Consider the following 210,343-nt stretch of genomic DNA (forward strand, 5'->3'; position numbering starts at 1 on the left):
GCATTCAAAATTCCACTACACTCAACAGCACTCTCAGGTTGGAGTTACCTATCAGATCTCTGCCGTGACAACTTTGAGGACACCCCTGGCTCCAGTTCATTGTTTGACAACACCTTTATGCCTAACCCTAGCTGTTATCTGTAGGGAGTGGGAGCCCCGAGAGCCCGTCTGGCCAGCAGAGAAGCAGATGAGTGTGATACCACGTTGCTCCATCCTGTCAGTCAGATCCTCGATTCCACCCGGTTCGGGCACTGCTGCCACACCTGCACATCACTCACATGCTTCCTCAGCCCCTGAATGTGAACATGAGCTCTGGGCCAAGCCAACTCCCATTCCTCCTCGGCCCTGCTGAACGTGTCACTGGAGAGGACGGTGCTAACACAAGAGCGGACTGAGGGGGAGGGAGCTGTGACCGGAAAGCATGGCTCATCCTCCTCTCAGGCACACCCTGAGAAGCTAAGTGGGATGTTTTAAAAATCAACATCCTGCTTACCTGGGCAAGGGATCTATGAGGCGCAGGTCACGTTTCACTCCTCAGCAGAAAACATCTTCAGGGAAACAACATCCTCCGACCCTCCTGATCATTGTCTCACGCATGCTGAGGCAGTTACTATCCTCGGCACATCTGTCCCGTCCATTGCTTTCCCGGCTGGGAAAGGCTGGTTGTTGCTGGGAGCAGCCGGGGTGACCCGGGCAACCCGAGCCCACAGAGCCGGCCGGAGGTGCCTGGGCCGGCGGGTCCCGCAGTGCAGGCGGTGGCAGCTCCCGGCCTGCGGGTGGATACAAAGCCCGCCCTGCTGAACTGCAGGAAGGAATCCCGCGGTCTCCGCCGGAGCCGGGGCGGCCGGGAGGGAGGGAGGGAGCGGGACCCCCTGCCCTTGCTGCGGAGGGGTAGGAATGGGCCCCGGACCGGCTCCCCGGGCCCGTTCCCATGTCGGGGTTGGCGGAGCGGCCCCGGGGCTCTGAGGGCTCTGAGGGCTCCGCTCCCCTCGCCCCTCGCTGGTCCCGCCCGCGCCCTCAGGGACCCGCGGACCCCCCGCGCTGCCGCCGCCTGGCGGCGCTACCCGGCACTGCACGTGCGCGCTGCCGCGGGCTCTGGCGCCCCCCGGCGGTCGTAGCTGGGCACAGCCCCGGCCACGGAAACGTCCCGGCCGCTCCGTCACCGGGCCGTGAGCAGCCACTGCAGCAGCACATGGAATTCGCTGCGCTGGTCACGTTGTGCAGGACCCCTCTTCCCCATGATTCAGCATCACTACTGCAGAAATTCAGTGGTTAGTACTGCTTGAACCCACTCCTGTATCCGATATTGGCCCGGGTGAGGAAGAGCCTCTCCCCACTCAGGCTCAGCAGTCCCTCTCCCAGTCCCACACACAGCATTCAGGGCACAGCTCTGCAATGCCTCATTGCCCGTGCTCTGGAGGGAGGCATTCCAAGGGATAATTGTTCACGGCACACACTTGATGGCTCTCAAACCAGCTGTCACATAAGGCTGAATGCTCTGCTTCTGTTGACAAGCATGGCTGGGTCTGTGATTACTGTGAAAATTAGTTATTTGTCTGATCCGGAGCTCTTCTCTCCTCAAAGTGGGGCTGGAGTCTGCACAGATTTGGTGACAAGCTCCTCCCTGCTTCATCCACTGTATCTCTGTTGAGCATCCAGGCCTGATGTCCTGCTGCTGCCTCTCCCGGTGCAGTGTGTTTGCTGGCAGTCCTGTCTCTACAGGCTTGGTGTCTCCTCTGGCTCCCAGACATCCTGCTGTCCTGTTTGCTGGCTTGTCCCAGCAGCAAAGCGGAACCGTGCTGGCCAAGGCTCCCTAAGGACCAGCCTCAGCCCTGCTCTGGTGGGGTGGTGTCCCCAGCTGCAGAGTTCACACAAAAGAAGCCTTTTCTCAGATGCAGGGTAGCCTTTTAAGAGAAGAAGGGGGAAAATCATATGAGATTTGGAGGTTCTCTGAGGACAGAGAGCGTAGGAACAATGGCCACATTGATAAACTCCTGATTTCCTGACATGGGCCAGGGAAGGAGGAACCCCCACAGTGGCAACACTGCAGAGTGACGGGGGCTGGAGGTGGCAGCTGGGCCGGCTCAGCAGGGAGACAGCCCACAGGGGCACAGGCACAGCGCAGTGCAGTGCAGGAAGAGCTGGCAAGGACAAGCTGCCCCCCTGAGGCCAGATAAACCCACAGAGATTCAGCCTGAAGGTGCTCTCTCCTATTAGTAAAATGCCCATCATCCTTTTGCCACATCGCCTTCCCAAGAGCTGCCGAGAGCCGCACCTTTTGCCAGGTGTTACCAATGTGGTTAATTACTGGGGGCAAGGTGTGGCCCCAGTTGAAACTGGGGAGGCTGCGGTGTGCAGAGTGAGGGCTGTGGGGTCAGGGCTCTGAGCTGGGAAACGGCTTTTAACTGAGCTGCTAAAATCCTTCCCCCTCTCCCCATCAGCGAAAGGAAATCTGGGGCTCTGTTATCCCAGATACTTGTATTGTTTTGCTCCCACAACTGTGGGAGCTGCCCATGGAACCCCCCCCCCAGGAATTCAAAGACTCGAAAAGCAAGTGAGCCAGGGTGTCTCATTCGACCCCGAACAACTCGAGTCCTTCTGTGGGGAAAGCTCAGGCCTGCAGCCTGTTACCCGGATAGCAGAGACTTGAGCCCGAGGCTGGGACTGGGCTCTGGGGATGGTGGTGTGAGTCAGGGCGTGCTGCGGGAGCAGGAGGCTCATGCAAAGGGCGGCGGTGAGGCCGTTCCTGCCCCGGGCGTTCGCAGGGAGCCTGGAACCACCTACGGAGGGCGGCTGATACACGGGGGGGCTCGGCTTTTCCTCTCTGAGGGCTGATAAGCACCAAGGGGGGCAGCGAAGTCAGCCTTGCCTGGTCTTCACGCCTGATACTAAAACACGGGCAAGGCACGGTTTGTAGGTCAAGATAATCGCCCTTGCTAGGCTTTCCTAAACGCCTTTTACACGAAGGCCCCAGTGACAGGAGTGATAATGGCAGCGGAGTAATAGATTGCTACTGTCTGGGTTACAAAGGGCTTCCTGGATACCCAGTGCTGGATTTCTGAGCTGCCAGTGCTGCGCTCTCAGTTCCCACGGCCGAGGCAGCAGCAGGCAGCGAGTGCCCGCACCGGGGGGACCTGCCCGGGGGCTGCCCCGGGGTGCTCGGGCCACAATCCCGTGGACGTCGAGCTCAGCGCAGCAGTGCCGAAGGACCCCTCACACGCCAGCCAGCTTCCCGGGAGGCTGTGGGTGGGTGAAGCCCCTCCTGGCTGGCTTGGCTCATGTCCCGCGCTGATTTTATTGCGGCTGTGGCACCTGGCAGAGCTGGCACACACTCTGCTGCCTTCTATTTTTAAGATTTCCCTTGGAGCATGTATGTGGGGTAGCTGCTGTCCCTGCAGATCTCGTCAGGGTGATGGTGAGGCTCAGCTGGTGGTGGACTGCTGCCTCCCTCTGAGATGAAGATATTGAGAAGGGTCACAGGCCCATGGACAGCCAGGGCCAGCCAGGACTGTGATGGTCCTCTTGGCTGCACCACCCAGACCAGAGGCTGCACACTGGTGTTTTCACTTGCTGAGGCATCTCCCCACACTGAGACCAGGGACAGGGTGGGACAAGATCAGGCCAGGGTATCCCTGTGTAGCCAGGGAGCCAGCACCCTGCTGAGGCCCCAGCGATGCATTGGCCACCAGCAGCTATGGGACCCAATGCGAGAGTGGGGACACAGTGCTGGTGCCCCAAGTGCCTCCCTCCAGTGACACCAGACAGGGCCACATCCAGGCTCCAGGTGCAGGCTGAGGACTGGGAAAGTCCTGATGGCCAGCCAGGGGGCCCTGGGACTCATTGTTCACCCCGCTGGCAGCAGCATTTGAGCTCCCACTGGACAAGCCCCTGTTTGCTCCCGGAGGTGGGAGGTCTAGTGCTGGGGCCCAGCAACCTGTGGGTGTGGGCTTTGGGCAGGGAGCAGAGGCAGAGTAGAGCAGGAACTGGCTGGTTTTTCTAGCCACACTTCCCATTTCTGCCATCTGTGGCCATCCCTGCAGTCTGAGGCCAGATCGTGGTTTTTAAAGGTGCTGGGTTTGCTTCTCTGTTAGCCCACTCCAGCCCTGACTCACTTCCTTTCCCAGCACTATACCGTTGGGAATGCTGCAGGACATCCCTCTGTGCGCTCCCTTCCCGGAGGCTGTGGAGCAGGGACTGCTGTGCTGTGCTCCGTCTCCTCCAGCACGAGCAGTCTCTAACTCATCAGGTCACCTACACAGGCTGAGGTTCAGAATATGCCAGTGCTCCCCTAATCCCTGTTCCCCCCGTTCGCCTCCTGAGGAGGAACAAGCCAACATTAATCAGCGGTCGGGTTTGTTTTGTTTATTGTTTCAGCTCATGGGCTCTCACCCAGGTTTGATTTTTTTGTCTGGAGCATCTGGAACCCCTGAGAATTTTGGGCAGTGCAGGTAGTTGTCCCAATGTACAGAGTGTGACAACAATCCATCCATGCCCTTTCAGAGGAGGGTCTGGGGAGAGCTGAAGTTTTTCACCGAGGAAGTTTCTAATACATGCTTGGAGCTCCTGCTAAGAATGCAATAATTAATATTCAGGGACTCCTGCCAAGCAGCCTGGCAGGGTAGTCCTCCTCCAGCCAGGCACAGGGAAGTGAAATGACATCCATGAGGTCACTGATGGCACTGCCCATGGTCTCTTTGAGAGGTGGGAGAGCTGTTGGAGCTCCTGCCAGCCCCCAGTGCATCTCCTCAGTCCCATAAGGGGCAAACCACCATTTTTGTCATGGTCAGAAAAAAAAAAATCTCAAAGTCTGGTTGCTTTCCCACCTTGATTTACTATCAGCTTTGACAAGCTTTGTCTCTCAGCTCCCAGGATACTGCCAGCCGTATCTAATGCTGTTGATTTGATAATATATCTAATCTGACTTTCTTGAAAATGCCCGATATCTCAGAGCTTCTGTTCTCCTACTTGAACTAGCTTCCTTCCTTGCCTTCTTTCTCTTTCCCAGCTGGGGCCAATCTGTCTGGGAAATAGTCCAATTTACTTCCATCTGATGGGAGCGGATCCCAGCTCTGTTCCCTTCATCAGCTTAGGTCATTATTTTGAAATCCCTCATTTTCCTCCACTGAATTTTTGCTGCTGCTTTTGTCCCTCATTGGAGGCACCAGTGAAAACACCTCTACATACGTCTTCCAATGGGGTCTTCCCAGAGCAGCCACCATGCACTTGGCATGACATGGACGTTTGAGATCCAGACAAGGTGTTCCCCGCATTTTAGACCTTCCCGTGGTCTGAGGAGGAGCACCAGTATCCCATGTTGGATACAGCTTAAACTAGCAGGTCTGGGCCAGGCTTCAGTCTTTCCAAAGGCATTCCCCAAGCACTGGGGGCACCCTTGAACCTGGTGCATGGTCCTTTCTGTCCCATGGCTCCTGCGGCTGGCAGCTGCTGTGTGGGACAGCCAGGGCTCTGTTACACTGCAGTGTGTGTGCTTCTAGTCCCGATGGGATCCTCTGGATGGGCCCTGGACCTGTTGCATTGCTTGCCCTGCCTGGGGCTGTCGATGGGCCCTGTCACCAGCCCCTGTCACTGGCTGGTGAGGGCTCTGCCAGGGCGGGGGCCGCCTGTGCTGCTCCCCCGTGCTCAGTGTGGGGAGAGACTCTGCTGGCATCCTCCCACCTGCCATGATGCCAAAGAGGGCTACAATGGCATCTCTGAAAGGGGCACTGAGCTGCTTCTAACTTGATCATGGTGACAGGAGAATCACAGCTGAATTGTCCAATTTATGGATCCCCCAAGTTAATTAACTGTGATTGATAAGACACTACCAGAATGAACTATACTGTAGGCTTATCTGTGTAATCTCTGTTTGTGTGTTTAAAGACTGGTAGGAGAGCCAAAAAAAAAATCCAGACAAAAAGATAAGGCTGAAGATGCATGGTGATGTCTTGAAAATTTAATTTTGCAGAGAAAATATCCCTTTTAAAACTACATTATTAACTGCTGTCAAGTGAGAGCCATTTGGCCTTCACGTGCTGTGAATGAATTCAGCCGAGTTGTGTCAGACTGCTCTGAAAAGCAGTGTGTGCCACAACCCAGGTCCTTCCCTGGGCTCGGGGTGCATAAAATCTGCATGATTGCTCTGCAATGGGGCTTGTCAGCAGGGACTGCAGCTGGGTTATGAATCACTTTAATTTGTCGTGTGAGCTGGTTTCACACCAACATCTCTTGAGGGAAAATGCTGGAAAATTGGGGGAGGGAGAAGAGGGAATGTCAGATGCAACCCCCCCTGCCCTGGTTCTTGATGGAAATGATTCTCCCTCTCCGCCAGCTAATGACTAGTCCTAATTTAATAGAATGGAGCAAAGTGGCCAACATAAAATGTATGTGTTTTGTTTTCACATCTGAGTCTAACATGGCCACAAGTCATAGTCTGAAATGATTGGGGGTGTTATCAGTCACACAATCTGACATTTTGCCAAAAGGTCTCTTTTGTCTCTTCTCTGAAGTGTGAAAACAAGGGATGCTGTTTCTTGTGTTCTGAAAAGAAAAATGTGGGTTGCAGAGCCTTAAGGAGCCATTAGAAGAAGGAAACCAAAGAAGGAAAAAAAAAAATCAAGACTACTTCCTTCCGATAATCACACAACTACTGGACCTCTAGGGACACTTAATGGAAAACTTATGAAAACTTAGGAAGCACCTGAAAAACTGTGATGGAAATTTCCCAGCCTGTCCATCATATTGTTTCCTGCATCCTTTACTGGGATAATCTTGAGAAAAATCAAAGATTAAGATCATAATTTGTGCGGGGTTTTTTCATTTATTTTGTATTTATTTCTTCAGTTGCCATTAAGGACAATAAAAATGAAATTACCCACCCTTGACTGAGTCCCCTCAACACTTAGTTAAAATACACAATTATGCAAAACAGGCAGACTCCCACTGCATGTCATCCTAAGCAGCAAAAGCACCAACCAAACATAAGCCCCTTCATGGAGACAAATTACTCACCCATCGAAGAATTACTCATTGTGGGCAAGTAGACTTTTACAAGGTTGATTTTTAAGTATGCAGATGAATGTTACAGCTGGTAAGAATTTATTAGTCAATGAATCTACAGCAAAGGAAAAGAAAAGGAGACAGAGGTTTGTTTTTCCGAAGTGGAAAGGGTCCCATACTGTGCTGCTGGAAAATAATGCCCCGGTCTCTTCCTTTCTCAAACCATGAAGGTATTTGGTTGCTTTTGCTTTAAGCTCGCAATAAGAGCTCCTGAAATTAAAGAATTATTTTTTTCTTCAGCAGAGTTGCATCATTAGACATCTTGAGACATGGCTGCTCCCTATGAGAGGGGCAGTGAGTGCAGACTTACAATCCAAACACCTTTTTCCAGCACCTTCCCTCAGCAGACTGCCACTCCTCTTGTGGGTACACACAGAGCCAGGGACCTGTGTGGCCACTGTGCAGCCTGGCCATTTTGTGGCTCCATGAACACCTGTGACATTGGGGCTGAGCAACACTATTGAAACAGTCCCCTCCTGGTGCAAAGCAGCCAACCCAACCCTTCAGCTCTTCTCAACAAAATGCTAATCTGGCCTTGCAACAAGCAGCTCCTCACAGCAGCCTGCTGCAATCCTGGTAAACAACATATGTGAGGATGAGCTGGTGAAGCTGCTGTAAAGGCTTTTGATGCTTCCAAATTCTGGTTCCCACACTGTGCACAGACCTGCTGCTTGAGCAAGCAGAGCCTACCTGTTGGCAGCGTGATCAGGGAGGCTGAAATCCAGTGTCTGTGTGTGTGAAGCCTGCGAGCCCCACAGTCCCCCTGGCCAGGTTCTGCAGCAGCACAGCACACCTGGGGGTGCCTGGCTGGGTACCCAACTCTGGAGCCTGTTGTGTGGCTGGCAGGCAGCGCTCACCATACCATGTACCACAGAGATGTGCTGCTGCCCAAAGCTACGCTGGGACCAACTTCCTCAGTTACTTGGTATTTCCTAAATCCATTCATTCTTCAGTTGCCTCTTCTGATGCTTCCCTCCCCCCTCACTCTGAAGGCTGTGTCTGTGGAGGATGTCCACATGAAAAGAAGGAAGAGTTGGCCCCTTAGGGAGGAAGTAGACTTTGGCTTTTTTTTTTTTGCTTTTTTTTTCTCCAATTCTGGAACAAAAAACTCCAGCCAGGAGCTGGCCTGATTAGGTCTTCATGTGAAACAGATGCAAAGTTTCATGTGACAAATAAAGTGGCACAGGGAAACTGATATATTTTTACATGCTGTTGTTCCCCATCTTTTGCATGGGATCAGAACTATTAGGTCTGAAGCTGATTAAGTGTGGGACCCAGCACAATAACAAAAGTATTGGCTACCAGTTTCTTAACGATCATCTGGGAGCTGGAATGTAATGTTCCTTTGAAATACAGGCTACAAACAGGCTCTTCCCATTTTTAAAACAAATCCTCCCTTTCTAGCTTAGACAAAAATGAAAGGAAAACAGGTTTGCTAATAGTGTGAGATCTGGAGCAAAGAGGTACATTTACATTCCAAACCTTGCATGAACGTCCAGCTGCAAGAGTTTCCAAGCAGGGTGAAAGCCAGCGAGTCAAAGTTGGACAATTACACTCATTTGTCTGCCTTGTTTGCATTGAAATAATTCAGGCAAGGCCAATTGTGTCGCTTGGATTCTCCAAGGTATAATTTAGGCGTGAGATGTTTACAATCAACTCTTATTTGCATCAACTGTGAGAAAAACACAGGATTTATTGGTTATTTCAACTGGTGGGTTAATTACTAGTTTAACCACTAATATTTATTCAACCTTCTGCATCTGACCAGCCCCCAGGCCAGATGCTGCCACTCCTGATGCAGTGCTTACTCTGCAGGTTTCTTGCAAGTGTGAGAGGAGCCAGGCCCGGGCCTGCCAGTGCAGAGCAGGTTTTGTGAAGCCGACTCAGTGCCTGACCCGTCCGGGTGTCTGACTGAGAGCCCCAGAGCGGTCAGAGCTGCCGGGAACCACACGCACCTCCATTTTCAGTCCCAGGAACAAGCTTAAACAAAAGTACTCTTTGCCATGGGCCATACTCTGTGTCCCTGCCAGCGATGGTTACAGAACTGTTTAGCAAAGAGCTCGATGAAATCAGTGGGGCTGTTTGTGAGCCAGGAAGCCTCCCCGTGCGTGGCAGCCCCCGAGCTCCTTTGTGAGTGCTGCCCAGAGAAGTCGAAATGCCGCTGAGCAAGGCTACAATGAAAAAGGTGACTGGAGAGAGTTTTGATTGAAAACAGAAGTAAGTTTTGCTGTTGTTTTTATTTTCAAACCCAGGCTTAAATAGACATCACTTAGAAGAAGATGGAAAGATAAACCCAGTGCATGTGAGAACCCTGAAGGTGAAAAGTACCATTAAGTAGGTTAGAGGAGCCTGCCCTTGTATGACAAGCTGTTCTCTGTGTGAGAGGACAGAGAGCATGGAGAGGGAGATAAGAAGATTAGGAGGTCAGATTCCAGGCTACAGAAACCTCAGCAACTTGCTCCACCTTGGGCACCTCTGCTTGGGTTGCAGGCAAGAGCCTAATGAGTGCTGGCTGTGATGGCTTTGGTGCTGCTCCCACCTCTCCTCTGGGAACTGACCTAAGCCTGTCAGCTAATTCCTATGTGTCAGTGGCCCTCCACATGGGAACAAATTTTGGGTATTTAGCTGCCTGGCCTAAAAGGACTTGCTCTCAGGGAGGAGAAAGCCCCCATATTTCATGACATGTCCTAAAGGCACCTAGTGAAACGCATGTTTTCCCACTGTGACCTCTGGCAGACCCTTGGTCGCCTCCCCCGGCCGGCGGGGACAGCCAAGGCACTCGCCAGGAAGAGTTAAACAGCCCTGGGCTGGGGCTGGCCCCGCAGAGTGGGAGGGGACCGACACGAATCCTGCCCCAGCCGGGGGCTTTGCTGCTGATCGCAGCTTGGGTCTGGAAGGACACAAAAGCTGACAGAGCCCAAATCTGACCAGAAGGTGTGTGTGCACGGGGTTTGCCCCCGTCCAGCCCTGGGTGAACAAATTCTACCAACCCACACCTCCGCCGGAGAGGCAGAGGAGCATCAGCCCCGGGCTGTCACCTGGAGTGAGTGCCCCCGGCTCGTCCGTCCTCTTTTCTATTAGAGCTCATTATTGCTCTCTCTTCAGACAAACCCCATGAAGGGAAGGGTTGCTGCAGTTCCCCAGCCTTTGCAGGGCTAACAGGCCATTTAACTCACTGGAGCTATCGCTCTGTAAGCAACTATGTCACTCGCATGGAGCACGGTAAGGTTGCAGACTGATGTGTATGAGTCCTTCTACCCTTGTGGAGCAGAAGAGGCTAAGAAAAGGGATACCAGGGACACCTATGACCCCTGAAATACGCTGCACACCTGTGTACAATGTAATAGGTAGATGTGAAATAGTACAAAGACAACTGCTTGGATAGAAAGATGGAACAGCTGAGCTGACATTCAAGTGATAAAACTACCCCAGTCTCTAACTGCATGGTGTTTATATTTTAAAACAGAGCGTTGAAAGGTCATTTTAATTATTTATGTTGTTTAGTTACCTTTCCCACTTTCCTCAGCCATAACAGCTGACCTTGCTTCATCTGTCTTTCCTTTACTACTTCTGCTCAGTTTCAGCATCACATTCACTGGTGGGTGAAGCACTTTGGATGCCCATTGCACTGGGTTATCCAGATAGCTCAAAGAAAAAAATGGTTTCACTTGTATAAAGGTTCATGTGACTGTTTCCATTAATACACTGGTAACATCACATATTTTACACTCTTGAATTTGTGATGAGTTCAAACACAAATACGTATTTGTGCACAGAAACATGGGGATTGTGCATGGACAGTATCTTTGCAAGCTGAACTGGAGCTACCTGAGAACTCTCCTTCTGTGCTACAAAATTCAAAATGCTGAAACTAGTCCAGCCACAGGGCTTGCTGACATTTTAGCTGTGTATGTACATACATGCCTTTTTTCTACATGTATGTGTCTGTGTGTGACTTTCAACTTTTGACTTATCTGTAAGGTTAATGAATGTGTTGACTGCACATGAGAAATGTGGAACCCTTTCAGACTGTTGGGGTCACCAGGGAAATGTCAAGAATGAGATTGCTGTCTACAATACATCCAAAAATATACACGGGCTGACACCCACGAGTGACATTATATTGACAGACAGCTATTAGAGGCAATGTAAACCACGTGCTGCTGTGTGCCACGGCCAGAGCTGTAGCTCAGGACTGCAACCAGCAAACCGTTGCAAGACACAGGTATGAAAACATTTCAGGTTTCCTTGTAAAAGCAGCGGGCACATTTGTAACCAGTGCCTGCTAGTAAGTTCCTGGGAGAGGCTGACCCCACACCTCTGTTGAAGGGCCAGAACACAGTGCAAGTGCTGCACGACCTGATCAGCCCCCGTGGAGGGCAGGGAGGGCCAGCAGGGTCTGCCCATAATGGCAGAGAACTGCTTGCCCTTGGCATGGGCACGTCGTGGGCAGGGCTGGGGTGCAGGGCAAGGGCTTGGAGTGGGCTGCAGGTGGCTGCCTGGACAGACCTCTGGGCTGAAGTTCAAGCAGGGACAGCGCAGGGAGTGAAAGTTAGGGTGCTGGTGCAGTAGTTACTGCTTGCATAGGTTTTTGGAGATGATGCTGTCAAGGGCTATCTGAACAAGGCTTGTGGCTGAGGCTGCTGGTGTTATGAGACTTAGGTTAAAGCTAGCTGACAATCAGGCTGGCAGAGTCAGCACCACAGCTTGGACATAGAAGCTACGGGACGGCACGCAGGGCTGTGCTGGGCAAGCGCTGGATGGCTGGCCAAAGGTCACAGCAAGGACAAGTGACTTGAAGCTGGGGCTGACCTTGGCAGAAGCCCAGAACTTGCACGAGCTCTGGGTCCAGCAGTGTCTGTGGAACTGGTTCAGGGCAGGTGGCAGCTGCGGGTGCCCAGCTAGGACTAGGGAAGAGTCTGTCAGAAGGAGTTGGGCATGTAAGGTGTAAAGTGTCACCTGAGGTGTACAGAGTTTTGCTGGCAACGGGTCCTCCAACCTGAGGGTACATCTGGAGCTGGTCTGGAGTCTGCTCTGTTCAGCAAGGTGCTCAGAAATGGATAAACCGAATGATTCGGAGCTCAGTGCAACGTGGTATATCTTTTAAAGCAACATGAAGTGTTAACCAAAATGCTTAGGATTGTATTAAGACATACAAAACAAACAATAAATTTACAATTAACCACATTTAACCCTTCCACTTCAAAGCACAAAATGAGCATCAACACTGAAGACTCAATAAGCTCCGTGAACATGGGAGAGAATAACATTGAAGCCACTGAGGTAAGTCAAATTGGTTGCAGTTAACAAGGGGAGTGTGGGCTGTAATAATGTATTTACAGCCCGGTGATTATGCTGTGGGAAGGAAGGGAAGGGATTAAACTCCTGTTTAGTTTAGGCTGCATTTTAGCGCAGCCTGTTCTTCAGTAGTACACAGTTAAAAATGTAGTCTGTCGAATCCCGCCGACATATTTTGGCAATAGATATATCCTCTAATTGAAAGCAATTGTTGTGTTGTAAGCTTTCCCCCTTTCCCATTTGTTTTGGTTAACGAGTAGTGGTGGCCTGTCTACTTAAGCACGTATTTAGCAACTGCTCAGGGGAAGTTAGCATATTGCAGAGTGTGCAGCACGATCCTGCCTGACTTCATAAGGAAAAACCTCCTTCAGGCTTTGGTGGAGGATGTTTGAACAAAGCTAGTAGGATCAGCCTTGCTGGTTGTTGTTGCAGGGCTTTGCTGTGTGGCTCAGTTGGGCCTTCATGTGTGAACTCCAGGGCAAGAGCCGGGCTCCCTTCCAAGGCAGCCAAGCTTTGTTTTGAGCAATCAGCATGGCCCCTGCTGGGAATCCCATGAGGGGATGCTCTGCTTTATGTTGCATTTGCTTCCTTTGCTGGGAGCCAAGTCCCGCATCCTACACGGCTGGCAGGCGGTCAGGACGCACAGGGCCTGGCATGGGCAGGATGTGGCTGGTCCCCCTCGTGCCACAGTGCTGTGGGCAGTGCCCTGCAGTCCTGGGTGGCTTGATGAGCCCCTGCACGGCCAGCCCAGGCAAAATGGTGTGAAAACCACTGCTGCTCACAGAAACCCCCTAATGCCGGGGCTGGCTGGACCCAGCCAAAGAAGAGCCCTATTCTGCCGTGCACACGGGCACCTGCGCCTGCCCGTGATGCCCACGTTGACGAGAGACAGGTAGGGATGAGAGACCATCAGGGCAACTGGGGTGGAAGGGACTGTGCTTCACCTGGCCACCACCCCAGCACAGGCTGAGCTTCCCACAGATCAGAGCTGGAGCTGCATTCAAGCTCACCAGCCGCACCTCCAGCCCTGACCAGTGTGAAGCTGGGGCAATTGAGTGCTGAGCCCTTCTCAAGCCTCTAAGGAAAATAAAAGCAACAGGTCACCAAGGAGATCTGGGGAAAACTGGGCAACCTGCTGCTTTTGCATCCAGTGTGGGTCCAGGAGGTGAAAGAGCTCCTCACTACCTGCAGGGCCCAGGTTAATCCTAGCACAGGCTACCAAAGACACATCTCTTTAATGCTTTGTGATAAACCTCCCAGTCCAGAACATCCTGCCGTTACTGTGCATGTGAACTTTCACCAGCACTGTATCTGTCATTAACCTAGAAGGAAACCTTTTTGTGCTCACAGCCTCTGTCTGCACAGCTCCCCTCTGGAGGCAAATCCCTCATGGTGAACATGTCAGTTGGCTGCACGCTGCAGACAAGGTTATGACTGCATTACACACTCTGAGGAGAGCAAGGCTCTATATTACACTGGGAAAGGCTCATATTTGAAAACAAAGAGGCTTGAAGAATAAAAGGGTGATTTTACTTAGCAAAGTGCCTCAGGTCCCCATAAATCACTCTCACCCTTGCTCAAACAGGGCTGGAGGCTGGTAGCAGAGTGGCACAGGAGCGTTCTGTGCTCCTGTGGTTCCTGTTACAGCCATTTGCAGCAGAACCTGGGACTGCACTGGAGCATGTGTTTAGATTAAAGGACGTTGGGGAAGCGACCTTGTCTTAGTCTTTCTGCTAAGACCACCTAGCAGTGGTGCTAAATCACTAGTAATAACAGTAACAACAGTCTGGCCTCCTTCCCCATGAGCAGTGCCTGCAATACAGATTAATAACAATAAAATAAGGACTCGTCCACACTTATCCAAAAACACACTGATGTTTGCTAACCAGTCTATTTCCAAGCCCTCTGTTACTTCTGAGTGCCCTGAAGTCCCCAGGCGAGCACTTGCTGATGTGTCCAGTCTGATGACACTAAACACTATCAACCGGCTGGATCAGGGCAGGGTGACAGGCAGGGCTGGAGAGAATCTGATGAGTGTGGTGATCAGTGAACAGTTCTTGTTTAGGCAATGATTTCTCTATGTCTAAGTGCTTCTCAGCTCCTCCTCATCTCCCCTTCTGGCTCTTCTCTGTTCAGAAACGATGCTCCAGGGACAGCCCTGTCCTGACCATCTCTGGGCTGGGACAATGGAGATCAAGTGGGACCACTCCACTCTCTCCTGTTACCCTTCTTCTCTCGGATAACCACTTATGGCCTCCATCAGGACGGGGAGAAGGTAAGGGCTGGACTCCTGCTCTGATGCAGTACAGCTATTCAATTGCCATTTTCCATCAGTACGGGTTTCTGAGAGGGAAAGTGAGTGGCCAAAGAGATTCAAAACACATTGTTTGTAAGTTTGTGAAGGCACCTTGTGGTCTCCTGCCAACCCGCAATCATATAGAAATAACCCAAATTGCACACTGAGAGGCAAATGTGAAGGAGAGGGGAAAAAATGAGGACTGGCTGCCTGGGTAAGAACAGAGGCACCTTCTGACCAGCTGCACAGCCAGGGCTCTCTGGCAGCAGCTCTGGAGTGGTTGTTCCTCTGCCATGGTGCCCTGTGGCCCCTCTGCAGTGACTGGACCCCCCGGGCCTTTTCTCTGCAGGGCCCTGTGGGCAGAGGAGGGGCAGCTGCTCCATGCAGCAGCACGTGCCACCCGGTCAGGCCTTCCCAATGCACTCAGTGTCACACACAAAGACACGAAGGCTGTTGCTCTTCTCCCAGGTCCCCGGGGGTTCCTGCTGCCAGGCCTCGAGGCAGCGGTGGGTCCCATACGCCTGACTGGTGAGCAGCACCATGAGCTGCTGGTGCTGGCCAAGAGCTGCCGAGAAAAACCTGGCCATCTCCAGCTGCAAGGGTGGACTTCCTTTCCAAATCCACAGGCTCTACGGGTACCTTTCAGATAAACTCTGCTAAATAAATAGATGTTTATACTCCTTGTATTAAAGTGATGAAATCTTAGTTTTTTGACAGTGTCGAGTCAATATAACCTGAGTAATTGCATGAGAACTCATGTTTCCCCTAAAGGGAAACTGTTCTTGTGTAAATATATTTATTAATAATTAAAGCAGTTTTGAGTTCCTGTGTATGCAGCCCCTCTCCCCACCAGAGCTGTCTGAGAGCCTGGTATCCTCCAACCTGCACAGGAGTCAAACGGGAAGGGATTTTGGCAGGGGGTGATGCTCTATGACAAGAGGTTTGTGGTTTAATTTTGACCTTTTTTTCTTCCTGAACAAAAAATAATGGTGAGATCTGTGTATGAGAGATTTAAAAATCTCTACTACTCCATTAGGAGCATTACCCTGAAATACTCAGTGGAGCTTCTAACAGCTCAGATAATAGGGGTGGGAAATCATTTCTGGAAAATATTCCCCTCAAAGCATCTTACCAGAGAATTGTTTCCTAACAACAACAATAAAATCTTTGTCAAATAATCCTTCAATACCACAAATATTTTGTCTTTAATTGTATCAGTGTAGATAAATTCTCAGCATAGGCAATGGGAGTCAGAGCTCTGGGGGATTTTTTCTGACAGAGCCAGTACTGGATATCTTTGGGTAAGTCACACATTTTTTCAATGTTCTTTGGCCTATTTTTTTTTAATTCACTGTAATCTGGAACCTAATTTGATATGCCTTATAAGGCTGATTTCATATGGAAGATGCCCTGCTATCAGGGTAAGCAGCCATAAGAAATCCTAAAATAGGCAGATTAAGGGTTTGGGATCATGGGGGTTTATTTCTATGCAATTAAAGACATGATCACATTTAGAAACTGCTAACTTGTAGTTTAAGGAAAAAAAAGCTACTAACAACTGGAAGCCCCATACTCAAAAACAGCTAATACTCTATTAATTAAGGATACGATTAGCAGAGACAATGAGTTAGATAGCACGAAAGCATAGCATTTAATTCAATGCAGATTTTCAGTGGACATGGCATGGCCAAGGCAGCTGTGTATTAATTAGTGCTCTGAAGAGGGCGAGGAGAACAGGAGAGGGAGAGGGAAATTGGCAGGTGTAGAAATGAGATTAGACAACAACAGAGGATTTTTCTCTCCAGAACAGAAGTCGTGCAGAATCCCCACCAGCCTCACTAACATGTTTTGTATAACGAAAGATCCGTGCCACGAGAAGAGGCAGGGCAGTAAGGCACAGCTTGGGGAGAGGGAGGACAGGTCTCGGGGCTCGCCTGCACAGCATTTCCAGGCAGCGGTGACCAAACAGCAGCCTCCATTTCCCCCCCTTGTTTTAACTGCTGCTGGCTATTTGTTTGTGGTAAAGTGCCTCCACGCTCAACCCTCACCGTTACGCTGGTGTAACTGCTGCAGCTGCACTGGGAGGCCGAGCCTACGAGCTTCCCCCTGACTTTCCTCCAGTGCCTGGGTGCTCTGCTCTTAGTGGAAACTCAGTCTGGAGACAACGATGCTGTGCCCACATCCCACAGCCACTCCTCTTGGCTGTCGGCTCTACCATTGCTTCGGCTTGAAGGTCCACACAGTGCTGAGTGTGCCATGCACTGGGGCCCACCCGTGTCCCCTCCTGCATGGGGAATTCGGTGGGGTGCCCAAGGAGTCCGGTCCCTCCTGGGTGACCCCTGAGCCCGCGGCTCTGCCCTGTGTCGCGATCCCGTGGTAGGAGGCCAGCGCTGTGCTGGGCAATCGCCCAGGGCTCTTTCATGTAGCCTGCAGGGACATGAACTACGTGGGCAAACAAAGCGTCCGCTGCAGGACGCGAGGCCCGGTCAGCCCCCATCCCGGGCCGGACCCTGGCTCTCCGTACAGCCTCACCCAGGTCTCGGGTGCGTTCTCTCACGACGAGGGGGTCAGTTCACACACCTGCAGACGGGGAAGAAAACGGCAAGTGTGAAGCGGCACCTCCACGCGCATGTGGAGGGATGGGGCGGTGGTTCGGGGGCTGATCCCCACAGCATCGCAGTGGGTGTAATTTCAGAAAACATCGCTTCTTTCTCTGGGTCTTTCTTGTCTCCACAGTTAAAGCGGCGCCCGTTGGAGGGCAGAGGAGACGCGCAGGCCGTTCTGAGCTCCACTTTTGACAGGCCGTGCGGGCAGAGCCGCTCCGGGGGTGGGGCCGCGCCTCGCTCCCCGCCCGGTGCCCGGCGAGCGGTAAAGCGGGGGCTGTGGGTGGGGGGCAGTGGGCTGCGAGGGGGCTGTGGAAGGCTGCCTGTGCCGCCTCGCCGTGCTGTTCCGCAGCTAGGAAAAGTGCTTCTTCCCCCGCCCCTTCCCCCCCGGCCCGTCCTGCTCGAAAACGCGGCGGCGGCAGCGGAGAGGACAGGGACAGCTCGGAGGAACCCCTCCTGCGGCGGGGAGCCGCCCTGTCCGCAGCCTCTCGGTGCCACCCGGTCAGCGGTGCGGGGGACATCGGTAACTTCACCGCATGCACGTGACGGGCCCGCACCGGGACGCGGTGAGTACCGGCGGGAGGGCGGGAGCGGGGGCGGGCGGAGGGCGGGGGCAGGGAGGGGGCGCGGCCGCTCGCCCCACCGCCCCCCGCCGCCCCCCGCCGCGGCCGCCACTTCCCGCGGGCGTCGCTCGGCGGCGGGCGCTGCCTCCGCAGGAAGCGGCCCCGCGCCCGCCCCTCCCGCGCCCGGCGACGGGCTCATGCACTGTGCGGCGCGGCGGCGCGGGCGGCGGGATGGCTCCGGCTCCGGTCCCGGCGGCGGGCGCTGAGCTGCGGCCCCCCGCGCTGCTGCCGCTGCTGCTGTTGCCGCTGCTGCTGCCCGACCGTGCCGCCGGCCTGGAGGTGCAGCGCAAGTTCCTCTCTCCCACCCCCACCAACAACTTCGCGCTGGACGGCCCCGGCTCCCGCGTCTACCTGGCGGCCGTCAACCGGCTGTTCCAGCTGTCGGGGGGCGAGCTGGCGCTGGAGGCGGAGGCGGCTGTGGGGCCGGTGCTGGACAGCCCGCTGTGCCACGCGCCGCAGCTGCCACAGGCTTCCTGCGAGCACCCCAGGGTGCTCACCAACAACTACAACAAGATCCTGCAGCCGGACCCCGAGCAGGGCGTCCTCGTCGTCTGCGGCTCCATCTACCAGGGCCTCTGCCAGCTGCGCAGCATGGCCAACATCTCGGCGGTGGCCGTGCGCTTCCCGCCGGGCGGCAGCGACTCTGTCACCGTCTTCCCCAGTATGCTGAACGTGGCGGCCAACCATCCCAACGCCTCTACCGTGGGGCTCGTGCTGCGCCGCGGCGGCGGCGGCGGGGCGCGGCTGCTGGTGGCCGCCACTTACACCGGCTTCGGCAGCCCCTTCTTTCCCCGCAACCGCAGCCTGGAGGACCACCGCTTCGAGAACACGCCCGAGATCGCCATCCGCGCCCTCAACGCCCGCGGCGACCTGGCCAAGCTCTTCACTTTCGACATCAACCCCTCCGACGACAACATCCTCAAGATCAAGCAGGGCGACAAGGCGCGGCACAAGCTCAGCTTCGTCCGCGCCTTCCTGCAGCGCGGGGCCGCGCCGCGCGCCCGCCGCCCCTACGCCTACCTGGCGCTCAACAGCGAGGCGAACGCGGGCGACAAGGAGAGCCCGGCGCACAGCCTGCTGGCCCGCATCTGCCTGGGCGAGCCAGCCGAGGCCACCCTCAACGGCAGCGGAGAGACCAAGAAGCTGACCGAGTCCTACATCCAGCTCGGGCTGCGCTGCGGCGGCGCCGCCGACGCCTTCACCCGTCTCGTCTCGGTCTTCCCGGCGCGGGCGGCTTGGCGCAGCCCCGCCGCGCCCCCCGGCCCGGCCCCGGCCCCGGCCCCGCCGCCCCCCGAGGAGCTGCTCTTCGGCGTCTTCGAGCGGGCCGGGGCCGGCGGTGCCGGGGGGCGGCCGCAGTCCGCGCTCTGCGTCTTCCGCTTCGCCGAGATCGAGGAGACGATCCGGGCCGCCCGCAACTCCTGCTTCGTCAGCCCGGCCGCCGGCATGGTCACCGTGCTGGACAGCGTGGTGCAGGGCACCGGCCCGGCCTGCGAGAAGAGGAACATACAGGTACGGCGTGCGGCGGGTACCGCCGGGGCGGGGGAGCGCGGGGAGCCGGTGGCCGGCGGGCGGACAGTGGCCCCGTCCCGTCCCGCCCCGCCGCCGCTGCTGCCGCGTCCCTCGGGCGGGAGCGCGTCCCGTGGCCGGGGGCCGTCCCGGGCGGGCGGCCGAGCCCTACACCCCGCTCTCCCCGCTCCTCTCCCCTCTCGACTCTCCCCGCCCCGCGTTCCCCGGAGACCACCCCCCCACCTGCCCGGAGACAGCGTCGTTCCCACGCCCCGTCCCCGGGTGCCCTGCGCGACGGGGGTCTGTGGGCATCACCGACCCCACGTTCCGTCCCGCGGCGGGCAGCCCTGCCGGGGACCGTACGCTAGGTACCTTGGCTCCCTGCGTTCGGGACAGAAGTTGACCACTGTCACAGTTTGTTACCAAGTGGCTGTAAATGTTAGCACCAGACAGAGATGTCTGTTTTCCTTTTCACTAAGAACATGTGATACTTGAGAAAAAAGAGAGAAAAAAGGTCTGCTTTAATGCTGCATTTTTTCCTTCCTCTGGGAAGTGTGCACAACTCAGCTCCATCAAAGATCTTGAAAACATCTGTTTGATTTCAAAGGCGAGGTAGAGCATTTGGGCTTGGGCTTCCTTGTGCAATGCCAGTGGCAGAGAGAAAGGTTTCCCATGGTAACCGGAGTGTTTAGTGTGGCATCTCCACGCTGTGGTAAAATATGTAGCCTTAATGCACTGGTTCATAGACCTACTCTAGCAAAGTGTAACAGTTTTTCCCTGATGGCAAAGTCAAAGCTACCCAACAGCCAGGAAATCTGGTAGTTTGAGCTAATTCCACACTCTCAGTCCTGACACCTTGGCATGGTCATGGCTCTCAGAGGAGTCACTGGGAGTCAAGAATCCTATTTACAGGATGCGAAGGCACCCTCAGTTCTTGTTGGCTGTGGCTGATGCTCAGCATCCCTGCAGATCAGCCCCTCAGGATTGAATCCCCTGGCAGGATTGAACGGTCTCTACCAGGCGGGTTAAGCGGCAGCATTGGGGCTGAGGCTGCTGGGGGTGCCCGAGGAGTGAGCTTGGTCATAACTGAAAGTCAGTGGTAGAAGTACCACTCACCCTTGAGCTCCCCCGGGGCTCCAGGACTGCTGGGGAGATACTGTTTTTTCTAACTTTTCTTCAGTAAAGAAGATAATATTGACTAATATCAGTCTGTTGATGTTGAAAGTGTCAAGTGCTGTATGTGATAAGGTATTTAGACAGTTAATTCCCCAGTGACTCCAGGGAGATTGGCACAGATGAGGTTTTACTCCTTCTTTGTCTTGGCCTGTCATACTGTTCCACTGTAAGGCGTGCTCCTGGTAGCACTCTCCTCTCTGAGAGCTCCCTGGGTAGGCAGGGAAGGAGACCAGGATGTTGTCAGTGATACCACAAAGGCTGTCTAAGAAGGACACTGTGTTCCTGAAGGGGTGTGTGACAGGGGACATGAGGGTTGGGGATGTGAGCTAGAATCACTGAGCACTGCCAGCCCATTGGGAGTCAGTTGGAACCCTCCGTGTTTGCCACTGTGGCGAGATCAGGCTGCAAGAAAATTCATTCCTGTGGAGAGAGCAGTATGACTGGTGGTGATATATGGTGGATGAGGAGATTGGGTTCTGGTCCCAACTGACACTGCTGCTGGCCTTGGACCAGTTGTTTAACCTGAGGTACCTCAGTGTTGCACATACTCCTGTATTTCTTACTGTTATTCAGAAACCCAACTCATGTAGTGTCATATTGCATTTGTAAAGCTGCTTTGAGATCCTTTGATGTCAAGTACAGCAGGGTATAAATGAAGCATAACATTAATATTCGTTCATGCCTAATATTTCTACATTTCCCATTTATTTGAAGCATATTCCTCTAAAACCGCTGACTGAGCCTGCTGGGAAGCCGTCCTACCAGTCAGAAGGAGAACCTTTTACTTAATCATTAGAATTGCCAACAAGTTAACAAGCTGTTTTCGTTTTCAAGTCCCAGAGTGGCAGCGTCAAGAGAAGAGTTGTAATATTTGGTGTCTTTGTGCTGCAAAAACCTAACATCAATTTCCACCTTCAAGACAGCGAAGACTCTAACACATTTTGTGTCCCAGCCCTAGAAATGCAGCAGGAAAATGTATTAAAGCAGCAGCTGGTCCGGTGGAGCAAATCAGGGTCTATCTGCCTTCCCATTGTGAGCTCCACTTCTCCTGTTAGTGGGTTTCCAGTTTTCCTTTTGCCTGTGCATCACTGATAGGTGCTCTGGTGTTAGCAAGTGTGGCTCATTAGTTCTTCCTGAGGACCAGGCAGTTGGGTTTTAGGCTCCTTTTGGAAGAAAAAATCCCGTAATGTTGGCCTGATTCATTCCGAGCGCGTGCTCAGCTGAAGTTGTTGGTTGTTACAAATCCGGAGCACGGGCTGTTAGGCGTAATGCGGTGTGAGAGGAAAATCATTGCCCCCTTGTGTGCTCTCCAGTCTAATTGAATGCTTCTCTCCTGCAGCACTTGCTGTGACTCAGCTAGGGAGCTCCAGCGCTTGCCTGCCAGTGAGGGTTTTTGGGAGTGGGCAGTTAACATGCCAGCCTTCCCTGTCCATCCCCACAGCACTGCTGCTCAGTGCCAGTCCGTGCGGGACCTGGCTCCTTATCCTTCAGCACCGTGCTGAGAGGCCTGAGGGAGGCTGGCACCGAACGAGGGGCTTTGTCCCTGTGCACATTGATGTGGTGCCAGCCACTTGTTTGGTTCCCACTGTGACCATGTGGCACTGGCCACACAGAGGACTGTGGAGGGCGGATGGGGCAGGTGGACCTGGGGACAGCACATCTCTGCCAACTGGCTGATCAGCCTGTGTTCCCCAGGTTGGGCAAGGGGAGCCACCAGCTCAGCCTGGGAATAGTCCCCTTGCTTTGATAGAAGTGCTAACTTGCAATTAAGCTTAACGGCTTTGTGAGACGCAGAGAAAATGTGCAGAGGAGGATGGCCTGGGTCAGGAGTGGGGGGCGGTGGTTCTTCTCAATGAGCATTGCTAAAAAGTCACATAGGGAGGAGATGATTTCGCAGCGCAGCTCAGGGGAAGGAGGACTTGTGAGGGAAGGATTTAGGTTGGTTGGGTTCTTGCACTGAGAGTGAGTGGGTGATCTCTAGGATTGCTTCCCCTCAACAGAAATAGCTTTTTATAATGAATTTTGTGTCAAATGCTGGTCTTTGTAACACATGCAGCTAAAATGGAATACTTGCATGGAATCACTGCGGCGTGTTGCCCACTCAAAGCCCGTGTGGAATTTGGACTCAAGCCCCCATAAGGGAGGAGTATGAGTTCTCTGGAGCAGACTGCCTGGAACAGTGTTTGCAGCAACGTGCTGACAGAGCTTATCAAATTCCGAGGACACTGTGTGGGTTTACTTCATATTTGAGCTATTCTGCCCCAGCAGGATCAAGGCCCAGTGGGTTTGAAGGTCATGCTGGCTGCGTGGCTGGAGTGCGGCGCAGCTGTGGGATGCTGGAGCTGTTGTGAAAGCAAAGTAGGCAAGAGCCCATCCCCAGCTTCCCACTGGCCCGGGAGCAGTGGCCGTGTGGGGTGTCCCAGCACTGTCCCCCTTGGAGCCACCAAAACCAAAGGTCTGCCTGGCTGTTCCTTTGGCCACGCTGCGTCACTGCCATGTCCCAGCAGAGTGGAGCCCTGACAGTGTCCTCTCACCACTGCTCTGTCTTTCCATGGGTGTTTTGGCAGGGGTCATAGCTGAGCACCTTTGTGCCGCTCCAGCCAGCAGCTGCCTTTTTGGGCAGGGAGATGAGGACGCTGCTGACAGCCCCAGCCCCACTCTCCTGGCCGTAGCTGTAGCAGAAGGGCAATGACTGTGGATTTCCAGGCATCTCCACAGTGGAGATGCCAAGCAGTCCAAGCAGTGGCTGACGGGGGGGTCTGAGCTGAACACAAAATAAAATGCACTATTTGATGAGGAAGCGCGCTTGAGGAAAAGCTGAACTGGAAACCCCATCCCACGCTTGGGGCTGTGCCGGACTCAATGTCTTCTGTGGTTTCTGCATGAGCCCCATGCTCTCCCAAAAACTCCCAGAGAGGTACCTTGGGAAAGCAGACTTGTATTCATTAGGGTTAGGTTTGCTGGCCAGGGATCTGCATCTCTCCTGGGAAATGTTTTGGGGTCTCCAACTCAAAAAAGGCTGAAAATCCAGTTTATTTGCTCTGCTGAAAACCAAAGGCACAGCGGCATGGGATAATGATGCGTTTCAGCATTAATTCTCAAGTTTCTGGCTCTTGTGGCTTTGTGTCAGATCCTGCATGGTCACTGAACGCAGCGTTTGGGGGTGTAATGATGAGATACCCACCAACGAGCTGTACTGTAACGGGTTGTTAAATAAAACGAACTCCTTGGGTAGACTGTATAAACAGTCTCTGTATATATGTGTGCCTGGGCATGGAAATGTGGTTTGAAACCAGTCAGAAAATGTTCCCAAAGAAAAAAAACCTCATATACACGTGGGAATATGACAAAGCATCTACTTACTGTCCAAATATACTGTGGCATCTCCGTGGGACTGGTTTTTGTAGGAGCTGAGTTACTTTGAAGTACCGGTTTATACTAATTTAGAAATTCCAAACATGAAACTAACTGTGCTCTAACCTTACATCTACTCAAATAAATCCAGAGGATTAGCCACAGAAAGGAAACTGGGAATTTACACTTAATTTCTTCATTAAAAATGAGGCAGGAGTTCTTGTAGCAGGCCTAGTTTCTGTGCTTTGCAGCACAGGCTGTGTTTGGAGTTGCTGGCACCACCCCAAGGTGCCCCTGCCCCAGTACTGCAGAGCTGCGCCGTGCTCCTTGTCACTCCCATCAGTTTTGCTTTGGGATGTTGCTTTGCAGATAGTGGAAGATCTGTGTCCCTCCAGCCTCCGCTCAGGGGCTGGGGGCGAGGGACTGGGCTGCCAGCAGAGGGACCGGTGGGGCCCGGGATGCCCCAGATGAGAGGTTTAAGCCACAACCTGAGCTTTGCCTGGCTTTGGATCCAGCCCTGAGCACTGCTTACCTGCTCTGTCTCTCACCTGATACTAGTGAGTCGTGGTCAGCTGTTGGGTAGCTTTCCTTGACAATTTATGTGGAAACGTGACCTGCTGCTGCAGTCAAGGTGCACACAGGTAGTGGGGAGCAGAGAGCTGGAGCCGTGTGAACCTTGTCCTTCCCGGGAAGGCAGGCTCAGCTCCGCAGGGTGCCAGTGCCCGGGGGCTCTCCCACTGCCAGGGCTGGCACGGCCCTGGCACTTTGTGTTGAACAGGGAAATCTCACAGGGAGTGGGTCGGTGCTCCCAAGCTGAAGGTGGGTGGTGGGAATGCTTTTCGCGGGGCCCCAGGGCTTGTCACTGCTTTGCATCTCAAGCTCAAACAGGTCCCAAGTTGCAAAGGGAAATTCGGTTGAAATGGCAAAAGTTTCTGTGCCCGGAAACCAGAAGTTGTGCTGCTTTAGGGAACAGAAAGCAGCTCCTGGCTGTGGCACAGTGCCTGCCTGCTCCGGAAGCCCTGGGCCAGTGCTGCTGGCTGGTGCTGGCTGGGTGGGAGAGGCATGCTCTGGTTCCTTGTCAGAGGAGGGGTCGTAGTCACCCCACTGGTTTCTGGAGAGCTGTGCCAACAACTGGCTGTGCAGACCTTGTCATTCCCAGTAACTCGACGTGCAGACTAAATTTGGTCCATTGAGCTCATCAAATCCCCTGTAACCAAGTAATGCTTTAGGTGGAAAACAGGAGAAGGGTCATTTTGGCTAAAGCCGTTGTTGGAAGATGCATCATGGGGGGAGGACACTGGTTCACTCTGGAGAGCTTCTCATACAATTACAGAAAGACTTTGACTGTATCCCTTCATTCAGAGATTTTCAACCACTTCTGTTTGTGTAGCCTCAGGTGTTTTCCAGAGCAGATGTTTGACTCCCACATGAGAATGTGAATTCACTCCCTGGAAGGTCCAATGGGTGCAGGCTCAGCTACAGGATCTCAGTGGGTGGAAATGAAGGGATTTGCCATCTCTTTTCTGATTTTTCAGTCTGATTTACAGTGATTGAGTGAGAAGATTGATGGGGCTGAGGGCACCCGGAGGGGTGAATAAGGCACCATGAGATGTGTAGGGGCACCTGGGGATGTTGTAAAAACACCTCGCTACGCCTTGTAAACCCAACAGGCATCTGTTCAGCTGTGCCGTTGTGACACTCTGCTCTGATGACCTCTCCCGGTAAGTTGTTGGAAACATAATAGGTCTGAGCCCCTGGCTGTGGTAATTTAATGCAAACACTGGGCAAGCTGGAACCGGTGGTGGTTGGAAACAATCAATTATAACCACCTGAGCACCACTGCACGCTACCTACAGCAGTGCAGCTGTGCCTCCCAGCCAGGCTCGTGTGCCATGCGCCGGGGTGGCCCGTGGCAGCCGGTGGCTCCCGGCTGCAGGGGCTGCGTGCAGGCGTGAGACCACTCAGCTGCAGCAGGGGCAGGATGGATGGGGCGTGTGACTGCTCCTCTGTGCTGGGGACGGGATGGATGAGGCTTGGGATTCTTGATTCGAGGAAGAAGCGGCTCCATGGGCAGGGGCGGGTGGATGTTGCCAGAGGCGTTGCCATGCCCCAGGTGGAGGAGCCACAGGGCTGTGCCTGCGGTGTTGCTGCAGCGCCGTGCACTCGAAGTGCCTTTGGCATGGTGAGCCCTGGGCACATTGCAGCCCCTGTGCTGGGGCAGTGTTGCTGCCCTCTTTCATGGTGGGGAGGAAGATGCTCAGGTCCATCTGATCAATGCCTCTGATAAGAGGAGTGGCAGCATCAGGGTTTGAATTGAGGTCTTCAGTGCTGCTGTGTGACTGTCTCCAGCACACATCCCCAGGGGCACAGTGTGGCAGGGGACCAACCCCTAGGTCTGCAGGAGGGATCCTATTCGCTATTTCTTATTGTTTGTTTCTTTCTCTCTTTTGTTGTTGTTGTTTTTTTCTTTTGAATCCTGTTGGGTTGGTAAAGAAATGATTGTAAGTCTTTATTTTCAGGTTGGGCTTTAACACCTTGCATCAGGCAGAGGAGGTGACAGACTGTCTATATGGCATCTCCCACTTTGAGGGGCCAGCAGAATTTATTGACGTTTTTGAGCAGAGGGAGCGGTACTAATTTCTAACATCTGGAGAGCAGCTCTGCTGGCAGCCGCTGCTCCGGCGGAGCGAGGCCGCGGGGGCGTGGGACGGCTCGTGCCCGGGGAGGCGCGGGTCGAACAGGGCCGGGACGAGCCCCTGTCGGATGGGGTGTGCTGGTGAGCAGGGTGACAGCAAAGACCATGATGATCTTGCCTCAATACCTGCTGAGTGTCAGCGGGGCTTGTCCAACGTGGGGGGTGTGTGCTGGCTCCTTGCGCAGGTTCATGGGGTTTGGGATTGGGATGTCTCTGGGGAGGGGGGTGTGGGGTCTGTGGCACCCTGCAGCAATGGGGATGCCAGTGATGGCCCATGGTCTGAGCAGACCCAATCTGCTGTTACCAGCCCCTGTGCCTTCCTCTCCAGTTTATTGGACCTATGGACAACCACAGTCTTGCAGGGTGCGACAAGAGGCTCTTCAGCTTGGGCTTTTTATCCAGTGGACAACAGGATAGGTGTTAACTTGCGTTTTCAAGCTCCTTTCCATGGTACTGAGCTCATTCTGCTGTGCCCCTACTCTGAAGGCAGCACGGCCAGAATCACAGTCCCGTGTTTGCTGCCATGCTCCCGAGGGTGCTGCCATGGGAACTGGGGAGCTCTGGTGAGATGGTCGAGTCCAGAGTACAAACCCCAAGTGTAAGTCCCAGTCCCCAGTGAAACTGCAAGCGCGTGTTTGGATCTACAGGCGTGGGCTCAGGTTGGGCTTTTGGCAACTGGTATGGCAGGTCATTAAATGGGAAGGAAATTGGGGGTAAATATCTGCTCCAGGGACAGAAATCCACATCTGGAGAGCACCTGACACAGGTGATGTCTTTGCCGCACTTGTTCGTTTGGTTTGATTTCTGCATGTCCCTGGGGTGGGTGGGTGTCTCCCCTGGCATTCCCAACCAGGACACTGCTCTGGGCAGTGTGCAAACATCCTCGGTGCTGGGACTGTCTGACTGTAGAACGGTGACTTGGCCACTGTCTCATAAGCTGCTGGAGAAAGGTGTCAAGCTTTGGGAGGAGCTGGGGTTGCAATGTTACATCCTTGGGATCCCCTAACTGTAGTGTCATTTCATGGTATCACAGCAAAAAGCTTTCAAAAAGCTTTGAAAACAGCAGTTTCTACAAATCCTGAGCACAAAATACAAAACGATACAGAAAAGGAAAGCTTTCCATACTTTAACCAAATCAGAGCGATGCTCCGTTGCTGAATCCAGTAGGACCATTGATTTATAACAACTTTTGAAATAATTAAAATTATACAAATATTATAATCTTAATTTCCTAACTGGGAGGGGGATGGGTGGAGAGGGAGGACCTCCAGAGATGAAGCTGTAGAGATGTCAATAGGCACAGTGCTTTCAGAGCACTGAAGAACGCCTTTTGCTTTGTACAGGTGCCGCCTGCGAGAGGGGATGGTCTCTGAGTACGAGGGCTGGCCACAGGCCAGTGGAGCCTGACTCACACCTTCATCCTTTGCGCTTCCATAACCATCTGATTAACCTCTTTACTTGAATTTCCTCTGTCCCCAGAATGAGGGCAGGGGTTAGAGTGGAAGAAGGGTCTATATGGTTTGGTCACTTCTGCATTTGGAGTGCTCAGTAATGAGCAAAAACCTTTCCATGTCAAGCTTCCCCAGTGGGCTGGTGCTGGAGAACAAGTGGTGGTGTTTTGTTTTTTGGGCTCTGGTGCTGAGGCTGTGGAGCAAGCAATGCACAGGCGGTGCCCAGGGGGACAGCACTGCGGCACAGCACTGCTTCTCAGAGACAGGTTTTACTGAGGATGCGTAACAGAAGAGTTGCGTTCTGCTCATTATCTCAGGGCTTAATTGATTCAGCAAACTAATGAGGAAAATACAGGAAAACATTTACTATAAACCATTGCTAAATGAAACAGATTTGAACTGACACGTGCAAAAGACCAGTTGTGTTAGGTAAGTTGTTACTTTAATGGATGCTTTTTTCAGCCCAGACTCACACAGATACGCCTTCAGAGCACTTTGAGCATGTGAAGTGCTAAGTGTTAGTACTAGCAATAATAAAATAATAACGCCCAAAGATCGAGGAGCCAAACTTACAGTTCAGCAGGGACTCCTCCCTGTGGGAAGGAGTTTGAATAGTCTGAGGTTGGTTGCTGAAGCCAAAGCTCAATGTAAATGAGAAACACAGCTTGAGTGGTGGAGGGGGGGCTCTCCCTGGGAAAGAGCAGCTAAGAAAGTACAGCCTGAATAAACCAAGCGTCTTACTCTGAGCAGTTTCTAAGGGGGAGGCGTTTGTTGGGCTCCTGAGCAGGAATGGGTGTCCTTGAGATGAGGCATGCTCAGCTGATCAGCTCAGCCCCTTGTCCCTGGGGAGTGGGAAGAGGAGCAGAGTTTCCAATGAGGGTGCATTTAAAGAACATGCAAGCTCTTGCTGCTCAAACGCGTGCTGTTCTGACTGTGACAACCCCTTTGGAGCCTGTTGTTTGTTAATCCCTCTGCCTGCCTATTCCTGAGGGATTTGATTGTATAATCTGAAGTATTGTATTTAATGCAGGATGAAGGCTAACATAATAAGCTTGACCAGTCTTCCTGGCGGCATGAAGGATGTGCAATTTTAGTTAAAAGACTGCTATGTTTTTCATGTTTCTCCACTTTAAGCAGTTCCCCGTGCTGTTGCACGTGCTGCTTCAGTGCCCTGCTGGGGGAGGCATTGGCAGGTGCCAGACCCCCAACTTGTGTGGAGTGAGGAAAGGGGACCCATGCTGGGACTACTGGAGTTGGGGGAAGGTATTTTTAGGGGGGTTGTGCAGAGCGGGTCCTACCAGTCTCCTGTCCTCTTTGCGCTCAGCTTTCTTTTCCACTTGGGGTCAGCATCATGGGTTTGTGTGACGGTGGCCACAAGCTGGGCCAGCTGTGGCTGGAGGAGGGGGCAGAAGAGACTGAGAGGGGAATCACACTGTCAGCTTCAGGCATCGAGCTTCAGTGCCACTGCTGGAGCTGAGGCTGGAGCCTCTGGAGGCTCCTTGGAGCCCATACATACTCCCCAGCACCCCAAGGAAGGCTTCTGCCATAGATCCTCCTGTCCTTCCCTCCCACACCTGAGGTGACATGGCAGCAGGTGGCTGGATGGCTGCAGGGACCCCATGGTTGTTCAAGCCGTTGCCAGGCTTTGGCTTCACCATAGCAGACTGACTGGTTGTGCCTGCAGCCCATCGGTGCCCCGATCCTGTCCCAGTCTCTGTGGCCTCTCTCTGAGGTGAGTTCTGGCAGGCAGCAGGTGCACGTGCTGTCTGCTCGGGGCTGCTGTTCCAGGAGCAGCAGTCAGAGCTTGGGTTTCCTCCTCTGAGATAATCTGGGGTGCTGAGAGCCTCTTAAGGCATTGAAAGCCTCTCACCTCTGGTGGTTTGAGGTCTGTGGCCACAGCAGAGGTGAGTGTGGCTGCTGCCGCCGAGTTGCAGTGGTTTGGCCCAACTCAGCTGTGTCCTGCCTTCCTGTGCTTGCTGTACCCTGCCTTCCTCCAGCCTTTGGTCCCATGCGGGGCTGCGGAGAGTGAAATTTAGGAGCTGTCAGGAAAGAAAAGATTGGAGTTAAGAGAAGAGAGAGGGAAGAATGAGTTCTATAAAAGCAATGGTTCCCTGCAAGGACGTGGTCTAGGTGACTGCTGGGAGAACAGGGAGGGGTGTTGGGACAGCCCATTACTGGTGTCACACTGGTGGCTTGCAGAATACCCTGGGCCAGTGCTGGCACTGTGCAAATGAGCAAAACACAGCACAACTGCTGTTTACTTGCTTGAGGAACTTGTGGTCTAAGCAAACTGAAACCAGGGTGCAAGTCTCATATTAAGCCTTCTTTTTTTTTTTTTTAAGAGCATCCTATGTGCTGTGGGGGTCCTGATTGTCCTGATTGCTTAGTGTTGGTAATTCTGGAGAAAAATTTGTCCAGATTCACTTTGTTGGAGGTTCTCAGCCTGAGTGCCTCCGCTGGCTACAAGTACACACTCATTTGCTTCCTGTTGCCTAAAAAATATGATGGGAAATCTGAGGAGCTCTGTGCTGATACCTGCCCTTGCAGCAGCACTGCAATTGGAGACTGCTTACATGTCAACTGCCTCAACAGTGGAGTCCTCTTCTGAGGATGAAATTCTGCTCCAGGCATCCCAAGAAGCTTGTTTTTGACAGGTCTGGCTGCGACACTCCAGCAGATAAACGCGTGATTGTGTGTACAAACTGCTGGGGGACGGGAAGGTTCCGGGGGAATATGGGCTTTGCTGGGGGAGCACAGCTGGTCTGGGCTCTGTCCGACACAGAGCAGGGCTTGTACTCTCTGTTTGCGTAATGCAGCTGGGCTGGCTTGGCATCTCTGGCTTTGTCTGTTCTCCTGTGCAATATTTCCCCATTGGTTTTTAGCCTCTCCCTACTGTTCAGGGCGAGTCCATGTCCTGCTGTTCTCTTCAGACAGTATCTGAATTATTCTGAATATTCTCTCTTCAGTCAGAGATTTCCCTGAGTCATACCTAAATGTTAATAAAAGCCTAATGGTTTATGTTAAGGAAGGCAAGAGATAAAACTAGAGCCCTTTTATCACAGCCTTTAATGGCCTGAAAATGTCAGTTGTGTGGGAGCAGCAGCCAAATTTTGAGCCTATGAAGATGATGGGTAAGTCCCACAAATCAACAAGTTTGGAGCGGATTATCGGATGCCGACTATGTCATTTTCCCAGGACTCCAGGCATGCTGGAAGCCAACACTTTAATCCCCTCTGATATGACATCTGAAAGGGGCCGGGCTCCCCTTCCCCTTGCTGCAGAGCTCCGGAGCCGCTGCAGCACAGCCAGCACGGCCTCATGGAGGGCAGGGGCTCAGGGCTTTCCTTGCACTGCAGCTTCTGAGTCACAAATTAGCTCCAGCTTTGCTTGAGAACTATTTTTAAGGTCACAAACACAGGATGCAGAAATCAGCGCATTTCATGGTTTTCCTGAGTGCTGCCTCACCACTCCTCTTCCTCCTTCTGTTTCCAGCAGACTTCCTTCCCGAAGGGACATCCTGCATGCCCGGGGCTGGGGAGCTGTAATGGAAATTCTGGGAAATCACCTTTTCTGCTTCTTTTAGGCCTGGGATAAAGAAATGAACTCGCACCATGAAGACAACTAAACTCTTGAGCTCTGATGTGGCTGGAGATCTTTTATCTCTGTCCCACTTTGTTTCTGCAATTGCACTCATGGGTTAATCTGACTAACCATCCTCTTAGCTGTGGCCCCTTGATTTGAATTAATTTGCATCACTTGTGAGTTTTTGCAGCAATACCACCTATCTCAGTGTGCAGGGTGACAGCAGTGTGTATTCCTCCCTCCTCACAGAGTGTGGAGGCACAGCAGTGTGTACCCCTCCCTTGTCACAGCATGTAGGGGCACAACAGGGTGTACCCCTCCTCACAGTGTGCAGGGTAACAGTGGTGCTGCTCAGCCAGGGTTGGCTGTGGCTGTCCCTGACTTGTGCCTGAGGAGGCTCATCATCAGCATCAGAGTGGCAAAGTCAAACGTTTTGGGTGCAGAAGGTTTCAGATCTAGACTCAGACCATATTTCTGTGAGGTACTGAGGACCCAGAGCATGTCACAGAAAAATAGAGGCAGTAAGTAAATGCCCACAAGGTGTTTTAAAATGCAAATTATAGGAAGAGATTGGTTTTGGAAGAAAACTTAATATTTGTGCTTTCCCCACATCAGGGAAGGGCAGCTTGATTTAAGATGGAGCAGGATTTAACCCATTCTGCCTGGAGAAAGCCTTCTATCCCAAACATCCAGTGCAATTCCCCAGCTGTGGTGACTGCCTGGTGCCTGCAGAAGGATGTGACTTGGCCGTATCCTGTTTCCTGTAACATGTGGGAGTTAAGCTGTCCCCTTGGTGCTGTGGGGTACAGGCAGCAGCAGCACAGCATGTCATCCCTCCCTGGGACACGACAGAGGGAAATACCATATGTCTCCTCCTGCCCATCCATCCCTTGGAAGAACTGATGTCATTTGAAGAAAGGTGTTTCAGAGGAAGGATGTGTGCAGCCAAAATAAAGCTTGGCCTGGGTTAGAATAGTTACATCCTGTTTACTGTGGAAAACACTTTGCGCTGATACGAGCTCAGAAATGTGTGATTTGTAGGCAGGCAGGCGCTGCAGATAAGGGACTTCCCATGAGTTTGGCCACCTGCGAGAAGAAAGGGCTGTGTCCAGCAGACTGGCAGGCAGCAATGCTGCTCCTGCCTCCTGTCTCCTCTGTGGAGAGGAGGTGCTGAGTGTCCCTTGGGGTCCCAGCTGGCCGGAGGTGCCTCTGTGCCTTAGTTTCCCAGTAGGAAGGACCTTTGTGAGCTTCAGATGGTGAATATTGATAAAGACCAATGAAGAGGGGCTAGAGTTAATGATCCCCAAGACAAATAAATAAACCCAAGTGCATTTCTAAAGATCTGGTTGTGAAGGGAAGGAACCATTAAATCAGAAACATGAATGGCTTGCTGTGTTCTCTATATGGTATAAAAAAAGTGTCACGCAGTGACGGGGCAAATATACACACTTAAGAATTTGGGCTGTGATTTTATTTTTTAATAGAATGAGATGTGATAGAACTGCAAAATGCATTTAGCATTGCATCCATAAACTTGTTCCTTTTGTCTTGGTCCCCTATGAATGGAGTGCAGCTGTGAACGTGCTGCCTCCTGCTTGGCAGTTGTCTGAACAGAGGAAGTTTTTCACTTCAGTCTTTGTTACTCCATGTCTGATGCTGCCAGTGGTGGCCACAGGGTCTGGTGTCTGCTGGGGCGCAGGGGACCAAGGTCAGGGTGGTTTTTTGAAGAGGACCCAGCCTGTCACTGGCTGCAGCATGGCTGTGCCAGTGCAGCAGCAGGGATGTGAGCCCTGGATGTGTCTGCAGCAGCACGATCCCTGCAGTCAGAGGTGTGTGCTGTTGTGCAGAGGATGCTGTGGGGTGTTACGGCTCCGGGTGCCCAGGTAGCCTGTGCTGTTTGCTGGCTGGCTGCTACAACACCCCAAGGGCTACCTGGCACCCACCGCTCCCAGTGGGGTTTGCTGCTGTCCTCTCCCATGCAAAGAGGAGAAGTGGGCAGTGCCATGACCTGTGGTCCCCATGCCAGCTGATCCCTGGGGGGGCTGTGGCCATGGCAGAGAGGTCACCAGTCCTGCGGGGTTCTGCTGGAGGCTTCTTCCCTTCCTCCAGTATGGGGACACCGTCCCTCACTCCTGCAGGCGCAGCACCATTGCTTTGTGTACATTTTGGGATTTAGCGTGTTTCTTTCCCACTTCTGCCCTGGAATGTATTGCAACAACCCAAGATACATGGTGCTGGCTGGGGGGCAGATGGGCATGAGGCAGGAGGTGCACCCCAAAGCGGGGTGCAGGCAGAGAAGGGGAGATCCTGACCGGTCTCATGCTCTTGCTGCAAAGCCTAAAGATTTGCTTAATCTTCTGAACTGTCTGGAAAGGGGAGAGAGCTGAAGCTTTAGCCTGGTTCCATCAATGAAAGAGTAACAATAACAAGGGAATTAGCATCAAGGCCATGGTGCAGCTCAGTGGGGAGGGACTGTTCTGGATAGGCTGGTGGTCACCTTATGCCTGGTAGAGGCATACGGTCCAGTTCCCTGACAGATACAGCCTCAAATCTCTGCATTTGTTCTGCTTAAATTCACACTCCTGACAGTTTCTGTGGCCAGGCTATCCATGTTATGGTTGGGTTCAGAAAGGCATAAATGTGCTTCATCCTTGGGGTGTGGGTTGCACCCCACCAGGTGTCTCTTGCTGGAGTTCTGTACCGGTCCTTCCCATGGTTGGGGCCTGAGTTGGGCACAGGTGGCCTGTGGATACCTGCTGCTGCCAGAATGCCAGCCCTGCCACCTCTGCCTGCCACAGGGAGGGTTACAGCACGGGCACGGCCTTCCTTGGGCTAAACCTGGGATGACACCATAGGTGATGTGGTAATGGCCCTTGAAATGTGCCTGTCATTTGAACAGCTCCAACTGCACCTGCTGCAGGTGAATTGTTGGCAGTGAGACTGTTGTGATGTTCAGCTGTTGTTGAATCCATCCAAGTTGTCTGAGCAGAAATTACATGAGAATCTCAGAGGATTTGGGGTGAGAGGGGTCATAAATCTTGGGTGTGTCTCGGCAGGGTAGGAGGAATATAAGGCATTCAGTCCTGCTTGCAAATGCTACTGCCATGCAGCAATTTCACTAATTAATTTGGCATAGAAGGGTCAAATCTGTTGTCTTGCTTTGGGCCAAACAAGCCAAATGCCTGCTCACAGTCACGGCTCACTGGCAAGTCCTTAACCACTGTCCTCTGCCTTTGCCTCTTGGCACCTGACAGTGAATCGACATGGGAGTACCGACACTGATCTCGTGCTCCACATGCCAGCCCTTGCAGGCAGCTCATCTGCCAGGGCCACTTGCTTTTTACTTTTCTCTGACTCAGCAGTGAGGGGCTTTAGCAGGGCAGAGCAGGGCTCTCAGCAGTCTGATCCCGCTGTGCCCGAGGGGGGTGGTGGGGGAGCCCACTGACGTTTGTGCAGCCCAGTGATAGTTGTGTCTCTCCACAGCTGCAGCCGGAGCAGCTGGACTGTGGAGCAGCACACCTCCAGCACCCGCTGGCCATCGTGAACCCCGTCACAGCCACCCCCATCTTCACCTACAGTGGCCTGACCGCGGTGGCAGTGGCCAGCGTCAACAACTACACTGTTGTGTTCCTGGGCACCGCCAGTGGAGGACTCCTGAAGGCAAGTAGGGCCTGGCAGCACCAGCATGGGGCAGCAGGGCTGGGGGACAGGGCGGGTGTCGGGGCCTCCCCTTCCAGAACCTTTGGTCTGCCCAGGGGACAACATCTGTTGTTGACGTGGTCTGAGCACCTGCTTCCATCAGGCAGTGAAGAAGTCTTTGGGTACTGCTGCAACCTGGACGGCGATACACACACTGCCTGGTGGCTGTTGGCTGTTAATTACTGCTCAGGGCTGCCATGTGAGCAGGATGTTCTTGATGAACCCTGTGCTGGGAGTGCTATTGTGCAGCATTTAATTATTAACAGCTCTTCTAATAAATTCTCCCTCTGAGCTGCTGGCTTTTGAAGACTCCATGTAGACAGGGGAATCACCAAGAGATGCTTCCTCACAGCTGAGTCCAAAGCAGGTGTGAACCCCTGGTGGAGTCTGTTCTAAACAGTGTGCTGGGGGTGATGCAGGGCGATGCAATGCCCCAGCTCCAGAGCTGAAGTGCAAGGCCAACCTCTCAGTAACTTTAGCACTTGGAGTTTGCCAAAGAAAGTTCTGATTCCAGGCAGCCACAGCAGTTTGGTGTACTCCCAGCATCAAAAGTCCATAGAGGAGAAGGAGAAAAGCCCTGGAGCAGAGACAGCTGATACCTGTTTTGTCTCAGCCTGGAGTGAGTGGTGCATAATGTGGGATATTGGATCAAAATGCTTGGAGGGAAGAAAACTGATCCAGTCTCTCTCCTTGCATCCAAATACTCCTGGCAGAAGTGTGGGAACAATCACAAAGGAACTCCCTGCTTTGATTTTTGCCCAAAGGGGCAGGTAATTTGGGCGGGTGGGAGGGGGCTGGCACCAAGCTGGGCGCAGTGGGCTGGAGGGCACATACCACACGCAGTGCAGCCTGTTCACACGGCATTAACAGCTCTGCTCCATTATCATCTTGGAGAGAGCAGCCTTATCTGTGGAGCCTCCATTAGGGAGAGGCTCCTGGCTACCCTTTGCTGGGTTAATTTGCTCAGATAGCTGTAATCTAATTCTACAACACAGCTGCATAACCAGAAGCCCTTTTACCTTCGGGGCTCCTTGCTCTTTGGCACGGGACACAAGATACTTTGTGTGAGTTATCATTCAGATTTGCTGCCTGAGAAAAGACAGCAGAGGGGCAGAAATAGTGTTCACCCAGCTCCTGCCAGCAACAATTAGGGCTGCCAGGGGCATGTATGGGAAATTAATCTGATTCTGCGCTGCAGACAGGCATTTGGTGAGGGCCAGTGCACGTTCAGGAGTCATGAGAGGGACAGCAGCGCTTGGGCAGCGTAGCCAGAGCAAGCTGTGCCAAGGTGCAGTACCCTAGAGGGCAACGGTGGGCAAGAGGGTCTGTCCTGGTGAGTCCCCACATGTTCAGGTCTGGAAGGCTACAGACAGACACACTCCTGTGGTGGGGTTACCCAGGACTTCATGCACTCTGCTCCCACCAGCACCGGGGTAGCTCATGTCCTCCAGCCTGCCCCAGCCTGCTGCACCAGGAGGACTGGTGGTCACTGCCCCTCCGTGCTGCTGCGGGGGCTCTCCTGCAGGGTCTGCAGCCCCCAGGAGCCAGGGAAAGTGCCTGCATAGAGAGGGTGTAGGGTGAATGTGCCCAGGAGGCAGAGGGACAAGGGGCAGGCATCTGGAAACAGCCACGTGTGGAGCACATCTCAGCAGGAAGGGTGAGAGGATGGTTGCAGTGGAGGATGTCAGGGCTTGGTTCGTGGGCATCTTGGCTGATCCCAGGGAAATCATTTAGCCTCTGGCTAGCCAGCTTTTAAAATGGGCACAATGGCAGTTCCGTGCTTTTTCTGCATAGCTTGCAGTGCTTGCATATGGTTCTTAGCAGAGAGAAGCCCCTGCTTTGAGCCTGTGCTGTCTTACTGGGGCATGTCAGTGCTGCTCTAGTGTACGAATTAATTAACCTATATTAATTAATTAATCCAGACTTTAGAGAGGAGAGGCATACTTGATCCTTATGATTATTGCCTTCCCTTGCTAGTAGGGAGGCAGGAATTTTCCTCACTCCCTTTCTGTTTTAAGCTGAAAAGTGACTGTCACGAGAAATTGTGTAGCCCCATTGTTATTTCCTCTCAGCAATGCCACATTTAATTTACTGAGTTTTCAAGTCAAATGCCAAGACATTCAGAGATCTGAAAGGCAGGCTGATGCTGTGCAGCCTTCTTCATCACTGCCAGCACTTCAGCTGGCGATTCATGAGGCGAGGTAGGACTCAGTACTCTCGTGGCAGCTGCCGTGGTCTTCTGGAGTCAGCAGGGATAGAAGCTTCTTTTGGCTGGGTGTGACAACACTTATTTTTCAAATATGCAGGGAGCAGGGGATGCCATGCTGTACAGCCCTGTTGCTGATTTTTGCTGGTTTTCATTAGGCTTTCAAAACTCACTGTTCTCTCTACAGAAATGTGCATATGTATGTGATGAGGCCTGAAGGCTGGTGCCACTTGCATTAGGGTAACTCAAGGGACACTGCTGTGGCTGCTGGACACAGCTGAGGAATGCTGCTGTGGGTGCTGGATGCAGCCATGCAGGGGCAGAACCTCAGTCCAGGAGCTTTCCAGGCAGCCACTCAAACAGAGGGTCTACAGGCAGTGAAGTTCCTGCGTCACTGAGTAGGGCTGGGGCTTTCTGGGCCAGGGTGTACCTGCCCAGTGGCACAGAGCTGGCTTTCCAGGAAAGCTCTGTGTGTGCAGCCTGCAAAGTGTGCAGATATTTACAGTGCTTGACAATGTGGGGCACCGCTGGATACCACTTTGATTCTTGTTTATACCAAGGAGAAATAATCTTCTCCCCAGTGTTCGAAAAATGGTCTCAATGAGTGTCTTAGTGGCTTCTTCTCTCTACAGATTAACCTGGACACTACCATGAAGGTTATTAGCAGGAGATCCATTTCAGTGGCTTATGGAGAGCCTGTCCACCCCATCATGCAGTTTGACCCTTCTGATCCCACCTATCTCTACCTGATGACCTCCTACCAGGTGAGATTTTCAGTCCTCAACAAAACAGTGCTTTGAGCACATCACGTGTTTGATTTAGTCCCGAGCTGGGAGCAGGGCGGGACAGTAAGATTTGCTTTAATATAAATGGGCAGAGACAAGAAGTTCAGAGCTTTGGCTGGGATGTCAGAGGGGTTTCTGGGGAGGTACCTGTGCCTGTCCATTCTCCTGTATGGGGTGGTCAGACCATGCAGCCTGGCTTGTGAGGTGTTTGTGGTGGCCAGGTAGACGGGAGAGTGAAAGATACTGAAAGCGATTGCACTGACAGGAGTGCAGAAATAAGCAGATGTTGTTCCTGTACAGAAACCCCAAGATGAGAGCATGTGGTCTTTAGGGAGGTTTTCAGGAGATCCTGCAGACAAAAAGTCTGTCTGTCAGAAGTGTTCCCTGGAGTGGTTTCTGCTCAGCCCTCTGCAGGAGTGCTCCACAGAGACCTGGAGAAGCCGCAGCAGGTACAGACAAACGACCTCATGTCCATCAAGTGAACAGAGTAGGAAGATGAGAGCTGAGCGCTCTAGGCGCTGGTGGTTTGTCCTAAATTACATTTTAATCTGTCAAAACAGATGCATAGCCACAAATGTTACATGTTGTATACATATTTTCCAAGCCCTAATTCAGAGTGCAGAGTGCAGAGTGGTCATTATCATTTCAGAGACCCCTCCCAGGACGCCCCAAGCTGGGCTGTGCTCCCTGCTCAGGCTGATCAAACACCCAGTGTGGTGCTTGTGGTACCTCCTCTGACTGCTTCTTTTCCAATAAATCAAACGAGTTAATTTTTTGGGTGGAATTAGCATCCGGGAAAGCTCCACAGGACTTGACAGGGTTGGGATGGGGTTGCTGAGCCCCACAGGGCCAGGGAGCAGCAAGGTGCTGTGGGTGAAGTAGGGGTCTGGCCAAGGAGCTCAAGGGTCCACGGTGCGCTTACCTGGTGGGACCTCAGAGCTCTTGACACCTCACATTTTCAGTCTCTGCTGTACCAAACCAACTGCTCCTGCCAAGCGAGTTCCCAGAGGTACTTTGATTTCTTTACAAATCAAGGTTTCTAGAGTGGTGCTGCTTTCTGATTGTTGCATAAATAGCCAGGGAGTGCTGGGCTCTACCTGGAAAGGAGCTTTGTGCAGGTCTGGATGAGAGCTTTTCACAGGGAGGAACAAGCTGTGAAGCCACCTCCATCTGACACCTCTGAAAGGTGCAGTGTCACTCTCCGTAGCCTGGCCATCACATGGCTCCTGCCATGGTGCTGGCTGGAAAGGGGCAGCCCAGCTCAGCCCAACTCAGCTCATCTCAGCCCAGCTCAGCCCAGCTCAGCTCAGCTCAGCTCAGCCCAGCCCAGCCCAGATCAGCTCCGCTCAGCCCGACTCAGCCCAGCCTAGCCCAGCTCAGCCCAGCTTAGCCCAACTCAGCACAACTCAGCCCAGCCAGTTGCACACACCGTGGGGCACCCGAACCCTTAGGTGTCCTCCCTGCCCTGGGACAGGCTCTGGAGGTCCCCAGTGGGCAGCAGGTGGCTGCCCGGGCTGGTCCCTCAGTGGGTGGCCGTGGCACAGCACCCACCTCCAAGTGGTGCCAGGGTCTGCTGCCGCTGCTGTCAGTGAACGTGCTCCAGGCTGAGGGGTGTCGCAGCCCAAGGCACTGCTGTCTCGTCCCCAGCCGTGCGTGGCCGTACTGGCACGTCCCAGTTGGGCGGGTGTTCCTGTGGTGCTGTGAAACATTTGGAAGCAGTCGTGCTGTTGTCGTGCAGATGACGCGGGTGAAGGTGGCTGCCTGCAGCCAGTACTCGACGTGCACAGACTGCCTGGCCGCCGCTGACGCCTACTGCGGGTGGTGCACGATGGAGACCAGGTAGGACCGGGCGTGTCCTGGTGCGCTTCGGCATGTCCTTTGGCCCTCAAGCCCGGGCAAGAATTTCTGGTGTCTTTTGTGTTTCCTTGCAGTCACACTGCCATAAGTCTTTGTCCATTCCTTATGAAATACGTGCTGTTAAAAACAATTACATCTGGCCCAAAGGGTTGGGATGCTCTTCAGAGCCAGGACTTCACTGTAGCTGCATTGTCACGCTGCAGGCAGCTGCCAGTGCAGAGAATGTCTTGCCAGCATCCAACCATGGGCCTGCGAGAGCCCACACCCTGTGAAAGACCAGCTTTTGCCCTTGCAGTTCTCATCTATGAGTAGAAGACAATCACACTCAGAAAGGAATATTCAAAATTAGATTCCACGTTTGCAAACTGAAGATGTTGGACAGAATGTCACCTCCTCTTCCTCAGTTTGGATTAAGCCTGGCCTTCTCCTGCCTCCCTCAGTCCTGGTGCTCCACTGGTGCTGTGGGAGTGTGTGCTCTTATCGTGGCAACCAGACACTTTAAATACAGCAGAAAACACTGAGGCTTAGCTGCATGAATGGAGGAAAAAGATGCAGACACAGGATTTTCTCAGAATCTTCTCTCACAAGGAACTCAACAATTTTATCACCTATTTTAAAACTCATCAACCATGAGCTGTTCCCCTGTCCGTTGCAGGTGTTCTTTGCAGCATGAGTGCACCAACTCCACAGGAGCCAACTTCTGGGCGAGTGCGAGTGAAGGAGTGCAGCAGTGCCCCTCCATGACCATCCTGGAGCCCGAGATCAATATTGACAAAGAGAACCCGGTGCGTTTGATGCCAATAATGAATCAATCACCTGCCGTGTCCGTAGAGCCATTACCTGCTCTCGGGGCAGGTAACTCTCCATGCTCTTCCAGCAGAGGGCACGGCTCCGCAGGGCTCACACGTGGGTCGGGGGGATGCTCTGCTGAGCTACTGTGTCAGGCCAAGGCTCTCAGAGGGCTGGGGGTGACCTCCTGCACCCTGGAGCTGGCTGGATGCTTGTAGGCAAACAGAACCTAGAGCTGCTGCACCAAACACACAAGGGAGGGTAGCAGAATTTCAAACACAGATGATCAGCTGCAGATGGCTGAGTCAACTCATTTTCTGGTTTTGTATTGTTGCTATTTTTAACTATTTTAATTGTATTTTTAATGTTTTCATCAAAATATTTTTTGTTTAAAGACAGACCCTGTCTGTGGGTTTGTTTTGGAGTCGTCTACCTCTGAAAAGCTTCTAAAATGTTGAAAAATTCTAACTGTAATTTTCTGACATAATAACTGATTTTTTTGTCTAATATAGGCCCTGATAATACAAATAAATGGAACTATCCCGAACCTGAATGGAACAAATATTTCATGTGACTACGGAAGCAACATCCACACGGTAGCCAGAGTTGCTGGAGATTATGTAAACCAATTTATTTATTGCAGTTTGCTTCCACGTGAGAAATATCCAGCATTTCCTGATGACCAAGGTATGCAGAGGCAAGCAAGCTGGGTTCCTTCTAACCACTTTTGTGGACATAATTTTTAATAGACTTCATTTCTTTTTCCATTTGTATATGCAGATAATGCATACAGGGAAGAAAAGCCCAAAGCTGCTTCTCTTTTACAGGGCATATGACTCTGAAGCGTAGGAGTTCCACCATCTTTCCACAAAGTGACAGTATTTCAAATCTATCAATTTTTGTTTTAAACATCAGAATTTAAATGCCAGTTAATGGACTTACTTTTATGTGATTTGAGTTTTTGCTTTAGATTTAGTAAATACTAAGCCAAAAATGTTTCAACCTTGGGCAAATAATGTTGCTCCTTATATTGATATTTTCGATTGCTCTGTTTAATTTCCCTCTGCAACACGTGCTGCCTTTCAGGAGAAGCTCTGGAAAAAGAGCAAGTGGGTGCCTAAAAGAGCTCAGGAACTCTTAGTCCCTGAGCCAGATGGAGCTTTGCAGTGTCCCCTGGTTTTGGACGGGATGCCCGTCCCAAGGCTCCGTGGAGCTGCCTGCGGAGGGGCGAGCGCCTGTGGATGCAGCTGAAGGAGGCCGAGCTGATGGCTGAGCTGACCCCATCTGAGATCAGCCACTTAGCAATGGAGTCGGCCCCTCTCATAGCGCCTTCAGAGAAGTTCAGTGCTTCATTCCAGACTTGAGTGCTTATTAAATTTTCATCCTTCGAGCCTGGAGTGAATGCGCTATTGAAGATGGCTGACTTCAGTAGAGAGAGAATTAGACAGTCCTTTTGAAAATCCCACTTTTCCTAGGCCCATTTGTAAAGCTGCGTTGTTTTTCTCCCCAGCTATCCAAAGAATGGGAGATCATTAACTGCTCTGTATTGTTGGTTATGGCAATGTCCAAATGAATTTCTGGAATCCGATGCGCTGATTTATTGTCCGTATTCTGAAAGAGGCATTGTCTCTTCTCCTTGGTGCTTATATGGCAAAATTGCAAAGAAAAAAAAATTCAGCAATTTTGGGGGGAGGGGAGGTAGTATGGCATCTTGAGCAGCCAAAAAAGGGATTTCCACTCTCCTCTGAGTGTTTGTTGTCATGGGAAAGTGAGCAGGGTTTTAAAACATGATAACTAACATGTTTAAATTACCACATTTTTTTAAAATATAATTTAGCACCAACTGTACGTGAAGACAATTATTAACTCTGCTAATTAACACTTGCACAACATGCTGAAATTTTGTGCTGAAAGCCACAATGTTCTTTTCTGTGAGGGTAGTGTAAAGCACTGATTTAGGAAGGAAGGGCTGAAAGTCAGAGGACAAAGAATGGCTGGTCCAAGCTCTGAAATGCAGCTCGGAGGAAGCCCTAGGGAAAACAAATCAGATTTAGCCCTTGTTTTCCCAAGGGTCTGTCTTGTCTACTGTCTTGTCGTGAGCGTGAGCGAGGGGCTCTTGCAACCCAATATTCTTTGGCTTGATTCTCTCAGACCACGTGATTGTTGAAACTGCTCTCCGGGTCAACAGCAAAAACATTATCCAGGCCAATTTCACCATCTATGATTGCAAAAGGACTGGAAACATTCACCCAAAGAGAGCGTAAGTGACCCCGGTGTGCGGGCAGCGGGACCCCCACAGGCAGGGCACGGGTGGCACCGGAGCGATGGAGGCAGGTGGGGTGGTTTGGAGGTGGGAGGTGCCAGCACACAGCTGGACGAGGGTAAATGGGAGAGCACAGCCCCTGCCAGTGGGTGGCTGGGGGCCTGGGCAGGATTTGGCAGGATCGTGGGGGATGCAATACCAGGGATTTACAGAGGAGGGTCCTCACGCTGTCTCAAGCCATCTGGACATGTTGGGTTTCTTTTAAACATGAATAATATTTTTATATAAAGCTTGGTCTGTTAACCCTTCAGCAGCAGAACCAACCTCCCCAGAAATCCTTGGAAGCATCTGTGGGGTGCTGGGGAAGGGAGGGACATTCTCTCTTGCTCCTTCCAGCCCTGGGTGGGAGCAGCCACATACCCCCATCAGCAGGATGGGCTGGAGGGGGACTCTGGTGCCACTCTCCAAAATTCATCCACCTCTCAGGAGTGTAACAGCAGGGCTGTTACAGATGGGTTGTAGGGTCTAGGTGTGGCTCCTCTGAGCAGCTTAAACTCTTCTTTTCTCACCGTACCTTTGCCATTCCAGGTGCACCAGCTGCCTGTCGGCCAGGTGGAAGTGTCACTGGTGCCCCTCCACCTACACCTGTGTCTCCAACCACTCGCAGTGTGACAACGCGCTGCAGATGAAGGTGAGGCCCATTAAACAGCTGCTCAGGCTCTCAGCCTCCTCCAGCAGCGGTCGCCACTTGCTGGCCACAGGTTGTGCCCGGCTGGAGTTGGGGCACCCTTCTCAGCTGGTGTCCAGGAGAGGGGTGTGTGCAGGCAGGTAAAGCTGCAGCTGCGTCACACCGTGCTGTGCCATGCTGAGGTGTGTGTGGGAGGAGGCTGGCAGCCTGGCTAAAGTATTCAGCTGTTCTGGTGCCCTCAGTGGGCTCTGTCCCTTGGCTCTCCATCACCTCTCATATCTGGAGCAATGCTGCTGCTTTTCCACATCCTGGGCCGCCTGGGTTTCAGTATGAGAAATGCAACCATACTCCACCATTCCCTAGGCTCTGACTTGTGGTTGCTGTATGTTAATAACGTGCTGGAGCACCACTGGTGGTGCTTGTCTATAGGAGAAAATCTCCCCTTTCCAAATTGTAGCTTTAATAACTGAGACTCAGTGTGTCCCCGCTTCTGAAATTTAAATTGAAGGTAATTTAAATAAAATTGGCTTTTTAGCAATCAATCTGCTGTAGATCCAAGCCAAGCTTTTACACCGTAAATTGAATATCCCTTTAGCACTGGTGCTCTGCTCTTGGCTCAGCTCTTCCAGTGTTCCCCATGCTTGTCACTGGGAGGAGTTGGGCCCCGTGTCAGATGTCCCACCTTCAGCCCCGGGCTGACCCCTGGGCCGGCTGTGGCATCCACTCCCCTCCAGTGGTAGGGGAGGTGGGTGGCTGTGAGTGCAGGTAATGGGGATGGGGATGGAGCTGGAGCCACCACATTGCAGCTCCACACGATCGTGTCTAGTGTAAATCTCTGGGAAATGGGAATGGAAAAGTCTGTGCTGGGTGGCAGCTCCCAGCAGTGCAGGGTGGCGTGTCAGGATCAGCTGTGCCTCCCTGTGCGTACCCAGGTGTTTTGGGGAAGCACGTTCTGCTTTGTCCGCTTTCCAGGTTCCAGTGCCTGGTGTTTGGCTGTCTGGACAGGTGCTGGGCACTTGAAAATCATCCCGACAGTTGCTCCTGTGGGGTGTCTGCCCTGTGCTAGAGCACAGGGAGCTGTGCTGCAGGTCTGGCGTGTGCCAGGCTACTGGGCCTATGGGTTCTCATGCTGCATGTGCTGCCAGGCACTGGCACTGCTGCTCGGGGCAGGGGCTTGGGGGTGTCAGTTCCAGCAGTGACATCAGATGACATCAGGGCTGTGGGGCTGGCTGGGGACTGCCCTGGGTTAGTCCTAGATCAGCAGAGGACTGACTTTATTGTCTCAGATCTCCTACTCCAGAGGTACATTTGGGCTGGATGCTCACCTGGTTGGGCATGTTTCTGTTTTCTCTCTGCTGATCTGTGTGAGCAGCTGCAGGATGAGGTGCTCTGTAGCCTGGGAAACACGGTGCCTCTTCCTGTAGTCGGAGCTTTCAGTAAACAAACCATTGCTGGTGCGACTGCACCTGAGCGCAGCTCCGCTGGGAAAGCAGCATCAGAGCAGTTCCATCCACAGCATCTTAAACATTCAGCGCCTTTGCCCTGATCCAGACATGAAGGATATAGTCAGCTGGAAGCTTTGTTTCTGGTTGCTGGTGAACAGCAGGAGAAGGAGCTGCAAGACGACAAGTTAATCAGTCCTCTAAAGTGTATTTCTCTTGGGAAGCTGTGCCAGCTCCAGTGACATGCAAGGACACACCAGGCCATAGGAGGTTTTGCATGAATTTTCTTGAAGCCCTGCTGGTTTTATTTTAACTCTTTTGATTCCCCTGGAAGAAGCTTGGGACTGAAATCTCTCCCCTGTGCTTTGTTTTGGTGTTTTGCTTCCCTTATCATGTGCATCTCTGTTATTTAATTTCCTTGTTTAGATGGCACCAACTGTACTTGGTTAGATGAGTGTCCTGACAGAAGTAAAGCATGTTTTCCACAGACAAACAGGCACTTCCAGGTAGTTCCCTGACCCCTAGGTAGGTCTGGGAAGGGCAGGAGAGAAACTTCCCACTCACTGCGTGTCTGGTCCCAGGGATGTGTCCGGCCCCAGGGATGTGTCTGGGCAGGCATCCTGGTGCTGGGAGTGCAGGCTTGGCCTCTCCTTGGAGCAGCAGCAGCGCTGGCATCAGCGGAGCCACAATGGGCTAACCTTTAATGCAAGCAAGAGGAAATCTTGCCTGCTGCAAATGATTCTGCATAATGGACCAAGTATTTTGTTATCTTTTACCCCAATGGCTCCACTGTCACAGGCATTACTCTGGATGTACCCTGGGGCCACAGAGAAGCTGGCTTCATTTTTGCTGTAGCTTTGCACTGTGATTTACATCTCATGAGAGAACAGGACGGGCTTGTCATACGGGCTGGAATTCTGAGTCAGCTCCAGTGTCTGAGACATCAATTTAAAATGAGAACAAAACTACAGGGACAGATGTCCTTTTAAAATAATTTTTCAGCTTTATTTAAGCCTTTAATTGCAGCTACCATACTAGTGCAGGCCCCTCACTGGATCCCCTGTGGCTCATTGTACCCTCCCTCCACACACACGTGAGATCCCTGTGCCCTGTGGTGCCGCCGCGCAGGATGGAGGCCCTGGAACACCGACTCTCCGTGGGGGCTGGCAGGAGTGCTGATGGAGTGAATGGAACGTGGCTTCCAGCAGGCGAGAGAGGGTCACACTGGCAGATCTGCTGTTGGAGGTGGCAGTGGCTCCCTTCAGTGTCACTCCAACCCTGTCACTGCTGGAGCCGCAGCTGAGGCGTGGATATGCAGTCGCTGTGCACCTGGCAGTACCTGGTTCCCAGTGAAATGAGTCTTACCAAGGGCCCTGATGTGTCCTCTTGTCTTGTCACTGAGGATGCTCAGCATGCACCCGGCTAACCTCTTTTTTCCTTGTTTTTGTACCTAACAGAAGAAAATTGACTGTCCTCGAATTGTACCTGCCCCTTTGGAGCCAATGCCCACAGGAGTATCTCGGGACATCACGATCTCACTCGCCAATGCGACTTTCTCTAAGGTAAAAATGTTCCTAGAGGGACTGGGAAGGTTCGGGTGTTTGGGAGAAATAAAACTGCCGGTTCCCTTGTGGGTGTTTGCTGCACTGCAGAGCGTGCCAGTGTCACGCTCTCCCAGCGCCAGGTGCCAGCCCCGCCCCAGCGCCCACACTGAGGAGTAAAGGACACAGCCCTGATCTGGGCACTGGGAGCCTGCGCTGGCGGAGCCACAAGGTTGAGTACAACACAGAAGCATGGTTTAACTTAACTTTGGGTCGTCAGTGCAGAGCTTGTTTGGTATGAAAAAGTCCTTTCTCTGAAATTTTCTGACATGCAAATTGTAGCAGGGTGAAAAGGGGGAGTGGATATTGAATGGTGCCTTCTGAGACACACTGCACACCAGAAGGAACCAGAGGAATTTGGGGCAGAGAGGCTGGGTACTGGGAAAATGCTTGAGTAAGCATTTGTAGAAAGCTGCGCTGAGTCATTTTGGGTCAGTTCAGCAGGGCCCATGGGGCTGGGTTTGCTGTGCCTCTGCAGATGATTCCAGCACGCTGGGCAGCCAGGCAGCTTCTTGTTCTGCAGGGGAGAAGAGTTTTGGAAGTAGTGGTAGAGCTGTTCTGGGGTGCCAGGGTACTGAGGGCTGTGGAGACACTGCTCCCACCACACTTCCTGCCCTTGGTGCAGGGGCAGAGCGGACCCTCCCACCAAGATGGGGTGGTCTTTTCCTGCACAGCTCCGGCCTCTGGGAAGGAGGATGTGCCTTCCACAATCAGCAAAATGGGGCCAGAAATCCTTTTTCCTCTCTGGATGCTGGAGGTGGCTGAGGAGGAAGCAATACTGCATGGAACCCATAGGAAATGGAGTCAGCAGGAAAGGGGCCACAGCACCTCGGCAGCTGGAGGGGCTCTGGCACTCTGGCTTCCTTCTGCTCCCTGTCCTGGAATGCCGGCTGGGATTCCTTCTCCTTCCATCTCCACAGGAGCTCACGAGTGCTGCTGGAGCTGGGAGCTTTGGAGACATGCGGCTTTTCTGCAACATAGGCACTCCCTGGCAGGGGCACGAGTCCAGGGGTATGGGCAGCCCCCAGATGCAGAGCCAGAGCTGCCTGGGTGCAGGCAATGCACTGAGAGAGATTCTGCCCGTGTGTTTGCTGAGCCAGCAGCTCCCTGCCTGGAGTCTGGTGCCTCCTTTCATGTCTATTATCAGATCTACCAGTTTCAAAGGGTAGTTAGACCTCAGTAGTGGTGGAGCATCAACCTTCTTGGAGACAGGATTTTTTCCTGCAGGATGGGGGCACAGCAGTCACTTGGGGCAGGATATCATTCTTGTGTTATCAGGAAAACAGCACAGAAATCTGTCTTTGAAACATGCTTCTGGCTGGGTCTTCATTTGAATTAGAGATTTGCTCTGTGTAGTTGTTGGGAGGAGGAGGAAGGTGACTTTGAGCCCAAATCACGGGCTGGTTTGGGCTGGTTTACAAGGTGGCTTGGGACAATGGTGGCTCTTGATCTGCACTGCAGCATGAGCTCCAAAGACCCCCAGCCACGAGGAACCCCAGTAGCCAGGCACAGCTCCTGGTCTCTCTGTGTGCCCTGGGCCAGGTACAGTTCCTGGTCTCTCTGTGTGCCCTGGGTCAGGTACAGCTCCTGGTCCACACGTTTTGTGTTGGGTTCTGATCTCCTGTTTGACTTGGGACACAGTTCAGGTACCGACAGCAGAACAAAGGTGGGATGCAATGCCTGCCTTATCAGCTGACAGGTGGAAAACTGCACAAAACATTTGCTGCAGCTGTTCTGCCCTTGTCTTCCCTCTCCCAGGAGACAGCTCTGGAGTGCCATTTTGGGACAGACAGGACATTTGAGGCCCGGTGGGTGAACTCCTCTGCTGTGGAGTGTGTACATGTGCTGGTGAGTCGGGGGGTGAGGCTGCCAGCCCTGCTTCCCCCATGGTGAGGGCCAGGTCTAAGGGCAGGGAGGGTCTCACTGCCAACCTCCAACTCAGGAGAGGGACACCGCTTGCCTTCTTACCTCCCTCGTGGGTTCACCCCCTCCAGCAAGAGGCTCTCTGTGTGCACCAATGCTGGCAGGGCACTCCTGCATCACGGGTGTTGCGTTCCCAGCTCCGTGGGGATCTGCAGTGGCTTTGACCTCTGCTCCCCTGGGGCTTGGGAAGGAGCTGCTTGTTTACCTTTCTAAATGGGAAGAGTTCAGTTCAGGCAAAAAATTTGGCCACCTTTCAGGGTTGCTATTTCTGTAGCTTTTATTTTGAATGAGGAATTGGCCTCAGAAAATGCTGTGCTGCTCACTAGAGAACTGTGTGTGGTTGTCAGAGGGCAGACTGCACCTCCAAAAGACAGCAAATGTTTGGGCTTCCACCAGTGGGAATATTGCAAGTGGAAGCTGGAGAGGAGCACTTTCCCATCACGTCACCTGTATTGCAGCCCAGCACTGAGAATGCGCAGACAGGCCAGGCTGTTCATTTTCCTGTCCGTTTCTGCTAAAAATAGCAGCAAGCCAGGGCTCTGCTCTCACTGTGGCGTGTGCTGTGTCCCGGTGCCCTTCGCTGGGACCTCAGCAAAATGATTAAAACAAAACAGCCATCCTGCTCCTTCTGCTAAAGATGAGACCTTCGTGTCTGGGGAAGCAGTGGTCAGAGAAGCCTCACAAGGAAGGTTCATCCATGTAGTGTGGGTATGGGACCTTCTATTTTACTAAATTTCCTAAGTTTTTGCTTGTTTTTTGTGTGCAGCTCCACACAACAGAAAAAAGCCATCACTTCCCAGTGAACCTCCAGCTGAAGGACAGACCAGACAGATTTATTGACAGTCCGGAGATGATGACAGGTCTGAGTTGAAAATATGTTTATGCTTCTCTCATCTGGTCAGCTTGAATGACTCTCAAACCCAGGCAGAGTTTATGGGTAAAGGGTAGAGAGCATGGCTCTGCCGGGCACAGCTCAGTTCCTTCTCTCAGGCACGTGCAAAAAGCATACTTACCCAGAGTTGCTCCCTGTGAATGTGAGCCCAGAGCCCAGACGGGCACCTACGACATCCTGGTTACAGCCGGGGAAGGTCAAGCCCCATCTGTGAGTGCAGGCAGCTCTTGGTCACAGCAGGGATGTGGGGTGCCCCCAGGGCCAGGGAGGAATTCCTCCCAGAGGAGAAAAGAGTTGGGGTGGGGCTCTTCCTTAGCTCTCACAGAAGTGTGGCATCAAGGTTCCACATGCTGTGAAAATTGAGTCTTCTTTTTGCCTTCTGTGTTGAGAAACAATAAAATCTCTAAACACATTCCATCCCTGGCCTGCTCTCTGGGAAGAATGCTCGGATTTGCAAAAAAGCCCTTGCTGCACAAGCAGGCTGAGGCAGGCCAGACTCAGTGTGCTCATACGAGGTGCCCAGGCAGGATGAGCCCAGTGGATGGGTCAAGCAGCCAGGCTCACTACGTAGCCAGAGGCTTGGCAGTGCCCCTTGCCGTGGGCTCTGCTTGGAGGCAGTATTCCCAGGAAGCAGTATTCCCAGGAGGCAGGATTCCCAGGCTTTTTCACCTCTCGACAGTGTCAGCAGTTGTGGCAGAAGGGGCTGATTTACCCGAGGTGCAGAGGAGCAGGAGAGCCTGAAGGGAGGCTTCCTTTGGAGAATGGCTGTGACAGGGAGAGAGATACGAGCACCAACACCCACTGACCAGGATAAAAAGGTTTCCCTGTGGTAAATCCCTGTGTATGAAGGAGGATTGTCTTGCAAAGTGAAAATACCTGGAAATACTAATATGGGTGGGCATGACACGTGGCTTCCCTGCAGAAAGAAGACAGTATCCATAATACAGCAGTAATCCTGAGGACTGGAGTGGGAGATTGGGGTTTTGGATATGCAGGAGACTCAGTTCTCTATGTGGGTGGTGCTGGGAGCAGGAACCACAGCAGAAAGAGCATGGTGGAATTCCCCCTTCTCCTGCGCGAAGAAGGAGCTCACTTACACAGGCCGTGTTTTCATCCGTCTGAGTTGACCAGAATATTTGGAGTTCCTGTGGGACCCTTAGGCTGCTCTGGCTCCTTGCCTTATTCAGGCTGATGTGAGTCACAATAGAGGCTGCCTTGCATCAGGGCCAGAGATCTTCCAGGCCAGTTATAAATGTGGGCATCTTTTATAGTGTCTTTAATGAAATCGCTGATATTAGTGTTTATTATTTCAGTATTTATTAGCTTTTATTGTTTTGATAGTCCACTGAAGGAATACAAGCTCTGCTATTGGGTGGAAAACCACCCAGTGTAACTCCCTGAGGGGACTGCAGACATGGTGGACTAAGCTTTTTTTGCGGAGAATAGGAGAGCCCCTCGGCACTGGTGACGTTACGTTAGCATGGCACAGGCAGGATGTTGGTGCTGGTGAAGCTCTGTTAGCACAGCACGGCAGAGTGTGGACGCTGAGGGACTCGTTAGTTGTTCATGAAGTGCCTTGAGATGCTCCTGTGAGCAGAAGTGCCAAATGTGACTGTTTCTGTGTTTTATGTTCTCCTGCAAGGTCTCCTCTGGGGAAAAGGGTGTGAAAGCCACACTTCCTGAGCATTTCTGGCTGTTATCTCAGCGGATACCCACACTCCAGTGGCAGAAGTCTTTAGGCTAGAGAGGAAACGTAACCCGGGGCACCAGCTAATGGAGAGGTGAAGGCGGTGTAGGAAAAAGATGTGGAAGCTGAGCTGAGCAGATCTGAAGGGAGAAGTCAATGAAAGGGGCCCATGGTCACAGGGGGAGGGAAGGGAACTGTAAACACTGTACAGAGTACAAATCACTCCATTTTTGTCAGTGTGGAAGCAATGTGATTGCTTTGCTGGCAAGAAGGAGCCAGCTTTGCCAAGGAGCTTCCCGTGTGCATGCTGAGAGTTGGAAATGTGTAGCATGAATTGACAAAAAGATTCGAGTTTGGGTGTTGTTTGTTTTTCAAGGGGAATAAAAGGAAAGAAAGCGCTAAATTATGTTGCAGTGAGAACAAGCACCGAGGCCTTCTGGGAAATCTGCAGGATGGCAGCCAAGTGCTCTGCTCGTCCGCTGGATTTCGGATGTTGCTGGGATTAATGTAACCGGGGGTGGTGGGAGCGGGGGTGGCTGTTTGACTGCCTCAGGCTAAGCAAAGTTGTGAAAGCCGCAGGCCCGGAGCTCACATTTTCTGTTGTCTCTGGTGGCTCAGTGGAGGTGTACAACTGTGGGACCGGCAGTGCCGACTGCTCCCAGTGCCTGGGGAGGGAGGACGTGGGGCACCGCTGTCTCTGGAGCGAGAGCAGCTCCAGCTGCAGGCTGCACACCGAGCCCCCCTTGGTCTCCGACGTCTGCCCAGCTCCTGAGATTAGGAAGGTAAGACCCAAAGGCAATACAGTGTGGGGTGGGGTGGGGTGGGGGGGGGGTGTGGTGCTGAGGGGTGGGACCAGCCACCCTGTCCCAGCTGGGACAGAAGAGGATCCAGGCATTTTCCCTGGCACAGGACAGGGTCAAGACCAGCACTGAATTATTCACTGACTTTCTATGCTGTTGAGTCGCCTAGTGCCAAGGACATCTTGCTAGTGACAGGATTCAGTCTTCATTGTGTTAGTGGGAAACATAACAGCAGCACAATTCAAATGCCCCAGAGTTTCTAGAGTTGCTAAAAGCAAGAAAGATATGTAGGGTTGGTTGAAGGATCCTTATCAGGAAAGCATTTAATGGAGCATGACTGAAATGTGATTGTGAGCCCTGTCTCCAGGCACATGTAAACTGCAGTTCTGCTGTGATTTAAGAGTGGCAGAGGGACCTTGGGGCATCATGCATTTTGAAATGTATTTTACTTAAATTGTAGTTAAATTAATGTTTATTGGAGGCCTTTGGATCTGGGGCTCTGCTTAGAGGTATGGTGGGAGCCAACAAATTGATCTCTGACAACTAGCAAAGAAAATACATAGACCAGATCTTAAAATGGGGTCCCTAGAAAAGAGAAGCTGGAGACACAAACATCAGAACTGGCAAGGATATGAGATTTCTGCTCTTAGGGAGGCATGTGGTGATCCAGGTGCTGTAACACTGCACAGAGGGGCTGCAGGATCCCCATTGCTGCCACTTCCCTCTCGTCACCGTGGGGGAGAGGTGCTCCCCCGAGCCTGTCCTTCCCCACACTCATCAAGTGTTATCAGCACTCCCCAGAAAATAATGGAAGGAAACCACAGTTCAGGTTGCAGAGCGTCACTGACTCTGTCACTATTTCCTTAGCAAATAGTGGCTGGTAAATCCAAACCCTCCAGAGCCATGCGAGCAGATGAGCCCTCACAGAGCCCTCTGGAGAGGGGCAGCTCAGCCAGTGAAGGGGGCACTGAGCCTGGTGGTGGGTCCCCACCAGCCTTGGCCAGCTGGTGCCACCAGGAGTGTAGCACTGGCTCTGTGTGCCACTGCCTGTGCAAAGGGAAAAAAAGCCATTTTTGCTGAAAGGGGTTTGTTTCACCTGCTGAAGTCAGTGCAGTCGGTCTGTCCGGCGGTGCCCTCTTAATGCTGGCACAGTGTCACACCCTGTCCCCCTGCAGTGCTGAGATGTTGTTACAGCCAGCACCCTGTCCCCTCACAGCACTGCAGACAGCAGCTGCCAGGTGAAACCAGTGCTGTAGGAGATGGATTCAAAAGCAGGGGTGTGGAAGGAAGGATATTTCACCCTAGATGTGTTTGCAGCTGGAGTGATCCTTGACCAAACTCCAGTGCCAAACTGAGCACATAAGTGTGGTGGATTCTCCTTTGCCAAGCTACAGCAAGGGGAGAGTGGTGGCAGGCCTGCTAGGGGAGCAGGAGTGTGAGGAGTGATGCTCTCTGCTTCATGGGGCTCAAGTGGGGTGTGGGCACAGGGACTGGCTCAGGGATGAAGGCCAGAAGCTCATGGTGGTTCTTCCCAAACCTAGTCTAGGGGAAGATGTGCCTGCCCATGGCAGGGAAGATGGGGCTAGATGATCTTTGAGGTCTCTTCCAACCCAAACCATTGTAGGATTCTGTGATCCTCTGACTTCATGCCCTGTCCCTTGGTGCTGCAGATCGAGCCGCTGCGTGGGCCGCTGGAGGGGGGCACGCTGCTGACCATCCGTGGGAGGAACTTGGGCCGGCGCTTCAGCGACGTCCTCGCCGCCGTGCGGGTGGGCAGCGTGCACTGCACCCCTCTGCCCGACAGATACGTCGTCTCTGAGATGTGAGCTGGGGGAGCTGGGGAGGAGGGCCCTGTCCCCTGCGTGTCCCCTGCCTGTGCCTACCTGTCCCCATCCCTGCTGCCAGGCACTGCTGCCAACCACCTCATCCATCCACAGGATCGTGTGCCAGACCGGAGAGGCTCAGGAGGCATTTTCGGATGTGGTAACAGTCAATGTGAGCCGGGAAGGGAGATCCAGGGAGCGATACTCCTATGTGGTGAGTAGCCATCTCCTGAGTGTTTCTTTGGTGATTCCTGCACCCTTTAGAGTGAGCCTGCAGCTCCACCCACCTTCCCTAGCTGGCTGGGAAATGGGATCTACAACTGAACATATCGGGGTCCTCAAGGAGCCACTGAGGTGTCTCCTCACCTGTGGTTACCTGAGCGGGGTCTGGCAGGATCTTGGCAGGGTGTCGGTGGCACAGCCGTGCTCCCAGGCTCAGCTTCTGTGGGGGTGTCTGAGAGGGAGTTACCACTGCCCTACGGAAGGGTCTTGAGATCATTATTTGTTCTGCCCTGGCTGTCCTGCTCAAATGGAGCAGGGACATTGCCAGCAGCCTCTCCTGGGGTGCCTGTGAGCAGACACAAGGGCTCAGTGCCACGTGAGTTATCAAAGCCTCCAGCTCATGAATCTCAGGAAGATTTCCAGGGGCTGCAAACACAGATAACATACACGCTAATTTCTGCTGCAAATGGTGAGAGGCAAAGTAACTTCCCCTTTAGTTCCTGTCATTGCCTTAAGAGATGCAGATTTTAAGCTTCCTTAAGCAGGGGTTTGGTATTCAGTTATCTAGACCCAGGTGTCTGTTTTCACCAATCTCAAAGCCATCATCCGGTGGGGCTTTAACATTTTCCTTGCATTTAGGAGGACATGGATCTGGAAGGGCAGAGGTGGTGGGAAAAGGAATGAATGAGAAATTTCCTTTCTTTGATGGACCTTGAGCTGTTGCTGACTCTGGACCCCCCTGCTGGAAAACTGAAGGGGCTGATGGGATCCTGGGCTTCTGTTCGGCCTCATGTCTCATTTATAGCCAGAATTTAGAGATCACAGAGAGTCACAGAGATTTTGTACTGTCTCACTCCTTAGTGCTTGTACCTCTCCTCTAGTTCTGAAACCCTGCCAGTGAAAGCTTTGCTGTGCTGGTGTTTGAGCCTCACAGTGCTGGATACTTACATGTTCTGAATCAATTCCCGTGTGTGGTGTGGAGTATCCAGCTGGGGATTTACTAGGCTAGAAAACAGATTTCCCTTTTGTTTTTAGCTTCCCCTGGTGCAGTCCATAGCTCCCTCGAATGGCCCAAAGGCTGGAGGAACCAGAGTGACCATCAGAGGCAGCAGGCTGGATGTCGGCTCGGAGCTCCGTGTCCTCATCAACTCCTCCAAGCAGTGCACTGACCTCAGGTGAGAGCAGGGCTGGGGGCTGGGGCTGGGGCTGGGCTAGTGACAAGAGACAAAGCGTTAGGAAGGATGGTATTGGCCTCCAGGTGGTCAAGCAGGGCAGGTGTCTTGGTGGGGGGCACCACTCCATGCTGGCAGAGCATTCCCCTGCCTGCCCTTTCCCTGTGGCTGTAGGGGAACTGGTCTGGCAGCCAGGATGATGTGTGCTGGGATGTGCTCGTTAGCAGGCCAAGTGTAACAGGCAGTTGGCATATAACTGGAAGCTTCTTCTCCCCTGTGGCTGCCACCTGCCTGGCTGCCGAGGGGCTGCCCAGTGCCGGGCTCCAGCCGCTGCCTGTGCCACAGCTCACCTGCCTCTTCCCGCGCAGCCGCACCGACAGCACCATCACCTGCACCATGCCCGCCGCCGAGCTCACCACGGCTGTGCCAGTCTGCGTGCAGTTTGAGAACAAGTCTTGTGCCAGCCTCAACATCACTTTCAAGTATGAGAAGAACCCGGTTATATCAGACATCAACCCCAAAAAGAGCCAAATCAGGTGAGATCCTGCCCCAGCCAAGACAGCCTGTGAAAGAGAGGGTCAGTTCCAGGCTGGTGGGAGAGGGTCCTGCTGGGAGAAAGGGGCTTTCCAACCCTGGGGCTGGACACATTACCTTGCAGATGGGTACAGAGGGCACTGCAGCTTGCTCTCGGGGTGGTCCAGGGCACCCCAGCATGGGAGTAGAAGAGGTCTCACACACCAGGACTGTCCAAAGCTTGTTTTGATGCATGTAGGAGTGGAAAAATGTCAGCCTTAGTACCTGTACCGTGCATACCTGGTGGGTGCTTTAGAGAGGTTTCAGGTGGGAGCTCAATGAGACCCTGAGGATTTTTCTTGGCAGTAAAACTGTAGGAGGATGAGATTTGTAATTTTGGATTTCAGCCTTCTCCGAGGTCACAGTATTTAATTTTTAAAGTGTGTTGCTTTTAATTTCACGTCTCTCTGTGGAGCACTCAGGCTTCTGTTCCTTTGGATATCGTAGTGAAATCCCACCCTCCTCAGCTGTGAAGCCTGGAAAATCCAGGGCTGACCAGGAAATCTGGGATGCCAGCAGCTGTGCCGGCAGGACCTTGGTGGAAGCAGCACACCCAGGGGCGAGCACGAGCAGGCTCTGGTGCTCTGATCCTTGGAACAAAGCCGCCTCTCGGCATTCCCAAGCACAGCGCCAAGGCCGCAGGCTGTGGGAATGTTAGTGGAAAGGCAGAGTCATGACTCATCGAGGCTCCCAACTGCTGAGTGTCGAGAGTGCTGTCTAAAAAGAGACAGGGGAAGAATGTCCCTGCTTGTAGTCACAAGGGAAACCACTGGCATATTTCTCCATCACCTCAGTCTGCTTCATTAGCACTTACAGCAGTTCCAAAATTTCAGAATGCAGGGACTGTGACTTCTGCAGCCTGTGTGGTGGCTTATGCAGTCTGACTGCTCACCATGCTGCTGGGCTGTTGACCATGAGGGTGTCAATAACTTGTGTAAAAATTTAGCTGGAACCGATTTCTGTTACCATATTGATAAAATAATAATTCATATAAACAAAATTTAAACCAAAACAGAAATTGTAAGCTAGTCTGCAGATGTGACAGGCTCCTAGTTAGAAACCTGGGTCATAACCACCTGTGATACCCACAGGCTTCAGAGAACCTTGGGGCCTCACGGCCAAAGTCACTGTGCCTGGAGTGCTCTTCACATAATAGGATTTGTGAGTCCTGACTGTTCCCTGGCAAATACTCTAACCAGGTCAAATATGATATGGAGGAAGGGGAAGGTAAATCCAGGGTGCAGATGAGCAGCCCTTGCTCTGCCTTGTGCACATCAGTGCTGCTTGTTCATGTTGTTAGTTGACTGCACAGTGAGAGGCCCATGGGTCGCATTTTCCCCCCAGCAGGTACAAAACACAACAACTTTCACATTCTGATCTGAATCAGAAGTTCGTAGGAGATGCAGGATCCCTGTCAGCCTCTAAGGGACTTTCCCCTCTTCAAGCCTCACAGTTCTCTGCAGGTCTCTGAGTGGCAGGGACAGGAGCAGAGTCATGGGTAGGGGCAGAGGATGTCTCCTGCTGCTGGAAGAGGCCCTCCCGCTTTCCACCACAGCATCTGCTCCTCCTTCCTTCCTTCCCTGATACCATGGCAGCAGTGTGGATCCTTACTGTAAGCAGGAAGACTTTGGCTGTTGGGTCACATTTTCTGCTCAAGCAGCTGGGAAACATCTCTGGGAAAAGAGATGAGGACAGGAGGGAGACAGCCATCACACCTGCTGCTGCACTGTCCTCTGCAGTCACCCTCTCTTTCTTCCCGTCTCCTCAAAGTGGGGGCAGGATCATCACCCTGGAAGGAAGAGGCTTTGGGCTGGTCCAGAACGTGTCCATGGCTGTCCGTGGCATCGGCAGAGAGCACACGGTGGGTGTCCTGGCTGGGTGTGGCCTGGTGTCCACTGCCAGAGGATGGCTGGGCTGTGCAGCTGAGGCCTCAGCCCACGCCTCAGGATGGGCTGAGAGCGCTCACGGTGCTGGGTTCTGATGTTCTCGCGCTCTCCTGCTTGCAGTGCTGCAGGGTTCACACTGACACCACGATCACCTGCCCCTCTCCAGCTGCCTCCAACATCACTGTGGGGAGCAAGCCTGCCCCCATCGACTTCTACCTCAATGGGCGCCTCTACACAGATGACCGCCCAGCTCTGGATGAGGAGATGTACCCTGAGGAGGCCCTGCACTTCAGCAAGTTCAGCCTGGAGTACTATGCTGACCCCCAGTTCTCCACAGCCAAGAAGGAGAAGTGGATCAAGCACCATCCCGGCGAGCCCTTAACTCTGGTCATACATGTAAGAGAGTGGCTGTTAAAGCTCTGCTTCTCTCGGGGTGCTGCCTGCTCCCCCATGGGCAGCTCTGCAGTCCTGAGTACCAGTGCAGTGACCGCCCACAGGGAGAGGAGAGAGAAGTGGGTAGCTGGGGACTGGAGAGGCAGGAGCACGTGCTTCAGGCTCAGCATGCTGCTCCTGTGTCTCTCTGTCCCAGGAGATGCAGCCTGGCCTGAGGATGCCCTCTGAGACAGAGCTGCCTGGGAGAGTGTCATAGCATGAGACTAAATGAAATACTGGATGTGTGAAAAAGAATGACAATGCACTGGCCTGAAACAAGGCAGGTGCTGCAGACGAGCCTGACAATAGGTGTTTATTCCTGCAGAAACAAATCATGCATTCTTCTGTTTTGACTACTGAGTTCAGCTCAGCTCACAAGGAAGTCAGGGTGCAGCAGTTGAGTGGCCTGGACGATGAGCAATAGTAATTCAAAGGCCATTGTTCACTGCAGGATATCCTCCTGCTTGCAACGTGCTCCAGAAGTGTGCTCCCCCTTTCTCAGGCTCCACAGGCGCATCCCCTGGCTGTCCCCTCTGTTGTACATCCTTCTCCCTCCCAGGTGGGCGCTTACATCTTTATCTTCAGTGCACAGCAGGCCAGATCAAAAGCAGATTTTTCCAGGTTCCATGAGGGGCTTGCTCATCCCGTTGCCCTATACTGAGTGAGGAATGGGAAACAGGAAAATGGGGAATGGCCTGATTCTCACTTTCCTGTGGAGTGCTGGAAAAATGTCCTTGGTGAGGGAGAGTCTTCCCAGGTCTGCAAAACAGTGGGGAATATGGAAAGTAAAGCAGGAAGATCAGTTGCAATTCCAGCTGCTGCTCTGCAGCCTGACATCCTGATTCTATTTCTGTCTTTAGAAAGAGCCTGACAGCCTGGGCCTGGAGAGCAATGAGTACCAGGTGAAAATCGGCCTGATCTCATGTGAGATCCAGATTGTTTCAGACAAAGTCATCCACTGCTCCGTCAATGAGTCGCTGAGCACCTCAGAGAGGCAGTTGCCTGTGACGGTGAGTTCCAGAGCCCCGCACTGTGAGCGTGTAGGGCAGAGGGGTCCCGCTGCAAACCCTGTGCGTGAGGGACCTGCCCAGCTCACCCACTGGTGACCCCGCACAAGGCTGCACAGATGGAAGGGTGCACAAAGCACACCGTGCTGGCAGCTGTCCTGGGGCAGCTGGTCAGTGGGATGGAGGCTGCCCGAGTTGTGGTGAGGGGCTGCCACGCTCCAAGTCATGGGACACGAACAGCTGCCTGCTGAGGTGCTGCACTGTGCCAGGGGGAGGTTACTCAGTTCTGCTGGGGCTCAGTGAGGTCTCAGGCATGTGAGGTTTTGTCACTTGCAGTGATTTTCTGTCCCCCATGAGATACATTTGGGGAATTCCTTACAGCTTTCAGCTAGCTACTCTGCTCCCACCAGCAGAAGGGCCATGAATGGCCATGACAGTCTGGCCCTCACCAAGCTGGGTCCCTGCATGTGACCAGGAGGGTGAGAGGAGTACCAGGGCCGGACAGACTCATGTTGCTTCCAGGGGCTGCTGCTTTGTCACTGCAAAGACTTCGGTGTTCAGGGCTTTTGTTCCTCTTTGTGTCTGCAAAATTCACCATGCTTTGGTGCTGCCCTGTTTTCCAGAGGGCTTGACTGAACTGCTGTGCTCGCCCTCAGTTTCCCTCATGTCATATGCAGTCCATTGCCATCCAGGGATGTGACTACAGCTCTTTGTATCTGAGAGAAAATGCCTCCACCTCTGTGTTCTGAGACGCTGCTGCCCCCTCCCCGTCCTTGTATTGGCAGGGTTAGAGTCGGGGATGGGTGGGAGCCCGTAGTGTGGGCAGGGAGGAAAAGGAAGGCTGAAGGGACTTGAGGAGCTGTGGACTTGAGCAGCCCAGAAGAAAAGCATGAGAATGAACCACCAGTTTGCTGACAGGGTTGTCCAGTTTACTGGCAACAGTTTGAGGTATATGAAATTCTGTTGCAAACTGGAAATGCGGTAATGCAGAAGTAGCAAAATTTCCCAAGTAATTTTAATGGAATTTTAAAGGGTAACTTTTTTTTTTTAAAGAACTGAGAAACAGGGAAATCCCTTTGGGGAAGAAAAGGAATTTATGAGTTTGCCAGTCTTGGTGTGACATAAATCATTCAGGACAGTGCCTTAGTGGGTCCCCAGGAAGCAGGAGAATGATACCTAGCCCTAAATATCACAAGACTGTTCAGAGTGCACCAGCAGTGAAAGTGCAGCTAAATAATATGCTTGTATTCACACCTGTGCACCCTTGCTAAACCTTCAGACATGGTTCAGGCCATCCCTACCATCTGTTCCATGGGTGACTGCTGCTTTATAACACACTCAGTGGCTTTGGTGACACAGGGCAGGTATGTGCAGGGGTCCCTGTCTGGGTCTTACCAAGTATTGAGTAGACCTGTCCAGATACACAAGCTTGTCGAGGCCTTCAGACCCATCTTTGTTCATGACCAAACTGTTTAAACACTGAATTAAAGAGCAGACATGGGATTTCTCCTCTGAAAAATGCAAAACTTTGAGTTGATGGGGAAAAAAAGACTGAAATCATGTTGAGGAGCAGCCTTATTGCAGCATTTCAGAGGGAAGATGTGGAGATCCCCAGACTGGGCAGGTGGCTGTGAGACTGCTGAGCAAACCTGCCCAGATGCTTGTGCAGTGCTGTGGCTCCTGTCCCTGTCCAGCACCGTGGTTCTCAGACAATGTGCCAGGGTGGAGACCAAAGCTCTCCATGTCCGGAGCCTTCTGCTGGCAGTAGCTGTGCCTGTGCCAGTGCTCCCAGAGCCAGGGCTGGATTTTCCAGAGGATGGAGCTGTGTGCAATGTGGTGTCTGGTGATGGAGGTGATGGGAAGGCCCCACTTTTGGCACGGCTTTGGCTCAGCGACTGAGAATTCCAGCTGCTGGATTTCATGTGGTACACCAAGGGTGCCCAGGGGGCTACCTTTCCCAGAGGGTCTGTGTGACACAGATGTTATCATATTATTCCAGCTCTTCCCTACCTTGTTTCAGGGGTTTTTGTTCAAGTTTCTCTCACTTCTCATTCCTTGAGAGAAGTGAAACTCACATTTCCAGAAGTGAAAGCCTTGTGTGGTCATGAGTTTTCCTTATCAGATGATGCTGTGAAATCCTTTCATCCCAAGGACCCAAAGAGCTGTTTGTAAATGGTGCCCAGTAACTGGCCAGCCTGTGATTTGTGCTGGCCTCTTCCCTTCTGGAGATCAGGAGACCAGTGATTTGTGCTTGGTGTCACAAGAAGTACAAGCTGGGAGCAGAGCCAGCACCTCCTGCACACTGTTCACTCTTTTGGCCACAGATCGTTACTCCTCTATGGTCTCATTATATTTATTTTATTCCCTTAGTTTATTTGTATTTCAAGGACTTGAAAATTTCTTACCCTCCTTCTCCTGGGTGGCAGCAGTTCTGCTTTAAGAGGAGAAAGGCTAGTGCAGCTGGGATCCAAGTCTGTTCAGAGCCATAATGGAAGTCGATGATTAGTGGAAGTGGTTTTCTAGTAGAGCAGCACAGGCAGTCCTGTACAGTGCCATGGGCTCTCTAGGGAAGGGCTGTCTCATTCTGGGGTGGGTATGGTGAGGCTGTGTTGTTGGCCTGCAGTTCTACCACTGAAGCCCCACAGTGGCCCTGGGATGGGCACTGCTGCAGCATTGCAGCTTGCTGGGAGCAGCCTCAGCATCCCCAGGAGTTCAGGAAGTGAATTGGGCTCCCTTGAACACAGAGTACCCAGGTCTGGCAGTGAAGGGCACAGCCTGGCCCCCCGTGGAGCCCAGGGGGCTGCGCCAGTGTGGGCAGCGCGTCCTTGGGCGAAGGTCTGCTGAGCCCTGCCTTGTGTCCCTCCCTGCTCCCAGCCCCTTGGCAACGTGCTGCTCAGCTCCTGCTTTTCCTCCCTCCTTCTCCCTCTCCAGATCCAAGTTGGAAAGTTCAACTACACAATTGCGATGCTGCACCTTGGGGGAGGAGAGACCGCAATCATTGTCTCCATCGTCATCTGCAGCATCCTGCTGGTCCTTTCTGTTGTAGGTAAGGGAAAGAATGATGCATTCGAGGCTGTGCCGGGGTTTTTGTCATTGCGTGTGGAGTGGTGAAGGTGACTCCAAGTGCTGCAATTATGCAGTACCTGAAGTTGGTCTGGGTGCAGCAGGTAGCTGCTGTTTGTATGGCACGCAGCCAGTACCAGCACCAAGGCTCCACAGCTCCCTGCAGCACCGAGCTTTTGCTGGCTGAATCTGCAGCTCAACTCTGTTACTTGAGCCTGTGATATTATAAACTTACCCTTTTCTCCAAAACCTTAGTAGCTACTATAATACAAATAAGAAGAATGTGAGAAACTGGTCTTGGGCTCATACTGACTCACAGGGCTCACTCACAGGCATGACTGTCCTAGATCATCCCAGAGGTGCTCCTAGCCCGAGGTCCTGTCATCAGGACAGGCAGTGACAGGTGCCTGGCAGAGTAGGAAGAGCAGAGCCTGCATTCTTAGCTGCAGGTGTGGAGAAGGCACAACCAGTGTGCGACCCTGGGTGGAAGCTGTGCAGCACACTTCTGTTCTTGAGCTGAGGGTACCTGCTCGCTGCTTGCCCAGCACAACGTGCAGCTAAGAAACGTGCCAGTTCCACAGCAAATGAGTGGTTTCTAATGGGGATTTAATTTATTTTTAATAGAGGCTGTAACGCACACTATTTATTAAATGCACCACCCATCATTAGAAACATATTTCTGGAGGCATGGGAAGACTGTCGGACATGAACACTGTAATACAGGTGGTAAACATCCTGTATTCTGTATCCATTAATCAGCTGGAACACATTAGTATACAGTTAGCTGAATACAGACAGCCCACACCTAAATTGAAGATGACAGTTACAGCATGATCATTATATTCCAGCTGGTTTTACTTATTTACAGATAAATCGACAACCGCCTGAGTAGATACCAGACTGGTGGTAGGTGTGAAACCAACTTTGGGTTTAGCTTTCTGCACAGTGTCAGAGGGAACCTCTCTGATCCCAGCTGCAACTACTCCTGAGTCCAAAAGGCTTGTTCCCTTTCTCTTTTCCAGCACTCTTTGTGTTCTGCACAAAGAGCCGCAGAGCTGAGCGCTACTGGCAGAAAACCCTGCTCCAGATGGAGGAGATGGAGTCGCAGATCCGGGAGGAAATCCGCAAAGGTAAGTCACCGTCTGGGCACCGAGGAGGACCCAGGGCTAGAAGGGGGATGCTGGGATAGCATTCACCTTCTGTGCTGTAAAAGTTTTAGGATTATTTATAGGAAAATTTCTGTCATTGCCTATGAGCTTCAGCAGGGCTTGGGAATGAGGCTCAGTGGCTGGAAGTGTGGCTTTGCTGCTGTCCTGCTGCCTGCCTTGGGCAAGCCACTGATCTGCAGTGCAACCAGCTTCCCTGTCCTGGAGTTAATGGCCCCTAGCTGTGTCAGAGGTTTGCTTGAAGGCCATGCTAATCTTTAGTGTGCACTTGGGTGCAACAGAAACTGCAGCACACTCCTGCTAGAGCAATGAGAGAAGTGATCCAGGTGTCAGCACGTGCCGTCCCACAGTCCGTGACCCCACTGCGTCGGCTGAGGTCCCATCCTGTGGGAACTGCCTGCCCAGCCCCATGGTACTGGGCTCCATGGGCAGGAATGTTCTGTCAGTGCTCGAGACAAGGTTTACAGTGCTGATGGTTAAACCTCGGTGGGAATCTGCTGCTCAGAGAAAACCCAGCTTCAGCCCCCGCAAGGGAACAGCTCAAGGAGGCGGAGATGCGACGTGCTGTGTTTCTGGTGCCAGCCTGTCTTGCCTGGTGGAGGATTGGGCTCTCACCATCTGCGGGTCTCTTTGTGCAAGGTTTCGCGGAGCTGCAGACAGACATGACAGACCTGACCAAGGAGCTAAACCGCAGCCAAGGGATCCCCTTCCTGGAGTACAAGCACTTTGTCACCAGGACGTTCTTCCCCAAAGTAAGGAGACAGCGAGTGTCACGGGCACCTCATAGCACTGAGGTCCTTCCCAACCAGATCAGGGCTCTGCTGAAGGGCTTTTACAGTGTCACAAAATCATTCCACTGTTATATATTTACTTGTCATGTATTTCAGCCTCAATTACTGTCAAAAGTGGAGCCACAGCTCCTGGGGCATCAAGTAAGGTCGGGGTTGCTTGCACATGACATAGCCTGGTGGTGGCAGTGTCCTGGGAACCATTGGACACCCTCTTCTGGAAGAGCTCTCACATGAGCAGAGTTCTGGGGACTTCTTCTCCCCAAGGGCTCCAGAGTCACCTCATTCCATTCAGTGGAGATTGAAGGGTGGCTGAAGGGTGAATCTGCCATTGACATTCAGGGAGAGGGGATTTCTATTCCAGGCAGGGAATTCCTGAGCATTCCCAGCAGCTCAGCCGGTCCTCAGGAGCCCTTTGGGCATCTCTGTCTCTCCCTTTCCTCCCTCCCTGTCCAAGTTGGGTGCCTGGTGCTCCCAGTAAGATGTCCCTTGGGTACCCAGTCCCAGTCTGTCTGCCCAGAGTCCTTCTGCAGGGCGGCACCAGACACGCTGGTGCCGTCATTCCCATCAGTGGCTGCCCTTCCCCACAGCTGTATGTCACCCCTGAGGCAGTTGTGTGTCGGTGCTGAGGAGCGAGATGATGTTTTATGACTGCAGAGTGTTTCATTAGTAGCTATTACTCAGGTTTTTCAGTTATCCACTCTCCATATCTCTGCACACTAGAGGCTTTAAGATTCAGGCTGCTATATGAATGTTAGAGATTTAAACATTTTTCCCATCTGTTTCAAAAGTTACATATGTTAAAACACCCAGAACTCCTCTATTTTGATTTCGTCTTCTATAAAGCTTTCTCTTCTGGGAGTTTTCTAGCTGTCACATTAGTCTATTTGCAGTCTCCCTGCCCTAACAGCCTTGTGTCTGCGCAGATGTCTGCCTATCCCCATCCTTGTGATGTTTGCTCATTCAAGAGGCTCTTGCAAAGTATTTTAAGGCTTCATAAACTATGCAAACCATCTTTGTGATGGGTGGTCTTAGTCTCAATGACATGGCTCCCATCTCGTTCCCCTGAGGTGCACAGCACACAGGGAGTCCCCGGGCAGGTGCACTGCCCTCCCCTAACACTGTGCTTGGTTCCAGTGTTCCTCTCTCTACGAGGAGTGCTACGTCCTCCCATCCCAGCAGCTCAGCTCCCAGGTGGGCTCCCAGGTCCAGGAAACACATCCGCTCCTGGTGGGGGAATGGAAGGTGAGTAACCCAGTAACAGAACAAACGCTTTTGGGTGTTGCAAACCATCAACACAGAGCAGCACTGGATCAGCTTTGGCTGATCAGAGAAGGCAGATCTATGGATCTGCTCTTGCATGAAGGAGCGTTGCCCTGGGATCCTTCCCGGCTCTGCTGAGGGCTCTTCTACCTGAGATGTGTCATACTGTGTATCACTTCAGCCTCAGTCACAGTTCCTCATAAGTGAGATTCCTCCTTTTACCAAGAAGTGACTTGGTAAAAGCTGCTGTTGTCCCAGAGCTGGGTTTGAAGTGGACAGGGAGTAGGGATTGAAGAGTCAGAGAGTTGCTAAGGTTGGAAGGGAGATCTGCTTAAAGCATCCCAAACTAGATGTTTTCTGAGACCTCATCCAACTGTACCAAATATCCTCAAGGACAGAAATCCCACAGCCTCCTGGGGCCTTATTCCAGTGTATGACACCCTTAAAGGTGAAAACTGCCTTCCTTATATTTAGTCAATGTCCCATGCTCCATCTGGTATCCTTTGCCTCTCATCCTGGCACTGTGTTGGCAGAGAAGAGCCTGGCTCTGTCCTCTCTGCCCTGCCATGGGGCAGCTGAGGGTGCAGTAAGATCTCCCATTAGAACTTCTGAAGGCCGACCAAACCCAGCCCTCGTCACCTCTCCTGTACACCCACTAATTGTTTTGTCAATCCTCAGCTGCACTTGCTCCGTCTGTCTCATAGTGGGGAGCCTCAAACTGGCCACAGTGCTCCAGGTGTCCTGGTGAGCTCTGAACTGAGTGCAGGGGCCATTGCCAGTGCCCTGCTGGCTCAGCTGCGTGTCCCTTGCCAGGGAGACTGTTGACTGTGTCAGGCAGAGGGAGGAAGGGCACTTCTCAGTACCTCTGTGTGCTCAGTAGGGACATCCCTGCAGTCAAGGGGGATAAAAGCTGGAGGAAAACAACAAACAGGGTTTTCTCACTCTGCTTTCTAAATTTTTTTTCAGATCCCTGAGAACTGCAGACCCAACATGGAAGAAGGAATCTCGCTGTTCTCCACCTTACTCAACAACAAGCACTTCCTCATCGTGTTTGTCCATGCTCTCGAGCAACAGAAGGACTTTGCTGTCAGAGACAGGTATGAGCTTCAAAACCAAAGACCTGGCAGCTGGAGGAGACTGATTTCTTCCTAACCTGTAGCAATCCAGCCATTGTCTGGGGCCATGCATTTCAGTGGATGGTTGAGTTACACTTGCCTCCCACTTTTCTATTAGAAATGGATGGCCTTAAACCCTAAAGAGCACTCACTCCTTTGGCTTACCAGTAAGAGAGTGCAAGCTGACCCAAGCTCCTGCAGCACTGGAAGAGTGTTGAAACTTCTAACACTGTTGAGAAGGGTCGTGAAAGTTGTTTGAGAGACTGTCTTTTTGTGCTAGGTTTTTTAGTGCCAATTGGCAGTTCAGTCTTGTTGGACTGGGGCTTGACTCCTACACGTTCTGTGTTTCAGGTGTAACCTGGCCTCCCTGCTTACGATTGCGCTGCATGGGAAACTGGAGTATTACACTAGCATCATGAAGGACCTCTTGGTAGATCTAATAGATGCTTCAGCTTCCAAAAACCCCAAGCTGATGCTGAGAAGGACGGAATCAGTGGTGGAGAAGATGCTCACCAACTGGATGTCCATCTGCATGTACAGCTATCTCAGAGTAAGAGTGCTAGTCGCTGCTACAGTGGGTGCAGGGTCAGCTCTTTGTGCAGCAGTGATGAGGGATGTGGGGACAGCCAAGGACCTGGTACCTGCCAGCAGTGCCACTTGAACGGTCACTAACTGTTGTATTGAAAAGTTCAGGTGTGAAAAAGCAACCTGAAATTCAGTTGCTTCTGCCCAGGGCTTTGGTGAGCTCAGGCTTCATGGGAGGCCAGAGCACAGACCAATGTTTTCACTGTGCTTGAGAAGAGCCATAGAGGAGCTGAGAAATAACCAGAATGGCTGGAGGTTTGGGAAAGCACCTGGTTTCGTGTTGTTGCTGTGACCAGCTGACACAGGCCAGCAGGGTCCATCGCTGGCGTGGAAGCCCCAGTAGTTGGGAGGGCCAGGAGTGTCAGAGCAGGAGCTGCTCCATGTCAGTGCCCATTGGTGTGTGGGGCCTCTCAGGCAGAGGCATCCTTGTGGTTCCACCCAGATCCAAGCAGGAGAAGATAGGATGTCTGTCCCAGAAGCCTGACTGTCTTCCTGACTGTGATAAAAAGGAAAATGTTTGGCATCTCAGAGCCATCAGCAGTCCATCTGCTCAGTGCTTTATCTCCAACATTTGCCAGTTCTGTTTGGAATTTCCCAGAAGAACTGAGCAATAACTTAATTGATTCCATGGCAGTTAATTGGAGGACACCCCATTATACCCACAGGGGAGAGCCTTGAAAAGCCTTTGGAAAAAATCTCTTTTCCCAAAGTGTTTTCTACAGCCACAGAAGCAATTCTTTATTGTTCTCGTACATATCATGATGTCTTCTGATCCCAGCTGATGATTGCTTTTTGTCCTAAAGCCTGTGGTTTTGTAGTTCATAATCTTTCATTTTAGCTCACATAATTAGCCAGTCTAATGAAAGAAGATTACAGGAGTGGATGAGGATGGCTGTGTCAATGTGGCACAGCTATCCAGCCTGTAGAGCAGAAAAAGGGAATTAGTGAAATTTTTTAATCTTCAGATTTTGTGCCTTTAGTAAACGATTGGAGAAAAAGAAGTGCTGATCTCTCCTTTTGGGGAGTGGAGACCACATGTGAGGCATCTGATCCAGCTCCAGCCTGTGCTAAAAATGGACATTGTGCAAGAAGGCTTTCTCAGGGAAGAAAAAAGAGGAAAGAAAGTGGAGCTTTATCACGTGGGCCCGATGGCTTGGGCACGTTACACAGCTCATTAATGGTGAGGAGCTGCACGTGCAGCACGCTGCCCGTCCCTGGGGCGCTGGGTGGGAGCTGCCCATCCCCACATGGTCCAGGGCCATGGGGTGGCCTGTGGCTGTACCCAGGGCCGGGCAGTGCTGGTGGGAGCTGTGAGCTGGCTTCCCCCTGCTCGTGGCCCCACCTGCCCCACAGAGGGAGGACGAGGATGCAGTCTGATGGGAGCAGGTCTGTGAGGTGACTGGGCCCTTTGCAGAGCTGTTGGACCACTGGCTGAATGTGCATTTCCATCTGCCGCAGCGGGTCCTCAGCATAGTCTAAGGCTGCACGGTGGGCTTGCAGTCCCCTCCACACCTCCCGTGCCCAGCCTGAAGCTATGGCAGTGCAGAGCATCACCACAGCTTACTTCCCATCTCTGAAAGCAAATGGTTTCCGAACTAGAGCATAATAAAGTTATTTCCAAGAGAATGATATCACACGTGCTCCACAGTGATCAGGGACCTGATCAGAGATATCGAGCTGCTGCTGAAATACGGAGAGGGAAAAGAATTGGTCAGACAGGAATGACTGGAGAGGCCCCTGCACTGTCACAAGGTGACACAAGCCAAGCTGTGCAAGGGGACAGGGGCTCGATCCGGATCAGCAGAGCTGGCACTTTCCCCCCCACATGAATGAGGACAGAGCCCCTGCGGTGGGACAGACGACACCTCCTTCCACACGGCTGGTGTCACTCGGGGCTGTGATTTAAATACTAGTGATAGCCAAGCGCCTCCCTGTGCCTCGCGTTCCTTGGGATCAAACTCTGCTGCCTTCAGAGAGCCATTTCTTGGTTAAAAGAGGGCTGCCTGCCTGCCTGTAGCATGCTCTGTCAGACGTGGACGATGGGTCTGGTTTCATTCCTGAATTATCCCCATTAATCACAGTGACTATTCGAAACAGCTGCTGCAAAAGTCCCTGCCGTTGTGCAGTGGAAAAATTCCAAGTGCTTGTATTTTCCCTTGTAAGTCAACGCTACATGCTTGAAACATTTGTTTCGCATTAATGCTCTGCCTAACAGCCCGTCCATTTGTGTTTCGGGGAAAATGATTTGAAGGAGCTGTCTTCAGCTGGGAAGGAGCTGCCAGCCACAGGCATTCATGGTCTGCCCATGTGGAGGGCACCTGAAGGCAGTGAAGTCACCACTGATGGGAGCTGGCTCGGTGCGTGAGGGAATGGGATGAGCCAGCAGGGGATTTCTGTGAGGGACAGGGCTCAGAGGGAACTTGCAGCATTTGCACAATCAATTTGCACAATTCTGCACAAACAGAACTCTGTTTCTGCAGAACTGAGTGAGAATCGCAGATAAAATGGTCCGTGTTTTTATTTTGTGCTACAGTTCTGGTTAAAATAACTGAAAAAGAAAGCCTTTCCCATGAGATACTGTGGTATCTCACTGCTGTGCCTAGTTCCTAACAGGATCAGGGGACTGGGTGTTAAAGGAAAGTAAGATCCTGGAATTCAGTTTTTACATCTGGGTCCAAGATTCCCCAAGTTTTGCGTGTGGGATGGAGCTGAGGTTTGGTTCTTCGCAGAGTGCAAAGATATTTGTCCCAAAATTAACAGGCACTTGGGATAAGCAGCTGTTTTCTGTGCTTTTCCCACCCCAGCCTCACCAAAACATTTTGGAAATGGCTGTAGTGTGTTCCTGGGAGGACATATATAATGACTTGTCGGAGTTGTGTTAATAGGGCAGCAACATGTGAATCTAGTCTGTGCTCTAAACCTTTTTATTTTCCCAAGCATATAAAAATGAAGCCCTCCCACGCTCCTTGTGCGTGGAAGAGTTCAAGTCCTGCCAGCCTGAACTGTGCTTTCCATTACTGCAGAGTTATTTCGGTGCCCTGGGTAGCTTTAAGAGCCCATAACAGTTCAGTCAAAAATGAAAATGAAGTCTCATTAAAATACATTCACAATAGGAGGAAAAAACCCCAGACTGTGTTTTTTTAAGTATTTTTTGTCCTGAATCAGCACTGATCTCTTCTGGTTAAACTTCCTTTCTCCCAACTAGCCAAATCCAAAGACAGTTTTGATTCCTTTCCAGATGAGTTTTCCGAACAATGCAGGAGGTTTCCAAGTTTGCCAATTTATCTCTAGTCTCTGCCTGCAACCCCTTCTTTCCCTGCTTTGAAATTTGCTGTCTGATTAGCACTTTTGCAGATTTCCGTAACATCCCACAGTTCCTGAGCCTGAAAGCCAGAAAGCCAAACAGAAATAGCATCTCTCCAGCGGAGCGCTGTCACTGTGTCCCCTGCGGGGGACCTGGGGCTGATCCTGCCCGTGGGCACGGCAGCAGGTCCGTGCTGTGCCAGAGCACCCACTCTGCCACTGCCAGGGCAGCTTTACGTGTGCAGGACAGTGCTGCAGAGTCAGCCCCCACCCGTGCAGCCTGTGCTTGTCTCAAGCCTTAAAGAGCTCCTGTATCGGTAGGACTCGCCCTTTTTTAATGGTTGTGGAGGCACTGTGGCTGCTGGCTGCCCCTCGGGTCTCCCTGAGGCCAGAGCTGCCCATGGCAGGGACAGGCAGGCTCCAGAGCCTGGCCCCGAGTTTGGCCTCAGGTTTGTCCCTGCTCACGTGCGGCACAGGTGGAGTTCCTGTTGGTAGTACAGCCTGTGTTGGGGGCTGTTGACCCTGCGGGTCACCATATGGGGACAGTGGTACTGCAGCATGAGGAGGTCTCCATGTCGGTGTTGTCCTCTTGCTTGTTCTTTTATGCTTCTGCCTTTCTCTCCAAAACAATCTCTCTGTGTCTTTTGACACGTTCTCCACTCTTTGCAATCCTCAGCTTCTCCACCTCCGTGACTCACCTTCCTCTACGCTCTGGAAGCCGTGCCTTCCTCCATTCCAGCACCTACAGCCCTGCTGCTGAGCCCATTTTGTGCTGCCTGCTCAGAGGAGCATTGCAGGAATCATTAAACCCTTGCAGCAGACCTGGGGAGCTTCCCTATGTTCCTGAAGTTTCCCTTGGAAAGGAAGTGACTGCCTGGCTGACACAAGACAGCGTGTGCCCACCCAGAGCCCCCTGCATCACCATATCATCAACCGCGCCAAATGCAGCACATCCAAATTGACACCGAACTAATTGCTTTAGCAATTACAGGGCAATTAGAATAAAAGAATCACCAAGTTTTAATTAAGAAGCAGATTGAACAGGATTTAGCAGCTCCTAGCTGAGAAATATCAAAACCGTTGGCTATCTGTTGTCTTGAGCAGGCTCTCAGATGGCAGGGCTCCGTGTGCCGGGGGGATGCTCCCATTACATAAATGTGCAGAATTTGCACTTGCCTCATTGGAAGAAAATTGCATATGAACATTAGGGAGAATGGGATGTACTGCAGTACTGAAAAGTTCCTTAAAAAAATAGCTTATGTTTTCCTTGCACATCAGTGCATCAGGCAGAGGTGGATCAGAAATCTGGCATTAAGCTGTGTAGCTGAACCACATAACAAATAGGTGCTTCCTGTCATGTTTTTGGTTTTTGCTGCAGCAGTGCCACAGTTCACCTCTCTCCCAGGAGCTTAAGTTTGATGAATGTAAGGAGTTAAATGATGTGTTTACTTGCTGTCGCATGGGAACAGCTTGTTGACCCGGATCCTCTCTGTTTTGCTGTGATGAGGGCTCTGCTGTGGTATGAGAAGTATGAACACTGATTCCCAGAGCCACAGACCGAGGCCATGGGCTCACTCCCGTGGAGTTCAGTGGCAAAACGGGCAGTGCAAAGAGGGGTTCATCTGACATATTTATGAGAAAGCTAGATGCTGCAGACCTGGAGTTTTGTGCATATCAGCTCCTCCTTGTCCTGCTGAGTCCAGCATGTTGTACAGTCTGCACCCTTGTCAGAGTTCAGGAAGCATCTCTGTAGCACAGTGTGTCAGATTCTCCATGAAGTTCATGTGTAATTTCACATGTAAATTAATGCACATTTGTATTTTGCCAAGCATGGTGCGTGCACATCCCCGCTCAGCACAGCCGCACATTTGCCCCTGCCTTCTGAGCAGCACCTGAGCTCTGCCCACCAAAGAGCACAGGCTGGCCCAGCCCATCAATGACATTCCACAGCTCCAGTGCTTGCTGGAGAACTTGGATGGAGTATGTTGATGCTGACAATTACAGCATCCCCAAAAATGGCCTGCGGCTGTTGTCGGCTGTTTTGTCCTCTTCCCCATCTGCGTTGTCACGGTGCCATAAGTCTGAAAACTTCTGAGCAGCCTCAGAGAAATGCTGGTGGGAGCTGGGGGTGATGGCACCCACTGGGCATTCACAGCACCTGGGGTGGGCTGTTCCTGCTCCTCAGTATGCGGAGGCACTTTCAGTGTCCATGCAGAGCCTGTCCCTGCCACGCCGCTGATGGAGACACCACCACTGCATCCTGTTTGCTGACTTGGTCTTTCCTTTCTTCAGGAGACAGTTGGAGAGCCCTTCTTCCTGCTGATCTGTGCCATCAAACAGCAGATTAACAAAGGTTCCATCGATGCCATTACGGGAAAAGCCAGGTACACCCTCAACGAGGAGTGGCTGCTGAGGGAGAACATTGAGGCAAAGCCAAGGGTGAGTACCCACACACTGGAGCTGTGCTCAGTATTTGGGTCTGCATAGCTTGTATGATGAGGAGGAACCTGGACAAAAAGAGGAGAGGGTTTCTGATAGCAAGAGTTGCTCTCATTACCCTGCAGCTTTTGGCTGCAACCGAGGTGGTAGCTGTGCCTCCCTGAGCTCTGAGCAGGCTTCTGTGGCAGCCTGCAGCCCCTCACAGCTGCCTGTCCCGCTGTTCAGTAGTTCTTGAGCTGGTTACTGGTGGTGCTGGCAGTTGGCTCCAGCAGCGCAGTAGACCCATCCTGCTTAGAGGTCATTTCAGCAGTGGAGCTCGGCCCATTGCGTCAGGCAGAGGCTGAGCAATGAGCCTTGGCAGCCACATTAGTCACCAGTCGAAGCCAAGCGGCTGAGGAGATGGCTGGTGATGGGGTTTGACCCTTTCTCCCTCCCTGCAGTGGTCTCTGCGTCAGGGCCAGGCCCCATTAGCAAGACTGCATGAGGGGGGGCTGTGGTGTCGCTCCCTGTGTCCTCCCAGCTCCATCAACAAACGGGGCCCTCAACCCCCAGGGCTGTAAATCAGTGCCTCTCATGCTGTAAAGCCTCAATGGCCACATTAGTTCAGCCTGATTTCCATCAGCACATGGCCCGGGGCACACCAGCCAGAGCTGCGTAGGCGCCGCAGCCTCCGAGCTTCCTTGGGAGCCAGCGGGACCCAGCAGGTCACCCCTAATAACAGCCTCTGCCTACAGAACCTCAACGTCTCCTTCCAAGGCTGCGGGATGGACTCCCTGAGTGTCAGGGCCATGGACACGGACACACTCAGCCAAGTGAAGGAGAAGATTCTGGAGGCCTTCTGCAAGAACGTCCCCTACTCCCAGTGGCCAAGGGTGGAGGACGTTGACCTTGGTAAGGACCAGCCAGTCCGTGAAACCAGATGAAGCACCTGATGTTGCACAGCAGCTGTTGGTGCCTGTCAGAGCAGTGGGTGAAGCAGGGCTGACAGGGGGCAGACATCAGGGCAGCCTTTCGGTCCCTGGAGCCTCAGGCCCCCTGGCACCTGCCTCCTTCGGGCTGGGGTCTCACTTCTCCCCTCTTTGTATTCAGAGTGGTTTGCCACCAGCACCGACAGCTACATCCTGCGGGACCTCGATGACACCTCGGTGGTGGAGGATGGCAGGAAGAAACTCAACACATTAGCACATTACAAGGTAAAACTGCCGGTGCCGCAGGGGAGCTTCACCTCCTTGGAGCCTGCTTGGCCTCCAGGGAGAGCTGCAGTTCCCCTCCAAAAACAGGATCATCAGGAACAAGCAGGGAGGTTGCCATAGCTCCGTTAGAGCTTCCAGGGAATAGACATCTGCCCTGGCGAGCATCTCGTTAATATTGCAACACACAGAAACTAATTAAACACTCTTCATGCAAAACAAGTTATTACTGACAACAGAAAGAGGAGGGGAAAAACCTCCTATTCCCAAGGGCCACCAGCCTGGCTGATTAGTATCACTCTGCTCTTGATCCGCACTCCTGCTGAAATCACGGCTACGACTCAATGCCTGCCCTGAGAGCAGAGGCTGGGGATGCCATCGAGGAGCTGAGGCCAAAAATGCGGGGATATGTGGTGAATCAGATTGTTTCCTTGACCGTTTTTGTGTTAAAATTAAATGAAACCAGAAATATTTACATGATTTCCATACTCCCTGGTATGCCTGGGAGCATAATCCTCACTGGTTTGTAGCTGTGCACAGAAAACAAAAGCGGAGCTGAGAGCTCGTTAATATGGTTATCGGGGTAACACTGCTGTGGTGCCCTGCGGCAGAGGGGACTCACCGGCCCCACACGTTCCTTCTGCCGTTTGGGGAAAGGCAAACCAGCACCTGCACAGCACAACCCTTCCTCCTCTTCAACTTACCTGGGGTTCTCATCCAAAAATGCGTCTTGGAAACACGTATATGCCCAATTCCATTGGGTTTGAGAACCTCGCTATCTTGTATTTGCACTGAAAATTCCTTTCCATGCAGGGCAGTGCCTCACTGCCAGTTCCCACCTGGGCTCAGGGGCAGGGCAGGGTGGGTGCAGGGGATGTTCGTGGCAGAACCATGACTGTGCCAGCATCCCCCCGCTCCTGGGTTCTCCTGGGGCTGGGGAGGCACCGTTAAGGCCCCCATCATCAATGCCTGCTCTTCCCTTCCTCCACAGATCCCTGAAGGGGCATCCCTGGCCATGAGTTTGTCAGACAAGAAGGACACCACACTGAGCAGAGGTAACTTCTCGTTCCTCTTCCCCTGCTTCTGGTGACTGGGCAGGAACACTTGTATTGTCAGAGGTTGTCTCTGGGCAGGATGCTGGGAGCCACTGCCAGGCCCCATGCCTGGGCGCTGGGATGCGGTGGCCCTAAATATGTGCTATCCAGTCTCCTTCTGTTCCTGCTTGCTGGGGTGCAGAGTGCTCTCCCAGCTTTCAAGGTGTTTGCACCTTCCATCTCACACTCTTGACTGGGAGTTTGCATCCAGTCTGTGCTGACAGAGCGAGAAAAAGGAAGAATCTGAAACCACTTGGCTGGAAAAGCCCTCTCCCTCCCATTTACACATGTTCAGTCTTACCAGCACATTTCTAGGTTTCAGGCTGTGCAGAGTCAAAAAAAAACCCAAGGGAGACAAAAATCCACATTGAACAAGGAATTTCAAACCCCATTTTCAGACCGCCTGCACAGAGCCCAGCAGTGGGAGTCCTTTTTCCGCCGGGGCGAGGAGCTGCTCAGGGCTGAGCTGCCCTGATGATGAGACTGGGAGACAGCCATGGGAGCACGGGCATGGCAGGGCACAGCAGGGCATCACAGTGCAGGAGTGCCACGTGCTCATCCTGCTCTTGGGTCCCTCTTAAAACACACCTTGGGAGACCACAGGTTCCCTTAAAGTACCTCCTAAGGTACTTGCCATGTGCCCCAGAATGCAATGAACAACCCAAAACCAAGGAAAACACTGAGATCACTTGTGGTGAGAACACCAGCTCAGTCTTGGAGTTCAGATGCCTCTTGAGGGCACCAGGGAGGTGGGTTTCAGTTTGGGGCCCTCGACTGAGCCCCTGTGTCTTTCTTCCAGTTTGGGGCCCTCGACTGAGCCCCTGTGTTTTCTTCTCTTCACAGTGAAGGATTTGGACACGGAGAAGTACTTCCACTTGGTAAGTATCCTGTTCCTGGCTGCAGAGATGCTGTCTGTGTGTGTGGGGCCTGGTGCCCTCCCCTCCTGCCCTCCAGGAACTGCTTCTGAAAAACAGAGTTGTTGCTCCAGGATACCCACTCTGCAGTGGCACTGGCACGCAGGGGGCTCTGCTCCCCCAGATCGTCCTGCTGCCATGACAGCAAGGATGCTGACAGAGTGTGCAGCAATCCCTCATCTCTCCTGCACTGGAGTCAGTGGGTCCTGTTTGTTCAGAGCATGTGTTGAAAGAGGAGAAACTCTCAGCCTTGCTGACATTAACTTAAATCATATCTGTGGGCTGGAGTGTCAGATATGATGAACAAGCTGGATCAAGGCTTATTAGTTCTCCTCAGCAGGGCACAATGAGGTGCAGAAAGGTGATCTATAGACAAACTTTAGTACTGAGAGACACAATAAAAAATTACCGGGATGGCAGAGAAATTGTTGTTCCTGATTGAGCTGTGGGCAGCCACAGAGAGCCCAGGAGCACGTTCGGAGCATGGTGTGGCACAGTGCTGCCAGCAGCATCCTGTGACACCTCAGTCAAGTCACCTGCCGGGAGATCCTGGCACTCAGCCTGCTTCCCAGGCTGGGCACATCCATGGTTCCTGCTGGTGCGCTGTTCTGGAAACACAGAGTGCTAAACGCTGCTAAAAGCTGCTACAAGAAAAGGTGTTATGGACAACAACAATATTTATAGCCTGGTTTTGGGATTTCTTTTCTCTGCTTGCGTTTCCATGCTGAAGTAGAAGCACATACACCACCACATGTGCCGAGCAAGGAGGGAAAAGGGATGGGAAACCAACTGTTCACATGTGAAACAATGCCAGGATGGACGTCAGTGGCTTGCTTTGTCATTATAGAGCAGTAATTCACTGACCTGACCAGTGGAATATTCATTTTTGTTTTGAAAAAGCCAATATTCCTACATATTGTGCTTTTTCAAAATCCTAGGAAAACTGGTTTCTGCAGACACCACATGCATTGCTGCTGGGAGCCCAAGGTGCAGCCACATGGGGTTGGGAGAGCCCGGGGGGGTGAGCAGGCCAGCATGCAAAGGGAGATGGATGGGTTCATTTCCTTCATCTAGCATGAGAGAGGCAATAAAGAGCACAGGAGAAACAAATGTCAGAAAAACTGAGTATTTTAAATCACTTTTTTAAAAGCCATATAAAGGTGTGTTTCTAAAACAGTAATTGCTTTTTAATTGAATTTTATGTTTAGTTGAAATTCTATACTGAAAGGAAAGTTCAGTGTGACACTTGCAGAGAGGAGTGTTCTGACCGTGTGTTTTACCTGGGGCCAGGTTCTCCCAACCGATGAATCAGTGGAACACAAGAAGTCCCACAGGCAGAGCCATAGGAAGAAAGTCCTTCCAGAGATCTACCTGACACGGCTGCTCTCCACCAAGGTAGGAGCCGGGCGGCCCCCATTCGTGGCAGGTGGATTGTTTTTGTCCCTAGGGAGAAGTCTGCTTCTGGGGAGGAGCGCTGCGGGCCAGTCACTCGGGGGCACTGGGACTCCTGTCCTGGATGGCTGGAGCATGTTTAGTGAGGCTGCCAGGCACCTCTGGCTCCTCAGGTCCCTCCAGCTTCCCAGCTTGCCCTCACTTCTGAGTGATGCCCACACACAATCTCCCTGGGCTGGACTGGGGTCTGTGCAGAGGAAAGGGAGGTTGTCTGCCTCAGGGCTTGTGGTGCCCAGCTCAGACCTGAACCCATCCCTCCAGCAAGAGATCCTGCTGGGACAGGAGGTGGAGATGCTCAGCTGTGGGAGCAGGGGGAATGTCTGTGTGATAGGTCAGATCCGGACCATCTTTAATCCCAGCACGGTGCCTCACTGGAGCAGAGATCACAAGGACGGCCAGCAGTCTCTAGTCTTCTTTGTGTGTGCTGTGCAGAACAACCACAGATGTGAGATCCCAGCAGTAAAAAAGAAAATCTCAATGCCAGAAGAAATTAAACCCAAATGCAAGTTAATTATATCACTATGCACAAACAAACCTTTCCCTCCCTGCTTTGGCATCCACTTTCTCTTCTGATTTATTCAACTGGCAGCAAAGTGTTTCCCCTTGTGCACAGCAGTCGCAGCCCCTCTGCTATTCTCCTGGGCTCGAATGCTCTCCCCGGGCTCCAGTATGTCCTTGTCCTGCAGGGCACACTCCAGAAGTTCCTGGACGACTTGTTCAAAGCCATTCTCAGTATCCGAGATGATAAACCGCCTGTGGCCGTGAAATATTTCTTTGACTTCCTAGAGGAGCAAGCAGAGAAGAGAGGGATCACAGACCCTGACACTCTGCACATCTGGACCAACAGGTTTGGAAGAAGAAGTCTTTCTTTTCTTCCTTCCATCTCTCGGGAGCAGCAGCTGCAAAGCCCTGGTGTCCCAGATCAATCATTAGGTTGCTAAAAGTAGGAGAGGTATTTGGAAAACAGGGAGGGTGGCAGAGGTGTCAGCAAAAGATGAGGCCAAAGACAGGCTTGGAGAGCTTTAAACAAAAATGGGGCTCAGGGGAACAGCGAGCTGGAAGAGGAGGCATGGACAGATAAAGGGCAGAAGGAACTGGCACACTAACAAAAATAATGAAAGGAGAAACAGGATTACAGGAGGCAGCAGTGGTGTTAGCTCCAAGCACTGGAGATCTGAGACTGAGTCATGGATGTTTTAAACCCAGCATATTTGGCTCCTTTTCATTTGCTTTGTGGCTTTTCAGCCCTCGGGGGCAATTTTCCTGACTTCTCTCTGACTTACCATGGGACTCTGGGAGCTGATGATGTGGTAGTGTCGTGCTGGTGGGCACTGCAGCACTGGGACCAGCCAGAGTGGTGCTGAGGGATGTGATGAGCAGTGGGATTTAGGTGGGGGACCCAAAGTGAAGGGGAAGTAAAACAGGAAAGAAAGCAGAGATTTTAAGCAGGAAGAGCAGGGAGCTGGGAGGGAGCATCAAGGAAAGGCTTAGAGCTTCTCAGGCTGTGGGGACAGTAACTGTTTCCAGCCCAGTGTGTGAAAATTTAAAACCAAATTTGGCTGAGAAAGCAGGCATGCAGGCACAACCACTGGGCTACAGATCTGCCTGCTCTTTGCTACTTTCATTAGGCCTGTAGAGCAAAGATTTTGTTCCTCAGGTGCCACGGAGGGACAGTAGGAAGGGTGAGCAATAGACTGAAGCTGTGTTGTTGCCAGATGAGCAGTGAAGTGAAGTAATTAGAGAAGAAAATTGAGAGAGCAGAAAAAAAGACATGAAATGCATTTCACGGGGCCAGGCTCACCATCAGAATCAGATGATGGTTACTGTCAAGGAAGAGGGAAAAGCCAGTGACAGCAGCAAGGGGGAAGCCTGACTGAACAGCTCCACGCAGTCGGTGTCCCCAGGCCCACGGCTGCCTCAGGAGCTGCAGGGCCAAATGTGTGCCCAGAGGAGGCTCTACGTGCAGTTGCCTGTCTGTGCTGCATCCCCCCTGTAGAAATGTCTCTGGGGTGAAGGTGCATTCCTGCCCCTCTGTCGAAGCAGGGATCTGTACTGGGGTTATTAAATAGTAGAATCTGCCTCCTCAGTTTTTTCTCTCTGCTACTCACTTTCTGTCATCATCTTTCCTGCATTTCCTCCCCTATCCCTCTGAAACACAAAAATTCACCTGGTGTGTGTTCCTGGATCCTTCTCTTTGCAGCCTACCGCTGAGGTTTTGGGTCAACATCCTGAAAAACCCCCAGTTTGTCTTCGACATTGACAAAACAGACCACATCGATGCCTGCCTGTCTGTGATCGCCCAGGCCTTCATCGACGCCTGCTCCCTCTCCGACCTGCAGCTGGGCAAGGTACTGTCAGGGGAGGACACCGTGCTCCTGCTTGGGCAGCCACAGAACAGACCGGTCTGGGTGGGCAGGGACTGGCAGAGGTCACCAGCCTGGCCTCCCCACAGCAGGACTTCCTGGGGCCATTGCTTGGGCTCATGCAGCTGAGTTTTGGCTGTCTCCAGGGATGCGTTCTCCCCTCCTTCCCCACCCCTTCGTTCAGGCTTGAGCTAGAAATCTGCACCTCCTTTGTCACAAACAGTGGTCAGGGAGCAGGGACACACAGGGACACACAGGGCAGGATTGACACAGGGCAGGGGGCTCTGAGGGTCAGGGAAGACCAGCTGCTGGGCTGTGCACTGGGGTTCACCCATCGGCTCCATGAGCTCTTCTGCAGCTGTGGGAGAGCACCCGCTGACTCGGCACTGCATCTAAAATGCTTCCTGACCCGGCTGAGCTGCTGCTGGAGCAGGCAAATATTTCTGCTGTTGTCTCGGGCAGGGGCGTAAGTTGGGAAGGTGACCACAGGTGGGGGTCAGCTCTGCCTGGGGCACCAGCACGGGGCATGGGCAGACCCCGCAGGGGACCTCAGTTCCCAGTCAAGGCTGGTTTAGGGGTCACCATCAGCATAATGATCCCGTAAAGCAGCTGAGGGACAACATAAGCTCCTAGTGACAGGATGGAAAATGATGTAGCTCCAGGTGAAGCTTCAGTCGTCACTGTTGGTGGTTTCTGCACAGCCTCTCACCTGGGAGAGCTGCGAGAAGCCCAGGAGTTGACCCAATCCTCCGGGAACACAGGCTGTGCCTGTCCAGGCAGCACAGAGCAGGCCTGGCTCACCTGGCGGTGTGGGGCTGCCCGGGGCCATCCCGGTGACACCATCCATCAGCACATGGCACTCAGCAAGCACTGCGGCAGTTGCTGCTCTCCTCCAGTGCAGCACCTCCATCCCACACTGGCCATCCCCGGCGTGGTGTCGGAGCCTGGCGGGCTCGACACGCCACCGGGGGAGCTGAGAAACGTGAGGCTGCACAGACCAGGTCCCCTCTCCCACCTTCAGGCCCTGCACATGGTCCTGCGGGGCCAGCCAGCAGCAGGACAACCCACGGCACGTTCTCTGTTCTCTGTTCCCCGCGGCCTTGGCTGAGCGCGGTGTTGACATTTGAAACTTCCTGACGTAAGTTCCATTAAGAAACGCTGTAAATCGCTGTCGGCGGCAGAGTGTGATGGGGGGGAACCCTGCGGCGAGGGGGTGGGGGTGGGCGCTGTGCCCCCAGCCCCAGAGCTGCAGGAAACCTTTACTGGGAGAGGTTAATGCTGGAGGAAGATCTAATGAGCGCTTGATTTTTTGTTTGTTTGGGTTTTGGTCTTTTTTTGCATGTGTTATGAAACACCTACAATTTGTCCTTGTCAAGCAGCGGATGAGGGGAAGAGGGGTCAGCTGGAGTCAGACAGCAGATGGAAACATTTTTCAGGAATACAATAGCATAAGTGAAGGAATTGTTGAGTAATGTGGGAAGAATAAATCCTCAGCCTAAAAATCAGCTTGCATGTACACGCAATGTATCACAGCGTTTTCCAGGCTGGATTCTTCCCTTGGTTTCAGCACATTGCTCTCAGTACTACAAAAGTGAGAGCAGACTCAGTCTGTACATCTACAGTGCACAAGCAGTTAATAAACCGGTGCCCAGCTCTTCATATGACAGACAAATCAGACACAAATTAAAAAATAACTTAAAAAGAGGCAGCATGGGTTTCCTTTGTGCTTCCAAGGGGAAAAAAAATAATGCTGTGAGCAAGTTCTGTGAGTTGGCCATATTCCCGTAATGCCTTGTCATTGGGTTTGAAAATAAACTGCTGTGAGATCTGGTGCCACAGCCTGGTGCCCGTTTCCCATTTCCCCCACAGCATTAGCCATGCTACAGATTGCAGCAGCAGATTGCATTCACCCCGGGCTCCCCTATTCCTGCCTGACAGAGCTGAGGATGCTGCCTGCAGCCAGAGCCCCCCACACCATCTCCTCAGCAGGTCCCCTCTCCCCCTGTCAGAGCATTGGAGAGCAGTCCCACACACCAGTGTCAGGGTGGCAGGACACGGTGATCTCACACCCCTCAATGTCCCAGAGCCTGGGGCACTTCCCCTTGGGGATCCAACACTAGGCCAGTCAGCCAGGTTCATTCCCAGGGTAATGATATCAGCAGGGCAGGATTGCCTCGAGGTTAAAATCATTCATACTGTGTTTGCAAGGAGAGCAGCAGGGTTGTGCCTCCAGTGATACAACCCGGTTGCGTGGCTGGGAGGTTAAGGCTGCTGTGTCCAAGCTGACATTAATCAAGAGTACTCAGTATTCTCTGTTAATTACTTTACGTACACTCAATTTAGGCCAGGCAGGCTGGGTTAGCCAATGCAAAATAAATCAAAGCTACATGAAAAATCCAAGAGCACCATTTCAACTGACAAAGTTCAGCTTGTAAGATAGCTTTGTTCTTCAGTTTAAATCAGGCTGGCTGCTCAAGAGACCCCAGCAACTGCATGCAGAAGCCCTTCCCTTGTTGCCAGTTTCCACACACAGTGCCATGGAGCACAAGTGTTTGATCTAGAGCAGGGCTGCTACCTCACCTGCAGAACATCACCTGACAGCAAGCCACCCTGCCTGACCCTGGGCATGGTTTTAGCCTGCTCTTACTGCAACTTAAAACACATCCTCACCAACCCCCTTCTCTGGCATTGAGCTGACAGATGTTCAGCTCATGCTAGGATGAAGGGCAGCGGGATGGTGCTGTGGCTCTGCAGGCACATGGTGCCAGTCTGCAGATCCTTGATGTATTTGAGGCCATGAGCTGTTTGGTGCCTTGGTGCCATTCCCCTGCGGTCCTGTCTGGTGACAGCCAGGACCAAAGGCAAAACTGCTCCCCGTACCTAGCTGTAGCTGAGGTCCCTGTCTGATGGACGGTCAGCACTTCGGTCAAGCAACCAGGATAAAGTTTTCAGCCAGGAACAACACGGGGCCTGATTTTGGTCTCTCACCCTCGCTCTAGGACTCCCCAACCAACAAACTGCTGTACGCCAAGGAGATCCCCGAGTACAGGAAGATAGTGCAGCGATACTACAAGCAAATCCATGACATGTCGCCACTGAGTGAGCAGGAGATGAACGCCCACCTCGCAGAGGAGTCGCGGGTAAGTGGATGGAGGGGATGGGGTTGGGTCTGCAGGCTTGGTGTCCTACTGGCATCTGGGAGCAGCAGGGAATGCAGATAGGCTGCAATCAGCTACTGCTTGGATGCTAGAAGGAGCACGCAAGAAAGAATATTTTGCCTCAAACTTCTACACATAAACTTCATCTGACCTAATTCCAAGCATCTTCAATTACTGCCAGAGCTGCAGTAAACACCCACGAGTTCACTTGAGCCTAACTAGCTCTGGCACCACTGGGAGCTGAGCGTGAAATTCAGTGCCAAAAAGCCAGGAAGTTTGGACAAGGATCTCTGCAATCCTGCAGCCACCCAGCCAGCTGGCCCCTGGGCACAACTGCCAGGGCCGGCCCCAAGTCCCAGGCAGCCGCTGGCAGCCAGCCCTGGTACCAGCCACGGGAGCTGGCAACCACGCTCTGGATCAGAGTTCTGCCAGTGATGCACCGTGCATTCCTCAAAATCAGACCTTCTCCCCAAGGTGTTCTAGCTTCAGGCAGTGAGCAGGATTTTTCCATCGACATTCTGCAGCCCAGCTGATGTGCTGCTCTCCTGTGAAATGGCTTTGGGCACAGAGGGGTAGGCAGTGCTACCCAGAGCGGGTATTTAAGGCTGGCTTTGAAAAGATGGAGACCTGTCCTGTTGTAAGCAAATGCACCTTCCTTAAAGGAAAAAGGCAAGAATCTGGCTGCACCAACACAACAGAAATAAAATTACCCAGGCAAAACATGCTTTTAATGTAGTTGGTACCGGCTGGCTGGGCTGAAACTCAGATGCTGCATCCTGTTAATATTATCCTCTCTTTTTTTCTGTCTTTATAAAGAAATACCGGAATGAGTTCAACACCAATGTTGCCATGGCTGAGATATACAAATATGCCAAGAGATACCGCTCCCAGGTGAGTGGGTTTCAGGGCACCTGGGCCCCAGCATGCCTGCTGTGGTAACTCCATAATCAGACACTTGCACGCAGTCCCACAGAACAGGGATTATCAGGGTTTGCATAGTCCCAGCATATATGTAGTAGATGCACATGCAGATTCACCTGCTCTATGTCCCTTGGCTGGCAACTTCTTGGAAGAGAAGGCCAGCTATTCCCAGCTGATCTTAACGGTGTTCGACTGGCCCGCACTGAAGCGGGGCTGCCTGATGTGTAGGTGCTTTCAAGAGGGCAGAACATGCAGATACAGTCCACCCACCCCCAAAAAACATGCACCCACCACCCCACCAAGGCAGTGGCCCTGGTTGGCTCCTGCCCCCCTGCACCCCGCAGGCTGGTGCTGCACCCTCAGCTCCATTATTGCAGAGCATTTCCGCCACATTCTCCTCTTCTCCCAGCCCTGGCCAACACCCTGCTGTGCCCGAGGACAGCAGCTGTGCAGGGGTTGTAGGGCAGGGTGGGCTTTCCAGCTATGGCTGGGATTTGGGCTCCACAGGGCTGACGGCGGGAACTGGGCTGGCAGGTGGGCACCCCTACGCTGCCTTATCCACTCACCTGCCCATGTCACCCACAGATCGTGGCTGCCCTGGATGCCAACCCCACAACGAAGCGCACCCAGCTCCAGCACAAATTCGAGCAAGTGATTGCGCTCATGGAGGACAACATCTACGAGTGCTGCAGTGAAGCCTAGGCCAGCTGCAGCCCTGGAAGTGACCTTTCCCGCAGCACAGTGCCACAGGGAATCTGCCTTCAGGCCGCAGGGCACACCGTGTCATCCTCAAACCAGCATTGTGGTGGGGGTGGGCCTGGCCATGGCCGAAGGGCTCCCTCACATCACAAGAGGCCACAAGACACCTTTCAGAGCAGCTCAAACTCCTCTGGTATCCACTGTGGCACCCATAATTTATTTGCTGTTGCCAGCCAGAAATGGAGGTGTAACACCTGGGGCAAGCTCAGTTCACCACTTCCCTCTGGTCAGCACTCGAGCAGTCAGCACTCCCTGCATCCCTGTGTGTGGCTCCTCAGGACAAGGGATGGGGCTGCAGAGGCTGGAACAACAGACAACAAAGCAGAAGGGTCACCTCAGGGAGTAATGAGAGAGACAGCATAGGCCATCAGAGCAACACCTGAGTTCCCTTCCACTCCATCCCTCCAACATCCTTGTTTTTTGAACACCAGGGACTCTTATCAGCTGTTCACTATCTGCTGCATTCTGTGTATTTTTGTGCCTTTTTGATTTTTGTACTGTATGTGTAAACATGACTGTCCTTCCATCTGAGACTTGGGCAACATGAGGAACTTGGGGCTGAGACAAAGCAATTGCTTCCCAAGCAGCTAAGGCATGGTGAAAGCACTTTATCCCTAACAGAGACAGCTGTTTGGGTGCCAGAGGGAGTGCAATCCATGTAAGACAGTGTGGGAAGGGCTGTTCCCCCTTCCCTGGGTTCTTGTCTCTCATGCACAGCAAGCTGGAGGTGCAGTGGGTAGGCAAACATCCCACTGCCCAACCAGCTCGTCGCAGGCACGGTCCTGTCTAGACCAGATGCAGACAGAGGGTGAGGGTAGGACCGTGGCCCTTGCTCCCAGCCTCGCTGCACTGGCTCAACACATGTCTGTGGCACTGCCCCACCTTGGCCCCAGTAATGCTTTTCATGCCAACAGGGCCAGCTCCTGCTGACAGCCCTCTGACAGTGGCCTCGAGCCACACACAGGGCAAACACCAGGTAGCATCGTCCCTTTCTCTGCCTCTCCCCGTGGCCATCACCAAACACAAGGTCAGTGCTGCAGAGGTGTCTCCTAAAGCAGCTTGTTCTGCTTGCTTCAGGCCCAGCCCCCCTGGCTGATACCTGAGAGCAGCCAAGAGAGGGGGGCTTGGCTGCGTTACCAGCCTGTTTTCAGACCTTAAAGGCAGAGGGACTGGACCCATCCCCTGGCAGCCCAGCACTGACACAGGCCAGCAGAGCAGCTCTGGCATCCCGAGCTGCAGACTAAGGTAGAGAGTGTTCAGGCTTAGGCCAGGGTCAGTGAGAAGGTCCCACTGGCAGACCAATGGATCTCATCCAAGACCAGAAACCGCAGTGCCACCCTGTGGCATTTGCACTGGGGCAACACCCCATCCCAGCTGGGTGGCCCCTTCTCTTTCCTGCAGCCTGGGGAGCTGTGACCACTCTGGTCTCCAGTGTCACACAGGTCCCTCTGAAGAGGCTGGATACAGCCAACACCATGTGCTCGAAGCCAGCATTCCTGCATGGGAAAAGGCTCCTGCCCACAGGGCTGACCCTCCGCAGATGCCATGGTTCAAACTGCCAAATAGGAAAGAAACAAAGAAAAAAGTTACTACCTCACTGCAGGAGGGTGTAAGGGGAGCCTTTGTTAGTCATTCAACTGACAATGATGCAGCCTGGTATTAGATAACTGTTCACCAGAAGTACTCCTGGGTGACTCTCTGCCATGGACAGGTGGCCTCCATTCCATTGTTTCCAGTAATGCCACATTTGTCAGAAGCCACAACATCAGAGTTATGTATGTGTACATAGATATCTATTTTAAAACAAATTATAGACTTTATCCAGTATGTTAAAAGGGGGGAAGGGAGGGAAGGGAAAGGGGAAGAACAGAGGGGTTTTTTTAAAGAGAACTACAGAAAAAGTACTTACACTGCGGAGGTCTCAATGTCTTTGCTGAGGATGTGGCTTCAGAATATAAACTGTTAAGAATGTAGCTGGGCTACATTTTATTTTGAAAGTGATTTCACAAAATCTTGAATTTTTTTTTCTGTTAGAGACTGTGAATAGCTGACAGAGATTTAGGCAGGCCCAGCACAGGGAAGGCAAGGGCAAGAAAGAGCAAGGTAGCAGAGAATGTTGAGTTCGGTTGGAGGCAGGAAAGGGCCATGGAGCTGTAGCCCCATGTTGTTTGTTACAGGGAAAGGAAACAAGTGAGTCAAGAGCAAGTAGGGTTTGCCTCCAGGTGCTGTGACTGGGCTGTGTATTGAGGCTATTGCTTTATTATTTAATTTTTATGAAAAAAAAAAAAAAAAAAGAAGTATTTGCTACAGCCATGTAAAGAACAACTTTAACAGAGCAAAAGCTCGAGGGTTTGTAGTGTTGTATTGCCTTGAACCCCCGAGCCCTTTGTAACATGTTTTCCAACTTTGGCACGTGTTGTGGATGTAGTGCCCTTACCTGCTGTGTAGTGGAAGTGGCAAACTCCTGGCAAAGCCTATCTTTGTAATAAAACAAGGTGCTGAACCTGTGGAGTGCAGTTCCTGCCCCTGTGCGTGCAGAGTACACACATGAAAGACACCTGCACAGACGAGCCTTGCATGTACGAGGCACACCATGTGCAGCAGCTCAGTGAGAACCCCCTTGTTTCTGCAGGAGACAGGTTTGTACCTCTCTGAGCTGCAGAGCTCGTTGTGGCCACACAGCACTCCCACAGCCGGTGCCACGGCTCCCGCTGGAGCAGGCACAGGAGCAGATGACTGGCACCCGAACTGACTGACACTGTGCTGCACACGTGAAGACCAGCAGCAGGGGCCGGGCACCCTCACCTCTGCCAGCTGCCCAGTCCACAGGACAGTGCCTCCCCCCAGCCCTGGGGAGCCAGCACCTCCCTGCACTGTCAGACCAGGCTGCAGCTTCAGCACCCTGACACCAGCTTGGCCCAGGGGCCTTAATAACCATGGCATTGCTAAATCCATGCTCTTCCATCTCCTCCAGTAAAAGCTGCACTTTCCAGACACTGGAGGGATTTTTTTCTCCTGCTAGGAAGTTGATTCTTAGTAAAGCTAAATCCAGCCATTAAATGACTTGGCCTCTCTCAAAGCAAGAGAGCTGCACATTTCACACTGCAGATGGTGAGGAGGGAGGACACAGCCCCTTCCCTGCCCTGTTGGGACATTGCCACATGGGCGAGCGGGGCTCTGTGAGGCCACCACTGTCAGAGGATCCAGGTGAACTAGCTCAGTTACTGCTGTCATATTCCCCACCCTGTCCCTGGAGGGACACGAGTTCCAGCTCCCTTAAAGATGGATCAACATAGTCAAGGCTGAAGTTTAAAGAGAAGTTAGTTTGCTCAGCTCTTGCTTAAGCCCCAGAGCAAGGCCAGGAGCCTTGGAGGGCATTGGCAAGGCCAGCTGCAGATTAGTGAAATCCTCTTTAGGAAGAGTTTTACTTCCACTTATTTTCTCCCACCCAGGAGGACTGTAACCCTTTACATGATCAGCCTGACCTTCAGAAGGGCTCTGCTCTGGGCAGAGCAAGAGAAATTCAGGCATTTGAAGCTATTAAATGAAAGTGTCATACACTGACCCACAGGAGCTCACAAGACAGGTTTGGATGTGGGAACTGTGCCACAGACAGATAACAAGAGCACAAACTATGCCGGGGGCTACAGCAAGCACTTCAAACTCATTTTTTGAGCCCTAAAACACCTCTATCTTTCTCTTACTATAGTTAGAGCACACGCAGCTCCCCCCAGTGCTTGGGACCATGGCATGCACCCAGACCTCCCACCCTGGCACTCTCATAATCCCAGCTCAGGCAGGCATCAGCACAAGGGTAGCCAAGAGGGCAGAGGGCTCGACACCTCACAGTCCACACCAGCAGGACTGGCCAAGCCTGAGCTTCTCCATTCTGGGGGGTGCCACCATGCTGTGTCCCATGGGTCCCAGGGCCCCTGCCCAGGCCATCACTGCCAGCCTGCACACACACAGAGCCCCCAAAGCCCAGCATATCCCTGGCACCACAGCTGGGGACACGGGGACAGACAGGGCACCTCTCCATGAGGGCAGGCAGAGAGGCAGCTGCCTGCAGTATCAACTCACTACCATGCCATGCAGCATGAGGCCAGGGCTGGGAAATGGGAGCCCAGGGGCAGGGGCCCACAACCAGGGCAGCAGTCAGGCCATTCTATGAGGTGAGTAAAGAAGCTTTATTAGGAGAAGGTAAACACAGAGTTAAAACCTGTCCTGGGGACTAAAAGCAGCCCAGACCCCAAGGGCCTGGGGCCAGCTGAAGCAGGGCTAAGTGAGACTGTCTGGGCCCCCCGACAGAGCCGTTCTGTCCTCTCCAGGGGACGCTGCCTTCTGCAGTCTGGCTTCCCCCTGCCTGGCTCCTGGGGTCACCCGGGCCTTCCTTGCCTGGCCTTGACCCCTCTGTGCCTTGGGGGATCCTGCTGTGCCCCCTTGAGCACCTTCCCCTTGCTCTTTCCCCCAGGGACCTTTTGGGCCCCTTTGTCCCAGCACCCACAGAGCTGTCGCTTTTGCTCCTTCCTGCAGGCCTCAGCCCCCGGGGCCTTGAGTACCCTTTGCCAAGTGCCTGGGGGTGGTCAGCAGCTCGTGGGGGCCTTGAACACCCTGTGCCAGGGGCCTGGGAGCAGTGGGCAGCTCTTGGGGGCCCTGAACGCCCCGTGCCAGGGGATGGTTGGCAGCTCGCGGGGGCTTTGCTCCATCGCTCCCAGGCTTCACTGCAGCTCGTGGCTGGGCCTGGAAGAGAGGGAAGAGAGCACCTCAGGGTGCTGCCATGCCATGAGCCACCCAGCCCCACTGCCATCACCTACTCACATCCATGGGCTTTGTTTTGGCTTCTGCTTCATGGCTGTCAGCTGCTGCTTCATGGTACCTGCAGACGGGGTGGTGGATGAGTCCTGGTGGGGCCAGGCAGCACGGGGTGGCTCATGCCCCAAAAGCCCTTTACCTCGTTGTTGTGCACCAGCCACAGGGGCACAGGGGTCCTTGGTGGTCCCTTCCTGTCCTGGCTTCGGGGCCTGTCCTCTGTCAGGATTTGCCTGGCTAAGATGCTGCTTGTGCTGTGGCTCCTTGGGTGCTAACTGGGGGTGAGAGCAGGGTGTCAGTGGGCCCAGGCAGCACCTCAGCCCCCAGCCGCCCTGGCAGCCCCCTGCTCACCATGAAGGTGCCGGTGGCCCCCACAGCAGAGGAGTTGCGGGGCCGCACCAGCTCCCCACGGCTCAGCCCCTTGCTCAGCACCTGCTTCAGCAGGTACTTGAGCCGGATAGGATCCTCGGTGGGGTACTTGGCCAGGATGAATCGCTTGATGGTGAAGACAGAGGCGCCCTTCTTCTCATCTTGGGCCTGCAGTGCCTCTTTGACCATCTGCAGGGTTGAAGGGCGCCGGGCCACACCGCCCAGGACCAGCGGACCCGGGAGTCGAGCTAGAAGAGGCACCATTTGAGACTAGGGTCCAGCCCCAAGACACTCACACCTCCAAGGGCTGCAAAGCCCCCAGAAGCTGAGCAGCCATAACTCTACTCATCCCTACAGCCTCACAGGGACTGTGGCCCTAGAGCTCAAACAAGCCCCAGAGACCCAGCCCCACCAGAACCCAAAGTGAGCCCTAGAGCCCCAGCTGAGACTCACCAGAGACCCAGCTCTGCAGGACCCTGCAGCGCTTGCAGACCCCTTACCCATTTGAGGCTCCATAGCAGAAACACACGAGCCCACAGCCCTGGGCACAGGCAGCTCCAACTCCACCCACAGCACCACTGACCCTGCTCCTTAGGCCCAGCTCACCTCCTGCAATTTATCTGATGAGCAGCCTGGATGCAGCTGGTTGGCAGCTGCTAATTGCTCTGGTCTCCGCCCCAGGTGGGAGCCGGGGGCTGGGAATTCAAGTGCCCTTTGCCAGAGTTTTGTGGGGGGCTGGAGGGGCTCAGGGCAGACCTGAGCAGATAGTTTGGAGAGGGATGAGAGACTGGGAGTGTGCGGGATGATTGCCCTGAACAGGCAGGGCACTGGGTGGATGTTGGGGTGCTGGGATGGCAGCTTGCTGATAGCTTTTGCTGTGGGGTGCACGGGGAGCCAGCTTGCAGCGTGCGGCCCACACAGACCTGTTCCCAGTGTGCTGGTGGGATGTGCTATCTCCCTTTGCTTCACTGAGAAGCAGGGGGCTGATAAGGAGGGGAAAATCAATCCCACAAAGGAGAGGAGGAAAATGAAGAGCTGCTTGGTTAATCAGCAAAGTGACTCTCCCCCACTATCTCCATGACCATGTTCATGAGCAGGACGACCATTCAACCCTGCTCACTGAATCCCACCATGCTCGGGGGAGAGCACTCCCAGCCCCGGACACAGCCAGCCATGTCCCCTCCACGTCCCCTCTCTGCTGCCACCTACGCTCACAAGGTGAGCCTGAGTAAATCACTGAAGGTTCTTTGGTGCAGGAAACAGCACAAATGTCCCCACCTGGGGGACTGCTGTGTTCCTCCCCAGTACCCCATCAGTCCCTCCCTCGTGTACACAGGAGACTCACGGGGCTTCCGTGTGCATTGTCTGTCTGAAAGGTGAGGAAGCTGGGAGCCAAGATTACAGTATGGCAGGATTGGCTCCTGGCCACCTCAGCAGACCTGTCACCATGGCAATGGACCTGCAAACTACTGCCCACAGAGACCTTCATCAAGGTCTATGCCCACCACTTGAGCCTGGGGGCCAGATCCTGGCTGAGGTGGCAGCAGAGGCAGGTCTGGCAGCTGGGAGACAGATCGAATGCCTGGAGCACGACATGCCCAGTTCCCCCAGACCAGCAGCACCAGCCTGCTCCCTGCTCCATTTCCAGTCCATTTCCAAATTCCCCAGGAAGTGGACAGTGGGGACACTGGAAGGAGGCAGGGCCTGGCACCATCCTCCACCTGGATCCATCCATCACATCTCTGGCAGCTCTGCGATGCCTCTGGTACCCAGCTGAGCTGGCAGGGGGGTCCCAAACCCTTGCTTGCTACCAGCACCACCAGCAGTAGCCGTAGGGCTGGGCATGGTGAGGAGTGACAGCCCGCAGGCTCGGGGCCAGGCTGTGTGCTGGGGCTGGTCCTGCACAGGCATTGCCACACTCCTCTGGAGCACAGCCTCATGGACAGCAAATACACACCAAATCCTTCCTTCTCTTCCCTCCAAAACCACCTCCCAGATTTGAAGTACATGAATCAGACATCAGCCTAAACACTGAATTATTCATAAAACTCTAATCCTTAGATTTCACTGAATATGCAGAAGTATGGATAAAAAAAAATAATGAGAGAATTGTACTTGCAAATTGCTCTTTATTAAGGGTTTAACTTGCATGGGCACTATACGTTCCCTATTAGTCCTTCAAAGCTGCATAGGATTAGAAATCAGAGAGGTAATAATGTACAAAAACATAGTTTTCAAATGTTGAAATAACACTGAACAGTAAGAAAAACATCTTATGTTGTAACTGAGCTAAAATAAAAATGAAGAACAGTGCTACAATTGCAATATGCCAATCTTTGTAGTGCTTCGAACATATGTTGGCATCACTGAGCCATATGCTGCTGGGTCCTGCCTGCTGCGGCGCGGGAGGAGCTCAGCCCTGCACCCTGCGAGCCTCAACAGCACAGGAGCTGCCCAAAACCTCCTCTTGGGCCGAGGCCAAACTGGCCGCAGCCGAATGGGGAGGGGTGCAGGGGAGTGTGCTGGGGCTTGGCCCAGGGGGTCCAAAGATGCCTAAGGATGATGGATGGGACTGTGGGAATAGAGTGCTGGGGGACGGGGAGCATGGCTGCTGCTGGAGGGTGCAAACTCTGTCAACTGTGCTGCTTTGCCCGTGCTGCAGGAGCGAGCACGGAGCCATCTCTGAGCCCTGCAGCTGCACAGGCTGTGCCGTGCTGTGCCGTGCCATGCTGTGCTGTGCCGTGCCATGCTGTGCTGTGCTGTGCCGTGCCATGCTGTGCTGTGCCATGCTATGCTGTGCTGTGCCATGCCGTGCCATGCTGTGCTGTGCTGTGCTGTGCCATGCTGTGCTGTGCCATGCCATGCTGTGCCGTACCATGCTGTGCTGTGCCGTGCTGTGCCGTGCTGTGCCGTGCCGGCAGGGCCCTCCGTGCTCCTGCCTGCTGGGCAGGATCCACGACCTTCACCACTGCAGCACAGAAGGGCCCACGTGCACCGGTATCTGTGCTGTCCCCCGGAGGGGATGCAGCGCCTCCGTGGGCTTCTGACAGGCTGGAGGTGGGGCAGGGCTGAATTTGGTAGCACCTGGCAAGGCCGGGGGCACCTCAACGCAGCCAAACCTGCTCCGGGCAGCTGGAGCGTGGCAGGACCGAGCAGCTGTGTGACAGTGGCTAGGATTCATCTCCGGCAGCAGAGACGGGAGGTGGCCCCAGCTGCGGCCCCGGCAGCAGCAGAGGCAGGACGTGCCCTGGCTGGGCATCAAGGTGGGGAGAGAGAGGCGAGGGCAGCTCTGCCATGGCCCAGGCATGGCAGGGCTGTCCAACCCAGGATCTGCACTCAGAGCAGGGGCACGAACTCTCAGCGAGTCAACAGAAACTCACGGATATACGCAAGAGGAGCTAAATCTTTGCATTTTAATTACAAAACATGTGTACACATTTTCAGCCTTGTTCCCAGGGTTCCTAGTGCCAGGAGAGAGGAGCCTGCCCCACAGGGCCTTGGCTGTGGAGAAGCAGGGGCAGGTGGTGACAGCGGTGGGACTAAGTTCATGCACCCCAGGGACTGGCCCAGGTGGGGCCTACGCAGGAGAGACCTGGCTGGTGGAGACGGAGGAGGTGTCTGTCTTGCCAGCAGACGTGTCCTCATCTCCCAGAGGGTTCTTGCCACAGCAGAGGGTTGTGATCATGCAGTTACGGAACTGGGAGAGAGGGAAGCCCAGTGTGAGGCAGGCGGACACCAGGCAGCTCTGCCTACAGGGCTGTCTCCAAGTTCAGCAGAGCTGCTTGGAAGCCCCCAATACCACAGCACAGGAGGCACCATACCAATGGAGTCTCCTGCCCCACTGGCTGCTGCCAGCCCTGCCTGCCGAAGCCCCGGCTCCTCCATCAACGCAGCACCTGCATCATTTCAGGCTGGATGGCCTTGCATTCGTGAGATTTATGCAATGCCAAGGCTGAGCTGCACAGTCACCCTCCCATGTACCAGGATGAGATCACCTGGAAACAACCCCCCCTCCAGCCCACTGGCAGCTTGAGATGCCGTAACTCTCTGCCAGGTGTTATAAACTGAAACACAAAAAAGGAGTTGTCTCACCCCCTGCCACTTACCTGTTTGTTCATTACGATGTAGATGACAGGGTTGTAGATGGAGGAACTCTTGGCGAAGAACGCTGGGATGGTCATGAAGATGGGCCCGAAATCTGATCCCTGGTTGGTGAAGATGTAGAACGCGACACTGGCATAGGGGACCCAGCAGATCAGGAAGGAAATGACCATGATGATGACCATGCGGGTTACTTCTTTTTCTGCCTTCTGGGTGGTGGCAGACTCCTGCTGCTGGGCAGCAGCCTGTGGGCAGAAGGAAATGGAAATTTGATGGAGCCAGAGAGTGCTGCACCGGCAGGGATGTGGGGTGAGGGCTCATGGAGGTCAAGCTGCGCATCTGGAATTTGCTCTTTCCCTCTTCATGGAGGGCCAGATTGGCCCCTGGAAGGCCCTCCCCATCACCAGTCTGGAACCTGGTGTGGGCCCTTTCCCAGCACTGGGGATGGAGATGGCCCTCGGCCCACTGTCACTGGCAGATACCCACCTCCTTGACAGTGCAAACCAGGTTCCCATAGCAGAAGAAAATGATTGCAAGAGGGATCATGAAGTGAACCACAAACATGTAGATGACGAAAGATTCATTGTTGACCTCTGGCTTCAGAGTGTAATAGTCGATCCCACATGAGCACTGCATGCCCTCGGGGATGTACCTGCAAGGTGAGCCCAGCAGGTCAGTGCCCAGCAGAGGAGATAGGCTGGAAGACACAGCCAAGCCGCCAGCCAGGCTCCCACGCCCCCTGTGCTGGGCCTGGTGCCCCCCCTACCTGGACCAGCCGAAGAGCGGGGGAGCCGCGCACGCCAAGGCCATGATCCAGGAGAAGGCAACACCCATGATGGCGTGGTTCTCCCCGAAGCGGAAGTTGCTCATGGGCTTGCAGACCACTACGTATCTTTCGATAGCCAGGACCACCAGTGACCAGAGACCAATTTCACCTGCACCGGGGAGGGGGACAGAGAGGGATAGAGGGACTTTGAACAACAGGAAGAGAAAAATACTGTGATGGCAGCATGAAGCCTCCTCAGACTGATGTTCCTGAGGACAACTCCTGGCAGCTGTTAAATCTCCACCAAGGGTTCGGAAAGAAATGAACAAAGGTCAAGTGCAGATGCGATAGGACAGTGTGAGAAGACTCCTCCTCCCTGCACTGCTTACCCACAGGAACTACTTTGCTGCTATGTTTTGAGATCCATGGCTGGATCCCACCATTCAACTCACACAGCACCTGCACCTGCAAGCCTACTGCCACACTCTGAGATGCAGTGAGTGCCCGTCATCCCAGGATTTCCCCTTTCTACCCACAGCTTCCTCGGAAACTTGTGTCACAAAGATCAAACCAGTAAAGCAGTAGCTGTGGCTGAAGGCTGAGCTAAATGGAGGAGAGCATTTTTATACACACAATTTTTGTTTAACATCTGTTTGGGTCCAAGCCTGGCTGGCATGGGGAGGAGAGCCAGCTCTGCTTGCCTGCACCACTGTGCACCACACCAGTGCTCGTGAAACTGGAGGAACAGACTCGCAAAACAGGAGGAACAAAACTGTCATCTCTTGACTCAGAAAGTGAGCCAAGGAGATGTGCAAATCCAACAACTGCAAAATCTGCTGCTGGCGGCTTTTCATTGCTGCACTGTGGTTCTCAGGATACTGAGCGGGTGGCTCCCAAAAGAAGGTTAAAAAAGCAAGTGTCATTTGTCACTTTCTTCGCCTCCCACCCAGAAACATGGCAATGGCCTTGACCCACAGCAGCAGCAGACCTTCCAGGTACCATGTTCTGCCAAGATCATGTGTGTGTCTTCCCTCCCACTCCTAAAATCTGGGGCAACTCCTGGCAAGAGACTTTTGAATATTTGGAAAACTTACCTCCCAGTGTGGCAAAGAAGCCTTCAATGTAACACCCTGTTACTCCAAAGACAAAGTACCCGTTCATCGAGGTGTACATGGTGGTCGTGAAGCCTCCAAAGACCATGAAGAGGTCAGCGACCGCCAGGTTCAGAAGGATGTAGTTTAGAGGTGTCCGGAGCTTCTTATGCTGGATGGTGACGTAGAGCGTGAGGAAGTTGATGGGGAAGCCGAGCAGGATCAGCATGAACATGTAGGCAGCTAGTGCTGAGAACTTCCAGGGCTCAGCCAGGTAGTACTGGGGGTACTCGAAGGGGCTCCGCACCACCCCGGTCTTGTTGGACATGGGCACGTAGAAGTCTTGGCCTTCTGTCCCGTTCATGGTTGTGGTTCGTGAGGTGCCTTTCGCTCTTACTTAGGGGGTTCTTTTGTGCACGGGGGGATCGACTCTGAAGTGGAGCTCCCGCCACCTCTCAGCCTTCACTGTCACCCCCAGGAGAAGCGGCTACGCTCCCCTCCACAGGGCACCTCTTATAAAGTGCCCCCGGGGTAAGCCCTGGACACCGGTGTCAGCGCGATTAGGGTTTAGGGAATTATTAATCATAATCATCCAGGGGTAATTGGCTTTCCTGGGAAGGTGTTAAGGTGACACCTGTTTCTGGCCCTCACTGTCATTGTTGGAAACCATGGCTCATGGTCACATATAAAGAAGTAGCTCTGCACCTCACCTTTCATTTTGGGGGATCAAACCAGGCAGCAGCTCCACTCGCAAGGCTCTGCTCTCTTTTCCATCCCCTACTAACAAGAGGGATGTGTGTGGTTCACACCCCAGGACTGTGGGTTTGGGGGCTGCAGATGGTGGCTGTGCTGCACAGGTGTGGTGTGTGTAGTCCCTCAGTGACAGAGGGGTGTCCCAGCTCCATTCTCACAAGGGGAATGTGGCTCCATGACACCAACCAGTCCCCACTGGAGATCCGTCACCTCCATAACCTCCCTGTGGGAGGCTGTAGAAGGTGATGTCACCAACTTTCTTCCACATGTTCCAGCCACCTCTCTTTCTGTTCAAGATTTGGCTGCGGAGGTTTGACCACCACCGTGAAACACTGGCCCCAATGGCGAGTTACCAGTTGTACCATCTCCTTTGTGCCTGGCTTTGTGCGTGGTTTGAGTCATGCCAACTTCATTGGTAACACCTAATAAGTAACCTAGTCCATCTGTCCTGGACTGGAGTCGTTCTGCACTGGTGCTGAGAATGCTGCTGGACCAGGGCACTGATGGGAGGTTCAGAGCTGAAGCCAACACCCAACCTCATATGCTGGTTAACAGACATCTTCAGTCTCCTTGAACTTTGTGTAGCCATCAAACTTCAGTCCTTCATGTCTGCCTGCCCACTCAGTGAACTTGATTGTGCTTGAAACATTCTTTGTGCCAAACAGCAGATGAGTTACATATTGTCTTAATTTTTCAGAGGCAATGAGACAACAGGTACAGGGGGTGAGCACAAGGAGCTAACCACAGAGGAGTTCTCTTCTGGAGGTTCCTCACAGTTCACATCATTGTGATTAATCTTTTAAGCTCCAAAGCTATTTTCTCCATCTCTTCTCTTTTTTTCCACCCACTGTTTACCACCTTTCTCACTAGCAGTCGCTAACATTCCAGCTGGCAGGCAGGCAGGCACCAGCTGGTTCCCCTGTGGAGGCCAGGCAAGAGCTGTTTGCTCTGCCCCTTGGCATGTGATGGAGGCTGGAAGGGAGCTGAGCACTCACCTCCCCTCGCTGTTCTGGCTGCATTTGGGGCTGAGCTGAGCGCTCTTCACAGCCAGGAGCAGGTGAACATGAGGGTCTCATCCAGCACAGGAGGATGTGCCAGAGCTGCTGGAGCTCATGGGTGTGAGGTGGGCAGAAACTCATGTCCTCTTGGCCTTAATAAACTTCCTCCAGTCCTGGCCTAGTTTTCACCAGCGTTCCCTGTGATTTGGTTTAGCAAAAAGTTTAACAGAAAAAAGCACAAAGCACTGTACCTCTCTAAAGCAGAGACCAAGCTGGGAAACCTTCCCTTTAAGCAGAGAAGGGGGAAAAGAGCTGAAGTGCTGGCACCACAGATGAGAGCAGACCTGGCTGGCTGCAGCCCGACGCAGGCCATGCTCTCTGGACAGTCCAAGAGGTCTTCCTTACCTTAACATATTCTGCTCACCCTAAGCCCCTCTCAATTAACTTCTCACACTTGTTGCCAAGGCCAGAGCAGTGCCACTCTAACTGCAAATGCAGCTGTTCACACTTGTACGTGGGCACACAAGGATTAAAGGTTTATTTCCCAATACACCTTAAGCTGATGCAATAAGCCACTGCTGAGGTAGCAGCTGCTGCGCGGAGCTTAGGCTGGTGTGCGTCACCACTGGATGCAGCAGTGGGACAGGCAGGCAGCAATGAGGTAGAGAAATGGGACAAATTGCTCACAACAGCTTCTAACCAAAACACAGTGGTGGGACCTCTTGTAGCTCCAGGGACGCCTCAGCATGAAGTCAGCCAGGAGGCTCCATGGCACAGGGAAGCCTGGACTAGAACACCTTGTCTCACATGTGTGAAATGTGAGATCTGATTGTTCCTGCACAGAAAAGCCCAATAGGTTTTTCAAAGCTAGACTTTATTCACAGAGTTGGTTATTTAAAAAAGAAAAAAAGCTTCCTTGCTTGATCTGTTTGGTGTCTGTGTCACAGCAAACCCTTTCTCTTTATTTTTATAATTTTTCATTCCCACTGGCTCTGCACAACCAGCTCAGTTCCAGGAGAAGGAACCGAATTCCACCCTGGCTTGCATCTCAAACAGCATTGTTTATCTGTGTCAGTAGCAGAGTCTTCACTGCAAACAGTGACAGCTGAGTTAGAAAGCAGAGAGCTGTAATTAGAACAGAATGTTTTTAAAGTGGTAAATTAAGCAAACTTGGTCAGGAACCACTGAGGGCCTCGGAAACCCGGCCATGCCATTGCAGGCTCTCCCTTTCCAGAGGTACTTGAGCAGAGACATCCCATTTCACAGGCAAGGTGCTGCTCCTGTGGGAGCTGCTCTGCCAGCACCAAACACCTCAGCCAGTTGCTTGAGAGGTACCGTGTCCTCTCCCACTCAGGGCAAAGGCAGGCTGGGACAGACAGGCTGCCATCACAACAGAACTCGTGGCAACACGGGCACAGTTTTACACCAGTTTCAAGGCAAGAGACCTATCGCCTCCCAGCTCCAGCCCAGCCTGTTACCTACATGAATCCTTCTGCTGCTGGGGAACGACTGTGACCATCCTGAGGGGTACATTGGTATGGCTGGCACGGAGCTCACTTCCCTCACAGCAGTGTGGGGTGCTGTGCTTTGGTGTCCAAACCAATGCTGGGAACACACCCGTGCTGTAGCTGGGGCTGAGAGGTGCCTGCACAGCACTGGGATTTCCTTTTTCCCTGCTCTGTCTCCCTCAGGAATAGGCCAGAGCTGGGCAGGGGGCAGGGAGCAACAGAGCTGGGACAACTGCCCAAAGGGCCGTCCCGCTCCAGATGATGTCATGCTCCAAAATAAAAGCTCAGGGAAAGGAGGAAGAAGGGAGGATGTTGTGTTTGTGGTGTTTGCCTTCCCAAGTGATGGTTACTCATGCTGAGCCCTGCTCTCCAGGAAGCAGGGAATAAATTCCTTCTTGCTTTGCTTTGCTTGCACGCAGAGCTCTGCTTCAACCATTAAATTGTATTTATCTCAACCAGGAGCTTCTTGGCTTTTGCTCTCCTATTTCCTGCCCAGTCCTGTGGGGAGAGTGAGCCAACATAGGAGTTGCCTGGGACTGACCCCCGTGTCTCGTGCCTCTGCAAGGGGCTGGAGTAGAAGGCAGCAAGTCCGTGTCCTCCCACCTCCACACGTGGCTCGCCCTCAGCTCCCGACTGACACAGTGCTGGGGACACCCTGCTCAGCAGCACTCCCTTAGCACACCCCTCCATGGCAGCACCATGGCCAAGGGACGGTGGGAGCTCAGGAATGGTCAGAGGTATGCTCAGGTATGCACAGCCTGACATCCTGCACTTTAACCAGGTGAATTCCACAGAGACTGAACCATCCCCCACCCCAGGGTGGCTGAGAGATGCCCCCAGTGACAAGAGCAGCTGGAACTCTGCAGATTACACTTGAAGGGCTCTACATTTTAACTCTCTTCTTGCCTAAATTGAATACAAAGGGAAAAGAAATTCAAGATCAGAAGCAGGAGCACTATAGCAAATTCCAAGACAAAGAGTAGTGAAAAACAGTCCCATTTATTTGAAGATCTGTCAATAACAGGTGTGTATTAAGAAGCAAATCAAATCCTAACACAATCTGGAGTAAAAACAATTACTTAAAGTCTGAACTTGACCCTAGAAACATTCCTGTAAAATTCTGTGGCACTTCAGCTGCTTGCCTGGGAAATGTAAAGCACATTCACAAACAACAGACATTTTAATTTAAAAAAATAGTTACATGTCTTCAACTCTTACAAACAAAATAGAGCAAGATGACTGACTTTCCTAAGTTGTTAGGAAAGCTTTATGGATCTAAGAAGTGTTTTGCCAAGCCAACAGGAGAGACTGTTGTTGAGATGAAAGACTGGTTTCCTTCATTGGTTTGACTCATCTTTTCTCCGTCGACAGAACGGACAACAACTATGCTGGAGTATGAGGAGCTCATAGTCTTCTGTGTGAAACATCTGTTAATTAGAAACAGATTTAGCACAAGTTAGCCTGTGCCCTGCTCAAAGAAAATGCAATCTGAGCTCAATGGCTGCTCTACAGCACAAATATTCTGAAACCACCATCAGAGAGACTGGTTCTCTTCATTTCAACTGCCTGAACGCTACAGCTGGAACAGAGCAGTGAGCACTTCACAGACCTCTGCCAGTGCTGCTAACTACTTTTAAAGGAAGGACAACAATTAGACAATTTCTGTGTAAGCAAACATGACTGAATTCCAGCATTTCAAAAATCCATTCCTGAGTGAGGCTGGAGCAGGGCTGAACCACAAGATAACTTAGTGACTGACTGATCTTCCTTGCTAGACCAGGCTCCAAGTCACAGAGACAGAGCAAAAGGAAATAAATACAAACCAGCTTCTGTTGGTCAGCCAAGGTTTGCTCAGAGGCTCTGACTTGCTGTCAGGACAACTTCTCAAATTCAGCTACTGCCAAGGTAGCTCTGTGCATCACATAGCTCTGAGTTGGGGTTTCATTGCTCTGTCTCTACCTCAATCAGGAATTTGCTGAATACATTTTAGAGTATGAGGTTTTGATGATTAGCATTGTTTCAGCCATTGGGTTCTGGATAGGGCTTTCTGGGTTGTTTTTAAACTTCCCCATGAAAACAGTACCTGAAAGCAGGATGGACACATGGTGATGGAGGCGTCGGGCAGCAGGGAGCGGTAGTACTGCCAGCGCAGCGGCTGCGGCCAGCGCTTGACCAGCACGTCCCGCCGGCTCATCGACCGCAGCACAGCGCGGTTCACCACCACCGGAACGAACTCGGAGCCCCCCTGCTGCAGGAAAGCAGGTTGAGAGAACTGCAGTTACCAACTGCAAGGCCCTTTGAGGATTCATAAGTTGTTGTAAGAAGCAAAGTAAAATTCAGCAGAAGATGCTCATGTAGGACTGGCCCAAGACCTGTCCCACCAAACTCTGTCGGTGTCACCAACACCTTCAGCGACAGCAGCATCCAGCCACATCTGGTTCCAGTGAGCTTCCATTATCCCTTCAACAGATCCCTTTACAATTCCCTGGAAATAACAGCCGTGCCCAGAGTTTTTATGAAGCCCTCACAGTAAGGCCTGCTCTATAGGTGTGCTGCTTGTACCCCACGGGACAGCTCTGCTGTACCAGTGCATGGCGAGAAAACAAAATTCCAAACATCTTTGTTGTTTTGTGGAGTTTGTGTTGGGGGTTTTGTGTGGATTTTGTTGCTTCGTTTGTTTCTTTTTGATTTTTTGTTTTGTTTTGTTTTTTGAAGAGAGGAGCTAACTGGTAAATCCCTTTCCCTCTCAAGTGCTATCCTCCCAGTCTCCTACTCTGCAGCTCTCGTCTTTGTACCAGATGCACACCAGAAGAGTGGCATGGACTGTAAAGTTTTCTAATAATTTCTGTTGGTAGCAAGAAAGAAACAACTGGAAGGTACAGGTAAAGCTCTTACCTCAAAGCTCAGTTTTGCTGTAAAGGGATCATCATCCTCAATAATATCTGTACTGTCATCAAGCCTCAAACTCTGGCCATCTGGATGAATTTCTTAAGGAAGGACAAGAGTTCCTGTAAAATTGACTGTACTCACCATAGCCAGCACTCACAGAATCAGTATGAAAGCACCCTAGCAGGACCACTACCCTTGCTGCTCCACAGTATCTCAAACTGTGACAGTGCCCAGGTCATTACAGAAAATACCAAGAAGACCTTGCTGGGATTCTCAATGACTGGGGAATTTTATCACTGCAGTTGCTGTAGAACAGCAGGACTGACCACAGCCAGGCATGACATCACCTCTGCCTCCCTTCCTGACAGAGCAAAGGAAGCAATCTATTGAAAAGACATTTTTGAGCAGCTTCAGTCAGAGTTTGTCTGTTCTTGTGCATCACTCTGCACCTCATATTCTATGGCCCCTACAGCAACTGGGAGCTCTGGGTGCCAAAGCATTTCAAACCAGATCCCAACAGCAATAGCTATGAAGAATGTCCATGCTGCTTCCCTTGGCTGAGAGAAGGTAACCTCTAAAGGAAGCTGTTACTGGAAGCAACACACTCCAGATTCCACTCATTCTTTACAGAAAGCAATTCACACAGAATAGGTAAAGCATAGCATTCCACTGTTAAAAATAAACATTTCACATGATTAGAAACAAACTGTCCTGATGAAAAAGTTTCATGACAACATTAGGTTTAGTTAAACCATACTTTGGTTGTTATATTAAAGCAACAAGGAAACACAATGTAATTGTACTCACATCAGTCATATGACAAAAAAAGAGAGGTTTAAACCTAAATGGGGAAAAAAATTCCAAATTGTTTAATTTTTCCCTATACAAGGACTGGAAACCAATTCTAATCAAAAGGATACAGTCACTCATCATCTCTTGCCATTTATTCTCTCTTTTACTCACTCTTGGAGCTTCAAGATCAATGAGAGCTACAGCTTCTTCATCTGTGATGCCATCTTCCACATAGAACTCAACCAGATGCAGCACCTCTAAAGAGTGGGAAAGGCAGGAAGTGTTTGACCTGCAGGAACTCAGGAAATGCCTCACAGCAGATACTGTGCCCCTTCAGCAACAAATAGCCTCTGGCTTCCATGACAGTGGTGTTCTGCCCACTTGCTCTCATGAAACAAGTTAAATAAAATATAATTACAGCAAACCAACCCCCCTGAACTTCTGAAAGGATTGTGTCAGTACTCCCAGAGCACTCGATGCATTCAGCGTCTGGCAATAAAGCGATGCTGTGCTGCACCCGCACCCTGCAGTGAGATCCAACAGCCCCCAGACAAGAGGCTCAAATTGAACAACAGCAAAGGGAACATTTGTTTGGCCAAATAACATTGCAGAGAGAAGAAATTAAGCACTAGTCTACTCTGTTAACATTTATCTACTTGCAAAGCACGAGCAAATGGGACATCCCAACGCACCGTAGGAGGAGGCCGAGAAGACGAAAGGCTGCCTGCAGTTAATGCAGACATTCCCCAGGTTATTCAGCAGAGGGTTGTTGGTGGAGCACCTGTAACACAGGGGCAGGAGCTCCTGCAAAGACACATTGAGAGCACAGTAACTGCAGACTGGCACATCCTCAGCTCTTGGTTTTCAATTACATACGGGCTCCTTCGGCTGACACCACCGATACAACGCCAGGGCCACTCTGGAGAAGCACTGCTGTGAAATCAGATCCTTCAACATCTAAAAAAGCTTTACCCTTTTTAACAAACCAGCTAGTTTTCACATTAAGAATAGCTGTCTTCACCATTCTAACAATTAAATTTTCACCTTGCCTTTGCAGTAACAGAAGCAGAAAACTGCATCAAATCAATACAAAAAGAAGCCAAAGAGAAGGTTACTGAAGCAAAGTTTTTTGCTCTAAGGTTTGGTCAAATTTAGGTTCTCCAATTAATTCATTTCTCTTCAACAGCACAGTTATATTAGGCAGTTCTTAAGAGTGTGTTTCTATTATTTCAGGAGGCCAGGTGCATGTTCACTGCCACAATGCAATTTATTTTTAGTGAGTACTCCCTGAAACATGGTTTTATAGAACACTGCAGAGAGCCAAACTACAGTTAAAGAAGAAAAGGTGTTAAAATAAGACTTAAGGAAGGAAGGTCATTGAAGGGTTGAGGGGAGGAGGGAAGGAGTGTTAGGAGTGGGACAAATGAAAGTGACCTCCAGCTGGAGAGAGAGACAAAGATTGTGGAGCAATAGCGTGTGGACCGGGGAGAAAAGGGCTTGAAAGAATTAATAGACAGAGGGGAAGGTGGATGCAAGAGAGGAGAGGGAGGATGGAAGCTGCCTACAAAGCAAGGGCTGATTTTAATTTGTTCTCAGGAGCAGAAGGAAGTCTGACCTGAAGAATAACAATAAAAGGACCGTGTTTCCAGCAGAAATACAATTATGTGACAGAGCCATGCATAATATATTGCAGATTTTTTTTGTGCACACGGCAACTCGGATTCTTGGATTAGGCCACATATTAATGATTAACATGAAACACATTACAACTTACTTCACTGTCATGGAATGGCTTGGATCGGATTGTCAGGCTGCCCAGCTCAAAGGATTTCTGGAACCTGGCTGGGATATGCAGTCCCTGAAGCTTCTCATAGGCATGACGAGCCAGTTTATATGCACCAAGAGCCTTACTCTGCTTTGCCAGGGCAAGTAATGTCTTGCTATAATTTAATTAAGGAATAAAAATACATACAGCATTTAGGAAAAAATGCAATACTCTGTCTAATCAGAGAAGTTGTGCAATGAAGCATATCCAACACCAGGACTTCAAACAGGTTTACCCAGAGAAATCTATTTACAGAACTTCATTTACAAACATGTGTGAAAGGACTATCAAAACGCCTGTGGGCACTTATTAGCAAGGTAAGGAACTGACCCTACATAAACATTGCTGTGGTTAAATATTCTGACTCCATCTGCAACATTTTAGTAATTCTGGGGCCCAAGCCAAAAAAAGACCCCAAATCTTTACAACATGAGTAACCCACTGACACCAAGTAAATACACCTGATGTGACTGGAAAGAGTGGGCTCCATGCCACTGACCAAGGGTTGTCCTTCCCTTTCACCAGTGTGAAACAGTAACTGCTGTTTAGATCTACTGATCACAAGGCTCGTTATCCAAGACTTTATGGAAGATTATACATTTGTAAGTGAGGAAGTTATGAAAAGGAAATCTAACATCCCATCCAAAGCCAGAAATGAAGTGCAACCAAGATGATCAGTTCTCCTCCTCTGGCATCCAGTGACCTTCTGGTTATCTCTGAGAGAAAGGTGCATTTCACACAGCCCAATCATGGAGCACTCTCCAGAGATTCACTGTGCACTGACAAAGCTGTGCAGATGTTGGCCTGACAGACAGCACACACCAGCCTCATGAGAAGCAGAAGCTCCTGGGTTTCCCCTCCACGTGCTTCAGTTCAGTGTCTTTGCAACAACACTGTCGAGATTCAAAGCCAACATCTTGTGGCAGTGACTGGTGTCCTAGAACTTGCTCCTCTGACACAGATGACACACCAGACTGGGCGGGTGGTTTGAGCTACATGATAGTTGATGTGCACAGCTTTCCAAAACTATTAAAAAAGAAAATAAAAAAAATCAACAACAAAAAGCTAGTGCAGCTCAGCATACAATGGTTTGAAGATACTGTTTATTGCTTAGGGACAAAAGTCTGTTCCTATTAATGACAACCAATAGCTGACACTGAAGTTTCCCTCTAGGAGATCCCTTCCTTGGACCAACAGCAGTTATTCCTTTCATGTATCTCACATGATAATTTCTAGATTTTGTACTGTATCAGAAGGATACACTTTTGAGATTCCCAAAAGAGTCTCCTTTGTTAAGCTGTGAAGCAGAAACCTGGAAATATTGAAGAGGGTTTCAGGCGAGTTGAAGCTGAAAGGCTCCTCCTGTGGTATGAAAAACACAGACACAACATTTCTAAGCTGGAAAACAAACAACTCACATCACTAAGCATGAGGCATCTCCAGTACTGCGTTTCTTTCATGCTGTTGCAAAAAGAGGTGTTGACAGAACATAGCAAGTGGATTTTGCATGTCTTTATCACCAAAGCTCATGCCTGATACATGCAGAAAGATCCGTGTAGCTAAACCAGAACATTTAACAGGTTATTTAAAAACGAGGCCAGGCTGCACTGCTACAGTGCAGAGTCTCCAGCGCTGTGAGGTCTGAAGTAGATTAACAGCAAAGACTCTACAGCACAGAGTCGTCTTTTGGGCAAGGGCACAGAGCAAAGGTTCTCAAATCTTTTACAACAGATATTTTTACCAACAGCGATGGCAACATGACTGTAATTGCTGTAATTAGCAGGGGCTCCTCACTCGTGACCACGTATCACTGACACACTCACCACCCTGTAGGAAGCCCTAGGCTGGGGACCCCTAGGGTGCCTTCCTCTGTTCAACCCTGTTTTCCCATGACTAAGGGAAAAGCTGACCCTAGCCTGTGTAGGAGCAGGGGCTTGGGTCACTGTGGGACCAAACTGATACCACCATCAAAAAGGCTGGGTGCAGGAGGTCAGCCATCAGCACAGCAACTGCTCCTGGAGTCAGGCACAGCCCTGCTCCAACTGCACTGCAGCTGTGAAGGGCTGAGGCAACACAAGTTCTTGTACAGAATGTACAGCCGAAGGCTGTATAATGAAGTAAAGTTAAATAAATAAAGTTACTATACAGTATTACTGATCTACACTCAATACTTAATTGCCTGAAAAGTCCTAGTTATTTCTGGACTCCCTAAGAAAAAAGCTCAGGAAGCATAAATACACAATTCTAAAGTGAGTATCTTACAGTGTATCTGTGAATGAAGTGATAGGCATGGTAAACTTCTGCCAAATGCTGGAAGTGATGAAACTTCTGCAACATTTCAGTCTTCTGCTGTTCATTCTCTGCGGGAGGCAAAGGATTTGGTGTCAGTCTCCCAGAGGAGTCTATGAGACTCAGCTGCAAGAAAACAGCCTGTTATGATTTTAGCAGCAGCACTTCCAGAGGAGGTATGTACCAAGTCAAGTGTGCCCCATCTATCCATGCAAACCACATATTGCACAGACTTGCTATTTTTCTGAGCAAACTTCTGGCCTAAAACAAGCATGGCAAAACACAGAATAGTATATCAGTGGTTTGACACAGCCAGGGGCTATAGCTGAGCTACAGGCAGAAAGCAACAGGTGTGCATCCCTGGAAACCTCCTCCAGAACTCCAGAGTTTACAAATAAAATTAGTTTTGAAACACTTGTTTCACAAACATCAAATACACTACTAAGCCATTTGGAAAAACGTGCACCTCAAACATCTGAGGGGTGACAGATCAGCTGAACGAAAAGCAAAGGTACTTAGAGCACCAAGCAAAAGGCAGTATTCCCAACCTTTTATGTTCATTATCACTAAAGTACACCTATTAACTGCTGGCTCCACCTCTCTCCCAGTGAAACACATTCAGAAGACAAGATGACAGCTAACAAACAATGAGTTTTAACTGCTGGCAGAAATAATTTGTAAAGTACCTCACCAACCTTTGTTTGGACACTAGATGTATCTTACTCTCCAACATAATCTTTTATTTACTAGCACATGAACCCTCCAGTCAACTTCTAGGCAGTGGGTGTGGTGGGGAGGTGCAGGACACCTGGTCCCAGGAGGCACAGTTTTGATCCCAGCCAGATTTCAGAAGGAGCCTTATGCCTGCTGATGTTTCTGGTTTGTTTATCTGTTTTAAATGAGCACATGGGAAAACTAGGGGACTACAAAAATAGCACAAGCCCGGGTTATGCATAGCATTAAAAAACCCAGCCCAAAACAACCAGCAGTGAAGCTGTGGCAGCAATGTTATCACAGTGCGGGAGTTGTTTGTCTACATGCATGAGAAGGTAACAAGCACAAACTTCCTTTCAGTGACTTACCTTGGGCTATGTCTAAGCACTGCACAGAAAGCATCCAATAATAATAGGCTGCATCATTAAATCTGCTTTCAACTACAGCGTTGTGTGTGAGCTGCTCCAGCACCTTCACAGCCTCTGTCTGCCTGCCAGCCTTGTGAAACGCTACAGAACCCAAAACAAAGACAGGTTTACAGTGCAATTACATCAATTAATGGAAATTAATGTTTCTGAATTGAGACCAGTCTATTCAGTGCATATCAAATAGTCTATCCAGGGCAGGATAAAAGGGATTATACACTGGTATCTTCCTCCTTGAAAGCAGCGACGTTAATGGAACATGAGAAGTATCTGTAGGTATTTTGTGGCTTTTGCACTGTCTCAGCAGCTCTTGAGCTCACAGATTGTGTATCATGCTGGTTGCTGGGGGTTTTTTAAAAAGAAAAGAGGGAAAATACTGTGATAATTAGATCTCTGTACAAACAACAGAGATCTCCAAACACTGCAAACCACACCTTCACTCAAAACTACAATAAATTAATGTTTGAAGTTAGTGCTCTGGTGTGCAATGCTAGATACTTCGAAAGAGTACAGCTTAGACTACATCCTTCTGTCATTTATTGACAGCACCTCTTTATTTGATGTACACAGTAACATCCTGAACTCTCACTTGGCAAACACACATTTGACAAACACAGTCTTCATAGAAAGAAATGGGGCCGAGGGGGAACCAACCCCCAAAAACCCAACCCCACAGCACAGCTGCCCCTGAGTGCAGCCAGCTCAGCTCAGACCTCACACAGCCACACGAGGATCTCGAGCTCACCCAGCTCTGGGCACCTACACTTGCTGAGCCACAGGAGCACTGAGCTTTGTGGAGCAAACTGGGACTACAACCTGCATTTAGAGAGTGCAAACTACCACACTGCCCTAAACCAGGTGCTCAAAGTGTTGGTGCCAAGACACACAGCCTAGTTTTGTGTGGAGATGGATCAGGCCTGGCTTGTTCCCCACCTGGGCCCTTAAAGCCAGTGCAGTTTCACACTTGCATGTGAGCTGGCTCAGGAAGCAGCAGGTGCACCTGTCACGTGGAGCTGCACCTGAGCAAAGGCCCTGCACTGAAACCCTGCTGCCTCCACACAGAGCTCACTGCAACAGCTCCTTGCCTCTGGAACAGTTTACAGTCTGTCCACAAGATGGAAAGCTGCCAGTTCTGTTTAAAGGTAATTTCATAAACCTAACAAGAACCATGAAAACCTTAAAGAAACAGGAAAATTTTACTTGTACAAATCCCACGTTACCTAAAGACAAGGAAAAATTACATTTTCCACTCAGGTTTATAAAGCTGGCTGCCATATTTTGAATTCTAGTGGGATAATAATGATATTAAGACAGTAATAATGATATTAAGACAGTTCATATTACATGCCAAATACTGTTGCTACGTGCCACACTCAGATATACAAGAAGATAGAAAATCTGGACTTGTATTTAGATGCCATTATTTTTGATAGATCCATCACATTTTCCTATAAAATCAGGAGACTTCCAGTTACTTTAAGACCAGTTTGAAAACATGGATTACATTTGGTTTTGAATCCCACTGATAAACTCTCCAAGGAAGGGTCTGCATATTCTGTATTGGAGAAGTATGGAACAAATGTGGAGTCATCTGTCAGTGCCATTCTCACCTTTTTGGGCTTCTTCAAACCGATCATTCTCTGCCAGCCACTGGGCATAAGGGACATAGACATCATCTTTGAATTCAGGATGCTTTTCACTCAGAGCTAATGCCTGAGGTAAGTAAAAAATTCATTCTTAGAATACTGCATGGTTTAAACAGTTAAAGGGTTTAGATATTCCATGGGATCAATCCTTCAGCTCTAAGCAAATTCACAGTAAAGTATACACAGAATAGAGAGTGTAATCCATATTTTCTCCAGTATGAAACTAATGTGTTTTAAAATAAAAAGCAATCAACAACAAAAGACAAGAAGCTAAGCATAATAACAGACTGGCTATTGAAACAAGGAGACTTGAAAGTGATTATCTAGGAAATTTAGTAGATCTCACAGCAAGAGACAAAAAATATTTTTATTTTTACTGAATGCATCTTCTAAAGGAATAGAAGTAACACCATAAATGCAATTTAGATTCACTTGCAGAAAACCACACCACCACCAAACACATACTGGCATACACAATTAACTGAAATACTCAGAATCCTTCTACAGAAGCCTCCCTCCCTGCTTCTCCCTCACTACCATGCTGGTGTAACCAGACATTCGTCTCCTTTTTTGTTGCAACCAGAGACAGTTAAGAAGTAGAGGTTTTCAACACAGAAATCAAGGGCACACTTACTTCTTCCCAGTGATGAGTGTCCACGTGGAGCTGGACCAATGCTTTCAGGTCACCAACCTTCATGTAGGTTTCTGCGGCATAGCCAGGGTTATTGAGTTCCTTAAAATAGAAGGCACACTTGTCCAAAGGCTCCCGCTCAGCTTTATCCAGTTTTCGAGCAATTTCAATTAACCTGGACCCAGCAGAAAGAAGGCAGATGTTTCAGATTCGGCCTTCATGCTTCGCCTTTTAATTACTGTCATAACTTCACCTTTAATCAGCTAAAATTTAATAAATAGTGTAATAGTAGTACCATGCAACACCATTTAAACAGTTTCAGTAAATGTTCCAAATGCCTTTTTTTCCTTCTACAAACTCAACCCCCTTCCTTCACTGTTCGCACACGTGTGCAAGTCCATACCTCGGACTCTGTGCAGAGCTGTGCAGACAGACAGAAGGGAGCATGTCCTACATGATTAAGTAACATGGGAAACACTTCCCAACCCTAACCTGAGCAAGAGACTCCTGAATAAACACCACCCCTGTGACACACAGCAAAACAGAGGCAAGGGGCCTTGCAGAGGAGCCTGGTCAAGATCTTATGGCAGCTCAGCAGATGACCCAAAGCGTCGCCTACTGCAAATCGAGGAGAAATGACCAGTGACAGGAGTAGCCCCAGAATTTCTGGGGACTCTGCGCTCCAGGTGATTTCTCTACCCACTAGATGACTACCCTGAACAGCTGAAAACAGCAGCAATGGGCTATCAGGTACAATCACTGCTGTGATGATCACTGAAGCTGGAGGCATCTCTATTTTAGACAGTCTCATGCTGCAGAGGAACCCATACATACTCTTCACTGCTGTAATGCATTTGTTTTTGTAATATATTTATGGCCCTACACTCTAAACAAATGCAACTTTTAAAACATTTTTAATTGTAGATGTGCTTCAAATACTCAATCTGATACAAAACAAAGGCAGATACCAAACATATTTTGTCTTATTTTAAAATTACGCAGAATTAATAATAACTCATTGGAGGGTTTCTTATATTATCTCTGAGGTGACACAAAACTTACATATCCACCCAGCCGTTGTCCCCGCTGATTTCTATGGCCTTCATGTACTCGCCGGCAGAGAGGTACATCTCTACTGCTGCCTTTGGTTCATTGATGTTCTTGGCCCAGTCTGCTTGTTTTTTTATTAGCATCTTTGTGTCTTTGGGGTCTTCAGATCCCAGAAAATCCTGTAACAGTGTAATACAAAAGTCTGCATTACCTTCTGGTTACAAATGTTGTTACAGTCAAAACTCTAAAATACACAGAGGCTTTTGTAATGAATACCATGACGCCTCCTAAGGACAGAAGTACTGCACAGAGAGCAACATGGACTGAGCCAGCCTTCAGCAGCTCATCATCAAGGCCCCATGTCTGGGAGGAAACAATGGCAAGTCTCCCATTTAGACAGTTTTCAATTTAAAAAAAAGCGGGAGATTCTGGGCAGGCCCAGAGGACAATGCAGGTGCCTCAGAGTCAACTCCTGTGTCCCCACTTACTCTCTGCTGAGCCTGGTTAAGTGGATAGCAGTTATGATTTTTGCATGCTTGTCAGGAACAGACCTTCCCAAAACACAGTCCTACTCTAAAGACTCTAACAGATTAATTCCAAGTTTCAGATTTTCTGTTGCAAGCCAAGCAGGTACAGTTTCATTCTGAAAGATGACCCAGTCCCAGCCCATGCTCAGTGAACAACAGCACACTCACTTAATCATATACTGGCATCAGGATGCCCCACCACAAATAAATTAAAGGCTGAAATCTTGTTTTCTGCAAAGACACTTGATAATCACATTTCAATATATCAAAAAAGTTCTTCTATAAGGACAGAATGACAGCTGCTCAAAAGTGAGAGTGCTCTGAAGCACTGGTTGGACTTGTGGAAGGAATGCAAACCTGGACACTGTGATGACAACCATTTTGAAAATATTTCTACTAGTTAGTTCAGCTTCTTCTGCCAATACTGAAGCCCTGGCACCATATGGTTCACATCCGCTGACATCATGTGTCAGGGAAAAAAACCTCAACAAAACACTTCAACACCAGAATAATGATTAAGGGCAATTTTGTCTGTTAACAGAATAGGCTACTATCCATTAAATAGCTCCTATCAAATGAAAAATCAGAATAGAGGCGAAATGACAGGTAAGAAAAAAGTGGAAAATTACCTTAGCCTCTGAGTTTCTGGCAAATTCTGACTGAGGTTTAAAAGAAATCAAACCAGAGGCAACAAATGGGCAAAACCCCCCTCAAGGAGCATGCACACACCACATCTGCTCCACCACCGCATTTCAGCAGTTCCCCAATGCAGCCAGGGGCCAGGGACAGAACTGCACCCCACCTGTGCCAGCTCTAACTGAGCTGCAGAGTTATCTCCTGCAGCAACCCTGCTCCAGGGAACAGCTACAGAGGTATCCTGATAGCCCCTAAATATGGAAAACTGGAGTGAAGAGACAAGTCAAACAGCCTCCTTGGCACAACTTGTTTTCCAGCTTACATCACCAAAATGAGTCCAAAATCAAAAGCTCAGCTTCTCACAGTATAAAGAGTTTTTTGTGAGTTGTCAGTAATTAATGATTTGGTGCTGTGATAATGAGCCTGTGACCAGATATCAAAGGACTCCCAACCTCTGCCTCCGGTCTGGATCCTCCATCCAACCTCATCAAAGCCAAGCACCAGAAATCAGGTTCTGTGGGTCCCTTTGCATAATTCTGGTAACATTAGAGAAAACAACACCAGAAAAACAACCCCCTCCCCCATGTGTCTTTCCTTGGATAAATAACTGGCAAACAAGGGGGTTTTAAAAGTTCTTCCATTTCCTGTGCATTCCCTGCACAAGAAGCTGCCTTCACGTGCTGTGGAGTACCTTGAATTTCTCCGCATGGAGTCACTCTGAAGGACAGGGGACATGAGAGCTCTTGCTCTCTGCTGGTTAAATATAGACATGACTACAGCCAAGAATTAAAAGATTCTTACGAAGACTTATGGGAACATTTTTCTTTATGAATTACATTTATGTTCAAGAGGAGCCAAAACACTGAAGCTAACAAAGACTCAGCAGCCAAAAATAGCGGAAGTCGGGCTTACATCAGCAAAGCCCACAAGTGTTTCTGTTGAGCTCTCAGAGGAAAAAGATCTCTCTGTAGCATGGCTTGGGAAATCTGTGCTAAAACAGTTTCTATGCATGTCATGGTGAATTCTTTGTCCTGGACTGGGCAGAATAAGGCTCTGATGAGTGATGAATGAGACTAAACAGCGCCTACATTCTCAGGGATTTTGATAAGACACCACAGAAGACTTAAAAGCCAAGTAATGCTTCTTATCACCTTATAAAACCATCACTTTTTAGAACCATATTCAATTTATTTCTACATGGCAACAGAGTTTAAAAAAAGAAAAAGCCAAGACACTGAACCTTTGAATAAAAATTCTGTAGTAAACAAAAATATTCCAGGTTACTATGTTATACACTTTATAAAGTGCATTAATATAGAACTTGCTCTGACAGAAAAATATTTTTATTACAATATGGAAGTGAATTAAACACATGGTGCACTCCCCTCCACTTTGCACAGGTACTACCTTATTGTCTTTGGAGGACAAACAAATAAAAAGGGATCTTGAGCAAGATAATGGGGAAAAAAGAGTCATGGAAACAAAATTCTTAGTTTTTAAAAAACAAAAATTACTACAGATAATACCATGTAACCACACTGAAAGAGCCACCATTGGTGATGTCCAACAAAAAAAATCCACTGAAAAGCCCTGAATTTCTATGGTCACATTTGAAACTCTACTAAACACAATCTGCTGCATCGGTAGCAGAATGAAGGAAAATGCCACCATAACACCCAGGCCAGAGACATTTCCCCCCTTATAAGCCAAACAAACTCAAATCAATTAACTGAGAAAACAAGGTTGAAATTCAAAGCCCACATTTCATCCAACCTTTTTGTATGGTACATCAATATTTCTGCATGTAAATGTCCAGGTGCCACGTCCTACCTTGGCGTGGTCAAACATGCGTAAGTCAGTGTACATCTCCAGGGCCAGATTTTCATGGCCACTCCTTTTGTACAGCTTCGCTGCCTCATGGAATTTTCCCTGGTAGGCATAAACATCTGCCAGGAACAGGTCATTGTTGTTCTCTCCATGTTTCTTCCGCTCCTGGAAAAAATAGAAAATTTGAAGAGTGATGTAGAAAATATTCTAGATGACCTGCACCTAAGTGAGAAATAGCCATTGAGGAATTACACTTTCAAGCTTAGATTTTAACTATTAATAATTAAAAACCTGTAACGGGATATCATAATTATGCCTCTCCTACATTTCTTGTGAATTTATAATTAAAGGATTAAATCCCTTCTTAATTAAAATTAGGAAGAGCAAAATTAAATGTCACTATACAAACTAAAGTGATGAAAAATCACTTCTCTTGATTTCACACAGGAAAATGAACACATGCTATCATTATGCCAGGCTATTTTAAAAAAGGCATCTGATGGGCTCCTCGTTTTCTCCTGTACAAACTCACTAGCATATAATTTGGCTAAATTAACAATATGTGCGGGTGGGATGACAAACAGGGAGATAATTGCCAGCAATAAGCAGATTCAGAAAGTACATTAACCTGCCTCTGAATACAAACCAGTGTCACCTCCACTGTCCCCATGAGCTCATGGATTCACGTCGGCAGCAGTCGCTTCCAGAGCACCCGCACAAGCTCTCCTGCTAATCAGAACTGCTCGCTGTGACTGCCTGGGAAGGGCCCACGGGGGCAGCGTGTGTGCAGTGCCATGGAGAACCCTTCCTGGGTGGGCAGTGCCACTGAGAACCCTTCACATGACTCAAAGCACAGCAGTACCTGACCGCGAGGGACTTGCGACACAGACACGCACACGTGTGTGAGTGTGTGTGTTTTCATGTGTGTGCCATATCCTGTGTCTTGGACACACATCACTACCCTGCTTGGGACAAAATTATTACTGCTGTTAGCCCACGTCATGGGCTATGGACTGAATTTAAAGCAAACTGCACGCAAGGGGAAAAGCATTCCACGAGCATCCAAATGCAATCCTCCGCTGCCAAAGGGGGATCAGCCATCTCTCCTCCTTGTCACACTTACTGACTGGGCAGACACTGGGCTGGTGTTGACAGTTCCCTTCAAAAACTTGGTTAAACAAATAATCAGAGGACTTGTTAAACCATTTTCTAAAGACTCCACAGAATCTTGCCAGATAGAGATGGCAGCTATGTTTCCTGCTGTCATCAACTAGGAAAAAAAAGTGTCATTACTGAGGGAAAGCCATCACATTAATGGAACATGTGTGCTTAGCTACACCCCTACAAGCCCTAAAAGGAATCAGATCCACCACAGGAGAGAGTGAGCAGGGTGTAGAACTTACTGCAGAAGGAGCATTTTCAAGAAGTCTGAAAGTAAGTTTATGCCTATTTACATGGGGAATCTTTCTCATTAAACAGAATATGACATGACAAATCCAGAATATCCTCAATAGATGCAGATCTGGAGAAGCATATGTGGAAAGGAAAGGTTAGTACTGGTGAGAAAACACTCTCACCTACCTACCTACCCCTGAGAAGAAAAAAAAAACAAACAGAAAAAAGGGGTTCCTAATGCAGAACTTTGTCCTGTGTTAAAGAAAAGTTCACAGCAACCAGCTGGCATTTTGACAGCAGCAGGACAGCTCTGCAGACATGAAGACAAGGATTCTATCCTTTCAGAGAAGGTGTAAATCTGTTTAGCACAAGAAAGAGGAATTCCCTTTATGCCATCTCCATGCAGATCTTTAAGCATTATCAAGCCAACTCTACAGGACAAGGGTGATCCACGTCTTTTCAAGTGCTCATGACAGACAGTTATTGTTGGGTGAAATTCTATCAAGAAGTGTGAAAAGAATAGGGAGGAGGGATTAGAGCACAGTATGGAAGTGTGGAATCCCAAATTCTATTTCCAGTTGTCACAGACTTGTCATGAGACCCTGAGTTTGTCATTTCGTTTCTCTGGGCCTGTTTCTGTCTCTGCACAGAGGAGATAGCAGTAATTACCCACCTCCAGGGGGTAGGGAAAGGCTTAATGAACTCATGTTTATGAAGTATTCTGTACTAAGCGCTGTCAGCACAGTAGTATTCTACCAGTTATTAATGGAATATTGAACATTTTTCCTGTTTTCCTGAAGACAGTTTCAGAAGTTCTTGTCCCACACCCTCATTCCATGGAGTTTCAGTCCTATGACTGGAACCTGAGTCACCTCTGCTAATCAGGATTTTTCACTCCAAACACATCTCCAACAGTCAGAAGCACTATCCAAACAAAAGTCCCTCCAAACCAGAAAGTACTGATTTTGGCACAGTAGTCAGTGCAAGAAAATACGCCATCTTGAACACTCTCTTACCTCTATGCTGCTGATCAGTTCTAAATATCGAAGGTCTCGTACCCTGATAAATGCCTGTTGAAAATAATAGAAGAAAAAGGAATAAAAGACATTAGCTTGAAAAGCCAGAAAAATCTAAATACTGTTATGCATGAATCAAGGTGTCTTCATGCAAGCAGGACAGGCAGAACTCTGCTGGGTTTGGGTTTGTGCAGTCCTGAACCTGAAGGGCTCTGACTACAACTGTGTCCAGAGTCGCTGCAGTAAACAAGACAAGGTACAACCCAAACAGCTCAGTATTGACCAGGAGCAGCACAGCAGGGACTGGGAGCTGGGCGTGTCAGTCCCCCAAGAAATACAAAGTGGCAATTACAATATGACATCCTTTTATTCTGGCTATTTGATAGCTTCTCCATTTTGATGCAAGGTGTGATACAGACAAGGAAATTCCAGGAAAGTATTACAAGGCAGGACACATAATTGATCGTACTGTCAACGCCTGCTGCACATACTTCTGGTTTTTAAACCATTCTCAAAATCCAGCATGAAAGGAGCTCAGAGAGAGGAAAGGAAGTAAGAAGACGATAGAAGTACTGCAAGACAGTGTAATATCTCTGCAAATGGAGATAAATGTGCAACTCAAAGTCTCAAGTGGCAAAGTCACGTGCAGCAGCAGCTCAGCACTTATTCCTGACATGCATCACAAAACAGAACTTTAACTCCTTGGGCTGCACATTCAAGACTTCCAACCAAACTAATGCTTAAGGGGGCACAGAATATTCTGCTTACATCGGATCGGACTAGGAACTATGAGAGCCTTTAAAGTCAAGAAGCTGCTTTTGTTCGAATTAATCCGCTCTAATTCTAAGAGGGCACTACTTTAGAATTCCAAGGAGGCACTCAAAATTTCTTTTTAAGAGTATGTATTTGCATAAAGCCATCCACGAAACTGGAATTATTTTGATGCCTGCACTTAAGAAAAAAAAAGTATTTAATTTCCTTTTAAAAAAATCCGTTATTAAAAGATGCCTATCATTACAGGCCATTCACGGTGTATTTTTAGAGTGTTTTGTCTTTCATACAATATTCATGACACTGAACTCAGTTCGCCCTCTCTTATTTGAGCAGAGGTGGTGAAAGAAAAGAGGGAAGTATTTTATGCCATAGAAAACTTAATTTTTCAGTCTATGCCCATTCATAGACCACTCCCCAAAGCAAGGCATGCCAGGCAGAAAAGGACTGAAATGATGCCTTCCCATCACCACTGCCTTCACAGAACGTTAATGGGTAGATAACAAAGAATGAGAAATCTCCGAACATGTACTGAGGTTGTATTAAATATTTAGGGGGAAAAAAAGGGCAAGTTTATAGCACGGGGGATGGTGGGGGGACAAAGCCAGCTGAGCATCCTCTGCTGCCACCCGGTGGGCACTGCTGAACGGTTTCCAGTTCTGCTTCCCTAAATTCATTAACGCATTTTCCAGTTGAAACCATTTTCTTTGCATTGAACACTTTGATCTAGAACATGGTATTTATCTAGAAAGATACATTAGATTTCAGTTTAGAATGTCATCTCAACATCCTGAGTATATAACAAACCCATTTGTTTGTGGAACAACGAACACGCTAGAAACAAGCAAGACAGTGACCCAGGAACACCACTTATATTCCAGTCATAAAACATACATTATACACACACACAGATATAAATATCTAAATGTAAAACCCAAGCTTTCTACTAAATGAGTAAATAACTGCTTTACCTTTTTAGCAGTTTCAAACTCCAGCCCTTCCAAGGCTTCCATGGCCAGCTCTCTCCAGTCAGCATCAGTCACTCCTAAACACGCAATTTGATAGGCTTCTTTAAACATTTTTCGTTCCAGATATTGATACATGGGTGCAGACTGAGGATTGCCAAGGAAAAAACATGTATTAGAAAGCATAATACTTAGATATATTAGTGAAATTCTCTACATACATTGGGGAAAAAAATATATATTCTAATCACAACCATTACAAGCTGCCCAGAGAATAAACATCTGGGTTTTGTATAGAGACAGAACAGCATTCTGGGGTGATTATTCTCATATTTAGACAAGCTGGGTTAATTACATTAGAAACTCATCCATGTTGAAATCTTCAGTTCCTTGCATTCTAGAAAGTAAAGAATGTGAATTCTTCAGGGCATTGGACACGCTAAATATGATGTAGACTGTGCTTTTTCAATACTGTGGAAGCAGAACAAAGGACGAGCAGTGTACTCTCAAAGGCCAAGAGCATGCATAAGTGGCACCACTGCCTGGTGTGATGCATCTCTGGAAACATCCAGACACACAGGAAGAGGCTCCACGGGGAAGTAACCCTTCTGCACCAACACTGATGACAAAGCTGTTCTACCAAGACTGTGACTAATAAGCCCAGAAGACGCTCAGGCCCTCAAGGACCTGCCCTAAAGGGAATTTAAAAGGGGAACTGCCAACTGCTGCATGGTGACACACACACAGATGGATGTGGGTCTGCTGACACAGTTTGACCCTCTGAGTGAATAGGGAGCACTGCAGCATCACTACCTTAACCTGTGTCTGCAACCACAGCACAATGTTACTGATTTTTATGTTATTTTTATCAATTTATCTGAAAATTGTACACTCTTCGGTACTCCCTCCCTCCAAAAGCATAGCTTTGGAAAAGCTGCCTCTGTGACACTGCAAATATTTCTGTGGCACCTTGGTATTCTGCAGTGTGCCAAAGGCAGACAGGAGTGTTCCAGGCCTGGTGACCCTGTGGTTGCCCACCACTCCGGACAAGAGCCTCGGTAAGGACCTGTATAGGGCCTCAGGGGACAGAGGAGTCTGTAACACACCTGTTCACCAGGCAGTACAAGACAGGGCATTCTGCCTCCTGCACTGACCCTCAGCAGCAAATCCTGCCCAACCTTTTTTCTTTGTTTTGTCTTTTGGATTGTTTTAGACCCTTCCATTGCTTCTCATGACACAGAAAACAGCATTTTATGGAAGGCAATCCATAAATTTAGAATATAGACTACTCATGTATCATACATCCAGTCTAAAATATACAGTTTAAATATTGCCTAAACACGTCTCGATGAAGCAACAGTAAGACAGTATTTGATGTACTTATAAGAAAAATGAAATTACAACTGGAGAAAAGTTACATAGAAAGAATACAGTAAAAATACTCAAGGAGGTAAGGCCTGCACTAAATGAGATTATGTGCATTTGCAAGTAGAAAGGGAGAATCAGAAACAACAATTATCAACAGCAAAAAGGAAATTAGCTTAATTAATGCTGAAGAAACAAAAATAAAATAGATCACACAATATAACAAATAACAATGAAGAAAGTGTGAACTGCAATCATTTTAGTAACGGAATAGAAGTAAATCTCAGAAAAGCTTCTTCACTTGCTAAACATTCATGTTTATGAGATATAAAGCAACACTTAATGAGATTAAAGGATTACCTGCGGAACTTCAACAGCTGACATAGAGAAAGCATGAAGGCAGAAGATCTTGGAGCCATTGTAACCCACAACAAAGCCTTGCAGTTTTTGCTGGTGGACAGGGAAGTTACTAGCTTTGATATTGAGATATCCTCCTCCAGAAAAGCAAAGCATATCCTCACACTGGGTATTCCAGGCCACGCTGTTAGCATTGGGTTCCTAGTGAGCAAAAAAACTCAGGATTACAACAGATGCAATCACATCTTTCCTAACAAATAATACGCCTCCTTCAGCTAGAATGTTTGACCTAAGACAGCCTGGTGCGTATACACACTGATTATTTCCATTTTTAATATCCTACAGCCTAGTATATTCCTAAACAGATTCACAGGATGTATTTTATATTTTAATATACAGCTGTAATTCTCTTGCCTTTAATGTGGATTTACTAATGATCTCTACTATCAAACTGTAGAACATAAAACCAAATTCCACAATAATGGAATCTGCTAGTTAGCAGATTTAATTGATCATTTCTCTGCTCATTACACAAAGGAAGTTACAGACCCTATCTTTGCAGAACTCCATACTTGCGATCCAGTGTGCTCTGAAAACATTTAAGCAACATTAATGAGTGACTGCTAAACTGTCAATGAAGGGAGCATTATCATGATTCCTTTCATAGCCTAGGAATACACGACAAACAAAGATGTTTAGACTTTAATTCTGTTCATACGAATGATAAAACCAAAATGCTCATTTACTGTAATGCTTCAGAGGGAAAGGAGGGAGAGCTCTAAATTAAACTGAAAAGGTCACGTCTCAGTGCTTTTTATTCAGCTGCTGCTCACGTACATCTCCAGTCTTCTCATTCCCTCTCTACCACCTCTGAAAGGGTGGTTTGGATAAACAGATCACAGTCAAATCCTACAACATGTGATTAATAGCTTAAATGACAGTTACATGAATTTCTGCACAGCAACACTTTGGGGATGTTCTGTGCTTGGAATTACTTCCTGCCCTCCTGCCCCACCTTTAAAAAAACCCAACAACTTTTAATTTTTACCTGAAACAACAACTCTTTGGTATGAATATCATACACGAGGCAGGTGTCGTTCTCATCCACCACAGCCAGCTTTTTGCGCGACGCGCTCATGTCCAGGCAGCGCACGGCCGTGGATTGCTTCAGCAGCACGATGGGGAAGGGGTTATCCACGAAGATCTTCAGGATCTACACAGGTGTGAAACAAAGTCACTCCACCCATTTTTGTCCCTAAAACTAGAAACAGCGCAACAGGAACAATTTCGGTGCTGTTTAAAGTGTGCAGTTGTAAGTTTTTTCAGAGACAAACTGTGAGCTAAGATTAAGTAAATGCTTCCAGTTTGAGGTCTCTTGAGCAGACTGGCTGCCACAACATGCTCTAAGTTGCAAGCCTATACAAATAAATCAGATGCTACACAGCTAGATTCTTAATGCTCCACTAGTTAAAGTTACATTAATACAGGCATATATAACAGATACACACAGGATCTCAACTTCCTCTCTATCAATACCTCAGAGCTCCAGTTTGACGTTTCCAGCTGCCACCCAGCGTGTGAAGCAGACAGCACTTTCACCTGAGAACACCCACACCCTCACAAGTGTTCAGGAGAGCTGTACACACCCCCAACACCCACCAAAGGCAAACGTGCTCTCAGTTCAACAAGAATGCAATTTTTGTCAGTTCATCCTAACAACTCAGACTTCAGACAAAATTAAACATATTTGTATTAAATTTATTGTCACAGACTATGAAAGACAGAAGTAATTAATTTTTAATCCCAAGATAAGACTGTGTCAAAATTCTAGGTTGTAAAACAGCCTGCTGCTTTTAACATCTCCCCCTAGGAGCACAGAACAGATTTTATTTGCAGTGAAAAGACACATATCAGACATGATGTGTTACCTGACCATTCTTTAGGCCAACTAAGAGGCCTTCTCTTCCTGGGGGCCCTCCAATTACTTTAATGTAACGAATAAGAGATTCCATCAACCATTCTCGTTCTTTAACACCACTAAATGAGAGGCACTGCAATCTCTTCTCCTAAGGACACAGTAAGATACAAAATACAGCCTGGAGGTGAAGATGAAATCTGTATCTGATGTCCTACGTTTATATCTATACTAGCAGATGTGCCTACTTTTACATATAAAAATCATACAGTCAAATAGTCAGTTTAACGGGGTGAATACCTTAAGGTTTTCCAATGCTATGAACAAACAAAACCAAACACTCCCAATCTTCTTCTAGTAGTTCTCTCCCACCAAAAAGTTCCCTTGGATTCTGTGTTAATTTATCAAATTCACTATACAGACAGTTTTACTGAACCAGAGCCACCTGAGCTGTGCCACAGCAACTGCCCAGCAGCATGTCAGTGCTGCACAGCACAAAAGCACTGCCTTGGAAAAGCTGTAACAGATCCCATAGGACAGTCATGTCCTGCCAGCCACTGGGACAGCTGTGTTCAACTCTGAACACACCCCAGGACTACTCTAGCTTTTAAGGCACATACCTGGCATAAAATAATGTGATCTGAACACACCACCAGCAAGTTACATTCAAATTTCTTTACAATCTTTTTCTTCACCCGATAGTGCATATCTGCAGAGTCATCTGAGTACAGCTCATAAATCAGGATTCTCTCTGGCATCTGGATGGCTAATCTGTTTTTGTAGATTGCAATTTTTTTCACAAGCTCTCTGCCTTTTATTCTAACTAGAAAGAAAAAACACCAAAACAACTCAGTATAAGCTGACACAAAAATAAGAGATACAGAAATCAGAAAACTAACACATTAAAACTGAATCTCTCTAAAGCACCTTTAACATTCAAAGTGCATTCTTGCTCAGATATGTTTGTTGTTCTGCACCTATGTAATCTACTATCCCCGTCATAGTTTATCACCCTGTATGATTTGTCAACAGTACATTCTGGAGCAGTACTTTGATTCCTTGCCATAAAAAGCCAGCAGATATGAAGAAACAAAATCAGCTGAAACTCTTCTGGCTACAAGTAAGGAAAAAAAAAGGTAAATATGATGTATTTTTATCTCATTTTCAGAGATTAAAACCTTATTTTAGAGCCCCTGTCCCTCCCAATGCCTCCTCCAATCCCCACATCTTTCATTAAACTTGTCAACGCTGAGCCTCCACAGTCCAAGTTCACACTCACCTCCTGCAAACTGTGTTCTGCAGTTTGACTGCCAAAGTAACAAAAGTCTGTCAGATACATGCAGAGTATACTCCAAGTGTTCTGATGGATATCAATTAAAACCCAAAACAAACTGAGCAAAGCTTTGGCCTGCCTGGAATTACCTTTTTGTTCCGTGATGAGGTGCTGGACAATAACGTCAGTCATGCTGTCCCTGTAGGCGTAGCGATCCTTATAGAGGCCATGGACAGTGCTGAAAATCAGCTGGTAGAAGGAGATTGTGCCATCCTGGCATCCTACTGCCTGAACACAGGAAGAGAATAATTTTAGCTCATTGGTACATGTAGATGAGAATTGGCAAAGTGTGTGGTATTTATAGGAGCACCACGTCCCTTTTCCTGCCTAATGTAGACGGATACCAGTAACAGCTGACTTGTGCTTAACCATGGTAAAAGTGCAAGGCAGAATGAGGACTGATCTCATCACACACCACAGAGACCACCATGCTGGGTGGGGGGCTTAGGTTTACTCGGTTAGTTTTTGGTTAGATTTTTTGGGGGGTGGGAGGTGTTTATTTTTAAATTTACTTTGATTCTCTTCTCACTTGTACAGGACTCAGAGTGCAGCATTTCAGGCTGAGAGTTGCCCTGTAGGCATTTTCTTCCCATCATGGAATTAGCTTTGGTCAGTCCAGAAGTTATTAGCTGACATTTTTAATTCTTTTTCCCTTCTCTTTTTTAATCAAAATGCAGTGAAAGCAGGTGTTATGCTCCCTACATCCTTCTTACAGCCCAGGTTTCACTTCTGCAGGATATTTGTAATTCCAGTGACAGTTCTAGGACCTCCCTAGACACTGCTCAGGTTCTGCTGCCTCAGTAAGAATGGCTAAACTAAGCAACTGAGTTTGAAATGTATGGTCTTACCTCAGGTGACCTGTGGAAATGTCAGAGAAATGTCCTAACTCACCACATAGTTGGAGTCTGGTTTAACTTTGCAGGCCCACACCCAGCTGTTCTGCTCTCCCAGGGTGCCCAGGCGCACGCCGTCCTTCGTGAAGAGAGAAACCTGCCTGTCCGACCCCCCCAGCAGGAGATACTCCCCTTTGGTAAAGTAGCTGACACAGCACGGATCAAAACTGAGCTCTCTGTCCTTCCCAATCTACAAGGCAAAATAAAATAAAAAACATCAAAAACGTTAACAAAAGGATCATTTCATATTTTCTGAAGGCAACAAGTGCCATCACTGATACCATTTGTCTCATCTATGCACAGCTTTTCAATACCCAGAACCACTGGCTACCTTAAGATTCCCAAAGGCAGTTCTAAAATATGTCCAAGAATCCTTCCAATCACAAACCAGTCTGCTCAGAATGCAACAACTCACAAAAGCCCTTTAACCACTGAAAAAAATACAAAGATGTTCTCTACAGACCAGTGAACCACATCACAGAAGTCAGCAAAGTTGTAAGGGCTTTAATACAAGAATTGCAAGACAGCAGCTGAGCTGCCATGGGAGAAACAAGGGCTGAAGGAGAAATGGTTAAAAAAAAGGGAGACATAAAAGGCCAGGAAAACAGAAGACATTTAACGTAACTAATAAGGCAACAGCATACAAACACTTTGAATGTAGAATGCAAAACAGAATCAGAAATACCCTGCTACTCTTGAACAAACTCTCTTAAGACATACCTGCTTGCCACTCAGGTGGTAAAAGGAAAGTTTCTGACCCCAGTCTGCCACGGCTAAAATGTCATTGCGTTCATCTCTACCAAAAAAAAAAAAAGTAGTAATTCTACAGCAATTATTAATAAATTTCCTAGAGCAACAGAACCAAGTAGTAGGACAGCAGAATTTACTGCAAGCTACTTGTTAAAAGTCACAAACTGAAAGGACAGCAGATACTCCTTGTAACCGAAAACTGTGGAAGACAACTTGGGGACACAAAAGAAAAACCAGTCTTCTCTAGAGGAATAACTCAAAGTTTGAGGCATCACTTCACCAGGAGCTGTGGGAGCAGTGGAGCGAATGGTCCCTTGACATGTGAAGCCCCTGGGCCCACGTTCTGATTTAGCTACAGCAGTACAAGGCCACCGCCACGTCCAAGTCTACAGAGCTGAGCAAGGGGGAACTGCAATTATCAGTGTAATGTGTTCATGTGAGACCAGCAGCAGGCTGAGGAAAGGCTTCAGGTCCAAATTTAACTCTGGTACTCTGACATGATCTGTTCAGCTTGGAGCAAAGCAGTCACCTTCTCCACAGTTCCTTGCCTAGGAAGGGAGATGGTAACCTGAATGTTCTGCTGCAGATAATATCTCTAGCCAGGATCTGAACATAAAAAAATCAGATAAAAAACCCTAATGACAAAGCCAAGTGTTAGCAAGCCCCCTCCCTTTGGTTGGTGCGTGACACTTGCAGCTGGGGAGTAGCACACACCTGTCTCAGATGAACACAGACCAGCAGAACAAACCAGGGCTATGCAGGTAACTATTAATCTAGCACCTCCTAATTTTTGAATATCTGAGGTTGTACCCTGCATAATAGTCTGCCCTTGGTCCTTCCTGTAAAGTGCTGTTCTAGGTAACAGAGGTACATACGTTCCTTTGAAGTTTCACTCACAAGTTGAAAGGGGCCTCCTGTTCCTCGTGGTCTTTCTTCTCTGGCTGACTATCCTGCCTACTGCCAGGCCTGGATTCCAGTACCGGGATCTCCTCTAAATAGCTGCAAACTGACTCCTCCTCTTCTTCATCTACTCTACTCCAAAAATTCTGCCACCTACTGCAATAGCAATTGTTTGTTCACATATTTGAGAGAATATTCTCTCTGAATTGAAGTGAAAAAATAGTTCCCCTATCTCCCCCCAATTCAAACAGAATCCAACCCCACAGCCCCCCAAAACCCCATCAATCAAAATCATTAAAAACACAAAAGAAATGTTTCTGCAGATCTGATGACGCTGCATCTCAAATCCTGGGGTCAGCTTTGGGTCCCTCACTGTAAGAAAGACATTGAGGGGCTGGAGCATGTTGGGGGAAGGAAACAGAGCTGGGGAAGGGTCTGGAGCACCAAGAGCAGCTGAGGAAGCTGGGGAGGCTCAGCCTGGAAAAAAGGAGGCTCAGGGAGGACCTTCTCACTCTCTGCAACTCCCTGACAGGAGGGGGGAACCAGGGAGGGTCGAGCTCTGGTCCCAGGGGACAAGGGACAGGATGAGTGGAAATGGCCTCAAGCTGTGCCAGGGGAGGGTCAGGTTGAATATCAAGAAAATTTCTTCTCTGAAAGGATGGTCAGGAATTGGCACAGCTGCCCAGGGTAGTGATGGAGTCACCATCCCTGAAGGGATTTAAAAGCCATGTGGATGTGGCACCTGGGAACACGGGTCAGTGGTGGCCTTGGCAGTGCTGAGGGAATGGCTGGACTCCATGATCTCGGAGGGCTTTCCAACCTAAACAATCCCACGTCTACAATCTAAGTGAAACTTGTTCCCAGCTTCTCCACTCAATTAAAGACTGGCAGCAAAGCCGAAACCCCAATATATGATCACTTAAAAAAGGTAACATACATGGCATGTTTCATCAAGGATAAAAGTCAAGCCCTTCTGCAATCAATGAGCCACAGATTATCTATTCAGCATGAAAAAAAAAAGGAAGGATGAAATTATTTACCTGGAAGGATTCCAACAAATTGACCATATTGGAGAGGAGGAACCCCCTGGACGTTCTATTTTTACTTTCTCATCACCATTTTTGTTCCTTATGCTGACAATGCCGTTGAACATCCCCAAAGCAAGGTACTGGCCATCATTTGTCCAGCTGAGAAAACACACACATATTGAACAGTAAACTACTACAAACAAGCAGCAGGAAGGTAGGATGGTACAGCACACTCACACAGGGATGGTAGATTCAAATATATTTCTAAGAGGGAGTTTTGAGAGGTAGCCAGTAAATCTACAGTTTGTTTATGCATCTAAATCCACATTTATGGCAACAGCACGCACTACATCGAGAACATTTTATCATATACACAGAAATAAAAAAATAAATTAAAGCTATCATCTGCTTGCAACACTTGTAACATGTGCTAAGTCACAGATCCATTTTGGGGATGGCAGTGTTGGCAGCACACCAGAATGCTTTAAAAACCACATTTAGAACACGATCAGATAGAACTGCCTGGTGTGGGACAGAGGGGACCTGGGGTCTAATCTGTTCTCTGTTGGACAGAGTACTGGACAGATGGATAACTTAAATTAATGGACCCTTGCTTCATGTTGCCCCCAACAGTAATACCTCCTTCAATGAAAACACCAACAGCACAAAGGATGAACAACTTTACAAACAAAAATTGCAATTATTTTTCCTCTAATTTAATTCTATTGTTATTGTACAAGATGGAAAAACAGAGGGACAGAGAACCTAAGACACTTGTTCGAGACCAGAACATCTCTCTGATGCTTTCAGAAGAATTTGGTTATAAACAGAACAAAATAAAACCCCAAAATTTTGCTACTGAAAAAGAAGGGGGGAAAAAACAGGTTTTTTTAAGCTTGCATCTTATTTGGAATGGTTTGTATTGAAACTAACTTAAATGACTTAAGGTAATCCTTAAAACTCACCTACAGCAGGTGATCCTGCAGCTCGTTTTATGTTTAGAGACTGACTTCTGTTCAGGAGACCACAAGCCTTGATAAAAACAAACAAGAAGCCAATGACAAATAAGCACGAGCCAGAGTTCAGACTGGAAACTAATATTGTTGGAGAACTCAGCTGGGACTCCAAAGGCATCAAAGTCTTGTCCACTGCTAGAAGGACACTTAAATATATATTATTTATCAGTAAATGGGAAAAAAATCCATCTAAATAACAGAGGGTGTCTTTGCAAAAAATTCCAGTAATAACAGAGCAGCATGTTTCATCCTGTGGCCCCTCACTACACTGTCCTTTCCCACTGAGATTAAGTGATTTAAATCAGTATCCAATGTCACTGAGCCTTAGATAGTTTTGTGTCACATCTCTTCTGCAGATACAGAGCTGTACCTATCTGTGGCTAGCTTAGCTATCAACTGTAATGGAATTCACTGGCTCAATGGAAAGGTTCAAGGGAAAAAACATACCAAAATCCCCAGACGAGCAGGATGCCAGCTGATGAGTGAGAGGATTGTATGAAATGCACTGGATAGAGTCATTATGCCTAGAATGAAGTTAAAATCAGATTTCAATAAATCATTCTTAAATGCCCCTTTTCTGACTTTCAGCAAGAGAGCTGAAAGCTTTACCAGATGCCAAAATAACTGGATTGGTTTATAGTACATCAAGTTAATCTGCTATTACTGTAAAGTAAATCTGTAATAAACCTTACAAAAATCGTCTCCAAGTGGCAGGATACAGTGTATTTCATCAAGATTAGCTAAAACTGTAGAGCAAGAGTGGTTAGTGAAATATGACTAAATGTTGTATCCAAATTCTAAACCAAGTGTGCTCATGCAGGCTCTGTGCAGTGACCAGCTCGTGCAAACCAACTCGTGATAAATGTGCAGTCCGAAACAGAACGTGAGTTGTCACTTCAGAGGGCTGATATAAACACAGAGCCAGGAGATTGAAATATACCAAAAGTACCAAATCCATCTTTAATTTGATCTTTGAACCAGAATTATGGTATATTATACCAGAATGGTCACATTGTCTTTCATTTTATTCTGACCTATTCTGAGTTTCCCCAGTTCTCTACCAGCCCTCTGAACTCAGAGATTTATTTCGATTCTCCACCCACTTTTATCCCCTTAATTGCTTTCCTGCCTCATTCAGATACTTCAACTGTTCTTTTCCTCCTCCCTCCCCTACCCTTGGCATTTCCTCTGACCTTCATGAACTTTCTCCCAAGTCTAACATCTTGTGCTCTTCGAGAGCAGCAGTGCATAATCAAAATTGGCTTTTGAAGCACAGAACTGAATGGCATCACTTACGTGTACTTCAGAATTCCTTCTAACTTTGAAGTCCAAATTATCACACTTTTATCAGCAGAGCCAGATGCGAAACGCTTGCCTAGGAATTGGAGATCATTTAAATCCCACACGTACAAAAATCACTTTCACTCCCAATACTCAATCAAAGAGAGAGCAAGAAGTGCTTGACCTTGACAAGGCTCAAGTAATAAAGGGGCTGACACTGAGTGCCTCGATGTGCCGGTGCTTCCCCACCCCCGTGGAATTCCAACGGCTGTACTGCACCGATCCCACAGCCCTGGGAGCAACCCGGCCTCCCGGTGCTGCCAGCCCCATGGGAACAGTGACAAGGAAAATGGGTACATTGTCACAGGAACACCCATCACTCAAACAGCAGCAGCTGCAGGAAGCCCCCTGAGCCCATAGAGTGAGTCCCATAGAATGAGAGTCAGAGACCATGACAGCTGGAAGCAGAGGGGGGGCTGCAGTGAGTAGGTAACGTGTGAAGGATCAGATCAGAAAGCTCCAGGATAGAAGAATTATGGAAAAAAAGGTGAGTACTAGAAAGAGGGATCTCTGGGGAGAACCCTCTCCTCACATTACCCACGAATATACACTTAACCAGTACTAAACTTAAACTGAAGTCGAAGGAGCAGTGGGACCCCAGCTCTTGGATTCCCAAGTGACCTTACAGGCAGCACCTTGTATAGCAGACTGAACCCTCCACTGAGGAACAAATCCCAGCACTTGCTAAAGAATAAACCCCAGCACTCACATGCTGTGACCGAAACAACGCCCATTTCTCTGTTTTCAATGGGCAATAACAAATGGGAGAGCTGCACTTCACAAACCAGACTAACAAAGCCCCAAAGGGATATTTACCATCTTTGGCATAAGCCACACAGTACACAGTGTCCTTATGTCCTTTCAAAGGCTGAATTAGGGTTCCATCAGAAGTATCATATACCTGTTTAAATGGGGAGAAAAAAAAACAAACCAAACATACAAACAGAAGAACTTATATGAAAAATCTTCCAGTGAATCACAGAACCACAAACTGGTTTGGAGGGGAAGGGACCTTAAAGCTCATCCTGTTCCACTCCCATGCCATGGGCAGGGACACCTTCCACTAGATCACATTACTCCAAGTCCTGTCCAACCTGGCCTTAAACACTTCTAGGGTGAAGACTGTGAATTTAAAACTTAAATTACTGAGGGACAACAAATTATGCACTTCCTTTTGTGCCTGCTTTTTGCATAGTACACACAGTTCATGCAAGACAAAATGTCAAGCATAGAAGCAGCTTTCTATAACATGATACTTCTTGTGAGGAAAGAAGAATCAGTACTAGAAAATTACACACACAAAAGAGATTTTCCACCAGTTCATTTTACATCTTACTGGTTTTTTATCTTTTATTTTCATCTTTTACATCTTGTTGTTAAACATCTTTCTCCACATTAGATGTTTAAAGGTAGTAAATTACTGCAAAGAAGCATCATTAAATGCACCATTCTGTGAGCACTGAAAATAACTCCTGCTGTCCTGCAGTGCTGAACTCTACAATCCACCCTTCCCTGCAGCTCCTACACCTGCCCCACCTGAAAGCTTTGCAGGACCTGTGAGCAGCTGGTCCGGAGCTGCTCTTGCAGCAGCTCCAGGGTCCCACAAACAGCTCGGGCTGAAGGTTCCCACAACACCGGGACGTGGATTTGAGTCTCTCCCCTTCCCACAGAGATTTGAGTGAAACTTGTACCAGCACAGCCCCTGCACTCCGTGCTCTGTGCCAGGCCCGGGGGCAGGTTCATGGATTTCAAACCTCGGGCGAGGCACGAGAGGACGAGATGATGCAAATAACTTAAATCTTATTACTTTTGCAAATAGAGCTTAAAACTTGGTAAGAAATATTAAAAAGCTTCAAATCACTTTAGAGTTGGCCTGCATTAATATGTATGTGGCTGTGAGGCTGGGCTGGCAGAGATAAGGGGATTTCGGATAGGTTATATTCATAAGTTAATGTGGAAGAAATCACGTTCATACAGCCGCAGAGGAGAGAGGACAGGAAGGTTTCCCTACCAGCAGCCTGTTTCCAGCAGCAACTATAAGATGGGTCCCATCCGGCTTGAACGCGAGGTCGTAAATACTGAGGAAAACAAACCAACCAAAAACCCCGCCTTAGGAGGCAGAAAACACACTCCCTGAGCATCAAAGGTGCCACACAGCCGACACTGGTAAAGGCACGGTGAGGGTGGGTCTGACTCCCGAGTGAACCTCCGGGACCGCCCCCGCGCTGCCGCCCCGCACTCCGGGTGTCCCCGGGGCCGCTCACCACTGCTCGGCCCTGTCGCGCCAGGTGAGCGCGGCCCGCATGGCCGGGCCCGCACCGCCCTCACGGCCCCTCGGCCCGGGCTCGCACCGCGCCGGCCGCCACGGCAACGCGCCTGCGCGCGGGGCCGCCGGCGCGACAGGGGGCGCTGCCGGGGGGCGCGCGCGCCGGACGGGCCGCGGGGCGTCACGTGACCGGGGCGCGGGAAATGGTGGCGGCGGGAGCGGCGGGCGGGTAACGGCGGGACGGGAGCGGGGCTGGGGCTGGGGCCGGGGCCGGGGCCGGGGCCGGGGCCGGGGCCGGGGCCGGGGCCGGGGCCGGGGCCGGGGCCGGGGCCGGGGCCGGGGCCGGGTGGCTCCTGGGACTGTGTGGGGCTCTGGTTCGGGCCCAGGCTTGCTCCGCCGCCCCCGGGGCCCCCCGGAGCAGGACCTCACCCGGGCTCTCCTTCCCCTGCAGGCCCCGCGGCCCGGCGGGGCCCAGTGCCGTTCCCCGCGGGTGGCAGCGGGTGAGCAGCCGCAGGCGGGCAGGCAGGACGGCCGGGAGGATCGACGTGTGCTTTGTCAGGTGAGGCCGGCGGCCGTAGGTCTGTGTGGCCTTTCTTGGCCGAGCCACACAAACGCGCCCCAACAACTGTTTCTGTCCTTATTTTTTTTTTTTTTTATGTACCATAAGTTTTTCAGCAAAAAGCAAGAGAATGAAGAAGTCACTAATTTACTTTCCTTTCCTACCGCAGCCCCGAAGGGAAGAAGCTGAGGTCGAAACGAGCACTTGTGGAGTATTTTCAGAAAACTGGGGAGACAACACTGAAAGCAGCAGACTTTGATTTCACAGCTCCTCGGGGAAGCACACGCTCGGGGGTGAGGGGATGCAGCACAAGAGCTGCAAGGACTGACCTGGAGAAGGACGATTGTCATAGCCAAGTGCAGGAGCTTTGTGCGCAGAATGGGTCCAAGGTTGGAATTGAGAACATCCACACTGGGAATGGACACCTGGAAGATGTTACATCCACTTTAGAAAGCACAGATTTGGTCACGGATAGCACAGACCCAGAGAAGGGTTTGAAAACAAAAAGGAAGGGGGCAGGTGGGAAAAGTGTCCAGAGTAGAAAACCTGTGAAGAGCTCAGAAAGGAGGAACCAAGGTGACCCCCAGAGCAAGAGGCAGAGAAGAGTCTGTAGCACACGGCAGATCGAGTGTGTTCAGAACAAGAGGTTCTGCAGGCAGACAGACAGGAGTGGGGCTGACAGCCAGGGTGTGGGTGATCTGAGTGCTGAGCCTGTGGGTGCAGGCAAAGCTCTGTCAGCAGTGTCCAGGGCACAGGCAGGCACATGGCTCAGGTCAGTGGCTGCTGGCTCGCAGAGGGACCTGGGGCACCTGCCAGAGGAGGGTCCTGTGGGCACAGGCTTCAGTGACCCAGCTGAGGAGAAATCCCACGGACTGGAGACAGGGAAAGAGCCAGATGGGCCTGTGGGTAAGCAGGATGTTAAATCCAACACCGAGGCGGATGCTGAGCCGTGGGACAGGACGAGCTGCACAGCTGTCAGAGGGGCACCAGGTACATGTGTGTGTGAGCAGAATGTGACTCCAGCCCTTACCTTCTGCCAGGGTGTCCTGACTGTTTGAGCCAGGTGTTCTGTTTTGGGTTGACCTGCTCTAACATTGGAAACTGTCTCATTTCTTTATCCAACAGCATTTAACTTAATGCAGATTTAGTCACACCTGGGACTTTCTGTTCCAAACTCTCAAGCTCTACAGTGTGAGACCTGCAGTGAATCTAGGGCATGTGTGTGTTCTGTGCATGACAAAAATTTCTTCTGTTTCCATCGCAGCATAAAGTGGTGTGTTGGTTCTTCTTCCTAATGCTGAGGTTTTATTTCTTTACAGAAGAGTCTGTCCCACGAACACAAGTGGAGAGAAGGAAAACAAGTCCATATTTTTCCAGTAAATACAGCAAAGAAGGTATTGTATTCTTTAGGGAAATGTATTTTTTTTATGGGGGAGGGATAGGATGGCTCAGGGTCAAGTGATGTTCTGGCAAATGCCTTGCAGTTTGAGGCTGGCAGCCTTGGCTCTGGCTGCAGCTGTGCCAGAGGGGACACAGTCCCCTGCAGCCTTGGAAAGGCTGTGTGGGAACTGCCATGGCTCCATCCACACACAGTGCCCCCACAAAGATCAATCTGCTTCCAAGGTCTTAATTTTAATTTTTCTTTTTTAACTAAATAGGTAAATCTGTCCTTTCCTGACCAATAAATATTTCTGTGTTGCCTCTGTACAGCCCCCAACCCGCCCAGAAGGAAAGCCCTCAGAAAATGGACCCCTCCACGTTCTCCTTTCAATCTGGTCCAGGAAACGCTCTTCCACGATCCATGGAAGCTTCTCATTGCCACCATATTTCTCAATAAAACTTCAGGTAAGCGGAGTAGCAGGAGCTGGTGTTGTGTGAATGTTGGGAGGTGTTGCAGGGATAAAACTGATGCCAGTCCTAATGGCATTAATGAAAGAATAGTTGTATATTAACTCACATCAGCGTGAAACAATCTTTAGTTGGTAACTCTTGCCTTGGAAAAGCTCACTTAAGAAAGCACTTGGATAATGCAGAAGGAGAATTCCTGGCCCAGCCTTCTGCTCACAGGCTTCTTTCACCAGGGAAAATGGCAATTCCAGTGCTCTGGGAGTTCCTGAAGAAGTACCCTTCTCCTGAGGTAGCCAGGGCTGCAGACTGGAAAGAGATGTCAGAGCTGCTCAAACCTCTCGGCCTCTACGAACTCAGAGCCAAAACCATCATCAGGTTCTCGGGTGGGTTTTCCTGATACCTGGAATGGTCTCTCTTACACTGGCAAAAGGCAAACGGCTTCAATCCAAATGCTGCTTTGTGGCTTCTCCTCTGTTTGGCAATTTGGTGACCTAGTGGGTTATTTTGTGCATCATTTGGGCTCTGTTAAGTGTCACACAGGCTGAGCTGCTGATCCCAGTCTGAATGGGGAGGGAAGTGCCAGCCAGGGGGAGTTGTGCAGGAGAGCAGGACATTTCCTGGAGTAGAGGAGACCCAACACCCACAGCACTGCTGCTGTGTTTGCAGCAGTGGGATGGCAGATAGGATGGCTCTGCTCAGGGTTGCTCTGGTGACCTGCAGAAGGCCCTTCCAGTGGAATTTCTCTATGATTCTAATATTTTCTAAACTCAGAACCTGCAGAGGAATACTTTGTTCTGAGGAGAGAGAGGTGACTGAAGCTCTCCTGAAAAAGTGCTTAAGATGTACCCGTGGGGATTCATGGCCTGCATTCACCAGGAAACACCTAAAACTTGGAGTTTTCATTTGAAATGTAGCAAAGTGGAGCCGTGTTCCACTGGCACAGAAGGAGAGTTCTGCCCAGGGGCTCCCTGTGCCTGGTGCAGGTGAGGGAGTGCCCGAGGGCTGTGCCCTGCCTTGCAGGTGAGTACCTGAGCAAGCGGTGGCGGTACCCGATCGAGCTGCACGGCATCGGCAAGTACGGCAACGACTCCTACAGGATCTTCTGCGTCAACGAGTGGAAGGAGGTGGGCACTGCAGCCGGGGCAGGTCCGGGCTTGTGTCCACCGACCCCTGGGAATAGAAAACCAACATTCACAGTGTTGCAGTGATGAGGTGTTTTAGAACAACTTTCCCTGTGTTCCAGGTGCAGCCACAGGACCACAAGTTGAACGTGTACCACGCGTGGCTGTGGGAGAACCGGGAGAGGCTGAGCCTCGACTGAGCCCAGGCGAGCTGGGGGTGCCCCAGCCTCTCCGCCTTTCCTCAGGTGTCCTCACGGTTCTTGGTGTAGATATTTGTGTGACCTGGCTTGGGTCATCGCTGTAATGACAAGTGTCTGATCTGTATTTTTTTAATAAAGGTGTCCCTGGTTGTAGTGCCTGTCCCTTCCTGCAGTGCGGATCTGTGTCCTGTGCGTGCGGCCGCGTCCCCGTGCCGCCATCGCTGCCCCCGGAGCTGGCTCCGATCTCGTGCTGCTGGGCACAAGCAGAGGGCTCGAGGTGAAGCAGGACCGGGGACAGGAGACGCCGCTTCGCCGACCGGCCCCGGCGCTTCCCCAGGTGCTGCCTGGGACAAGCTCCGCGACGGGCCCGGGGGGCACCGACCCCCGCTCCGGCCTGGAGAGATGCAGCCCCTCGGGGCCGTCACAGCCCCGCCCTCGCTGCTCCCGGTGCCCGGGCAGCGGCAGAACCGGGGCGTCGAACCCCGGGGCTGGGCCGCTTGCTTTGGGTGTGTTGAGCCTGGCGACAGCAGCGCGCTCCAGCCGTCTGTGGCGGCGGTGAGAGGGCCCGGAGTGGAGCTGCCGCCGGGCCGGGACCGCCGCCGGGCCGGGACCGCTGCACCGCCAGGGGGCGCCCGCCCGGCTCGACTGGCGGAAGCAGGGCCCGGGCGCTGCCTGATGGAAGTGACGTCAGCAGGTCCTGGCAGCCTCGTACTGCGAAAGTTGTTCGGGGTCACAGGCGGGAAGCACCGATCTGCTCTTTTGACGCGTTCCCTCCGGACAGAGCCTGCCCGGTTCTAACTCTCGGCGGTGGTCCGGGCCCCGCCGGTGCCCGGTGCGCGCTCCGCTCGGCCTTGGCGTGTCACGCAGCTGCCAGGACCTCCCGCGTATCCCATAAGCCTCTGCGCGTGGGGCTCCTCCCTCTCTCGGCGGGGCCCGCGGCGGACGCGCCATCGGCACCGGTGAGTGCGGGTCGGGCATCCGCGACCATCTGGGGCCAGTCGGGACCATCCGAGGCCAGCCGCGCCCAGCCGGGACCCAACCGACCCGGGGCTTACGGCACGGACCGGCCGCCCCCTCCCCTTCCCTCCGCTTCACCTTTCCCCGGGGCGCGGGAACCGGCCCCCGCAGGGCCGGGACTCTGCCTGCCTGAGTCCTGACCCGCAGCCCTGCCCGGGCGGTGGGGCACCCTCGGCGCTCGGTCACGGGCCCGGCCGAACCTTTGGGCCGGGTCCGGCGCGTTCGGCGCCAGCGGGTGTCGGTCACTGTTCTCCACGAGCAGCCCTCGCCAGTCTGGCTTCGGTGCGCGGGGCCGGGCTCCAGGCAGGGCCATCGGGGGGGACGATGACACCGCGACACCTCCCAGGATCGCATCTGGAGAGCTCCCAGTGCTCTGCCAGCTTCGGAGGCGGGAGGCAGAGCCATAGCAGATGAAGACCCATTCCCTCGCCGGCCCGGCGTGGCCCGCGGGGGAAGACAGTCTGCGACACGCTATGCACGGGGAGCCGCGCCGCGCCCGGCCGCGCCCCCCGCTCACCCTGCTCTGTGTCCCGCAGCCACCATGCCTGCCCTCAGGCCCCTCGTGAAACCCAAGATCGTTAAGAAGAGGACCAAGAAGTTCATCCGGCACCAGTCCGACCGCTATGTCAAGATCAAGGTGAGCAGTCGCTACTGGTCCCCGAGAACTGCGGGGTGCCTTTGGGATGGTGGTGAAGGGAAGCACAGCAGGGCGGCAGCAGCCGAGCAGTGAGGGCCTGCGGCCTCTTGGCTGGAGCTAGTGCCTCGGGGCAGGCAAGGGTATTAGCCCTCGGGGCAGGCCAAGGGTGTTCAGGCTCGTTGTGTAACTGACCTGTGCGTTTCTGCAGCGCAACTGGCGCAAACCGAGGGGCATCGACAACAGAGTGCGCCGGCGCTTCAAGGGGCAGATCCTGATGCCCAACATTGGCTACGGCAGCAATAAGAAGACGAAGCATATGCTGCCTACAGGCTTCAGAAAGTTCCTGGTCCACAATGTCAAAGAGCTGGAAGTGCTGATGATGAGCAACAAGTGAGTGTGTGGGGCCTGTGTGCTCCCCCCTGGGAGAGGGAGAGCAGTCAGGGTGACACAAGGGAGGTTGTTGCTTTCAAGAGCACAGATGCCATTGTGGTTTCCTCAGTGCTGCTGGTGTGGGTGCACAGAGGGGCCTTAGGGCTGGAAAACTCATACCCCTGGTAAAAATAGACATAACAGTGGCGAACAGGGCTGTGATATGTCACTGGTGACCATGGTCAGAACTGGGGCTCTGGGTCAGGCCTGAGACTGAGTCTGCTTCTGTTGTTGCTTTCACTACAAAACAATAAGAGCAGTAACCAACACCATTAACAGCTGTCTGGGGGTCAGTCATTTTCAAGAAGGGCTGAGCTGTTCTGTAGTGGAGCTTCTGCTTCAGGCCAGACAGGTCAGGTTCAGTCAAGGGGTGGAAATTTCGTGGTTCAGTTCCTGTGCATCGATGCCCCTGTGCTTGGCTGCATCCGAGCAGTGGGATGTCTCTGGGGGGCTTTGCCTTGGCTCTCAGCTCTGCTGGAACCTGACATGCCATCTGTCTCTGACAGGTCGTACTGTGCAGAGATAGCCCACAACGTGTCCTCCAAGAACAGGAAGGTGATCGTGGAGAGAGCAGCACAGCTTGCCATCAAGATCACCAACCCCAACGCCAGACTGCGCAGCGAGGAGAACGAGTAACCAGGCTCTGCAGCCCAGGTGTATTTAATAAAGTGTCAGTCCGACTCAGGTGCTGTCTTGCATGGGCAGAGCAGGGGCAGCAGCCCCAGCCTGGCTGTCTCAGGGCACTCACACAGCGAGGTGCAGTGTCAGGGTGATGGTCAGTGAACTCAGGGCGTGCAGCTTCACAAGTGTATTTTATTTTTATACCATTCAGACAATAGCTGTCCTTTCACACAGCACTGTAAATACTTTCACATCAACCACCCTATCAGAAGAGGAGAAAAGGAAGCATAGGGCAGGTCCATGGCCACAGCCCCAGTGTGTCATGGTGGCCTTGTCCTGTAGTTGGCTGTTAACATTCTCTGTCCTTTAAGGCATTTTCTCCTGCACAAAGCAGGATTTGAGCACAGCAGCCACTATGGATTGTGCGTTTGCACTTCTGGCTCCTGCCTGCCACCTCTCACCCCTTTGACATTAACACAGACCACCAGCGCTCCTACAGGTGCCTCCTGCTGATCTGTGACCAGGATCAGTAGGTTGGTGCCCTCATGACTGGTGACAACACCGAGGTGCTCCAAGGGGAGAGAGAAGCCAGTGTTGGTGCAAAGCAGAGCTTAGAGCAGGGTTTGTCACTGAGATAGTCACCAATCGTCCCTTGGAGGAGACACTTGAGGTATTTTGCAGTCAAAACTGTAAAAACAGAAGCCAAGCTAGAAAGCTTTGTATTGCCCAAATGCCAAACTATGGAGCCCCATGAGGAAGCCTGGGGGGCTAGGTAACCCCCCTGCCCCATGCAGCTCCCACAGCTTGGCTGGGGCAAGTCTCCTTTCCCAAAAGGCCTGTGGGAGTGGTGCTCATCACTAAAGACATGACTTCAGTTTTTAGTCATGTTATTTAGGGAAACACTGTAAATACATTCTTGGGCAATTTGGGGTAGAAAGTGCATGTGCAGTCATTAAAAAACCATTTAAAGCTATATTTCTTTGTACTGCAGCAAGGAATATATCAGGAAGTAGTTTCCATTGTTCATGGAACCACACTCAATTGCAGTTGCTTTGTGTACCCCTTAAAACTTGCTGAGAAGTGGACTGCTCATCTTTCAGCCCCTCCCCTACATAAGGATGAGTTCCCCTGATCCATGAGGTGTCTGATGCAAGTGCTGCTGGTTCCAGGCAGTTTCTCCTGTGGCTGCCCAGGGACTTGCACATGGCTGTGGCAGGAGTGGCTCAATGGCCTTCATTCCCCCCGGCCCAGCTGGTGTCTCTGGCTGGGGCATTGCAAGGGCAGGAGGGCAATGGGGGAAACACATCTTAGCTCATGTCCATTGACTCTGAGATGGAAGCAGAATCTTTCTGAATGCTCTCAAACAGTGATGCCATTTCAGGACTGGATCTGATCTGGGATGAAAACTCTGCCATCACTGGACTTTTCTCCACCTCGGGGATGGTCAGGAGAGCAGCCACTGCCCTCATGGCCGAGCGCTTCAGCTCATCCTGCTTCTCAAACTCCTGCTTCACTGAACCTGCTTTCACCTGCAAATCCAAAGCCCTGTTTGCGGTTGGCATTTAGAAAAGCTGGTTCAGGCGCAGAACCAACACGGCAGCAGAGACCAGCAGAGTATTTTACAGCTGGGGAAATGAGGGGAGTGGGTGGCTCAGCAGCAGTGAGGGAGAAGGCTGGGAGCAGAGGTGGCTTTGGGCAGGACCTGCCCCAGCCCCTCGCATGTTCCAGCTCTTACCTTGGTGGAGCAGGTTGCCCGGAGGGGCTCGATCAGGCGCTCGAGCCGCTGCAGGACGGCGCTGGGGCAGAGCACGGAGAGCCGCGCCAGCATGATGAACGTCAGCATCTGGGCAGGACGGGAGAGACACGGGTTGGTTCACTGCAGCCCCTGGGCTCAGAGCTGGGCCCGCCCTGCTGACGGGCCAGGCTGTACCCACGCTGTCATGTACTCCTCTGCACTTGTGCCAGGGGCTTGGGGCAGAGCTTTGGTGATACTGGAAATGCAGCTGGGCCTGGTGTGTGCAGTGCTACAGGTGTCTGCACAGGGCCATGGGGACAAACAGCACCGCTCAGCATGGGGCTGTGCCTGCCTCTGAGCTGGGGTACACTGGAAAAGGATGTCGTGCTTCCTATCCAGATGTGAGGCCAGGAGCCAGTATAGTGTCACTGGTCCCTCTGAACAAATGACAATCATCGGTTTAAAGGCAGAACAAACTTACTTTAGACTTTGGTACATTTCCTACAAAGCCAGCTACACCAGGGGTGTCTTGTCAAGGCCACTACGGTCAAATCAGAGCCAGACAATCATGAAAGGCTGCAGCAGTTGCAGGGAATAGGAAATGGCATGGCAGGGGCACACTGCTGTGGGGACACACAGCTCAGTTGCAGGCCAGGCCCCAGAGAAAATTACATTAGTTAGGGCACAGCACTGACCCGAATATCATAGTGATCCTTTAGCCCATCCTCCACATGGTTCAGGTACTCGTAGATGTCCAGCTGGTCCAGGCAGCTTTCCAGCAGGGTGTACATGCACTCAAAAGCAGCTTTCCTCACATCAAGGCCATCATCCACTGTGTGCTTGAATGGCCCCATTTCTACCTTAACCAAGACAAACAACAGCAGTGTGACCTAAGAGCAGACAGGGCAACAGCTCCATCTCACCTACACAGGCAGGAAGTCACTGTGTGTGGCACCCAGCCAAGCCCACTCACCTCCAGGTGAGCTCCCTTTGGACCTACCTCCCGGATGAGCTCCCTTCGGACCTTCGTTTCGCTGTACAGGCTGGGCAGGACCATGCTCAGTAAATCCCGGATTAAAGAAGGTTTGTTGTGAGCAGCAGAATTAAACAGGGCTAAAGCCACGCGGCGAACGTTCAGGTCTGGATCTTGCAGAGTTTGTAAGAAGTCACCTGTGGAGTAAGAATGTACCAGTCAGTCCTGCTGCAGTATTTTTAAAGGATTTTGAAAGTATATCAGGGTGTATTTCACGAAGGCTGGTTATGGAAGCACCTATGGTAAAATAGCTCCAGTGGCACACTCTAACAGAGCCATTGGAGATGCTTTCCCTCCCTTTGTTTGGGATACAGTAAATAGAAAAAACATGACTGTCCTGCATTTGGGCATAAAACCAAAACGTGTCTCTAGCTACCTCACCCTAAAGTCAAATCAGCACCTTTAGTATTCAAGGAAGTTGGTTTTTGGTTTCCTTCTTGCTCAGATCTTCTCTGAAACAGAAGGCCCAGTTCTATACAGCAGATCCAGTGTGTGGGCTCCCTAGATATAAGACCCTTTCCATATAGCTTGTATTTTTCAAGATCCTTGTTGTGAGGAGCTTGAAGTCTGAGTTTAAATACAGAAAGAACTTAAGCTCCCTAAAAAACAATGCACTATGCCCAAGAGCAAGGCATCAGAGCATTTAACAAGGACTCACAGGACAGTGTTGCTCTGTCATCCCAAAAGCAGAGGAATACAGATCAAAACTAACTGGACTAGATGAGGTTCACACAGGAGTGAAAAATCCCCGAGCTGCTAACGATGCCCAACCTTTCACACCCCCACCTCACACTGCTCACACTGCTGTCCACACCACCCTACCTATGCAGCCTTTCAGGAGAGCATCGATGGGCTGAGGTTGGTCTGCAATTGTGAACTTGATGGCAGTGACCACAGTGCTCCGGGCATGTGGAGAGCCTGCGATGAAGGGGGGAAGAAAAACAGTGAAAGACCAACTGACAAAGTCACTGCTGTAACTCTGTAGCACATATTCTGCTCTTGGTCCAGTTAACACACACGTTGAAAAGGTTAAGAGAACAGAGCATTTGTCTTAACAACTCTGTGTTTAAATCTGCTCCTGCACAATCTCCACATGCAGTACCTGTTCCCAAGATCCTCCTGTCCCTGTGCAGATCAGTGCACCTCTGATCCCCCCTGCAGAGATCCTTCATTTCCTGCTCGCCTCTCTGGCTGGCTTTGCTCCCTGTTGTACCCACCAGCAGTTTACAAGAGCAATTTCCAGCAATGGCAGCATTTCCCCCCTCTGGCCATCGCCATCCCCATTACCTGCTGACAGCTGTTTCCTCAGCTGGGGCAGCAGCTCAGCAGGGTTCACCAAGGTCAGCTTCCCCAGGCATTCTGCCACCACGTTGCGTGTCCCTTCCTCTGTGCACTCGCAGTGCTTGAAGAGCAGAGCCCAGATATCCTCCACGTAAGGTGTGAGGCTGTCGGCTGGGGAGGAGCTGATGACTTCCTTCAGGGAGTGCAGCAGCAGGTACTGTCGCTTGGGCTGGCTTCCGATCTCCTTCAGCATGAAGGGCAGATACTCCTTCAGATTCCCAATGCTGACGTTCCCCAGCGCGTAGGAGGCAGCGGATTTCACCTCCTCACTGGTGGAAGCAAACGCTTCCAGGATGACAGTTCTGAGCTCCCTGTGAGCACTGAGGTTTGTGGTACGGCCCATCTCTGCCAGGGAGAGGAAAGCCAGCACTTGAACAGCAGGACTGGACTTGGGGCTTTTCACATCCTGAACAAACCGGTTCACTGTCACAGGGGCTTCCTTCGGGCAGGCCGAGGACAGCGCTGCCACGCACTTTGCGACGGAGTGATACGCCTGTTTGTGCAACGTCAGCGAGGCCCCGGCCGAACCCGAGGAGTAAACGGGTGCTGTCAGCTGCTTCATCAGCTCCGGGTAACCCGTGGTGGCTGCCTTCGTCAGGACCAGCGCCTGGAAGAAGGCGATGATGGCATTCAGAGCCCCTCCTTGAAGCAAAGGTGAGTGGACAAGCTGAAAGATTTCAGCGAGGACTGAGCCGCTGATCTTGGAGATGCAGGATGGATAAACCTTTGCCAAAGTCGTGAGGAACATGATGGCCACCTGGGACACGTGCATGTCATTCTCAGTAATTAAGGCAGGGAGCTCTGTTAGCACAGACTCGATCATGGCAGGCTTGAGGCTGTCGCTGTAGTTCTTCACCAGGATGTCCAGAGCAGTCAAAGTGCTCAGTTTCAAGGCACGTTGATTCTTTCTCAAGAAGGAAGCTAGAATGGGGATACCTTCCCCTAGAATGGGTCTCAAATCTATTTTAAGTGGAGAACTAGCAATTAAGGTTAATGCTTTGACTGTTGTCAGTCTGGTGATTTCATTTTTGAGCCTCTCCAGAAATATCTTCAAGGTTGGCTGGAGATCAGTGCTCAAATGGTCTCCCAGGTTGTAAATGATTTGTCCCATGCAGGAGATGGCACGTTCCTTCACCTCCTGGTCGATGTCAGCTGCCTTCAGCCGCTTCAGAGTACCAGAGAAAAGGTCCTTCACATAGGGCTTGGCATCAAAAGTGCAAGATTTGTCCAAAGGCCTGATAACTTTCACAAGCTGCTGAGTTACCAGCAGAGCTTCTGACATGATCTTATAAAATGGGTCTCCAATGCAGGTCACAACAGGAGGCAACAGGCTCTTGATATGAGGGTGAAACACCTCCGGCTGGTGGTTGCAGAGAAGGACGTGGAGGAAGGACAGTGTGTCGATCCGCATGTTGGAGGAGCCGGATTTATCCGCCAAGGAGAAAACAATACCTGTGCAAAGGAGACAACAGGACTGATGTCGTGTTTTTCCTAAAGAGGGAGGTGCATGGATCCAGCTAGGGACAGTCACAGGAGACTTTTCTCATATCCACTATACAGTCACACCAAAAGTGAAGGCAGGACCTGAGCCCTCCAGCAGTGGGATGCTTCATGAGCCCACAGGCAGGAGAGCTCAGACAAAAATGTTGGTGCTGCAAATTCAATAATCAGCCAATATAAAGAATTTTTTTAAATGCCACTGGATTTTATAAAAGAAAATGTCACTTGTGTTTCTGATCTCATTCCAGCTGCTTTCAAAGGAGGCTGGAATAGGCACTCCCCAAAACATCTGTTCAGGGGACTGGAAATGAACCTGATGTTCTTATCCTGGCTTACAGTGCAGACAGAAGCCAGGATTAGTCTGGGAGCTGTTCAGCATATCCACAAGGAGCACGTGTGTTTGGAATGGATTTTGCCAACCCTGCTCCTTCTTCCCAGACCATGGACAAGCTTACCAGGGACGAGTGCAGGGATGTGATCTGCCAGGCAACCAGGAAGAACATTGGCCAGTTCTGTCAGGAGGCTGAAACAACCCTGTCTTGATTTGATGCTCTTTTCTTTGAGCTGCTTGTGCAAGGCCTTGACAATGTTGGGGACCTGCAGTTTGAAGAAGCAAGGGACAAAGGGACACCTCAGTCATCCTAACTGCTCTCAGGGACTCACTCTGGTGCATTTCTACAACAGTTTATTCAGTGAGTTTCCTGAGCAGCAGCTGCAATAACAGTAAAGCAGCAGCCTGACCCTTCAGCCAGAGACCAACCTGCCTCAGTCTGGACACAGATGCCAACAGCTGGCAGAGGGACAGTGCCAGCTGTGCCCCCCTACTCCTGCACTCCCTCAGCACTCTCTCCCCGGGAACAGCAGGAGACAGACAGTAAACAGCCGGCCCCCTGGATCTGGTCTCCCCTGGCTGCCTGCCCCAGGGCTCCTTCCATTAGCCACATTCTCAGGATTGCTCTCAGCACAATCATCAGTAGCTGCTTGTCCTCACCTGGTTCCGAAGCATCGTCAGGGGAACGTCACCCTTGCCAGAGGCATGGGAAGTGTGCAGCCAGCTCTGGGTGGGCAGCGTTTGCTTCAGCAAGGAGATGTAAGCACTGAAGATGTCAGCTTTGACATTCTCCTCCCTCTCTTTGAACCTGCTTATCAAGGCCGGGGAAAGAGTTCTGTAGAAGTCCTGCAGGAGATCGTGCCTGCTGCTGACAATGGCCTCCAGGCACTTGGCCGCAGCCCTGCGGACCTTCCAGCTGATGTCGTCATCGTCACTGTACTCATCATCGCTTTCTAGGAACAACACAATGGAAAACAAGGTGCACCATTATGATAAAACCAGAGCTAGAGGATCATTTGATCCTCAGAGCTGCCCTCTCCAGCAGGAGAAAGCAGGAAGGGGAGAAATGTTAACCCTGTGTTCTGCTGAGCACAGCCATCCTCACAAGCAGGCACCTTGCTCTTCATCCTCCCCATTTTCAGTTTCCATCATCTCTTCCTCTTCCTCCTCATTATCATAGTTGTAGTTTGGGTCAAAGGTGATGTACTTCAGACACAGCCCCATCACACTTGGGATGTGAGGGTCGATTTCCTTTGGGCACCTATCAGGACAAATAAAAATCCTAAGAGTTAATCAAAGACCAAGCTGGTTTAAATACCCAAATAATACAATTAATCTCAAAAGGATCTGAAAGTGCTTCACAGACCATTTGAACATTTTGTTAACATGAGTTAAACCAGAGATGCTCCTTCCTGCTGTGCACAAAGCAAAGCCACGTTCTCCTTGGGAGGATGCAATGATTTCTATAAGTAAAAATAAATCAATTGCCTTCACCCCCTGGTTGAATCCTCCCTTCCTGGAAGAACACCTCAGCAGCTCTGCAGGGCTCCTTTTCCAAGCAGTAAATGTTTGACCAAACAGCTGGAGAGCTGCAGCTCAGCAGCTCTTCTGCCTGAGCCTCCTTCCTGCCTCCAGCTCCCTCCACAGACCAGGAGTGAGGCAGTTCCCTCTGGCTGAGGAACCCTCCAAGGACAAAGGAAACTCCCACTCCTGCAAAACCAATACAGAAGGACACCCTCACACGTTGAGGTAAAGCAGCTCATAACTCCAGCCCAACCCTGCCTGTGCAGAAGAGATTTCATACATGAACTGTCACTCCCACAGGAACCTACACAGCAAGGCCCTCCTCCCTGGGTGCTGAAAGGATCGGTATTTCCCCGCGAGGACACGGCTGCACTGGATGGACAGAGGTGTCCCCAGGGGACCCCGTGAGGACACGGCTGCACTGGATGGACAGAGGTGTCCCCAGGGGCACACACCTCCGCACGAAGGACTCGAAGGCCTGGAAGCAGTACTCCCGCAGCTCGTCATCGTCCACGTCACAGTACTGAATGATCAGAGGGACGATCCTCTCCAGGTGTTCTCCTGGGAAAGACAAAGCAAGCAGCAATGAAAAACCATTCCAGCCTTCACTCACCCAAGCAGCTGACAGCTCCTCCACCTGCCACTTCCTTCCTTCCCGGCCTGGACCTCACGGGCAAGGAGCCAGCAGCCCACCAAAACCAGCCACACTGATCTTCGTAAGCTAACCACTGCTCCCTGTCTGCAGCCCCTTGTTGGCATTTCAGTCATCGGAAGAGCTGTGATTAGAGATCTTCTAGAACCTGATCTCATCTCTTTTAGACAGATCTTTCAGGCAAGTAATACAGTATGCTGCTGTCCATTTCTCCTCTCATTTAAAATGGGGTGAATCAACTGACCTAATTCACAGGTCAGACCAAGGAAGCACTGCAAGATCTTAAGGTGAAGTTGCTACAGAAGGGCAGCCAGAGAGATACTCTGGTGTCTCCTCCCTTCCAAGTGGAGATCAGAAAGCCAAGCCAGGATCACGGAGGGAATTGCAAAGCACAAGCCACTAATACTGAGCACTCTTCTTTTACCACTAAGAGGAGCTGCTCTAAAATGCACATACATTTCCCAGTGCCATTTCAAGCTGCTCATCCTACCTATGCGGTGCCCAGCCTGCCTGCTGATGCCAGCCACACACTGAATGTATGTCCTGGTGGTAGATGTAGACTCATTCCTCTTCAGCTCAGCCAGCAGATGCTCTGTGAGCTCTGAGAAGATGTTTCCACTGCAGGTCAAGACTAGATGCCCCAAGGCAATGATGGCCCGTTTACGTACTGCCAACCTGGGGCTCGTCAGCTGGGGCAGGAGACAGGTCAGGATTGAGGAATGGAATGAGTAGAGTGTTCCCCCCAGTCTGCAATCAACAGAACAAGGGAGAAGTTGAAAGTCCAAGCCTCAGAGGAAAAGCCACCTTGGCAGCAACAAATGTAAAAATCCTTCAGCTATGGAGACTTCATGCTCATTGTGGGGAGGGGGAGAAGGCTGGGTTTTGCATTTTGGTCTGAACATTGACTTGTTCTGTAAAGCACAGGGAGAGGCTATTTGTCTCCATGACGGAGGGGTTTTTGATGTGTCCTTCTGGATGACCTGGAGGTTTGTCAATAATTTCCTGCATGCAGATGACATATGACACTGTCACTCTGACTTATGCAACAAGAGAAAGAGAGGCAGCCAGGAAAAAAAATGCATGTGTGATCGGATCACAGAGCTAAAATAAACCTCCCTGCTTTGCTCTCGCCCTCCCGCGTTTGTGTGAGGTGAGCCCCTGTGGGACCCATCACCAGTGCCACTGCCATTCCCAAGCACAGAAAGGCTCAGCATGTTGTCTCTTGTCCCCACTGGGGACCTGCTCTGCTAAGATATTCCCCAGGGGCAGCCAGCCCAAATACTGTGTTTTTAAGTCCCAGTAGTAGGATTAGGGAAATAAAGAAATCAAAAGCAGACACATCCCTGCAGCCCCCTGCTATGCACAGCTCCAGAAGGAAATGCTCTGGTACCTGCTCAGCATATCTGACAGGATGTCAAGAGCTTCCAGCTGCACAGACACATCCTCCTGCTTGCCAATGGCTCCTGTCAGCTGGGCTGTGATCTTTTTGCACACATTTGCTGTCATGGTGGAGCCTGTAAGAGAGAGATTTTACGCTGCTATCAGTTAAAAAGGAGTCTTTTTGCTGCTGGGAACCATTCAGTGCCTCCCACATTGAAAAAAGAAATCCCCCCCTAGGAGACCTATCAGGACAGATACATGAGATGGCTGCAGAGGAAACTCCTGTCCCCAGGAACCTCAGGCATCCCCTGCTGTGTTTTTGGGATAAGTAGTTCCAAACACTGCTCAAGTTTTCATTTCATCCCATCTTTCATCACGTTGGTACCTCAGCTTCTACTGTCTCTCCTCTGTATTTCACTAGTTGTCCTCTGGCAGGTAAGTAAGGAATTGGTAACTTTTATGCTCTGAACTCCACATTTTCCCATTTCCCAAAAGCTGGGATTCCCTGTTCCTCCAGCAGGGACAGGCAGTGTACCTGTGGAAGCTGGTGGCAACTCAGAGATGACGGTTTTGAGGCCAATGCTGGAGATGTCCCGCAGCTGCTCCTTGTCTGACAGCATGTTTGTACACAGCGTGTCCACAATGGTCTCCACCTGGTACTCCTTCACTTTGCCAACCAGCGGGCCCAGGCTGCGGGAGGAGAAGCCAGTCAGGATGAAGGGCCTGATCCAAATGCCTGTGTCCTTCAAACCATCACATTTCTCCTTCTTAGAGATCCTGGCCACCTGCCTGAGAATGACTGACTGGACGTTAACTGCTGTAAGTACCTCCTTAAGCATGGAAAGGAAATATTCCTGATTCCATTTTGAGGCCTCTTCATTATCACATTCTGGATGGATGAGAGATCACAGTGAGTACGGACTTACTGCTGATACAATCAGAGATAAACAGGCTAAGAAGTTGGTCCTCTGCTCAGTGCCCAACTGTTTCACTTTGAAAATCAGAATAAGCCAGCCCAAAGCAGGCAGAGACAGGAGCAGGGCCAGAAAATGTCAGGACCGTGGGAATCAAAAAGAAAGGGCTAAAGGTTACAGAGAAAGGATAGAGATAGAAGCAGCATGTGGTTAAAAAGAAGGGAATACAAATAGGATCCACAGAAAGAAAAACAGAGGAACCTAAATTTGTCTTTAAATGGCCCACCTTTCTGGAGCCCTGGGGTGAACTGAGCCATTCCATGGCATTTTTAGACTGAACACTCTCAGCCATGCTGGGGAAAGAGACAGGAAAGAAAATGGCAGCAGCAGGATCCCTTCATCTGAGGATTCACTAATAGAGGGACTTTTGTTCATTTGGATTAAAAAAATATCGAAACAGACCAGGGCAAAGCAACAGCACAGGCTGCACTCGGAGTCAGGGCAGGGAAAAACCCAAGTGTATTATAAACTGTAAGGAAAAATGCCCTTGAAGGGGAGGATTCAGACCTGAAATTGAAATGCCATAAGGGTTTAGTACCATCCCTATCAAAGAGAGAACCATGGGGAAACTCAGAATGGGATTTCAAAGCCCAAGAGACACCAGGAGCTTGATGACCAACATTTTAAACTGGGCTTATCTCTGAGGAAGAAAAATCTTAGGGATATCACTTTTCATGGTAAGGTTCACAATACAAACACTGAACTAATTTCAAAATCACCTCCTGCTGCTACAAAGGTATCTGTGTTCACGCCTAGTGAGTATCAAGACAGAAAGTGCAGTGCCCTGTGAGAGGGCAAAGCCCCTTGCAAGGGAGGTTTGAGGGAGTGCCCAGGGCCAGGCTCTGCTCTCACATACTCTGTAGTCTGTAATGGCTTTATCAGTGCCAGGAACCATGGCAGTTACTGCCCAGGCTCTTACCACTTGACAGCAAGGTTCTGTACTTCCCCATTCTTGTCCTCCAGCAATTTCAAAAGCATTTTCACAACTTTTTTCTCACTGTCTTCATCTAGTTTTATTGAATCTTTCTGCAGTTCTATCATCAGGTCGTTGGTGGCCATAAACCTGAAAGGACAAAGGACAAAAGTGGACTGGGTGATGTGCAGACACAAAGGCATCATCTTTGCATCTCCTGGGACAACAGAAGTTGGCAATTGGTGCTTGTATGAAAACACACTATCAAAGAGTAACTTACCACCCTTCACACTGTCCTAAAAAGCAAGGTACAGAGAATTACTATTATCTTACAAGTAGATATATACCTAACAGGGGTCAGACAAACAAAAACTCTTAAAGTGGCACCCAACTTCTGTATTTTTCTTGGTAACTAAATGAAGATGGTTAATTATGCCAGAAAAAATCATGGTAGGTTTTTTCATCAATTGCCTGGCCTAATAAAAGCAGTTCTGGGGTCTAAGAACATACCTTGCTTTGTTCTTTCTGGCTAATTTAGCACTGATAGTATGACCCCACACATGGAGAAGGCCTACCATGCTCAAAAATGAAAAATAAAGCCATGTCTCCATGCAAACTACACCTCAGAAGTGCCCTAGGCTATATTTAGATTGCTGTGAGCAAAACCAAGTAAGTAGTTATCACTCCAGCTTAGAAGGAAAAACAAACACCCAGCTGACTGTTAGTCAGTTTTCTGACAGGGACAATGACAAAATGGATATTAAGAAATTCTGTAAAGTATCAATTTTCCTGGGAAAATTTCCTGGGAAAATTTCCAGGAAATGCAAAAGTTGCTGGTATAGGAGTCTGAGGGTCTGAGAAATCTCAGCGTGGCTATCGTGTATTAGCTGCTTTCTAATGTCAGCCCTGCATGGGATGGATGTCTAACAGGATCCACAGAGCCATTCCCTCTCCTTACAAAATGACACCTCCTTTTACAATTAGGCTCTGATGCCCCTCCTTCAGCACATAAGAGCTCTCATGTGCAAGGCAACATTTGGAGCTTCAATGCGTAAGCCCATTCCTGAGCAGCAGTGAGGTACATCTGGGACGAAGGACTGCTGTGGTGTTCCAAAGCCAGCCTGGAACCCGGGGTGGGAAAGCAGCGGGACTGTGCCCAAAGACATTCCCAATGTGCACTCTATTTCTGATCCTGCAAGAGCTCTTCAGCTGCACTCGCAGTTCACTGTCTGCGCACACCCAGCATGACCAATTATGGCCACAGGCTGAGCCGAGCCTTCCATGGCAACGTGGCCAGCTCTGGACTTGCTGCCTGCTGCCATCCTGCCCCGGGACCTCGGAATCTCCCCCACAGATCCATCTGTGCAGGGGGAGCAAGAGAAAACTGCTCCTACAATGGGTCATGTTTGGCCACGTGCTGGGAGGAAATGGCCCTGCAATACCTCTGTGACATGACGTGTGTGGGGCACATCTAGTTTGGAGTGTTAACTGTAAGTTCTTTGAACAAACTGTTTGTACAACTACACCATCACTGACTTCTTTATAAAGTACTTTAACATGTGAAAACATCAGCAGCCTACTTTTAGGCTCTTACTAATCTCTCTCTTTTATACTTTAAATACCAAGGCTGGCACAAACATCACCTTCCAGATTGGTACTGAGAACAATATACTCAGTGATGAAATCTTTCATAAATGTTAGTTTTCATTACTTTTTATAGAGTAATGCCTTACACATTGAGCCACTGGCCCCGACCCTAAAAAGTTGTCAACTTTTCTGCTGACATAAACAAAGAGAACAAAAGCATCTTAGTCCTGTTAGGGAGGCACATTTTCCCATCACACAGAAATAGTTGATAAAGCAGCCTGAGCATGGCCAGCAGCATCTGTCACCCAGGGACAGAGCTGCCCAAACTCGGGTCTCTCAGCCCTTTTAATGCACTGACCATGTCACCTAAAGGAAAAGCAAACTAGAAGTATTTCAGCATTTGTGCTACACTGTTCTTCCTTCTCAAAATAAGTAACAACTTTAAGTCCTTAAGACTTTCATTCTCCCTTCGACTACCATCAGGCAGCAGCCCAGGCAGGGGCAGGGAGCGCCGTCGCCTTCTCTACATTCCCCCCTCAGCCAGGGCTCAGCTGGGTTGAGACAGCGCTAACACAGGCGATCAAAGGCTCTGACACAGCAGCGTCCCGCACACCGGCGGGTCGGGGGCACCGTGCCTGCGGCCGGCGCGGGGGAAGGGACCCCTCCGGGGGAAGCCGCCCATCCCCGCGGGGCCCGACCCTGCTGCCGCACCTGAAGTCCTTGTCGGTGGAGGTCATCTTCTCCAGCAGGCTGGAGATGTGGTAGGAGACGCTGGCCATGGCGAGGGGCCGGGGCGGCTCCGTGCAGGGAGCCCCCGAGGCGGCGGGACGGGCCGCGGGACGGGCCCGGGCCCGGTGGTGCCTCTGCCCGCTCGGCGGGCTGGGCTCGGGGGTGCCGGGGCAGGGCTGGGCTGGGCCGGGCAGGACGGGGCAGGACGGGGCAGAGCCGGGCCGCCCCCGCTCCCACCGCCCGCCCCCTGCCCGGCGAAGGCACCGCCCGCCCCCGGAACCCGGCGCAGCCGGAACGCCGTCGCAGGCGGGCGGGGCGCGGCGGGAGCGGTTGTGCGAGGCACCGCCGTGCCACGTCTGAGGCGGGCAGAGGCCGGGTCGGGACGGCGGGGCCGCCATGGTGCGGGGGGACAGCGGGGACGGCCCGGGGCCAGGGCCGGGCGGGCCGGAGCAGGAGGGCGGGGGCGGCCCGGCGCGGAACCGGCGGGGTCCCGGGGCGCGGCTTCAGCGCAACCGGGCGCGGCCGCTGCCCGCCGATAGCGGCCGGGACCGGCCCGGGGGCTCCGGGGGCCGCGGCCGAGCGATGATGCGCTCAGCTCCTTCTGCTCCCTCTCTCCGCAGGTCTCGGTCATCAACACCGTGGACACGTCCCACGAGGACATGATCGTAAGTGTGCGGGGGAGCTGCCTCCCCCGAGCCCGTTCCGGCTGGAACAGAGCTGCTCTGGGGCGCTCTGTGCGAGGGGGGAGGCTGGGATGTATGTGCCGTGTGAGAGGACACTCGTGCGGTGTTGGATGCAGAACGCTGTCCGAAATCCTGATCCTGCCATTCTGTACTGGCTGGACAGGAAGACTCAGCTACGCGGGAAAGGAGAAATGATTTAAAACCTTAATTTTCATGCACAGGCTTGTTTCTGTGAAATAATATATGTGTAAGTGTATTTTAAATGGTACACAACTTCGGCTGAGGAAACTGATTTTCCTTTATGTGGAAGCACATGTCTTAGTGTGGGGAGGAGGAAGGGTTTCCAAATAATTTGTAGAAGGAAAGAGACCAGTTAGATGAGCCCAGTTCTTCAGGAAGAATTTCTTCACGGGAGGAGTGGTCAGGCATTGGCAGGGCCTGCCCAGGGAGGTGATGGAGTCCCCATCCCTGGAGGTGTCCAAGGAACAACTGGACGTGGCACTCAGTGCTCTGGGCTGGGGGACGAGTTGGGGATCGGTCAAAGGGTAGACTTGATGGTCTTGAGGTATTTTCCAACCTCAGTGATTCTGTGATGATGAAGTTTCAAACACAACTAAGAGCTCAGTGTTCGTACACCCACTTTACCTTTTAAGAAACAAGAACACGTAACTGGTCACTGCTTTGTAGTCAGCAGCACCAGTTCCCAGCCCTCTCCTGAAAATGCTGTGTGTTGCTACTCAGAATTTCCTGATTTCCTTCTGTGTAACACTTGCATAGTTAGTGAAGAAGCAGTTGGGGAAACAAATGACTTGTGTGTCTGGATTGTCTAAAACTGCCCTTTTGACCCCGGTGTGTCGAGCCTGGGGCAGCTGTGCCGGTTCTGAGCTGCGGTGGGGTTGGTCACTGAGCCGAGCTCAGCGTGCTGAGCACAGCTGTCCTTGCCCTCCTGCAGCACGATGCCCAGATGGATTACTATGGCACACGCCTGGCGACCTGCTCCTCCGACCGCTCCGTGAAGATCTTCGACGTCCGGAACGGAGGGCAGATCCTCATTGCAGACCTGAGGGGGTGAGCTGTCATAACAGCACAGTTTCTTTGGGGAAGCTCTTAATACCTCGCCCTTTTGCCTTTGGGCAGCACAAGGTGCAGGTGGATACCAGGGAGGACTCCTCCAGGGTTGTGCTGAAAAACTCCTCAGGTCTGGGAAGGGGACAGAGCACCAGTGGGAAATACACTGGGGCTTGGTCATTCATTTAGTACTTGACACCTGTGATTTTCAAGAGATAAAATGTACTAATACAAGGCTAAACGTTTGGAATTGTTTTCTATGGCAGTGACAGCCCCGTGTCAGGGCACTAACATTGCCATGTTGGCATTACCCATTCCTCATGTCAGGCCAGCAATCCCTTCTGGAACAGCGATTCACAGCAGTGATGGCTGTGGGGCAGCCACAGCTAGGAGGGGTTTCTCTTCCCTTTTCTACATGACATTGTTTCTTGCAGGCACGAGGGTCCGGTGTGGCAGGTTGCCTGGGCTCATCCTATGTATGGGAATATCTTGGCTTCCTGTTCCTATGACAGGAAGGTTATTATCTGGAAGGAAGAAAATGGCACTTGGGAAAAGACCTATGAATACACAGGACATGATTCTTCAGGTATGGGAGTTTGGAGCTGGGAAGGGCATCTGGGGAAATGAGGGGATTTGGGTAAGGTTGGAGTAAATCTGTCAGTGTTAAGGAAGAAGCCCTCTGTCAAACAGACAGGGATAAATAGTGGAGAGAGAGTAAATCTGTTCAGCACAAACAGGACCTTTACCTAAGGTCATATTACTGGATAACTTCCTGTCCTGATTCATACAGTGTTTGCACACGAGTTGTTGTACAAAGAAATCAGCTTTCAAATAAAGATGACAGGGGACTGAATTCTTGAGGGAAATACTGTCTGTGTCCAGTAAGAAAAAATGAATTTATCATGCAGTGTTTTGTTTTACAGTGGAAACTTTTGTGTTCAGATGATTTGTCCAGCCAATGCAGATCTGAAGTCTCCAGCTTTGCTGTGTTACTGATACAGATTTTACATCCTCTGCCTGCCATTCAACTCTTGTTTTAGTCAGTGATGCTCCTCGCTGTTGTCAGAGTTTTTTAACCTCATTAAGAGTGCTCTGTTGGTGTTCTCATTCTAAAAGAGTTCCAAAAATAAAGGCCATTCTCTGTCATTCTGTAAACAGTGTTAATTGACTGGCTTTGCTGAAATTCAGGAATTTCAAGACTCATCCTCGGCTTTCAGAGTCACTCGCTTTTGGTGACTGACTGATAGCAGTCAGTTTTAGGCAGTCCCTGTGCTGTAATCTCTGTCTCTTCTTTCCCAGTAAATTCTGTCTGCTGGGCACCACATGACTATGGACTGATCCTGGCCTGCGGCAGCTCTGACGGGGCCATCTCCTTGTTGAGCTACACGGGAGACGGGCAGTGGGAAGTCAAAAAGATCAGCAACGCACACACGGTGAGTCTGGGCCTTTGGAGCAGCAGAGTTCCAGGAGCTACAGGAGCTACCAAGGGGATTGTTGCCTCAAAGAACTTGACTAGATAAATACTGAAATCCAGTGAAGTGATGTGAAACATCAAGAACCAAGAACAACTTTTTTGACATTCATCCCGAGTGGGCAGGTATACTTTGTAGTAACTAAAATGAAGTGGAAAAAAAGACAGGTGAAGGCTACTAAACAGCACTGGTAATGCTTGTTAATTGAGGATTATTGTTAAACACAGTGCTGAAAGTTAACTGGCAGGAAATGGCCTTGGTCCTAAGAATACCTGCACCAACGAACTGAATAAACTGAAGCCAGAAAAATTGCAGGGCACGTGTTTTTCCCAAAACAGTGGGGATTTTTGCTTAAGCAAAACTTCATAAGCTAACGGCGTGGCTCTCAACAGAAGGAAACTGGGCTCTGGACCAAAGCTTCCTTCTACTCCTGCATTCCAAAACCTTAGCAACTGCGTGTACCTTGTGTCTGCGCAGTTCCTATCTCTGTCTCCACTGTTCACACACCTAGGATGATATTTCCCCATAAAGCAGTTCCTTACCTACCTCAGGCTTTCTGAGTAAGTGCCTTAGTGAGACTAGACTGTGTCTGGATTTCTTATTCATCTGATATCCATCCAGCATTGTGCAGGACTCCCATTTTCTGAGATGGGCTTATTCCCCACCCCCCACAGACACTATGCTACATTTCCTTCACTCCGTCAGCAGCCTTTATTCCTTTATTTGTGTAAAGTAAGCAACTTTTAATAGTAATGTTTTTCATTACCTAGATTGGATGTAATGCAGTCAGCTGGGCTCCTGCTGTTGTACCAGGGAGCCTTATAGAACAACCCTCTGGTCAAAAGCCAAACTATGTCAAAAGATTTGCATCTGGGGGCTGCGACAACCTGGTCAAGATCTGGAAGTAAGTGCCCTGTTATCAGATAAAACCTGGCACTCTTTCTAGGCTTTGAATGTCCCTGTTAGTATCTCAGGTAATACTTTCAGCATGTCTGTGCTTCCCTCTTTGAATTCCCATGTTTAGGAAGTGCTTTAGAAATGGAAACAACTTAGTGATGCACAGTATCTCCCATGGTTTGTGCAGTCTGTGCCAGCCCTGTGTCATCTTGTCTCGGAGAGTGGCTTTCTAATGGTCTTTGGTTACCACCGTGACTTGGACAGTAGCAGATTTCTGACAGTAACTGAAGATGAGAACAAAAACTCTGCCTGTGCTTTCTACCCCCTGCAAGGAGTTTTGTCACTTAAAGCCATAGAGATTTTTGGAAAACTGGGGAACACCTGTGCTTTGTATTATCTGGATGAACCAGGAGTCTGGCTACAAAGCCAAAGCCTTCCAGAGCAGGGGATGAGAAATGCTGCTGCCACCCTTCTGACTGTATAATTGTGTTTCCAGGGAAGAAGACAGTCAGTGGAAAGAGGAGCAGAAGCTGGAGGCTCACAGTGACTGGGTGCGAGACGTGGCCTGGGCTCCATCCATAGGTTTGCCAACCAGCACCATTGCCAGCTGCTCCCAGGTGAGGCTGGAGCGACAGGCAGGCTCTCAGTGCCCTCGCTGCCACACACTTCCTTCCCACTCCCCTAGGAGAGCAATAGTAAGGTCAGAGCTGCTATAAAAGGTCCTCCTGGCAGTCCTTTGCTGTGTCTGGGTCAGTGCACAAGAGCCTTTGAATCCTGTTCCTTCCAAACTCAGAAGCTCAGTAGAAGCATTTGTGGACAAAGGTTTGTGCATGTGTGTCTCTGTACCAAAGACTGGCTGCTATTTTGAACATCATGAGCAGGATGGTGTCAATAGCAGGAAGACCTTCAAACTAATGCCATATTTTAGTGTTTTGGACCAAATTCACTGAACCTCCAGCTAAAAATACTGTTTTCTAATAACTGGCATTCGTAGTCAGCTCTGATGTCCTCAGCCCTCTTATTAACTGTGGTGTTCTTGCTGCTAATAATTTTATAAATGCTTTTTTTATTGTCATGAAGACTGCTTAGTGAGCTGCTGCCACGTGACTGGAAAACAAAACCTCATTCTGGGGAAATATTTCAGGTGATAGATAAGTATTTTGGGAGCTCTTCTCTGGTATTTGCAAATCACTGTAGGTAGTTTTTCTCATCAGAGCTGTACTGCTTTGCCTTTACTATAGCAAGGAAACAGCCCCTTTGTGTGCTGAGCACAAATCTATGCAGACACATGGAAGGGTGGTATCAGAGCTGTGATTTGGGAGTGGAGCTCCAAGAGCAATCAGGGTGGTGTTTCCTGTGTCTGGCCATCTCGGCCTCCGTGCTTTTGCAGGATGGCAGAGTGTTCATCTGGACGTGTGACGATGCCTCTGGAAACTCCTGGTCACCAAAGCTGCTGCACAAGTTCAATGATGTTGTCTGGCACGTGAGCTGGTCCATCACTGCCAATATCCTCGCAGTGTCTGGAGGAGACAACAAAGTGAGTACTGCTGCCTTGACTGACTGCACGTGCCCTGTTTCCAGAGGAGCAGGGACAGGCTGTTGTCACTTGTTGAGGCAAGGCTGTCGTAGAGTCGTCTTTGCTGCAGTGGTGACTGTTTTTGAACTATCACGAGGGCAGGAAGACCGTAACCTCTGGCAAACTATTTGCCTGCATTCTGAGTCCTTACTGGAAAGCAGAAATGAAGGCTGAATTTGATTTCCTGGGGTACTGACAGTAGAATTCACCAGTGCTGTGGTAGCTGTGGGGAAAGGGGAAGCTGAGGGAGTGTTAAGGCTGAAAGCTGTGCCTGCTCTGTTTTCGAGGTGACGCTGTGGAAGGAGTCGGTGGACGGACTGTGGGCGTGTATCAGCGACGTGAACAAGGGCCAAGGAGGGGTGTCTGCGGTGACAGAGGGGCAGCAGAACGAGCAGTGATGCACGAGGGAGTGCTCCAGCTGTAGCAAGAGATCCCTGTCCCTGATTTGCAGTGGTTCTTGAGCTGGATGAGAACTGATTTTATTGAAACTGAACATGGGAAACAATTATCCAATTTTATGAGCACTCTAAAGCTATTACTGGGAGGCTACAAAATGTTGATAATCAGCCTTAATTGACATTCCCTTAAATTTAAGGTAAAGAGCATAGCAAAGTACTGTGCCTGATACTACTCCTTGATGCTGTAGGAATTACACCCTGCTTTTCTGGTTTAAGGATCAAATTTGATTGGATGTACAGTGGTCAGACTTCAAGCATTTGAGCAGGAACAGGAGGAGACTGTCAAAGGTGTGAGGTGTGAACTCCTTTGTGCAAAGGGACAAATACTCTGTGCCCTCAAAGGCCGGAACTTTGTTTCCAGTGAGAGGAAGGGCTGGTGGAGTTCTCGGGTAGCTGCTAGTGTGTTAGCCAGCCCTGCTGGTAGCAGCAAAACGGTGCTAAGATCTTCCTGAAAATAACACGCTTGGCTAAGTGGAGGTCCCTGTGCTTTCCTGAAGATGAAAAGGAGTAGTGGAATGCATATGTCTTCTGCTTTACAATGGTCTCAAACTTGGTTATTTTACCAACATCAGTAAATCAAACCATGGTTTGAAGATTTTTTTTTTTAGCCACATGTCTGTACTGTACCTCAGGTTTGTTTTTTTCTTTGTTGAGATACCAACAGAATAAAGTCCTATTGGTTAAAGCCTGATGTGCTGTATTTAATCATCTTTTCACTGGGCCCCCTATGAAAAGTAAAACTTGTCTTTTTCCACTAATTTGATTATTCATTGTGAAAAATGAAATAAGGTGACTGAGCTATAATCAACCCAATTCTTATACAGTAACATCAAATTAAAGAAATACAATCAAGAGTCCCTCAACATAAGCAGCTACTATTTTATAATGTCTTTAAGTGTTCAATTCTTTGTAGATTAGGTAAGTAGAAAATATTCTGGGTTTTGTTTTCTGGGTTTTTTTGTAAGTAGGTGGTTTTTTGTTCTTGTTGTTTTGGGGGTTTTGGTGGGGTCTTTTTGTCTGTGGGGTGTTTTCCCCGCTGTAATGGTACATCACAAGGCTGGGCTTTACAAAACTGCGGCTCTTCCTTTGGTCTGGGCGATTCCAAGGGAGAACGTAAACAGTGCCAGCTTCCCTCTTCTGCTCTTACAGCTTTGTTCATCCTCAGGGAAGGAAGAAGGGCATGAACCCATTGCCACACTTCGAAGTTATTTTTAAACCCACCATTAGCCAGTGCCTGGGGCGGGACCTCGGCGCTGACTGACGCTCATTTTCTGTGCCATAAAGCACAAAAAAGCAGGCAATTAAAGATATTTTTTTCAGTTTTTTATTCACAATCCTATTAGCAAATAGTAATGTATAAACTTGCCTCTGACTAGCCAAGTTATGTAACCGTATCAGTGTAAGACCATTCTTATATATGTTACATTAAATACTTGTGTAACTCTACAGGACCACATATATCACCTCAGAATATTTAGAAATTAGCATGGAACGAGGCAAAGAATAACAATTAAATTAGATGACTACAAGAGAACAAAACCTCTAAAGCACTTTTGTGAAACAGAACAAATTACATTTCTCAGTTTAAAACTCCAGGTTTCCCATTCAGCTCTGTGGTGTGTCCACGTGTCCTTCCTGAAGGAGACCCGAGGCTTTTACCATGGATGTCCCAGATGAAGATTACATTTTCAGCAGCATAAAGTATCTCAAATCTACAGAATTAAGTGGTTATTGACCAATCTGAATCTACTCAATGTTTCTTATATCAGTGCTAATGTTGTCTTGATTTGATTCTGGTAAAATTAAAAAAATCTGACACTGCAAACATATAGACAGTATCCGAGGCACTTATAATTGAGGGATTTTAACAGTTTTTAGTGTAGAAATTAATTTGATAAGTATGATTTTAGTACTCTTTAGTTAAAATACTTTTACTTGCTCATACTAATACCTAAAATGAACTAGGTACTCTACAAAAATAGAAGGTATGAGGCCCTCATGTAAAGCCAGGAAAATATACTATTATAGAATTCCAATGAGAATAATTACATATAATTAATATATTTTTTTTTAATATTCCCTGAATTGCACTGTGAATTGTAGCCATTTCTGCACATCATGCCCTATTCCCTGTGCTCAGGAGGCAGCAGTCTCCTGTCTGTAAGCTGAGCTACATGCTCTGATAATTCTTTTGGTTTATAATAAATCAGTATTTCCCTAGACTGCACCAGTGGAATATGTTAGCAATAGCACAAATAATAAATGTCATAAAAATGAAAGTGACACTTTCTTAAGGAGGCTTTCACTTGATCATAAATACACCAGCATACAAGCTTCTATTTTTTCTCTTGCACGTGATCCCCGAGGCTGAGCCTGAGGTGCTGCTGCTGGGTGAGCCAAGGGATACCCACCAGGACTCCTGAGAACACCTGGTGAGTGTGGAACCATCAGCAGGTCCCCTTACTAGCTTATCTTTGACCCATTGCCAAAATAAATACAACAAATTATATTTCAAGTGTCCTGTAACAAAATTAAAGATATTTTAATATACAACAGTATAATGTGAAACACAACGAGAAACTTTAACAACATATAAAGGACACTTAGAAAAAAATAATTCCCAAAAGCATTTCCCTGAAGAACTAAACACCCTGTCAGAGGTGCCGACAGTGAGCTGGAAGGCTGGGCTTACGTGCTGTCACCTGTGTCAGCCCTGGCTAGGAGACACGCGGGGGCAGAGGAACGTGCCTGAAGCCATTTCCTCCCCTCTGTGCCCAGTGCAGTTCCAGCTGGGATGAAGCTGTGTACAACACGCCTGAGAACTTGCAGAAGAACCCCCCTCTCTGGTACTGCAGTGTTTGGAGTATGTGCACTAAGATCAGATGGAATAGGAGAGATTCACTGGAAAACTTCCCCACGGCTCTGAGGATTCCTGTTTGTGGTATGCAGTGGGATAACAGCACAGGGCATTGCTGCCTGGCTACAGGGCAGTGCTTGCTCTGTAACTCCTGGGACTGTGGCTTACTGAGACAAACGTTAGCTGGAGATGTTTTCTGAAACACTGCAAAAGGATTGTAAACTGTCTTGGCACTTGTTTGTGTTTGCCATTCCTTTTCACCTTGTAGATGAAAAGGCAGAAGGAATTTCTGTGTACAGAGTGGCACTGTGCTTTAGAACAAGTATTTTCTGCTGCTTCTCTGTGTGATCACTTTTGTTTCCTTCAGTCAGGGCTGATGTTTCTGATCCAAATCTGCTGCTTAACCTTACATGAAAAGCACATTTTTACCATCTTTCTGATGAAGAGACAGTCCTTATGTTTCTTCTTCTAAGCTGGCCACTGCTAATAAATCCATCCAAGTTATGATTCAAAAAGTTCAGAACTGTTTAACTTGTCTTCTTCATACAGCAAAATGTTTTCCATTAGCTTCTTTTTTTGATCATTTATCTGTATTTTCCAAGATGTCTCTCTGGCTAAGGCTGAAAAACAAAATGCCCAAATATTGAGAAAAAACCCCACCATCTATTGTCTAAGGAATAGATGATAACTCTAAAATAAAAAAAACAACCACCCAAACAAGCTTAGGAAAAATATCTAATAGAAACCCACATAACATTGTGTAGATTTACTAGTAAATTCATAATCAAGGAGAAAAGATGAAATGTTTAGAAGTAGGAAGAAGAACCTAAGCAATCCTGGAGAAGAAAGTAATTTGTCCCTAGTCTGAGCCCACCAGGGCACCTTTACCTTGTGAAGCACAGGAGGAGTCCAGGCTGTCCTGTGCACAGGTGCCCTGGGCAGCAGCTGCTGGCTCTGGGACGACGCCGCCCCTGGCACACGCCGCGTTCCTCTCCTGCAGTCCCTGGGCAGATTTCTCCTGCTTGACCCCGTGACCAGAGCCTGCCACCTTTTCTGAAGTGGTACAGCTGTGGCTAGATAGCTCCTCTGTGGATTTTTCTGGAGGATTCCATATGAAACTACTGGACTCATCTGATTCACAAGGGACCCGTGACATGTGTCCGCAGAAGGTGTCGGGTGCCGTGGCTCCCATGGAAGGGGCACAGGGGCTGGCACTGGACAGGATGGCTGCCTGGGCACTCTCCTCTTTATTCCCCACTGCAGAAGGCACATCCACGCTCAGACTGGCAGTCTCATCATCGGTTTCTTCTGGAGTGTTCATGGAGAAGCCGGAAGTGCTGCTTCCACAGATGTAATGCTCTCTTAATTTATTTTCAGCCATTTCCATAATTTCAAGCACCTGTTTTTAACAACCATATTTGTGAATGCAGAATAATTCCTGTACCCCTGCTTACACATATTCTCCTATGTCAACACTCTCAAAAATAAGTAAAGCATGAATGTTGTCAGCTCCTCGATGACAAGGAGACTGAAATGTTGGTGGTGTATTTAAAATATTACCTCTGCTATGTTAGAACTCTTCTTTCTCAGGCAGAGGCAGATGGCTGAGGCAAAATCAACTGCAACCTCTTCTGGCAAGTGTCCTGCTTTCCTGTCTAGGTATTTGCAGCAGATTTCATTGGCAGCCAGCTTTTCCAAAGTTTTTACTTTGGAGTGTGAGCTTTCTTTCGCTGTTTGAATTTCATCAGCAATCATATCTTTCTGTTCAAAGGAAGGAGATGCATTAGTGAAGGCAAAATTAACACAAGCATTTATTTCTGCCTCAGTCTCTGAGAGTGAGTATTGCCATGTTTGTCATTAGTGCTCCTCAATGGCTGGTTCACAGACTGAGAAGGTTTAAGAATCTCCATTCCTGCAACTGACAGAAATGTTTGTTTTCACAGGAGAGAAAAGGGCAGAGGCTTTCTCTGCATGTGTCCAGTGCCAAATTTCCTAAAGCAGGCCCAGCTCTTCTTGGCTCGTGTCACTTTAGATAGGGATGAAAAAGAGCCAACACTTGTAGAGCAGCATTCTTGCACGAGCCTTGGTGACATGTTAAAGAAATCAAAGATGTAGGATCTTTGATTTTCTGAACCCCTTTGAACGTTGCTGAATTGCTTGGAAATAGTAAGTGATAGAACTGTTGTTCTCCCCTCCAAGGCTTCAGCCAGATGGGAAATCAAGAGCACGTCCCACAGAAGGAATGCAGGTGGAGGCTGCTCTCTGCAGATAGTGTCAGTGATTCAGGGAGCCTGGCTGTTCTGGTTGCTTGTGGAAGTAGAATGTGTAGCTCCAACCTCACCTTGGGAAACTCGCCAGATTATCAATTCCAGGCCAGAGTGCAAGACACAAACACCCGATAAACACGATGATGAGCACCTGCAGTTCTCACCCAGCCAGGTTTCCTCACTCAGTGTGGCTCAGACCACCTCTTTCTGGCACACAGAAAACGTGCAGCAGCATTTCGGCACAAGGCTTTGTCTCTTAAATAAGCACGGGTTTATTCTGGAGTTTTTCCTAATACAATCAGAGCAGCACTCAGGAGTGTGCTGTGTGAAATGGGAATATCTATTCTGCCCTCTGTCTAAAGGCAGGCAGGCTACTGACATTAACAGAGCCTGGATATGGCTGCTAAACATCCCTTCTTCAGGACGTGGTACAGCAGATGGCAAATATCAAACTGTATTTAAGTAAAATTAATTTTATGACAGCAACCCCATTCACTTGTGTTGGTGTCCATTATTCCTGCTGCTTCTTACCAGATAAATCGGGTGTCTGCCTTCATCCAGTGCCTTAAGCCCCGACAGTACTTCTGCTAAGACCTGGAAAGTGTATTTGAAAGATAAAACAGTTTGTTCAGAATGAATTACAATTTTAAAAACTAGTTTTGTAACTAAAGAAATATTGAACTGCCAAGGCATTTTGATATTCTATTTTTACTTCAGATGGCCTAACAATGCCAGCTCTGGCCATTCATGAGACTTTAGAACTACCTCCAGAGCCGAGTCCAGATTTTATAGTTAGGTACAATAGATACTGTTGAGACAAAGGATGAGAAGAAAGTCAAGCTAAATGTAGATAAGAAATCACACTGAACAGAGTAACTTCTTATTTAAATGAAACACTTGGAGACAGGTGACATCACAAACTATCAATTATTTTTGTTGAAATTCCAGATTACAGGTGATGTTTGTAGCAGCTCATGTAGCAATTCTGCAAGAATTCTGAGAACTTAACTTTTTATAAACAATAAGCACTAACTAATATTTTTTTTTGCTAAAAGAAACACTGTTGTTCAAAAGATTCACCTCACTTTGCCACAAACTGAAGTACATTTGGAATGTGAACATAATTAAAACCAGGATTTCAACACATTCTAGAGCCAGCAATTATGATATGAAATTGCCAGCAAAACAACCACATGAGGCACTTGTTCTTATATCCAATTTCCTGTCTAGAAGCACCGAAGAATGCAATAGAGCATGGAAAAAGGAACCATACCACACCACAGCTGAATATATCCACTTTTTCTGTTAACTTCCCATGTCTGATAAAATCTTCTGGCAGGTAAGTAAGAGAAGCTTGTAAGACTTTGGTTTTCATCACGGCATATTCTGATTTTTTATTGGCAGAATGCAATCGCAGGCCAGAATGTCCAAGCTTTGGTGTAAAGTTTTCATCCAACAAGACATTTGAGCTGTGATAAGAACAGAGAAATAACATTATTGGTCAAGTCATTACTTTAACTTGAGGCAAAGAATTAGTTTTACACTTTTCAAGTTGAGCACTGAAAGTGTCCAGCATTTTGCCTGCTGCGTAGGAGTGGAAGGTAGAAAGGAAGAAGAGGAAGAACAAGCACTCAAAAAATTACTTCAGAAGAATATACTTCCATCATTTAGGAAGGAGAGACAGGTTAAACAAGTAAGGGTAAAGGCCCTACAGAACAAGGGACAGCAGAAAATACTGCAAATGGATTTCCAAATTGCATAAGTTTTAGTCATTACTATTAAAGAAATCCTGGAATTATCAAGTGACCAAGGAAGTGCTGATATACCAAACCCCTCACCTTTTGATATTCCCATGAAGAATTCCAAAATTATGTAAATACTCCACAGCTCGGATGACTCCCACAGAAATGCTAATTCGCATCTCCCAGGTCAGTGGAGCACAATCATCCTGCAAGGAAGGGAGAAAAAAAATCTTTATTTTATAGACTAAAACACGGTAAGACATTGGTAGTTTTGAAAACCAAAGGTTTAGTCTGAGTGCCAGTCAAAACTCCAGGAGAGAGCTGCAGCCTTTCTGGTGCTTGCAGTCCAGGTACTTGGGCACCCTTTTTTTCCAGCTGTTTCTCGGAGTCCAAAGAGCTGTGATTGGTTTCCACGCAATAGCAGGGCAGGACTCACAGTCACAGGTAGATCACAGACCCAGGTCATTGCTTACCTGGCACTGGAGCTTGTTCTGCAGGGAGCCATTGGGCAGGTACGGGTATATCAGACAGTGCAGGCCAGTTTCCACCGAGAAGCCCAGCAGCTGCAGGATGTTGATGTGACAGCACCTGCAGGCACAGATCAGCAATCGTTTGCAAATGAAATAAGAGCAACACAGAAAAATACATCCTGAGCTGGACTAAGTTCCTAAATTCAAGGCAACTGGAATGGTGTGCTGCAGCTGGAAGCACAGCTGGAAGCACAGCTGGAAGCACAGCAGGACCCCGGGCATGGTGGCAGAGCGCTGCCTGAGCAGGAGCCCAGCAGGCAGTACAGCCCTGCCCGAGCAGGCAGCGGGGGCACGGAGGGGCATGGAGGGAGCACGGAGGGGCACAGAGGGGCACGGAGGGGACCCTGCCCACCCCAAGGGCTCAGAGCGGCCGTGCCAGCGCAGGCACAGCCCGGGCCCTGCTGCTCGCCCAGGGCTCCCGCGAGGCAGCCCCATCCTGGCCTGCACAGAGCCACAGACACACCCAGGGCTGGCCGAACACCCGCCGGCAGCGGGACAGGCACCACTGCCCCTGAAACACAACCAGAAACACAACCACTCACCGAAAGCAGATCTGCACTTCCGTGTGAAAGAACCTCTGGGTAGAATTTGGGCTTGTGCATTCCAGCTGAAAGATGAGACCGTGCAACACTACGTCAGTCGTAATTAACAAGCATTTATACAGATCTGTTAGTCTCTTGCTGCTGAGCTACTGCAAGCGACAGGCAAGTACCACTGATGGCAATGTTAAATCAAAGGCAATAATTAATTGAGAATTAGAACAAAAACATGCAATCATCAATGCAGGCTACTCCCATGGATAGAGTTAAATATCCATCATGTGTGTTTGCTGAATCTGGGTTTACTTATTTACATCATTTCCTTTTTATCTCTTCTTGTGTAGCCATTCCGGTTCCTTGCCCACACAATATTAAACAACAACTGCTAATAGGAAAGAGGTGTTAACAACATATCCCCTTCTAGAAAAAGGTGCAGTACTCGCCTCTTTCAGTCTTTTGATGACATACACTACGTTGTTCCTCTGACCTTTGTAGACATCTGCAAAAGTACCTTCACAGATTCTGTTCTTGTCACTGAAACCGTTCGTGGCATTAGTAACTTCCCTCTGGGCCCACAGGAGACTCCCGCTGGGGAGATCAGCCATTGTCTCCTGCTGAGGAGTAGAAGAGCTGCAAGGCTACACATTTGTAGAAGAAACAAGTTTATCTCATGAAAATCTGCGTCCTTTTTCCTTCTTTCAAGTGTCATATTTTCTTTTCCATGATTTATGCAATCACTGTAATTGCTGAATGAAACTGAAAGGTACTGTGCAATCACTCCTTAGGATGTAGGTAATACATAATGTTGTTATGATGTAAAAATTTTGCATTGCAGAAGCGACTTGAAATCAGTTACCAATTTGCATTTCCACCTTTCCCAGAAAACAGACTTAGTTTTGTTTAAAAGCCCATATATTTATGTGATGTTAGTTTAAGCTACAAAAAATAGTAATCTTTATGGCTATGAGACAGTTGGATAAGAAAGTGGTGTCCCTCATAATGTATTTATGCTCTAGTAGGAACTTCACATTTACTTCTGGAGCACCTGGTGTCGGTTTCACAATAATTTTTTGCTTCCAGTGTGGCAAGTCCTAATACCAATTGTAACTAGAGTTCCACTGTAGCCTAATCATGCAACTTTCACAACCTTAATGAGCACCAGACTTGAGGAAACAAAGCATTAACTCTTTCTCAAGAAACTCTGAAACTACTGCACTCTTTGAGGTAATCTACTCTCCTGGCTGGTGCTCCTGAGCCATATTACTGTGGAAGAGTTTAAAGCCTCAAACAAAATAAACCACAGAAAACAACCGTGATGGGAGCAGTGTGCCCACGGATCTGGGAAACACCCTGAGGACAGGACAGATCTAGCTAGACAGTCTGAAAGACAGGAGAGCTGTGGGGAGGCAGGGACAGGAAATGTGTGCTGAAATCGTGAGGAACACGAAGAAAACTTTTCCCACAGAAATGGTCAGGCACCGGAACAGGGGCTCAGAGACGTCATGGAACCTCCTCCATCCTGGTAGATTTTCTGCTGTCAGCTACACAAGGCTCTGGATAGCAACACTTAAACTCAATACTAGCCCAGTTTTGAGCAGAAACCACATTTTAAGTATAAAATGAAACTAAAAGATGTATGCAGTTCTGGCTGGTCAATGCTAACTACTGCCCTGACCCGTGATCACACCAGGAACGGTAAGTCCTCTGTAAAATCTACACTGGAGAGCTCTTCAAACTCAATTGTTATTTGTGGGCATGTTATCCCTTCCAAGCTATGCAGTATGCAATACTGTACATTTTTCCCTCACTAGTCCTTCACTGGCAAAGAGAGATGTAAACCATAAGAAGTCCAGTTGAAGCATTAGCACTCTATTCAGTCCAAACCCACTGTAACTGAGCCCTACATTTTCACCAGGTCTATGGCTTTTTGTACAAGTAGAGGGATAAACTCTTAACTAAAAAAACACAGGATGTCATAAAAGCAATTTTCCTTCTTATAGTCAGTGAATACTAAGGGGATTTACCTTCACACTTGATGAGACAGGAGGACTGGACTGTAGGGAATTCAAAAGGTCTCTCGGGGGAGGTGGTGGAGCAGGGAGGGAATACAAGGCTCCTTCAGAAACAGCACCTGAAACTGAAATAACAGCATTGAAAATACACCTTATTTTTATAATACCACAGCCCATGACTAACTATAAAGGTCTGGGAATTATGAAGGTCTGGGGTATTTTGTTGAAGTTCCTGACCAAGGATAATCTCTGACAAGCTGTGAAATGCTATGTGAAGACAGGGAGCTCTCTTCCTGGTTCCTGTTTGCAGGAAGACTGCGCAGCTCTCTCCAGGGCTGGCTGGGGACATGGAGCTCCCTGTGTCTCTGCTGTTGCAGATGTTCTCCCACATATGTGCTGGGGTTCTCTCCTTCCCTCTCCCACACAGGGGGGCTGCTGACCCCTGTCTGGTTCTCTGCTGGCCTAGATTTATTGTGCACAGAGAGAGGGACATGGGGCAGGAAATGCATGCACTGGTCTAGTCTTAGCAGGGAGCCAGGACGGGACCACGACGGTCAGAGACCTGGGATCCTGAGATCCCAGGGGACAGACACAGCCAGCATCTCTCAAGGCCAAAGTAGCTATAGGAAGGAGGACCAGGAAGCAGCGTGCTAAAGTGAGGAATAAACAGGATACAGCAGTGCTAGGAAAAAGGCAAACACTCCAGTGTGCCCATTGTGGAGCTCAGTGTCGTCGCTGTCTGATCCCGACCCGAACACGCAGCAGCCTTGGCTGTGCACTCACTTCATGTCAGAGCCAATTCCCAGTCTGGGACTGTACTTACTGCCTGCTGAGTCTGGTGATGGCAACACGCTTATCTCATTTTCTTTCTCTCTCCTTTTGCCTTCTGTGGGAGGTACAGATGTGATCTCCTGTTTGGGGGGCTCTACTGGCTCCTTTTTCTCAGGGCTGGTAACGTTAGAGGCAGATGTCCCTTCAACACAGAGCAAAGGCAAGATGAGGAAACACTTTCCTATACAAAACTATTTGCAATGAATACTCATACTTCTACTTATGGAACAGAAAGAAACAAACCAGAGACAATCTAGGAAAAACATAAAACTGGTCAAAGCTCAAGACTTACTGGTATCTAAGGGAAAATTAAAGGCTGAATTATCAATTCATTACAACTGTAACAGATCCTGTGCTATACACAGCTTGGTAAAATCTCAGAGTCAGGCCTGAAAAAGCAACTTGAAGTCAGGTTAAAAGAATGACAAAGATGCTTTTGGTGTACAGGGACTGGAAAAACATGTACATCTGAGGGAGAATTATTCAAATGAGATTAGGCTACAGTTAGGATAGGAACAAAATAAAGTACAAAAGTTCAAGATACTGTGATATAGGAGGCTGTCAGAAACTCCTGAAGAAGCATGTGAATTCTTACCTGAAAATACATTTAAAACTGAGCCTGAAAATAAGGGGTGATATAAGGCCTGTCTACTCCCTGAGAACAACATTTTGCTGGTTGAAGCTCTAAACTTCTGTTTCTACCAGGCACCTTTTATCAGTAATACATTCAGCATTTTCTTAAAAATCAAAATTAATGTTTTATTTTTACATAAAGTAAAATAAGCTCAAGTATTATTACATGGGGGTTTTTGTCCTGTTGTTCTATCAGCTTTGTATCTTAAGCATAGTGGTGACCTCAGAATCAAACGTGCCAGGCCTCTTTTTGCATCTGAAATCAGGTAACAGCTTTGTGTTCTTTGATTTGTACAAACAAAGCCCAGGGAGTACCTGGAACAAGCAGGAAGCTGTGTGTTTGATGTGTGAGCTGGGCTACTTGACCAAGAGTCAGTGAACCATGTGAGAGAAGCCAAGTCATGGCAGGTTCAGGCACTGAGGCTCAGGAGCAGCAGGACCTGAAGAGCACTAATGGTAGAAATGGGCATGTTCTGTTTGGCGTTTGTATCCACTTTCTTTAATGCCACCTATGAATTCAGGTTTGAATGAAACTAGGTCTGAAAATTAAAACTCAGAACACTCAGGTATGTTTGTTACTGTGCCAGAATGCTATGAAATCCCAAATTTACAGATTTTGGAAATTAGCCATCGAGCAGTCTGCAGGCCTTTAGTTAAAACTGACAGTTGTCGGTGCTTTCCTCCTGTAGTTCAACCTAGAAGTCTCAGAAGTTAGACTCTCTTCCCTCATTCAACCTACTTTTCAGGGTTTTTCATGACTTTTGCAACTTCCTGCACATCAGATAAACAGGGCAGCACTGCAGCTAAAGAACTGACATAGAAAAAATTATTATGGTCATTCAGAAGTGGGACTAGGGAGTGGAAAAAACTGTTGAACAGAGATAAAACTCTTTGGGAAATAATCTTCCAGCGAAACATCTCCCTGTGTGCTGTGTCCTATTCCTTTAAGTTGGAATGACTGGAATTATGGTGATGGAAGGACCGCCATGTTTTCTAAAGTGCCCAACAGAACAAGCAATGTATCCTCCATATCAGCCCCAGAGGGATCACCTGAATAAGTATATTCAGACACAGAGAAAAAAGCAGAAATAGTAGGTAAAAACCTTAAAGATTGGTCTAAACCTGTGGAAATCACTTCTGCTTATGAGTAAGCACATAGTGAAATGCCCATATTGGGTTAATTCCAGAAAAAATTAACTACTTCTGCATGGCAGAACCACAAAATAATCCAGACTTCCTGCCACTTATATTAACATGAAGTTTTGCTATGGACCTCAATATAAAAGACAACAGTAAGAAGCTTTTAAAAAACATAATTTCATTGTACTTAAGCAATTTGTTGCATTTGAATTGATTTGGGACAAAATTAATACTGATCATCCAGAATCATAACTAGAAAGTGATCACAGGATTTTTCTCTTCCATCCTCTTTTAAACCCCCTTTATCTAGCCTTCATGTTGCTTTACAGAACCCAGAGTCAAAACCAAAGTCACCTGGAGCTCCCTGTGCAGCTGCAGAGCAGCCCAATGCCACACTCACTTTCTGTCACACAGGTCTGTCAGGTTTATCACAGAAGTTCAGTAGCTCAGTGAGCTCAACGGAGGATGCCCATTTCTTGCCACAATCTCTCAGTATTTACTCTCCCTGCTCACTATTTAGCCCACAGATATCATTACAAACATCTCTGTTTACTTGCATCAGCCAAGTGCAATTTTGAGAAGCTAAGCTTTTCCTCAGGAATCCCAAAGCCTACTCCTCCAGCCCGGAGGAAGTTGATTGGGTTTTATTTTTAACAGGGAAAAACACTCAGTTTTTGCAGCTTGTGGCAACTGAAGTGCAAAAAATCTCAGAAATATTTTTGAGAAAACTCAGAAAAAGAACAAAAGGTAAGTGACAGCAGCAGAAGGGAAACCCTGTGGTTCCTGTGCCAGGGGCACCTTGCACAAGCGACGGCGACCCTGACACACCATGGGGAGCAAACCAGGCAGACCCCGAGGGGATGGTGTTTCTCTGCAGGGATGATGATCATTTTTGTCCGTGTCGTGTCTCTACTTTTCACGGCCAATTGCTGGAAGCTGCTCTTGTATTGGAAGCCTGACTCTGCATTTTACATGACCAGAGAGGCCAATCGTACCCGGGTCTTGTGTGAGCAATCTTGGCAGGAGCTACAACATGCTGCCTCCCAGGATCCAGTGATCCAGTGCTACAGGACCCCCTGTGTAGCCTCTGTGTTCTGAAACCCCATCTGATGCATAAAAGACCCAGACCAGGTTTGGGCACAGGTTTTAACCAGTCTCCCTGGCACCTCTCTAAGGGTCCAAGATGGGCACTACAAAGGTGAACTGGGGGAACCAGAGTCCTCCTGTTTCACCTCTTCCCTCCCACCACCAATTTTACTTAGAAGAAAATCACAATCAGTGGAGACATTTTAGAATTTGAGGATGTGACTCCAAACAAAAAGTTTCTTCAGCTAACAAGGGAGATGTCCTGGGGGCGGGGGCTGGATGCTGTGAGGAGCAGCAGAGACCTGCAGGAGAAAGGGGCAGCTACTCACAGTCCAGGATGACCTGAGCTGCTCGGTAGAGCTGCAGTCCTTGCAGCAGGTCCAGGAGCTGCTGCACTGTTGCCAGCCTCACTCCCCACCACCACATCAGCTCCCTTGTGATGCTGATCCCTGTCTTCTCCATGGACTTGATTTTCCGTAGCTCTGTTTGATCAGTGATCACGTAGGAGGCTGGTGGGAGAGAACAGATATTGCTGTTTAAAAATTAGAGAAAACTAGCAGGGCAAGCAGGTAAACAAGCAAGTTCACTTTTGCATTTGCACAGTTTTAAAATAAAGGATCACAATAAATTAGCTAAGCACAAAGCAAATTCTATTCTAAAGTAAGACACCCCTTTTCTTCCTTCTACTATTCTGGAAAAAATGTTGTTATATCATAGACACTCGAAAAAAAACCCAGTTACACTTTTCAGCATATTTTCCCTGTAATCTTCTTTCTCCTTAGTACTTTGTGTACCAAAGTAAGTTCAGATTAAATTCCTGGGGTGATTCTCCCAAATCAGATGACAGCAGTCAGTGGTGTGGCTGCACTCCTGCCTGCATTCCTAAATCCCAGTGCTGTGGTGAGCCAAACAGTAACTGAATCACCTGGGTGTTAGTTACGCGCTGATAAAGCTATCAGGGAAACACAAGCAGTTTTAGGAGCAGGAGATCCCGTGCCAAGGCTGACCCTACACGTACATGCTGGTCACCCCCTGTGCTCTTCCCATCTCGCTTTCCCACACGAAACCCCCTCCCCTCAGAGTGCTCCCTCCCACACACCCGGGACTGCAGTGTGCAGGCTGCTGTGCCTGAACGAGAGGGGCCGAGGGCAGTGCTGTGCGTGTGGAGACAGATTCCCGAGTTCCCACCTCAGCTAGTTTCAGAAGGACGTCAGAAATACAGTTTTATACATCTGAAAGTAGCGGAGATGAATCCCACCCTACATCAGGAAGATTAACTGGGGTAAGAGCTTATTCAGCAGACAGTTAGGGAAGTCTTGAATGAAATTAAATCATGTCAAATAAAGGAAGGTATGCACTAAGAAAAGATTCAGGTTAGAATTGTCTGGACTGGGATACAGATCCCCAAAAGAAAAACCCAAAACAAACAACTCAGGGACTACATTTTCTGTACTTTTTGACTGGACATGGCCAGGACCAAGAAAAATAGGGACAGAAAGCATGAGGAGATAAAGTATAATGAAAAGAAGGAAGAAAGAACAGACCAGAACATCTGACCAGATGTGAAGGATGTCAGTGAAAACAGGCAGTGAGAAGTGGCAGGAGTTGCAGCGTGACTGGAGAGCGAGGGGAGGGAGCCTGGCTGCCCGGGAGAAGCCAAGGGAACACAGAAATCTGGAATTCCACCTTTGTTCGAAAAACAAAACCAGACCGGTGCCCGGGAATTCCCTGTCTCCGGAATGTGCTCTGCCGAGCGCTGGGAAGGGCCCGGCCGTGGGGTCCCAAAGGCGCTGCTGCCCCGTCCCCGCCGCCAGCCCGCCGCGCCCGCGCCCTCACCGAACCGCATCCAGTCGTAGTCGCTCAGACAGTCCATCTTCTGGCAGAAGTCCTCCAGCACCCAGGCGGGCATGCTGTGGATGTACAGCGCCGGGGCCGAGCCCGCCCTGGGGGCGAGGGCCGGCGGCTGCAGGGCCATGGCTCCGCACTCCCGCTCGGCCCCCTCAGCCGCGCATGGTGCGCGCCCGGGCTCGCCGCTCTCGGCCTCCTCCGCCAGCTGCGGAGGCGGATTTTCTCCCAAAGCTTCCTCTTCTCCGAGACCTGTCCTCCCGGCCTGCCCCAGCCCGCCTGCGGGGAAGGGGCCAGCGACACAACGAGCGATCCCCAGCAGGCTCCGACCGCAGCGCCGCTTCCTGCTCCGCCTGACGTCAGGCCCCAGGTGCAAATCACATTTTCCTTTCCGTGAGCGGGTATTGCTCCAGCCTGGTTGCCAAAGCGCGGGTTTCACGTGACGGAGGCCAGAGCCGGTTTCCCGAGTGTTGCGCAGCCGGCAGAGGCCGTGTGGGAGCGGGGCCCGCGCAGCGCCCGCCCGGGACACTGAGCCCGGACACTGAGGGGGACACTGAGGGGGACACTGAGGGGGACACTGAGGGGGACACTGAGCCAGGACACTGAGGGGGACACTGAGGGGGACACTGAGCCCGGACACTGAGGGGGACACTGAGCCAGGACACTGAGGGGGACACTGAGCCAGGACACTGAGGGGGACACTGAGGGGGACACTGAGGGGGACACTGAGCCCGGACACCGAGCCCGGACACTGAGGGGGACACTGAGCCCGGACACCGAGCCCGGACACCGAGCCCGGACACCGAGCCCGGACACCGAGCCCGGACACTCCCCACCGGGCTGCGAGACAAAGGTCTCACGAGAGCTGAGAAAGGAACGGTCACCATCAGAGAGGGCACTAAAAGTGCTCCCAGCGTTTTCCATCACTGCAGCACACGGGAGCTCACTCATTACCACATGTGGTACCGTAGCAGATGCAGGCAGTGAGAACTAAATAACACCAGAAGTGGTCAGAGGGCCAGGTCTTGCTTGTCAAGGATGAGGTTTAAAGTATGTTCTTAAAGTTGGCAATTTTTCTAAATTTTTTTTTTAATTTAACCTGCTTTCGGTTAAAATGTGTAATTAATTAATTAGTCAGTATAATTGCTACAAATACTTCTGCCAAAACGATCTACCTGGAGAACCTTCCTGCTGTACCTCTGCTACCACAGAGTGTCCACAATACCTAACTGAAACGATCCCTCTTTCTGTTCCTGTTGTTGGTGTTTAGCCCTAGGTCTACATTTAAATGAACTGAAATAAGTGCTGTAAGTTTTGAGAGCTTTTAATTTACTATTTCGTTGTACTCTGCATATACATAACAGTACAACTAACTCTTGTTTTCAGTATCAAACCTTCAAACTTTGGCAGTTTTTTACACTTCTGGCCTGAGAAATCATGAACCTCTCAAATACCATTCAAGTAACAATGAATTTCTTAGCCCTATATTAGCAGGGAAAAGCTGAAAAAATGTGATATTGATAAAGCTATAAGGTCAAAAGACAGAAAAAACCTAAACAAAAATATCCAAAGTGTATTATTATTTAAAATATGACAACTTAAAGACTGCCTCGAGATGAGCTGTTGCATTTATGGGGTTTTTCCCTCCATTTTCCCTGCTTACTGTCCCTCTGACACACACCTAAATTCTGTCATGGGAAGACAGAGCATCTCTGGAAGTGATGTAAGATGAGACTGAAATTGTGTTGCAAGGAACTGGATAAAAGCAGGAAGAAAAGACACTTCTTCCCCTTGGGTACTGGAAAAACTTGTGAAACCTTTTAGACTATTTGCCTCAAGGGAAAGTGAGGGGAAAGAACACATCCAACTCCATGGCTGGCTTCAGTTCTGCTCCCAATATTACATGTAATGCAGGGTCTTACAGGGAAACTGGAATGACTTTCCAAACAGACTAGAACGATCCTGTATATTCATGCAGTTCAGCCTTCCCTTTCTAACAGTGTGGTGCGGGCAGGACTCTGAACTGCTGCGGGCTCTCCTGGAGCCCATGGACACATGAAAACCATTTGTTATTTCTCCCCTTCAGCTGTGCCCTCACCACTTCCTGCCACAGCAGAGCCCTGGGGCTGGCCCTGAGCCCTGGCTCTCACCGCTGCTCCAGGATGGCCACCGAGGTGGTGCTGGGACTGCCTGAAACCACCCGGTGTTAGTGAAGCTGCCACAAGTCAGTGACGACATTCATTTATTGCTAATGCAGCTGAGTAACTAGTAGGAGGCTCCATTTCCCAATGTTCATGTCTTAGAGCCACATGGGGTTTCTCCAGCCTTTTATTCTGACCCAAAGGAGCATTCCAGAACAGAGAAATACACTCTAATAAGCAACACAAGAGATCACAGACCCCAGCCAGCTCAGAAATACCCAGAACATGTGTGCCATGTACAGATCTAAAGCCAACTCTGTTACAGGAAAAGCTGCGGCCAAGCAGGCCAATTTTCTGCCAGGGCCCAGTGGAACTGCCACGTTCATCGAAGTGCAAGGCCTCAGGAGGGAACCTCCTCCTGGGTATGGGCAGGAGCAGAGTGCAGCACCCTCCCACCCTCAGCCTCCCTGGGGCACTGACCCGTCTGCTCCCGAGGCCCATATGGGCACCCTTTCCCTTCAGAGATCTATGAGAGGTGGTAAGAGCAGAACTTGCCACGTACTCCTTCTGCCCAGACACTGCCCAAAGCTGTGCTGACAGGTCTTGTGAGCCACAGCACAGTCCTGCAGTAATGGGCTGGGCAGATTGTACAGTCCAAAGTGCCTGTTACTGATCAACCACGACTGTCCAAGCATCACAGGGATACAAACACACAGGCACTGCGAGGTACCTGACAGAATCAGTCAGAAAGCTAGTGTGGATTTTTATGTCAAAGATCAATTCACACACTTCAAATACGTAAGAAAGACAAGTCAACAAATAGGAGAGACATTCCATACTTACAGAATACATTGAGATTCTCAGTTTCACAGCTGCTCCCAGAATGTACAACTGCAAACAAATGTATGCACAGACATAACCTGCTGTGATCTCCTGCCAGCCTGCTTCTACCTGAGCAGCACCACATCTGTTACTGGTGGAAAATTCATGTGTCTGCTGAAACTATGCTGCTTTCAACTCTGTGCATTCACATGAGGACACATTTCACTGAGGTGTGGGGGACAGAATACGGGCAAAGAAATGCTATCTCTGTTTCTCCAGCCTGCCACAAAGCATGGCCCTGCCTGTGAACTGGCTGTGTGAGCCCATACAGCCCCTGAGGAGACAGGCCCAAAAAGGCCCCCCACTACGACCTGGACCACAGCACTGTGATGGGAAGAGGCAGGACTCAAAGCATCTACCTCCTGTGAACCCTGTACAGGCTGCTGGGAAAGCAGCTGTGAAGGACAAAGGTATCCTAAAACTAGGATCTGGTCCCTGTGGCTGAGATCAGCCAGGCAAGAATCCAGTCATGAAGGCAAATAAGGCATTCAAGGTATGATATGAGTAAAAACGTGTCAGCTGCAGTGCAGATACAACATGGGTTTGTATAAGTGCAAAGGTAAGAAGCAGAAAAACCCCAAGCCTTTACACATCATTTTTCCACCAACATAACGTTTGTCAGGTCTTCAGGTGGTACTGGAAACCCTGACATACAAACCCCCACGCTGTGACCCACAGGCACATTGAGGCATGCGTGACAAGGAAATTCCATCAAAACAAATTACTCAAACAAAACCGGTGTTGATCTGCCACTTAGAACCATTAGTCTGGGTTAAATTAATCCTTGGTGTAATTTGCTTTCCAATACAATGAAAGTTACTCTGTATGAATAAGTTCCATACAGCTGCCCTGATCTTACATCCCTATGCAGTGTCCAAACTTCTGAGGCCTCCGGAGCCGTCAGTAATGAGGAAAAAACCTGAACCATCACAAGCTGGCACACTCCAGGTGCTGTTCAGTCTTTGGGATCTGACTTACCCTCACCAACTTAACTGAGTTTATGTTCCAGAACTTTAAATGGAAGCATCGGTTCTTGGCGTGTTTCCTGGTGACTCTTGCTGCTCAAACTCAGTGGTTTGCTATTGAAGAGTCTGAAGCGAGTAATCATGTTATTCCAGAATTCCATTGCTCAATGGTTCGCTCCTCTCCAGAGAAAGCCGCTGAAGATCCTTCGAAATATCAGGATGATCCTCCAGCTCTTCATATAATGATCGAACAATGTCCAGTTTCCTGTAGTCCACCGGGCTGACCAGACTGCGCACGACCTGCAGACATCTCTCCTTCAGGGTGAACACTGGGGTCAAACAAAACACGGCCTCGTCATGAGGGCTCTCAGCTGCTGCTCCAACATCCACAGTGCAGTTCTGAGCACATGAACACAGAGCACAGCCCACAGCAGCGTCACCCACCTCAGGCTGGGCTCACCAGAGAGGGGTGGGACGTGGTTCCTGCCATGAGGCACCTATGAAACCCCTCAGAGACCCTTTACAGGAGAGGTCTGCCCCTAGCTCTACCACAGGTCCACCTAGAATCCCTCACCACCTCTTCCTGTGTCTGAGCAGGTTTACTTCTGATTTCTCACTCATCCTTACGCTGAAGTTCAAAGAGACTAAGTTCAGAATTCCCCAAGGCACATGCAGTGCTGTCCCTTACCTGGCAGTGTGATGTCAGCTTTGGTCACGTTGGGGGCTACCACAAACAGCTCCTGCTGGTTGACAAGGAGCCCGTCGTTGGTCCCTGCATCCCGGAACAGCCAGAGGTGCCCTGGGAGAGAACAAGGGGGGAACGCAGCAGTTATGGCACTTTTTAATGAGCAGCTCTGAGGGGCACTCGCGAAGGACTGAACTGTATCCGTGAGGGACCGAGCGGCTCTCCAGCTGAGCTCCCTGTTCACCACCACCACAGCCTTGGTCACTGGTGTGAACCGGGAGGGGAAAGGGAAAAGGAAAAAGGAAAAGGGGATGGAAGGAAAAAAAGAAAAGGAAAAGGGGATGGAAGGATAAAGGAAAGGAAAAAAAGAAAGGGAAAAAAGGAAGGGAAATAAGGAAAGGAAAAAAAGAAAGGAGAGACAGAAGAGCGGAAAGAGGAAAAGGAGGGAAAAAAAGGAAAAGAAGAAAATGGTGAATCCCACCGCTACCATCTCAACCACCTGGGCCCCGCGACGCCCCAGCCCGGCCCGCCCCGTCCCGCCGCACCCACCGCGGTAGCTGCGCATGACGCGCCCGGTGCGCGGCTTCAGGACCGGGTAGCCCTGCGGCAGGCCCTCGAAGTCCAGCCAGACGGGCAGCACGTAGCGGGGGCTGTGGTTGTTGAAGACGACCTCGGAGAGCTCCCGTGTCTTCTCGGAGCGCAGCGCGGGCCCGGGGCCGCCCGGGCCGCTCACGGACCCCGGCACCGGCGGCGGCTCCATCCTGGCCCCGCCCCCCGCGGCCCCGCCCCTCGGCGCCTGCGCGCGGCCGGGCCAGGAGCGGGGGGCGGGGCTTGCCGTGAGGGAAGCCCCGGGGGCGGGAACGGCGCTGCCCGTCAGGGACCCTTTCACCAAATACACGGACAACAGCAACGAGGCTTTGCCACACCCTTCCTCACTTAAGAGTGGTGAACTCTTTGTCAAACAGTTGTCGTGTCTTATCACCCACCAGCCTCAGTTCACAGCTCTTCTGACTAAGGCCTACCAGTGCTGCCACAATACTAATTCTTCCCCATCCGGTAACAGTTAAGCTGCCAATTCACTCCTCTCCTGACCTCTGGGTGTCAAAATAACATTCCTTTATCCTTCAGCTGGAGCTTCCCAAGCACCATACGGTATTCTCTTTCTCTCCTGTACATGAAAATAGTAAAACCTTGAGGAAAAATTAAGTTACTGGATTAGATATTGGGAAGAAATCCTTCCCTGTGAGGGTGGGGAGGCCCTGGCACAGGTTGCCCAGAGAAGCTGTGGCTGCCCCATCCCTGGGAGTGTCCAAGGCCAGGTTGGACCTGCGATAGTGGAAGGTGGCCCTGCCCATGGCAAGAGGTCCCTTCCAACCCAAACCATTCATTTTGCTGTTTGGAGATACCTCTCCAAACACGGTGCTTTATAGAATCACGGAATGCTTTGGGTTGGAAGGCATGTTAAGGATCATCTCTTTCCAGCCTCCCTACCCTGGGTAGGGATGAAGCGTGCAAAGGCAGTTTAAGCATATTCTTCTCCAGAGTCACTGCAAATTACAGTGCTAAAAGCATAAAGACAGTGCCTTTTCCTTGTATGTCTCAACACCTCCTAGCAGGTTTTTCTTTTAGAATACTCAGCATTCTCCAACAAGACTTAGATGAGGGATCCTTTCCTAATTTCTGCCCCTCTAGCAGCCTGTGAGGGAGAAGTGTGTACATTGTTAGAGAATGACACAAGAGAAACCATCACCTCTCAATTACATTTTTTCCCCAGTAGAGCTGGAGGTGTCAGAACTGCTAGGCAGGCTTGTGTGATGGCCCTTGTGGAAAAGGAGTCACTTCCCTCGTGTTCCTTCTACGAGAGGAAAACAGCAAATTCACATCATGGAAGGAGCACGTAGTTCAGATCCTGATACTGTAAAGCAGCTGTGAGCAGCACTGTGGGATTACACAGCATATACATACAATGAGGTTGATTGTCCTAACTGAAAAAAGCTGCTATTCCTCAGTGTCTGGTGCCAATCTACCATAAAAACAGAAGTGTGGGCTTTAACAGCAACTGCTTCAAACTGCCCAACTCAAAAACAGATTCACATCTGTAAAAGAGCAGAGCTATTCAGATATCACTGTACATAATCTTTTTCCTATACTCTTAAATCTGGACACAAACCAGAAAAGAACACAATTAAGAATCATCTCTTATGCAAAACTTCTAAAACTTTAATACTTGTTAATTCACCTCTGAACACTTACAAATACTTAGCATGAACACACTGTAATGAAAAGGGCAAACCAGTAATGTGTTTTCAGCCTCTGCTGAGCAGAGTAAGACACTTGAAAAATCACAGTATGTTTAGAGAAGAAAAATTATTTGCAACTTCAAGTTAGTGGACAGGGAATATAGTTTTGTAAATACTGTGGCAGCATAACTATGACAGTTAAATCACCTAAGAAATTCAAACACTGCCGCTTTGATGTGTCCACAGTAGACACTGGAAACATGAACTTGTTAATATAGCTGCTAAAAGTATCTTTGTTCTCAAACAGTAACTACAGACAGTTTGCTAAGGCTGTGTGAGTTACCCCCTCAGCCAAGACAGTGGAACATTAAAATATGGATTAGACATTTACTGGTAATTAGCACTAAGGTGAGGTAACAGGTAAGAGAATCAGTAGCACAGCATATTGTTTACTAACTGGAATTTGCTTATCAGACCATAAAAACCAGATACTGTTTTATTTTCTTCGTTTACATTTGAGCAATGGTATAAATTAGAAAACTTCAATTTGGAAATATGCCACACTAGAGAAATACTACCTCTGAACCCTTCAAGGTGACAGTCTTAGTAGTCCTTAAAATGTTAGTCATTTTAAGATACATGTAAGCTTTCTACAGTTTGGTAAACTGTTACCTTCAGAGCTGCCTCAACATGTTTTCTACTGTAAGCAGAGGAATAAACATTTAACTGAAAAATATAGAAGACTCAGGCCATGGAAAGCATTACTAATCCCACAACTGAATTTCAGTTTGGGTGGCAAGGAGGAGAGGTGATTTAAATAACAAGTTTTCAGAACACACAGTACAACTGGCAGCTTTCAAACTGATCCCTGGTTTAATATTTGTGTGACACAATTTCTGCTTAGGTTGTTTGGGTTTGGAACTGACAGACCCAAGCTCTGTGGTGTCTGCTTTACCAAATGGCCATTCAACAAATTCTGGAGGTGTGTCTTCTTCCAGGCAGTTTACCAGAAGGACCTTCTCTCTTCTGCTCTCTCCCAGGTGCGCCGCAGCAGATACACCGCAGCGTGGAGTCCCCCCACGTTCACCCACACCGTCTGAGCTCTGCGCCAGATGTGTCCCACCCGTGACAAGGCCTGCAAGCCAAAACCAACCAGAGAGCAGCGGTAAGACAGTAATATTATTTTTCATTATTCTAAATCACATCTGATGGCAATGTCAAGAGACTTTTCACACCCAGAACTGCATTTAGATGTTAGTAATTTTTGCTCAATAAATAAAACATCTGTAATGATGACAGCTTACAATTTTTTTCTCAATACATTTTCAAGTGTAAATAGGTTTGATTTTCTCTCACAGGACATACCTTGGCAAAGCATTTCTTGTCCTGGGTAAGCAGCACAGCCCTGCCTGTCCCTGGGGTGCAGATCCGGCCCATCTCCATCAGGCAGGCCGGGTAGAGATCCCAGTTCTTCTTCTTTGACCCTATCCTGCAAGATACATTCAGATGTCCTTTGTGATCACTGAAACCAGTTCACTGACGTTGGTCTCAGACAGGAATCAGCTTATTCAGGACCACAGTTACTGTTACTTTCAAGCTGCATTTTTACCATAGGGCCTGTCACAGCTTCCCAACTAGGCCCAGTTAAGGACCCGACTGGAGAGAAGCCCAGGCCTGGCCAGGTGAGCCCATGCAGCTGTGGCAGTGAGGCACAGCACCTTTCCAGCACTCCTCACCTCTTCCCAAAGGGCATGTCTGTCACTACGATGTCCACAGAGCCAGTCCGGAGAGGCAGGTTGCAGATGTCCCACTGGATGATGTCCAAGGGAACACCCAAGGCAGTGCTGCTGCAAGGGCAAAGGCAGTTACCTCAGACATGAGCACTCAGAAGGTTTTTACACTGAGGAGATCTAGAACATTGGAAGCGGAATAAACAGGAAAATATGAACTAGACACTTAAAAGCATCAATGCAAAGTGGATTTCTCTGCATACAACACTGCAGGAAACAGAAATCCCTTGTACTCTTCTCACCTGTCCTTACTCTCATTTTTCCTCAGTAAGGAGCAGATGTTGTTTGCTGCTCTCTTCACGGCCTGAGGGTTGTTATCCCCTGCAATGTGGTAGCAGCCGGGCCATTCCGCTGCTCCCTAGGGGAGAATTGATAATAAACAACATTAGCATCAACGCTGTTTGACTGAAAACACAACAAACAGAAGAATTACTCAAACATGACAAAATACAACAAAGCAACTGCAAGTGGATGACAAGGAATTTAGAGTTCTGTAACAGATAGCTGTTACAGGTATTATGCACCTTTAAGGCTCAAAATACTTTTGGATTTAGTTTCTTCCCGCTATAGCCCAGAGAAGGAAAAAGGTCACTTACAAAAAGTGTATTTGTATCTGTTCAAAAGTTGGTGAGATTGGACCTTGCTATTCAGTCATTACCAAGAAGACTTACACACATTACTGAATTACAGATACTGTTAAGTTTAATTAAGTTAAAAAAATCACAGAAGAATCACCTCTATTGGTATCGCACCTGTACCACACATGGGATCAACTATGATATCCGTGGGCTGGGGATCACAGAGTCTGAAGAATAGAAGAAAAGATATGGTGAGAAAAGCCAAGAAAATGTGAATTTCTCTAAGGAAGGGAAAGTGAACTATTTTAATAATTCTGATTCTATCCTTTTAACAAAAAAACTGTGATTATTTTTTCAATACGTTAATTACCATTTTATGACCAGCAATACAGTGAAATTCTTTCACAAATGTGATACACTATTTTGAAACTAGGCTAACACAGCAAAGATTTACTCTCCTTGTCTGAGAAACCACCACTGTAACTACAAAGCACACCATGTCAGCAACTCTGCTTTTAAAATTTTTTTTCAAGAATTAACAGAAATGGCTTCTGAGGAAGCAGTGGGGAGATAAAGGGCCTAATTTCTGAAACAAAAGGACTCATTAACTGAGTATAACAGAACGCAGCTGCCCTGACCTGAGCATGCCGTAAGCCAGAGTCGAGCGCAGCGTTGTGGGTCCGAAGTGTGTGATATTCCGTCTGTGGAGACTCTCTTCAGTTAATGCAATCCCCACCACCACTTCACTGTTGTGAATATTCAGAAGAACCTAAAGAAAAAACCTGAACTGAATTTCGGGAGTTTGCATAGTATGCCTGGTAAATATTTATGGGAAGTTATATGGCAATTTAAAAACCAGGAACGATGTATAAAAGAGCTTTTCTTCTTGTACGAAAATCAAAGCCCCATTTTTATAACCATAAAGGACAGAACTTGGGAGAGCATTCACATATTCCCTCAGTCACACAGAATCTTTTACACAAGACTTCCCAAAGTGCTATAACAATTACACTGGCTTCCTAAAAGGTTTAGTTTTTAAGTTTGGGGGAGAAGCCAAGTAAGTCCTGCAAGTCACAGTGAAGTATCTGCAAAGCAGCAATAAAATTCATATTTGTGATGGAGACCATATTAGCATCTTGCTCCAGGGCAGTGACCAGCCCTTAACAGACCTACAAGAAAAACAAGTCTCTCTGTCCCTCAGAAACAGTACTCCTGCAACACAGACCAAGGGTGTTGGTTGTGCTTTCCCAAACTCTGCTCTCCTCTGACAGGAAATAAACACTGGACAGTTACTGTTAACCCTTTCTGTTCCCTTCACCCATAAAACCAGCTTCCAGATGGAGCATCTCCTGACAACTTAGAGTGGTATTAAACAACAGAATAAGGACAGGTTTACTGAGGGTAAAAGCAAAGCAGAAGGCACTGACATTACCTTTAAATATGAAGGAGCCCAAAGGCTATAGCAGGTGGTAATACTCAGAACTCAAGCCTTTGCTGTGGCTGGGAGAGAGCTTTGCAGCCCCAGCTCAGCTGTGCTGGGTTCATCAGCTAACAAGAGGAGATAGTGTTTAAACAAATTAGAGGCCCGGGGAAGGGAGAGGTGCCACACTGGGCCACTCCAGAGATTATTATCACAGATAGCCAAAGCACCAGCAACTGCTGGGGATCTGAGGACACGTGTAAAGTGCCAGGGAAATGAACACTTTCAGTTCCAGAGTCTCTGAAAGGCAATTTGGGGACCTCTAAGCATCAGAATTAAGAACTAAAGATTTGTACAGCAGAAACATAGGCATTTCCAAGGCACACCACCATACCTCCACATCAAAGTTTGTCATGTCAGCTTTCCACTGGAAGTGCTCCTGCACAGCTCCGCCGAAGTCTCTCGCAGCCTCGTTTGATGTGAAGCTGTGCTTGTCTCCAGCTCTGTTGCACGTCACTCGGAACTTCAGCACCTTCACCTCTCCTTCAGCTGTCTGACCATCACCAGCCTTGGTACTACTCCCAGAACTCGCCTGCACTTCGTCCCTCACATCCAATTGCTCATTATCCTCCTCTTCCTCCTCTCCCCCATTTTGGGATGCCACCCCTTGGGGCTTCTCTGTATCCTGGCTGCTAGCCACACCCACAATGTTTTGGGCACAGTCCTCCTGGTCATTAGTGTCTTTTTGGTCTGCTCCTCCTTCTTCTCCACCATCATTCAGCTTCTCTTTGCTTGCAGGACTCTGCAAATTGTGTTTTTTGCGTTTTGTCTTTTTCTTTTTTAAGCTGTTGTTCAGCTCCCAAACTTTCAACGGATCGGTCCAGGGCAGCTTTTTAACCAAACCTTCCAAATCCTTTAAAGCATCTTCCTTTAACAGACAGAAGAAGCTGTACTTTAAAGTCATTCCATTCCTTTAAAAGTTATCTTTTATTTTTAGGTCTCTCAAAGTAGTTTATTAAACATTAACCCACTACATCTTTAAGAAAAGCTTACAGGTTTTTGTCCAGTTCTTGCCATAAAAGGAATTACACTGAAAATCACAAGACCCACAGGATTTCACAGTTTATCTCATAAAACAAACAGCTAGCAGTGCATTAAGTGACCAAAGCGATACATCACTGTCCTATGTCTGTGACCTACGAACATGGCATCAGCTCTCATCCCAGATTTTGCCAATGCAACATATTTAACTGAAGAAATGTTAGACAACATGGCCACAGTTCCATTTACAAGCCAGAAAAGAGGAACTGGAACAATATCACAACTGAAAAACCCAACAAACTTGTTAAACAAACAGAATACTTTGACACTAGTCTTAAACTAAAAAAGTCAAACCAAACAACACTTCAAACCCCAGAACTGACCGAAAAATGAGGAATACCTCACCTTATTTTCTTTAAATTGATAGTCTTTGAACTCTTCGACAACAACAAATAAATTATCCACTGACCGCAGACGGTGGACCTAGAGGAGATGAGAAGGCACGGTGGCACGTTACTAACCATGCGTCGTGGGGATTGTGTTTACTGTCGTTAGAATTTTGCAATCTTACATGCACGATTTTACACTTTAGTCCTCAAGGGAGTTATCACTCTATACCTCTGTACTGATTTAACCTCCCCCGTTTTGACTTAATCTCCCCTTCAAACCGCGATAAAGGCGGATTCAGCTGCTGCGGGCCGGCCGTGGCCTCCGACAGCGGAGCGCTCGGCTCGGAGGGGCCGTGACCCACCGGACCGGGCAGGGCAGGGCAGGGCAGCGAGGCCGCGGCGGGGACAGCGGAGCAGGGAGCGGAGCAGGCGGCGTGCACGGACCTGCGGCAGGCTCCGGGCCGGGACCGCGAAGTAGATCTTGCCCCGGTCCCTGCTGATCCTGGAGGCCGAGCCCAGCTTCTCCTGCACCTCCTCGGCCGCCGTCTGCTCGAACCCCGTGGGCACGGTGGCGCCGATAACGGCCGCGAGCTCCGCGCCCTCCTGGGCTGGACCCGGCCCCCGACCCGGCCCCAGCCCCGCGTCACCGGCCGCCTCCGCCATGGCAGACTGCCGGGGGAGGGACACCGCCGGGAGCTCCGGCGGCCGCGCGGTACCGACCACGACCGCCGCTCCCGCCGCTCCCCGCGCCGCCGACCCCGCCTCTTCCGCTTCCGCCCGGGCGGCCCCGCCCGCGCGGCCCGCGGGTCGCTGCTCCGAGCGGGCGGGAGGCGGCGCCGCGGCCCGTGCCCTGCGGGGGAGCCGGTGTGACTGGCCCGTGCCGTGCGGGGGAGTCGGTGTGACTGGCCCGTGCCCTGCGGGGGAGCCGGTGTGACTGGCCCGTGCCGTGCGGGGGAGTCGGTGTGACTGGCCCGTGCCCTGCGGGGGAGTCGGTGTGACTGGCCCGTGCCGTGCGGGGGAGCCGGTGTGACCGGCCCGTGCCGTGCGGGGGAGCCGGTGTGACCGGCCCGTGCCGTGCGGGGGAGTCGGTGTGACCGGCCCGTGCCGTGCGGGGGAGTCGGTGTGACTGGCCCGTGCCGTGCAGGGGAGCCGGTGTGACCGGTCCGTGCTTCCCCCGCGCCCCTCAGCGGAGCGGCCGCCGCGGGGGCCGAGCCCGGCACACGTTCCTGCCGGGCGCGCGGTCTGTGTGTGACACCGGCGGTGACGGGACAGCCGGGCAGATTGCTGCCGCGATGGACAGCGAGCAGGCGGCTGTGACCGGACATCCAGGGAAGGCGGCGACTCCATGCGCGTTCCCGCCGTGGAACGGGATCCATCGATTTACCTGGAGGAGCGCTGGGTCACTGCCCGGTTCCAAAGCCAGTACAGCCCGTGGCCCTCTGTCCCCGCAGCCCGCGGGGTCCCGGCACGGAGCTCCCGAGCACCCGCACAGCGCGAGCCGCCGCTGCTGCCGCATCCCCTGTGCAAACCATGAGTGGCCATTCCCTTTTTCGTTCCTTGCTATAAAAAGTGCTCAGTTCCTTCGATCAGCACTAAAATTTTTTTTAAAGAAAAATCTAGCAGCTAAATGTTCTTTCAGGAGGCATGGAGAGGCCACCCCAGCTATCTGCCACAGCCATGCATGTGTCACTATGCCCAAGCGTGATCAGCATGAAGCTGAAGAGGCACTGTCTTCCTCCTCTTTTCTTCCGGTCCGGAGTCTTTACCTTTTCCCAGTACTGGATTGATAAATGTAAACACAACTTGTCCCTGCAGTTTCTCTGCAGATGCAGTGTGTACTGGCAGCAGCATTGTCTGTCTTCATTTCCCCCTGTGAGTTCTGGCTGCACTGTGACATTCAATGTTGAGCAGGAGGCCTGAGGCACTGCTCCTGCCACTGAGTCTTCTGAAGCATCGCTTTGCTTTCACATGCCAAGGATGATGGAAGGTGTGGGTTTACTTGTGATTCAAGTCTGAAAATGTAAGATGAAAACCATGGAATTTGGATCATAAACACACTGGAGAAAGTTTGTGAAATGGCTTCTTCAATGAGAACTTAAAACGTGCTAAAGCAGAGGCAGCCACAGATTTTGCACAGCTTTATCCTGCAGCAACTCGTATAGCAAGGGTAAGCTCTGTGGTTCCAGTGGGATAACAAGCTTGGGTTGCTGAGCTGCTTTCAATAGCAGAATTTTCAGCATATTTTGGTGAAGGTGTTTGCCAGACACTTAAATGGGTTCCATATGTCTGGCCTAGCAGCAGCAGCTCTGACCTTCCCAGCTGGCCTCACATGGGAAGGTGAGAAGCAGGGATCAGCCTGCTGTGCTGCTGCTCTCAAAATCTGTCCAGGCACCACTCACAGAACGGCTTCCTCCCAGTGGCCAAGTCCCACAGCTCTCCTACTCTCCTACCTATGTTTTGGTAGGAAAGAAAATATGACAGTCTTCGAGACCAAACCAAAGCTGCATTTTTGTGTCCATTATGAACCCATTTCCCAGAGCCAAGGAACCAAACTGGCTCCCAGGAGCAACTGCAGTCAGTTAAGGAAAGCAGGTGCCTGTGAGCCCTGTTTACAGGCAGTAGCAGTTCCTGATGAGCTGGCAGCATTGATTTCATGGCTGGTTTAGTGCATACCCAAGGAAGAGCATGGCTGTCCACTTGTCTGGAAGGGGTTGTGCCCTGGGGGAGCTGGGTCTGTCCATTTGGAATGCATATGTCAAAAGCAGGCTGGATCACAGAGGATGCTGAATGTTTCTGCACTCTTGCTCCTCAGGTTATCAATGCAATGACGGAGATAGCAATTGTCCAGTTGACCAAAGGGTCATTATTATTTGTCTCATAATATTGACACACAACTGAAGAACATTTACAATACCCTTAATTTACTAAAACCAATAACTTGTCCTGGAATTAGGACTAGACCAGGTTACTCCAAGCCCCGTCCAACCTGACCTTGAACACTTCCAGGGATGGGGCAGCCACAACTTCTCTGGGCAACCTGTGCCAGGGCCTCCCCACCCTCACAGGGAACAATTTCTTCCTGACATCTAATCTAGTTACTTAATTTTTCCTCGAGTTTTACTATTTTCATGTGCATGAGAGAAAGATAATACTGTATGGTGTTTGGGAATCTCCAGCTGAAGGATAATGTTATTTTGACACCTAGAGGTCAGGAGAGGAGTGAATTGGCAGCTTAACTGTTACCGGATGGGGAAGAATTAGTCAGTTTGTGGCAGCACTGGTAGGCCTTAGTCAGAAGAGCTGTGAACTGAGGCTGGTGGGTGATAGGACACGACAAAGAGTTGACAAAGAGTTCACAATTTAAAGTGAGAAATTGTGTGGCAAACCCTTGCTGCTGGAGGTGTTTGGTTAACAAGGGACCATCCCACCCTTCCTGTCCCCAGCAGATTTTGCATAGGAACAAATAAGCCACAATTAGCAACTTGTGCCTGGGCAGTGTGGGTGCAGCCACTCTGGGAGGTCAGAGCTGTGATAAGGCCACAGAGGATGAGCAGCTCATTCTACAGAATGTGAGACGTGCTGAAAATATCAGACTGGTCAGCCTTGCTGTACTGGTTGTACACCTGGGCCCAGGGACTGAGCTTTGTCATATGTGAGGTCTGTGAAATAGAAACTGTTGAGGGAGCCTCATCAGCGAGAAACTCAGTGTGCACACATAACCTTGCACCAATGAGTTTCATGAAAGCAGTGAAAGGTGTTCAAAGGCCTTACTTAATTTTTACCAGGGGAACAGAAATTAATTTCCTGCATTGGTTTAATGAATTTGGTAGGGCATAAACAAATTTAGAGATGGCACTGAATTTCCAGTACTGAAGTGCCAAGTTATGCCTACATCTGTCTCGCCTGGAGAAACCACTTGGTTTGAGTTCATTTCAGAGCTGCAGAATGAGTTTGGTGTGAACTGATCTGGTTTGTCTTGCATGACAGGAGCATGTTGTATAAATCCCATCAAGCACTTGGGTTTGCAGAAGTCCTTTGAGCAAGGAAATACATTTCTTTCCAGTTCAGCCTCAGCACACAGCTGCAAAGCCTGTGCCTCCAGGGACATACCTGTGGAGGGGCCTGACCTTCAGGAGGAGAAAAACACAAGTGGGGTTCCTCAGAGCAGCCCACGTTTTTAATAAAGCGTTAAGGAGTGCTGAGATCCCTAAGCATGCAAGGCCATCATGGGTAAGCTGGAGGATAGGAAGATCTAATATTCATGATACATCATACTAAGAAATTTACATCAAAGACAGCCTTTAAAGTGAGACAGTTAATCTTTTTCAGTGCCTGGATTTTGCTTCAGGCCATCTCAACTTTTACTTTGGACTGAAAAACATCACAATTAATCCAAACTAAACATCACAACTAATCCAAATCCTTGGCAGCAGCCTTCATAGCAGAGTCGTGTGTGAGCTGCCACATGTCACTCCAGATGTGTTGGTTCAGTCAGCAACAGCCTGTCCACATCAGGGATGTGCAGCTGGGGCCTCTCTGATGTCTCTCATCCAAAACTTATGGAGAGCTTTAGGTCACAGCAGCAGCTTCTGTTGGGTTCAGTGGAGTGATATGGGTGTTGCCCGGTTTTCCTGGGCTCTGGGTTTCCCTGTTCCTGAGTCCCATTGTGCCTTGGAGGCTGCTGGGAAGGATGAAGCTCTCAGGGTGTTCAGGGTCCTGCCAGTGGAGAGTCTGGAATGCCTGGTGGAAAAAACAGGTGTCCTTGGTTCCAGACATCCTGCACCTACTTAGCTAGGAGATGAACTGTTACCTTCACTCGTTTGTTTGGGGTGGTTTGTGGAGGCTTTATGAGTTAAACCTCAGGACCAGTGGAGTCAGTCACCTGAAATGTCCTTGTATGGAAGGAGGCGTTTCAGCCCTCGTGGAAATGCTGCTTTGGAATGGCTGAGATCAGGAGCCAGAGTTACAGTGCCAGTCAGAGCATGAGGGTGGAAAGCATAAATGGATTAGCAGTCCTGACCTCAGGTGCCATCAGGACTCTGAGAACAGTCAACATGCTTGTTTTTCTGGGAGTTACCAGAGAACTGCAAATGACGTTTGTGTACCCCGAGGCAGCAGCCTGCTGCACCATGCTGCTGCCTCCAGTCCCTGCTATGGTGGAAGCACCTCCTACCTGGATTCAGTACAAGTCTGTCCTGCGTGGGCTTTTCCCTCCAGCTTGGTGCTGCTAGAGCCTTTTTTGATTTCTGGCAAGTCACAAATATGTAACATTTCCCAGCTGCCTGTCTGTCCTTGTACTAGCATGTCACAGTGCAGGACAGGGCAGGATTAGCTCTTGGTTGTGGTTTCAGAACATTTTAGATCCAAATTCATGGACAGCAAAAACGCAGTTCAGCACATTTTCTTGTGGATCTGAAGAAAATCACACACTTGTGTAGGAATGCCTGGTTTTCTATAGCCTGTGTATTTAGCCGTAGCTCCTTTGAAATACATATGAAAGTGTAGAGTGAATATATTTCTGGAATAATCTCATTGCCTTCACTAGATCTGTTTGAGGCTCACTTCAAGGTAACCCTGAGCTCACTGTGATAGTTAAAATCAGATGAGACTCAAGAAATCAGAGTCTTTGGCTCTGTTTATATCTCTTGCTGCGTTCATAAAGCATCCTCCATCTGGGCAGCTGCCTGAGCTCTCATAGCCGAGATCTGACCAGCTCACCCTTCATGGAAATATGCACTGCAGAGCACCAGTGTGGGGCTGGGCCCAGGCCTGGACATGTGGCACGAGGACAGGAAATGGTGTGTGGCTGTTAAATGTAGACCAAACCAATATTCATGTAACACAGTGTTACTAAAATGGGCTCCCAAAGTACTCCAGGCTTGGGCAGCTTCTCATAGACTTGCTCCATTTGGCAGCTAGAGAGAAAAAGGAGGGGTGGTGGCAAAGCTGTGGCCACAGGTAGCCAAAGCCTGATGCCTTATTTGGAGGTGGATGAGCAAGATCCCATTATTGTTAAGTTTTCCTTTGATTTTGAATGAATATATATTTTAGAAAATTAAATTCTTTGAAAAGCATATTCAGGAAAAGAGTTGCCTGTTACTGCAGCTAATGCAGATCTGGACTGTATTTTTTGCTTGTGGCAAATGGATTGGACTGGACATTTGTTCAGAGGACAGGGCAGTGGTAACTCCCAGCTCCAGCCACCTGGGCTTACATTCCTGAGTTTCCCATCCTGTCATTAGACATCTGAGTCCAGTTGCCAGGTACCTCCAGTAACTGAAAAGTCTTGTCTAATATTGTAGGTACCTAAAAGCCACAGATACTAAATTTCTGTCAGCAGGCATGAACATAACTGCTGAATTCCTGAAGATGTTCATCAGTTTGTGCCCAAGGCCTGGAAAGGTTCTCAAACAAGATCTTTTCTTTCTCCAACTTGCCCATGGAAGCTGCTCCAGAGATACCAATCTCTTGCTTAAATCAAAGCATATCTACCCTTTACCCCAACCTCTCCCAGAAGAAAGATACAGAGGCTTTTTGTGGTTAGGTTTTTGGGCTCTCTTTTGTTTTGTCATTTGAGTGGAGGGAGAGGGTCAGGGGAGGCACTGCAGGGTCATCCCTGTGTCCCCACAGTGGTCTCAGGAGTGCTGGAATCTGCAGGACCCATCCCGGGGATTGCAGGGGGTGTCACTCTCCTCTGCCCAGGGAGCTGCTCACCCACAGCTCCTCTCAGACTCAGCAATTATGCCCTGTATCAGCCACCAAATGATAATTTCTCCACTTGTTCTTCACTAAAGATCTGGCATTGAGCAGGTGAAGAGCCCACTGAGATGAAGTCAGCTCTGGATTGGATTTAATTGGATCAGGTTTGTTTTGCTGGAAAAGGAAAGCGAAATAATACCATTTGGGGAAGAAATTTAAGAAATGAAATGGGGTTTGATCAGCATTTTCAAATGTAATTTAGTATATTTTGGTTATTTAGTATAGTTTGGCTAATGCCAAACATTATATTCTGCCTCCTAGAAGTTTTTCCTTTCTTCCTACTGCAGGCAGCCTGCGTGCTCTCGTGCCAGAACCTGTGACCTGAGGACAAGCTGAACTGCTCTGGCTGTTGTTTTATGGGTTCAGTCCTCCACAAGCACAGCAATTTAGAAGAATTTGGAGAAGGTGAGTTTGATTTCCAGCACTGCCAAATCCCTCTTGGAGGACTTTGTAACCATTGGCCTCAGAGAGGGAATTTTCAGAAATACAGAGTAGATTGTCTGTGACTTCAAACATGTTCTCTTGAAGCCATGTTTGATGTCTCAAAGGGCTGTTTCCTGGCTCCATAGGCTGCTTTTAAAAATATAGTTTTGTGTTTCAATATACACACTGAGAAGTGAAATCAAAAATCTGCCCTTCCAAAGTAAAAATGCTGTGGGCAGTATAAGAAAGCTTTTCAGGGCAAGATCCCTGTGAAGGTGCCAGGCTCTTCCCTCCTGTGACCTCTTGAAGAAAGTTCTGCTTTCAGGGGACTTTGGGTGATGGCTTTACCACTTCCTTCTCAGTGACATTCCAGCTGTGTGCTCGCTGGTACTGGATTTACTCTTGTGCAGTACCTCACTGCTGCTCAGGGGGTTGCCATGGCTTTACTACAGGAGTGAGGGTTAGTGTGGGGATTGGTTCAGATCACCTTTTAACCTACAGCATTTGCTTCTGACCTGACAGTCAAGTTTATTTTGAGACAACTTATTAAAAGAAAGATTCTTACAGAAATAAATAAAAAAGCAGGCAAAGATGAAGTAGTTTACAATTCAGAATTTTTCATGGGATTTTAGCCTCAACTGGTGCTGGCAAAGTCTGAATTGAGTTTGGACAGGCAGCCTGTAGTGTGAGCTGCTGACCAGTCAGACAGGGCTATTGGGACCCAGTCCTTTGTGCTGCCTCAGTGGCCTGTGTGAGGAAGGGAAGAGGTTGCACAGCTCAGATTTCTTCCTCTCCCAGTCGGGGATACAACTCCATGGTCTTGAATCTGCGTTGGCAGCCAGGAGACAGGGAATGGTGACAGTGCTGGCAGAGCTGGCATGAGCTTTGACCATTGGAAAACAGATAATCCCTACAGTTATTTTTAACAGATCTGGAAGCATAATTCAGAAGAGGGAGATATATAATCTTGTTGTGGGCCCACAATTGTCGTGTTTTCTGTTACACTCGGTGTGTCTGATTAGCTCCTACCTGAGTCCAAAAGGACACTGATGCTACAGAATATATGGCCTCAGGGAGCTACCATGGACACTGCTGAGCATCTTCAGAGTCTGCAGCTGTGTTTTACTAATGCCTTTGTTGTGAAGCTTTGTTTTCCTAACAGCTAATTTATTAGTGAACAAATTGAGGCTTTTGCATATTAAAAGACCTGCCAAGTATCACTTAGGGGCCAGAACAGAGACTAATGAAATTATAAAGTCTCTCCCCAACATCCAAATAAAAAAGCTCTTATAAAGTCTTTTTAATTATTCTCTGGGATGGAATGTACAAGATCTATAGTGTATTGCAATATCATGTATCATAATTGCAATATCCTGATTCACCTCTGTTAACCTGTGCATGGCCCTGCTCTGGGGACACGAGGGTCCAGGATCCATTACTCCATCACTTGGGCACGTTAAACCACACACAGGGGTTACCTGGTGCTCCTGCTATCACTGATATCTTGAGCTGAGAAAAATCAGTTTCAGGCTCTTTTCTGTAGAACCACGGTGCTGTCTGTGTTTCAAGCAGTGGTACATGAGAGCTGTGACCTCTTTCCTTCTGAGTCAGTGTAACCAGCACCTGTCAGTGAGGCTGCCCATACGCAAGAGCTGCTGCTCCTGGCCAGTCAATTATTTCGAGCTCATTGTTAGTCACTTCTGTGGGAGAAAAGGCAGAATTATTGTAGTGCTCCACAGAGCACGGTGACAGGTGAGGGGCTGTGTGTCCTGGGCATGAACGAGCAGCGTGTGCTGCGTTCAGCAGCGTGTGGTGCAGGGAGGCTCCACTGCCTTTACTGGGAAATCACAACTCCTTAAACAGCTGAAACTTGGCAGAAATTGGAGTGACCTTTGTGCCAATGACTCTGCTGGGAGTTTTCTTAGTCTGCATGTAACCTGTATGGGCGTTGCAGCTGGATGTGGCTGTGGACAGCTCAGCTGAATTGTCAGCTGATTTCTTCAAATATGTCCTGCTGAGATTTCAATTATGTTACTGGATGGAAATCCTTCTGTTGAGAATATTTGAAAGGAGACTGGTATGCACACAATTAAAGGATATTTTTGGGGAGCCTGGGGTTTTGGGTTTTATTTTAAAAAATCTATTAAACTGATGTACTAGTAGAAGTTCATTTCTATTTTATACATAATGCTTTTAAGTGGGAAACTTGCACTGTCTTTTACCATGTGAAACAAATGGTTTGATCACCTCCTTGAATCCTATTCTGCACAAAAATTCACCTTTGGAATCCCATCCCTGTGCTTGGGGTTTCAGAGCGGGAGAGCTGCTCAGAGTGCCTGTCAGGGGAGCGTGTGGACAGGGAGCTCTGCTGTGAGTCACTCTGCAAGGGGCTTTCCCTGAATGAAGGGACTGAATCTGACTTATCTTCTGTGAGCCTGTGTAGCACACACACACACAAACTAGATCCAGCATGCAGTGCAAGATCTACCACATCCATCTGTGCCTCTTAGTGGGATGTGGCAAGGACTTAACTCAGTCCAGTGAACTGTGTTCATGGCTAACGGGGGTTGTTTTCATCTCTAGAAGCACAAGAATGTGCAAATCTGAAATTTCATTTAAAAAGTGCATTTCAAGAGAAAATATCACATGGACAGTGAGAGGTCTGAGTGCTGCAGATGTGTGAGACAGACAACAGAACCAGGTGAGAACAGTGTGCAGTGAAGGACTTACAAGGGTGGCACATCCCAGCTGTGTTAACTTGGCATTCTGTTGTGTCTGAGATCACTGGGTGACAAAAGTAATGTCTTTACAAATAATTTTTCAAGGCATTTGTATATCAAGGCTAGTGAAAGCAATATAGGTAGGATATTAGGAAGAAATTTTTTACAGAGAGAGTAATCAGACATTGGAATGGGCTGCCCAGGGAGGTGGTGGAGTCACCATCCCTGGAGGTTTTTAAGATGAGACTGGATGTGGCATCAGTGCCATGGTCTGGGAACCACAGCAGTGTTGGATCAAGGGTTGGACTTGATCTTGGAGGTCTTTTCCAACCTGATTGATTCCATGATTCTGTTCTGTAATATCATAATTCAGGTGATATTTCCACCAGTGCTTCACTATTCCAATAAAAAAATTATGTGGGGAGAATACTTGACTCCTGCACATGGAAAGACAATGGGGAGAGAGTGAGAAGTAAAGAATGGCCTCTGTGCTTCCCCCGGCTTGGGAATCTGAGGGGGAAGAAGAAAGGCATGTGGGGGCCTGAGGAGTCAAAATGCTGATACTGCAAGGAATTTCTGCTCTGCATCTAGGCACAGTGACAAGAGGAGCTGGGAAGAGCTTTAGCTGACTTTGGGACTGCTGCCAGACTCCTGAACAATTCTGAACACATTCTTAAGTGTTCATTTTAAGGACAGAGAGAGCAGGGGAAATGACCATTTTAAATAATAAAAAAAAGTGGTGATATCTTCCTTGCTTTTATAAACATCTCACATGTGAGTGGTTTTGGAGTCTACCCGTGTTCTGAATTTGAATGTGTCTGTGGCAGTGGGACTCCTGTTCCCTCCCATTGCTGCTGCAGCAACACAAGGACTCTGCAACTGTGCTCTGCTTGTGCTCTGCAGTAACAGCCTTGAGTTACTGGTAGGGGAATGCTGCATTAAACAAACTGAAAACCTAAAGCAAGGGTTCAGGCCTTGGTTGTCTCCTCTTGAGCACTTGACCACAACCTGAACAGACAGTGCATCTGAGAGCAGGTCCCTGGGACAGGTGCTGCTGAAGGGAGGACATGGCCCCTCTGAGTGTGGGCTCGAGAGCTGTCATGGGAGCTGTCCATGGGCTTCTGGGAAGCTTCTGGAGCATGGGAGGAAAATCTGTGACTTTTTCCCCTCCCATCCCCTCCCTGCCATGTCTCTTCTACGTGTGGGCAGTTGTGCTCGAATCTGTGGCTTGACTCTCACACGTGTCTCACCACGGAGCCGCCTCTTCCTCCCTGCATGCTGAGGGACCTTTCCTTGGGCTGTCTGGGGCAGTGCTGGCATGAGAAAGGTCCCTGCTTGCAGTGCGAGCCCTTCTCTCCTACAAGTGCTGTGCAGGGAGCATCAAGGGGAGAGGCAGCCATGTGCAAACGCTGCATTTCCTGCTACCTGTCCTGCCAAACCCAGCGGCTCCTTTGGCCCTCGGGGCTTGTACAGCTCACACAGAGACTTGTAGAGAGTTATATGTGCTTCATGCTGCTGTGGGTGGACAGCCCTTTCTCTACTGGGAAAAGGAGTAATCCTGGATAACATGTCTGCTTGATGCTACACTTTCACCCTAAATAATTTTAAAAAGATGATATCGGTAAGATAAAAACTCAGATTTGATAATTAAGTTTCCATTCCAAACCCACAGTCCCCAGCAGGGTCTCATGAAGTGCCACCAATCTGTATTAGTTCTTTCATGCAGTTACATGCTCTTTAGGGCCAGAGACACCCCCTGCATGTTCTGGTTCACATGTGAACTTTTGTGTATTACTGTGCTGTGGTGAATGCTCTGTTTGAGCAGATATCATGAACAGATTCTGCAGCACTGGGTTTTTCAGAGGCTGAGCAGAGATGCCTTACGAGTTAGACAGTGTTGAACTCACTCTGTGAAATCAGCTGCAGGGAATCCAGGCTTCACTCAAGACCCAGCTTTTTAGTATTAAATCATGGGGGTATTTTAGAGTGAAACTGAGAAAATTGTGCAACTCTGCAGGGAGCAGAGCCCAGAACAAACTCCAGGTTTAAGTTTTCTCACTGTTTTTCTGCAATGTAGTGATTTGTCCGTTCTATATCCATGACTACATGGCTGTTAGGAGCAGACTTTTTTCATTGTCTAAAATACTGGCAGCCATGGCAGTAGTTCCCAGTTTGTCAGTCTCCTGGGCTGTGGATCCCAATCCTCTGGCCAGGCCATCCTGCTCTCTAGAGCTGCCCTGCCAGCATGCTTTGCCCTAGGCTGGAGGGAATCCCTTCAGCAGGGACAGGGATTTGTCTGAGCTGCAAAACAGTGAAGCCAGAGAACTAAGACTTGTTATTTTGGAATTCTGAAACATTACAATCTTCAAACTCTTTTCATAGGGCTGGAGGATGACCCTTTGTAGGAAGAATGAGTCCAACTCACTGCTGATACGGCTCACTCACCCAAATTCCCGTCTGTAAGATGTTGGGTCGGAGGGTGTGGGACTCCCTCCACGGTATTACCCTCACTACCTGGGTGTGCTCGTCGCTCCCCCAGTGGGCCTTGGCAGCCAGCTCTGCCTGTCACATGTCAGGTGTGTTGTATTTAAGGGCTGTGGTACAGCTTCCAGAGGACCAACAGGATATGGTGTGTGGCTCCTGCATGGGGATAACACCGTTATTCGATCAGTTGTGAATTATTTTGTGAGGTAAATCAGTAGGTGGAAGTGAGCTTTAGGGAGGCACCAGTTGTCCCCAGTGTGTGGTTTTCCATACCCGGTGATTCCCCAGTGCTTTCACATCATAGAAGAGTGTGGAGGTGTCAGTCACTATCTCTGATGACCTGGTTCTTTTTTTTTTTTTGACCTGGATGAGAAGTTTTTCTTTTGAATGGGAAGTGACAGTTGAGGGAACAGGGAGCAGCAACTCATCCCCCATGTTCCATCCTGAACCTCACTCACACAGCAAACTTTGTGGATTAGTGGGATTCAGTTTAGTGCAGAATAAGTCAGAGCAAAGATCTTGCTGTGTTGGTGCCAAGTTTTTGTAGCTGTTTCGAAGCATTTGCAGCAGAAGGGCTGCAGTATTTTACGTGTTCCCCCATGGCCCGGCTCAAGCTCGTTATGAAACAGTGACCTTGCGGGTGGTTTGCTCAGGAAATGGGGCTCCCTCTGCTCTGGCCCAGCTCCCTGCGCATGCAGCAGCTTCCCCCTGAGGCTGCAGCAGGCTCTGGTGCTGGTGTCAGCAATATTTCCTCCCCTTAAGTGCATGCCAAGGGCTAGATGCCAAATGCTGGCAATGAAACAGCTCTGGGAAGAACCTGGAGCAGGAGCGCAAGGGGACACGGGAGGATGCCAAGGCTATGGAAACAGGAGACAGCGACTGCTTGGATTGTGCTGGGGCAGGACTGCCACCCCCAGCACTGTTTTCCTTAGTCCAGCAGAAGGGAAGGAGACCACTGTTAGCCCTTTTTTGTAAATATTTCTGGGCTATCTGCATATCTCCCTGGTGAAAAACTAACCGAATCCTGGACAGAAAGAGAAGGATAAGATGAGAAATCTGAGCTGAGCAGGTCAGTGGTACTGCACAGGGACCATGGAAGGGGCTGGTCCTGAGCATGCTGAGAGATCCCACAGAGCCCAGGTCATGCTGCCCAGGAACAGGGGGCTTGGGACTGGTTTGTAAAGAATGGGAGACTGAAGCCTTCAGCCTGAGACATGGCAAGAGCTCTGTAAATAGCTCTCTTTGAGCTGAGAGAGTGTGAGAGGAGGGAAAAATAATACCCTGAATGCAGGTAAATCAGCATCTTGTGACAAGAATGAAATGTGGGCTTATACGTGCATCTTGGTTGGCATTCGATGTGTTCTACAGAAAGTCAGACTGTGAGCATTGGGGAAGCAGGAGCTTCCTTGGAGAACATGCTGTGTCCTTTGGACTAATGAAATTACAATTAAAACAGCAGCTCAGGGTTTTGCTCGCCTTTGACATCTGGGACTTTACCATGCTCTTGGATTACATTTTTCAGGATTTTTCTCTGCAGCTTGGCAAGGGAGCTTAATTAAAATCTGAAATGAAAGATCATGTCAGCCTTTATTTTAAATGAAAATCCTCCACAAACTGTTGCCTTTCATACAAGTACTGGCCATGAGTCCCTGGGAGCAAGCAGGCTGTGTTGTTTGTGTTATGGTTGAGGTTGCCAGTTAGATCTGACAGCAACGTTTTGCACTGATTCTGGGCACACAGACAGCTGGCACAGCTCTGCTGAGTTCCTGTTTTACACATGTGTTTTGCTCTGCTCCTCAAATCTGGGAGCTATTGGATCCAGTTGAATCCCTGCAGTGCCAGTGCTTTGGAACAGGAGCCCCATAACACAGGGTCATGTCCTCACTGGAGAGAAGCTGTGAGAGCTGACAGGTATCACATCTCTGCAGAGCTGCACAGCCCAGTGCCACAGGACATGGAGCCTCTGGAATCCTGCTGCAGGGATCCAAGGTCACTGCCGTGTTTTCTGGCAGTGAAATTAATAAAAAGGCCCATCTGGATGTTTAAGAAGTTAAAACCTCAAACATGTGGGCTGTGCCTTTGGAGATGAGTGACTCAAGCTTTTGGTTGGGATTTTCAGGTCAGTGCCTTCATTCCTGAGCTGTATTTTTGGAGAGCCCTCAGGAAATTAAGTTCTTCCTTCTGGAGCAGTGTACTCCTGAGAGGTCTGTGCCTCGGGATCCTGCACTGGGTACATACCCCAGTACTTCCCATGTCAGAGGTCCTTTAACTTGGATGAGTTACAAGATGTGGTCCATTTTGGCAGGTTGAGCCCCAGCCAGGGCAGCACAGAGAACTGGGTGCTGCAATGCCCACGGTGCCAGCAGGAAGAAGAGGATGGAGAGGAGCGGGGAGGCAGCAGAACAGCATGGCCCTTGCTGCAGGGGTGTGATCATGGGTTGCTGAAGCCCGGCATGAAGCCCCAGTGATGCTCTGCTGGCTCAGTAGCTCAGCCCCACGCAGGGTTAGCTCAGGTCCCTTGTTGAGCTGTGCCCGTTTGCTCCTGCACTGGTCTGGCTGATCCCACAGCTCTGCCTCAGCTGATCCCACAGCTCTGCCTCAGCTTTCTCTTCCTCCAGGGCCACCTCTCCGAGCACTGCTGTGCTTGCCTTGGGAGAGTGGCCTTTTTCCTTCAAACTGAAATCCACAGGTATAAAAAGTCCACATTAATTAAAAAAAAAATCTAGTATTGCTAAACCAGTAGCTTCTTTCATACCATGTACTTTTTATTGTCTTAAGACAAAATATCTTTTGTCCTTGTTTCCTCCTCAAGGCAATTGAATCTATGTACATTTGAGCATCTCTGGTTCTGTGTACACATAAATAATATCTAATGGATATGCCACTGTCACTGTAAACCAGATTTTTCTTATTGCAGTGATTAGGGGAGGGTAGAAAAGGAAATGTATCATAATGATTGGCACATGGGAAACCACTGCCAAATCAGTGCCAACACAAATTAATGCAGCTTTTTTTCTGGAAAGCAATTGTGGCTATACTTAGAACATGTTGGGACAGTCCTGATCCTGACTAAAAGGAAGGAGTCACATGCAACTCATTGAGCAGCATCACAGGAGGAGCTGGCCCGGTCCAGCGGCAGGGGTGGGATGCACAGCATGGCCTGTGGGGGCTGTGGGGACACACCTCGGGCCACAAACAGCTGCTGCCCTGCCAGCTCCACCTGTCACAGGGCTGCGAGAGCCACGGTCAACACAGCCTAAGTTTAAAAAGAGGGGCAGGAGAAACCAAACATCAGGGTGTAGCTGAACAACAGCAGAGCTGCTATTTCTGTCGGAGCTCTTGGAGCCTCTGTGACAAGTCCCCCACAGGCTGCAGCTCCAGCCACCACAGTGCAGGGTGCAGCTCTCCAGCTGGAGGAACCTGCTCACGCACAATTGGTTTTACTGCTGTTGTTGAGAATCCCAGCTCTCTGGGCCTCACCGTTGTGCAAGCCTCCCCCTTATCGACAGCATATCTGTTACGTGATGCTTGTCTGTGCTCTGAGGCTCTGCCAGCACTGTGAGGCAGCTCACAGCACACAGCAAATCTGCTTTAACTGCCTTGGAACAAAAGCCTAATGTAGTGTGCAAAATAGAGGGAGACAAAAGGGATAAAAATCAAATTAGATTCACTGTGCACACAAATTGTCAAACCCAAAGCACAGTGATGCTGGGAATAGAGGGAAGAAAACAGCTTTAAAAATAGGGCATAAAAATGGATTGCTGTCCTTGCCTCACTCCAGGAGTCAGTTTACATCCTGCAGGCACAGCCAGGGCTGAGATGTGCCTGTGGTGGTTTAACAGACCTTCCCTGCCTGCCCCAGGCTGCTGTTCCGTCCCTGTGGCGCTGAGTGGAGCGGGCACTGCCAGCCCTCACTCTGTGCCGGGGCAGCCTCATGGCTGAGCCCGAGCTGCAGCCTGTGTGAAGGCTCAGGATTCCCTGTGAGCTGCGGGAACATCGCTGTCCAAGGCTGGGGCAGGGCTCGGTGACCCTCCCAGAACAGAAGGTGGCAGCCCGGGGCTTCAGCACGGGAACACCTCGTTGCTGCGCACCCAGGAGGGGCTTGGCCAGGTCCAGGCATGCTGACACAGCACATGCCAGCAAAGTGCTTATGCTCCTTCAGCTGTACCAGGAAGGTTTGATTGATGCTGCTCCAGTAAACAGCCTTCCTTCTCCTGGGAAGGAACGTCTTCATCAGCTGGACTCCCTGGGTTCAGGTGTTCCATGCAGGGCATATGTTTTCTTGTGTGTGGCCAGTGGGAGATAATCCATGTGGTGGCACATTCATGGGTTAGGCATGGAACCCATGTCTCCGTGCCTAGTCCAAGTTCCTAAAAAAAAGCTAAAAAACCCCTCTAGGTGGGCTGTTACTACACGACTGAGACCTCAGATAATGCAATCAAATCTCAGTCTCTTGGAGCTGCTGCAGTGCACGGGCCGGGTCACCAGGTCTCTGTGCCTCTGCTGTGTCACTGTGAAGGGGTGCTTAAAAACACCCCAAAACTTTCCACTCTGTTCAGGAAATGACACTGTCGTGCTGGAATTTACAATGAAGTTGTGAATGCAGCTGAAGCCTGGGGCTTCTCCAGGAGAAGGCCCCTTTGGCCAGCTATATTCAGCTCTAATGAGAGGGCTGAATTCTCCCTCAAAGCCATGTTTTCCATTTGGCCCCTTTTCCCTCATCAATCGCTGTCACTTCAGACAGAGGCCCCGCATGCAGCTTCCCTTGGGCCTGTGTGCCGTGCCGGGGCCGCTGGGGAGGACAGCCTGCCCTACTAAACTGCATCTCTGAGCCCCGAACAATAGCGCTTTGTGTGAGTGCACAGTGCAGGCTCAGTTTCCCAGGCTTTTCCTTTTCTCCTCTCCCCTCTCCCGCTGGAAGCCCCCAGCGAGGCGGGAGCGGGCAGGGGCTGCTGCCGCCAAACAAAGGGCGCGGGCGGCCCCTCCACCCGCGCCTGGCTCCAGCTGCAGGTACTGCATCATTTGCCTCCAGTACAACAGACCCGAGTCATTTCAGCAAAAATGCCAAACAGGGTGCAAGGAGGGCTCCAGCCTCCACTCCAGCACATCCACAGGCAGGCAGGGCCCTCACTGTGGCCCTGGGGACACAACAATGGCACCTGGGGTGGCTTTGGTGAGGGATGTGCTGTGGTGCCCATGCCATCTGCTCTGGTGACCTGTGGTGCCCATGCCATCTGCTCTGGTGACCTGCCGTGTGCCGGGTGCCCCAGTCACCTGACAGCTTGCTGCCAGAAGCCTCCCTGGCTGCAGGTAATGCCAGGACAGATGGAGATGCTGGAGTGAGGAAGAATGGGGTGAAGTTTAAAAAAATCAAACTAGGCCAAATCTCTACAGCAGTTCAGTGGTGCTTGTTTACAGGGGCAGGACTGCAGGGACACCCAGCCCACACACAGGGGGATGCTCCTTTGCATCAACAGACAGGAGAGTACCCCAGAAAGGAGCAGGAATTCTAACTCCACTTACAGACATGGAAACAGGGATGAGGCCAAGGTCTCGGTGTCCCAGATCAGCCCCCATTCTTGTCCCAGTGGGCCCCATGCCCACCCACATGCTTCTCCTGCCCTTTGCTGCTGCCAAGCAGAGCAGAGTGCTGCTGGGAACACTGGGCAGGAACGGAGGGATGTCCCTCAGTTCCCTGCATTGCTGCCAAATTCAGTCAAGCACCATGTCAGGTGGACTGCTGTGACATGCAGGGACCCTGTTTGGGTGCAGGGATGTCAGGACCATCATGGCCAGGCTGGGGGTGCTACTCCCACTGGGCAGTGAAGGGGCCCTTCCATAGGGCACACAGGGAAAGCTCCCATGGCTGCCCTCCAACCTGCTCCTGCACTTAGGAGTTCTGGATCCCAAAGTGCCTAAAAATGCCGTTAGTGGGTTTCACATTCCAGATGGAGAAATGGAGATCATGTGTGACTAAATTGGGAACAGTAAACAGCAGGGACCCAAGTGTCAGAAAACACTGACAGCCCAACAGCCACCAATGTGGGAGCTCTCCCTTGGCTTCAGTGTGACCCACTGCCCATGGCTTTGCTCTGCCCTGTGCAGTGGCCCTGAGGCTGCTGGTGTCACTACCCTGGAGCTGCTGCCTTCTGCTGTCCCATGCAGCTACTGTGAGCTGTTGTGCCGTCAGCATCGTCTGGGGAGGCAATGGTAGGGAAAACTGTCTCTTATTTATAGCTGCATTGTCACAGGCAGTGCTGATCTGCAGGATGCAGAGCCCCTGGTGATGGAAATGGATTGAGGAATAGGAGAATCTTGCATGTGATAAAAACAGGCTCAGTCCTACAGAAGAACATTGCCACCATATGACCTGCAGGGAGGAGCAGAAAACACCGCTGTGTGTGTGACAGGTGTAATACCTGCAGGCTCTGGCCTTGTGTCCAGAGTCATTGATACTGTGGGATGCCATTGACTGGTCAGAAACAGTAATTCAGGGAGGATAAAGAGATGTTGTTAAAAGAGCAGCAAGCTCCTCCTCTTGTGCAAGTTCTGTTTTGGTCTGTTGCTACAGCAACTCTCTACCAAGAACAAAGATGACAGCAAGATATTAAATTTTGCAGCAACTCAATTGACTCCTGATTTCCCTTCTTTTTTGCCTTCAGTAACTGAATCCTGCTGCATTAATTGTCTTAGATTTCAGATGGAAATCGTGCCTTCTTTTGACAAGAATTCCTGTGTTGCTCTTTCCTCCTTCCCCTCAGAAACCAATTAAATGAAATTAACTTATTTAAATCCAGTGGGTGATTATAAACACTGGATTTCTTGGCTTTATTTCTTCTGCATGTGGACATCATATGTTTTAAGCCACGACTCATATTCTGTACCAAAATCCCCAAAGCCTTGATATTCTTTAAAAAGAAACAAACAGTTCTTGGCAAGTACGATTTCGGCAAAGTTCAACGTATGCCGGTGGCACAGCACAGAAACATAAAATCTGAGTAACTGGAACAGAGATCGTCTGGATTTAGGAATGTTAAAATTGGTTTTAAAGCACTGCTGCATTTCAGTTCTTTCCCCCTATGCCCCCCAGTCTGTGTTTCTTGTGGGGCAGACCCTGAGAGGCCACAGACCTGCATCTCTGGGATCACGTCTGCACACGCAGATGCCCTGGGTTCGGTGGGACAGAGCCTGACACGGACCCACCTCAGTGTGGGGACTCACCTTCAGAGCCCTGGCCCTTGGCTCCCGAGGTCCAGAGCTCCTGCATGGGGATGGTCACAGCCCCGAGCCTTTGGAGCAAGTGCTCTGTCACTGTGTTGGACTGTCACCTGTGTGTGCCTCGTGCGACAGGGCTGCTCCAGAAGGACTGATGGGGACAGCGCTGTGGGGAACGGGGCGAGGGGAAGAGAGGCCACTGAGTTTGTCTGAGATGACACAAAGCATGGACTGCTACTAGCACTGGGATGGACTCCTGGCAGCAGGTAACCATGGGAGAACAGCATCATCCCACATGAGCAAAGCACGGATCAAGTCACAGCCAGGTTGCAAATGCAACTGCACCAAATGACAGGGGTTTGTACCGAACCCTGGAGAGAGCTGTGCTGTGCTGTGAAAGATGAGACAGTGGGACCGTGCTGCGGCTCCTGGGAGTGCAGTGTGGGGAATCCTCACCCCTGAGGAGAAGAGAATAGGGGAAAATGGGAGAAAATAGAGGCAGAGGCAACGACATTCGGAGAAAGGGAGGTGACTGACGCACATGAAATATCACATATTTAGCTTACTCTGAATTAGTGGGAGTATAACTAACGGTCTGGCTTTGGCAGCTTCAGCTTCAGCGAGGTGTGTGCAGGAGGGACAGGCTCAAGAAGAGTCTGAGCCAACGTGGGTTTAGTACAAGATCAAAGCCAAGGCAGGAGCCCAACAGAGTTAACCAGAAGCATGGGTCCTATCACTTTTCCCAAAGAATTGTTGTGCAAAAGCACTTCTTTGGGGGCTTTAGTCCAGGGCAAAGGATTCCAACCCATCCTGTGGGCAGGACTTAAACAGCTGCTTGGATTTCAGATGCACACTTTGGATATTAACACGAAAATGCTAGCATTGTGCAGGGGATGTCCTTCCTAAAGAGCCTGGGTGTGGGCACAGGGTACCTGTTTCCCAGAACAGTGGCTGAGCAGGCACCAGTGGAAGCTGCTGGTCACAGCAGGAAAACGAAAGCACAGCTTTGCCCACAGGGTCTGGGCAACCTCCCCGAGGAAACAGAGGTAACAGATCTCTAGCAGGAGATAACGTCTGTGGTGCAACCGTGGCCTCGTGCAGTGACAGCAGGTTCTGAGTAGCTTCTGACTCCAGTGCCTTTTACAGAATTAGAGCTGCAGGGAATTATTGCTGTTGCCAAGTTGTTGATCATAATTCCTTGTGCTTTTAGTCACAAATAAATATTCCCATTTCTTGAATATTTGACCAGTGTAATGCTGAATTCTACTGGTATGACAAAGGCTTAAAATGGTAACAGTGGAAAAGGCAGAGATCGAGGTGGGCACATATTTAGAGTGCTCTGCTTCTTCTCTGAATATTCATGGCTGCAAGGACCCTACACTCATACTTTTGGGGGATACCCTTCTACTTACAACTGACCTGTTGGAAACCCATATAAAGTAAAAATAAAAAGCAAACTTCTGGGATACTTTACCTGAAAAGAAACATGTGTCTGCATACAGAAATCAAGACTTGTCTTCGGCTGCAGTTATTTTGGGTGCAAAGGCAGGTCAGTGCCAAGTTATGATGGCACTTCACTACACAGATAAAAAAGGGAACAGAGGGAGAACTAGTTGTTTTGTTAATATGACAAGATAACAGCACTTTGCTGAAGGAAAGGATGTAAGGTTCAAAAAAAACAAAGGTGATGTGGTGCTGCACAAACAATTTCTATGTTACATGTCTTCAACCGTTTTTTCTTACACTGGGAAATGTGTGTATGGAAGTCTTTCCCCAGCAGTCTGGCTGTATTAGAGCTGTGCCATTCCTGCAGAGCAGACAGCCAGCAGGGCTGGGCTCACAGAGATTTTATTCCCCAGATGACCCTGCTACAGCTGAGCACTTTCTGTGTGGGCACTTTCTCCCACTCTGGCTGGTTTGCTGCAGGTCCCACGAGCCCAAAGCAGAGCCCACATCTCCTGGCGACCCCCAAGTCTGGACTGGAAGAGTCGGTCTCACCAAGTAGGGATCTACAGCAGCTTCCCAGAGAGGCTGTAAAGGATTCAGCAACGTCAAGGTTGTCCCCATTCCCCAACTCCATCAACCCAAGGTGTGGCACAGGGGATTCTGCCTTTCAGAGACCTCAGGAAGGCGGAAAGACCGAGAAGAATTGGGGTCATGTCACATGAGCTGCCTTACTGTCTGGGCTGGGTAACTGGTGCAGCTGTGGCACTGGCATGAGGTTGTGAAGGGTTTCAACACGCAGCTCAGTGTCTATATCAGCTGTGGCTTGGTGAGGCCTCCAGCGTGGCTCCAGCCTTCCCTTGCAAAGCTCCACTGATGTGAGAGGGGATATGATGGATATCCCATCCCTGGGAGTGTCCAAGGCCAGGTTGGACGGGGCTTGGAGCAACCTGGGCTAGTGGAAGGTGTCCCTGCCCATGGCAGGGGGTTGGAATGAGATGAGCTTCAAGGTCCCTTCCAACCCAAACCAGTCTGTGAATCCATGACCAGAGGGTCTGCCTGACTCATGGCAATATACACAAGTGTCTCTCTGGAAGCAGCATTTGTGTGCCCTGCTGAGGCCGCTGTGTGTATGTTCAGCACATCATGAAACACAGTCTGAAGCTGGAAACAAAGAGTGCAAGACAGCTTCTGCCTAAAGAATTTTCCTTAATTTAGGAATTGCTTTAGGCCAACATTACCTCTGCTTCCTGAGCACACACAAGGCTACTGCCCTGGAAATAATCTGGATTAGCCTTACTGGAGTGACCACGTTGCCATAGTTACTGTTGGTTTCTCTATACCTCAAGCTTGAAGTGTTTATTATGATTAAATCCCATCCCATCCCATTCTTCATTTAAAAATTCTGTGTTGGAAGTGTCACAAAGTGAATTAGAATGTAATCCTTCCTTTTAAGAAGCTGTTTTAAGTTGAAATTCCACAAATGATCCTAGATGTTGGTATTTATTAAAAATCATTAATTTGTGATTGGATTATTTTTCTTCAGCCATCACTGCTTCTTTATTCTTCCTGGTATCTGAGTAACAAAAAAACCCCTGATGCTGCCGGATCATTTCATGACTGTTTGAGTTTTTTCTTTCACCACTGTATTGTGGACCACCCTGGTAAAAGATGTGCAACACTCTTAGACTCTTGGCTTTGACCTTAGAGGGGGCCTCATACATTTGAACCAATCTGGCAAGAAATTAAAATCTGTCCTGTGGCACAGGTTGTTTTAGGAAATGTTGGTCTTTGCTCTCCAAATCCCTGTGGGTGTTACAAAGTGAAGCGACTGCCGCTGGAATGAATCCATTATAAAATGGCCCATGCTTCTCTTTTCCTGTTTGTTTGGGGTTTTTTTGTGGAGAGCAAGCTCTGAACTCTGAACAGTCCCCTCAGAGTGGTACTGACTTTGAAGGAACATGACATCATGTTCCTGTTCTGTAAAAAATGTGTGTTATTTTCTCTTTTTCCTTTACCACAGCTGTTAACAGCTTAATAGAGCTCTAATCTCTCTTCCATTTCCCCATGTCAGCTGTTATGTTGCCCACCATCAAAAATTCCTCACCCAACCTAAGCAATATTTGGGAGATAAGTTCATCTCCCAGCCACCTCCCTGCACACAGCATTTTGACTCGTTCTTGTCTGTCTTCTGCATCATCCATCTAACCAATAACGAGCTGTACTGCCAGCAGGCTCTGTCACCCCATCCTGCTGGTCTCAGTGCTGTGAAACTGCCCAGACCAAGGTAAATTGTGTTTCAAAGATGTTTTGACACAAAATCTTTAGTGTATTGGTGAGTGACACAACCCAAAGCAGTGAGGTCGGACGGCCAGCCTGCTGCCTGCCCTGCTGAGGGTTTACACAGCCTTGGGCACAGAGTGGGCACAGCTTCCTGGCTTCCCCATCCCAGATCAATGGCTTTTCCTCCCTCGCTCCTTTCCATTATCTCAGTCCCCCACGGTGCACAACTGGCCATAGGGACCAGCATGTGCCCTCCAGCTGCTTCTGCCCCACCACAAAACTCTGCCCCACGCTCATGGCCATTGTCACTGTGCCCTCCCTGCCCTGTGGTCCCTGTGCTCTGCTTCTCCCTGTGACAGTGGGGGTCTGGCACAGCTCGTGCCCTCCCTGGGGCCCTCCCGGAGCAGGAGTGACCCTGCTCAGCCCTGACCCCGGGCCTCGTGCTCTGCAGTGGCTGTGCTTCCCTGGAAGTGATTGCTTGTCTCCCTCCTCTCTGGGCCTTTCCCGGCCGCTGGGATGCAGAATGCTCCTCTGTGCCGCCTGCTGCACTAGGTAAATTATTTGTGTAATGGGCTGAGGTTATTTTTTGTAAGCTGGCAGAGTAACTGTGAATCATCAAATCTCCCTGAATTCAGTCCTCACAGGGCACCCACAAAAGGACCTATTGTGCAGAGCAGTGGTGGGAGCGTGGCTGGAAGTGGACAGAGGAGCCACTCAGTGGATTGTGGATCTGCAGAAGCCGAGTCTGCAGCATGGCTGGTGTATGGGCTCGGATGAGCCATTGGAAACGCTGCTGGCGAGTGTGTGGGGTTTCATGGCACCGGGGCCCAACTGCTCAGCCAAGACCCCTGAAAAGAGCCTTAATCACTGTTGCTGCTTCTGCTGGAACGAACACTTTATCCTTTTTTTCCTCATTTTAACAAAAGGTGACAAATCTGCCCCAGTGCAGTCCCGCTGGCCCGGCGGCGTCCGGATGGGGCCGGAGCCTTGGGCTGAGGAGGGGCTGCTCCGGGAGCGGGGACACGCGGGGACAGCGACAGACGCCGCCCGCGGGGTGGGAACCGGGGCGATCGGCACGCACCGGTACCGGCGGGGCCGCTCGGCGGGGTCCGGCGGGGTCCGGGGTCCGGGGTCCGGGGTCCGGGGTCCGGGGTCCGGGTCCGGCCGCGCTCGCAGCCCGGCGGGGCGGGGCCGAACCCAG

General features: G+C 49.9%; 11 protein-coding genes, 2 long non-coding RNA genes and 1 other non-coding gene across 25 annotated transcripts; 7 read left to right on the forward strand and 7 right to left on the reverse strand.

Moving 5' to 3' along the window:
* Positions 1-17,989: 17,989 nt before the first annotated feature.
* Positions 17,990-87,463, forward strand: PLXND1 (plexin D1). The gene is made up of 36 exons (XM_032699111.1): positions 17,990-19,385; positions 35,124-35,300; positions 38,178-38,309; positions 40,069-40,169; positions 40,843-40,972; positions 41,489-41,663; positions 43,128-43,236; positions 43,828-43,930; positions 46,827-46,931; positions 48,729-48,818; positions 49,660-49,753; positions 52,091-52,254; positions 53,943-54,094; positions 54,210-54,309; positions 55,353-55,492; positions 55,858-56,025; positions 57,833-57,923; positions 58,069-58,344; positions 59,241-59,390; positions 62,319-62,433; positions 63,473-63,580; positions 64,256-64,368; positions 65,542-65,649; positions 66,634-66,764; positions 67,134-67,332; positions 72,963-73,109; positions 73,844-74,000; positions 74,199-74,302; positions 75,291-75,354; positions 76,237-76,271; positions 77,598-77,702; positions 78,446-78,606; positions 79,960-80,107; positions 83,122-83,262; positions 84,097-84,171; positions 84,787-87,463. Exons 1-36 carry the CDS (start codon positions 18,048-18,050, stop codon positions 84,901-84,903), a joined length of 5,823 nt encoding a protein of 1,940 aa, XP_032555002.1. The 5' UTR covers positions 17,990-18,047; the 3' UTR covers positions 84,904-87,463.
* Positions 87,464-89,258: 1,795 nt separating this feature from the next.
* On the reverse strand, positions 89,259-90,871 carry LOC116792249 (histone H1oo). Of its 3 annotated transcripts, none has more exons than XM_032699062.1 (6): positions 90,745-90,871; positions 90,121-90,386; positions 89,912-90,044; positions 89,779-89,836; positions 89,629-89,700; positions 89,259-89,584 (listed from the first exon to the last, which is right to left on the reverse strand). In XM_032699062.1, exons 2-5 carry the CDS (start codon positions 90,325-90,327, stop codon positions 89,679-89,681), a joined length of 420 nt encoding a protein of 139 aa, XP_032554953.1. In that variant the 5' UTR covers positions 90,328-90,386; positions 90,745-90,871; the 3' UTR covers positions 89,259-89,584; positions 89,629-89,678. The 3 variants fall into 3 exon arrangements, with proteins under 3 accessions (XP_032554953.1, XP_032554952.1, XP_032554954.1); XM_032699061.1 differs by lacking the exon at positions 90,745-90,871 and adding an exon at positions 90,639-90,724; XM_032699063.1 differs by lacking the exon at positions 90,745-90,871 and adding an exon at positions 90,502-90,549.
* A 2,655-nt stretch (positions 90,872-93,526) lies between these two features.
* On the reverse strand, positions 93,527-96,564 carry RHO (rhodopsin). Its single transcript, XM_032698921.1, has 5 exons — positions 96,100-96,564; positions 95,006-95,174; positions 94,726-94,891; positions 94,245-94,484; positions 93,527-93,835 (listed from the first exon to the last, which is right to left on the reverse strand). The coding sequence occupies exons 1-5, from the start codon at positions 96,458-96,460 to the stop codon at positions 93,716-93,718; spliced, it is 1,056 nt and encodes a 351-aa protein (XP_032554812.1). The 5' UTR covers positions 96,461-96,564; the 3' UTR covers positions 93,527-93,715.
* A 3,771-nt stretch (positions 96,565-100,335) lies between these two features.
* On the reverse strand, positions 100,336-132,014 carry IFT122 (intraflagellar transport 122). Of its 4 annotated transcripts, none has more exons than XM_032699172.1 (30): positions 131,916-132,014; positions 131,663-131,729; positions 130,468-130,552; positions 129,607-129,685; positions 128,758-128,834; positions 128,260-128,326; positions 127,307-127,453; positions 126,264-126,422; positions 125,337-125,412; positions 124,615-124,806; positions 123,813-123,951; positions 123,011-123,213; positions 122,404-122,541; positions 121,524-121,688; positions 120,479-120,676; positions 118,760-118,900; positions 117,018-117,071; positions 114,610-114,771; positions 111,629-111,795; positions 110,570-110,741; positions 109,900-110,002; positions 108,233-108,373; positions 107,124-107,221; positions 106,123-106,223; positions 104,811-104,976; positions 103,729-103,840; positions 103,165-103,293; positions 102,251-102,330; positions 101,439-101,600; positions 100,336-100,782 (listed from the first exon to the last, which is right to left on the reverse strand). In XM_032699172.1, the coding sequence occupies exons 1-30, from the start codon at positions 131,954-131,956 to the stop codon at positions 100,693-100,695; spliced, it is 3,711 nt and encodes a 1,236-aa protein (XP_032555063.1). In that variant the 5' UTR covers positions 131,957-132,014; the 3' UTR covers positions 100,336-100,692. The 4 variants fall into 4 exon arrangements, with proteins under 4 accessions (XP_032555063.1, XP_032555062.1, XP_032555065.1 ...); XM_032699171.1 differs by having other exon boundaries at positions 101,439-101,603; XM_032699174.1 differs by lacking the exon at positions 126,264-126,422 and having other exon boundaries at positions 101,439-101,603.
* A 105-nt stretch (positions 132,015-132,119) lies between these two features.
* Positions 132,120-135,798, forward strand: MBD4 (methyl-CpG binding domain 4, DNA glycosylase). 2 transcript variants are annotated; one of them, XM_032699486.1, is made up of 8 exons: positions 132,120-132,146; positions 132,369-132,476; positions 132,646-133,466; positions 133,796-133,870; positions 134,187-134,321; positions 134,558-134,707; positions 135,345-135,448; positions 135,568-135,798. In XM_032699486.1, exons 1-8 carry the CDS (start codon positions 132,121-132,123, stop codon positions 135,643-135,645), a joined length of 1,497 nt encoding a protein of 498 aa, XP_032555377.1. In that variant the 5' UTR covers position 132,120; the 3' UTR covers positions 135,646-135,798. The 2 variants fall into 2 exon arrangements, with proteins under 2 accessions (XP_032555377.1, XP_032555378.1); XM_032699487.1 differs by having other exon boundaries at positions 132,646-133,052.
* Positions 135,799-136,336: 538 nt separating this feature from the next.
* Positions 136,337-138,412, forward strand: RPL32 (ribosomal protein L32). Its single transcript, XM_032698747.1, has 4 exons — positions 136,337-136,604; positions 137,199-137,299; positions 137,508-137,689; positions 138,235-138,412. Exons 2-4 carry the CDS (start codon positions 137,204-137,206, stop codon positions 138,362-138,364), a joined length of 408 nt encoding a protein of 135 aa, XP_032554638.1. The 5' UTR covers positions 136,337-136,604; positions 137,199-137,203; the 3' UTR covers positions 138,365-138,412.
* On the forward strand, positions 136,999-137,134 carry LOC116792560. The gene has a single exon (XR_004359183.1). It is a non-coding gene; the product is annotated as a small nucleolar RNA SNORA7 (small nucleolar RNA).
* Positions 138,413-138,521: 109 nt separating the features above from the next.
* On the reverse strand, positions 138,522-152,153 carry LOC116792103 (cullin-associated NEDD8-dissociated protein 1-like). The gene is made up of 15 exons (XM_032698745.1): positions 152,031-152,153; positions 149,739-149,882; positions 148,381-148,535; positions 147,856-147,979; positions 146,956-147,212; positions 146,269-146,374; positions 145,405-145,550; positions 144,950-145,242; positions 144,414-144,555; positions 142,405-143,910; positions 141,940-142,035; positions 141,085-141,254; positions 140,780-140,944; positions 140,085-140,192; positions 138,522-139,878 (listed from the first exon to the last, which is right to left on the reverse strand). Exons 1-15 carry the CDS (start codon positions 152,096-152,098, stop codon positions 139,657-139,659), a joined length of 3,702 nt encoding a protein of 1,233 aa, XP_032554636.1. The 5' UTR covers positions 152,099-152,153; the 3' UTR covers positions 138,522-139,656.
* A 186-nt stretch (positions 152,154-152,339) lies between these two features.
* Positions 152,340-158,893, forward strand: SEC13 (SEC13 homolog, nuclear pore and COPII coat complex component). The gene is made up of 9 exons (XM_032698746.1): positions 152,340-152,447; positions 152,669-152,713; positions 153,684-153,799; positions 154,234-154,385; positions 155,099-155,232; positions 156,042-156,175; positions 156,665-156,785; positions 157,559-157,705; positions 158,032-158,893. The coding sequence occupies exons 1-9, from the start codon at positions 152,445-152,447 to the stop codon at positions 158,140-158,142; spliced, it is 963 nt and encodes a 320-aa protein (XP_032554637.1). The 5' UTR covers positions 152,340-152,444; the 3' UTR covers positions 158,143-158,893.
* A 617-nt stretch (positions 158,894-159,510) lies between these two features.
* IRAK2 (interleukin 1 receptor associated kinase 2) lies at positions 159,511-173,928 on the reverse strand. 4 transcript variants are annotated; one of them, XM_032698722.1, is made up of 13 exons: positions 173,676-173,928; positions 172,169-172,348; positions 168,973-169,122; positions 168,162-168,274; positions 166,581-166,748; positions 166,141-166,205; positions 165,542-165,656; positions 165,165-165,274; positions 164,600-164,795; positions 163,858-163,920; positions 162,620-162,820; positions 161,948-162,458; positions 159,511-161,679 (listed from the first exon to the last, which is right to left on the reverse strand). In XM_032698722.1, exons 1-13 carry the CDS (start codon positions 173,812-173,814, stop codon positions 161,561-161,563), a joined length of 2,130 nt encoding a protein of 709 aa, XP_032554613.1. In that variant the 5' UTR covers positions 173,815-173,928; the 3' UTR covers positions 159,511-161,560. The 4 variants fall into 4 exon arrangements, with proteins under 4 accessions (XP_032554613.1, XP_032554612.1, XP_032554611.1 ...); XM_032698721.1 differs by having other exon boundaries at positions 166,581-166,751; XM_032698720.1 differs by having other exon boundaries at positions 166,581-166,775.
* Positions 173,929-176,564: 2,636 nt separating this feature from the next.
* Positions 176,565-179,135, reverse strand: VHL (von Hippel-Lindau tumor suppressor). The gene is made up of 3 exons (XM_032698727.1): positions 178,907-179,135; positions 178,361-178,471; positions 176,565-178,001 (listed from the first exon to the last, which is right to left on the reverse strand). The coding sequence occupies exons 1-3, from the start codon at positions 179,115-179,117 to the stop codon at positions 177,817-177,819; spliced, it is 507 nt and encodes a 168-aa protein (XP_032554618.1). The 5' UTR covers positions 179,118-179,135; the 3' UTR covers positions 176,565-177,816.
* A 32-nt stretch (positions 179,136-179,167) lies between these two features.
* On the forward strand, positions 179,168-181,900 carry LOC116792094. Of its 2 annotated transcripts, none has more exons than XR_004358998.1 (2): positions 179,168-179,419; positions 181,638-181,900. It is a non-coding gene; the product is annotated as an uncharacterized LOC116792094 (long non-coding RNA). The 2 variants fall into 2 exon arrangements; XR_004358997.1 differs by having other exon boundaries at positions 179,168-179,413.
* Positions 180,553-186,555, reverse strand: THUMPD3 (THUMP domain containing 3). 2 transcript variants are annotated; one of them, XM_032698724.1, is made up of 9 exons: positions 186,260-186,555; positions 185,832-185,909; positions 184,780-185,313; positions 183,604-183,734; positions 183,123-183,192; positions 182,630-182,745; positions 182,334-182,444; positions 181,963-182,086; positions 180,553-181,732 (listed from the first exon to the last, which is right to left on the reverse strand). In XM_032698724.1, the coding sequence occupies exons 1-9, from the start codon at positions 186,476-186,478 to the stop codon at positions 181,601-181,603; spliced, it is 1,515 nt and encodes a 504-aa protein (XP_032554615.1). In that variant the 5' UTR covers positions 186,479-186,555; the 3' UTR covers positions 180,553-181,600. The 2 variants fall into 2 exon arrangements, with proteins under 2 accessions (XP_032554615.1, XP_032554617.1); XM_032698726.1 differs by having other exon boundaries at positions 182,334-182,441; positions 186,260-186,523.
* Positions 186,556-187,408: 853 nt separating this feature from the next.
* LOC116792095 lies at positions 187,409-196,876 on the forward strand. Its single transcript, XR_004358999.1, has 3 exons — positions 187,409-187,982; positions 192,862-192,979; positions 196,309-196,876. It is a non-coding gene; the product is annotated as an uncharacterized LOC116792095 (long non-coding RNA).
* Positions 196,877-210,343: the final 13,467 nt, after the last annotated feature.

This window comes from Chiroxiphia lanceolata, chromosome 11 (genome assembly GCF_009829145.1).
Source record: "Chiroxiphia lanceolata isolate bChiLan1 chromosome 11, bChiLan1.pri, whole genome shotgun sequence".
NCBI classification, from domain to species: Eukaryota; Metazoa; Chordata; class Aves; order Passeriformes; family Pipridae; genus Chiroxiphia; species Chiroxiphia lanceolata.

Bases quoted from the DNA above. Each gene is read 5' to 3' on its own strand.
- THUMPD3 (XM_032698724.1), bottom strand. From the start codon at position 186,478: ATGGCGGAGGCGGCCGGTGACGCGGGGCTGGGGCCGGGTCGGGGGCCG. The intron at 182,445-182,629 runs GTGAGAAGAGTA...TTGCCCTTGCAG, and splicing joins AAAAATGAGAGTAAGGACAG to CAGCACTGCCTTGGGTGTTC. The intron at 182,087-182,333 runs GTGAGGAGTGCT...TGTATCTTGCAG, and splicing joins GACATGCCCTTTGGGAAGAG to GATAGGGTCAAAGAAGAAGA.
- LOC116792249 (XM_032699061.1), bottom strand. The intron at 90,045-90,120 runs GTGAGCAGGGGG...TCTCACCCCCAG, and splicing joins GGGCCACCGGCACCTTCATG to TTAGCACCCAAGGAGCCACA. The intron at 89,701-89,778 runs GTGAGTAGGTGA...CCTCTCTTCCAG, and splicing joins CCAAAACAAAGCCCATGGAT to GCCCAGCCACGAGCTGCAGT.
- RPL32 (XM_032698747.1), top strand. From the start codon at position 137,204: ATGCCTGCCCTCAGGCCCCTCGTGAAACCCAAGATCGTTAAGAAGAGG. The intron at 137,300-137,507 runs GTGAGCAGTCGC...GCGTTTCTGCAG, and splicing joins ACCGCTATGTCAAGATCAAG to CGCAACTGGCGCAAACCGAG. The intron at 137,690-138,234 runs GTGAGTGTGTGG...TGTCTCTGACAG, and splicing joins GTGCTGATGATGAGCAACAA to GTCGTACTGTGCAGAGATAG.
- VHL (XM_032698727.1), bottom strand. From the start codon at position 179,117: ATGGAGCCGCCGCCGGTGCCGGGGTCCGTGAGCGGCCCGGGCGGCCCC. The intron at 178,472-178,906 runs GTGGGTGCGGCG...GTTCTCTCCCAG, and splicing joins CGTCATGCGCAGCTACCGCG to GGCACCTCTGGCTGTTCCGG. The intron at 178,002-178,360 runs GTAAGGGACAGC...GTTTGACCCCAG, and splicing joins AGCTGACATCACACTGCCAG to TGTTCACCCTGAAGGAGAGA.
- IFT122 (XM_032699171.1), bottom strand. From the start codon at position 131,956: ATGCGGGCCGCGCTCACCTGGCGCGACAGGGCCGAGCAGTG. The intron at 128,327-128,757 runs GTATGTTTTTTC...GTTTTTATCAAG, and splicing joins CTGCTCGTCTGGGGATTTTG to GCTTGTGGTCTCCTGAACAG. The intron at 106,224-107,123 runs GTAAGATACTCA...TTCATACCACAG, and splicing joins ACTTCATTCACAGATACACT to GAGGAGCCTTTCAGCTTCAA.
- RHO (XM_032698921.1), bottom strand. From the start codon at position 96,460: ATGAACGGGACAGAAGGCCAAGACTTCTACGTGCCCATGTCCAACAAG. The intron at 94,892-95,005 runs GTAGGGGGGGCA...CTCACCTTGCAG, and splicing joins CCGCTCTTCGGCTGGTCCAG to GTACATCCCCGAGGGCATGC. The intron at 94,485-94,725 runs GTGGGTATCTGC...TTCTGCCCACAG, and splicing joins TGGTTTGCACTGTCAAGGAG to GCTGCTGCCCAGCAGCAGGA.
- SEC13 (XM_032698746.1), top strand. The intron at 155,233-156,041 runs GTGAGTCTGGGC...TTCATTACCTAG, and splicing joins AGATCAGCAACGCACACACG to ATTGGATGTAATGCAGTCAG. The intron at 156,786-157,558 runs GTGAGGCTGGAG...GTGCTTTTGCAG, and splicing joins CCATTGCCAGCTGCTCCCAG to GATGGCAGAGTGTTCATCTG.
- IRAK2 (XM_032698720.1), bottom strand. From the start codon at position 173,814: ATGGCCCTGCAGCCGCCGGCCCTCGCCCCCAGGGCGGGCTCGGCCCCG. The intron at 172,349-173,675 runs GTGAGGGCGCGG...CTCTCCCACCAG, and splicing joins CTACGACTGGATGCGGTTCG to CCTCCTACGTGATCACTGAT. The intron at 162,459-162,619 runs GTAATATTTTAA...TGTTAAAAACAG, and splicing joins AGAGTTCTAACATAGCAGAG to GTGCTTGAAATTATGGAAAT.
- PLXND1 (XM_032699111.1), top strand. From the start codon at position 18,048: ATGGCTCCGGCTCCGGTCCCGGCGGCGGGCGCTGAGCTGCGGCCCCCC. The intron at 54,310-55,352 runs GTGAGTAGCCAT...TTTTGTTTTTAG, and splicing joins GGGAGCGATACTCCTATGTG to CTTCCCCTGGTGCAGTCCAT. The intron at 64,369-65,541 runs GTAAGGAGACAG...GCTTGGTTCCAG, and splicing joins CCAGGACGTTCTTCCCCAAA to TGTTCCTCTCTCTACGAGGA.
- LOC116792103 (XM_032698745.1), bottom strand. From the start codon at position 152,098: ATGGCCAGCGTCTCCTACCACATCTCCAGCCTGCTGGAGAAGATGACC. The intron at 147,980-148,380 runs GTACACTGCCTG...TCTCTCTTACAG, and splicing joins GTTGCCACCAGCTTCCACAG to GCTCCACCATGACAGCAAAT. The intron at 146,375-146,955 runs GTAGGATGAGCA...TGTCTTTCCCAG, and splicing joins GCAGGCTGGGCACCGCATAG to GAGAACACCTGGAGAGGATC.
- MBD4 (XM_032699486.1), top strand. From the start codon at position 132,121: ATGGTGGCGGCGGGAGCGGCGGGCGG. The intron at 132,477-132,645 runs GTGAGGCCGGCG...TTCCTACCGCAG, and splicing joins ATCGACGTGTGCTTTGTCAG to CCCCGAAGGGAAGAAGCTGA. The intron at 134,708-135,344 runs GTGGGTTTTCCT...CCTGCCTTGCAG, and splicing joins AACCATCATCAGGTTCTCGG to GTGAGTACCTGAGCAAGCGG.